This window comes from Balaenoptera ricei, chromosome 6, assembly GCF_028023285.1.
Source record: "Balaenoptera ricei isolate mBalRic1 chromosome 6, mBalRic1.hap2, whole genome shotgun sequence".
NCBI classification, from domain to species: Eukaryota; Metazoa; Chordata; class Mammalia; order Artiodactyla; family Balaenopteridae; genus Balaenoptera; species Balaenoptera ricei.
This window is the reverse complement of record NC_082644.1, coordinates 120,189,080-120,422,957: the sequence shown is the minus strand read 5'-3', so window position 1 is coordinate 120,422,957 and position 233,878 is coordinate 120,189,080. Positions and strand designations below refer to the sequence as shown.

The 233,878-nt window shown below is 60.5% G+C and overlaps 1 protein-coding gene across 3 annotated transcripts; it reads left to right on the top strand.

Moving 5' to 3' along the window:
- The first annotated feature begins 39,367 nt into the window (after positions 1-39,367).
- RXRA (retinoid X receptor alpha) lies at positions 39,368-139,799 on the top strand. 3 transcript variants are annotated; one of them, XM_059925964.1, is made up of 10 exons: positions 39,368-39,475; positions 110,881-111,146; positions 116,840-116,990; positions 117,436-117,615; positions 126,287-126,456; positions 129,737-129,866; positions 131,595-131,727; positions 133,493-133,584; positions 135,328-135,433; positions 137,152-139,799. In XM_059925964.1, exons 1-10 carry the CDS (start codon positions 39,448-39,450, stop codon positions 137,297-137,299), a joined length of 1,404 nt encoding a protein of 467 aa, XP_059781947.1. In that variant the 5' UTR covers positions 39,368-39,447; the 3' UTR covers positions 137,300-139,799. The 3 variants fall into 3 exon arrangements, with proteins under 3 accessions (XP_059781947.1, XP_059781945.1, XP_059781946.1); XM_059925962.1 differs by having other exon boundaries at positions 39,387-39,475; positions 126,203-126,456; XM_059925963.1 differs by lacking the exon at positions 39,368-39,475 and adding an exon at positions 41,459-41,522.
- The last annotated feature ends 94,079 nt before the right edge of the window (positions 139,800-233,878 follow it).

Sequence of the window (233,878 nt, the reverse complement as noted above, 5' to 3'; positions counted from 1 at the left end):
CAAAGCCTGAGTCACCAGTCTGGGAATCCTGGCCTGACCTTGGATTCTGGTGTCAAGGCTCCTTGTTTGGGGCCCTCACCTTCCCAGCTAGAGAATGTGCGGGGACCCCGGGAGCCGTCCCTGGGAGGATGCCGGCTGGCCGGACTGGGCCGCAGAGTAACTCTGGACAGGACGGCAGCCAAGCCGGGTGCAGGGCAGCAAGCCCCCTGGGGACTCAGGGATGTCACGTGTTGTGTGGGCCCTGCGAACCCAAGCCTTCCCCAAGCGCTGAGCACGGCTTTGTCTCCCTGACCTGGAGTTCATGGTAAAAGCGAGCAGGACCCTGTGGGGCTCCTGGGCACAAGAGCCTTTCTGAGTCCCCCATTTCTTGTTTGTGGGGAACAGACTGCGGCCTCCATGACCTTCCCTGAGTTCCAAAGGGCAGATTCAAACAGTGGCTAATCAGGGAAGGGAGGGGATGAAGAGACAAGGGAGGAGACCACCTGAGGCCAGATCAAAGGCGTGCAGGCCCTGCGCACACCCTGATCCTCATTGGCAGCTCTGCCCTTGAACCACTGCTGTAAAACTCCTCACAAATCCTTCCGGGTTGGGACTCACAGTTTTTCAGGGCATGAGCCCGCTGTGTCCCCCTTTGCCTGGCAAAGCAATTAAGCTATTCTCTTCTACTTCACCCCAAACTCTGTCTCCAAGATTAGATTCGGCACCGGAGCACAGAGGCCGAGTTTTCGGCATCAGTGGTAGGGGGTGGGAGACGAGACCTTACACTGAACGTGTAACTACCTGTTCCGAGACACGGGGGCCTCACTCTGAGCAATGGTCCCAAGGAAGGCAAGGCTCCTGGGGTGAGAGAGGGTGTCAGGGCGGGGCTGCAGGGCCGGGGCCGGGGCGGGGCTGCGGCGGGGCTGCATCCTCAAGATGCAGAGTGCCCCCAGCACACTGTATGGGCTGGGCGTTACTGCACCCCCTCCCAGGTGTTTACTGGGCCCCTGCTCCGTGCCCAGCCCTGTGCTGCGTGCAGGGGCGATGGGTGAACAGGTGGTGAGAGGGGCCGGGCCAGTGACAGGGCCAGCTTTGCCTTCTAGAAAGCACAGCTCTGACGTCGTCCAGGAGAACGGATTGCAGGAGAGGACCCAGGCGTCCTTGTGCACGGCGTCACAGGATGGGCGAGCTACGCCTGCCCGCAGGTGGCGGGTCTCACCTGGGAGCTAGTGACAACAGCAGGACACAAACTAATAGACGAGCCCGTCATCAAAAGTTCAAACAGGCGAGAGACATCCGAGGCATTAGGAGTCAGGACGGTGGTTCCTTCGGGGGCCCGGGGCCTGGGGGTGGTGAGTGGGAGGGTGCTGGGGGCTTGGGGCCATTTCCCGGCAGTGCAGTTCTGGTCCTTCCTGAGTTGGTGGTTACACAGAGTGGCACTCTGTGATGAGTCATCACCATATGTGCACTTTCTGTAAATTTGTTGCACTTTTTTGTTCCTGGCCCCGCAGCACCGCTTGTGGGACTTAGTTCCCGGACCAGGGATTGAACCTAAGGCCACCGGCATTGAAAGTGCCCTAACCACTGGACCGCCAGGGAATTCCCAAGTTTGGTACACACTTTGATTAAAAACATCAAGCAGTTACATTTTAAAAGGAGAGTGATGTCCCCAGGGGAGCCCCTAGTTACCCCAAGGCCCAGGACGCCTCCAGGGTTTTGGAAGGCTGAGATTTCCCTGTCAGTCATGGAGCCACTGGTCTGTCACCCTGAAGACTTGGGTCAGGTCTCACCAGGCTGGTTGAGGCCTCCACCGTCTCCAGGCTGGGTCCAGAAGCCTCTGGGTGGGCTCAGGTGAAGGGGAGATGGGGGCTTGAAGGAGATGATGTCCTCTGTGGGAGCGGCCAGCCAGGGGAAGGGGCTCCGATACGGCAGGTGGCATCTCGTGAGGGTCACTGCTCAGCCTTCCCCCTGGACCCCTCCAGCACGGGTGCCAGGCAGCTGCAGGAGGAAAGAACATTCTAAGGCTATTTGTGTCCTAGTTACCATGGCAAACATTGGGAAACAGACAAAATTCAACCAAACGGTCCTGGCGCTGGACACGAAAGCACACCATTCAGGTGAGGCTAGGTGTCTGCACCCGCGTGTGAGCGTGGGTACATGTGTGTGCACGTGTGGGCACGTGTGTGCATCCGTGCACAGTTTACACAATGCACACAATTGGCTCTAAGGAAATAGCTTCTTTAGAAAGAGGATGCGTTTTTGAATTTCAATGGGCTGTCTCCACAATGTCCGTTTAATTAGTGTGTTTTGAAGAGGAAATGAAGGAAAATTATAATTCATCCGAGAAAATGGTCGTACGTGCTCAGCTCTCCTCGTGTGTTCCGGAGCAGCCGCTCCAGGTCCGCAGAGCCCGAGCCCAGAGCGGCCCAGGCCAGTGGAGGGAGGGAAGAGCCCACATGGCCGGCGGGGGGGTGGCGCTGAGAGCGGGCCAGGCAGAGCGCTGGTCATGGGCACGTGCAAGGGGGAGCAGGCTGGATATCCCTCCCCGTGTGGACTTCGCCATCCAGGAGCTACGGGCGTGGAGACCTGCGTTTAAATGCTGACTTTGCCAGAACTCACCCAGCCTGGGCTTCCCTACTTGTGAAATTTGTAAAAACGTGATGACTGTGCACCAAATAAAATGATGACCGAAAAAGGGCTTTATAAAGTGTCCGATCCTAGAGGAACATGGCCACGATACTTCCTGAAGGATCCCGGGGCAGCTGTTTGTCCCACCTGAGGGCCGAGTCCTGGTCGAGCATCTCTCCAAGCGTGAACATCCTTCCAGCGGCCCGGGGTCAGTGGCACAGGGGACGCGGCCTGGCACTCGGCCGACGCTCCGAGCACCTCTGGATTGCTCAAGGCTGCGGTGTGCAAAGCCCTCCCTGCCCCGCCAAGGCCCCTACTCCCCACGAGGGCCCGCGCCCTGAGGCGGAGCCGCCCCTAGCCAGTGAGGGAGGCCTGGGGCTCCCGCCCAGGCCTGCAGCGTGCCTCCCCTCAACCCACCAGCCTCCTGAGTCTCCCCACTGGTCGGCGCCCCTCCTGCAGGGGTCCCCCACAGCCGTGGCTGGGGCCTGGGCTGGGAGTGCGGAGTCCTGGGGTCCCCGCTCCCACCCGCCTGCCAGCCCCCTCTGCTCCTCAGGCGCCAGTGTGCCACAGGTCTGCGGGACTTAGCGGGCGAGGCTGGGGGGAAAGGTATGGGGGCCCCATTTCCAGGAGAGCAGGGCACCTGTCACAGGAGGGTACCTGGCAGCCCACATTTCCGGGGTCCACAAGGAGCCCCCTCCGCCTTCCTGAATGCCCGGCAGGCAGGCGAGGGCCAGGCCCCATCCTCGGGTTTAACGGAACCGTTGCTACCCCATCGAGAGGTGAGGCAGGCGGAGGTTAACCCCACCAGTAACGACCGGCTGCCTTTAATCCCCACGTGTGACTCCAAAGCCCCTTCCCTGCTCTGATGGGGGCAGCAGCGGAGCCGGGGCCCCGGGGCGCGGGAGACCCCCAGCCACTCTCCCCGCTGTGGGCTCCCTCTGCCTGCGCCCTCGGCCCACCAGGCTCGGGCAGCGTGACGTGGTGGCCGGCGTGCCCACCCACCCTGTCGTGCCCGGTCCCAGCCTCCGCTGCCCGCTCTGCGCGCTGTGGGCCACAGGGCTGCGCAGCTGCATCCCGGCCGCCGGCCTCCCCGCTCCCCTTGTTGGCACCTGGAGGCGCCAGCTCTCCGCCTGCTGTGAGAGTAGCGTTGCTAGGACCGTCTTGGTACCAGCTGCTTCCTTCCCCTCCTGATCACATTATTTTGCTCTCCCTGACACGTTCTCTTACACGCCAGGAGCTGGCGGGACGCCCCCCGGGAGAAGCTGGCAGGCGCCCAAGCTGCTGAGCTGCGGCCTCTTGCCATGGATGAGCCCATCCTGGGAGCGAGGGCTGCCACCGGCGTGTGCAGCGTGCGTGCCTGGCACTTTAAATGCTCGTGACCTCACCGAGGCAAGGACCAGCATCCCCATTTCAAAGATGCAGAAACTGAGGCTGAGAGTTTCAACAACCACGTGGAGGTGGTAGGACGGAGTCGAATTTGACCCAAGCTGGTCTGACTGGAGGCCAGCGCTCCATACCAGGACCCCTTCTGCACATACGGTGTCCTCGTGTCCCCCCCCCGGTTGTCCACTCCATTTCCCTTGTCTGTCCGCACCTCCCCATTCCCACCTGCTGCACTGTCCCCCAGGAAGTGCAGTGGCCACGCCAGCCCGTGCCTCCCCCAGGCCCGCCTCACAGACTCCTTCACGGGGTCCACAGGCCCTTGTGGAGCAGAGCTCCGGCTGGGCCACCTGGGGTACTTGCCAGCTCCAGGGTGGTCCTCAAGGGCAGGGACCTGACCCCCTGGTGCTTATGTGCTACCCAGAGGCAGGCCACGTCTGGAAGGCCATCTCTCCCCCTCCAATGCCTTTGCCTCCACAGGCCTCAGCTGGAGCTAGAAGGACAGGCGGACGGATGGACAGATGGATAGGTGGCTGGCAGATGTGCCGTAGGACGTGTCACAGAAGCCTTGGACAGCACTAAGAACGTATGCAAGGCAGCGTCCGAGGGAGGGAGAGACCTGCGTCCCATGCCCGGGCTGCATATCGGCAGGATAGAGGGCCGCTCTGTGATAGAGTTTCATCTCTGGGAAGGACGTAGCAAACCCAGGCGCCTAGTTGCCAGGCCCTTATCCCGTACCCGTGGCAGACATGACTAATCGAGCAGGGCTCCTTCTCCCACTGAGCCTGGCTCCCAGCCATCCCTGTGCAGCCAAGATCAGCTGATTGCAGTTGGCACAGGAGACCGGCCTGGCCATCCCAGCTGTAAGTTATTATTAAAACAGTGACTGAAGCCCAAATCTGCCAGCATCCCAGCCTGCGGGTACCAACAGAGCACCTGGAGGAGAGCAGCTCAGACGCATTCTCTGCTGGCCCTTCCCCACCACCTGGCCGGCATCACTCACAGGGCACTCGGAGCCAGCTGGCCCCAAGGAGCTCTGTGCTCCGCCCCAAAGGCTCCAGGCGCTGAGTGGAGGCCCAGCCCTACCCAGTGACTGCTCTCCGGGCACAAGGTAGAGGTGATCAGACCCCTGGGCCTCAGCGGTCCCAGGTTCCAGGGACCCATGTCCAGTGGTTTGTTGCCAGTGGGTCTTGGTTGGGGACGGGTTGGAAGGCTGCATTTTTCACCAGCAGGTGCAGGGCTCTGAGACCCCACCCCATCAAAGCACAGCCTGGACAGTCCCTTCCCTTTGGCTGGCTGGGCGCTCCTCCCCCCATGGGGCAGCTCTTCCCTAAGAGAGGTGCAGCCTGCCCTCGGGCCTCCAGACACCTGCAGCCTGGGGTCGGGCACCCCTACCCTAACAGTCACAGCTGTAGGGTCCTGCCCTCCTGCACTTCTCAAGGGGTGTCCCCCGGGGAGGGCATCTCACACTTCTCTCCCTCTGCTGCTGTTCAGCGGGGCCTGGCCAGTCCTCGTCAGGCCCTCCCTCCCGCTGCCATGCCCAGCTCCCGGCCTGCCTGACCAGGCTGCAGCCCCCCTTGGTCTGGGTGGTCTCCCTGAGCCCTCACTCATCGGGTCTCGGCAGCTCTACTTGGGCCCCGGCATCCGTCACCCGTTCCCAAACGGCTCTGCCAGAGAAGGGCTCAGACTCCCTGTGAACCCAGGTTGAGGGATCCCTCTGTGTGCTCGCGGAGTTTGAGCGAATGGCTCTAAGCCTCCCAACTTGGGTCTGAATCCCGGCTCTGTCCCTTGGAGCTGTGTGACTTTGGAAGTTACTCAGCCTCTCTGGGCCTCATTTTCTTTCCCTGTGAAATGCGGTTATGCACCTGCCCCCGGGGCGTGGGGAGAATCACAGGGGAAGAACAGAAAACAGGCCGTTTACGGGGATCCTTTGCCCTGTGACGTGGGCACAGCGCTCTCTGAGGAGCAAGGGTGTGAGATGTAAGGAGACAGCGTGTGCAGTGCTGGTCCCCGCGCCTGGCACAGGGGAGCTGCTATTAAGGGTGGTACCGTCGCCCCGGCAGACAGCCCCCGCTGTCCACGACGGGAGGACAGCGGCCAGCGGGCTGCGGGGCCAGGACACACGCCAACGACGTCCGCACAGACAGACGCCTTCTGTGCCTGGAGCCGTCGCCCCGCCACCTCCCAGGTCGGGCCCACCCGCCAGCCGCTGCGGCTGCCCGCACGCCGGGCTCCCGGCCACACACAGCCCGTGCTTCCCCCATGAAAGTCAACAGACCCGTTTTAGCAAATGTGGAAGCCACAGAAAAACAGAAAGGCGTAAACAAACTCCCCGGAGGCCCCTCCCCACCCCGGCCTCCAGCGGCCGGCTACCTTCTGGATTATTCCTGCCTGAGTCTCTTCCACTCACGTCATCATAAGAGCCCCGAGCCTCTCCTTTGCACCGGGTGCTATGTCCAGGGCCTCTGCACTCATCACGCCTACAGCCCAGGTCCCCTCATGATGCTCAGTTCTCAGATGGGGAAACTGAGGCGTCAGGAGGCACAACGGCCCTGAGAGTACCTGCTGGGCCGAGGCCCCCAGCCAGGCTCCTGGCCACCATGGGACTGAACGACGAGTGTATACAAAGAGGAGAGTGAGGGAAACGTCCAGATCTTCCCAGAGGTTTGCGGTGCTGGTGGCAAGACCCTGTCGGGCATGGCAGGCTGGAGCATCTCAGGGTCGGGTGGCACGGTGACACCGGGGTCCTCTCTGGAGGTGGCTGGGCATCTCCTGGGCCCGGGAGGCTACAGCTGGCGCTCTCGCCACTGACCTCCCTGCCGGAGGCCAGGTGGGCCTGGCTGCTGGGGGACCCTGCCTGTCCCCCGGATTTCTTCTTTCCGACACAGTGGCTGCATCCAGCCAGGGCAGAGGCAGCGGCAGTGCCTTGGCTCCGAGGAGCTCCCACATCGATTGCCCCCCGGGGCGGCAGCTCACAGCACACTCACCGTCCTCGCCCGCTCGCCCCGCCGCCACCTTGCCCGCCTGCCCTCTCCCCTGGGCCTGCCTTCCAGCTCCATTAGCTGGTCCGCAGATGGACGGGGCTGTCTTCCAGGTGAACATTCCTTAGAAAAATGACTTCATTATCACCTTCAGCAGCTTGGAGCTGGGGGAGGGCTGTGTGTGGCCGAGCGGGGGCAGGCGGTGTGGACATTGATGGTGTCACTCCTGCAGCAGCTGGGCCCTGGGTGGCGGGAAGGCCTGGAGCCCACGCACGCGGGGACCCCCACCGGGGTAGGCCTGACGGAGACAGATCTGTGGGCCCAGGGGCTGGAGGCAAATATTACATTATGATAACAAATCACTCTGCTGATTGGAACTTAATTATGTTGCTTTTATCTTGGTGACAGTCATGCACCTGGGCTCGAGGCGGGCCTGGGGGGGGGGGCGTGCCCAGCCCCCCGGGATTAATGTAGTCAAGCCCTCCCCCCACCCCAGAGGAAGCCACAGCTGTCCCCTCCCCCTCTGCCAGGCAGGCCAGACAAAGGGGGTTTCTCGTGCCTGAGAATCAGAGTCACCAGGGTCTTGGCGTGGGGTGGGGGTGGGCAAGGCGGGTCAGGGTGGTCAGGGGTCTGCCCGGTCTTGCCCAGGCAAATCCAGGAGGGCAAACTGGCCTCAGCCAGGCTCTGGGGCAGAGAGGCCATGCCAGGGCCTGACCCCCGAAGTGGGCAACTGAATTGCCGTAACTCGGCCGCCACTGACCACAGCCTGGCTCTGGGATGGAGGGTGTCATATTCCAGGAGCCAGAGGGCGCCGGTCTTCGGGCAGGGAGGGGCGCTCAGATGGCTTCTCTGCACCCCGGAATGTGGCGGCACCGGACAGCGAGGTGAGCCGGCTCTGGAGGGCGGGCAGCTGGGCCTCCCGTGAGCAGCCGACATGGGACAAGTTCTGTTCAGAGAGCAAAATCCTACCATTAATCACTTTTTTGAGGGCAGACATATCCTGTGGATTTTTCTGGAATGGCTTTGACTTGAGACATTTTGTCCCAGGAACTAACATGATCCCGGTATTCCGGAGTTTCTGCTGAAGCCCTGGGGCTACTTTTCCTAGCCCAGGGCGAATTCAGATCCTGGGATGTGAGTGTTGACCACAAGGGCCTCGCCTGGGTCCCTGGTGAATGGCCTTCCTGGGTCTTGGGCTCCTCATCTGGAGTGTGGGGTGAGGCCCGGGCGCCCCGGGGCTGAAATGAGCCACATGGAGCTCTCACTCTGACTGGGTGACAGTCCTCCAGCGGACCCTTCCACGGTCCATTGACTGGCCCCAGGGTACAAATGTGGAAATGGGGGCACAGAGATGTGACATCACAAGGCCACGCAGCTGCTAAGCGGCAGAGGCAGGATTCGAGTCAGGGAGTCGGGCTCCGATGTCTGCTCTAGAGGGCAGCTCTCCTGTCCAGGCAGATGCTGTTAATACTGTTATCATATATACGACGATGGTTCATTCAACAGACAATAAGTATTCTCTACACTTGGCAAGACACGGGGCAAATTGAAGGGGGTATTTGGGTTGGAGAAGGCCCAGGTTCCCACGCCAGTCCCTGATGGTTGCAGCATGACTCAGACCCCGGGGGCTCTCCTGACCCTCTCTGGGCCCCTCGGGGTGGGGCTGCTCTGGGAGCTCCTTTGCCCTCATTACGTAAGCTGGGGCTTGGGGGACCAGCACCACGCGGAGAGGCGGGCTGTCTAGGGTCCTGGGCTGGAGGCCCGAGGGGCTGTCCTGGCACCGTCTCTCCCAGCTCCGAGCGATGGGGTCTGGGTTGGACCCCCTCCTTCACCTTCGCCCAAAGACTGCTGAGCAAGCTGCACAAGTTTGCCTCCTGATGGAAGTGCCAGGGGTGATCCCGGCAGAATGAACGCCGTTTCACTGACTGGCTGATGGCCGCTGAGTCATCGCACGGGCAGGAGCCGGGCACGTCTTGTCACTGCTTTGGGGACAGGGAGGGGGCGGGGCGGGCCTCTGTCTTCTGCGCAGTTCCTGGTAGGGGCTGGACACTGCTGGGCGGCGGGGAGGGGAGGGAGGGGGTGGACGTGACTGCGCTAATGTGGTTGTGCACGCCGGACTCGTGGGAGTCTGTGGGTGCATCCTGTGGGTGTGAGCATGCTGGGGGGCGTACACGGGCCTGTGGGTGCACGTGGGCCTGTGTCCCCCGACCGAGCCTGGGGTACCCAGGAGCCTGTACTAACTTGTCTTTTCAGCCGGTATCTGCGGATGTTGTCCACACGGGTGCTTGAGGGAGTTTGAGGCACAACTCTGAGCTGGACAGGGGACCCCAGACCTGCCTGTCACTCACCACCAGCCATGTCCGCGCCTCAGTCCTCTCGTCTGAAGACGGTGACGATGGCAGAGCTGATGTGACACACTTGCCGTGAGGATTAATGGAGATGCCATTAGGAAGCCACGGCCAGCGTGGGCCACCTCCTTCCCTCCTCTGTGACGCTGGGCTCCAGGCAGAGCGGGCCCAGGGCCAAGGGCAGAACGCTCACACTTTGGGTGGGGGCTTTGCTGTATGCCCCCCACCCCTGGCAGCCCTTCCCTGTAGAACCCAGGATGGGCCTGTTGGGGTCTGGGGGCCCCCAGAGGTTGGAGGAGGTCTGGGGCGTCCTTTCCCTGCTCAGCCTGAGCTCTTGGATATGCAGCTCTGTCCCGTGAGTGAAATCACCCACATCCTCAAACTTGAATGTGAGGAGAGATGGGGGGGCAAAGGTGAGCGAGGGCTGGGTCCAGCTGCCCAAGCCTGAGGCCAGCAGACGGTCTGGGCCTTCCTGCTGAGGCCCCTGAGAAGTCCAGCCTTGGCCCCCCTGCGCCCTCCTGGACCACCCCACCCCAGCCTGCATTTCAGCATCTGCACCTGTCACCACCTGGATCCCTGTCTCCCTCTTTCCCACTTAATGTAGGTGTCGTCCATGCTGTTGCCTGGGGTCCCCAGTGCACCGCTCTGGGCCCAGCCACTGCAGGCTGAGGGAGTGAGGGGATGAGTGAGTGGACAAGCGTGTCTGAGATCCGGGCTTGCTTCTCCCCGTGTCCTCTCCTGAGTCAGATCCCCATCTTCATCAGGCCGCCGCCCCCATCCCAGGCGTCACCATCGACCCCCAGGCTCCTCTGGGAAGCCCACCCACACTGCCCCGCTGGCCCTGCTGGCCCCTGTCTGCCAGGGCTCCTGGGGCTGGTCCAGGTTGTCTCCAGGCTCTAGACCATCATCTGACCCCCCTTCTGTCACATCTCAACAAGAGAGTCTTGTCCCTTTAGGGAGGGCAGAGCTCCTTGTCACCTCTGTCACGCGTCCACTCTCACTCAAGAGGGGCGTGCTCTGAGCCAGGCCTGGGGAGGTCACACAGCCAGACCAGGGAGGTGACCGGTGGCCGTAGGACTCCCAGGTCTGTTCTCATCCATAGCTGTGGTCCCTGCTCTGTGCCGGGCCCCGGGTGCCCGCAGCACTTAGTAGGTGCTGGGTTGCTGGTGGCTTGTGTGTGCGTGGACGTGTACTTTTCCTTACGTCTGAGCTGAAGTCGAGCCCGTTAGTTCATATTGGGGTGAGAATTTTGTGATAACATTGAGATTCTTCCAGCATTTGTCCACAACCAGGTGGGAAGAGATCATTACGAATATGTGTGTCAGGGTCCATACAGGAGACCCGGGTGGGAGGCGGAGGAGGGACTGCTTGGGGAGGGGGTGATACTCGGGCTAAGTCTGGAAGGATGGTGGGGAGACCCAGAGCAAGGGGCATTCCCAGTAGAGGGGGCACGGTGGGCAAAGGCAGGGACGGGGGGCCCTGCAGGCGTGGTGAGGGGTGGGGCCAGGTCTCGGGGGCCTCCCATGCCATGGGAAGGAGCAGAGGCCACCAGACTCCAGATCTGGCACCGCCGCTGGCCGCTAGTGGGAGGAGCCCGGCCTCAGCCCCGCATCAGGGGCTGCTTCCGTCAGATCTGCTGGCTCAGGTGGCACCCTCGCCCCCCCTGGCCTTCTCCCAGTCCAAAGGGGAAACGGATGTGTTGGTTCACACACACACGGAAACTCGGGTGCCACGAACCACCTTCATGTCCAAATCCCCGTTTCTGGGGAGAAACATACAAATGACAGTAAGTGTCGGGAGATAAGGAATGTCCATTTCCGCCAGCTGAGTAGTCTGCACTCCAGAGCATCTTGGAGGAGGGGCCGCCGACTTGCCAGCAGGTCTCGGTTGGGCCTTTCCTTGGCTGGCGTGTGGCGATTTGGGGCAGCCGGGAACCGCCCGCGGTTGCCACTCACGCGGGATGACTGAGGCCGTCTTGGGCGTGGGGTCTGGTGAGTCACCCCGATTTCCACGTCAGCTTTGCTCCATGCAGCGAGGCCACTGGGGCTAGCGGAAGAGACGGGCTGAGCCCCTTCCCACGGACCCTCTGTCCTGGAAAGCCGGTGGGAGAGTCGGGCTCACGCAGGCAGTGACACTACCTGTGGCCCAGGTGGACGCTGCCCCCACCTGGGGTCTCACCTCCTGGCTGGAGTTACACGTGTCCCATCCCCGATCCCCCACCCCCAGACCAGGGAGGCCGGGGCAGGAGGGCTGCGGTTTGCTTCCCTGCACACCCTCTGGCTGCCTCTTCCTTCCAGGCCCGGGTAAGTCACAGGAGCAATGAAATCATTCCAGACGGGAAGGGCAGCCTAGGGCGGTCTCTCCTCCCCACCTCCCCACCCCCCCGACGGTAAACTCGCTGTCTCATCACCTTTGTCTCCCCAGCCCTGGGAAGATGGGACTACAGTGAAAACGAGCTGAGCGAACAAGAGACGCCTGACAAACACGCCCAGTCTCCCAGAGGCGGTGAGGCTTCCGAAAGACGTTTATTCGATCTGTCCTGTTCCTGACGAGCTCGGGGCAACCTCTGGAACCCTAGCCCTGGCTGGAAGTGGAGCTTCCGGATGATTCTCTGGGGATAGTTTTCACAGACACCTGATCCCTGAGGACCTGACCCTGCAAGATGGAGACCCTGCTCCATCCCTCACTCAGTGACCATCACCGGGAAGGGGACGTGTCCACGCCCTGAGCCTCTGTGTACCCAAGTCAGCGGTTTAAGCTGCAGGTGTGAATCTTCAAATGAATCTTGCACAGAAGCTCAATTTATAGAACAAAGACAGTGGCTGCCCTGCTGGCCCCAGTGGGGATGTGGGGACTCGCCCGGTGGCCAGCCTCAACTGTCCCCGGGACCTCTCCTTGGAACCCCAGGCCTCGTGGACCAGGCGGGTTGGACCTGGGTGTGAGAGACAAAGTGGCCGTGGGTCCCGAGCCTGCTGTGTGCCCGGTCGGGTGCTGGCATGATGTTCCCACTCACTGTCTGAACTGACCCACCTTAGAGGTGATTCTTTCCAGGAAAGGCATCCCTGATGTAAGAGTGAGTGTCAGCTGGGAGGGAAGTGGGCTGGGGAAGCACCTCCCGCCTGGGCCCTCAGGATGAGGAGGAATAAAAGACCAGCCTGACCTGGGGATCAGACACCGGACAAATCCCTCTCTCCTGGGACTGCCAGCGGGGACCCCGCCTGGCGCCCTTTCCAATATGGTGCCCGGAACACCATCCTACTGGGTCTGTGTTCTACACGCTGCCTCTTCCAGACACGATCAAAGCGCAGGTCCCACCCCCTCTCCCCAACTTAGGGCACAGGCCACCTCGCGGGTCTTTGTGATAATGGCAGAAATTCAGCTGGTTACCAGTGTGATCCCAGAGGTTCTGGGGTCACAAACAACAACAACGAACAAAAACCCCTTTTTGTTCTCCCAGGAAGGAGCTGGAGTCTTGACAACAGTGCCTAAGCCCTGCCCCCTCCAGCTGAGTCCCCCTCCCACCCTGCCGCTTCCCTTGCTTCTGGAGGCCAGTATCTGAAGGCCATGGGAAGAGGGTGCCGGCCACCACTCAGGTCTGCAGAGCTGCTTCTGTCCCAGCCAGCCTGGGTGGGAGCCTCGTGTTATCCATCAGCGTCCTCTGGAGAGACAGAACCGGGAGGGTGTGTATAGATAGAGAGAAACATTTATTGTAAGGAATTGGTTCCTGCAGTGATGGCAAGTCCAGATCGGCAGTGTGGGCTGGCAGGGGGAGAGCCAACGGTGCAGACCGTCTGAAGGCAGTCACTGGAGAATCCACTCTTATTCAGGGAAGGCCTGTCTTTTTGTTCTAGGCAGGCCTTCAACTGATTAGATGAGGCCCACCCACTTTGCAGGAGGGCAATCGGCTTTGCTAAGTGCAAGAATTCAGATGTTAACCTCATCCAGAAATGCCTTCACAGAAACAGCCAGAATAATGTTTGACCAAATTTCTGGAACCCCCATGGCCCAGGCAAGCGGACACAGAAAATTGGCCATCACATTCATCTTAATGCATCTGCCTGTGTTTCTCTCTTCAGTGAAACAAAACCCTCTCCCTTTCTGCACCCCTTCTCCCCAGGGCTGACCCCCCAACATGCACCAAATGTGCCCCTGCCTGCCCCGTACAACCACACATATGACTCTCTGATGAGGAACCTTTGGGGGGCTCCACCCACCCTGCTTTTGTGGACACCTGGTGGGTCCCTGGCCCAGGCGCCTGTGAGGACATGAACTCATGGCACAGACCAGCAGGGAACGTGTAGATGGAAATCCCAGCCCCTCGCAAGGTACCAGCTGGGAACCAGCCTGCTGCCAGGCGTGGGGAGGGGGCAGAGTCCTTCCAGAAAACAAGTGGAGCAGACACAGCCAGAGGTGCAAAGTGTTCTTACTGTTTTAGCCCACCTCACACCACGCCCACCCCCCGGCCTGGTCCTGGGTGTCCCCCGGGGTGGCATGTGCATCCCTGAGGGGCCCCCTGCCTGCACACCTGCCCCCACGTCTCCACCTGGCATCCAGACCATTTTCCGGAAGTTCACACCAACGACCCTCCTCCTCTCCTCCAAAGCCTTCTGTGGCTCCCCAGTGCCCTGATCATGCCATGTGACTGACCAGGCCCTGTGGGAGCCGGCCGTGCCCCTCCTGTACCAACCTCCATCTCTACCCCCTGGCTAGACATGCTCACGATGGGCTGTGTCCTTTCCAGCCCTTTGCACGTTCTGTGCCCTGTGCCTGGGACACCCTTCCCTGCTGGCCTGACCAACACCTCCTCTAAGAAGCCTGCCTTGGTTCCTCGGGCCGGTTAGGGTCCCTGCTCTGAACTCTTGAAGCCCTGAACGCAGCAGGTGTTACCCCACATCCCTCCTTCCAGAGTGTGAGGGTTTGAGGGCCAGGTCTGCACTGTGGACTGTTCATCCCAGGGGAGGCACGTCATAAATATGGGAGGAGTCACTGGCTGGGGCCCCGGCCTCTGCTTGGAGAAGCTCACATGGTGAGTCAGTGCAGGTTGGCATCGCGGCAGCAGATCTGTGGGCCCACGTGTGTGCCCCGGGAGGGAGGGCTGGGCACAGCTGGCTGACCGGGCCGAGTTATTGGCCGTGAATAGTGTGCTTCGGCCCTCTCCTCTGTCGAGCTGTGCCGCTCCCAGTGTGTGGCCTGGGAGGCCCGGCATGTGGACACGACGTGCTCAAGACCCTCAGCCTCAGACCTGGAGACGGTGAGTCCCCAGAGCACCAAGAAGGGACAAGAAGACGTAATCATGGGGCCCGCTTGCCTCCAGCCTCCGGGCTTTCTGACCCTGATACAGTGTTCTGGCCACGTTCACGGCCAGCAAAGCCACCCTGGGTTCTTTAACTGGATCAGGGCATCATTTTCCCAAACCCAAGAGCCGCGGACCCCGCCCTGCTGTGCAAACACTTTCTTAGGGCATTGGAACAGGAAGGGATCCCATGTCCTCTGCCAGGAGTGGCTGTCCCCACTTCTGGTGGCCTTGGCGTTCCTGGGCTCGCAGCCGCACCCCTCCAATCTCTGCCTCTGCCTTCCCATGCGAGCCTCTGTCTCCACACCGTGCCCTCCTCTTAAGGGCACCGTTCATCGTGGACGGGGGCCCACCCTGCTCCCGCATGCCCTCACTCTAATGACATCTGCAGTGACCCTATTTCACATCAGGCCTCATTCTGAGATCCTGGGGGTTAGGACTTCAACATAGCTTTTTGGGGGAGGGATAGAATTGAACCCATAACCGGTGATGTCAAGGATCAAAGCTATCACCCTGGGAAGAGGCCTCGCCCGTCCTGGCTCTCAGTAGGTGCCCCCAGGGGGGATTGGAACGGAAGCTGTGGGGTTTGGCTTCTCAGTGGGGCCTGGCGGAGGGAGTGCCCACGGGCATCAAGGAAGCATCTGCTTCTGGGTGGCTCTGTCCCTTTCCCAGCACCAGGATGAAGGCCTGGGCCGCCTACATGGCCCACACTCTTGGGTCAGCTGCCCAGGGTCCCATCTCAGAGGCAGGGCCCACCCGAGGGTGGCTTCTTACTTTTCCCCTGTGGGCTCTTCAGGGCCCCCAGCAGGAGCTGGGAACCAGCTTTCAGGAGCTGGAAAGTTCCAAAGCTCCATCTTTGCAAGACCCAGGATGATTTTCCTGCACCCCAGGTGCAGCTGGAGCCCGCCTCTCTGCCCCAGGTCTGCAGGACCCGAGCTGGAACAGCCGGGTCTGGAGGGGGGCGGGGCGCTGGCAGGCATCTGGGTGCGAGGCAGCTGTGGTGTCTGAGGGTGCGAAAGCCAGCGCGGGAGGGGCAGGCCCGAGACAGATGCGGTGCGTCCCACTGGCCTCTCTTCTTCCCACCGAGCCACCCCACTGAGCTCGGCTGCCCCCAGCCCCTGAGAACAAAGCCCCAGGCCCCCTTTTATCTTCTCTGCTCCGGGTCCTGGGGGAGGAACAAACAAAGGCCTGACGCAGCATCATTTTCCTCCCCTTCACCCTCTGGCCCACCCTTTTCTTCCCTTTATCATGTATTTTAATAGGGTCAGACCAAGATGGATGGCCCCGAGCCCTGGGAGTGGGGGCCTGCCTACCCGCCAGCCCTGTGGCCCTGGCACTCCTGCCCGGAGCCAGGACTGGGCACCAAGAGGAGGTGTCACACTTGAGGGCTGAAGGCAGGGCGTCCATCCCCGCCCTGGAGCCCCTCTGCTCTTGGGGTCTCCTGGGGGACCCAGTCTGGCCTCTCAGGGGCTGGGCCCTCAGCCTCGCCCTAATCTGCTCCCTGCTCCCTCCTCGCCCAGCAGTCAGCCAGGCCATGTGTGGGCCCAGGGGATGCAGCCCTGTGTCCAGCCCTGGTGTGGGAGAGCAACTGGCCCGGCTGGAAGGACCCCCATCCAACACCCCCAAAGGAGCCTCTGTTCTTTCTGTCACCCGTTCGATGGCTTATTCACGCCGTGATTTGTTCCTCCCTCCCTGCTTGTCCTCATTGGCCCGCCTTCTCACTTCCTCTCTGTAAACCCCCTCACTCACAGTCACGTGTTCTCCAGCACGGCCTCTGACCTCTCCCACAGTCCTAGCAGGTGGGTGGCAGTGTCCCCACTTCACAGAGGAGGAGACTGGTCCTCTGGGCCTCTGGGCACAGTGGTCGGGGTTGAGTGGCAAAGTCAGGAGTAGCTTTGTCCTGGCGAGGGTCCTCCCTGACTCCTGACCTCATGGGGAGACCGAGGCCCAGGCTGAGCCTTAGAGCATCAGGGGAACGGAGCTTGGAACTGGGGGCTCAGGTCTCAGGCCAGCCCCCACTTCGCTCAGGTACAGAAAGTGCTTTTGGAAATCCAAAGCCACAGTTTCCCTCCCAGAGATTGATTCACAAATTGACCTTAAAATGTAAATGAAGGGATTGACGTTTCCAGTAGCGAGAGAATTGTTTGTCAGCTTCTTTGGCTGGTTTCTGCTTCCTGGGGGGGTGGGGGTAGCTCTATTCACAACAGCCAAGAGATGGAAACAGCCCACGTGTCCATCGGCTAACCACGCGTTCATCCGTACAATGGAATATTACTCAGCCATAAAAAGGGAGTTCTGACACATGCTACAATGTGAATGAACTTCAGAAACCTTATGCTAAATGAAAGAGGCCAGATGCAAATGGTCACATGTTGTATGATCCTACTTATATGAAATGTCCAGAATAGGCAAATCCACAGAGACAGTAAATAAGTGGTTGCCAGGGGCTGGGGGGTTGGGCTGGGGGGTAATGGGAGTGACTGCTAGATGGTACAGTGTTTCTTTTTAGAGTGATGAAAATATTATGGAATTAGTGATGATGATTGTACAGTCCTGTGAAAATACTAAAAATCACTGAGTTGTACACTTTAAAAGGTTGACTTTTACGGTTTGTGAAATATGTCTCAATTTTAAAAATACACACGACACACACACACACACAAAGCCATTCGGGGGAGCTCTGGTTGGCCAGGGGCAATGCCCTCCTCTCTGGCCAAACAAATAGCAGAGTGGGTCCTGTTTCTGGTGCTTCTGGAATCAGGGCACAGGTACAGCCCAGGCTCTGCTCAAGGAAGTGAGGCAGGTGTCAGGAGTGGGATGGGCTCTGTCCATGCTGACCTCGGAATCTCAGAAGGTCTGGGCTTCTTAGCCCATCTCCTTCATTTTACACACGGGGAGACTGAGGCTCAGAGAGGGACTCCATGGGGAACTCTGAACTCCAAACCCTCAGGCTTGAACTCTCTTCCCTAAGGTCTGCTCCAGCAGCCCCTGTGTTGCTAGGTGCTTCCAACGGGTTCACATGGAGACCCAGAATTCGGACTCCAACCCTTGATTTCAAACTGTTCTGTAGGTTTGCAGTGAAATACTGTGCTTGTATCTATTGCTGTATAAGAAATAATGCTACACGTAGCAGTTTAAAACAGTAATAACCATTTATGATCTCCCACAGTTTCTGTGCATCTGGAATTTGGGAGCAGCTTTGCTAGACTGGTCTGGCTTGGAGTCTCTCAAGAGGTTGCAGTCGAGACGTCAACTGGGCTGACATGACTTAACTGGGACTGAAAGGTCCACTTCCAAGGGGCTCGCACATATCACTGGCAAGTTGGTGCTGGCTGTTGGCAGGAGGCCTCGGTTCCTCCCAGATGGACCTCTCCACAGGGCTGCTTGAGCATCCTCAGGACAGGGTGGCCGGCTTCCCCCAGAGCCAGTGGTCTGAGAGAAGAGCCAGGTGGAAGCCAAATGTCTTAGGACCTGGCCTCAGAAGCCAGACACCATCACGTCCACAGTGTCCTACTGATTACACAGGCCACCTCTATTCGTCATGGGAGGGGACCACACGAGGGTGTGGACACCAGGAGGTGGGGTCATTAGGGCCGATTTGGAGGCTGCCTACCACGCATGAACTCATGAAGTTTACATTTAAAATCAAAATCTTTCTGGAGTTGGTGTGTGCAGCTTCTTCAACCCTTTGGTATGCTGTTTTTACTCCTTCCAGATAAATTGACGATAATTCACTGTGATTACTCCTGCTGCACTAAGCCTTGGGACCCTCTCTCGGCTGAGGTGATATTTTTAAAGCTGCCTCTTTAAAAACGGTCTCTTTAGCAGGCAGGAAGGCTGGCAAACCTGAGCACTGATGGTGAAAACATCCCCACGTGCGTCCTGTCCTGTGCACAGCGGCCAATGCCGGACAGTGAAAACGAAAGCGGATTATGCCATTGAAGCTGGGTGTTGGAGGGAGGACCAATGCCACGATAACAGAGAGGGTCCACAAATCAATGAGAAATGCTGGGAATTCCCTGGCGGTCCAGTGGTTAGGACTCTGCCCTTCCACTACGGGGGTCCCTGGTTCGACCCCTGGTCAGGGAACTAAGATCCCACAAGCTGCATGGTGTGGCCAAAAAATAAATAAATACAATTAAAATGTATTAATTAATTAATTAATTAATTTTTGTCTGCATTGGATCTTTGTTGCTGTGCACGGGCTTTCTCTAGTTGTGGCGAGCGTGGGCTAATCTTCATTGTGGTGTGTGGGCTTCTCCTTGCGGTGGCTTCTCTTGTTGCGGAGCATGGGCTCTAGGTGTGCGGCCTTCAGTAGTTGTGGCACGCGGGCTCAGTAGTTGTGGCTCGCGGGCTCTAGAGTGCAGGCTCAGTAGTTGTGGCGCACGGACTTAGTTGCTCCGTGGCATGTGGGATCTTCCTGGGCCAGGGCTCAAACCTGCGTCCCCTGCATTGGCAGGCAGATTCTTAACCACTGTGCCACCAGGGAAGTCCCAAATTAAATTTTTTAAAAAAGAGAAATTCTGCCCCTGGGGGACCCTCTCTTACCTCCCCGTGGCTCTGTGTTCTCAGAGGCTGACCCTTATGGATGGAATCCAGAGCTTGCTGCCCTCCAGTTTCAGAGGCGGGGTAGCAAGTATGGTAAGGGTGTCGATTTCTCTCCGGGAGACCAGTGCCTGCCAGGTGCCCCCCACCCCAAGCCCTCTCTGCCTCCGGGTTCAGGTCACCAACCCCTCCCCCTTGTCCCTTCAAGCCTAGGGCGGTGACAGTCCTTGTTTCCAGCCCGGGTAGGGCCCTGCCTCTTGCAGTTTCCCACATCTTTGCAAATCCTCCCCTTTATAAGCACTCCTCAAATTACTTTGCTCGAGCGCACCAGTGAGGGGCCCCCCACTGATGTGCATCTGGAGAGGAAAATGGGCAAAGGACAGCTGACAAACTGCCTCCGCTCTTCTTGGAAATTCTGTCTCTAAGAGGGGAAGCAGAGTTCCTACCAGTACTGTGGACAATGAGAACGTGAGGCAGTGTTCACATACCCTGGTCATAAAGGAAATGTAAACTCAAACCCCAAGAGGACGCCAAAAAAAGTTGTCAAGAATTGAGTAAAAGTGGGTGCCGGTCCCTTCCTGGGATCACCAGGCTGTGTGGGCATGGCTGGACCAAGGGCCACGGCTGGGCCAAAGGCCATCTGGCAGCAGGTGCCACGCCTGGCAGTGAGCACTCCTCTGACTCCTTGCCCCATGGGCAGGGAGTCGGAAATAACCCGAGATGCACAGAGATGTACGGAGAAGGACATTCATCAGAGGTCCTTACTTCTAGGAAGAGTTCAGTAAATTAATCTAAATCTGTCTGCTGGACCCCAGTGTAACCATTATAAATGATAATTTGAGTATTTAATGAGACAGGAAAATGTGCATTATATAATTTGAATAGAAAAAAGAGGGCACAAAATGGTAAATATAGTATGCTCTCTAGGTTAAAAAAATGTGTATATGTGTATATTCACAGAAAACAAGACTGGTGGAAAAAACCAAAGTATTACTAATGATTACTTCTTCATGCTGGGATTATTGGTATTTTTATTTTGTCTGTTACCCTTTAGCTTTCTACATTCTCCAGACTTTCTCAAATGAGTTACTTTTTTGTTTGTTTGTTTATAAAGGAAACAACTTAAAAATTCACACCACAAAGGACCAGTACAGACAGAAGTCACATCTGGGGCAGACTGCATTATGTGACAACATCTCACACATATGCACATGTGCGCTGCACTCTACAGTTTCCAGATGTCTTTTCTCTGCATCATGGGTGGGGAAAGACCCCAGCAGAGGCTCCAGGGGCTGCGGTCACAGCCGGCTCTGGCCTGTCTCACTGTTGGTTATCTGTCCCCTCAGACTGGGTCGGAATGTCTTCCCCAGGCCTGACTCCTTCCAGATGCTCTTCTTGTAAATGCTGTCGCTCTGCAAGGCGACACCAAGATCTGGTCAAGGCAAGGAAGTCACATCACAGGGTCCTGAGTCTTCCTGAGCTGAGCTGGCATCCGGCTGGGGAGCCGGTGGGAACACTGGCAGAGCTGCCAGTTCCCGGGAAATGTACACTCATTGCGCACCTAGAGCCATAGAAGAGGGAATTCCCTGGCAGTTCAGTGGTTAGGACCGCGCTCTCACTGCCGAGGACGCAGGTTCAGTCCCTGGTCAGAGAACTAGGATCCTGCAAGCTGCACAGTGTGGCCAAAACACACACACACACACCCACACACACACACAAAACAACAACAACAACAAAACGCAGGTCACCAAGAGCCGAATCAAGATGAAGGAACCAAGAGACGGACAGGCAACTGGATGGATGGAGCACCCTGAGGCTAGCTGGGGTCAGATAAAGCCCTGTGATTATGGTCGCCAGGGTTACAAAATGGAACGTAGAGGAAACAGGTTTTTAAGAGAAATCGTGGAGGAGATGAAGATCTATAGATGGATAGGGGAGTTCCCAGGAGGCTGATGAAGCTTGACCGTTACATCCCTCACCTGCAGGGCCTGCCTCTGAGGTCCTGGACCTAATTTTGCACTTGCAATTTTGTCTTTGTTTTCTTCAAGAGGCCTGCAAGCTGTGCATGCTTTTCCCCTCTGCAGAGTCTGGATCCACCCTGACACGGCTGTCTGTCGGAGCCCCTGCGGAGGATTCCTGGCTTAGAGAGGGCAGAGGCGGGCCCCGGGCACCACCTCTCCAGCCCATGGCTCACCTCTCGCCCCCGCCCCCTCTCCCTGTAGCGGGGCCCGGGCAGCCTGGTGCATTCTGTGGCCTCACTGGCCCCTCTCCTTCAGCTGGAAACACGCTTCCTCTGAGACATGCTGCATCCCTTCCTTGGGAGCCTTTGCACAGGCCCCTGGCTGGATTACGCCCCCAGCCCTGGTGCCCCCCCACCCTTGGCCATCATTCCCCCGCCCTTGCCTAATGCCCATCCTCTATCACTGTAATTACCAAACCAGAAACCCCCTTGACGGGGCCAGTCTCTGCCCTGGTCACTGTTGTGTCCCCAGCACTGGGCAGTGTGCCTACCACTCAGGAGATACTCAACAACTTCTTTCTAAATAGATACCAGAATCAAGGAATGAATGAAAGCAGACCTCCGCCAATCCGTGTTGCCCTGCTAGGTGCCTGGTGTAGGTCTCCAGAGCCCGTGGGGGACCTGAGTGGGCGGCGTCCTTCCTGCTGGAGGAATCCTCATCCCGGTCCTCCTGGCCCTTCTTTGTCGAGTCTCGTGGCCCGAGCAGGGCTTGGGCTCTGCAGGAGGACCACATCGTTCTCAGATTGCCCCCCCCCCCTTACAGAGGAGTCCTTGTCCTACTTGCCCAGCTGACCCCCGTCTCTGCCCATTGGGGGGCGTCCACCTAGGGCTCACTCAGAGGCTGCCAGCCACCCCAGGCTTGGCAGACGGGGGCGTCTGTGTCCCTTCCCACTGTCCTCCACCATCCCCGACACCTGGCCACTGAGATCACGTCCCCGCATCACAGCCAAGCCCCACAGCAGGTGGGCCTGCTGTATTCCATGGACTTGCCGTTGTCAGTAACACACTATTAAAAGTTGAAAATACATTTTCCTCCTGCCGATCTTTTTCCTTTTCATTTAGCAAACATTGATTTTTTCCTGCTCCTGCAGATGGAATAGAAATGAAATCACACACGTCTCTTTGGGGTGATTTAGTTGTCAGAGCCGGAGGCGGTGGACAGGCATGGGCTTCTCTTGTCACCTCGTCCACAGGTCACTTCGTGACCTTGGACAGTCATTTAGCCTTTCTTGTCTGCCAGTCCCTCCCCCGCCCCCACCGGCTAGAAAAGGAGACGCCCAGCGTCCCTGGCCTGGAGAGTAGGAGGCTCTATTCAACAGCCAGAGGGGCCTCCTGGAGAGGTTGAGAGGAAACCTTCTGTAAAAAAGCCAAGTTCAAGGTTGTGTCAACACCAAACACCATGAAGTGGCAATTATCCAATTAACTTGATTAGTGTAGACAGAACCGCCAATGTCTGCCCGGCATGCCCGCTTCCGCCCTATTCCTCAGCTTAGGCAGCTGCAGAAGAAGAGAGAGAATGTTGGAAACAAGAGACTGGGCCTCTCTGCGCCCTGATCTCCCTGACTCTAGTTTGGTGATGATAAAGCCCCCCCCCCCCACAGGGCTGTGGTGAGGACGTGTGGGCTAACCTCAGTGAGAGCTCTGGGAAGACTAGGGGAACCAGTGCTTAAAGGCAGCTCATGTGAGAGGGTGTGGTGGAGACCAACTTGCATCTTGGTGACCTGCCGTTTTTTTTCTTCCATGACTTTAGGTGCTTGAAAAGTGTACACTTCATGGGAACTTCTGTCTATCAGGGTCAGCATGGGCAAGGTGCTCTGTGCCTGGCTTTCTTCATCTGTTTCATAGGGATTCTAACGGCCTTAGCTTCAGAGAGGTCCAAGTACAGGTTGATGGTGATGATGGTATGATGATGGTAAAGAAGAAGATGATGGTGGTGATGGTGATGATGGTGATGAGATGGTGAGGGTGGTGATGGTGGTGATGGTGATGGTGCAGTAAAGAGGATGATGGTGGTGATGATGGTGGTGATGGTGATGGTGGTGATAATGATGGTGAGGGTGGTGATGGTGGTGATGGTGATGGTGCAGTAAAGAGGATGATGATGGTGATGATGGTGGTGATGATGATAGTGATGATGATGGTGATGATGATGGTGAGGGTGGTGATGGCGGTGATGGTGGTGATAGTGATGATGGTAAAAAAGATGACAATGGTGGTGGTCATGAGGATGGTGAAGATGATGCTGGTGGTGACGATTTTGCTGGGATGGCGATGATAAAACACCTTTCTCATGCGCTGACTGTACAGCCCACCAAGGAAACATCCTTACCAGAGAGTCCTTACAAAAGTGATCCCTCCCCCACAGAAAGGTGGAGTCAAACCCTTTTCCCTTGAATCTGGGCTGGCTCTATGGCTTGCTTAACCAATAGAACTCCATGGAAATAATGCCATGTGACTTCCAAGGCTAGGTCAGATGAAGTCTTGCAGCCTCCCTGACCCCCAGACCTCTTAGGACATTCTGGAAGCCCTCAGCTATGCGTAAGTCCAGCTACCCTGAGAACACCCTGCTGCAGAGGCCACGTGGAGGTGATCTGGGTGACAGTCCCAGCTGAGCCCAGCCTTCTAGTCACGCAGTGAGGAAACAAGACTTGAGAGTAAAGCCGTCCAGACCAGCCTGGCTGTCAGCTGAATAACACCAAGTGAACCCACCCAGTGCCACATGGAGCTGGAGGGTTGCCCAGTTGGACCCCAATGGGATTCCTGGCCCACACAATCTTGAGATATAATAAAAGAGATGCTGTGAGCTACTAAATTTGGGGGCAACGTGTAATGCAGCAATAGCCAACCGGAGCTGGATGGCTCTGCTTCTCAGCCACTTCCTGGATGAACATGCACCTACAGGTGGCTGCTTGGTTTGGCATCACAGACCTGAACCCCCTGCCTGGGCCTTGCCCTGCTATGGGGTCCACTTCAGACAAAGAGCAAGTCAACTTTGCTCCAACTTCTCAGCAAGGGGGAAGGCAGGTGTGTTTTGAAGCTGGTGTTTACAGAGCTGTAAAAAGTCACCGAAGGAAGGCCCTGTGTGCCTGGAAAGAGCCCAGCACAGTGTGAGCCAAGAGCTCCCTGGTGGGGCACCACCAGCGGCCACAAGCATGTTCGCTCAAGGGCAGGGCAGCCCTGGCGGACAAGATTGGCTGGAGGATGCCACCCAGGCAGCTCCCAGTGGTCCCCATGCTGACCATAGCCCGGCATTTTCTCCTGCCAGGCCCTGTGTCTGGGGGATTCACTGGCTGGTTGACTGAGGCTGCCCTGAGGGAAAGGGGAATAGAGAGGGAGGAGGGAGCAGGAGTCGGAGGTGCTGGCAAGTGGGCTGCCTCGGCTGCCTCCTGTCCCCAGGCTGGAGGGGAGGAGGTGCCAGTGCCCCTGTGCACTGACTCTGGTTAGTTGTCAACTTCTATCAGAAAGCTTGATGAAATTTTGATTGGGATTGTGTCAAATCATTGTAGGGAAATTGTCATCTTATCTAATATTCAGCCTTACAATCCATGAACATGGTACATTCTTCTATTTATTTGGATCTCTATTTCTTTTTCCCTCAGCACTATTTTGTGCTTGTCAATATAGAGATCTTGGACAAATGTTGTTAGATTTATTCTTAAGCACTTTATTTTTTGTGTGTTATTGTAAGTGGAATATTTAAGACTTTATTTTCCAGTTGTTTGCTGCTAACATGTAAGAGTACAATAGATTTATTTATTTATTTATTTATTTTTGGCTGTGTTGGGTCTTCGTTTCTGTGCGAGGGCTTTCTCCAGTTGCGGCGAGCGGGGACCACTCTTCATCGCCGTGCGCGGGCCTCTCACTGTCGCGGCCTCTCTTGTTGAGGAGCACAGGCTCCAGACACGCAGGCTCAGCAATTGTGGCTCACGGGCCTAGTCGCTCCGCGGCATGTGGGATCTTCCCAGACCAGGGCTCGAACCTGTGTGCCCTGCATTGGCAGGCAGATTCTCAACCACTGCGCCACCAGGGAAGCCCCTGGATTTTTTATATTAACTTTGTATCCTATGACTTTGCTAAATTCCTTTATTGGTTCTCATGGTTGTTTTGCACATTCCTTGGAATTTTCTACATAAATAATCATATCATCCGCAAATAGGGACAGTTTTACTTCTTTTCTGATATTTGTGTCTTTTATTTCTTTTATCTTGGCTTATAGCAATGTCTAGGATGGCCAGTACAATGTTGAACAGGAGTAGCAAGAGAACATCTTTGTTCCCAGTGTCAGCGAAACACAGCAGTTTTTCACTGTTAAGAATGATGTTGACTATAAGCTGGTCTTTTGTAGATTCCTTGGATCAGTTTGAGGAGGTTTCCTACTATACCTAGTTTACTGAGAGTTTTTGTAATGAATGGGTAGTGAATTTTGTCAAATGTTTTTTCTGAATCTTTTGAGATAATCATATTTTCTTTTGAAATAATATGATTTTTCTCCTTTAGCCTGTTAATATGGTGAATCCTATTGTTTTTCAAATGTTAAACCAACATTGCATTTCTGAGATAAGTCTCAGGGATTGAAATATTATCTCAATTAGATATTGTCTTACAAGGTATTATCCCTTTTTTAATACTGTTGGATTGGATTTAATTTGTTAATATTTTGGTATTTTATTAAATCTTTGAAAAATATTTTTATTAAATATTTGATATAAGATTTGAATGATTGCTAGAATTCATCAGTGAAACCATCTGGGCCTAGAGTTTTGAGATTATTTCTCATAAATTAAATTTCTTTAATAGCTATAGGGTTGATCAGATTTTCTATTCCTTCTGTCAATTTTGGTAAGTTGTCTTTTCCAAGAAATATGTCCATTTCATCTACATTGTCATATTTTTTGGTATAAAATTGTATATAGAATTCTTTTATTATCTTATTAATATTTATAGGATCTGTAGTGATAACTCCCTTTCCATTCTGATACTGGTGATTTTTGTGCTCTCTCTTTTTTCTTGATCATTCTAAGTAGAGGTTTGTCAATTTTGTTGATATTTTCAAAGACTCAGTTTTGGCTTTGTCAATTTTCTCTGTGGTTTGTTTCTATTTCGTGAATTTCTGTTATTACCTTTATTATATCCTTCCTTCTACTTACTTTGGATTTAGTTTGCTCTTCTTTTTTTTTTTTAGATTAGCCTAAGGTGAAAACTTAGGTCATTGGTCTTAGATCTTCTTTTTTGATATAATTATTTAAAGCTATAAGTTTCCCTCTAAGAACCGCTTTAGCTGCATCCCATAAATTTTGATACGTGGGGTCATTTTTAGATTGCAACTTTATTCCCAATATTTGGAGAGAACAGGCTGGATCCAGGAGTCACACCTATGATTCCATTTCTGGGCATGAGGACAGAAATTGGCCTCTGAAGCACTGAATTCCTTGGCCTGCTGTGGAAAGGGCGGGGGATCACCTGGATTCTCACGAGGGCTCTATTCACCCCACCCAGCTCAGACCTCATCACCCGTCTCCTCTCTGAAGCCACGCTGCCAGGCTTCTGCCTGAGGCCATTTGTCCATCTTGCACTCCTCTTGTGTCATTGCTCCAGGCCGAGGTCAAACCGTCTTGTGCCAGCGTCCATTCATCTCTCTGGACCTCGGTTTCTTCATGCATAAAGGCAATGTCTTGGTCCTCATGGTTGCCATTATCCGTCTTTCTATGAACTTAGAAATCTGTCTTGCCTCCTCGTCTAGGCTGTGGGTCATTGCCTGAAGCCTGATAATCGTGACAACAGCACAGCTTACCATGCTTCTTCCATCTCCTCACTGCCACCCCGGCAGAGACTGTGCCCCATTTACAGATGGAAAGGAGCCTCAGACATGCTGGGGTCTTATCCAGGCTCCCAGTCACAGGGCTAATCTCTGGAGGAGCAGGAAATCCAACACAGGTGTCTCTGCTGCCCAGAGCTGCGACCTTCCCTGATGGGCTGGGTGCGCTCTTGGTGCGGAAGTGGTGCCGTGTCCTCTTGTTCCAGCTGGAAGTGCTGGCCAGGGGTGGGGCTGGACCCTCTGCTTCAGCAGGGCCACCTCTTCCTGAAAAGACCCTAGCAAAGACGGCAGGCCAGTCAGTTGTGGGGTGGGGGGGGGGGTTGCTCGGAAGTGTGGGTGCACTGCTTACGGGAAAAGAACCGGCTTCCTTCCTCAGCCATGAGGATAATTTGGGGAGTCTCTGGGAGTTTCCTTTTCTTTTTCCCACAGTCAAGTTTGATTTTATTTTCTTAAAGCAAATGTACTGAATGTTTGCTCTGTACGTGCACTATGCCACGCTCTTTGGCCCTGCAACCACCTTAAGGGGGTGGGGTTGGTGCTGGTTCCCATTTTACAGGTGAGGAAACTGAGGCTCAGAGAAGTGACTTGTCCAAGACACACAGCCAGACCCCAGGTCTGCCAGGCCCCACAGGACATGCCACAAGTCCTCCCATCCTGCCCTGGAGTGCCCCGGAGAATTCGGGTGACTGAGACCCAGAGGTCTCTCCTTGTGGGTTCCATGTGGGAGGGGTGAAGCCATCAGGGCCCTGCAGGGCGTCACCCTGGGCCAGTCGAGGCCTGTGCAGCCTTGTTGGAGACACCGACACAGACGCCTGCCCAGGACTCCTTGGCATCTCCAGACAGAGACCCTGGACCCCCCTGGGGGCAGTTACGGTGTTGTGGGCACCTTTCCTCATGGGACCCAGCAAACCCATTGTCCGTTAGAGGGTCCACTAGAATGAGACGCGAGGCTCAGTTAATTAGCACTCCTTGTAGGCGTCATTGGTCCAATCACAGCAGTGATACTTAGTAGGTATCGTGTACCTACTATGGGCCTGACCCACTGCAAGCTGCATCTCTGACACTTCCAAGGGCCTTCCTGGAAGGTCCTGGGGCCCTTGCTTTAGTCGGGGGGAAACAGGGGCAGGGCAGCCAAGGTGCTCACTCGGGCTCCACGGACTCAGGGATCCAAACGCAGGCCGCTTGGAAGGCCCAGCTCTCTCTGCACCTCCACCCCATGGGCCCCCAACAACGGGGCAGAGGGTTGCCTAGCTCACAAGAGAGCTGTCTGTCTGTCCAGTCTCCTTGGGCTGCGGATCCCGGTCAGAGAGGCCTGAAATCTGGCTTAGCTCTGAGCTTGACTGTAGAACGCAGCCGCATGGGAAGCAGCTCAGGGCTGGTGGTCTGACGGAGGGAGGAGAGGCAACAGTAATTCGTCTTCAGATGGCTGAAGGGGGCGATGGCAGGAGTGACAGGGCTGAGAAATCCTGTTAGTCCTTTGCTCAGTTCCGTCTGTCAAGTGGCGTCCAGACAAAGCCGCTCCCGGGGGCAGCGGGCATGATGAAGAGCTCAGGGCAGGCGGCAGGGACCTCGGAGAGGCGCTAATCCCTGCTGCTCGCTGGAGGGGGGAGCCGGAGGGAGGGCCAAGCCCCTCTCAGCTCCAGAGCTTGCTGGAAGCGCCTGAGGGTTGGAAGGTCTGGGAGCTGGCCTTGGGCGAGCCCCTCCCTTCTTCTGGGCCACAGAGTCCCATGTGTAAAATTGGGGGGAGGGAAAGAAGGCCTCGCGGGGATCAGAGTGGTCTGGGGGCTTCCTGAGTCCTGCCTGGCACAGCTTCTCTCGCTAGTCCTCTGGAAGGTGGTCAGGGTAGGGCGAGGCCGCAGGCTCTTCTTGGGGCCCAGGGCAGTGGGGGCCCCGCAGCTGAGCTGACCTGGGCTGAGCTGGGGGTGGGTTCGTGCAGGAGTGCCCCCAACCTCCTCCTCCGGCCAGGTCTGACCAGCTTTGCCCTCTCGGAACCAGGCTCCAGCTGCAGACCATCCTGGACCGCGTTCTGGGCGGTGCCCCAGGCCAGCCACGATATAAAGCAAGTCACAGCATCTCGAGCTGGTTCCCTCTGCAAAACGGAACCCATCATGGCGTTTGTCTCTGCGTACGAATGAAAGCATCAGGGCAAGCCCTCAATGAACGCAGCACCTAGCTTACTGTCACCTGAGGGTGGGTCCCCTGGGCTCGGACCCTCCCGGGGGTCCCACTCCCCCTTTTCCACAGCACTTTAGCTGGGTGATGGAGGCCCTTCCAAACCTGGGCCACTCCGACCTGCAAGGGCAGAGACACTGCTCCCCACTGAGCATCCTGACCCCCACCCCTGCCCCCCGATAGTTGCCCTCACCCCACCCACCCGGCTGACCTCCCCATCAGGAGGCTTTGCCTTCTCATGTCCCCTGGCCAGACCCCGGCCCCATGTCCAGGCGCCTCAGAGCGCCACGCCCTGACACCTGGTCAGAGGGCCCCAGAGGCCCTTCTGGCTGTCTCTGATCCCTCATCTCCTTTTTCTCCTTGGCCTTATGTCCTGTCCCCTCTCTGGTCTGTGAGTGTCTGGTCCACCTCGGTGTGTGTCACACCACAGAGTCACCTGGAGATGGAGGGAGGGGGGCCTGGACCATGTGGTGTTCCCTTCCTCATCGGCCCCTCCCCTTTGACCCTCAACCTCTGACTCCCGGGAGGCACCGCAGAGGGACGGTGGCATTTGCGGGGTGCCAGGGTCCAGGGCACCGTCCTGCAGCTCAGAACGTCTTGGATGAAGCCAGCCATTCAGCTGTATTGGCAACAGACAGCCAGGAACAAAAGCCAAGTGGCTTCTGCGTCAGCCTTTAAAACCACTGAAATGATCTCACTTGTCATGCTGAGGTCCAAATATTTTGCCCACTTAGACAAAACCTTCTGTGCTTGTGAAATTAAGTGTATTATTAATCTCACCTGGCCCGGTGACAAGGTGGGCAGATCAGATAAATAGCCTCGTAGCTGAGCGAGCGAGTGAGAGCGTATCCTTATCGGTACAAAGTAGACGCGGGTGTTTCCGGCTCCACGCCGATGGAGGAGAGGCTGCCCGGAGATGGGGTGGCAGGATGGTGGGGGCTGGGAGTCCCCCACAACGAGGAGGCTGGGGGGGCAGTCGTGCATGGAGAGGAGACAAGACCACTGGCTTCCAGGGTCCATGAGGCTGTCACAGGGGTCCATAGGGAGGTGGGAGTGGGCTGGGTCTTTGAGCTGAGCCGGGGTTGGCTACAGCACCAAGAGTCAAGTTTCAGATGCATTCAGACAGGCTTTTGTTAACCCTATTTTCTTCCCCCGATTCTAAATGTGATAAAGGCTCATTACAGAGAAATGAAGAAAATTATAAAGGAGGGTGTGCAAAGCTCCTGGCTCCGTTGCTAGAACTCCCCACCAGTAACAAACGGGAGGAGGGGCTCCTTTCCTGAGTTTTGTGGATGCGTTTATAATTGGAATTTTTTTTCCCACTTGGCAGTATATTGTTTTTCGCACACGCATGTATTCTATTGGAGCTGATCCTTTATTACTGTTTTTTTTTTTTTTTTTTGGCTGAGCTGCGCGGCATGTGGGATCTTAGTTCCCCGATTGAACCCGCACCCCCTGCATTGGAAGCGCGGAGTCTTAACCACTGGACCGCCAGGGAAGTCCCTGATCCCTTATCATTGAACAGACAGACGATCGTCGGTGACCGTCGAGGCTGCTTCTCACCTTCCCCGCTGGGCCTCATCTTCCTCACTGAATCTCCCACTGAGTGTCTGTTTCCTTAGGATGGAGAGCAGCCCCGGCTTAGATTTGGGCGTGGCTCTTGCTCTGCTCCCGGTGAGGCTGACGACCGGGTCATCCCCAGGACAGAGCTCTGGCATCACACACCAGTGGGGTGAGGGGCAGCGCGGGCTTATGTTGCAGAGGACGAAACTGAGGTTGGGGAGAGGACAGCCAGCAGACAGGCTGAACCGACCAGGGCACCTCCCTGAGTCTGAACCCTAGGAAGTGACACCGGTCAGGCTATCAGGGTGACAGTGTCCCGGTCAGCTAATGTTTCTCTGAACCTGGTGAGCCCAGAGGGCCAGCGGCTGGACTGCCGTGTGCCAGGAGTTCACGGGGCCAGCCTGGCCGGCCAGCTCCTCGGGACGGCCTGACGCAGGCAAGGGTGGTGCTGTGTGGGGACGGCAGCTTCCCCAGGTGCTCGGCCTCACCCTCCCTGCCCAGGGGTGACAGGCGTGCAGCTGGCAAGGCGAGAGCTCACCTCTGCTGGTGTCCCTGTGCCCTCCCAGCCAGCCCTGCTGGGAGTTCCCTTGGGCCTTCCCAAGCGTATGCTTCTTAAGACCTGAGACCCAGGGGCCAAAGCAGCAGAGCACTGCTCGAAGGGAGGAGCCCTTAACCAGTTCAGCTCCAAGGGCCCGAGTCATGGCCGTCTCCCCAGCCGTGGGCGCGGTGTGGGCAGACTCAGCTGAAAGGGGCCTGTCCCCACCGAGAGGCACGGTGCCCTGCAATATCAGGGACCCGCATCTAAATGCTAGGACGATCTGGAAATTTCTGGCCACGAGGCTTAAACCGGGTGATGCTGGGACCTGGCCTGGGTGAGCTCGACTGGACTCTGGGTGGAGTGCCTTGGGGGGTGATGGGTGTGAGATGCACCCTGACAGTGACCATGGAGGCTGGGCCCGGCCGGGCTTGATGACCCAGTCACCCAAGCAGTTTCCTCCCGGCTCGCTCAGGCCAGGCCCAGGAGGGGCTTCGTGACTTGATCTCATTTGGTCCGCCCTGGGCGCCACAGGATCAGCCCTGTCATCCCCCCCTTAGTGGGGCTTCCCTCCTGATTCGGGGGTTGGGCTGGCCCCTCAGGGCTGCGGGACTAGTGGGCAGGCTCCGGAGCCCCAGCTGGCCTCGACCAGGGCGTGGCCCCGCCCTGTCTCACCCCTGCCTCCCTCCCTGGGGCCTGGGAGGAAAGGGCCTTGCTGCTGTGCCCACTTGAAGCCACTGGATCCGGGCAGCTGTCCAGGCCATGCGTGGGACCCCTGACCGCCTGGTTTTCGTCCCCCATCCTGCGTCGCCATCACCCCGGGGAAGGTGGGAGCCCTGATGCTCACATCCCGGGAGGAGATGAGGACAGAGTGACCAGAGAGGGGGCAAGGGGAGGACAGCCCACTGCACACAGGGTCCGGGGCTCTAGGGTGAGGCCGGGAGGCCCCCCGGGTTGCCACGACGAAGCAGAAACCCCTGTCCTGGGAACGTATTGGTGGAGGCGCCTGGCGGGTGCCCACACGTGGCCAGTACCACCTGGAAGCAGGAGGCGGGGAACGTGGACGGCAGGGGCCCAGGAGGAGCGGGCTTCCCCGGGGGGGTGATGAAGGGCCGCGCCTGCGGCCGGGGAAATGCGCTCACCAGTGACGCTCCGGCCTGGGGCTCACCTTTCCTGCCCGTCCATCCTGCCTGTGAGGGTGACGTCCCCCTTCCCGGGCTGGCTGCAGGCAGGTGGGTCTGGGCTCTCGTCCTGGGCAACCCTCTTTTCCAGGACAGCTCAGAAGCGGCTCCTCTGGGGAGCAGGGACCCTGGTTAGCGGGAGAAACAAAGGCCAATAGCCATCATCGGCCTGGGGATGGGGCTCCCCCAAAGGGAGCTCTGGGGCTTGGGGGCGGGCGGGACCAGGTGGGGTGGGGCGTGGTGTGGGTAATGGTGGAGAGGGTTAAAAACCCCTCTGGAGATTTTTCAGCGCTAAGTCTTTGGGTTCTTCCCAAAGCAAACCCTCAAAGCCTTGCTCAGGGTACATGCCCGACCCAGGGGCCGGAGACTCATTGTACTGATGGGTAAACCGAGGCCCTGGGAGGGAAAGGTGGTTTTGCTAAGTGCAGAAGGACCGAGATGTAAACAGGGGTCCTGAGAGCCCACCCCCAGGCTTGCGGAGGAGCCACTGCCGTGATGGTAGAGGCCTGGCCCCTGAAAACAGCACCCTCCGTCCTCCCCTCCCTCCCTCTGTGAATAGTTTGAGCTCCCACGATGATGTGCCGGGTAGGGAAACGGAGAGCCGGTGGTCCCATCCCCAGGTCCCCAGCCTCAGCGAGCTTGCAGCTTGCAGGCCGGTGGGAATGTCAAGGAAACGGACCTCACGGAGGGACAGAGAGGGTGCGGGCTGTCGTGGGGCACAGAGAAGGCCCAGCCAGGCTCGGGGGCGTGTGTCGGGGGCGGTCGGCCGCCTGCCCACAGGGGCCGCTTTGGGGCTGGACCTTCCAGTGGAATGCAGAGTGGCCGGTGTGGACGACGGTCAGAGCTGCAGTTGGCCCGGGATGGGGGCGGCCTGTGGGCAGGCTGGGCGCTGGCAGGAGGGAGATGACTCGGTGGGGGGCAGGGGGGAGGGGAGGGAGGGCGGGCCTGGCTGGTTTTCTTAGGAGCTTGGACTTTATCCCGAGGGGGATGGGGAGCAGGAAAGGGTTTCTAAGCTGGGAGTGACCTGATGGGGGTGGATGGGGGCGGCGCCAGGGCTCTGCTCTACACTGGGTGGACGGAGGCTGAGGACGGGCCCATCAGGCAGGGGTCTCCGGCCAGCGAGGGTGGGGCCTGGGCCTTCTGGGGCCTCCTCTGCGGGGGTGGCAGCTTCATTGGACCCCGAGCTGCAGCCTGGAGTCAGGCCAGGCCCTCCTGGGACGCTGCTGGCCGAGGGCTGCAGAACAGCGTGTGCCGGGCAACCCTTGCCCCGCTGGCGGGCGGTCTGGGGGTGGCGGACCCATGTTTTCAGGGAAGGTTTCTCTCGACGCAAGCCCAAGGAGCGCGGGGCAAACTCCTCCGCTACTTTCCCATTCCTCAACGCGCAACGACTCCTCTTCACGGCTGCTGTCAATATCCGCTCCCATCTCCCTATTGCCGCAGTGGCCGCATACACAATATTTAAACCACATTGGTGGATGACAGAGACGTACGGATATTTTTAATCCCAACAGGCTATTACGGTTCATATCATGTCTGCCAAATAAATATTATGAATCATTTCCCGTTATCTTTCTGGGGGCAAGTTGACTACATCAGTGAGATTGCACACAGCGGCTCTGCCCTGCATATTTATCCACCTCTTATGTACGTGTATGTGTACAGAGAGAGATTTATGTAGCAATTGTCGATAATGAATGCTCCCGGTAAAACACATTATCTTCTTGCGGTGTCTGGAGAGGGGCATGCCATCTTCAGAGCCAGGCCCAGGATGGGATCGGCACCCCAGCCTGGGACTCTTGGCCTGAGCCCTTCTCCTGAGCTCCTGGGATATGTCAACATTGATGTCCCTGTTGATATGTTCTCATTTCATATAAAAAAGGCTCCACGATTAGCTGGCTATTTTCTTCCATTTTATAGAAGAAGAGACTGCGGTTCAGAGAGGGCCATGTGAGAACTGGTGGGTGAGCCGGGTGAGGCTTCCTCCTCCTGGTACCCACCCTAGCACCCAGTTTTCCAAGTCGGCTGCCTGGCCCTTCTCTCTGGACTCGGGTCTTACCATCCACACACCAGTGAGAAGCAGGGAGGTGGGGCAGTTCACTGTGAAGGCAAGAGGCTGAGGTGGGTGGTTGTCCTAAGGGGGTCTGACCATCAACCTCTATTGTGAATCTGTTGACTTCGGTGCTGGAGCCGCTGCATGACCTGGAGCCAGTCACTGCTCCCCTCTGCCTCAGTATCACCATCTGTGAAATGGGGAAGCAGGAATCTGTCTGCAGGGCTGGGGTGGAGTTGGCGGAGAGGGTGCCTGGCAGTGTGTGGCAGACCTGGCACCAAGAGGTCCCAGGAAACACCAGTGTCTTCCTCTGCTGGCTCGGAACCCTCTGGACCACCTGGCACACTCTAACCCCCGGAGCTGCCTTCCACTCCTCCTTTCCCCCCTCCCCCGTCATCTGTGACTCCTTCCAAGTGGCCTTGGGGTTTGGAGGGAGCATCTTGTTGGAGGCCCCTGGAAGGATCCCACCAGCTCTTGCCTGGAGCTGCCCCGAAATCCCGGTCTTTCCCCACACAGCAGCCCCTCTCCCCTTAGGCCTGTCTCACATGAACTGGTTTGCCCAAACTGCCTTTCAGCTTCCAGAGGTTTGGAAAGAGGCTCCCACACGATGGAGGTAAGCTGCCTGCCTTCAGTGCATCTCATTGAAACAGAGCCTAACCTTTCTCTGGCCTGCTCTGGTCTGGGTGTATGGGGCCGGCTGTCCTTCAGGGCTGGCAGCTGCCTGTAGATGGGAGCAGACATTTCACAGAAGGCGTCCTCTCCTCCACTGCCTTTCCGCCCCCCCCCTCCCCCGCCAATCCCTTCTCTTCTCCATACTAAGCAGGACAGACTAGAGGCTGAGGATGGACACGTAGCTTTCCCGCACTCCCCCACACGATGGAGAGACAGGGCAGGACTCAGGGCAGCTCCGTCTGTCTCGCCATGTGAACTCAGGTGAGCCCTTGCCTCTGTGGTCTTCATCCCCACCTCCTAGCTTGAGTCATCTGTCACCAGAGACAGAGACTGTTGCCCCCAAAGGAGCCACAGAGACGGTGAGAAAGTGCCCTCCGGGCTGGGGGACTTTGGGACAGGCTGGAGTGCCTAAGCCCCTGCCCTGCCCGATGGGGGCCAAAGGCCCCAACCCCCTGCGAGATCCTGCTGGTTGCCAGCTTGGGATCACACGGACCCTCCCTTGGGTGAAGAAACCGGAAGCAGCCGAGGTGCCCCTTGGTGCCCCAGGAACTGCTGGGAGCCGTCCACCCAGATGCCAGCCTTGGGGGCCCCAGCCTGGCAGACACCGGCCTTTAAAAATATTATTCACCAAGTGATTCCAGAGACCGTTTACAAGACTGAGCTGAGACAGGCGCATGGACTAAACCAAAGTACCTTAAAAAGCATCCTTCGGGAGGGGATTAAAAAGCCCCAAACAAAAAACAAAACCCTCTCAGATCCCAGGTTGTAAATAGATGGATATTACTATAAAAATATTTTTGGCTGCAGGAGCACATGGCAGGAAGGCTGGGGGTGGTTTTTTCCATGGTTAGCTCGGACCTGGCTACTCCAAATGGGGCAGCCACTGTCCCGGGCGGTGTCCTGTGGGATCATTTGCACCAAGGCGCCCCAGCTCGAGGGGGGAGTGAGAAATAGAAATAACAAGCAGCGCACACATTTTCCATCAAGGAGCCCGGGTGTTTGCCCCCCTCCGCAGCCGGCTCCCCTCCCCATTCCGAGCCAGCCGACTCCTGGAACACCCCTGCCCCCTGCCACTCCCGAACCCCTGCAGATGGGAAGGGGAGGCTGAGAGCAGCTCGGCATCTGTAGGCACTGAGGATGGATTGGAGCCAGTTCTGCGTGGCTCTGGACCCCAGGCTCCCTTCACTGTCCACGCGGTCTCCTGGAGCCCTGGGCGAGGCTGGGGCTCCGTGACACCTTCGTAGGTCTCTCTTAGGAACAGACGCCCCTCTTGCATCCTCGGCAATCTGGGTGCTTGTGCCTTGCCCGGCGTGAGGAACCCATATGGAAACTTGCCTGTGTGTGTCTCCCTGGCTCCAAGTGCCAACAGTTCCAAAGGGAGTCTCGAGTTTTCCAGGGCAAGGGGGAAGGGGCTGGGGGAGGGTGGATGTGTCTTATTTCCCCCCTGGGCCGGGGCTGCCAAAGGGCCTAATTCACCGTCTTATAATAATAGCGATAACAGTAGTGGCACTAACTATCACGAAACTCCCTGGGCCCAGACTCTCCCTGCGTTACCTTGTTTAGTCATCTCCATGACTCAGCGGGAGGGGGTGGCCATGCCCACTTTACAGATAAGGAGACTGAGGCACAGGGAAGGGAGTGACCTGGCCAGGCCACACGGATGGTAAGAGGCAGAGCTGGGATCAGCCCTTGCCTGTTCATCCGGGACCACACCTCCACATGAGTACCCTGGGCACAGGGTCTGGCCCCTTGGTAAGGGCTCAGGAGATGTTTGTTGAATGAACGACTGATCCACGGCAGTGGACGCACCCCCCACCCGTCCTCATCCAGCAGAGCACGGATGGGCTGTCCACACGGGATGTGACAGGAAGGCAGAGCTGCACCGCAGGTCACTGGGGGGGCAGGGGGCCCGTGCAGGCTCACACCCTCAGTGGCCCAGAGGTTCCAAGGACAGGCCTTGGGTTCAAACGCTGCCTTCGTCCTCACTGCAGTGTGACCTGTTCCGTCGTGTCACCTCTCCCGGCCTTGCTGTCCTCATCAGTCGGGTGGGCTAGCAGTGCCCCCTGCCCATGGGCTGTTGGAGCTCTCCTCCTCGTGCCCAGTGGGGCCCCCGAGTGGCGAGGGCATCTGGCCTCTTCTCCGGCAGGAGTGGCGAGGTCTGACGTGGGTCAGGAGGACAGGCCGGGAGGATGGGGTTCAGATGGGCCACTGACGCTGTACGTGGCTAGGGCCACGCCAGAGGTGACGGAGACAGGCCTGAGAACTGGGGCTGGCACACGGCACGCACCCCAGACGTGTCAGCACCCGTGTTTGCTCCTTCTCATCCTTTCCCTGGGTGCTTGCCCGCCCCCAGCCCTGGCAGGAGGAAATCAGTTGTAGAAGCGGGTGGCTGTGCTGGGGGAAGGGGGGAGTGCGTTTGTTGTGATGACAGTAGATGAGGACCACACTTACACAGGCTGATGCTGGAGGGAGGGGCAGATGGGTCGGCGGCCCAGGAGCCAGCAAAGACGGGGCTTTCTCCGTGAGGGGATGGGGCACGGATCAAGCAGAGGCCGGGGGACAGGACAAGCCTGGGCCGTGGCCTGTGCTGGGGGAGGAAGGGCTCCCCAACCAGCACTTGTCCCACAGCGCCCCGCCTCAGGATGCTCCAAGTGACCCGAGGGCCTCCCTCCTGGAAGGGTCTCAATGGCCTTGGTGGGATCCAGCTCCTGGCTGTCCAGTGGGAGGTGGTCTCGTTGCTCCCCCATTCCACAGAGGGGAAACTAAAGCCCAGAAGGGTGGTGAGGCTGGCTTGAGGTCACACAGGTGACAGTGGTGCACCAGGCAGTAGGACCCCCTCTCTTGTGAAGGGCTGTGGTTGTCCCTGGGCAGCGGTGACGGCCATCCACAGTCATCACCTCCCTATCAGTGCCCCCTGGCCCGGGGGCCACCACGTGCAGCCTGTGTGACCTTGGTAAGCCCCTCTGCCTCCACCCCCCACCCCAACGAGCCTGGGTCACCATTGGGAATACGGGTCTAGCAGGGGGCTGTGAGGAGGGCGGCGCAGCGCTGGGCAGCCGGACACAGGGACGGCACGGCAGCGCCTGGCCTGCGCCTACTCAGGAGGCTCGGCTCCGCGCAGGTAACTCATACCGAAGCCCCAACTCCAGCAGCCCGAGCGGTCGGGACAAGCGTCCTTCCTTTCGCTTTTAAACAAACAAGTCATGAATTTAAAAGCCAGGGCAGAGAACTGTCCAAGGCGTAAAAATAGCCACCGGCCACTAAATCAGCACCCAACTCTGGTCAGCTGGTCCCCAGCCTGGTGCCTTTAAAGAGGGCTCCCAGAAGCCAGGGCCACAGTGCAGCAGAAGCGGGAGCCCCTCCTTCCCGGTGGGCCAGCGGTCGGTCCGTGGGGGCGGGGCCGGGGTGCCCTTCGATCTCTGCGATTGCCCTGAGTGTGAAAGTCGGGGGCGGACTGGGGGCTCCAGAAAATAAAACACTCCCCAGATGACGGAGCCGAGCCTGTGCTCCCGCGTCGGGACTCACGGCCACTCGGAGCCTCAGTTTCCCCACGTGCCGGCCAGGGTCGGCGCACAGCGCCGCCGGCCGCTTTGTGTGGCCGCCCAGACAATGGCCCGGCCGTGCCGGGCGCTCCAGCCAGGCTCTCCGCCTGCTCCGCCGGGTGGTTTTTTTTGGGGCAGGCCGGGGAGGGAATACTGCTCCCGCCCCGCCCCCCCCCCCCGCCCCTGCGCCCCCGCCCCCTCCCCCGCCACCCCCGCGCGGCTCCGGGGAACCCCTGGTGGAGGGAAACTTGCAAGTTTGCACCGCGCTCGCTCGCTAGCTCGCAACTCCGCGGCTGGGCGGGCGGCGCGCGGGGGGCGGGGGGCGCGCTCCGGGCTGCGGAGGGGGGGGGGAGCGGAGGGGGCGGTGCGCACCGGGCGGGCGAGGGGACCGGCGGGGGGTGCGCTCCGGGCGGGCGGGGCTGGGCGGGCGCGCAGGCCGGGCGGGCGGCGGCGCTGCGCCGAGTCCGCGCCCGTCGCGGGCCCCCCGTCGCCCCCCCGCCGGCGCCGCAGCGGTCGGAGCGGGGCGCGGGCGCGCGCGGCGGGGGCGCGGGCGCGGGCGCGCGGCGGCGGCGCGCAGCACAAGTAGTTTACATTGTTGGGCGACTTTTGCAACAACTCGCCGCGCCGCGGCCTCCGCGCGCCGCCGCCGCCGCCGCCGCCGCCGGCTCCCGCCGCCCGGGCCCGGCCGGCCGCGCCGGGGGCCGCCGCGCTCGCCCGCCTCCCGCCGCGAGGTCGCCGCAGACATGGACACCAAACATTTCCTGCCGCTCGGTGAGTGATCGCGGGCGGCGGCGGGGGCGGCGGCGGCGGGGCGCGTTCACGGCGCGCGCGGGGGCCCCGGCCAGCCCCGCCCGGCCCCGCGCCCCCCGCCGGCCCGCGCGGAGTTGGGGCGCCGGGCGGGAGCGGGTGGGCCGGGCAACTTTTACCCGGGCCGGCCGGGCGGGGAGGGGGCGAGGGCGGCTGGCGGCCCCCGGCCCGCGCCGGGCCGCCGACTTGGTGGCGGAGCGGGAGTGGGCAGCGGGCGGGCGGCGGGGCCGGAGGGGCGGCCGGTCGGCTGGAAGGGGGGGGGCTCCTGGCCCCTCCTGGCAGCGGCCCGCGACCCCCGCCCGGGCGCCCATCTCCAGCGGGGCGGCGCAACTTGTGCGCTCCTAGCCTTCGGCCGCCCTGGCATCGGGACGGCCTCTGCGCCGCCGCCTGGGCTGCCGAGTCCAGCAGGCCGCCGGCCCTGGAACACTCCGGACTCCTCCTCCCCCAGAGCAGCCCGGGCGCGGGTGGGCAGGGTCGCCAAGGGGCCGTAAGACCGGGAACATCAAACCTGGGGAGGCCCCATTCCAGAAATGGGGCCCCTCACTCTGGCGCACCAGAGTGTTCTCCGGGCGTTCTCTGGAGCTGGCCCTGCACTTGGGGTGGACACCCTAGAGGCACGGAGGGCCGGTTTTCCTGTCCTCCCACTGCCATCCCACCCAGTGGCTTCCCTGCCCCGGACTGCTCTCCAGCTCAAGGCCTGGACCCACGGAGGAGGAGGAGGAGGAGGGGGCATGGCCAGGTGCCCCGAGCCATCGTCCTCCGTAGGGTTTGGGAGCCAGTGAGAGGCCGGGAAGGGGGGAGGGGGTGGGGAGACTTTATAAATGAGCCCGGGAAAGATATTAATTTGGTGGTGGGGCCGGCAGCTAGGCTGTCAGGCTGGGTGAAGGATTTGTGCTGAATGGAAATTAAAGCAGCTGATTATGAATGAAACCCGCGGTCTATTGCCCCTCCTGCCTGCCCACCCTCCTGCAGCCCGGGGTGCAGTTTGGCCACCGGGTTGGCGGCCAGAACTCAGCACAGCTGCAGAGACGTTTGGTGAGATGGGGAGGTGGAGGGGAGCCGCGTGGAGCTGGCCCCCCTCCCCGGGATGTGTGGGCGAGGGTCTTGAGCCCTCGGCGCCGGCTCACAGAGGGGCATATGGCAGGGTGACTGGGGCAGGGTTCCGAGTTTGTCAAACCTAAGAAGACTCCTTCCCTGCTCTGTACAGCGAAGACCTCCGCAGGCACCAGGCTGAGCACCCTCCTTCCTCCCCAGAGCCCCCAGGGTGGGCGCTCATGCCCATTTTGCAGATGAGAAACCTGGTTGAGAGAGACTGAAGCCACAGGCTACAAAGTGATGGATTTTGGATTTGAGCCCCCAGCCCGTGGTGACCGTGTGTGTGGAGCAGGATTGAAAGCTGAGTTGTTTGACTTGCCACTGCCGGGCCTGGCGTGGGCCTGGCGGGGCCCCGTGTAGGCCGACGGCCTCTCCTGTCCCCCGTTAAAGCTTTGCACACGTGTGTGCACATACACACACACAGAGCATCCCTCTGGAACAAGAATGCTCAGCTCTGCCTTTGCTCCCCTCCTGGCCCCCGCGATGAGGCAGGGCCATGGCTGGGTACTTGGAGCGGGACAGGTCCCGGTCCCTGACATCCTGGGAGGGTCCTGGGAGTCAGCACACATAGGGCCCAGGCTGTAGGGTTGCTGTGCTGCAGTCCCCGTCAAGAGGAAAGGTCGCGCCCCAGGAACCTGGGTAGGTGTCGTGTTCCTCCCCCCCCTTCCCCCCCTTCCCCCCCCCGCCGCCCCCCCTGCTGCAAGTAGGCTGGCTGGGGGAGCTCCTCTCCTTGACTCAGCCTGTGGCCTCCCAGGCAGCCCATGCCCCGGGCCTGAGTGGAGAGCTCTGGGCTCTGATTACACTTTATTTTTTTCTAAGCTTGTGACCAGCTCTGAAGTCCAGTGGAGTTGAAGGTCCATTTAAGCGGCTACTTGCCTAAGCCCTTTTGTCAACATGGCCTAATCCCTCGTTGGGGGTGAGTGTCAGGAGGCCCGGCTTGTCCAGGCGCGGCTGGCGACCCAGGGCGGACCTGGAGCTGCTGGGCAGGTGGCGTTGCCCCTTATGGTTGTCCGGTCACTTTCAGGGCCTTGGGCAGAGGGCCTGCTCCTTCCAGCACCCATCGCCTGGGGCTCGGTGGGCTTGGGTACTTGCTGTCACCCGCCCGGGAGTCTCCCCAGCGGCTGAGCTTCCCAGTGGTGGCGGGGCGGGGATGAACCCAAGGTACAGATCTGGAGGCCAAGGAACTTGCCCAAGGCAGCCCCTGCTTCCTGCCACTGCTGCTGCTGCCCAGGGTGGACCAGTGCCCGTGCCCATCGGGGGGAGACCTGCGCTGGCATCAGGCCGGACAGTGGGACTGGAATGCTGAGTCCGCAGTGTCCCAGGGTCTCAGACCCCAGACCCCTGGCTGCTAGTAGCCCATTTGCCCGGGGAAGGGTGGGTGGGGGGCAGTAGCAGAGCAGGAGGTCCACTGGTCACCCTCTGGGCAGCTCTTGGAGACCTGGGAGAGCTTGGAGCCCTGGTAAGGGACATCTGGTAACATCAGAGCCCTTGGGACCCAAAATAGAGCACATTCCGGGGCCTCCCGAAATAACAGGGTCATGTGACTCTCTGGAGGCTGGGCCTGGAGGCTGGGCTTGGAGGCTGGGCTTGGAGTCCGGCCTGCGAGGCAGTCCTGTCTTGGCCCGGGCACTGCTGACTGTTGGGGCGTTTGTTTTGGTAAACTCTGGAGGGGGCTCTGTTTGTTGACGGGGGAAGTGTCAGGGTGAGAAAAACAGCCCTCAGATGGGTGTGGCCGTGGCCGTGGCCTTGCTAGCCTGCATCCTTGCCTGGGGTCGGTTGCCTGTCTGATGTGCCTGGGCCCAGCGTGTCGCCCTGACCCACTCTGCCCGCACCTGGGTGGGGCGAGCTGGGGACCCCCAGGGGGAGCCACGGAGGGCGGGCGGGCAGCGCTGAGCTGGGGTTTGGCGGAGTTGAGCGGGCAGCCCTGCTCGCCCCGGGGCAGCTGCTGGGGGCCTGATCCCAGCTCCACCGGCTCTTCCAGCTGCGCCTGTCCTTCCGGGCCTGCGGGGAGCTGGGCCTCCTCCAGGAGGCCCTCTGCCTGCCTTCCCCCCGGCCCCTGCCCCACCCCCTCTGTGGGCGGGTTTCGGTTGGTGGTCCTTGTCTCCCGTCCTGGGGGCTGGTGGTGGGATTACTGTGTGGTACAGAATGGGGCTGGGTGTGGGTACCACGGGCTCTGGCATCAGGAGAGGGGCCGCTCGGTGAGTCACAGGGGGACAGACTTGGGCTGCACAGGAGGTGGTGTGGGGTCGGGGGGAAGGCCCCAAACGCCTGCCCAGAGCCAGTGGAAGCTGCCTCCGGAGTTTCATTTTCTTGGCTTGCCCGGGCTCTCTCCACAGTTGGTGTATTCCCACGGTAGGCGGTGGTCTCGAGTAAGGCCCGTCCTCTAGGAGAAGAGGGCCCCTGGGCCCGACTCAGCTGCTGTCCGTAGGACAAGAGCAGAGGCCACTGAGCTGGCTCAGGACAAGACCTGATCCTCCTTCGCTTTTCCACCCATTCCTAGTTTGCCAGAATTTGTTTTTGGTAGCTGGCTCTGGTGGCCAGGGCCTTGAGGTGTCCCATCGACTGGTCTGTTCCTATGGGAACTGACTGCAGGCAGGGTTAGGGATGGGCAGGGGTGCCGGCCCTTGAGAGCCTGGGTGGCTGGTGAGGTTGGTGTCCACTTGGGGATCACCTTCAGTACCTTTGCCCTGACGTGCACCGTGCAGGTCTGTTTCCTGGATGCTGTGGAAGGTGCGGGGAGAGGGCCGGCCCCCTCCCCTGCCCTGCCTGCACTGCTTACGTTTTCCAAGGAGCCGTTCCATCTTCACTCTCCCTTCCTCTCCTCCTCAGGCCCCTTTGTCACTTGCCCCCCCTACCTGCTCTCTCTCGAATGACCCGGCCATTCCCGGGGAGGGGGTGGGGGGGGTCCCTGGGAGCTGCACCTTCCTGGGGGACTGTGTCCTCTTGTGGGCTGGTGGTCAGGCCACTGGGGACCGGGTCCTCTGTCCCTGCTGCCTGTGTGTGTGGCCTGCCTGCCGGCCTCTCTGAGCCTTAACTGTCCATCTGTAGAATGGACACGTGTGTCGGCCTTTCTACGGTGCTGGCGGAAAGGCAGCCCATCTTACTTCGGGGGCGTGTCTACCTGACGGCCCTTCTTCAAAGGCAAGGCCTGTGGCCAGAGCCTCCCGGTGTCCCCTGCCTGCATCAGCGTGGGGCCCGGTTCTCGAGTGTTAGACTGAAACAGGACCACAGAGCAGAGGCATGGCTGCTGCTGTCAAGGCTGCGGGACCCACGCTGGAGAGGAGGGCTGCCCCCGGCCCCGTCTCCCACGCTGAGCGAGCACCGACGTGGCCCCTGGTCTGGGCGCCCTCAGCCCTGCTGGGTCCCTGCTCTGTGCACCCTCCCCGAGGCCCGCAGGAGGTGGTGGGGCGAGGGCCTCGCTTGCACGCCCACCGAGCCTGGTGCGGGATGTTCCGAGCAGTCGTGCCCCAGTGCTTCACAGACGGAGAAATTGCACCCTAGGGTTACAAAGCAATCGTCTAGCTCAGCAGCCGAATGAGCCTGATGGAGCAGAAAACAGCTAAATAAAATTGGCCCGGGCCGACGCAGGGGAGAGTGGGGACACACACGCGCATGGCGGCCCCGGTGTGTGCACACTCACGCGGCTGGAGCCGTGCGCTCGCTCTAGGCCCTGCAGCCGGGCCCTGCCTGCGCTGTGCCTGGTGCTGTCTGTCCTGTGTCCCTACGTCTGTGTGTCCTCTCGTCCCTGGGACCCGCGTCCCTGCGTGAGTGAAGCAAGTGAACGAGGCGGCCGCTCAGGGACACATTTCCTTGGTCTCCAGAAGCCAGATGGGCCTCCTTGGCCCACGTCTGTCCCACGTCTCTAAATCTCTTCTGACGTGTCCGGGGCACTGTGCCGTCCATCCGAGGACATGATGGCTCCGTTCACTGGGCGCCTGCTGTGTCCCTGGGCCTCGGTTTCTAGGACCTCGTGACAGCCTCGCGGGGCCCACGGAAATGTGAGGTCCGTCGCAGTCTTTGTGCCGTGCTGCGCCTCTGGACGGTTCTGCCTGCTTTTTCTCAGCACCTTGGTTTCCCAGTCGCGGGGCCTGAGCACCAGCTGGGCCAGGACCAGTCCCTGGGGTGGGGCGCCGCTGTCCCCCGACCTCCTGATCCTCAGGTGGCATCTTCAGAAGCCACTCTCCTGGCGGGACCTGGGTCTGTGCCCCGTCCTGGCTCCCTGCGAGCCTTGTTATGCATGTCGGGCCCTCAGGTGAGTGAACGTTTTGTTCTGGGAGACGTGGTGGAGGTTGACGCTCACTGTCCCCGTCTGTCCCCGTTCTGTCCCCGTTCACCCCTCGAAGGCCCTCTGGGGAGTAGAGACCCCGAACCTCCTCCGGGGTTGTCCCCGGCTGGGGGTGGGGCAGGGTCGATAGACTGGAAAACCACGGGCTGGGTGACAGCTAGAGGCGCAGCCTCAAGACCCCCGTGGCCTGGGGTCCCAGTCCCCGCCAGGGCAGAGCTGTCTGGCAGCAAATTCCTGAGGGACCTGGTGGAGGTGCTGGGCGAGGACAGCCACAGCTGGTCCCCAGGGCGGGGCAGGGCCTCGCTTATCTCTGCGTTCCCCGCCGGCAGCGCACACGCATGTACGTGCACGTGACTGCAGGCCTCCACGCGTACACGCGCAACGTGCACACAGGTGCACAGCTGTGAACACACGCGCACGTACGAACACACGTGCACACGCGCGCACGGGCCCTCACGCACCCACTCCCACGAGCGCGCGCGCGCACAAACACGCGTGCACGGACGCGCACACGCGCCTGGCCTTCCCGGCTGATTCTAATAAAGTCTCAATGAGCTTTTCCTTAGAAGGACTCGGGCCTGCTGGCTGGCTTCAGTCCCCACGGCGCCCGGGGAGCACCTGCCGGGCGCCGGCCGGGTCCTGCTGCCCCGCGGAGCTGGCTGTGAGCGGGAGGGCGGCCGGGCTTCCTGTCGGAGCCGGTTCTGGCGAGGACTCTGAAGCAGAGGCAGGGTTGCGGCGGGTCCGGGGGAGGGGCGCTCCGGGGGGCAGGGTCAGCTGAGACAGGGCCCAGCGGCCCGTGGGGCCGGAGCTGGGAGAGGCGGTGTTGTGTGAGAGCTGGCTGGTTGACACGGTGACCAGGAGGGGCCCCGGGGCCCTGGGGTCGGAATTAGGCCTCCAGCTGTGTGCAGAGGGTGGGCTGGAGGAGAAGGGTCCGAGGTGGGCTTGGAGCCCGACAGGGTAGGTGCCCCTGTGAGTGGGCTCTGGCTGGGACTCTCAGCACAGCGGCCTGCACTGGGGGCGGGGACCCCAAGTGGCTTCCTGGGGGGGGTGGTCAGGCTGGGCCACTGGGTTGGAGATCTTCACCTCCCTGAGCACGGGGTTGGGAGAGGACGCCCCCCACCCCCCAACTCCTGCCCGGCCCTGGCTCTTCTCCTCTCCCCTTCTCCCTTCCTGGCCCGTGGGCCCTTGGCCTGTCCTTGGGGACGTGCTCTCCACCCCATGGGCCCCCCATCACATCAACCGAGACGTTCCAGGGCCTGGGGCGCTAGTGGCTTCAGCTAGGGGGCCTGGGATCTCTGGGAAAGGTGATTGAACAGTCTGGAAGTCAAGAGGGCTGAGCCCAGTCCTGGAAGGACGTGTCGGGCCCGGAGCACCGAAGTTGGGGGACGGGCTGTCTGTGCCGGGGCAGGGCGACCGGGCCTCCTGGGGTCAGAGCAAGGACTCGAGGACCAAGGTGGGGACTGTCCTTGGGGCTGGGAAATGGGATGTTGGGGGGCCCTCGTGGGGCTGGAGCCACTGAGGGCCTCGGTGTGAGTTGTTGCCCTGGGGTTCCTCCTCGTGAGATGTTCACGGCTGGCCCTTGGCTCTGAGTTCCTGAGACAGGTGTGGGGAGCACCGTCAGTTGGGGCTGGGGACACAAAGAGGAGCCCTTGGTCTGCTTCCCGGTGACCCAGAGCCTGGCCCCGGCCCCCCTGCGCCTCCACGGGCTCATCTGAGCAACAGTGGTGTCTCGCCGTGACTCGGTTCCCCTGGCTGTGCCCAGGGTTCGGGGCCGGTGGTGATGGGTCTCAGCAGAGGCCGCGGCCGTCCTGAGTCTGGAGCCTCCTGCGCGGAGGGGAGGAGAGGGAGGGGAGAGCGAGTTGGGCCCGGGCCAGCCGTGTGTAAATCCTGCAGTGGTCATGGATAAACCCCGCGGAGTTCAAAGCCGGCCCCGGTGCGGCCGCTGGGCTGTAATGAGGTTACTGATTCAACTGGCTTCCTGGTGCTGCCGCCCAGAACCGAGGAAGGCTGGGGTGCCCCGGGGAGGGATCTAAGTATCCCGTAATTGACCAATTTAGCTTAAGTGTCCGCACTGGCCCCGGGCAGAGGTCAGGTGGTGACAGCCCAGGTGGCCGGAGTCGCTGCGCTCACAGGCTCTCTGCCCAGCCCTCTGGAGCAGGTGTCGTCGGGCGGCTGGCCCCGAGCCCCTACCTGGAGGTCCCTGTCCCGGTCCCCTCCCTCCCGTCTGCGGGGCCGTGTCCTCCGGAAGCCTGAGTGCTTTTCCCGGCCAGAGCCAGCCAGGCTGTGCGCGGTCTGTCGCCTGTGAGCCGGCCGAGTGGAGTGCGGGGTGGTGGGCTCAGTTCTGGACTGGGTGCCGGGCTACCTGGGTTCAGCTCCACCGCTTCTCATTCGGACGCGGGGTGACGACGCAGCCTCGTAGGGACACGGGAGGGTCAGCCAAGAGAGTGCTCACGGTGGGCTCCGAGCCGTCCGGGAAAGCGCCCGTGGTTGAGGAGTCGGGTGGAGGTGACCCACGACCGCCTTCAGTGGCAGCTCACCCCCCAGCCGTGGAGGATTCGCCTGGGACCCTGGCGAGGGGCTGGCGGGCCAGCCCGGCCCCCGCTCTCCAGGAGATGCAGGCCTGCTGTCCAGGGAACCCACCTTGCTGGCTGTTTGGCCCTCAGAGGCCGGGCCAGGCGTTGGGCGGCATTGGGCCGCGGTGGCAGGGCGGTGGCCTGGGCTGAGTGCCCTCCACGTGGACAGGCCCTGGGGTGGGGCTGTTGTGTCCACATTTTGGGGATGAGGGCTTCAGTCTCGGGGAGCTTGAAGGATGCGCCCAAGGTGCCCTGGCTGTGTACCCCCGTGACCTTGCTTCATCTGGAGCGGCTTTGGGGTGCCCTCAGCAGAGGCTGTCACTGCTGCTCCCAGGAGAGGCCAGTATGGTTGAGCTCTTGGGGTGTCCCCTGAACCCCCTTGTCTTGCCCCACCTGGGCAGGCTGGTGGTCACCCCTCCCCCGCCTCCGGGGGGCAGGAGGGCCCCTCCCCTGCAGGGCTGCAGCCCGGGGTGGGGTGGACGGTCCAGTTGGCTCTCTGAGCAGCTCGCTGCATGCCCGGGCAGGTCCCTTCTCCCCGCGGGCCTCGGTTTCCCTGGGGCCCTGTGGCTGCCAGAGGCCTCTGCTCCTCCCTTCCTCGGCCCTGTTCCCCTGAGCTGGTGGCCTTGCAGTTGGGGTGGCAGAGCTGGGGACCCCCTCCTCAGGAAGTGGCTCTGTGCCCTCCCCGTTGAGGGGACAGCAGCTGAGCTGTGGGAGCTAGGAAGTCGGCTGCGGTGGGGAGTATGGTCAGTCCCGCCGGGTCCAGCTCTGGCTTTCACCTGGGAGTGTTATGGTGAGACGGTTTGGGGGTAAGCAGCATGTCGGGGGGGAGTAACCTTACTGATGGGGGCTGGGCGGAGTGGGGGCAGGGCAGCTGCAGGTGCTGTCATGCCAGCCACCACCCAAGGCCGGGCCGGCCCCTCCTCTCCTTGGGCCCTGACATCCCCAACCTGGAATTCTCCGCGGGCCCCCATTGCCCCGGTGTGGAGCTTGGGCCTCTGCTCAGTGTCACGTGACCCTCCAGCCTCTCCCTCCGCATCAAGCACCGCTCACCCTGCTCTCTGGCTTTCTCGTGTTCGAAGCGTGCTGGTGTGATGAATGAGTGCCAGCTCTGAGCTGGGGGCCGTGTGGCCCTGGGCTGGCAAATTTACCTTTCTGGGTCTCAGTTGCCCCACCTGTAAACTGCCTGGGAAAGTCAGGGAGGCTTCAAAGAGGAGGTGATGTTGTAGTTAGGTTTTACGGGGTAAATAAGAGTTTGTTGGGTGGGCAGTGGGTCAGGGCCCTCCCTGGAGGATTTCAGAAGGATCTGACTGCGCTGCCAGGCTCCTCTGGCTGGCCCCTTGCTGGCTGGTTACCGGTCTGTGCTGGTGAGGACCCATGTGAGCGTGAGGGGTGTGGTCAGCTGCTCTGGGAGTGATTAACCTTGGGGGGAGGTAAGACTGGGAGTGGGCCTGGCTGCGACCTGGCCACCCCCAGCCTGGCGGCAGGCAGCCCCCCGAGCCGTTTTCTGCGGACCCGATGTCCCCTCTGCTTCCCGGGCCCTGGGATGTCCTGGTCTGGAGCATGGCCCACGCTGGCCCACCTTGTGTTCTTACCCCAGCTCGGAGCTCCGGCTCCTGGGGGCAGTGGCCAGAGTTGGGCCCCTCTCTGGGTGGAGCTGCTGGGGGTCCTTTCCCCACCCGCCTGTGTGTCCCCACATCCTTTGGTCCATCCTCGAAGTGCCCCTGCCTCCACCTCGTGGAGCCTCCTGCAGGAGTGCTGGGCTGTCTGATGGTTCCTCAATTCACCCCCTCCTTGCCTGGATTGAGAAAAATGGCTCTTACTGGGGCCAGAGTCCACAGGAGGTGGCGGAGCTGCCCCCGCCCCACCTCTGAGCCTGGACTTTCTGCCCAGGATCAAGGTCAGGAGGAGGGCTAGGAGGTGGGAGCCTTGGGCAGTGAGTGCCAGGCTACTCTGAGCTCAGACGGTGGCGAGGCGGGCCACAGCCTGGGGCGGGGCGGGACAGCGCTGGTGGCCACCTTCCTGGGTCCAGCTGGAGGGGTGCGGACAGCAGGGAGGAGAGCCAGGGCCTTCCCCCTTCCCTGTTCTGTCTCCCTGGGCAAAGGTCGGGGCGCCAGGCTCTGCCCCCAAGAGGCTGATCCCTGCAGACTGCTGACGGGGGATGGGTGGCCCGCTCAGAGCCCCTGGCCTGAACCTTCCGGCTCTGCCACATGAACTTTGTGACTTGGAGCACGTTACTTCCTCCCTGTTTATCTCGGTTTCCTCATTTGTGAAATGGAAGGAAGGATGTTGGGCCGAGTCGGAGGTGGGAAGTACAGGGCTGACATGCCGCCGCTCCACGCCGGGACCCTTGGCAGACACCGCCAGTCGGGCGCGGCGCTTTCCCCGCGGGGCCTGAGACCGCGGAGCGCCCCTGCCCATCAGTGGGCTTGGCTCACAGGTCTAGTTGGCTGCCGAGCGCATAGCACCAGGCGCGGCACCAGCCTCAGAAAGCGTTTGTTGACTGAATTAGTGCTTTCTGCAAATGTCTCCCCCACCCCCTCCACTTCAGAAACGTTGTGGGGGGAGCCCACCCATTGCAAAGTGACTTTGAAAGGCATCATTGTTTGAATCACCCTTCTTCTGGGGGTCCGTCCCAACTTTCAAGGGAGGGAAGTCCTGCTGTGTGTCTACCCTGGTGCTGATTCCTGGGCGTGGAGCAGGGAGAGCCTGGCGCCATCGACAGAGACCCTGCCCTGGAGGATCCCTGGGCCCAGCTGGCAGCTGGAAGCCCTCGGGGAGCCTGAGGCCAGGGTTCCAACCCTGGGTGTCCCTGTCCAGGGCTGAGCCTCCCACCCTCTCTGCTCTGTGTGCTTTAGATGCAGCTGCCACCTGCTGCTGGACGGGACCTGGGTGTCCCTTGGATTCAGTGCCCGGATGCGGCATGGGGGGGTCCTCAGACCCAGATGACTGCCTGTGTCGAGACGTGGTTCCTTCCTCTGCTGCTGAGTACGTCTTGTTGAAACTTGGCTGGTGGGGCGAGAGGGTAGAAATCAAAGCCTGGCCGAGAGGTTCAGAGCAAAGCTCCCGCCTGCCAGCCGTCTGTTCATCCCTCTGTCCGTCTGACTGGCTGTCTGTCTGCGGACGCCTGGACCTGCTGGTCCCTGGGGAGGCAGCGTTGAGTGAGGCTAAGCCCCCAAGATGGTGAGTGGTGCCTGGGGTCATAGGGACTGGGATGGACTGCCGCCACACTACCACTTGTGTCACCTTGTGCCAGAGTTTTTAAACCTCTCTGGGCCTCAGTTTTCTTATCTGCAAAGTGGGGCTGATAATGTGTGTCAGGGTAGATCACTCGTGGTTGACAAGTGTGGTCATGCCTGCTTTCACTGTTGGGGAGGGGACAGTGTGAGTGTGGCGGTGGGAGGACTACTGGAAGCAGGGCGGGCACAGGAGAAGGGGTTATCAGCTTGCCCTGGTGTTCAGTGGGCTGGGCTGTCTGAATTGGGTTGTGAGGGATGCATAGGAGTTTGCCTGGGAGAAGTCAGTTTCTGCGTCCTCAGATCCGCATGTTAGTGTTGTCCGTCTGAGACCTCCCACTCAGTGTTCCTTGAATCTGCCTGTGTGGCTGGAGCCGAGCCAGTGAGAGGAAAGGGTAGAGATGGAATCAGAGAGTGCAGAGAAGCCTATGGAACCTCTGCCCCCGGGAGGTGGAGCCACTGGAGGGTCCCGGGCCAGGGAGGGTGGCGTCTGGCCTGTGCTTGGTAGGAGGCTGTGCTGCTGTGTGAGAAGGGGGGGGGGGGCAGAGGGCAGGGCAGGGGAGTGGTAATGAGGCAGAAGTGGTCTGGGGCCTTTGGCCTGAGCACAGGAAGGGTGATGCGCCTTTTACCAAATGAGGAAGACTCTAGAGGAAGGTCTGGGGGGGCAATCAGGACTTTGGTGTAGGATGCAGCCTGACACCTGGGCCCGGGCAGCTGGGCAGTCTGGAGCACGCGCCTTAGGTTCCCACGGCCTGGCTGGCGGTCCCAGCTTAGTTCCGCAGGTGTAGATGGGGCTTATGGTAGCCTGGGTGCCTGAGAGTATGGGAGATGATGCAGGCAGAGTGCACAGCACAGCCCGAGATGTCCAAGGCCTCTCTGGGCCTCCCTCCCAGGCTGGAAGGGTGGGCAGGCGTGCGGGCACAGCCGCCGGCCTGGGACAGGCTGCCACTGGGCGTTGGATCCCTGCCGACTTATTCCTGGCTCCCGTGGCTGGCGTGGGATGGGATTTATAAAAAGGAAACGCCGTGGTGCTCAGAGGGCCTCCTCTGCCGGGGTGCGATCTGGCTGCAGGACCGCGGGCACCTCTGGTTCTAGGCTGACCACCCCCCAATCCAGGTGCTGCCCCTCCGACCCCGGCTGGCACCCTCCCCACCCCAAGTCCCAGGGCCACGGGGCAAGGTCGCAGCTCCCGGTGCCCTTGCTGGCTGCAGGTCTCGGGAGAGGCGTGCTCCCCACGTGCGTCTTCCGGCTGCAGCAGCCGCCCTGCCCGCACCTCTTTGCTGAGACTTATCTGCTTGTGGACAGTTATTGTGTCTCCGCGTTGGGCAGCGGGGACGCTCTCATGGCCGGCTCCCGGAGGGGGGAGGGGAAGGCTCCCGAGCCCGCGCTGGTCCTGCACGTGGCTGATAAGCTGTGGAGCTCGTTATCGGAGGGGCGGCCAGGGCCCCCCACCCCCTCGGCCGTCACGTCCGTCCTGCATCGAGGCCAGGCCTTGCGCTCTGCCCGGGCCCCTGGGCGAGGGGAGGGGGCAGGCAGATCATGGCCTTGGGGGAGTGAACGGGCCTCGTAGGGACCTGGGGGTCTCAGGGAATCCCTCCAGGGCTCTGGAGATGGCCTGCCCCGGACCTCCCTCCCCTGCTGACCCTCAGCCCCTCTTGGTGGCTGGCCCTGCACGCACACGCACACGCACACGCACACACGCACCCCCTCCCTGGTTTCTGAAATGACTGTCGTCACTCCCGTCGTATCCCTGGCTGTCTGGACTCCTCGCTCGGTGCTTGGTGGCCACTGGCCCACGCGCCTGTGTTGGGTGGGCTGCTGGCGTCCCTGACCTCGGGCTTGGCCCCCAGGACCTGGAGGCCAGAGGACCCAGGGTCTGCTCTTTTGTCCTGTGCTCTCACCCGTGGGACCCCCAGCTTGGGCTCTCCGGCCAGCTCAGAGGGTCTGTGGGCCAGAGGGGGCTGGGCAGCAAGGCCAGGACTGGGAGTGGCATGTGCTGCCCCCCGCCCTCAGGGACCCCATCCTCCCTAGACTCTCCTTGGGGACTTGGAACCAGAACCACGTGGGGCGCAGAGCTTGGGCAGGGTCACTCCTGTGGCCGGGTTCTGGAGCCAGGGTGCACGTGTGCGAGCCTGTGAGAAGCAGCGGGGCCGAGGGGCAAGTGAACCCCTCGGGAATTGGGGTTTTTCCCTGAGGGCCGGAGGATTGGGAGGGCCGAGAGCAGATGTTCCAGAAAGACCTGGGGCTGTCGTGGGAGGGGGTTTGGGGCCGAGCAGTGCTGGATCAGACCAGCCGTGTCACCCCCAGACCTCCCCAGCCGGTCCCCAAGGGCTCACCCCAGTTCCCAGGCCTGGGCGAGGGGTTAGACGAATGTCAGACCCAGTGGTGGGGGCCGAAGGGGCCACGGGAGTGACAAGGGTCCTCTGAAGAGGGACACAGTGGGTGGGGGCGCTCGCCCGCGGCTCGTGTCCCACTGCCCCGGGCCCGGGCTTGGGCTGCATCACTAACGGCCTGCAGCTCTCCCGTGCCCTTTCGGCGGGCGCCCTCGGCAGACTTGGCCAGTCGATGAGCGTTGATCCAGCAAGTGCCTCCCTGAACGAAGCGGGTGGTGGAGGGTCCTTGCCTGCCAGGGGCGGCGCGGGGCAGGTGGTGGGATGTGTGAGCCGGAGCCTGGCCCTCTGGCTGGGGTGCCTTCTCTTCTGTGGGGTTCTGCACCCTGGGAGAACGAGCCGGTCTTGAAGCCAGGGTCAGTCGTGCACACTTTAGTGAGAATGAGCCTAACGCCAGCCCTGGAAAGGACCAGCAGGAAAGGATGAGAAGGAAGACTTCCTCTAATTGTGTGATAAGGAAATTGAGCTCTGAGCCAGGCCACAGAGGGCCAGGCCTGGTCCTCACGGTAGTCTGGTGCTCTTATCTCCTGACTGCCCACCTCGGGGCAGAGCGGCGTGCAGATGGGGAGGGTCCCGGAGGGGACCCTGGCAGAGAGGGGTGGTGGGCCGGTGTTGCCGGAGCCTCGGGCAGGGCAGGGTGGGGGTCTGCAGCCCTGGGAGGGGGCCCAGCTCCCTGCCCAGGGTCCCACAGCTGATGAGTGGCAGAGCTGAGATTTGAACGCGGCTCTCAGGGATCCCTCTCTGAGGCACTTCCTGCCCAGGGTGCACAGCTGAAGTCCTGGGAGGAGGGGGGATGTGGGGAGAGACATTCCTCGTCCGGGAGGGGCCCAGAGCTGAGCCCGCCCTGCTGGGCCGGGAGATGCCGTGTTTCCTACACAAACAACCGGGGCTGGCTGGAGCAATTTTATTTTTATTTCCTATTTTTACTTCCCCGTTGGCTCTTTTTAGCAACTCTGGGTTAGATGGGCCCACGCCCTCCAGTCTACACCCGGCTTCCTGGCTCGGGCCTGGGGCCTTGGGGAAGCCAAGTGTGTGTGCAAGACCCCGGTTCAGCAGCGTGGCTTGCACACCCTCGGTGGCGGGGAGCTCACTCTCTCCCCGGGTATAGAGTTCTGCAGGGTGGCCCCTTTCCATCCCCTGGGACCAGCCGTGGGGAGTGGGTGGTGGCAGTGGCTGTGCCCTAGCTCATGACTCAGTTTCCTCCCATTCTCCCCTGGTTCTCCGCTGGAAGTTGAGGTTGGGGGTGAAACCTCATGACAGAGGAGAAAGGGTGACCAGTGTGGGTGTATCTGCTGGGTGGGGTGGGCCAGGGACATGAGGGTAAATAAATACTCAGTGTTTCTGCCTCTGACTGGCTGGGCAGGGTGCCCCGAGGGCAGGGCTGGGCTTGGCCTCATTCAGACTGTATCTACTGCGGGCCCAGGCCCGACCCTCTGAGGGACCAGCTGTGCCAAGGGGTCGGCCAAGCCCGCCTCCGGGACGGGGTGGGGGGGGTGTTGGAGGGGCTGGCCCGCAAGGTCTTCCTGTGATGGGTGCTGCTGGCTGCGGGGGACGTGGAAACCCCAGGTTGGGGGCGTCTCCCCAAGGGCTTACGACCCGGCCTGGGGTGAAGGGACCCTCGCCTGCCTGCGTGGGCACGGCTGGGCCCTGTGTTGGCATTTGGCGGTTGGGGGCCCTGACCTTGGGGATCAGGCCCGCCGTGGCTCCCAGGCCTGGGTGGGGCTGGGGTTCAGGTGGAGGGCCGGTGGGCTGCGGTCCACCAGGTGGCCTGGTGCCAGCCTGTGCCCAGCCCACTGCACTCTCCCTTTGCAGGTGAGGCCCGGGTTCAGAGGCCCAGCAGATCCTCGAGGCCACATAGATTGTGGGCGTGGGGCCGCCTGTCCCGTGTATTTTGAGGTGCTCTAGAGAACCAGGGTGCCACTGCCGAGGCCCCGCAGGTGCTGGGGCCCCAGAGCCCGAGCTGGGAACACTGCATCTTGCTGTCTGCCCCAGGCCTTCAGTGGGGAGGGGCTGGGCAAGACGGGCCGAGCCATCGTGGCCAAGGGGCAGGGTTTATCCCGGACCTGCTTCGGGCCTGAGCACTTGGCGAGGGGCTGTGAGGTCAGAATAGAAGGCCCACGTGGTCCTGACATTGGGGAGCTGCTCGCCGGGATGGGGACGCGGGACACAGATGTTTTCCACGCAGACAGGTCCATCTCATCAGCACTCATAGTGTCCATGTCAGAACATGGACCAGTGAGTCTGGGTGAGACCCCAGCGTGCCGCTGGCACCTGAGGACACAGGGCTCTGCGGGTCAGGAAGGGCTGCCAAGGTGAGTGGGGATGGACAAAGGACACAAGCTGGGTGGGAAGGCCGGGGCCTGGCCCCGTCCTCCTCTGCACCCAGAGGTGCCCGCCACTCCACCTGTTGGCAGTAAGGCAGGTGCCAAGCAGCTGGTTGATCCTGGACTCTGTCCTGCTGAGCCCCACTGGTACCTGGGACCCTCTGCCACCCCGTAGGTGCTGGGTGGGCTTCCCAGGCTGGCATGGGCTGCCCCAGCAGTGCCCAGACGTACCTGGTAGGTCTGGGATTCTGACTTGAGGGGCCAGTGGAGGGCGCTGAGGGAGGAACCAGCCCGGCCTCTCTTCTGGCCCTTGCTGCCCTGGCTGGCCCAGCCGGACTCGGCCGTGGCTGTTGTCCTGTGCCGAGGTGGCCTCTCCTCCTGGCGTGAGTGCTGTGGCTGGGGTGATCCTGGAGGTGTCTGGCGTGTGTGCACGTGTGGCTGCCAGGATTGTGGGGAATCTCTTGATTAGAGAACAGAAAACCGAATTCCATGGCCCAGGCCGGGGTGGGGGGGGGCGCTTCCTCCCTGGAGAGGCCCTAGAGATTATGGGATTTCTACCCGCCCCGCCCTGGGGAGGTGGCGTGGGCAGAGGGCCATCTGGCTGGTGGGGCTGCCTTGTCATTGCTCTGGTGAGGGGTTCCTTCTATGAGCCTGGGAAGCCACGTGTGGGCTGGGTGGCCCTGGCGTGCTGCGGGGGGAGGACTCATGTGCCTGGTTCGGGTCCCCACTCAGCCCTTTGCAGCTGTGTGACCTGGGGCAGCATCTCATTCTCTGAGCCTGGACTTTGTCATCTGTGGAATGGGGTGATGACACTTACTTCTAGGGTGGTCGTGAGGGTGAACTTAAGGAGGGCCGGAACTTTAGTTCTCGCCTGGGAGCAGGGAAGAGCAGAGGCTGGGGGCCCCCCTGACCCTCAGTGTCCTCATCTGCAGGCTGGGGAGAGGAGTTTCTTGCTCTGGTGCTGGGGGGGGGCCTGAGGCTGCCCCTCAGTGCTCTGCGGCACCCAGTGATGGGCTGGGCCATGGGGGGAGATGCGGGCGTTCTCCCCTGGGAGGAAGTGTTTCCCTGGGAGGGGCGGTTTCAGGGACCACTGGTTCCAGAACCTTCTGGGGCCCAGGAATCTCCCAGGGCCAGGAAGCGAGAGCCATTGCCAGGTGCAGCCTTGACGCGGACTTGGGGGGTTAAGTCCCTTGTCCAGTCCCCACCGGCTTTCCCTGCTTAGTGTCCTGGGCAGGGGAGTGCGTTCAGGTGGGTGGCTCTCTGGTGGGTGGGCTCGGGGGACCAGCCCCCCAGCCCCCCAGCCCCAGCGAGCACGGCCCCAAGCCGTGGAATGGTGTGATTCCGGGTTTGCTTCTTCCTTCAAGCAAAGAGGATCTTTCGAAACTGTGGGAAAGAGCGTTTCCTCCCCAAAGCCGGGTGCGGGCGGGGGCTCGGTCAGCAGATGTGACGTCCCCGGCACCCTCTTTCCCTTCTGCCCTCCTGCCTGCGACACTCACGGGCCCATTGCCGGCCCTCGTGGCCCCACCAGAGTGGGGTGCTCAGGCCTGTCAGCTCTCCCCCCAGACCTGGCAGTCTCCCTCTGGGGCCCCACGGGCGGAGCAGAGCCCCGAGAGGTCCCTGCTGGGCCGCGCCGTCTGCGTTCCCACCTCTGAGCCTTCACGCACGCTGTTCTCTCTGCCTGGCGGGCCCGCCCTGCCCCTGCTCCGATGCTTTGTCCCTGCAGCCTGACTCCAGTGCCACCCCACCTTGAAACAGTCCCCAGGCCTGAGCCCGACGTCCCTGCCTTCTGAGGGTCCCTGCTCCGGGCCCCAGGAGGGGATCTGGCCAAGTGTGGACTAGTACACCCTGTCCTGTCCCCGGCCCCAAGCGGGTCCCTTCCAGTGCTGACACGTGAGGGTGCTGTGGCTTACGTCCCGGGGACGGGGTGCTGGGGCCGGGAGGGCGCGGGAGCCGGCTCTCTCAGCTCCCGTCTGGCCCGGGGGTAGGGGGAGCTGGGCGCCCGCGTGCTCAGCTGCCTGCCTGCGCTGCTGGAAGGGGTTGTGATTTGGGTCTCCCCCGCCCCCGCCCCGGGCTCCTGACTCAGCAGCTGCAGGGTGGGGGAGACCGGATTTCTCGACAGAAACCCCGACCCGGGGCACCCATGGCCCAGATTTCTTTTGTGAAGGTGGGAAGTCGAGCCCTGGGTTCCTGCCTGCCTTCCCGGCAGGAGACCGGGTTGGGGCTGGAGCCAGCTCGGGGCTCCGGGGCCCACTGCTGCTGTGGCTCCTGGCCTGCCTCCCTGCCCTGCTGGACTGCCCTTTCCCCTGGGCACCACCCTCTGTGGCTCCCGAGTGCCCGCGGGATGGAGTTCTCACTGCCGCCTGGCCCTGCTCTCCTCTGCCCTCCCTGCGTCCCTTTGTCCTCAGGAGCCACGCCTGCTGCCTCCTCCGGGTCCTGCCCACGCTGCCCCTTCACCCTCCAGCTTCCTGCTCTGTCAGGTGTCTGCATATACTAGGCCTCCTCCGGGACGCTCCCCGGGGTTAGGTCCTCTCCACCCCACAGCCACAGTGCCTGCTGTCCCGTCGCCCTGGAGGGAGTGACGGATCTGGGCTTCAAGGCCTCATCAGCGTCAGCGCTGGCCCCATCGTCAGACCGTGGATGTGGAGTTGGGGCGAGCAGGGGAGCGATGACAGCCATGGAGGGTCTGGGCCGTGTGGAGAGTTGGGGTCTCGCATGCACGGGGCCTGTCGCTTAGGCTGCTTGAGCAGGAGGGCTCTCCGCCCCGGTAGAGCATCTGGTGGCTCCTCTTTGCCTGGAAAATGGAAGTGGATGTGCCCCAGGGGGTGAGCGCCCAGTCTTGGCAGGGCCTTGGGCAGGGGCCTCGGTCTCCTTACCTGTCAGGTGGGGGTAACGACTCCCGCTGGGGTCCCAGAGCTGATGTTTGCACAACCTGAGGTTCTGCCCAAGGAATGGGGCTGCTGGGAATGATGTTGAAAGTTTGGGTCAAATCTGGAGATGGGATTTTCATGTCCCCTGGGCCGTCAGCGGTGGGGGCACCTGGTAGGCTCAGGGCCCTTCCAGCCATGCCCCGGGGCCAGAATGGAGATGGCCAGCCAGGGGGTTTGGCTCCTGGGGTTGAGAAGCCATTGTCCCTGCCTCAGTGGCCTCCAGCAAGCAGGGGCCAGGGCCACGGGCTTGGGTCTGGTGGGGATGCACCTCTGTTGCTCTGTTGTTGTGTTCCTCGCCTGGCCCTTCCTGCAGGGTCTTCATTCAGCGTCTGAGAGCAGCTCTGGGGTCCCCCCACCCTACGGTGCCCCCAGCATCTGCCACCACCGGCAGTCGCCTGCTTGACCCCTTAAGGTGTTTGTGAAACATCAGCTAGGAAAGGCTCTCCCCCGCCAGCGGGGAGGGCGAGGCGGGAGAGAACAATTGAAGCTGAAATTAATTGTGCTGTGTGCTCTTCCTCCTGTCCCCTCACTCTGCCCGCTCGCTGTCAATGCATAATGCATGACGAGGGGAAGTGAAAAGTAATTAGAGACTCGACTCTCGGCCAGGTTCATTCATGACTAAATCTGGGTCAACTCCTGGCACAGATGAGCGTGCCGCATGGTGGGTTGGGGGCAGTGCTGCTGCACCTGCTTGGCGGGCTGTGCTCAGACGCCCCTTCCTACGGGAAGCCCTCCTTGATGCCCCCCTTAGGATGGCCTCCCCCACACCCACGGCCCCGTGCCTTGTGCGTCTGATGGTGTCTTTCCCCCACCTGCCCTGTAAGGACCGTGTTGCGAGTAGGGGGCGGCGGCTTGTCAGGGTGGGGCACGTGGGGGTGACACCCAGAGTGATGCGATGGCGTCGGGCCACACGGGGTCTCCTTGAGGTGCTTGCTCACTCGTTCTGAAGCGCTTGACCCTGATCACGCTGTGGTCTTTAAGCCCCTCCCACGCTGCCGTGGTCCTCAGGGTGAAGTCCCAGCCCCGGACCTGGCTCTCATCCCTGCTCCCGGGGGACCAGCTGTACCGATCTGCTTCCTGTTGCGAGAATGTTCCCAGCCCTTCCCCTGCTCACAGCCTTTGCACATGCTGTTCCTGCCTTGGAACGCCCTTCCCCGGGTCGCCCTGCAGCCACCGCTGCTCCTTCCGGTCTCGCGTGGTTGTCACCCCCACGGACCCCAGGGCTGCTGTGGCCTTGGCTCCCCCCACTGTCACCCTTGGCCACCCGAGCCTGTTCTTTCCTCCTGAGGCCCTGTGCATCCTGCGAGCGATTAGCTGGCGGGGCTCCTGTCTGTCCCCTGACGGGGGCACGTGCGCTGGGGCTTTGGGGTTCCCAGGGGCTGTGGGACCTGCCCAACTCCTGGTGCCCCCTCCCCAGGTCTTCAGCGCAGGGGGTGAAGGAAGAACGTGGCTGGGGGCAGGGCTGGGCTGCCCAGGGACGAGCCCCCACTGTTGCTGCCCCGCCCCCTGCCGCCTCCCCGCAGGCTTGCGGAGCCTGGGGTGGTGGGAGGTGTCGGGGCCTCCCGCATTGGGATGGTGTCAGGGTGGGGTGATAGCTGGGCCTGCGAGACCCCGTGTCATAGGGGGGAAGACAGGGCCAAGGGGAGGTGCTTTGCGTTACTCAAGGCCACTGGGGGAGGCAGGGAATGTGCTGCCCCTTGGCTGCACTGGCCAGAGCTGGGCCCCGGGAGAGGACCTTGGCTATGGGGGAGGGCCCTGTGCTGGGGGGGAGGGTCCTGTGCTGGGGGGAGGGCCCTGTACTGGGGGGGAGGGCACTGTACTGGGGGGGAGGGTCCTGTGTTGGGGGGAGGGCCCTGTGCTGGGGGGGAGGGTCCTGTGCTGGGGGGGAGGGTCCTGTGCTGGGAGGAGGGTCCTGTGCTGGGGGGAGGGTCCTGTGCTGGGGGGGGAGGGTCCTGTGCTGGGGGGGGAGGGTCCTGTGCTGGGGGGAGGGTCCTGTGCTGGGGGGGGAGGGCCCTGTGCTGGGGGGGAGTGCCCTGTGCTGGGGGGGGAGGGCCCTGTGCTGGGGGGGAGGGTCCTGTGCTGGGGGGGAGGGCCCTGTGCTGGGGGGGGAGGGCCCTGTGCTGGGGGGGAGGGTCTTGTGCTGGGGGGAGGGTCCTGTGCTGGGGGGGGAGTGCCCTGTGCTGGGGGGAGGGTCCTGTGCTGGGGGGAGGGTCCTGTGCTGGGGGGGGAGTGCCCTGTGCTGGGGGGGGAGTGCCCTGTGCTGGGGGGGAGTGCCCTGTGCTGGGGGGGAGTGCCCTGTGCTGGGGGGGGAGGGCCCTGTGCTGGGGGGGAGGGCCCTGTGCTGGGGGGGGAGGGTCCTGTGCTGGGGGGGAGGGCCCTGTGCTGGGGGGGAGGGTCCTGTGCTGGGGAGGAGGGTCCTGTGCTGGGGGGGAGGGCCCTGTGCTGGGGGGGAGGGTCCTGTGCTGGGGGGAGGGTCTTGTGCTGGGGGGGGAGGGTCCTGTGCTGGGGGGGGAGGGTCCTGTGCTGGGGGGGGAGGGTCCTGTGCTGGGGGGAGGGTCCTGTGCTGGGGGGAGGGCCCTGTGCTGGGGGGGAGGGCCCTGTGCTGGGGGGGAGGGCCCTGTGCTGGGGGGGAGGGTCCTGTGCTGGGGGGGAGGGCCCTGTGCTGGGGGGGGAGGGCCCTGTGCTGGGGGGGGAGGGCCCTGTGCTGGGGGGGAGGGTCCTGTGCTGGGGGGAGGGCCCTGTGCTGTGAAGAGGAGCCCCGGCTGGCTGTGGGGAGGGTCAGGGGCCGGCACTGGGGAGGCGATAGGCAGGTGGAGGTGGGGTGGGAGCCTGGGTGTCACCCTGGGACAGACCGCGTCGGGTGGTTGCATGCAGTGCAGGGCAGAGAAAGAGTTAAAGGCTGAGGGAAGTAATAACGTGTCTGATTTTTCCGTGTGATTTAATAAAAATGTAAATCACTGGGTGGAGGACGCCCCGCCCCCCGCCATGGTGTTGGCCGAGATTAACCGTGGGCTCGGGGTGGTCAGCCTGCCTTTGTCCCCAAGCAGAGCCTGGTGCCTCCATCGTCCCAGGGGCAGACAGCGCGCCCTCCGCCCGGATGGAGGGGAGCTGGGGGGCGGGGGGTGGCTGTCGCAGTGTCGGGCCATCCACTGAGCAGCAGGGCCCTGGGGGAGCCTTCCGTGGCCAGGTTGTTCAGAGCCGGGCTCCCCTCTGACCCCCACACCCCCACGTCCAGAGGAGCACGGGGCCTGCGGTGACGATGGCCGAGTCCTGGGTACATGGGGTGACGCTTGAGGTGAGGCTGTAGGATGAGAAGGGGCAGTTAAGCAGAGACGAGAAGGAAGAGCTTTCCCAGCTGTGGGGGCAGCATGTGCAAAGGCCCTGAGGTGGGAGTGAGCCTGGCCTGGGCAGATCAGCGCAGAGGCTGGTGTTGGATGGCGGTGAGGTGGGACAGGGGTAGTGCCGGGAGAGGCAGAGCCACGTGGGCTCCAGCGGGGCTCTGGGCCTGTCCCACGGCAGAGGGAAGCCCTGGCCGCTGGTGAGACCGGACCCAGGGGTAGGGGTGGGGTCCTGAGTCCCTGAGGAGGTGGCGGCTGTGGGGATGGGGGAGTGGGTGGGTCTGGGCTGCAGTTGAAGCCACATCCAGCAGGCCAGGGCTGGGAGCTCTGGGAATTGGGGTGCCCGCGAGGTTTGGTGAGAGGTGGTGCTGTTTGTGGGGGACTTGGCGGGGGAGGAGGCCGGAGTCCCGGGTGGTCAGTGAGGCCACCCGGGGCCGCGTGGAGATTGGAAGAGCCGGGGACGCTGACGCCCGGTCTTGGGAGAGAGACTTGGGAATCTGGGGCCTGTGGTCAGAGCGTGGAACGTTCTCGGTGCAGCATTTGGTCGGCACGAGCGGGGGCTCGAGGGTGGGAACAGGCAGCAGAGCAGTCAGCGCCGCCTTTGCTGGTGCGGGGAGCGCAGCATCCGTGGAGGGGTGGGGCTCGGCAGCGAGCTCCCCGTGGGAGTGAGGGCGCCCTCTGAGCTCAGGGCGGTCGTGGGAGGGCCCCGCTGCAGGTCAGGGTCGGTCATGGCTGGGGAGCCACGCGCTGATATCGGGGACTGTTGACCCCGTCTTGTCTGTGGGACACCCCCCTGCCCCCGGTGCTCACCTGTCTTCCTGAGATGGGCCGCTCCTGCACATCCAGCCCCTCGCCCTGTCCTGGGGTCCATCCGCTGTCAGGTGTCCAGTCCCACCAGGACGCCTCCCAGGGATGCTGGATGCTGGGGCGGGGGGCAGCTGGGACCTGGGTGGGGGGCTCACAGCCCCCGAGTGAGAGTAGAATTCTGAGCGTGGTGCCGGAACGCTGGCCCCCCAGCCTCCAGGAGCACCTGCTCCTGGACCTCCGTAGGGCTGCTCCCCGGACACCAGCTCCGCCCAGCATCAGTGGGAGCTGCTCCGGGGAGGGGGCAGGCGTGTCGGGGACCCGGTGCTGTCGCAGGCGGTGAAGGGAGTGCCTGTGCTGAGGCGGTGGGTGTTTGGTGTCGCGCTGCCGCCGGGCAGGGACCTGCACTGCCCCTGGACTCGTGGTGGGGATGGGGGTCCCCTGGGCGCTGCCCCGGCCCAGGAGGGCCTGCATGGAGGCTCTCCCGGGAGAGGGGGCTGGCCGGGCCTGGGGCTGCCGCCTGCCCCCACCCGTGATGCCGTGCCCGGACGCCTGCTTGGGCACTGCTGAGCCCCCTTCCCTGGCCTGGGTGGAGGGCTTGGTGGGCTTGGTGAGTGGGGAGTGGGGGGCATCCCTGATGGGGCAGGAGAGAGCAGACAGGGACTGGCCTGTCTGCCCGGGGGGCTCTGAAGTTGGGGGCTGGTGTCTCGGGGTTGAGGAGCCTGGCCAGGGAGGGGGTGAGGGAAAAGCAGCCCCCTCTGGTGGGCTGTGTGCTGGTGGGCTGGGACGTGACCCGGGGGCCGCGGGTGGCACCAATGCCCACATGAGGTTTGATGTCTCGGGGTCTGTGGGACCGAGTAGGGTGTATCTCTTGGTGTCGGGCTGCTGCAGCTGGGGGTGGTGGCCACAGGGGGTGGGCTGGGGCCCGTGGCCTCTCGGTCCCTGGGGCTCGTTATGTGCAGGGAGCATTAGGGGACGGGGACCAGAGTCTAGGTGAGCGCGGGCAGGCTGGGCTGGCGACATCGGAGGCCCCATGCTGGGCTGTTTGGGGTCTTCGGTCCCCTCTAAGGCTGCCTGTATCTCCGTGTCTGAGAATTTGGCCATATTCGCTTTGAGTGTGTATTTAGGGTGTAAACCCGACGATCACAGCTCTGCATGTGATCCCCCACGGCCGAGCTCCTGGGCCGTGCCCACCCAGGACGGCTGCTCAGAGGCGGGCAGTGCAGCTGGCTCAGGGGGTCGGGCAGGGACACAGCTGGCGGCTGGCTGACAGCACACACCAGCGTTCTGCCCGTAACACTGTCCCCCTCCTGCACTGCTGGGCCCCCTTCCCCGGGCCCTGGACTCACGCCTCTGTCCAGGGTACGCGCGGGTCCAGGGTCAGGAAGAGTGGCTGCGCCAGATGGCTGGGCGGGTGCATCTGCCCAGTGATCTCAGGAGAGGCTGTGCTGATCGCAGGCTTTGATTAAACGACCTGTCCAGGCCGGCTGGGCAGCTGGTCAGTGTCAGGCTTGCACGGCAGGATGCGTGGACGCTGCCCAGTGCTGCGGGGGTGGGGGAGGGAGGGGGAGGAGGGAGGGGAGGGAGGGGGGGAGGGAGGGGAGGGGCCTTCTAGAGCCCTGGCGGGGGGCTGGCACTGCAGGGTGGAGGGCCAAACACACCACTGGCGTTAGAGACCCCCGGCTCCTCTGAGCCTCAGTTCCCGCATCTGTAGAGGAGGCTGCCCATCCTGGTCTCGCAGCTGGTGGTGCAGAGGCCCACGGGTGGCGGGTCGGTGGCTGCCGGTTCCCCGGGGCTGCCTGTGGAGGGGCCGTGCTCCTCAGAGGCCCGTAGTTTCCGTCCAGGGTCTTCCCCTGCGGAGGGCACAGAGGGCACCCGACCAACTGCCCAGGATGGATGATGCCAGGCCCACGGATGTGTCCTCTGGCCGTGCTCACCGCGTGGCCTGCGCAGGACATTGAAGGGCCTTGCTCTTGAGGTGCCCGGCCGGGCATGGCGGCCTCGTTCACCACCCCTCCCACCCAGGGGGCTGCTCATCTGGAATGTTTTCATCCTCTGTTCGGAGGCAGGCGGGAAGGAGGTGGGCCGGCGTCCTCGCCCACCCCGCTGCACGTGGGGACGCGTTCCAGGGAGCTGAGGGTCCTGGGACCCCTCTCGCCGGCTCCGTGTCCTCATCTGTACTGTGCGCGGTGGCTCTGTGAGGGGGCAGGGGCTGCGCCGCCACCGCCAGGGGCCGAGTGTCACATGCCTTTCTCACCTGGCCGTTCCTGTGCTCCTCGGTGAGGGTGGGCAGACGCCCTGGGAGGGCGGCCAGGGCCTCTCCGCTCCGCTTTAGTATCCCCGCCTGTAAAACGGGGTGGGCAGCCGACTTAACCATCACGAGCAGTGTTTGCAGCCTTGAGGTGTAAATGCCGGATCATGAGGAAATGCTGGCGTTAGGCGCTGGGCCTCTGATGTTTCGCTTAGGGAACAGGCAGTGCTGGGGACGGAGCTGGTTCTCCTGCAGCAGGTTGGCCTGGCACTGGAGGTCCTGACATGGCAGGGCTGGGACCAGGAGGCCCGGGGGGACATTGCTGGTGACCTTGGGCCCGTGTCCCCCTCCAAGGAGTCATCCCCCGGAGGCCACCCCCCCCCCCCCGCCCCGCCCCCGCGCCAGCAGTGGAGTTTGTGATGCACCCAGGGCAGGGCGCAGGGGAGGGAAGAGCCTGTAGCCCAGGCGATGAGAGGGTGCTGGCCGCGGGGCGGGCAGGTGTCCAGCCCCCGCCTTGACCTCATCACCCCAAACTCGGCGTCCTCCCAGCTCGGGGAGCCCCTGGAGAGGGCAGGGATCCTACACCTTGGGAAACGTGATCCCCTCCCTGGCCTGTGAATATTTCATCAGCGGATTAAAAATTGAAGCTGAACCTTCGTCCCCTGCTCCGAGAGGGTGGAGGAGGGGCGCTGGCTCCGTTTCAGGCCCGTGTGAGTATTTTTTTTTGATGATGGAGCCTCGTCGATGAGAAAATGACACTGCTGTTTAAAATGCCGTCCTGCGGGCCTCTTTAATTAAAGCCGAGGTGTAATAGCCAATCTGGAGCCGTGAATGAATTTTTAAGCATCGGAATGAGAGGTGAACAGCGCCCAGTGGGGTTTGTGAGAGAGGGTGCGCGGGGGCCTCGGGGAGGTCTGTGGAGGCCGTGCAGAGGCTGTGGCCCCGGCCTCTTGGGGGCGGGGTGTGTGTGGCTGGCGTGTTGGTGGGGTCGTTCTGGTCTGTATGTGGCGGGGGTGGGGGGTGGCAGACTCTGGTCTCTGTGTGCCCATGTGCACATGTGCACGTGTGCCAGGACGGGGAGAGCCTGGGGGGCTGAGGTCTGGCTTCCTGTTGGTCAGGAGGCCTGATTTGTGGGGAGTTAGAGCCCCCGATGGCCCCGCAGGAGGGTGTGATGTGTGAGGGGCTTGTGTGAGGGGCTTGGGTGCAGCCAGGGGACAGTGTTCTGGGCTTGAGGGCCGAGGGATCGAGGGCCTGGTCCCAGGGCTGCGGTGGGCTTTGGGCCTGCCCAGCTGTGTGATGGGTACGTGGCGAGGCAGGGGGCAGGTGAGCCGCCCCCAGGCCTCCCGGGCCGTGGGGCAGCCTGGACGTGGATGGACCCTGCCACTCCTGACGGGCCGGTTGAACACCCCGGCGGGGCTGGGCTGGGGGATCCAGCCAGGCCTGGTGGCCGCTCGCCAGGGCCCTCAGGGGTGCATCAGGGCCCGCGGGTGCGTCTCGGGCACCAGGGAGGGCACAGGGGTCCCACTCCGGGCCCACAGACGGGCGGCCCAGGGCTTGGCAGCACTGCCCTGCCCCTCCCCACCTCGCCTCTGCCTAGCAGCGGGCAGAGGTGGCCGCGCGCCCAGAGCAGACCGTGCGAGGCTAAGTGTCTGGACCACCCAGCCTCCAGCCACCCTCTGCTGGGCCTCCCTTGTTTTCGTTTGGCGGGGCCGGCGCTGATCCCCGGCTGCCGGCGGGCGCTGGGGGCCGCGTGCCCCGGCCACGTCCTGCAGCTCCCGCCTGACTCGGCGGCAGTTTCCCCTGCGAAACAGAGTCAGGGTGCAGGTGTCATGGGGTTGACCGGGGGCCGAGCGCGGGGCCAGCACGGGGAGTGGCTCCGTCGGTCCCTGGCATCCCCTGCACGTCGTATGGGGCGCAGAGCGGGGCCTGCTCGCCGTCGGGCGCAGTCCTCTGGGAGAGCGAGGTGCCCGCTCCGTTTGCGCGTCCCGGGGGTCGGGGGCAGCTGCGTGGGCTGGAGCGCCTTGGGCATGTCTGCCCCATCTGCTCATCTTCCCTGGCCCAGGGCAGCAGGTCTCAGCATGGTCTCCCCCGTCTTCCTTGTCTCCTGGGGGACGGGGCCGCCACTTCCTAGCGTGGGCACTGGTTGCACCCGGGGAGGCAGAGGGCAGTTTGCGCCCTGGGTTCTCCCCCTGCCATCGGGCTGGGCCCCGGGCGCACGGGCTGGGAGGGTGAGTGGGCTGGCCGGGGCCCTCCAGTGTCTGCCGAGTTGGGGTACGGATTCCCCCTTTGGCGCTGGCAGGAGGGGCTGGGGCTACCGGGGTGGCTGGGAGGGGTGGGCCCACAGCCAGGACTCTGGGGCCCGAGGAGACGAGGGCAGACACTGGCCTGAGCCGGCTCGGCTGGGGAGAGGGCATGTTTATTTTCTCAGCCGGATTTAAAGGCTGCTGGAATTGTGCTCACGAAGGTCCCCAGAAGGTGGAATTTCTGACAGCCCTGGGTGTGGGAGGCCTGGGCCTGGTGGACAGAAGTGGAGGGGGATCTTGCGGCCTGGGCGGCATGTGTGTGCCTGTGTGCAAGTGTGCACGTGTGTGCGCGTGTGTTCGTGCTGCCGTGTGTGTACACGCAGGGGCGTTAGGCTGGTCTCCCTTCACGTGGCCGCCCTGGACATTCCCCTCTTTCAGCAGACCTTCCCTTGTGTTCAAAAGAATTCAGACTCTACTAAGCGATGCCCTGTCAGCTTCTTGGAACCTGTGTGTCCCCAGCGTGTCCAGCTGGGCCTTGCGGTCCTCCTGAAGGTGGTGGCCTGGGTACAGCCCTCCTACTCCAGGCCAGCGGGTCGTCTGCCCTCCCGCCAACCCCTTCCCAGGGCGGGAGGGCTGAGGTGCCCTCTGGGCAGTGATCCCAGGCCTCGGGAAGGGAAGGGGCCATTTCTCCCTGAAGCCTTCCGGTCCCTTTAGAAGGTGGTTTGTTTCCAGGGCTAGGTGTACCCGTTTGGCGAGCCGAGCCATCTGTGACCTGGGATGCCTGACGTCTCCCTGATGATGTTGGAAAGACTCACGGACGGTTCCAAACACATCTCCAAGCCACGCTGAGGGTGCCCTTAGAAAGCTGTGTCTGCAGTTCGGGGCGGTGTTCCACAGGTGCTGCAGGGAATGGGCTTGGGTGAGCAAGAGGTGCCGTCTCGGGGAGCAGAGGTCACCAGGCCCCTGGAGCAGGGACTCAGGTCTGCCCCAGCCCGCAGGCCCCAGCCCGCAGGCCCCAGCCCGCAGGCCTCTCTGACTGACTGATCGTGGCCGCCAGGGCCTCAGCGGGAGAAGTTCTGGGGCCTCGGAGGGAGGGGTGCAGTGATGGCGAGCAGGGAGACCAGGGGCAGGAGAGGTGCGTGCCGTGCCGTTGCCATCCTGGATCTGCCGGCGTCCGCAGCTAATGGGATTGGGCTCTGTCGCCAGGAGCTGAATGACGAGGCCGTGTCCGTGGTCATCGTAACTCCTCCAGAATTTTCCGCCGCCGCCGCCGCGGGTTACTCTGCATCCTCCCTCCTTGAACAGGCTGGCGTGAGAAGGCCTGAGGGATTTGTGAAATTGAGCCGGTCGGAGCTTCTCACCCTGGCTGCCCTAACCCTAACCCTAACCCTCACCCTCTCTGCCTTGCCCTCCTTTGAAAGCAGGGGAGCCTTCAGAACTGCCGGTGCCCAGGCCACGGCCTGGACCAATTAGATCAGCAGCCTTGGGGGCCGGGCCCGGGCACTGGGGCTTTTCAGCAGCCCCTGGGTGACACTGACGTGCGGTCATCATCCGGGCCAGGTGCTCCCCAGTGTCCTTCCTGTAACTCCACGTGTGTGTGTGTGTGTGTGTGTGTGTGTGTGTGTGTGTGTGTGTTCCCAGGAGATTTAAATCTTCAGGAGCTCTGTTGTTGCTAGAGGTCTCAGGTCTGGGTCAGACCTGGCCCCGTGTCCCGGGCCCTCCACGCTCCTCAGGTGACGCTTATCTGAGTCCCTGATCTGTGGCTCCCGTCCCGCAGACCTTTGCACGCTGACTTCCCTGCCAGTGCCCGTGGGCCTTCCAGGGCCGGCGATGGGCACGGGCACGTAGGGACTGAGGCCACTAGGAAGTCTCCACTGGTAGTTGGGAAGCCTGCCCTCAGTGTCATGGGGTGTTCGGGCCAGAGGGACCCCCCAGAGACTGGCTCCCCTGGCTCTCAGGAAGCTGCGTGAGCAGGGTGTCTGTTCCAGGAGTGCCCGGGACCCGTGATTGCGGGAGGGGCGTGCATCCTTTCTTCTGCCCAGGTTGGCCTTTGGGGTTCAGGGTGGGGCTGGGGCCGGGCCACCCCCTCCCTGCAGGCAGGAGCCCTCCCCTGTGCCTGGCTCCCCTCTGCCTCTTTCTGCCCCGGAGTCCATCCTCCCCTGGGGAAGTGCAGGCCCAGGTCCCAGGCTCTGTGCTGTGGGTCCCCAGGGTCAGTGTGAGCGGTGCCTGGTGGGCTGGGCATCTGAGCTCCCCAGCTGGGCCAGGCGGCCAGTCTGACTTGTAGGGGGCAGGGAGCCCTAGCAACTGAAAGGCAGATGATGAAGACCAGCCGGACCCTCATCCGGGGTCAGGAAGATGTCGGGCACCTCCCCCCACCCCGCCCCAGTCTCAGTTTCCTGATCTGCCCTCGGGAGGCTGGGAAGGTGAACGGTGCTCATGGCTCAGCCAGCCTTGGGAATCACTGCTTGTCAGTTTTGGTTAATCTTTGCTTGTTTGGGCTTCACTTCTTGGGTGGGGTGGGAAGGGAGAGGCACAGGCCCAGAGTTCGGGGGCCAGCAGAGCCGGAGAGGAGGGATGGGATGGCGGCTACCTGCAGAGAGGTTTGCAAAGCGTCCTCTGTGCCCAGGGCTGAGTGCTGCAAGGTCTGGGAGGCCCGGACCCTGCCCCCCCTGAGGGTGGGGGAAGTACCGGCCTCTGCCCTCGCTCTCTTCTCCAGCCTGAAGGGCGGTGGGTCCTTGCAACACTGCAGAGGCAGGTAGAGACCTGGCCCGTTGTGCAACCTGCAGCTGTGCGGGGAATTCCTCCCAGGGCCCTGGCTCTGCCCTGCCCTGGAGTCTGCATTTTTTGGAAAGCTTTGTGGCTCCCTGGTCCCAGGGGAGCAGAGCCTGTGAGGGTGTCAGCCTGAGGGTATCAGATAAGGGTGTCAGCCTAAGGGTGTCAGATAAGCCCTTGGGGGGGTGTTTGACCACAGCCGGGTTTGTGGGGACGAGGTCTGGGATGGCTGCTGGACCTGGACGCCTCTGAAGAGAGGCAGGGTTGTGTGTCCCCACGGGGAGCCAGAGCGGGGCCCACCAGAGCTCTCCCAGGCCAGGCCTCCTTTTCCTGGTGACCGGGGGTGCATGAACCCTGCTGGCCTTTGCTCCTTCCCTGCCACCCCAGGCGGGCTGGGACGGGCTGGGGGCCTTCTCGGGAGGCCCACCCACCTTCGCCCAGCTTCCCTGCCCCAACCCTGTGGGGCTGGGTAGGCTGGTCCCGAGTGGGCGGCGCAGCGTCAGGCTTTTGGGGGGGCCCCCACTGGGGAGCAGGGGGCCCGTGGGCAAATTACTCAAGCACTCTGAGCCTTGGTTTCTTCATCACTGAAATGGGGAGAATAAAGCGCTGCCTCGCTGGGTCTCTGTAGGGTGGGTGGGAACGGTCTGGCTCACGCTGGGAGGATGGAGCATGTGGCGGCGGGGTCCGGGGTTCCCCGGGCCCGGCCTCGGGCTGGGCTCACCATCTGGGCGTGAGAAAAGATCCCTGGCGGGTGGGCGGGCCACGGGGCGCGAGGGTCCCCACGGCGGGCTCTTCTTCAAGCCCGCCCCCCAGCCCAGCTGATGAGGGAGGGGACCCTGTGCACAGAGGAGGCTGGGGGGAGTGGGGCCCTCCCCGCCCCCAAGTGACGGCCCTGCGTGCCGGGCGCACGGGGGTGATCCTGTTCGTGGCTCTTGGACCAGACACCGCTGGGCTTCAGACGGGGAGGGTGGGCTTTCTCATCAGGGTCCTGCTGAGGCGAGGGTCACAGCTCGGCCGGCGGCACGTGTGCCCACACGGCCGGGAAAGGCCTCCCCTCGCCCGGGGCCTGCTCAGCCCCAAACCTGATAGAGGGTGTCTCCTAGGGCCCCCTCACCTGCCTCCTTCCCCACCCAGCAGCCTCAGGGCCCAAGCCGGGCTGGGGAGCAGAAACGAGACACAAAGCAAAGCAAAAATCCGCCCCCAGTCCCCCCACCTGCAACTCCGCCTGCTTATCTGCGGCCCTGCGGCCTGTTGCAATCTCTCGCTGGGGGCCAGGTTGCGTAATGCGATGGAGCAGATAGTCGCCCGGCGCTGGGTCGTCCGGTGCAGTTGGACGGGTTTGGATCTGGCCCCCAGTGGAGGGCCTGCTCCCCGGGAGGAGAAACCAGCCAGGGTCGGCTGCTGCGGGGCGCGCCTGCACCCTCCTCCCTGCTCCCCCGGCCCCGTCCTGGGGAAAAGCGGGCTCTGCGGGGCCGGGGAGAGGCCTGCACGGAGCTGGGTCTCGCCTCAGCCCCTGTCCTGCAGCTGCGTGACGTCAGGCCCTTCCCGGCCTCGGTTTCCTCCTGGGCCCCGGGGGTGGGATTGGAGGAGGGTGTCTGTCCACAGGAGTTGTGCCAGGCCCGGGACGGCTGGGTCAAGGGGAGGGCGGGCGCTGCTGAGGCCTTGGTGACCCCACGCCCGCCAGGCCCCCTGAGGCCCAGGGATGCAGTGGTAGACACGGTCCTGAGCGGCGTTTAGGGAGGGAATGCTCTACCCAAGCAGAAGTCGGGTTTCTGTTAGTCAGCACCTCCCAGGACACGGACCTGTTTCAGAAATAAGGAGGGCCACCCTCAGGGCGGAGCCCACGTTCCTAGAAAAGGGGGTGTAAATCGTGGTTTCTCCGTAAGTTGACCAGTTTGGCCCTGGCAGCCTGGGACCTGGCTTACCAGAGGATGAGACCGTGGCGGCAGCTTGTGGCAGCCCCGAGGGCAGCGGGGAGAAGTGACGGCCGAGGAGGAGGCCGGGGGCGGCTGCAGTTATCCATGGTGCCCCGGGAACACGGGCAGGCGGGCGGGAGGACGGGCCGTGTGTGGCCTGGGGATCCTTCGGGACGCGTGGTGGGAGTGAGGTGCGACCCCTGCGTGTGTTTTCGCGGACAGACCCTGGTCGCCTGCCCACCCGAGGGTTGTGTCCTTCAGAGGGGTGTCCTTCAGAGGGGTCCCCGTGGGAGGCCGTGTGTCACTTCTAAGAGGGCTGCTGCTGGCCACCCTGCCCCCGTGCAAGGAAGGAGCCAACAGTAACTGCTTTCCCAGGTCAGAGCCCAGACCTCCAAGTGCTGCCCAGCCCAGGCTGGGTGTCCTCACCTGGTAAGTGTCCTGGCCTGATGAGCTGTGAGCTGGGCAGGAGGCCACTTCCAGGCAGGAGGTAGGCGAGGGCTCAGGGTCTAGTTGGGGCGACGGGCAGGATGTGGGCAGCTGCAGTCCAGGGTGAAGGGGCTTCCGTCAACCTGGGCTGGGGTGGAGCTTGGGGGAAGGCTTCCTGGAAGAGGCAACAACCTGCAGGTCTAGATAAGGGAACGGATGGGGGAACAGCATTTGCAAAGGCCCAGAGGTGAAACGGGAGTTCTGGGTTCTTGCCTGGGCTGGTCCCAGAGGGCCTGTGCCGGGTCTGGACTTGACCCTGTGGGAGCCCTGGACGTGTTGTATGCGGGAGCTAACAAGGTCCAGTTCCAGAGAATTCTCCAGGAATCTGGGTTTCCAGGCTTCTGTTTGGTGCTGTTTCAGTAGAGCAGCGCTGCCCCCCGGCTCTCCCTCCCCTGCCTCTCCCTGCCCTTGTTGTCAGCAGGATGGGGCAGGACCGCTCAGCCCTGCCCGACACAAGCTGCTCTGGGGCAGGCCTGGGCCAGGGCTGGGGTCTCCGCGAGGCGGTGGTGGCAGCCTTGGGAATGCCGGCAGGTCTGAGCCTGGCCTGTGTGTGAAAGCGTGCTGTGCATGAGGGCAGAAGGCCAGGAGCCCCGCAGTTCACAATTCGCTGCTGCGGGCTCAGGGAGGGAAGCGGGGGGCGGGGGGGTGTGTCCCAGCATCCCCTAGAGCTTAGAAAAGCGGAAGGAAAGAAGGGGTGCAGGGGAGCCTTGTGGGCCAAGCTGGAATCGCCGCGAGGCTCACACCCCACGTGGGGGGGATTTTCATTAAGCCTTGTGTCACCTCCCCCTTTCCAAGGCAGAGGGGCCCGTTCAGTTCAGGGAGCGTTTGAGCACCTCCTGGTGCAGGAGAAGTTTGGGGTGAGGCCCAGGAGGAAACAGGGTCTGCAGCAGAGAGCGGGGGGGCCTTGGTGGGGGCGGGTCTCCCAGGCCATCCGTAGGGACAGGCGAGGAGGGTGAGGTGTTCCTTTTGGGCCAGGGCTGGGGGTCCCCCGCCCCGTCTAAATGAAGGTGCCTAAGAACCGGATTTGAAAGCCACCAGTCTCAGTGAACATCTGGGGAAACTGAGGCCCGGCGGTGGTTGCCCGAGGCCACGCAGAGCCTGGGAAGGCTGCAGGGCCCGGGCGGCTTTGATGGGGCTCCCTTGTCGGGGCTGCCCTGGGGCCTCTCGTGTTTTGGAGGGCACCTCTGCTCATTATTCGCCAGTAGCCAGCTAATTAGTCATGCAGGAGGTGCCTGCCGCCCCAAGCTGCCCCTCCCCGGGCACTGTTTTCTTCTGGCTTCGCTCCCTTTCCTCCTCATCCCTCTTCGCTCTCTGGCGCTCCTGCCCGGCGGCGCGTCGCCAGCTCCCAGCCCCCCATCCGCCCAGCCCCCAGCCCCCAGCCCCCCAGCTCCGTGGAAAATGAATTCCATAAATCGTCGTCCTCATTCTCCTCTGGGCTCTGCGCCCTCTCAGGGGACACTGTGTATGCCTTTGTCTGGAGGGTGCCGGGCTGGGGAGGGTGGGACCCCAGGGGAGGAGGCTGGCCCCCCACCCTCTCTCCGTGGGCCTGGGCTTGATTTTTCCCGAAGATTGGTTAAGAAGGACCCATCACTCACTCTGCTGAATAAGTAATAAAAAACCCAGTAATCGTTTGTGGCCTGAATCCCAGGAGAGGGCAGGTACATGTGGCTCTGGGGTCGGAACCAGCCGCGGTGGAGCCCTGGCGGGGGCAGGTGACAGGCGGCCCCTCCTGTGTCCACCCCCCGCCCTCCCCAAACACACAGCCGTGGTTTGGGAGGTCCTGTGACAGCCCTTGGTGCCCCGGCCCACCTCCTGGCCACTTCCCTCGTGGGCTGCTTCAGGCCATCTGTCTATCTGGGCAGGGCAGCCCCGGGGGCTCTGGTGGGCCTGGCCTGTGAAGGGAAGGGGCTCACGCACTGAGGCTCCTTGTCGCCCCACCAAGGGCAGGCAGAAGGGTCTGGGGCCTCCCGGGGTCCCGGGCTGGAGAGGGGGAGAGGAGCCAGGCAAGGCGGTTGAGCTGGGGTGGGACTGGCGGTGCTGAGTGCCGCGTCCGGTCCTTCAGCCGTGATCCGGGCTGGTTTTGTCACGGCCACTTAACCCCCCAGGAGGCAGAGGTGGCAGGAGCCCCCAGGCTCTTAACCTAAAGCCCCTGCTCTCACTGTCTGGCTGGGGGTGGGGGTGGGGGGGTGGTCCCAGGGTCCCCGGGCCCGGGCTGGGAGCCGCGCGCTGCTCTCGGGGGCCTTGCCCAGGCCGCGGGGTGAGGGGTCGGCGTCTGGCCGCTGCCTGAGCCGGTGACAGGCTGCAGATTCCCGTGTGGTCGGGGCTAGGGCCGAGCTGGCAGGAAGCAGCTGTTCCTTCCCCGCTCCCACCCCCGCTGGTCACGGGATCGCGCTGTGACGGTGAGGCCGGGCGTGCCCTGTGGCCTCGCAGAAGTGCCGGGTTCGAGCTCGCATCCCTGAGCCCGCTTCCTCGCATCCCTGAGCCCGCTTCCTCGCATCCCTGAGCCCGCTTCCTCGCATCCCTGAGCCCGCTTCCTCGCATCCCTGAGCCCGCTTCCTCGTCTGGAGGACAGGCGGTGGGGACGACGTGGGTGCCGCGCCCTGCCCAGCACCCCTCGTCCAGACGCTGCTTTCAAGCCTGTTGGAAGGTCTTTGGCAGCAGAGGGGCCCCCGCTTCGGTCCCAGGGCCTGACTTGTCCGGGGGCAACCCGGGATCCAGGACCACCCAGGGAGGAGTTCTGGCCAGGACCTCCTGGAGGGAGTAGCCCCATCCAAGGCCTGGGGTCCCTGGGAGTGGGGCTGCCCTCGGGCCGGGCCGAGATCTGGGACTTCGCCTGGGGGATGGTGGATGCGGGGGGCCGAGGCGGGGGCAGGCCGGGCGGGCGCTGAACGGGGCTGTCGGGCAGGCTGGGCCAAGGGGTCCTGGGCTGGGACCGGGGCCCATCCCCCGGGGCTGTGAGAGCCCCAGCTGAGCCCCATCTTTGCTCTGGTCTGGGGTCTGGGAGCCGCCTCCGGGGGGGTCTGGGAAGCCAGGAGGCCTGGCAGGGTTTGTGAGGTGCCTCCCGCCAGGGCAGCCCCCGCGGTGCCTGGCTCGGCCCCCTGGTCCCTTTGAGGCTGGTGCGGGCAGCGCCTCCTCTCCGGGCTCCGCTCGGATTTTATCTGATGGGAGCGAGCGGCCTTTCGGGGTCAGACTTGACTTTGCCATACGTCCTGGCATCTGATTCATCAGAGTAATGCGGTGACCATTCTGCTAATTTGTTCATCAACTAATTAACTCCGGAGCTTTCTCTGGGCCCGGCACCTGGTCTCAGAGCCAGAAGGAAACTTGGAGAGCTCACGTCACAGGCGGGGAAACCGAGGCCTCCCTCGCGGCAGGGCGGCTGTCCCCACGCTGGCCCTGACGCCGTCTGGGCCTGCGACCCACTGTGCGCAGCGGCCCGTTTCAGGACCTGCCCAGCTGTCACGGCGCGTCGGGCCCCGTTGTCCCTCCTCGCATCACCCCCTGCTACCCCTCTCCCCGACCCCGTCCCTCTCGCTCTTTCCAGCCCGAGTCCATCCAGGCGGGGCTGGGACAGCTGTGGCCAGAAGGTGGAGGTGACAGAGGTGCAGGTGACGTGCCCCAGCTCTGGCCCCCTCCCAGCCCTGAGCTCGCCCCTGGCCGGCACTGCCTCTCCTGGACGTTGTCCCACTGCCTGAGGGGGTCAGGGGGGACGTGGCTCCGGAAAGTGGCTGTGCTTGTCCCTGCTGCTCGTGGCAGTCCCCGCTCGTGCCTCAGCGTCCCCATCGCCCCTGGGCTATCGCCCGCCCCGGCCCCGCGTGTTGCTTGCCTGACCTGCCGCCCCGTGGGTCCGGATCGTCTCGTGTATGGGGGCCAGGGGTCTGTGCGGGGCCGGGGCATCTCCCGGACCCCTCGCGCCCGCTGTGGTCCCCGTGGACGCTCCCGCAGCCCCACGTCTCTCCCTCCTGCCGCAGGCAGCGTGTTTTGGTGGCTGGTCCAGGGTCTCCGCCAGCCCTGCCCGGCTGAGCTTCCAGAGGGCGGGAGTGGAGCTGGCCGTGTCCCCACTGTGCACCCAGCACCCGGCACAGCGCTTGCGGCCACGGGTGCACTGAGCGAATAAATGGTGGCATTCGAGGTCGCAGAGCCGCCTCCCAGAGATGGGTTGCCTTCTCTCCCTGGGGCGGGGGGCCCTGGGGCCACGTGAGCAGGAGAGACCGGAGGTCCCCAGGGGTGAGCCTCAGGGTCTGTGTTGAGCCACTCGTCTCTCGTGGCAGCTCCTGGCCGGGGTGGACGCCCTTGATGGTGGCCAAGCCTGGCTGGCAGGGCTCTAAGCGGGAGTTGCGGAGGGGTCTTCTCCTCCGCCAGAAGCCCTGCCTCCCCGCCCCCCGGCCCCGCCTGAGCCTGGCTCCCACACCACGCTTCTTGGGCCCGAGGCGCCCACCGTCCCAGCCATCCCATCCCTCCCCAGCTCCCAGCCCCGGTCTGGGCGAACGCTTGCTGTCCTTAGTCAGAGGAGGACGGAGATGACCGCAGAGCCAGCGCCCCTCCTCCCACCGCCTTCCTTTGACAGGTCCGGGACGGTATGGTCCCCCTCCCGGGGCTGCTGGGCGCTCATTTCCTGCAGGGCTCTGTCTGCGGTGGGGAGCCTTCCGGGGGTCTTCGTGTCCTGCGATGGGTGTACTCTCAGTGGTGAGTGGGCAACAGGACCTCCCTGCTCCCTGTCCCTGCACAGCCTGGTGGCAGCAGGGCCGGCCTCAGAGGCGGCGTCCCCTCCCCTGGGCCCAGGAGGCACCGGCCTTGTCTGCCCACCCGCTTCCGTGCCGGAGGGCAGAGGTGGAAGGGGTCCGTTTAGAGGATCAGCTGATGTCACGGCTCGCTGGTTTCCCATCTAAGTGCCCAGCCCGAATGGGCCAGGGGTGGGGCCCTGCTGGCGGGCTCCTCGCCCCTCACCCTGCAGGGGCGCCTGTCTCCGCCGTTTCTGTGACTTGCTGGCAGCGTTTCTAGGCAGGCGCCGACGGCGCACGTGGGCAGAGAGGGTCGTGTGGAGGGGCCGCGGTGAGCACACCTCCAGGATCCCGCGTCCTGGGCTGTGCCAGGTACTAAGTGCACGGTCACGCTCGGCTGGCACGGCAGCAGCCGGCGTTCGCCTGAGCACGACGGCCCCACGCTGCCCCTTCCTGACGGTGAAAGCACCGGGTTCTGGGGGGCCGCTGGGCCTCCCCGCGCCGGGGGAAGCGCCCACCTTCCAGCAGGTGCGTGGGAGGGGCAGGGCGCCGGCTTTTGGGCAGACGCAGGTGGCGTGAGTTTTGGGTAAACACAGTCGCGCCCTTTGCGGAAACCTCGGGCGGTAACGTTTTGTCACCTCCACTTGCTGTAGCAGTTTAGGGGGGAAGAGCCTTTTCTAAGAACTTCACAGCCAGAGAAAAGAATGGCAACCCCCCCGAAAGACGGCAGTCTGTGCTATGGGCGTGGTTGCTGGGGCGCACCCCTCCCGGATGGGTCTTCTCCCCGCCCCCCTCCTCCTCCAGCCTGCTCTTCTAGGTTCTTCCAGCGACGGGATGTCATGGATCTTTCTAAGTCTTGAGCTGAGCTGAGTTTCCGAGGTCCCCGGTGTCTTGCCCAGACCTTCCAGACCAGGGTGCAGAAGCCGTGAGGTGGGAACCCGTGTCTCCCGGCAGGGCAGGAGGTCCACGAGCTGGGATGTGGCCTCTGGGCCCTGGTTTGCGGCCTTGGCTTTTGAACATTACCTGAGGATCTCCAGGTCCTTTCTCCCTTCCGCCCCCTCCCCTCTCAGATGAGGAAACTGAGGCTGGAGAGGGTTGTGCCCGTCCAGGGTCACCCCGTGGGGGGCGGGCAGTCCCGCAGCATCTGGGGGGCGTGTCTCGTGGTAAAGGCTGTGAGATTTTGGACGGGCGGCGTAGCCAGGGTCCGGGTGCTGGAAGGGAGGAGGTGGGCGAGCTGACAGCTCCTGGTGGTGGGGGGGCGGGGGCGCGGCCAGGGGCTGCTGATGATCGTGGCTGGCTGCACGTGGGCCTCGGGAAAGCCCCCCACCCCGTGTGCCATCTCTCAGGGTCCTCTCGGGGACCCCTGCTTTAAAGACAAAGAGATGGAGACTCAGGGTCACAGCCACTGGCCTGCTGGTGCCCGGCCGAAACCCCCCTGCCCCACCAGCTGTCTCCCCGGGGGTCAGCGGTGCCTGGGCGGGTGACCAAGGAGGCATCTGGGTCCTGGCCCTGGGCGCGCTTGGAGTGTGGGCCGACCCTGCCCCTGCGAATGGGGTTTGGCAGGTGTGTCTGAGAAACGCAGCTGCACCCGGTTCCGGTGTGAGACTGGGCGTTTTTGGCCTCTCTGTGGGTCTCACGCTGGCCTTGGTGCGGATGGCAGGCCCTGGTGCTGTGTGCGGCCAGGCCCCCTGCTCTTCCTTGCCGGGGGTGCTGGGGGCCCAGTGGCTTGTGCTGTGTGCGGGCACTGGGGCCCAGCTGTCCCTCGGTGGGCCTGGGATGGACCGGTTTTACATCTGACCTTGGTGGCTGCCCTGGTGGGGTGGCTCCGAGGAGCTGGGCGGACTTGGGGAGGGGCGGTTGGCACGCTCCATGGATGGAAGGGAAGGTGCTTTGGGCAGAACTCACCCCTCCATTCACAAGTGCCCCCACCCCGCCGTTCATTCATCTTGCCTGGGTCAGGCCCGACTTGGGGCACGGGTCCCATGCTGGGGGCCTTGGCTGGTGGGGGGGAGGCACACACAGACGCTCAGCACTGATGAAGCTGGGCCCTCCGTGTGAGCCCGTGGGTAGCCCAGAGGTGATGGGTCGGGGGTCAGGGGTCAGGCGAGTTACCTCTGGGAGCATGGCTCTCTCTTGGCCTGAGCCTTAAGACTGTACGATTTTGTCTGGCGCCTGCTTCTTGCACCCCTTCCTTTCTGGGGGGTGGGGTTGACACTTGGTCAGCATCTCTCAGGCCAGGCCTTGGGGGCCGTGCTGTGCCCGGTCGCACAGGGAGACTGAGGCTGGGAGACGCCAGGCCCCGGCGGGGAGGCGGCCAGGGAGGGACTGCGGTCCTGGGGGCGATTCTCCGGCGTTGGCGCTGCCTGGGTGGTCCCGGTCCCCTGCGCGTGCCCCTCACGCATGGGGAGGGGGGGAGGGCCTTCCTCTCCTCTGCATGGCTCGCCGCCCCTCCGGGTCGCAGGGCCTTGGCACGGGCTCAGGAATCCACATGATCTCCGGCCGGCTCCAGCTTCCTCAGCAGGGCGCAGGGCAGGGCTGCTTCTGTGCTCTCCCGCCCCTCTGGAACTCGCTACCTCTGGTGTCGGTGACAGAGCGCCCGGCGGCGGCGGGCTCCTAGGGCCGAGGGAGCGGCCCCCTCCCCGGCACCAGCTGCCCCGGCCCTGAGCACCCTCGGGCAGCGTGAGGCCGGCCTGGGGCCAGCGCAGCAGGGCTTGGCGTGGGAGGGTGGGGATCAAGCGTCCCCCACCAGTGGGCTTGGGCCTCGTCCCAAGCCGGGCCAGCCTGGCCTGGTCTTCTTGCTTCCAGAAGCTGCACCTGGAGATAACAGTGTTGGGGTCTGAAGGGCCGGGAGGCGCCGTCCACGGACACATGGGGAACTGAGGCCCGGAGCGGAGGATCCCTTGCCCGAGGCTATGCAGCGCCCTGGGACCAAGGCCTGCCCGCTGCCTCCATGCCTTTGGAGGGGGTGGCTGGGTGGTGGTCTCGGGCCTCTGTGGCGGGGGGCACAGAGCAGTAAAGGAGCTAGCTGCTCATAGACGGGATGTGAACTTCTGCCAAGCTGTCGGCCCGCCAGGGAGGGCGTGGTGGGCTTCTCTCGGCTGGCCTTTGAGGTGTGCCCTGGACTTTGTGTTTGCCTGGAGTGCAGTCTCCCGGGCCTCGACTTGCCCAGCTGTGCAGTGGGCCCGTGGGAGCCCATGCGCCCACTGAGGGGCAGAGACGGCCTTAGCGCCCGCAGTGCTGCCTCGCGGCAACCTGTTTGCACCTCTGGTTCTGGCGTCACCCAGGAACCCGGCTCTGGCAGCCACGCTGGTTCCTGGGCCCTGGCTCAGCCAGCGCTTTTTGCTGATCGTGCAGGAACTGCTAATTAAGCTAAATCGTTCCCAGAGCTCCCTGACATCAGTCCACGGGATCGGCCCTGCCGGAGATCCTCGCTGATAAGACACTCCCTGCCGGCTTGTTGTAATTTGTTATTAAACAGCCCTGCTCGTTCACCCTGTGGAGGTGCCAGTGTGAGCGCTGGGCTCCAGGCCCGGGCTGCCCGAGCTCAGCTGCAGCGGGTGTAGGCCTGGGTCTTCTCCGTCTCCTGGGACTCTTTCCACCGTCTGAGGGGCAGCGGCAGGAGTTTCCTCGGCTTGAGTCCCGGGGTCCGGGGTTGGAGGAGGCCCAGGCCCTCAGCCTGGGGAGCGCCAGCCCGTTTCTCACCTGGTTCTCACTCCTTCAGTTACGGAGGCTGCTTTCCCCCCTTGTCACTTGCATAAGATATGGGGGTGAGGGGTGGAGGTGGAGGAGAGGCCTTAAGCTGAGACCTCTCGCTGGGCCCTGTCCCCAGGCGCCCCTGTCCCTGCAGAGGCCTCCTCCCGGTGAAGGAGGACACGCCGGTATGTGGGCCTGTCCAGTCCGGGCTCCCAGTGCCCGGTGCCCCCACCGGCTCAGCAGACGGTCGGTCGGGGGCTGGACAGAGGCGTGACCAGGCTCCCAGGAGGAGGCGAGGCCCCTTCCAGGAAGATGGGAGCAGCTCTCACTCCGGCCATCCCAGGGCTCTGGTGAGTTCGGCCCCGAGGGCCTGGGGCTTCCCTCCCGGGGCCAGACGGCCCCTGCCTCGGGGACCTCCCGGTACTTGGATGGCGTAGACGTGCACCCTGCAGGGTGAGGGGCCGGGCAGCGGAAGGTTTGGAGCGCTGGCTGTCTTTCTGAGTGAAATCGGGCTCCGTTCCGTGGGCGGTGCACACGCGTGTGTGTGGGTGTGAGGGACCAGGGCCTCTGGGGTCCTGTCGCCCTGTCCCTGTGAGGTCCCCACACCCCCAGCCCAGCCCAGCGTCTCCTCGCCCCTCGGGTGCTGCCCGGGTTTGGGAGTTACGGGCCTGGCTCTGTGGTCTAGCCTGGGGCGGCTGGGTCCCTCTCGGCCAAGTGACCTCGGGAAGTCCTCTTCCCTCTCCGGCCAGGCGGGCACCATCGCACAGCTGCCCTGCCGTCTCCTGCAGCCTTGCGGTTCAGAGGTGGAAAAGGAGGTGCGGGCCGGGGGCGAGGCCCCCTCCTCCCAGCACGAGGCCCATTTAACCTGAGACCTTACACCTCTTGTTTACGCACAGTCACGCACGTACACATGTATGTGCATAGACACGTGTCTCCGCGTGCGGCGAGCACGGTGTTCAAGGCGCTGCGTCCCACCGTGGATAACACGCTTCTCTTCCCTCTCTGGCGTCCAGACCCTGCTGGGTCTGAAGACCCAGCGGGGTGCTGGGCTGGGGCTCCCGGGGACCTGGGGAGGGGATCCTGCTGCCTGACATGCTGGGATGCAGCCACGTGTGGCCCCTGGTCTCCTGGTGTGGGGACAGGGAGGGCAGCCACTTGTTTGTCCCCGTCGGGGGCGTCTCCGGAGGCTTCAGAGGGCATGTGGGGTGACGTCTATCCATGGTGGGCCCTGGGGGAGCCTGAGTTTTGATGACCTCGGGTCTGAGTTTGAACCCTGGCAGACCGCTGTCTCCCCGGCAGGAGACCCCTCTGGCTGGCGGTTCCCGCTGCCGGGAGCGCCGGGCTCCCTCCCTCGTGGCCTGCTGCCCCCGGCCTTGCCCTGCCACTGTGTCCAGACCGGGCGACCCCACCTGGTGCCTCCTAATTACCTTCCTTATTTCTGTGCCGGTTCGCACTCCATCCCCCTGTGGGCTCTCTGCTGCGTGCCCAGGTCTAGAACAGCACCTGGTGTGCAGAAGGCACCTGGTCCCCCCCACCTGGTGAAGAGTGTACAGTCATTTGAAATTGTGTGTCTCTCTGGGTGCCACCAGCCGTGTCGAGCCTGTCGGGGTTTCAGAGGGACCGTGGTGTGGTGGCCCCGTCGCCCTTCCTGGTAACTCCTGAGCTGCCTCTGAGAGCCAGCTGGGCATTGTGCTGGCCACTGGCAGGGGGCACCCGGGTAGGAGTGTTGGGCGCGTGGAGGCCCAGGTGTGGCAAGTCTGCAGGTTGGGAAGGGCTGGCCCCGGCAGGACCTGGTGGGTGGTGTGCTCAGTGGAGCTCTGACCACGGCAGGGCCCCTCGTCCTAAGAGAGGGTGCTGCCGAGGGGGGGGGGGGCTGCCAGGCTGGGTGGCTGGGTGAGGGGTGCAGTCACTGTGGGAGGTGGCGGTCACTGCAGCGTCCCCTCCACTGACTGGTCCTGGATGTCTCCCGGGGGCCGGGGGCCGGGGGCCAGGCCGTGTCAGGCCTGAACGGCAGGCGGCTGTGCCGGGAACCTCAGCCCGCCGGGCTGAAGATGGGGTGGGGGAGGGCGGCTGGCGCTGGGGGCCCTGGGCCGGCTCCGGGGGTCGGCGGCTGGAGGGACCCTGGGCACGCCTGCTCCCTCCCAGGGACGCACGGCAGAGGGCACGTGGAGAGGGATTTACCTCCACGGTTGACCCCGTCCCAACTCAGACTCAGACCCCCACCCCAGCTAAAACCCTCCCCTCCTCCTGGCCCAGTGCGGGCGCCAGGTGTGGCGCCAGAGCGGGGTCCCCGCTGCCCCCGCTCCTCCAGGTGTGGCCTTGGGCGAGTCCCTCGCCCTGACTGGGCCTCAGTTTCTTTCTGTGGGTGGGGCTCAACGGGACCATTTTGGGGGAGCAGGGGTGCCCTTGAGTGGCAGCTGCCATCCCAGGCCCCTCTTGTTTTTGCTTAAAATTCAGCCAAGGGATGCAGGCCGCGTGCAGGCCCTGGGCTCGGCTGGACCCGTGTGCTGACCGTGAGGTCTGGGCGGGCCGGGCTGAACCTTCCCTGACTCGGCTGTGCCTCCCGGGGCTGGTGAGGAGTGGCCCCGGGGTGCTCTCTCTTTCTAGAACGTGATCTCCCCGAGCTTGGCCCCTGGTGGGTCCGCTGAGCACTGGGCCAACTCAGGGCCACGCGAGGCTTGGGGCAGAGCAGGTCTGCAGTGGCCTGTGGTGGCCCGGGGCCGGCCTCTGCACCTTCGAAACGACCCAGCCTGTCTGTGCGCCCCTGAGGACGAGGGCCGCATCTGGGTCGGGCCAGGCAGGCGGACGAGAGGGCCGCGGCCCTCCCCGGGCGCCGCTGTGTGTCGAAACTGGTCGCTGACACGGCCGCGGTGTTGAAATAAGCGCCTGTGGGTTTCCCAACATCCTGCCAGCTGTCACAGGACCGCGTGTCAGGAGCCTGGGTGCCAGGCCTGGCCGGGGCCTCCCTCTTGGGGAGCCCAGTTCCCCGTTTTCTCCCCGGGGAAATGAGGAGAGACCGCCCCTCCCCTACCGCCACCTGGGCGGGGCAGAGGTCGTGACATCAGGGCAGGGTGGCATTACCCTGGGCCCACGTAATCCTTGTGACCTGCCCATTTTACGGAAGTCAGGTGGCTTTGGCGTGGAGGGCAGGATTTGAACCCAGGCCTCGGATTCTGTGCCGATGCTGCCTCCTGGGCAGGAGGGAGGGGAGGGGCGGAGAGAGGAGGAAGCGGGCCAGGATGTCCCGCTGGCCGGGGGGGGGACACATACCAGCCTGGTGGCAGAGGGCGGTGGCCAAGGGTCCTGGCTCCTGTGCCCTCCAATGGACAGCCCTGGACTGGGGGTGTGGGCCCTTTACTGAACGGCGCACCTTGGGGAGACGGTGGGAAGTGGGCCTGGGGCTGCCCTGTGCGTGGGCAGCCAGTGACCGTGGTGGCTGCAGATTCATTGATCATCCACTGTGCTCCAGGCCCTCGACTTCCGGGGCTCATGGAGCCCTGCCTGTAACCTCCTGGGGTGGGTGTTCTTATGCTCAGTGTTTAGAGAGGAAACTGGGGCTCAGAGAGGCCAAGTGACCTGCTGGGGGCACACAGCAGTTGGCAGGGAACTGGCGTCTAGGCTGCCGGCCAGTGAAGGCCACGCTCTCTAGGATTCTGCTGGGTCAGGTTGGGAGGAGGTGGTGTAATGGAAAAGTCCACCCCCAGTGGCAGGTCCTGGCCCTGCCATTCTGAGCTGTGCAACCTCTCTGATCCCTGAGGGACCTCTGCCAGCTTGGGTGTGGAGCGGGTTGAGGGTTGGAATCTGGCTCTCTGGGTTAAGAGGAGGAGAAGAGGGGCTCAGGACCGTCTTCCCAGCACAGCGCTCCTGCAGACCCCAGCCAGGTCCCCTGCGGGGTGGGGCCTGGGGTTCTAGGAACCTGTGGCAGGCCTCACCCTGACTGTGGCGTCTGCCCGGCGCCCGTCAGCAGGGGAGGGGCCCTGGAGACTAGCCTCTTATGGATGAGGAAGTGGACGCTCCGAGAGGGTGAGGGGCTGGGCTTGGGCCACACAGCGAGGCAGCCGCTGAGCCAGGGCCCTGTGGACAGAGGGTGCGTCGGGAGACCCAGGCACTGGTAAGGTGGAAGTTTCAGTGGTCTGGTGGGGAGGACCACGCAGGTTCCAGCCAGTGACACTTAGCGCCTTCACTGGGGCTGGGAGTGACAGTAATGGGAAGAGCGGTGACCCCCGAGGTGGCTCTCGGTTACTGAGTACCTACTGTGTCCCAGGAACTGCGGTTGATGCCCGCCTGCTGTGCACCAGGCACTGTGCTCAGCTTATACCATTTATGTCCCGAAACAACCCTGTCCGGAGGCTTTATTAGCCCATTTTCCAGATGAGAATGTTGGCACCCAGAGAGGTGACATTGCTTACTGTGGTCCTTGGTCAGGAGGAGGTGGGGCTGGACTTGGCCCCTGGTCTCAGTGCCTCCGGTGCCAGGGGTCCCCTGCGTGAGTCTGCTGCCCTCCCTGGGCCTCTGGCTGGGGTGACTGTCCTCATGGTGGGCATGCATGCAGGTCTGTCCCATCCCCCAGCTGTGCACAGAGAGCCCAGGGCTTGGTTTGCAGGGATGTAGGAGTCTACTGTAGGTTATAGCTGGAGGGAGGCAAGTGGAGTCTCCGACAGGAAGGTAGAGTACCCTTCCTTCTGCTGCATCACTGACTGACTGGGCCCTTTGGGTTCCTGGAAAAGGCCTCTGGCTCTGGACTGGTTGTCCCTGGCAGGGCCCGGCCTTGACTACCTGCCTGTCCCCAGCACAGTGGGGGGCAGTGGAGGAGTAGGCGTCCCACTAGGGAGTGCTCCGTGATATGTGAAGGGAGCCGAAGCCGAGGACACTGTCCCCTTTCAGAGGACAAGGATGCTTAGACCCAGCGGGGTTGGGTCAGATGCCCGTGGGCCCCCCACCCCCACCCCCCAGCTGGGAGTTGTGCAGCCAGGACTCGAACCCAGATCTGTGGGCTGTGGGACACCTGTGTTCACCACCTGTGGGGATGGATGACAGGCCAGCCTCGTGGTCACTCGTTCACGTCCACTGTCTCCTGGCCGCTTTCTTCTTATGTGACATCTCTTTGTAGAAGAGGAAATAAAGGCTCAGAGGCGTTGTTCAGCCTGCTTGGGGTTGCACAGCTTGTCAGCACCTTAGGGCCTCTTTGGAACTTGGTGCTTGCCACTGTCATTCTGGAGGCAGGAAGGTCTCCTGGGCGCCCAGGCCAACAATGGCCACGAGCGCCACCTCCCTCCCTCCTCCTCGCACCTTAGGGCCTCTTTGGAACTTGGTGCTTGCTCAGCTGGTTCTTAAGGATTGTGGTGAATCCTGCAGCCTGTACTGGCCCTTTCCCACATCTCATCCCCTGTCCATTTGGTCTTTATTCAGTGCCTGCTGTGTGCCAGGCCCTAGGCCAGGCCCCAGGGATGCCTGGTGAACCAGTTGTGGCTCCCACCCTCGGAGCCCCCAGACCTTGGCAGCCTCAGACAAGTGGGCTGGGGACACCCTATGGTGTGGTGAGTGCCCTGTTGAGGGTATGCAGTAGAAGACACCCCTACTCTGGCTGGGAGAATCAGGAGGGCTTCCTGGAGGAGGTGTTGTTTAAACGGGGTTGGAGTGAGCCAAGAGAGGTGTAGGGGGAGTTTCAGGCCCAGGGAACAGCATGTCCAAGCCTAGAGGTGAGAGCTGGTGTGCCTGGAAATGACTCGGTTCCCAAGCCTGGGGGTGGAGAGTGGGCAGGCTCAGATTGGGGAGGGCCAGGGGCTCCGAGGTCTGGCGAGGAGGAGGGCGGGAGGTGGCTCTCATGGCCTTCGTTGGCCTGGGCGTCCAGGAGACCTTCCTGCCTCCAGAATGACAGTGGCATCTGGCCACTCACCTGGCCCAGTCCTGGTCTGGGAGATGGGTGAGCTTCTTGGAGGGAGGCTGAGGGGTCTCCTGGTGGGCCTCGGCCCTTTCTAGAGCTCTGGGGTTGGGATGCTGAGGCAGGTTGGTCCTAGGCTGCTGGCAGAGGCTTCAGGCAGGCCCTGGCCCAGAGTCAACCCCAGTTCATCTCAGGGTTAGCCCGGCGACCACTCGGATGGGTTGGCATTAGAGCTCGGGCCCGAGTGATGCTGGTCAACCGTCTCATCTTATAGCCGAGAACACAGGTGGGGCGACGAGCAGGTGTGGGGCTGGGCAGGGGACCCCCAGCCCTCCTGGGGCGCCTTCCAGCCCACGTTGGGGGAACCTTTGAAGGGTTCTGGGGCGGGTGGGGTTCTGGAGGAAATCAAATCCGCGTTTGGCCTGGAGAGCGCTTTTGGTGGGGAGAGTTTGTGCACGTGGCTGATGGGGGAAATGCTGAGATTCTGTCAAGCAATCTTTATCTCCCCCACACCGCCCACCAAAAGAGAAAACAAAACCCAAGCACCCTGCAACGCTGTTACCAAAACCAAAGAAAGTCAAAACCAGCCATTGAGTCCCACCCACCCAAGGTTAGCCTGCTGGCTGCCTTTTCTCTCCGCGTGTAGACAGATAACGGCCCATCTTGGTGTTTATTATGCTTTAAATAAAAATGGAATACAGATTTTCAGTGTCTATAAAGCTGAGGTCTCCGGTGGCAAGCGAGACTCCCCCTTTCTTTTGGTGGAGGAAAAGGAGGCCTTTGGTGGGGGGTTAGGCCCTCCCATGGCCGGTGGAGGAGAGAACCGCTTCTTGGACACTCTGGACCCAGCACCCAGGGTCCTGTGCCAGCCACAGCCCCCCAACCCTCGAGCACTGCCGACTCCCCTGAGGGCATTGCCAGGTGGGGGATTCAGGGGCTTCTGGGCCCCCGGCAGGGCATGTGTGTGTGCACACACCTTGACCCGCGTGTGTCCTCACGCCCGTCTGCGCTACCCGTCTCGGTGTCTCCATCCCCTGCGGGGTGGAGGATCCCGCCATCGCCCGCTGTCTGTCCCCCTGCTGGCCCGCTCTGCTCACCTCCCTCAGCCCCGCACCTTGTGCCCAGGCAGCTTTGGACCCCTGTCTCCCCTGCACTGACCCAGCTGGGTGGCCTTGGGCAGATTGAACTTTGTGTCTCCGAGCTTCACTTCTGCTTCTGTAAAAAGACAGTGATGCTTGTAGAATTTCTGAAAGGGCTGGACGAGCTACACATTCTGAAGTGCTCAGTGTGGGCTCCCGGGCACTGGGCATTCAGGGAACGCTGGCAGTGTCCCTGCCTGGCTGGCGTTTAGCCGTGGGCCTTGGGGCGCCAGACCGCTTGGGGGAGGGACCCGCCTGGCTCCTTGTACCTGAGACTCATTAGGGGTCTAGGCACTGAGGACCCAGCGGGGCCCTGGTGGGCTACGGGATTCGAGGGGGGCAGGGCACTGGGGTTTCTGGGCCCACGGAGGGCTGAAGCGGGTGGGTGCAGGATGGACGCACCTCCCCGAGGCTGGCTGGCTGGGCGGGCAGGCTGGCCTGGTCTCTGAGCTGAGCGTGGTCTGTGTGTCCTGGCCTCACTCCCTCTGTCCGTCCCGGGGAGGCCCCCTGCTGCTGTTCCTGACCTGAACCGTGGGGTCCTCGTGGCGGCCCGGAGGACCCTGGCCGAGGGGTAGGCCTAGTGAGGGGCAGGGACCCGGCCAGTTTTGAGTAGCCTCTGGGACCTGGTTGGGGACAGAACCCCAGGCTTGCTGCTTCCCAGCTGTGGGACCAGGGAGCCCCGCCCCTGTTCCCTTGGGCCCCCAGGCAGTGTGGCCGCTCAAAGCTCTCCGCTGGCACTGGTGGTCATCTGTCAGGTTGTTTGTTGATAGGCTAGCTGGCTACCTTCCCGGTGTCACTGTGGGCCGTTCCCCAGTGCAGGGGTCACGGCCTGTCCTGGTCACCCCCTGACCAGTGAGCAGGTGAGAATGGGGGTAGCCCGGGGCCCCTCCCTCCAGGGCCGTCGGGTTGAGGCCCAGAGCGGGGCAGGGTCCCCACTTCGAGCTCCCCGTGGGGCAGGCCCCGTTTGGAGCTTGCCCTGAGCTCTGGGGTACAGTGTGCTCGCAGTGAAATGCACGCATCGCCCGCGCTCAGGGGCACCCGGAGCGAGCGCTGGCCCCCGTCAGCCCTGGCTCACCTCTGTCACTTTGCTCCTCTCAGACTTCGCGGGCACGGGCTGTCAGGATCTGCTCTTCACGCAGCCCTGGCCCGGGGGTGCATCCGTTTCTTTGTTTCATCCCAGGAGGCAGGACTCTGCCTTTGTCAAGTTCACCGTCAAGTTCACCGTGTGTGTGGCCGGTTAACCCGTCCACATGTGTCGCTGGCCTCTGTAGCCTGGGCCCGGGGCTGCCACGGCTGGGGAGCATGTTCAGGGGCAGCGGTGTTCCCAGGGGTGTCTGGGTTACCCTCCGCACAGGTTGGGTGCTTCGCATCCTATCGTTAAACCACGCGGAGCCCGACGGCGGATGAAGGCCCTGGGGTTATGTGCCTTGCGGGGGGTTGTGGGGTGTCGGCCCCTGTCCCCATGCCCCATCGCCAACCTGTACTGGATTTGGGGGAGTGGGGAGCCCCCGTCCTCCAGAGGTGTATCACGTTCACCCGCGAGTCTGAGTTCTCCCTTTTTCTAGTCCTCTGTGTGTGTGTGTGTGTGTGTTTTCGTAGGTCACGGACCCCTGCTGCCCGGACCAACCTGTGTCCCGGGAACCTGTCCCGTCCCCTCGGGTGGGGGAGGGGGTGTTGGGGAGGTGGCAGGTGCTGAGAAGGTGCGTGTGTGGCAGGGCTGGCCGGGGGCTGGGCGGGGCCGTGGGCGCCCGGCCACCCTGGGGGTCGAAGCCCATGGTCCTCCCCACACCCGGCCCTCCCAGATGGGGGCTGCACGGCGGACGGTGGTGCCCTGGGTGCCGAGCAGGTTTTACACTGACCGCGTTTGGGGATTAGGAGCGGCTCAGCAGGAAGCTGGCAGCCGCCACGCCTTCTGGGCAAGGCAGGGAGGGGCCGAGGGTGCGGGCCACCCCGGCCTGCTTCAGGGGCGCATTCTGGGACGGGTGCCGTCGTCATGGGGAGAGAGGCGTGCTCTCCGTCAGCTGGGGCCGCGCACGGGAGCCGGGCCGCCCCGGGCGTAGCTGTGTGATGGTTGTGTGCAGGTCCCTGTGCGGGGGGGTCCTAGCCCCCGAGCAGTTTCACTCTCGCCCCCCGCGGGGCCACACACTCCTGTCTCTGGAGGGTGGAGCAGGGAGAAGAGGTGGCCCGTTCCTGGTGGCCTGCAGGGAAACGAGCATGCTTCCCTGGTCCCCGTCCCCGTGGAGCTGTCCCCTGGGGGCAGTGGATGCCCGTCTAGACCGTGGCAGTGCCCGGGGGCAGGTGTGAGGTGTAGCTCTCCCTGCCTCCCCGGCTGGCTGAGACGTGGTTCACCAGCGTCGGTCGAGAGCTCGGTTGCGGCCAGAGGTGGGGAACTCCGACCCCCGCGTGCTTGCCCCGCTCCGCTCCGGAGGGCAGCCTGGAGCCGGGTTTGTGGAAGGGAGGCTGGTTCCCCGCACACCGAGGGCTCTGGACCCCAGAGGTGCCGCAGCCTGACCGTGTGTCCATCTGCCTCCAGGATCCCGTGGACGTCCTGCCCGCAGGTGGCCCTCCCGGCCCCTCCCGGCTGCCTTGTGAATCCCCTTGAGCCGAGTGCAGGGGCAGAGCTAGGCCATCCTTGGCTGTGACTTTGTTTTGTTTCCTCGAGTCGGATTGTCTTGCTTCCATCCTGTGCCCGGAAGAGAGGCCGGCTCCTGCCTTGGTGGGGCCCCTCGCCCCTCGCCTTCCCTCCGGCGTGGGGGGGCCCTGCTGACGTCCGTCCAGCAGTCAGTCAGCAGACGCAGCCGCTGGCGGTCACTGGCCCGCTGACACAGCTCCAGGGCCGCGTTCCGGCCCTCTCCCGCCTCGCTGGCCCTCCTGCTCACCCCCTTGCGCAGCAGGCGCGGACTTGTTTGCTGTTCCCTGTCCTCCCTGCTTGTCCCTGCGGTGCTCTTCCTGGGCCCCTTGCCTTTATCTCCCCTTCGGACCCCGCCGCCGTTCACCCTGCCCCCGGGGGTCTGTCCCCACTTCCTGTGGGCCTCCTGCTTCCTGCTGCTGAGGGAGCGATGTCCATGTCTGGGGACCGAAGGGGGCACAGACTGCCTCAAGGTGGGTGCCCGGCACGGGGCGCTCCTGGGGGCTCCTGGGCCAGGGCCTCCCTTTCTCTCTGGCCGCGGCGGCACGACGGGGGAGCCTGACGAGGGCCCCACCCCGGATGGTGGGTGGGCGGTGGCCCTTCTGTGTCGGAGGCCCGCTCCAGCCCTTGTAGCTGCGGTGTGGCCGCCCTCTTAGAGGCGTTTGCCGCGCTCCCCTGACGGCTGGCAGGCCCTCAGCCTCCTGGCCGTCACCCCTTCTCGGCCCCACTTGTTCCCGGGAGGTGACACGACACTCCTGATTGACGACTGAGACCTCGGGCCCGGCCTGAACAGCAGCAGAGCTCTGGCCAAGACCCTCCTTGGGGTGTGCTTCCCTGTGTGGCCCCGGCCAGAGCCCGAGACCCAGAGGCCTGTGGCCCGTAGGGTGCCAGGGCCCATTGGCCTACCCGGCCCCTAGGGTGAAGCTCAGCCTCACAGGGGGAGGGCAGAGGTCCGGGCCTGGGTTTGGGGGTGCTTAGCGCCCTCCCTGGTCGGTGGGCACGCTGATCTCTGGGCTGGTGACTCGAGGAGGGTGTGGGCCCCAGCTCCCAGGCCCTTCCCTGCACCGCTCCCCGGGGCCTGTGGGGTCTTTGGGATCGGGCTCCAGCCCTGCAGGGGCTACAGTTCCTGGGTCACCCCCAGGAGTGTGACCTTCCCGGGCCCCTCCTGGGGGCCCCTTTGTGGCCCAGTGCCTGGCCGGCCCCCTCCCCGGTTCCCAGGCCCATCCTGCCGGCCGCCGGCATCAAGTCTGGACAAGTGTGGCGTGTGTGTTCAGGGCAGCCGCCTGTGGAGGGGCCGGAGGTGGCGTGCCGGCCCTGTGAGTCACACGGAGCCTGGGAGCCGGGGAGGCGCGGGCCCGGCCGTGGGCGGGCGTGACAGGGCACGCTGCCGGCCTGGCCCGGGGGACTGGGGGCCGGGGGCTGCCTGCGCCTCCTGGAGGAGCTGGGACAAGGCCCAGATCTGGGGTTGGGGTCTCTGAGACCCAGCCTCCCCCCCGGGGCTGTGCAGCGGTGGGCGGGGCTCCTGCCTGCAGCCCAGGTCAGAGCCTCACAAGGAGCAGACGCTGCCCAGGTGCCTGCCTTCCAGGAGGGAGAGAACCTGCTGGCGGGGGGGAGGAGGACGAGGAGGTGGGGAGGCAGCTGGGCACGGAGTCCAGGCCCCTGGGTCGGGTGGGTCGATGTCCCTAGATGTCCAGGGGGCAAGCATGGCAGTGGGCTCAGTTTGAAGGGGCAGATGCCGCTGTCCCAGGGCACCTCCAGGCCAGACCCCAGCCCTCCTGTGCCTGGGCCGTCCCGCTCCTGTCTGCCTGGGGATAACGCTGGCCACCGAGGCCCGCTGAACACCTGCAGACCCCTCCCCCCGGGTCTTGGGGGTTAGAGGCCAGAGTGCAGGCCTCTGTGGTGCTTCCGGGCCGCCAGTCCTGGGGTTCGGGGGGCTTAGAGCTGCAGGGGTTCCAGGGTCGCCAGCAGCCCCACCTCCTCCTGAGGGTCAGCACCCCGCTCTCCCCTTGTGGCAGAGACAGCAGAGCCCCAGGGGCAGTGGGAGCGTGGAGGCCCTGCTGTGGGGCGTGGTGCCCGTCAGGCAGAGCCGGGTCGGAGCCCCGCGGAGCCTCTTGTCGGATCTGTGACCCGGGCACTGTGTGCCTTCTGAGCCTCAGGTGCTGCTTCTGCAAAGTGGGAGGGCTCCTGCCCTTGAGGGCCGGTGTGGGCACCGCTGTAGGGAAGGAGCGGCCTGCAGGCTGGGCTGGGGCACTGAGGTCCTGGGGGAGGTGGGGCGGCTGGAGCAGGGCAGAGGTTGCAGAGGCTTTGAAGAGGCAGCGTGCCTGGCGGGGGCCGGGGCGGGGGCGGGTGACCAGCCCAGGCTGGGGGCTGGTGTCCAGGTTGACCCGGCCTGTCTGCAGACCTGCCGTCTGGGGCGGTGGGCTCGGACCTGAGCTAGCATCTGCAGGGCTGGGGCTCTGTCCAGACCTTCCTGCTCTGTCTAGCAGGTGTGAGGAGGGCTCCCTGGAGGAGGTGTCCCTGACGGGAAGACCCAGAGGGGATGACCGTGCTGCTCTGAGGGCCAGGGCTGGGGCTGAGAGGGGCTGATGGCCACACCAACTGGAGGCGCCCGGGGACGCTGGGCTGGGCGCCGAGACCCTTGTGGGGCAGATTGGCCGTGGTGGCCCCAGGGCCCCTCTGAGAGAGGGAGGTGTGGGGCTGGCCTTGGTGGGAGTGATCGATAGAGACCCCTGGGTGAATTCAGGGTTTTTCCAAGGTAACGGTCAGCAGCAGGGGTGGGGGCCCTGCTCAAGGCATTGAGGGGGGTGGCTTCACGGCGGACTAGCCCCTGACTTCCTGGGCGTCCCTTCGGGCGCCTCCTGGGTATAGGGAAACAGGAAGAATCAAGTGCTCCTGGTGGGGGGCAGGGGGCTGCAGGTGGAGCCAAAAGCAGTCCTGGTGCGCCCGCCAGGGGGCCCTCGTCGCCCCTGCCGGCCTCAGCGGTGGCCCTTGGTCTCTGTGCGGCCCCTCCAGCACCCCCCCGCTCCCCACCCCACCAGGATGCGAGCGAGAGGGAGGGGGCCGCTGGCTGAGCCAGGGGGCAGTGCCGGGGGCTCAGCGTAGCCGAGTGGGCTGGTGCCTCCGCCCACCCCCCGGCCCCTGCTTGCTGTTCTCTCGTGCCGGCCTTGAGGAGGAAGGAAGCTGAGGGTTGGGTGGTGTGTGTGTGTGTGTGTGTGTGTGTGTGTTTGTTTTCGCCTGGGCTCCGGGGCTGCCGGCTAGGGCCCGGGCTCCGGCCTCCAGTGCCTTGACTGCGAGGGTGAGGCCTGGGGAAGGCGGGGCCGCAGCGGGGCCGGGGGGGCTCCTGGGGGCCAGGAGGTAGTCACTGAGGCAGGTCTAGGACAGCTGGAGGGAGAGGAGGCTGCCCCAGAGCCCGTCTGCCAGGGGTGACCCCTGGGCCAACATCTTGGGTGTTGCTGGACTGGCCAGGAGGCCCAGAAGCGGGGTCTGGACCAGGGCCCCTGTGCTTAGAAGGAACAGTAGGTCTCTGGGATGGAGAGGTGCTGGGGGCGAGGGGAGGGACCTTTCAGGCCACATGCCAACCCCCTTGTTACATCTGGGGGGAAGCTGAGGCTGGGAGAGGGGCAGCCCTGTGGCTCGGGGGCGGGGGGTGTGATCTGTGGTTTTTTTCTACTTTCTGTTGGTTAGACACTCCCGCCATGGCCACCTTGAAGCCACTGACGTGATGTCGCTGAACACTGATGGGGAAGAGGTGTGTGCATGAGCTGGTTCAGCCCCTGCGGGTCAGCGCCCCGGGGTCCCCGCTTTTCTGTCCACCCAGAGGCAGCACATGCTGCTCCTTGGGGTTCTGCTTAGCGCCTAGCACGTCCTGGGTGCTCGTCTGAGCGCCTTTGGCTGGGCCTGCCCCGGGCAGGGCCTGGCTGGTGCGACCCCCGGGGGGCAGGAGGCACCTGGCAGTGCGCAGCGCAGACTTGCGGGCCTCGGGGCCCACATGGACGTGGCTCGTGTATGCACACGGAGGCCGGGGTGGCAGGGGCTGGGGCATCTGAACACCCAGTCCTGCAAGGGGACCCCCGGTTGTCACCACACAGGTAGGTCACATGCCCAGATTGCGTCGTCACCCCTGAGGCCACCCAGCTGGTGGGACAGGCCCAGTGCCTGGTCAGCTGGACTCTCTCTGAGGGCGCCGAGGTTGGGTCTTCCTACCAGCGATGAGCCACGTCGTGGCGGCACAGGAGGTGGCACCGTCCGGGCATGGGGTGGTGTTGGGGGTCCTGAGGCTGAGGGGGCGTGGTGGGCTGGGAGCCAGCTGCTGGCCAGGATGTGCCCTGGGCCCAGCACTGGCGCTGCTGAGGCAGGATTAAGTCTCTGTTGACTGGAGAGGTGGCCCCGCCTGCCACCTGTGGGGCTGAGCACCTTTCCTGCCCTGGTGCGGTAGTGCTCAAGTCATGAGGCTTGTTGGGTGCAAGTGAACTGAGTCAGTGGGGCTGGGGCCCAGGGGACCTCACAGGCACCTCCCCACCCTGATCTGGGAGCACAGGCCCTCGGCTGCCTGGCCAGGCCCTCAGGCAGCTGAGAAGGAGCTGGGGGTCACGGCAGACCACCAGCCACAGCTGAGTGGGCGTGGCTTGCCTCTGTGACTGGGGCTGGGCTGTGATCCTCGCTGCAGGCCGGCCCTCACCACGCCCCCGTCCATCGGGTGAGCTTAGCCAGGTGTGGTCCCGGGCCCTGAACCACGCAAGCAGGGAGCCCGGAGCTGTGAAGAGGAGTGAATGAGGAATCCTGGCCAATACAGAGGAGGGCGGCAGCAGCCTCGGGACTGTCTGGCCAAGGTCTGGCTAAAATCAGGCTTCTGCAGAGGCTGTGTCATTACCGTGAAAACCACACATGCACACGGCAGAAACCTGAGCCAAATAACGTGGGAAAGGATGTGCCATCTCCCTCCCTGGAGTTGGGAGTCCTGCACCCGCCACTTTGCAGTGTGACCCCTGGGGGTTTCCTTCTTCATCCTTGAACCCCAAACTTTAGTGGGTTCTAGCGAGAGTGGACCTTTATGGTCAGGGCGGGGTGGGTGGTGGACCCCCTGGAGGGAAGGGACCTGCCCGGGTCCCACAGCAAGCTGGGTCTCAGGTGGAGAGCGCGGTGCGAGCGGATGGGTGCATGATGGTGGGCTGCGCTGGAGACGCCTGGGGGGCAGGGAGGGGGGCTGCTGCTGGGCCGTCAGCCTGGTCAGCATGGGCGGGAGTCCCTGGCCCTTCGGTAGGAGTCCTGCCGGAGGAGCCAGGCCGCCTGGGCCCCGACCCTGCCCCACGGCCAGTGCCAGGCCTGGAGTGGGCAGCAGGGTTTCCATGTGCCCAAGTGAGGGCCCCGCCTGCCTCCTGTCCAGGGCCGGCCTGGCCGCCAGCTGCCACGGAGCAGGCAGTGTGCGGGCAGCGTGTGCGGCTCAGAGCTGCCCGGGCAGCCTCGGCCCCTGCAGCCTGACGTGGACAGTGTTGGTTGGACCTTAGGCCTCCGGGGGGCAGGGACTGAGGACCCCCCACTTGCCTGCCAGAGAGCAGCAGGGCTGAAGGCCGTGTGATACAGCCCCCCGCGCCCTCACTTCCACCGCCGGCCCTGGGCTGGGCTGCTGGCTGACGGGCTACAAAAGGCATTCTGTGCCCCGGGAGAATGACCCCGTTGTGTGGCTGGAGGGTGGCCGGGGGCCACGAAGGCTTCCTTCCTTCCGTACTTCCTGCACACCCGCTCTGAGGCCGAGCCCCCACCCGGGGCTCGTCTAGTCCTGCCCAGGCCCTGCTTCCCGGGCTGGGGGGCTCCGAGCGGCTGTCAAGGCCCTGCTGCACCGCCGCCTCACCCCTGCTCGGCCTGGTGCCCCCGTCTTGGACTCGGCCTGCGCCTTCGCCGCCGCTCCTCCCGCAGGACCCTCGCTGCTGGCGCGTCAGGGCACAGGACGCACCTGTCGGGGAGCAGGGGGGAAGGCGCGGTGGGGACCTGAGGGTGGGCGGGGGTCTGTGGCCCCCACGAGTGCTGCTTGGGCTTCTTCCAGCCTACCCCCTCACCCCGGCCGGGCCCGCACACCTGGGTGAACGAGCGTGCCTGGGTGTGCCGGCTGGCAGCAGGTCGGGGAGCCGTCGTGCCCCATCCCCGCGCCTTCACGCCAGCCTGCAGCTGGGGAAGTGGGCTCGGCCAGGTCTCCTGACTTGCCCACAGCCAGGCAGCTGGCAGCGGAGGAGTGGATTTGAACTCCGGTCTGGGCCTTGCCCTCCCCCTCTTCTGGGCCCCTGGCTGGGCGAGGGTCCCATGCGCCGCGCCATCTGAAGGCTGAGACTGCTCTCAGGTGGAGGAAACGAGGTTGGGGTCCCTGTTCTCTTCTAAGAAGCACTTGGCTTCGGGCAGCGGGAGCCGCCTGTGGTCACAGGTGTCCGGGTGAGGGTGGTGGGCCGGGCGGCCCTGGGAAAGGGGAACTCAGCTGTTCCGGCGGATTCCCAGCTGCCTGGCGGAGACGCCGGCCCTCCCGGGCCTCCTTCCTCGCCGGCTTCTGCTGCTTCCTCGTCCACCGTGCGACATCGCCACAGGCCGTGGGACCCTGAGCCGGCGGGCCGGGGGCTGATGGGGCCGCCCCCGTGGTGGGACCTCTCGCCCGCCCTGGCCGTGAGGCTGCACCTTCTGGCCTCTCTTTCGGGAGGTGGCCTGGCCTGGCAGGCGGGAGACCTCAGGTGGCCGGCAGGTGAGGGCTGGGCTTGGGGGGCGCTGGGGGCGGTACGGCCTGGGAGGTGCCAGTGTCTTGCCTGTAGAGTGTGGTGCTTGTGGTGACCGTGCCGGGGCGGGGGGATGCGGGGGACAGGTGGGGAGAGCCGGGCCGGTGCTGGGTGTCTCCGCAGTGTGCGCCCCTCTAGGGCCAGTCACGGCTGCCCGGCGCACGTGGGGTGCCCGGCTGTGCTCGGCTTATCTGGTTGGTGGCCTGATTCTTGCCCCCGGCCTGAGGCCAGGGCTGCTGGGCTCTGGCCTGCCCTGGGTGTCTGGGCCAACGGGTTTTTGGGTGGGGAAGGGAAAGGGGCTGGCTCTTTTCCTCTCCTTGCCTTGAGGCTTCCTGGAGGGCCTCTTGGGGTCTGGCTCACCCCCTTTTCAGATGAGGAAACTGAGGCTGGGGATGGCGGGGACTTGTCTGGTTGGAGGATGCGGTGGACCTGGCCCATCCTCCTGGGGCTGGTGTGGGAAACGTCTGCTCTGGGAGCCACAGGCACCCTGCGATGCGGCCGCACGGGGCTTGGGCCGCCCGGAGCCGGCCCGGGATGGACAGATGGCCCTGGACCCGGCTCGCCCCTGGGTCTTGGCTCCGGTTCCTGTGGCGAGGGGTTTGTCAGGGAGGAGGCCTGCAGGGAGGCAAGAGCCTGGAATCCCAGTGGGTCCCAGTCTCCCCCTGTTGTGCTGATGGGGGGCCGACGCCTGATTCCCCTCCTGGCCCAGCTCACGGGCCACTTCCCTTCGTTTGGTTACAAGGAGCTCCATTTCTTCATGCTTGCCCCGTGCCAGGGCTCGTGTGGGTCACTCACTGACCTTCACCGACGTCCCTAGGAGGACGTGCTCCTCTGTGCCCAGGTTCTGGGGGAAGCTGAGGCCAGAGACGTGAAGTTACTTTCCCAGGGCCACACGGAGGTTCAGGGGAGGGCCTCCAACAAGACGCGGCAGCCGGGGCGGGAGCCGGGACCACCTCGCTCTTCCAGGCCTTTTAAAGGCCTTTTGTGATTTGTGAATGTTCAGCCCCCCACGTCTCGGGTGCCTCGCCTGCATCTCCCTGGAGGGGGCCGTGACCTGGCCTCCCTCACGCCGTGTGGAAGGTGTGGACGCCCGGCGAGGCTGCACTGGCAGGTCTCCGGGAACCACTTGGTGTTGGAGTTGGGACCCAAAACGAGAGAACACTGCAGCCGCGGGCGCTGGGCTGTCTTGACTGGGGGGCTGCCTGCCCTACCCTGCCCTTTACAAGCCTTGCCCATGTGCTGCTCGGTCAGGATTTCAGGGACGGGCACCCAGGGTGTGCTTGTGTCCTGGGGCCGGCCCTGGGCGTCTCTGGGCTCGGCGTCCCCCATCCTCCCTGAGTGACCGCGAAGGCTCACTCCAGGTCTGAGTCTCTGAGCCCGAGGTTCCTCACAGGCCCCGTCCTCCTGCAGCAAAGAGCTCTGTGGCACGTGTTTTGGACCGGGGGCTCTGCCTTCCTGTTCTGGAGGCGTCAGTGGGGGTCTGCGTTCACCCCCCTCCGGCAGCTCTACCTCGAGGGCAAGGCCTGGGCAGCCCCACACACAGGGCCCTGGACAGGCCTCTTCAGCTCTTGGTTTTGGTTTCCTTGTCTATAAACTGAGTGCAGGAAAGAGAATTTTCCAGGTCAGTTCGTCTCTTGACGTGACAGAACATTTAAAATCATCTAAAATTACGTTCATACAGAAAACATCCCGGGCTGTTAGGCCAGGCTCTGTGCTCTTACAGAGAGTGGGGAACGTGTTGACTTTTTTCCAGCGTTCTCAGCTGGAAGCTGCGTATGTGTACAAGGGGTGCATTTTGGTTGTTGCACCCCGTGGGAGTATGACGAGGGGTCGTCGTGGGCATTCGGTGGCTGGGCTGGGCGTTCTAAGTGTCCTGCCCGGCATGTTGCCCGTCTCCCTGCAGGGGATTGGGACCATTATTCTGGCCACACACAGGAGATGAGAGCAGGGTATTTCTGGGTTTCTCTGCGTGGAACGTGCACCTACCTGGCTGCTGGATAGTTGGTTGATTTTTTTTTTTCCCCATTGTCTCCCACCTAGCATCTCTTGGCTACCACTCTTCGCTTTTTCCAATTGTTCCTTCTCTGGGAAATCATCCAAAAAGGCATGTTAGCGTAGTGGGTAACATTGAGTCAATTGGCTCTGAGCAAGGACGTCTCCTTGAGCCAAACGCATGAAGTTTTTTGGTTTCTGGAGTTGCTGTTTCGAGTGCATTTGGCTTTCTTAGTGTCTGGGGTCTTCCCGTGCCTGGATCTGCAGCCCTCCTGGGTCTGGGTAGGCGTGGGTGTTGCACTCAAGGCCTCTGACAGAGGGAGGTGGTACTCTACTGTCCTCTCTCTGACGATGCAGGCGACAGCTGATCACTCGCGGGGCCAGGTGCTAAGGGCTCCCCAGATGTCCAGCGGGCGGTATGTTCCCAGGAGGGACTAAGCCCTGCTTCCCAGGCAGCTCTGTGGACTGCGTGCGGGTGTGGGGAATTGGGGTGGGTTTGGAGCTTTGGAAGGCATGGCTCTGGGTCCCCGCTCCTCCTTGTCAGGTGCTGAGGGGCATACCCCTCCGGCAGCCATGAGAGCTGGAGGCTGCTGCCTGCCTGGTGTGTCCCCCTAGGCCTTGGTGTTGCCCCATCCCTCCAAGCTGGGCCTCACCGAGCTCCAGCACCCCTGGGCACGGGTCTGGTCACTGGGGCCCCTCAACATGGCCCTGCCGCTGGGAGCGCGTGTCGGTCACCTGGCTGGTCGCGCGATGGGCGGCCCCCAGCCCCAGCCCCCATCCTGCGTTCAAAACCGCACGTGGTTCATAGTTGCTGGAAGCTGTCGGCAGATATATTCCCAAGGGCAGGAGCCGGCAGCGGAAACATACTTTCCCATGATTCCCTCCCCGCATTGACCCTGACCTCGGCCACCCCTGGGGGTTGCTTGTGGTTGTTGGTGAGGCCGAGAGGGCCTGGAAGGGGCACTGAGGCGGCGGTGCAAGGGCAGAGGCCCCGGCCCCAGGTGGCCGGAACAAGGTGGGGGGCGGGCTCTGGAGTTTGGGGGATGTGATGGGGAGCCATGGAAGGTTCTGGTGGTGACTGAGTGGACCGTGGCCATACTGCCAAGTGACCAGTGCAGGGGACGGCCATGGGAAGGGCACGCTGAGCCAGTGGCTGTGTCCTGGCCACAGCCAGATCTGAGCTTGGCCACTTGAGGCTCTCGTCTGTACGAAGGGGCTGGTGGGTCACTCCCGGGGGGCGGTGCTGTGCGGACGGAGGTCATGGTCATCCGGGCCCAGGGGGAGACTTTCCAACTGCCAGTCTGTCCATCCCTCTCCTGCCTGGAGGCCCTGTGGGCTGGGTGCTGCCACGGGTGCTTGCTGAGGCCCCATCTGGGTTCTCAGGGCAGGGGGTCACGGGCCACGGGTGCTGCCTGTTACACGTCCGCCCTCGCGTCTGCGGGGTCAGCTGGCTTGTCCCCTCTGCTGCCGCAGCAGCCCCTGAAAAGCGCCTCTTGTGGGATGAGAAGGTTCTCAGCCTCCTGGCCGCTCCCCCCGCAAGGTGTGTCAGGAATGAGGCCTTAAGGTCGGAGATCTGGGGACGTGGTTTAGTGCTTTGTGAGGACGGGGGTGGAGGTTCTAGGGCCTCCTGGGCCTCCGTTTCCTGGTGCAGAGTGGAAGCCACTCTCCTGTCCCTGCACTTGCTGGGGGCCTGGGTGGGGGAGTGAAGGGTAGACCCTGTCACACAGCAGGTCCCCAAGGGGTGGCAGAGTCGGATCTCAGCTTGGGAACCAATCCTGCCAGCCCCGTGAGCGCCCAGCTGAACCCGCACAGTGGGGACACGGCCCGAGGGGGTTCAGAGGCTGGTCCCCCCGTGCCGCCCCCAGAGGCTGCCCTTTGAGGGAGGGGGCCTCTCCAGAGCAGGGAAGAGCCGGCGGGGCGTTTAGCAGGAGCGGGTGGGATCGGGGCTGCGGTGCTGGTCCAAGTGGGAGGTGCCCCTGCTGCGGCCGAGATGGGGAAGCCCCGCTCCAGCAGGCGGATGTCCCGTTCTCGGTCTGTCTCACGGGTGAGGTCCTGTCTGCTGTCTGCAGAGCCCCTGCCATCTGTGCCTCCGCACACGACGGCACCAGCCTGGTGACCCGGCAGAGTCGGCGCGGTGTGGGTTAGCCTCTGATCGGGGCAGGACGCTGAGGGGCCGGGCTCTCGGCGCGCGGCAGCGGGGGTCTCCGAGAGCCTGCCGTGAGCCGCTCGGGAGCTGGGCTGGCGCTCTGCCCTCCAGGGTCTCCGGCTTGGCCCGGCCCCGCCCGTTGCGCGGCCCTGGGCGACCACACGCTGGAGGTGCCAAGCATCCGTGCCCACATCCGAGAAGTGGCGATGCCCGGAGGGCAAGTGGGAGGATTGGGGACGCCCCGGGGGAGGCCAGCCCGCGCCGGGCCCAGAGGAGGCGGGCCTGATCTCTCACTGACCGCTCCACAGTACTGGGACAGGTGGGCCGCCGGGCACGGGGCCCCCCGACTCCAGGGAGGATTGGGGACGCCCCGGGAGAGGCCAGCCCGCGCCGGGCCCAGAGGAGGCGGGCCTGATCTCTCCACAGTACTGGGACAGGTGGGCCGCCTGGCATGGGGCCCCCCGACTCCAGCACAGGTGGCCGGGGTGCCGGCGAACTTGGGCCTGAGTGTCTGCAAACATGTTCCCGACGCCGGCAGGGGCTGCGAGAAAGTTAGAAAAACAGCTGTAGCGGGGGTGGAAAGCACAGGCGTTCCACGACAGAGCCGGGCCGCGGGCCCCTGAGCCAGCCGGAGCGACGCGGCTCAAAATGAAACAAGCATCATTCTTTTCCTGTTGAAGAGAAACTGCCTCAGCCAGCCCACGGGCTCGGGGGCCCCCTCGCCACCCAGGCTGCCGTGGAGCAGGCGGGGTTTCATCAGGAATTCCCCCCCTCTCCGCCCCCCACCCCCCTGCCATCTGGGCCGGCGCCCTGGAGGTGCTGGGGACGGTTCAGGGGGTGCTGCTGGACGGGAGGCTGCGGCGCCCGGGAGCCCCTGCCTGGCCCCGGAGAGGTGAGCGTGCTCCCGGCGCCCCGTGCCCATCGACCTCACGGTGGGCGTGCCTGCTGGCACCGGGTCCGGCCTGGAGCTCTGCCGGCCACCCAGGCTGGCTGCGGGGGCTCTGTGTGAGAGTGAAGTGTGTCGGGCGCATCAGGGTGGAGAGCCGGGTCCTGGTCCCCGCCCGCCGGCTCCGGCTCTGGCTCTGGCTTGGGGCGTGCCCCTCCCTCCCTGAGCCCCTTCCTCCTCTGCAGGTGGGACGGAGCCATCCCCACGTCCCCAGGCTTTTCGGAGCCCCTGTGATCAAGGTTGGCTCGGGGCAGCCACACAGGGGCTGCTTGTTAGACCCTAGCTCTGTGTTCTGGAGGCTCTGATTTCACTGCGGGGTCAGGGCGGGGGGTGGGGGGGGTGTTCCCAAGCCACGGGGCCGCCAGCAGGCCGTGGGTTTGGGGATCTCCATTTTGCAGAGGCCACGGTGCTAACGGCATCACACGCAGGTTCACTGCAGCTGGCTCCCCAGCTGCTCTGTGGCCCCGTCCCTCTTGTCCCCCCCCCCCCGTTTCTGTGCCTGTGCCTCCCCCCTGGGGATTCCAGCAGGCCTGGGGGTTCGGCTGCTGCCCCCCCCAGCCTCTCCCCCGGGCAACCCGTGTTAGGCCACTGAGCAGGAGGCATGGCCCAGTGGTCTGGCGGTAGATCGGGGTGGTCTGCCTGCCATGCCCAGGGGAGGGGACGGCCCCGCAGGGGTGCAGGCTGGCCTGCCGAGGGCCTCCGGCCACGGGGTTGGAAACCAGCTCTGGGGACTCTCTCTCTGTCCCTTGGCATCTTTCTGGGCGGGTGGCCCTGTGCTGCCTCCACCCGGCAGCCCTCCTATGAGGCGCTCCTTTCTGGAACCAGCTGGAGGGAGTGTTGCTGGATGGGGCTGAGCTGGGCACTGCCTGTCAACCGTGTTCTCCTGACTCCTTCCTTGGTGCCGGCTGGGCCGGCCTTTCTCACCTCTGGGACCCTGGGATGGGTGGGCGGTCCAGTCGGTGAGGCTATGTGAATCCTTGTTGTCTCTGGGATGGGGAGAGTGGGGGAACCTCTCCGTAAAGTCAGATGCCTTGGAGTTCTCCTAAAAGGACCGGCCTCACGTTTGGGGGCCCCAGGTGGTGGCCCTGTGCCCTGCACCCTGGGGTGGTCACCCTGCTGGATGGATGGAGAAACAGCACCCGAGTGGGAGCCCGGCGCTGGGTTGGGTCTCCGAGTCACGTTGGCACTGCTCAGTCATCGCCAGTCCTGACCCTGAACACCCCCCCAACCCCCAACCTTCCCAAGGCCTCTGGGGACAGGACGGCCAGGGACTGGCTCTGCCTGTGGCCACCTGGCTTCTCCTGAAAAACCGGCCGTGCCCCGAGGTCCAGGAGGCCCTACAGTCACGGGGAAGGGGGGCGGGGAAGGGGGGGAGTTGACACTTCCTGAGCCAGCCTGCAGGGCATCTGTGTGGGGTGCAAGATGGAGCCAGGAGGGAGGTGTCCCAGCAGCAGGCCCTGGTCCCCATTACCCTGAAGCTGTGAGCGGCTTCTTCCTGTCGCACCAGGCGCACGCGGCGTGGCCTGGCGAAGAGGGGCGCGACGCGGCCAGGGAGCTGGGCCAGAGGAGCAGGGTTCCGGAGGAGTCCGGCCCCAACCTCCCGGGGATCCGGCCAGGGTGTTCCCTGCGCCCCCCGAGCCCCTCTCCCCGAGCGTGTTTCTGTAAGCTGCGGAGAGTTAGGTAGTGGACGCGGCTCTGGGACTCAGAACCCTCCTCTGTACCGTGGCGGTTGGAGCTGTGCTCCCCCAAGGTTACGCGTGCAGCTCAGCGCCTAGGGTATCGCCAGGTAGTGCCCCCCTTGGACATCTGTCCGAGTGCCACTGGCCCCGTGGGTGGTGGCAGCGCCCACCGCAGGGATCGGGGGAAAGTGGTGGAGACACGTTGGTTGACTGTCGAGCTGGGCCTGGTGTGAGGGCTGTGGCTGCAGACCTCTTGGACCGTGAGCTTCTGGAGGGTGGGCGTGGGGGGCAGCTTCCTGCCAAGACCCTGGCCCTAGCGCCCCAGTGCGTTGGCGCCATTACTCGTCAGCTCTCTCCTGGACCTTTCAGGCCCAGGCACTCTGGCTGGCTGGTCACAGGGAGCCCCTCCTGGCCCCCCCTTTCCTCCCGGCTGTGCTCCCCACTTCCCTGACAGCGGCTGGGCTCCAGTCACGGTGCCCCCAGGCTGTACGAGTGTGCTGGGTGAGGGCGGCTGCCGCCACTGCCCGTTCCTCCTCCTGCCCCTCACCAGCCTGGCTGGCTCAGGACAGCCATCAGAACCCCGAAACATTGTCCCTTTGTCACTTGTGGCAAAAGCCATTCAGTGCCACCATCCGCCTCTTAGGGCTTCAGCCTTTTGTCTGTGCAGGGAACAGGGCAAGGGATCCCTCAGGTGGTGATGGTGACAGTGATGATGATGGTGACGGTGACGATGGTGGTGGAGCCTCTGTCCCCCGGGCCTGCAGCCCCCGGTCACTCTGGGCTCCCGAGCAGCCTTGGGGTTGGTGGAGTCGTGGTGACTGTCCCTCACCCAGCAGTGTCCTGCCTGTTCCTCGGCGTCCACTCTGCCTGCCCCCTCCTCACCCCTTCCCCTCGGGCATCCCCGCCTGTGTCACGGAGGGCTGTGCCAGGAAGCAGTACTTGGGGAGAGGCCAGCTGGTGCTCTCCATGCGGCCGGGGGTTGGGGGGGGTGGAGCCGCTGTCGGGTGACCAGTGGGCGTCTGTGAGCAGTGGGGGGCGGGGTGAAGGGGATGCATGTCTTCGTTCACTCTGCCCCCTCCTCCTCCCTCCTCTGGGGTCTGGGCAGGTCTGGGCCACCCTGGGCTGTGGTGTGGAGCTGGGACCTGAGTTCTGGTCCCTGCGGGCTGACGGACTGCTGGGCCTGGGTCCCTTCTGGCCAGCTGGGGGCCTCTCCGTAGGGGCCCCTGAGGCTGCCTGCCCGGTGGGCTCCCCGTGCGACCCTGTTCTGAGGCCCCAGGCTCTTGGGGGAGGGCCGGAGGCAGGCGGGAGTTTCTCCTGATCACGCGTAAGGGCTGAGCTGACCTGTGTCCTCCTCAGCGGGGGCTGAGATTTGGGGCTGGGGGCATTCGTTGGGGAAAGGGCAGGGTGACCCCAGAGGAGCTGAAATTTCAGGCCAGGCCACCTGAGCTGTAAACTGACACTGGGCCAGAGGCAGTGAGCTGGCCACGCCCCCTGGGGTTGGAGGTGATATAGGTCCACCCTCCGCAGGCACACGGCCTGCGCTGGGACCCTACCTTTCGCGGGCTCGTGGGGTCCACTCCTGTGGGTTGTCACAGCAGCCTCTGCTGTCAGCGTACCCATTTGACAGAAGGGGAACCTGAGTGGTGGGCGTTTCCCCACCAGGGCCGGCACACCCATGTCGGGGCACGTCTGTCCCCCACCCCCTGCCGCCCCAGTTCCCGAAGGCCCCTCACCCCGTGGAGCCGGTGGACGCCTCCTGCCCCACCCCTCCCCTGCACCAACCACCCCGAGCTTCCCCCAAACCCCGACGCGCCACGGTCCCACCACAGCCCCCACCGGGCTGCCACTTCTCCCTCCCCTGGGCGGCAGGGGAAGCAGTCCTTCCGGAAGGTGGGGTCTGGAGGTGGGCGTCCCAGGAAGCTCCTGAGGGCCCGCCAGCCCCCCCGTGGTGGGGTTTCGGTTTGGGGGTGGGGGGGAGATGCTTGTGCGCGTTCTCAGGGTCGGGTGCTGGCGCCCTCGGGGCTCCCCTCGACCCTTTGTGCCCCTCGCCCCTCCTGGCCCCCTCTCCCACCTCCGTGCTGTCCTGCACGGCCCCCTCTGAAGTCCCCGCTCTCTCCAGCCCCACGGGACTCCTCCCCGTGCTCCTTCGGTTGGACTGGCTGTCCCTCCCCTCCCGCCCTCCGCTGGGCTTCCTGCTTGGCTGGGCCCTCGACCCCAGTCTGTGGCCCGCCCGGACCCTGCCCTGATCGGCCCTGTAGGTTCAGAAGGGCCGCGGAGGAGCCCTGAGCTCCCCTTTCCGGGAGTCGGGGGTTCCCTGGCTCCCGAAGAGGGGCTGGAGGTCCAGGCGCTCGCCCCCGCGCCGGCCGGGCAGCCTCAGTGGGGTTGGTATTTCCTGCCACCTCCCACGCCTTCCCAGGCTGCCTGGCAGAGACCAGAAAGGAGTTGGTGGGGGTTCCCCGGCTTCCTGCTGGGGGGTTCCGGGGCTGGCGGGGGCAGGAGCGTCCTGGTGGGCATTCTGGAGGGAGCCCGTGCAGTTCAGGACTGTTGGCGGGGGGGGGGGCGGGGAATGTCCCTTCCCTCTCTCAGAGGGACCTCAGGGTCCACCTGGTTGGCCACTCCTGAGCGGTGGCTGTAGTTTCTGCTTGCATACAGCTACGACGGGGAGCTCACTGCCTCGAGGAGCAGCCTGTGCCCTTGTCAGTTACCATGAGAACATTATTTTTTTTTTAAATTTTATTTATTTATTTATTTATTATTTATGGGTGTGTTGGGTCTTCGTTTCTGTGCGAGGGCTTTCTCTAGTTGTGGCAAGCGGGGGCCACTCTTCATCGCGGTGCGCGGGCCTCTCACTATCGCGGCCTCTCTTGTTGCGGAGCACAGGCTCCAGACGCGCAGGCTCAGTAGTTGTGGCTCACGGGCCCAGTTGCTCCGCGGCATGTGGGATCCTCCCAGACCAGGGCTCGAACCCGTGTCCCCTGCATTGGCAGGCAGACTCTCAACCACTGCGCCACCAGGGAAGCGCCATTCTTTATTTTAACTTTACTAAATGTAACTTTTCACGCCCATATACTCTGGGGGCCCAGGGGATTACTGCTCTCCTGCTCTGGGCACTGAGCTTTCCAGGGCATTCCATCTCTGCTCCGTGGCTTCCCTATCTGGCCTCTAGGTATTTGCATTTTAGAGTCAGTTTTATGGCCTGAAACGCTTTTTGTGCCAAGGGAGAGATCTGTCCATCACCTCTTGCACGCAAGCCTTCCTGAACTGAATCTGGCAGCTCTTTGAAGTCCCTTTGCCTGTGTTGGGGCTGCCGGGATGTCCCCCTGCCTGGACGGGGGCCTGTCTCTTTTTGGAGGTCCCTGTGAGCTCCCGGGCCCTGGCCTCCTTCCCCGGAGTCCTGAGTCTCACGGATTGCTGCTGGTCCCCAGGGGCATGGAGGGTGTAAGCAGTGTGAGGTGCTGGGTTCAGGCCTGGCGAGGCCCGGGTTCTTGGCTGGGGAGAGAGTCGGCAGTTGGGTTTTGCCCCTCCCTCCGAGGCCCCGTGCGCCTCCTTGGGTGGGGAGAGCTGGGTGTCAGCAGCTCCCAGGGTGGGGTCTGGGCCTGAGCCTGGTGTCCTGCAGCCCAGGATCAGATATGCGTGTGGTGACCGCTGGTGACAAGTCCCCTGCGAGTCCAAAGTATGACTTCAAGAATAGCGCCTTATCACAGCTACTCTTTATCAGTGGGTGGGGACAGATAGTGGCCCGGAAAAGGCAGAGCCTGCGTGCACGTGGAGGGCAGGGCGGGGCCTCTCTGCGAGCGGAGGGTGGGGGGGGGTGGTGTTTAGGCATTTTTCCCTTTTCCTCCTAACGTTCCCTTCCTGGCCAGACTCCAGAAGACTCCAGAAAATACCCCCTGCCCATTGTCACCCAGGCTCCGGGAAAGTGTCTGCTGTGGATGTCCTGTGTCAACAGGAAGGGCCCAGAGTGGGGGCCTGGGGGCAGCGGGGGTCGCTGAGGTGGGTCTTGGCCGGGGGGCCCCTCCCAGGGGCTCATTGTCCCCGGTTTGGAGCAGTTGCTGTACACGTGACCCTGGGGTGCAGAGGATGGGGGCTGGGCCCCTTGCAATGCAACCAGGCCCCAATGCAACCAGGCCGCGACCTTTGCATTTGGGAGACGGGCCACACGCAGAGAGGCTGGAGGCTGATGCCCCTTCCCCTGGCCTCCCCCTTTTTCCCGGGGGCCCCCCACGCCCTTGGACCCGGCTCCTCCTGTCTTGCCCAGTTTCCCTGCAGCTCATTGTTGCCCTCCTCACGGTTCCCAGACTTGAGGGGCTGCAGAAGCTTTGGGGTGCAGCCTGGTAGCTGTCAGTCTAAGGAGCCACTTCCCTCCCTCCTTCCTTCCGGCCAAAGCTTTCTCTTGCCTCTCCCACCCCTTCCTGCCAGGGAGCAGCAAACAAACAAATAAGCAAGCAGCTCAGGCCCCGTAGGCCCAGCGTGGACCTGGGGAGCCTCTTCTGCAGCTGTGTGAACGGAAAGCCCGGCTCCCCCCACCCCACAGGTGTGGCCGGCCCGCAGCAGAGGCCCCGACGGCCTCTGGGCCCCCTGGCGCTCCCGGCTGCGCTCTGCCCCTTAAGGAGAGCAGCCCCCGAGAAGTCCCCCACCCCGTCCTCTCCTCCAATTCAGAGCCCCCCAGTCCCCCCAAGATTTCAGGGCAGCAGGTGGAGGTGAGGAAGCTGTGAGAATCCCGGAGTGCTATCTCCCTCTTGGCCCCAGACCCCCATCTCGTTCCCAGAGGCTGGGGAGAGAAGTGGGCTGCTCCCCTAGGGTGGCCAGGCCCTCAGGCTTCTGGACGCACTGCTGGGGTTGGGACCCCTGTCCGATCGAGAGCCCCAGCAGTTGCCCCCTGTGCTGTCTGGTGGAGGTGTCTGCAAAAGGGATGTTGTAATGTTCATCTTGCTTTCCTTGCCCTCCCCGCCTGAACTCGGAGGCGTGCTTCTCGGGACTGCGGAAAGGGGAGGGGCCAGCGCTAGCCTGCATCCTGCAGAGTGGGCTTGGACAGGGACCAGCTGACTCAGGGTTCCTCATGCAGGGGTGGTCGAGGGCCAGGTGAAATGGGCATTCCAGCTGTCCCAGGAGCCTGGTAGAAAGAACAGTGGCTGCTCGGCCCACGCGCAGCTGCAGGTTTTGGGGCGTGTGCCTGGGTAACTTTTGCACCTTCCCTGTGCCCGTTTCCTTGTCTGTCACAGGTGGGTGGACAGGGTCGCAAGCATTCAGTGAGGTCAAGGATGTGCAGCCAGACCTTGTGGGTGCAGGGAGCTTAATGACTCATAGGGCTGGTTTGCAGTACCCATCTCTGCCAATAGGTGCCGCCATCTGGTTCTGGAATTTTAAGCTCTTACTTTCAAGTTCAGTGAAATGGTTTATTCCCAGTTCTGTGAGTGGTGACGGTTTCAGACGGATCAGATGAGGCCCTTTTGCTGGTGCAGTGGCAGGCAGGCCCCCACTCCCTGGCTGGGAATTCCAGGCCCCCTTCCTGTACCCCTCCTCCCTCAGAGGGCAAGCAAGGGGGCTACAGGATGGAAATGGGTAAGTGCTCCCAGAGAAGGGGGTCCCCAGGGTTGGCAGAGCCTCCCATGTTCCTGCGGGGACCACCCCACCCCACGGGCTGGCCACCGCCCAGCACCTCCATGGACAAGTTCACAAGGCCCTGGAGGAAGCTCGGCTCTGGCCGGTGTCGGGTCTACCCGGCCCTGACTGTTGGTAGTGGTGTCCTGCAGCCTGTCCCCGAGACTCAGTTTGCACCGGTGACCAAAGTGGGTGAGAGGACTCGGGGGCGATGCACAAACAAGGCTTCTTCCTGCTCCAAGCCTGGCGCTCAGGGAACGCTCAGGGCACGGCCGCTCCGAGGTTCAGGCAAGCGAAGTGTCAGCGGCTATCGGGTGGTGCAAGCAGGGCATGTCCCCCGACCTGGGGGTACGTGGACGGGGGCCGCCCGATCACACCCGTGGCCCGCTCGACCCCTCAGAAGCATGTGTGATCACTGCAGGCCTGGTGGGAAGGGCCCGAGAGACCATTTTGCAGATGGGAAGGCTGAGGCCCACCGAGTGGGCATGGCTTGCTCAGGACACCCCCTGCCAGAGGCCGGACTGGACTAGCTGTGGCCTGCAGCTCTGACTCATGCTGCCTTGTTTGGGCCTCGCTGAGTTCCCCATGGTCTGCTCAGGCCCTAGGGCAGTAGATTCACCCCCTGAGAGCCTCCTTCCTGGGGAAGCTTCTTGTTGAGCCCTCAGGGTAGGGCGGGGAGACCCAATTAGTGCCTGGTGGGGCTTTGAAATCCCTGGCATGAAAGGCTGGTGTGTGGGAGGTCCCGGCCTCTCACCGTCGCAGCCTCTGTGGGTTGCCCGTCTGCAGGCTTGGTGCACACCTGGGCCCCCTCCACCAGGCCTGCCTGGAAGCTCCCCTGCCCCCGGCCGCACGCCACCAGGCCTGGGCACACAGGAAGCTGTACTCTTTGGGGCCCCATGAGGTAGAAGGGCCTGGGGGCCTGTTGTCTTGGCCACCGCTGCTGGGGTACCTGAGCAGGCCCAGGCTGCGTGCTGGGCCCGCCCTGCTGTGGGCAGCTGTAAGAACACAGGGCCTCAATTCCCCATCTGTAAAATGGGTTAATAGGACCGCCGTGTACCTCCTGACTCCGTGCGTTCATCTACGCTGAGGACGTGCACTGTTTCTGCTACCTAGTAGGTGTTCCGAAAATGTCAGCCTTCGTTATTTTTATTATCCCCAGACTTTCACCTTGACCCCCTGAGTAGATGGGCAGAGGGGCTGGCAACTCCTGGCCACCAGGCATTCCACAGGTGGACAGGCCTGGGGTGCTGAGGGTTCCAGGGGCAGCCATCTGGCCTCCCTGCCCAGATAGGCAGCTGAGAGCAGCTGTCAGCCTGCTTTTCCTGCATCTGCCTTGGGCCCGGCCTGAACCTTAAAGTCGGGCCAGGTGGGGCTGGTGCCTTGGAGGGGAGCTCTGGGCATGCCTGGCCTGGCCTCGTGTTGCTGGGGGGCCGTAGGATTGCAGTGGGGGTCCCTTGCCATTCCACGGCCTGGTGTGGCCGCTGTGGCCTGAGGGGTAGCAGGCCGGTCGGTGTGGATTCCTGACTGGCCTCCTGTGGCTTCTTGTCTTACAGACTTCTCCACCCAGGTGAACTCCTCTTCCCTCAACTCCCCCACGGGGCGCGGCTCCATGGCCGCCCCCTCGCTGCACCCCTCCCTGGGGCCCGGCATCGGCTCCTCGCTCAGCTCCCCGGGACAGCTGCACTCGCCCATCAGCACCCTGAGCTCCCCCATCAACGGCATGGGCCCGCCCTTCTCGGTCATCAGCTCCCCCATGGGCCCCCACTCCATGTCCGTGCCCACCACACCCACCCTGGGCTTCGGCACCGGCAGCCCCCAGGTAAGTGCGGGGGCGGGGCCTGGACCAGAGGGGCGGGGCCTGGCTTTACCTGCATAGTCCTGTGGACCCTGGGAGGCAGGGGCTGTCACTTCTACCTTTCATCTCTGGAAACAGCGTCCGAGAGGCGGCCTTCGCCTGGGTTTGAGCTCAGGTCTGGCCGACTCCTGCGCCCGTGGCCCTCGGGGGTCAGCAACCAAGCTTCCTCGCCGGCCCTCTGTCCCAGCGAGGCCCCCTCCAGTGCGGGGGGGACCTGCCCCTAGGACTCGGAGCTCTGTAGGGTGGGGACTCCTAGGTCCTCAGGCTGAAGCCGCCTCCCTGGAGCCCCTTCGTCCCCTGGCCTGCCCTTCTTGTGCCCAGGCCCGGACCCTTCCCCACACGGGGTGTCTCAGTGCTCCCTGCCCAGACCCCCAGGCTCGGACAGACGCTGCCTCCTCGGGGGTGCCAGGCCTGAGTCCCACCGTGGCTTCAGCTCATCTGCCGGGCTTGGTGGTCTCTGTGGTCGTGTTTGCCCAGTTGCTCCTCTGAACAGCCTGGCTTTCGGGGTTGTGTCCAGATCAGGAAGCTGCTGGCACCTGGCGGGCCTGACTCGGCCACTTCTTGCCGTGGGGACCCCCGAGGCCTGGCCCGCCCTCCCCTGGGCGCTTCTTGTCTGAACCCCTGCAGAGCTGTCCTGAGTGCCCAGGACCCCTGCTGGGCATCTCCTCTCCTCTCCTGGCTCTGGTGGTTTCCTGGTGGATTTCTCGCTGGATGCCTGGGAGACCTGCTGAATCCCAGGGGTCCTCCCTCTTTCGGGGGCTCAAACTGTCCTTTCGGACATTGGTGGGGCCCCCTTTGCTCTGAGCGTCGTTCAAGTCTGGGTCCAGCTGTCATCCCCGTAGAGGGAGGCCCCCGTAGAGGAGGGCCGCGTGGGGGAAGCTCTGGGAGCTGTTTCCCCGGGGTCGCAGGACAGCGGCCAGAGAGGGACTCGGGCGCAGGCTCCGCGGCCCAGAGCCGCACAGCTAGTTGTGTCAGCGTGTCCTGTGGGCTCCCTGCTGCCCATTGAGCCCCGCCGCCGGCAGGACAGCCCTCCCCCGCTCCATCGGCTGGGCCTCTCCAGAGCTGGTCTTGGTGGAGCATCTTGCTGGCTCTTCCAGGGCCACCTCATCAGCCCCTTTGTGCCTGGAGGACGGGTGCAGAGGAGCTCGGGCCTCGGGTGGCCCCTCATGTCACCTGGCCTTCCAGGAGCAGGCAGAAGGCCGGAGGTGTTGGCGCGGGGGTCTTGGCTGCCTTCCTGGGCCTGGCCGCGCTCCTGTGAGCACGCAGCCGCCACACCCTGACGACGCTGCTCAGCGGGAGGGCACACGAGGGCTGGGCCTGCGCCCTGTCCCCTGGGAGCCAGGACAGAGGCGGCACCTGCCGGCTCCCAGGGCCCCGTGAGGCTCCTTGCTGGCCCCCGGGCCCGGTGCTTGCCCCTGCACACCCCGCGGGCACGCGTACGGCAGGAGCCTGGGTGGGGAGCCTGGGGCGAGGGCTGTGCAGGGGCAGGGCCCGAGGGTGGCAGTGATGCGCCCCCAACCTTGGGGGAGCCTGGTGCCCCTTGGCACTAGGTAGCCTGTCCGGGGGCAAGGGTGGGCGGTGCTGGGGAGTGGCGGTTTGGGGCCACGTCCATCCTGTTCTCTGTTGTTCTCTGCACACAGCCAGGTTCCTGGCACACGGTGGGTGCTTGTTGAATGCAGGTTGCTTGTGAACGAGGGAGCGCAGGTCCCTTGAGGCTGGTGAGGGGATGAGGGCAGGAGTGGGGCTTAGGAGGGGGTGAGGGTGGGGAGCAAACCCTGTGTGTCCCAGACGTTCACGGCTGCCCTTCTGGTCAGCTGTCCGCCTGTTCCTCCGTAGGTCGGTCAGGCCGCAGTTCGTTTAGCCGTGGTCTGAGCCCCGTGCTCGGCCTCTGGCCACCGTTCCTGGGGAGGCCTCAGTCCCCCCGACCCCTGCCTCCACCCCTGCCCCGGGCTCTGAGTTCAGCTTCTAGGCTTCAGCAGTTTGCCTTGGAAACTTGGGGTTCCCCAGATTCATGGAAGTGTGGGTGGAGTTCGAGGGGGACATGCCCCCACCCCCTGCCTCAAAACCACAACCGCGAAGTCATAGGCCCGGAACCAGTGAGGCTTTCTGACTTCTGCTGTTGTCAGGGAGGGCCTCCTCCTCGACCCCGCCCTGCAGGGAAATGGAAACGGTGGGGGGTGGGGGGTGGGTCTGGGCAGGACCAGGCCGGACCTCAGGTACTGTTGCCGAGCTGCCCCGCCTCTCCCCTGGTTCGGGGGCTCCATCGGCCCAGGGCCCAGGGCGCATTCCCCACCACATCCCGGAGCCCGTCCGCAGGGCCTGGCACGTGTGGGCACCTCAGTCTCCTGGCCTCACCAGCTGGCGAGCCTTCCTGGAGCAGGACCTGCATGGTCCCTGCCTGTCCTTGCTGTGGGCACCACGGCTGGGAGGCCTCTGTGATGGGGCGTCCGGCAGGCCACGGGTGCTGCGTAGGGTTTGCCCCCTGCCTTGATGGGCAGACGGAGGTAAGCGGGGCCAAGGGCCTGCCACCCCGTTCTGACCGTGGGTGATGGGCCTTACCAGCGTGGGCTGGGAAGGAAGGGCACGGTAGGCGTGGAAGAGAGGGGCAGCGAGGGGCGGGGAGGAGACCTGGGGGGCCCTGGTGGAGCCGGGCGGTTATTTCAGTAAGTCCCGTAGGCTCCGCGGGAACTGAAATACGTGCCAAGGATATGAAAGGGGAAATGGGACGGGGCCCCCATCCTGGGCACGCCACGGAGCCTTCGGCCTCCAGAAGGGGCTGTTGGTGCCCCGGGTCTCCTAGGACACGGGACGGGGTGCAGGAGGGGAGCCATCCCCCATAGGTGGGGGGCCTTTGAGCCCACGGTGGGTGGGTGGGTGTGTGTGCCTGGCAGAACAAGGCGCCCCGCGCTCTGTCCTGGGAGCTGTGAACCAGTCCAAGGCCCGCCAGCCTGGGGCTAGGGAGGGAGAAGGGCGACCCCTGTCCCCCCTCGGCCTTGCCATGGCGGCCGTGCCAGGACCCACCAGTTGAGGCAGAGAAGGGAAGTGGTGGCCCCAGGCCTGGGGTGAGGACGGGGCTACAACCAGCCTACATCTTCACACACGTGCAGGGTCTCCTAGGGCTCCCCAGAGCCTCTGGGCTGACTGCTGTGCCCACGGGAAGGAAGCCTGAGCCCGGGAGGGCAGGGATGCCCTCAGCGTGTGGCCTGGGAGCCAGCTTGGCCATGACACTGACCGTGGCTGACGGCTCCATCCATCCTGCCTGCAGCTGCTTCCCTGGTGCTGCGGCCTACCTGTTTCCTTAGGGCAGGCGCCAGTCCCGAGGGCCTGCACGTGGGGGCCTGGGAGAGAGGACAGGTGGCCCCTACCCACCCGGCATGGTTTGGGCAACCACGGAAAGAGAAAACGCCCGAGTTTCTCTCCTCGGTGCCGCCTAGCGGATCCAGAGCTGCGTGGAGTCGCGGCCGGGCTCCCACAGCCCGAGAGGCCTCGTGCCCGCCTCCAGCCTGCGCCTGGTGCCCCCACGCGCTCAGTGGCCCCTCGAGACCTGCCCTCGGCCCCTGCTGCTGACCCTCCACTCGCGGCCGCATGGATTTCCTGCCCTTTTCCCAACAGTCCTTTGGTTTCCCCACCTCCAGACGTCTGCTCCGGGGGTTGCGGGGGGGGGGCCCTCTACCCCCTCTGCCTGGGACGCCGCCTTCCATTGTCCGCGGCCCAGCTGGCCTGGCGGCCGCCCCCGGAAGCCCGAGTGCTAATGCAGAGGCTGCTGCGCCCCAGGCTGGCTTCATGAGCTCTGCTGTTGGCGCTGCCCGTGAATCGCTCCGTTTTCCTAATGGCAGCCCTGGAATGGAGGCACTCACGTTTTCTCCAGTTTTTACGCGAGGAGCGTCAGGCCCAGAGCGATTAGATAATTTCCCTACAGTCACACAGGGAATAGAGGAGGCAGAATCCCGCGATAAGCTGTGGCCGTTCCCCCTACTACCGTGGGCGAGCTCTGCGGGCTGGACGGGGCGTGTTCCTCGAGGCCTCGGGCGCCTGGCTGGACGCTCAGTGGATGGTCTGGTGGATGGGATCGCCGAGCGGCTCTGGGCCGGCCCGTCCCCTGGGGCCCCGGTTGTCCCTTCTGCAGTGTGCAGGGAGCCCCTCAGCGCTTGTGGCTCCCAGGGGCCTGAGCTCACACCTGCTCGGCCACTTAGCACCCGTGGGCTCTCTGCTGGTCCCCTGACCTCCCTGAGCCTCCGTGTCCACTCTGGAAAGGGGAGGGCAGCTCTCCCTGCTCACTAGGGGCTTTCCACGTGGCAAATCCCGTGCACAGTGGCCCTTAGCAAACAGTCGGTGCCCCTGCTTAGTTGAGGCTCATCTGGGAGCTGCTCCTGAAGCCTGCAGATCCTGTGGGGGTGGTCGGAGGTGTGGGGTGCGCGTTCTTGGGTGCAGTGGGGTCCTCTGGACGCCCTCTCGCCCCACGTCCTGCATCTTGACAGCCCCAGGTGGCCGGGGCTGGCCTCCCGGCCTCCTTGCAGCCCCCCCCGCCCCCCGAGTCCCTTGGGGATAAGTGACCTGACAGAACCACAGCCCACCTGAGCAGAAGAATCCAGACCTGTCCAGGGCTGGAAGAGTCCCTGCAGGCGCTGGGGCTGGTGTGAAACAGCCTTTGGGATGGTTTGTGCTTTGAGCACCCAGCTCTTCCCGTCCCATGAGAAAGGGGGCTGGGAGTAGGAGGCTGGGGGCCACGGGGAAGGAAGGAGGGGTGAGTGAGGTTCCCTTGTGCAGGAGGGGTCCAGCCTGGGGCTACCAGGGGGCAGCGTGGCAGCTGCTGTCCCTCCAGAGACATCGTAGGACCCGACTTCCGCCTTTGTCAGGGGTTTGCAGAAGTCGGGGTGCTGGGGGGCCGCCCAGCTGGCGTCCTGGCGCCTGTGGGGACCGGCTGGTGCGCAGGATGCGGCAGGAAGCACCTCGGGGCCCTTGGCGCTGATGGGAGAGCTGGGGTGGGCGCAGCGGAACCAAAACTGCTGTGTCACTGCAGCCGCGGCAGCTGTTGCCAGGGTGACTGGTGAGTTTCCCACGCTTCTTCCTGGAGCAGCGTCAGGATGGCGGGAGGGATGGAGCGGGGGGTGTGTGTGTGTAAGGGATGCTGTCTCCTCCCTCTCTCCTCGGGTCACACGATCCAAGACCCCTACCCTGCCCGCCGAGGCCGGGGCAATGGGGCCTGCCGGTGGACCCTGGCTCTCCTCCTTCCTTGCTGGGACCAGGCTTCAGTGCCCGTCTATGGGTTGGGAGTCCCCGAAGCGCCTGCCTCACCAGAGGGTCCCAGCGCTCTCGCTGTCCTGTCGGGCGAGCACCCAGGAATAGCAGGCAGTTCTTATTTAGGTGGGCGAGGGGCAGAGGGTGTGAGCAGGGGCCTTGCGGGTCCTCCTTCGAGCCTGGGGTCCTGCGGGAGGGTTGGGCCCTGAGGGCAGGAAGGCCTCCTCCGGCCTGGCTGAGTGGTGCCAGTCATCCGCCGGCGCTCAGCGGGGCTGGGCCCTGCCGCTCCACGTGGCTTGGGGTGGGCAAGGCCCCTCTCTGAGCCTCAGTTTCTCTCTCTGTGAAGGGGGTGTGTGGCAGCACCTTCCTGGCCCAGCAGCAGCCTGCCAGGGCTGACCCCGGCTCCCCCCCTCCCCCAGCTCAACTCGCCCATGAACCCCGTCAGCAGCAGCGAGGACATCAAGCCCCCGCTGGGCCTCAACGGTGTCCTCAAAGTCCCGGCCCACCCCTCAGGGAACATGGCGTCCTTCACCAAGCACATCTGTGCTATCTGCGGGGACCGCTCCTCAGGTAAGCCACGGAGGGCGCAGTGGGACGGCGGGGCTCCCGGCCAGCAAGGGGCTGCCCGGAGCTCCGAGCCGCTCACCCGGGACCTTCTAGCGTTTCCACGTCCGGGAGATGGTAAGCGGCAGGGTGGCCTTGAGGCTTCCAGAGACGAGGCAGCTGTAGTGGTGACGATGGCATGGGGGCAGCAGGGCTGCACCCCTCTCTGGGCCGTGCCCTGGGTGAAGGGCTCCTCGCATCCCACTCCTGAGCCCGGCAGCCCCGGGGGCAGGACGGCCGACCTCCTCGGGCCGCCAGCTCAGACGCGGAGACGGCGAGGACCCCGGGGTCCAGGTCTTCGGCGGGGCCGGGACGCAGCCCTGCCGCGCTCGCAGGCTGGCTCCCGTACCCCAGCGGGACGAGCCCCTCCTGCCAGTTGGCCGCAGGGTGCTCACGGCCGCCCCGCCTGCAGGCAAGCACTATGGGGTGTACAGCTGCGAAGGCTGCAAGGGCTTCTTCAAGCGGACGGTGCGCAAGGACCTGACCTACACCTGCCGGGACAACAAGGACTGCCTGATTGACAAGCGGCAGCGGAACCGGTGCCAGTACTGCCGCTACCAGAAGTGCCTGGCCATGGGCATGAAGCGCGAAGGTAGGTGGTGCTGGCCCTCTCCCTTCTCGGAGCGCAGGGTGTGGCTCTGGACTTGGCAGTTTCGCGGAGCTCCTTTGCATACCTCTGATGACGGGGTGCTCACTCCCTCCAGAGGCGGCTGCTGCTCTGTTGGCAGCACGTCCCCGGGGGCCGTGAGCTCACTTACCGGATCTTTCCTGAGTACCCGCTGTGTGCTAGGCTCTGGGATTACGGAAGAGACGCTCTCGGTCCTTCCTGCTGGCGGCTCCCAGCCCCGTTGGGGACAGACATTGATCAGAGCCTCTTCAAGGGCGTAGTGGGCCCGGCCGGGTGCCTGGGCTCCGGGAGAGGCAGAGGCAGAAGCACGGCGAGAGCCAAGGCTGGAGGTGGGAGATGCGGGCGCTGAATGAACGAGCCCGGGAAAGCGTGCATGCGGGTCCTGGAGCCTTGTTCCCCCTGCTCGGTAGGGGACGGTCGAGGAGACCCGGGGCGGGAGCAGCACTGATTCAGGGGTGGGGGCAGGGAGCTCTGGAGACCATCAGGACGTTCCCAAGCCTGCTGGACGCCGGCTCGTCCTGGGCTGTGCTTCCTCCTACGGACCTGGCCGGGGTGCCTTGCGGCCCCAGGTCCTCCCAGTAGAGGGACTCGGGCTGCAGGTCCCTCAGCCTTGGGTTGTGACAACATTTATTAGGGGCGGGTGGGGGCGTGTAGCACGGAAGGCCGCTCCCCTGAGGTCGCTGAAATTGTCAAGCTGTCCAGCCAGACCTGGGCCCGAGCCCAGGGTGGCTCCTCGTAGCCCCTTGCCGTCTGTGGGCCTCGGTCTCCCCAGCGCAGGTTTGCTGGCTCCTGCATTCTGGGTGACTTCTCTCAGTTTTGGTCTGCGTCCCTGCTTGAGTGTCCCGTGCCTGAGGCCTCGTGGCTTTAGGAGGTGCTGTGTGGGGTCCCTTCTCCGCTGCGGCTGTTCCCATGGTCCACGCGTGGCTTGTGTTTGTCCACCTCCTTCCCACCGGCTCCTGTCGGGGTCTCGGGCTGGCGTCTCACCACCGAGGACCGTCCTCTCGTGGGGACTGCAGTTTTCATCTCCTTTCATTTATTTATCTCTTCAGCCCCACTTGTTCTTGCTGAGAAACCGAAACCTCAGCTGGGCCGTGTGGTCCTGCAGGATTTGCTCCTTGAGGCCGTGAGGCCGCCTGTGCAGTGCAGTGATGTGATGGGGGCTCGGTGGTAGCCGCTGGTGAGGGGCGGGGTGCCTCCTGGGCTTCAGCGTGAGCGAGGGGCCGGCCTGGGCTCCGGGCCCTCCTGAGCAGGGCACGTGTTCCATAGAGACCTTGGCCCACCCTTCTTTGTCTGGGTGGAGAAGCTGAGCCCAAAGGGTCCAGGGCTTGTCCAAGATCACACGTCGGGCTGGAACCTGGGCCTCTGGCTTCCAGTGCAGATCTTATTCCTTTAGGGCAGCAAGAGGGCAGAGGAAGCAGGTGCCTGGCTGGGGGAGGCCTGTGTCCCAGCCCTGGTTCCTCTGGCCACCCTTTGTAGTCAGGGTGGGCTTCCTGGAGGTGGTGAGTGCAGCGTGGTTCCTGAAGGATGGAAACTTGGGCAGGGGGCAAGCGTGTGGTGGGCAGCAGATCAGTCCGCATCCAGATGTGGAGCCTGGCCAGAGGGCCAGGTGCCAGTGTGCTGAGGGGAGGTGGGGCCCTGACATGCAGCTCACGGCTCGGGGCTCCCTTGTGGGCACCACAGTATAGAGTGAGATCACTCGCTTGCTGAGCTTACCACCCCCGGTGCCTGATACCACCCCAGGCGCTGGGCACATAGCAGCGAGCCGTGGGCATCCATCCATTGAAAGTGACCGTCAGACAGCCAGGCGGGGCCCCCCAGGTGTGATCAGTGCTGCTTTGGGGGAAGCCCAGGGGACTGTGGGAGCCCAGAGTAGGTCCCTGGCCCGGCCATGGACATAAGGCAAGGCTTGGGTGGGCAGATGTCCAGCTGACACCAGAAGAGTGGAAGGGTGTTTGGCAGACCCCGTGCCCAGCTGGCGGGGTCAGCGCATGCCGAGGCCGAGAAACTCAGTGGATGTGGCGCCCTGTGGGGCCCCAGAGAGTGACCGTCCACGGGTCCCCAGGCCACTTTCCCGTAAATGCTGACCCCCTCCTAAGGCCCCCTCAGCCTGTCCACCTATGAGCCTTGGGCAGACTCCAGCTGCCTGTTCCCCCAAGACCTGGGGGAGAGTGGGTGACACCCCTCTCCTGTCGCAGTGGAGCTGCAGGCTCGGGGCTGGGGAGGCAGCGGGTCTGACCCCTGTGCTCGCCGGGGGCTGTTAGGAGCGCCCGCTGTGTGCGGAGCCTCTTTGGGGACCCTGTCCTTGTCGCACACACTCTCAGCCGTGGTGCTGTGACGCCGTTCCCACACCTCCCGGGTAGAGAAACGGGGTGCAGGGGGGAGGGGCGCTCGCGGAGGTCTCAGGGCCGCCCTGGCGGGGCTGGGCTGCTCCCGTTTGCCTGGGCCGGAGCCGCGCCGCCCGTCTCTCCGTCTGGTGCATAAATCTGGAGCGCTGGGCGCGATCCCGAGGCAGTGCGGCCCTCGAGACCTGATTTATGGGCCATTAGATAAATACCTGATGCCATCAGGAACCCCCCCCCCCCTTGCCTCCTGCTGGATTTATAAGTCACAAGCAGGCAGTCAAGACCCTCCTACACCGCCCTCTCGTGCTCCCAACACAACGTAAAACTCTCCTCACCACCATGCGGCCCGCGAGCCCTAGGGCCACGGGAGGAGGAGGCTCTGTCCTGGCGTGGGTGGCAGCGCCCGTCGTGCTTCCCATCGCCTGCGGGGCCCGGCCCACTGCCTCGCTCTCGGGAGGAGTGACCGGTGGCCCCGGCGCAGCCTCGGTGCCGGCCCTGCAGGGGGCTCGGTCCTGAGGCAGCCTCCTTCCTCTCTGCTGTCCTGGGGCGACCCCTGCCAGGAGGGTTCCCTGGCAGTGGCAGGGCTGGTGGCAGCATGAGTTGGGGCAGTGTGGGGCCCAGGGGGACGGGGCCCCGGAGTGCCACCCCAGCCTTGGCCGGGAGCATGCAGGATGTGGCTTGTCCGCCCCCAGGGCCGGCCTGAGCCTTCCTAGGTGCCAGGCCCACACGGGTGGCCATGCCGACTGGCCTCGGTGCCACACGACCCCTGGGAGAGGCTTGTGATCACACCCCTGGTACAGGTGGGGCACAGGCTTGAGGCTGGCCCCTGGACCGGCCGACCGCAGGGAGGGCCGGTGGGCACCCCGCCCCGTGCTGGTAACGAGGGACGCGGCAGGCCCACGGCGTCTCGTGTTGGGCAACGGCAGGGGCGTGCGCACACACGCAGCCCCCGGGGGCTCATTCCGCAGCATTCCGGGGTTGATGGGGCCCAGGTGGGAGGTGCCCCGCGGGCCAGCCCTCCCCGGGCTGAGCCCGGGCCTGTCCGCTGAGCGTGCAGCTGCAGGGCTCGGGGGCCTGCCGATGCTCCCGTCTGAGGGGGGAGACCTGACAGCAGCAGGCTGGAGGGTCACCCCGCTGCCCGCCTCTGCTTCCTCCTTCGTCTCTGAGGAAGGCCTCTCCCCGTTTCCTTCCTGCGCCCCGTCCCCTGCCTCCGAGGGACTGGGGTGTGGAAACGGCAGCGCCTGATGCGTGTGCTCAGGCGGGCATGGCCCCGCATCCGGCTGCGGAGAGGGCCCCGCTGGTGCCCGCACCTCCCTGTCTATGTGGGGCGCGTGGCCTTGCCTCTCCGAGCCTCAGTTTCCTCGCGGTGCATGGGGGTGTCGGCAGGCTCCCCGAAGGGCCTGTTGGGGGAACGTGGCGGGTGCCAGCCCCGTGCCTGGCGGGTGGTGGGGTCAGAGAGTGGGGGCCGCAGCATGTGCATGTGTATGAACCCGTGTGCGTGCCCGTGTATGTTGCACGTGATCATTCTTGTGTGCAGGCCGCTTGTCCTGAGTTGAGCCCCCTAAGGGAAGGAGGGACGTGTCCTCCGAGCTCGAGGGACATAACTCGCCCTGTGACCTCTGGCAGGGACATGCCCCTCCAGCCTTGAGAAAGAGGCAGCCGGGCCAGAAATCCTTGGAGAAATCCCGTCCTGCCTGCCCCGGGGGGCCATACAGGGGATGGAGGAAGGGCCCAGCCGCTGGCGGTGCCAAAGCAAAGGAGGTGGCAGGCCTGTGGTCCCCCCCCAACCCCCGCCCAGACACCCCTCCCACCTCGCGGCTTCCTGCCCGGCCCCAGGAGCCGGGAGGGCGGCGGTGGGCGCTGTGCAGGTTGTGGGGAGGGAGTCCCACCCTGGCTGTGGGCTGCTGTTCCCCTGGACGTCCGGCACCAGCTGTCTCCTGACGCCTGGGACCCCGCTTATGTTGGGCGTTGAGTGCCTCTCCCAGGCGCATGCTTGGCTGCTGGGGGAGGGTCGGCCCCGGGGGCTTTTCCTGGGGATCCCCGGCGCGGGGGCCCAGCCTCCTCTGCCCTCCCGGCAGCGTCCCCTCCCCGTGCCGGCCCCTCTGCCCGTGGCTCGGGGCTGGGAGGGTAACGAGGCCCTGTCTTGGCCGACGCCTCCCACCCGAGGCTTCCCGGCGCCAGCGGACGTAAGTCAAACACAGCTACGTCTACGAGGTGGTTGAACTGGCAGAGCATGAATCCCCAGGCTCCCTCCCGCACCCCCCACCCCCCCCACCCCCCCGTGTTTAAATAAAACAATAATATTTGTAACGATGTTGCTCAGAGCGCCGGGCCCTTCACGGCTTCAGAGTGCTTCGCAGAGCGCTCGCTAATTAATTCTGGATGTCCCCACGCAGGAGGCAAGTGCTGAGGGACCCCCACCTGCCACCCTGTCCTGTCTGGAAGGGGAGGAGAGCCCCTTAACGGGGCCGCGTCATGGGGGCCGTGCGCGGGGACGAAGCCGCGAGCGTCCCGAGGGCGCCTCCTGTGGATCCAGCCTGGAGGCCGGTGCTGTCCTTGTCACTCCGTGGCTGGGGGAGCTGGGGCACTGAGAGGCCAGGGACTCACCCGGGGCCACACAGCAGTTGGGGCCGAGCAGCGTCTGATTGCAGAGCCTGTAGCTTTAAGCTGCCTGTTCTCCTGAGAGCTCAGCCGCACGCACCCCTTTGGTGCTCCGGGCCTCAGTTTCCCCACCTGCTAAAACGTGCCTCTCAGCTGTGTCCCAGCTCTGAGGATTTAGGGTTCTGTTCAGAGGACAGACCCTGGGGACCCCCACCCTCAGGGTCTCAGGGACACTGGCCTGCCAGGGTTCTGGGTCCCCAACACTCCGGATGCTGGTCCAGATCAGCCTGTGGGGCTGCCGCCCACCGGGCCCACTCTTCTCTGGTCTGTGACCCCATCCCCTGTAGCAGGCGGTGACATGAGGAGGTGCCCTGCTCCCCCCAGCATCCGCTGTGTTGGAAGAGGCCAGAGCCAGGCCGGCCAGCTTGAGCTCCCCACCCAGCCCCACCAGCTGTCAGACTTTCCAGAAGCACCAGGCTTGCAAAAACTCTGACTCCAGGCCTCCCGCCTGGCTCCGGGGCCCAGCTGGTGGATCTGAAGCGTGGGCCAGCCCCCTGTCCCGAGTCTCGCCAGACGGATGGAAAGTCTCTCACTCGAGTCAGCGTTTGGGTCTTGGAGAGCGGAGCCCCTGGCAGGGGCCATCCGTAAATAGCCATTTGTGGATGCGGGAAGGATGCAGGGCCGGCCCTCAGGGAGCCCCGTGGCCCAGAGAGGGTCTGAACGGTCGTTGGCGGGGCCGACGTGTCGGAGAGGGGTCCACGTGGACTGTTGCAGAGCTGTGGGCGGTGTTCCAGGAATCGCATGGGCCCGGGGGACCCCCAGGGAGCAACAGAGGGGAGCCCTCACACCCCCAGGCTTGGAGGACGGAGCGGAGGTGGGCTGGCAGAGCCCCTAGAGCTGTGGCCTGAGGAGGAAGTGGCCGCTGAGAACCGTGGCCGGGCAGGAACCGTGGCCGGGCAGGGCGGGCACCAGAGCCACGGACCCCCTCCTCCCTCCTGCTGGTCCCCTGCGTGTGCAAGACCCACCCGAGACCAAGGGTGAGAGGGCCCGGGTGAGGCAGCCCCGAGCTCGGGCCCCGGAGCTGGGCAGGGCGGGTGGGTCTGGAGGTACGCGGGGGGCAGTCCTGTGACAGCGGCGTCTGCGGGAACAGGGCACTGTGTTTTGCCCGGTCCAGACTTCCTGCAGGGGAGGGTAAGCCCCGACTGAGGCCCAGAAGGGTGATGGCACGTGGGAAGCCCCCCGAGGGGCCGCACCCGCCCGGCCTCCGGAAGGCCTGTCCCAGCAGTCAGACCAGGAAAGAGAAGGGAGCGCTGAGAGCAAGGGTCCCCCAGGAGCGTGAGGGTGTGGGTGCCAGGCTGGGCTGAGGCTCACTGGGGAGGGGGGCTTGCAGGTGGCTTTGGGGACAGAACTCTGGGATGGGTCAGAAATAGGGAGAGGGGAATCCAGGTGGGATTGGGCTGGATGGATGAGGGGCACCAGCCTCTGGCCATCCCGGTGGGCATCCCTGGGAGGGCCTGAGGCCCCCTCGCCGAGTCCCCATCTGCAGGGCAGGATGGAGGCTGGGCAGTGGGCCAGGAGTCAGCCGGCCTGAGTCAGCTCCTAGGCTGGAGCTGACCCAGGGCCGCCGGCTCGGCCTCCTGCCTGTGTCACGTCTTCTATCTGAACGTCCTACCCTGAGGTCCCCTAGGAGTCGGGGGAGTGGGCCGTTGACCAGAGCCTCTCGGTGCTGTGGTCCAGAGTGTGGCGGACGCAGGCAGAGTGGCTGCCACGTGGCCCGGGCCCAAGCAGGGTGCGCAGGGGCTTGTCCCCTCCCTCCGGCAGGGCCTGGCCTGTGAGTGGCAGGGTCGGCAGAGACCGTGAGGGCCTTCACACTTGTGCAGGTGTGGCTCTGGACCGTGGGATCCATCCCGGCAGGAGCAGTCTGGGAGCCAGGCTGCGTGGTGGCTCGTGGCCACCTCCTGTTCCACCCCCGGAGGACCAGTGCTGTGCCCGTCCAGTTCTCAGGGCCCTGGGATTCCGGCCGGGGAGGAGCTGCCCGTGCCGCTGGGCACTGTGGGGGGCCCGGGCCTGGCCCTCAGGACCCCCCCAGGTCAGGATGATCTCCCATCTCTTACTAGGAACCTTGTGGACCGGGGTGCGCCCCAAGAGGTGGGCCCAGCTCCACCCGGCCCTGGGCTCCATGCTGGGGGCTGCGTGCAGGCCCTTCCCCTCAGTGGGGATGGGAGTGTGTGACAGAGGTTTCACTGCAGCCCTCGGGAAGTCGCCTCGCACAAGCTCATGCTTCGCCTTGGGGTCTCCGGGGGCCCCAGGAAGCCTTGTGTGGGGTGGGGGCTGAGGAGCTGGCCCTGAGGAGGCCGTGGGCGCCCTGGGAGTGTCGGGGGACGTCTGGACATCTGCTCTGTCTCAGCAGAGCAGGACCAAGGGAGGGCGGCCGGCGGCGGTGGTGGGCCCCGTCCTGGTGCTGCGGCCCTCGCTTAGTGGCATCTGGTGCGTCCCTGGGGAGGCACAGGCCCAATACGCCCAGGGGCTCCCCCGTGCTGGTGCTGTGTGGGCAGCCTCTCCCACCCCGCCCAGGCCTCCTTTTCCCGGGTCCAGGGCCCTTGGTGTCCCCAGCAGAGGAAGGGGGGGTGTGAGGGTCAGCAGAGGGCGCTGCAGAAGCCCCCGGGAGCCTTCTTGGGTCTTTGCGGGGCTCTGGGTGGGGTCCATAGCCTGGCTCTGGTTCAGTGTCGCCTTGGGCCTGCTGGGTGACCTCAGGGAGGTCTCGGCCCCTCTTGGGAAAGGGCGGCTTGAGCTGCATGGGCTGTGAAGTCGAGGGTCTGTGAACGCCCAGCCGTGGGGTGCCTGGTCCCCTCGGCCTTCCTCCCACGTGGGTCTCCGCGGGGACGTGTTGGAATGAACCGTTCCCTCTCTGCCTCCTCCCATCAGCTTCTCTCCCTGGGTTCCCAGAAACTAGGCTGCCCCCCGACTGCAGCATCTGCTCAGTCTCTACCCTCGTGCTGGACCCCCGCACCCGCCCGGCCGGCCCGGGCTGTCCCGTCTCAAGCCTGGGTTTGACCCAGTTTGTGCTCTCCCCCAGCCCCTCTCCTCCCCGCAGCAGAAAGGGACCATCAGAGATCTGCCTCTCACCCCATCCTTTTCCTGGGCACACTGGACCCTGTTCTCGGCCACGCCCCCCACAGTCGCACCCCTTGTTCTGCTCTCCAGCTGACACGAGAGGCCCTTTCATCAGTAACATCTCTGCTCTGGTTCTAGGCCTTGACGCATGCTACCCCTCCTGCCTGAATTGCTCTCCCTGTTTTTCCTGTTCCTTCAATTTCATTGTCACTTTATCCGGGAAGCCTTCCTGGCTTTGCCTCAGTCCATAGCCCATCAAAGCCCTTCTCACTCCACGCTGGGATCCCTGTTGAACCGTCAGCTTCCTGAGAGCTGGGGCCCATCTGCCCTGGCCCTGGGCGGGTCCTGGTGTGACCCATAGGCGAATGAATGAACGAGAGGCGGCGTGTTCTGTTCTCAGAGCGCACAGCCTCCGGGAGGCCAGGCTTGGGGCAGAGGAGGGGGCCGCAGTCTGGCCGGCTCTGAGCAGCGTCCTTCTCCCCGGCCCCGGCCAGCTTGTGGGCGCGCCGCTCGGGCCCTGGCGGCGGAGGGGCTGCCGCGGGGGCTGCGGGCTGACAAGCAGCCTCCCCGTGCCTCAGCTGTGCAGGAGGAACGGCAGCGGGGCAGAGACCGGGCTGAGAACGAGGTGGAGTCCACGAGCAGCGCCAGCGAGGACATGCCAGTGGAGAAGATCCTGGAGGCCGAGCTGGCCGTCGAACCCAAGACCGAGACGTACGTGGAGGCAAACGTGGGGCCGAACCCCAGCTCGGTGAGTGCACACCCGCCCTGCTCTGGGGACCGCGGCCCCGGGCGGGCTCCTGGGAGGGAGACCCCCTCTGTAATGTCCCCAGTCGGGTGGGTGAGTTTTTGGTTGTTCGGCTCAAAGCCCAGGACTTCATGGTAACCTTCAAGCTTCGTGTTGTCTCTGGCCCGTCGTCCAGCCGGGTTTCCGGGGTTCTGTGTCTGCCCCAGGTTTGCGGGCAGCGTTAGGTCCAGACTTCATCTGTGTCTCCCGTGTGCGGTCAGGGTGGGAGCACAGCCCTGTGGCCTGCCCTGAGGTCACCCTGGCCTTGCTCCCTCCATTCTGTCCCTGGCTCACAGTGGCCCAGATGGCACCGGACACACCTGTCCAGCTCCCTACCCCAACCCCAGGGCCTTTGCATGTGCCACTCCCTCTGCTCCTCCTCAGGCTTCAGTCTCAGAGAGGTGTCACTTCCTCGCGGAGCCCCTTTCCCTCTTGACTCCCCTGGTGCCCCTGTTCTGTGGGCTCAGAGCCCCTGACGTTACTCTTCGCGGCCCCTAGCACATGGGGGCCACACCGCAGCATGTGTGGTGGGTTAATTCTCCATCCTTGCCATCAGGCTGTTCCACAGGACCCTGCCCTGCCCGTAGGTGCTCTCATGTGGCCCCCACCCCCATCTCCCGAGTGTGAGGGTCCCGTCTCATCTGTGGGGGGTCGCAGGCCGCCCTGCTGCCCCGCCATCTGTGATGCCCCAGGACCACGGCCCCTCTGAGACACCCACTTGGGTTGCGTGCCAGGGAAGGCGGGCCCTCTCCTGGGCGTGCCGCCTCTCGTTGTAGAATGACTCCCCTCGGCTGTGATCCTCAGCAGTCCGTCTGGTCTGTGGTCCGGCCCGACCCTACGCCCCCTCTCCAGTCCCAGTGCGGGGTGGGGCGGCTGCGAGGGCTTCACGACTGAGTCGAAACCCTGAAAGAAAAGTCAGGGGATCAACCAAGGCCTGCCAGCTTTTAATTTTGTCAAGTAAGGATGTTATTTGGAAGAAAACAAATCTGCCATCTTCGCTCTCCACGAATTCAGAGTAGGCGGAGGGGGGTCTAGGGGACAGGCAGGCGGGCCGGCCGGGCAGAGGGTCTGCCCTCGTGCTGCAGCTTGCGCTGGGTTGGCCTGGGTCCCGCTCTGGGGATGGCTCGTTAGGCCCCTTCCGTCGACGCCAGCGACACCTCTCTGCCCTGGGGCAGCCTCGGGCCTCTGCCTGGGCATCCCGCTGTCACCTCCTAGGACAGGGAAGGTCTCTCCCTCTTAGTCACGGGCTGGAACTCCAGAAACTGCCGTTGAATGAGGCCTGTTTTGTCTCTGAGTGGGAATCCAGTCTCGGAGAAGTTAAGTAATTGCTGGAGACCACCCTGCGGGACGGAGCAGGGCAGAGCTGGAGACCCCTCCCCCAGGGGAGCCCCCCAGGCCTAGTCCTGCACCTACTGTGCAGGCAAACTTTGCCCCCAGCTCTAGGCGTGACTTCGTGCTCACCTACAAGGCCCCGGCCTGCCTGGGGAGTGGCTCAGGGTGACAGCCTGTGCCCCGGGCCTGCTTTGGGCCCCTTGAGGGCGCGGAGGGGGCCGTTGGCCAGTGGCCAGGGAGAAGGCCCGACCCCTGGGGCTCTCCTCGGGTCTTCCCCACGCCCCCTGCTTCCCCCTGCATGGCTCCCCCATGCCCCCCCACCATCAGGCTTGTGCTCTCACCTCGAGGGGCTGCCCTGCGGCATGGAAGGGCAAGGGGTACGGTCCCCGGGGAGTGGAGCCTGGCCGCGGTGGCTCCGGCGAGAACCTGGCCCTGGCCTCTGGCACGCTAGCTGCTGGGTGTTTCGCTCCTGTGAGCCGGGACCCCTTGTGGGCCAGGCTCTGCCCATGGCTGCCGCTGTCCATCAGACGGGATGGGGTGGGCGCTGCCCGCAGGGTGTCCTGGGCACATGGTGTCCGGGGCCCAGCGAGTGTGTGGACTTCCGGTTGACGCTCCTGGGAGGTTTGTTGGGGAGCAGGTGGAGGAGGGGACGCCGTGTAGGCTGGGGGCTGGCCCTACGGGCTGCGGGCTGTCACCCGCGGGTGACAACGGGGGCGTCCAGGGGCTGCTGCCTGTCTACCCCTTCCCCCTGAGGTCCGCAGACCAACTGGCCACGCTCCCCGGCTGCCGTCTCTCCCCGAGGTCCCAGGTCCCCTTTCTGCACGCCTGGCTCTGTCCACCCTGGTGGCCTCGGTGCCAGTTTGTCACCGGGCCTCCCACGAGAGCCCTCAGCAGGCCCTTCACGGGGCCGGGTTGTTTAGGCTGCGTCACCGGAGGGCGGATGGTTTCTGTCAGGGGAAGCTCTTCCGAGGGGGCCTCCCCCGTGGGGCTGCGTGGCCGTCGTGGTTTCTGGAATGAGGGGTTTCCACATCCCGTGCACGGGCCTCGGTCCCCGCCCCCTGGGCCCAGAGGGTTCTCCACCCGAGCCCCACAGGCTGGAGCCGGGAGCAGCAGGGTGCCGCTGAGGCCGCCCAGGTTTCCTCGTCTCTGAGAATGACCGGGGCGTCCCCTTCTGGCTAGAACTTTCTGGAAGGGCCTCTGATGTACCCCGTCTCTCTGTGTGCCACCTCCGAGTCTGGTAGGAAGAAGCAACACCGGAGGGGCTGGCACCCACCCGCGAGTCTGGTCTGTGACACGGGGTCACCCGGCCCCAGCCCCCAGGGCTGCGGTGGGGACTGAGTAGGTCGTAGCACGGTGACCTTCCTGTGGCTGCTAGGACAAGGGACCACAAACCAAGTGCCTGAGACAGCACAGATTTTAGTATCTTACGCTTCTTGAGGTCAGAAGTCTGAGCTCAGTGTCCCTGGGCCAAGTCAGGGCATCGGCAGGGCTGGCCCTTCTCGGGGAGAAGCTGCTGCCTGGCCCGTCCCTGCTCTGGAGGTGCCTGCGTTCCTCGGCTCCCGGCCCTTCCTCCGGCTTCGGGGCCGGCATCCCTCCTCCATCTCGGCCTCCGTCCTCACTCCTCCTCTCCGCTCTGACCTCCTCCCCCCTCCAGTAGGGACCCTCGTGATGGCACTGGGCCCACCCACTTCAGTTCTTCCAGGGTAACCTCCCATCTCAAAACCCTTAACTCGGCCACGTCTGCAGAGTTCCCTTTGTCGGGTAGGGTGGCACGTTAGCAGGTTCTGGGGTATAGGACGTGGGTGTCACCGGGGGCGTTGTTCAGCCGCCACCGCCGGGTAAGGCGTGCGGCGGGGCCTGGTCTGGGGCCGCGTTCTCTGCTCGGTGCTCACTGTGGTGCCCCTTCCTCCAGCCCAATGACCCTGTCACCAACATCTGCCAAGCGGCCGACAAGCAGCTCTTCACCCTGGTGGAGTGGGCCAAGCGGATCCCGCACTTCTCCGAGCTGCCCCTGGACGACCAGGTCATCCTGCTGCGGGCAGGTGAGTGGCCGGGCCTGGCGGGGGCTGGGCAGGCGCGGACAGGAGAGGGGCGGGGGCTTTGGAGCCCCGCGGGTGGGACGCGGCCTTCCTCCTGCTGTGTGAGGCCGCAGGGGAAGGGGCACGGGCCGGGGCTGCTGCTCCAGCACTGCCCCCCCCCCCCCAGCCTGGGTTTTCCTCCCCTCCCTCATGAGGAGGGATTCAGTGTGGGGTCTCTCCTAGTGGCCCTCAGAGGGGTGAAGGGCCATCTAGGGGACCTGTGGAGAGGGAGGGGTGAGCATGTCCAGCAAGGGCTGCCCTTGGGGGTCTGTGTGTTCTGCCTTCTCCCCCCACTGAGGCCGCAGCCCCTTTCCCAGGCTGGGCTTGCGATGCGCGAAGCTGGTGCAAAAAAAAGCTCGCTCGGTGCTCAGCACACACCCCACGGCCGAACAGGTTGTGAGGGAGATCCTGGGACCCGGGGGCGGGGGTGGGGGGATGGGAGCGGCAGCTTTGGAGTCCCGACGAGGCAGCTGCCCGCCTTCCAGGCCGTTCTCTCATCTGGAAAGTGGGCACGACGGCCGTGCCGCGTGGAAGCCGGTTTCTGCTGGGACACTGGGGTCCGTGGCGCAAAGCTCGTGCCAGAGAGGCAGTAGGGACGGGCCAGCTGGGAGGTGCTGGGCGGGCCTCAGTGGGGGACGGGAGGGAGAGACGCAGAGTGGTCGCAGAGTGGCAGGGTAGGGCAGGCGCTGGGGGGCTGGTCCTGCCCCTCGCAGAGCTCTGGTCCTCGGCCCTGGTGTTTGGCCAGCGGGGTGTCCCTCCCTGCTGAACCTGGGGGCGGGGAGAGCCCGTGCCTAGAGGAGTTTTCCCTCTGGGGCACAAAACCCAACACCCAGAGCCGTCAGACCCGCAGGGTTGGGAAAGTCTGGGACCAGGGGTTGGAGGGGATTCTGATTCACTGACCAGGCAGCCCCTTCCTCTCCCTGGGCCTCAGTTTTCCTCTGTGTAAAGTGGGGCCAGTGCTTGCTTTGTAGGGTTGAATCAGGATTAAATGGGATGATCCTTGTGATGCTGTCAGCTACCAGCCCAGAACCTTCAGGGCGCTCGGGAGTGGAGGCTGTGACGGTCACTAGTGACGGTCTTGTGGGATGATTCACGCTGTTCAGTTTATAGGGTCATCGAAACACTTGCTCACAGAATCGTTTCCATCCCTTTCTGTAGCCCTTGCACCTACTCTGTGTGCGCCAGGGCCTCACGTAGAGAGAGCGGCGAGTCGGCCTTTGGCTCTAAACACACCTTGTTTCAGCTCAGTAATTTACTGTTTTGTGGCATCCACAAAATGTCAGTCTCTGGGAGTTGGCCGTGGGGGCCAGACTGGCGGCAGCTGCTCCGGGGCCGCCCGGAGAGGGTCCTGGGAGCTCCCTTGTGCTCCGTGGCACAAGTGTCTGGCACTTGCAGAGAGAGACTTCCCTGGCACCCTAGTTTGGGAGCCTGGGTTAAACTACGCCACAGGACATGCTCTGTGCGGGACTTCTCAGGGCCTTTATTGCACGCACTGTAGAGGCATTTCCCAAACGTCAGTGCTTGGGAACTTCCCTTCTGTGGAATGGTCATGGGCTCGGGGTTCATGGAGCCCACTTTGGGAACCGCGGCTTGGGAGGGTGAGCGCTGCCTCTGGGGGGCCCAGCGGGGGTCGGGGGCAGGGCGGCCCCGGGGTCTGGAGCCAGCAGTGACCGTGTGCTCTCCCCGCCACAGGCTGGAACGAGCTGCTCATCGCCTCCTTCTCCCACCGCTCCATAGCCGTGAAGGACGGCATCCTCCTGGCCACCGGGCTGCACGTCCACCGCAATAGCGCCCACAGCGCGGGGGTGGGCGCCATCTTTGACAGGTGGGGGCCCAGCGCACGGCCGTGCCCTGCTTGGCCTTTGTCCTGTTCACGAAGGTTATACTTGCGGAGATGCAGAGAAGTGCAAGGACTAAGATTAAAATCCCTCCGGGGGTACCCGACAGCCGCAGCTGACGTTTTTGGTTTGCTTTTCTCCAAATATGTTTTTTTTTTTTTTTTTTTTTTAAGAAAGCTGCGTTTTTTTTTTTTTATAGCTACTTTATTTATTTATTTATTTTTATTTATTTATTTTTGGCTGTGTTGGGTCTTCGGTTCGTGCGAGGGCTTTCTCCAGTTGCGGCAAGCAGGGGCCACTCTTCATCGCGGTGCGGGGACCGCTCTTCATCGCGGTGCGCGGGCCTCTCACTATCGCGGCCCCTCCCGTTGTGGGGCACAGGCTCCAGACGCGCAGGCTCAGTAGTTGTGGCTCACGGGCCCAGCCACTCCGCGGCATGTGGGATCCTCCCAGACCAGGGCTCGAACCCGTGTCTCCCGCATTAGCAGGCAGACTCTCAACCACTGCGCCACCAGGGAAGCCCCACTCTCCAAATATGTTTTAAAGTCCTGCCCATGGGAAGGAAAGCTGCCCTATTTTTAATGCAAAGGTAGACTGTGCCGTAGATACCGTGCCGTGGTGCTGTCCTGTCGGACGCGGCCGAGACTCTTCCGAGCCGAGACCAAAGCATCGCAGCCCCTGTGAGCCCGCGCGCACCCTGTCCCTGGGAGCCCGGCTGCATCTCAGCGCTGCTTCTGGCGTGTCCCCCGTGGAGACACCGCTCTCTGCCCCTCTGCCCCTTCTCGGCACGCAGCCAGGGGGCCAGTGCTGGGCGGTGGGCAGGGGTTGGGGGGTGGGGATGGTGGGGGGAGGGGTCCCAGGCGAGCCCCCGAGAGCAGGAGCCTTGAAGTCAGAGGGGAGCAACAGAAGCACCTACTGTAGCCCCCCGGGGATAAATGTGGGAGTCGTGCTGCCCCGTGGGACAGCTCAGGTAGAAAAGAGGGGCACCACGTACTGTGGGCAAGCACTGGTTTAGACACTGTAGGGATGTGTCTTTGCCCCAGGACGTTTCAGGGCCTTTAACACAAAGCTCACGTACGGAAGTGCCACCAAAAGGGGCTGCGGAGTGCGGGGTTTATTGCCCGCAGACGGCTTCTTTGGAGAGCACGTCCCTCTGGGGGGATGTTTAGAAGTGCAGCCCCACTCACGCACCCAGCTGACAGTTCTGTGGTCCCAGCTGCTAGAGAGGTGACGGTGATGGGAATGTAATAAGTGGCTGGTGACGGGAAGTGGAACGGAGCCTGCTCCGGCTGCGAGGAAGGAGCCAGGAAGCCAGGAGCTGGGGAAATGCCTTCCCGCGGGCGGACTCGAGAGAGCGGCAGGAATGCGTCGCTCAGGCCTCGGCCTCAGGCCGCCGTGTCTGGTCTGCAGCCCCGTGGGGGCGTGTGGCAGTGGGCTTTGCCCCGGACGTGCGGGGCCCTGGCTCGCCCCGGCTGTCACGAGGTTCCTCTTTAGTCTCTGGCCCCCCAGGATAAAATCCCATTCGCAGACCTTCTTGAGCAAGAGGCGTGGAGCCCCCGGGGCGGGATGGGACAGGCTGGGTGTGGGGACTGTCCCGCCCTGTCTGGGCAGCTCCCTCCCCCGGTCTCCTGACTCTTCTCAGCTGCCCTCCAGGCCCACACCGGGCTTCCCGAGTCCTTTGGGTTTTTCTGGCAGGCCCTGTGAGGGGCAGGGTCTGACTTGGACGTCGGCATTTGCCTGCTTCCCCCGCAGGGTGCTGACGGAGCTGGTGTCCAAGATGCGGGACATGCAGATGGACAAGACGGAGCTGGGCTGCCTGCGCGCCATCGTCCTCTTCAACCCCGGTACGGCCTTCCCACCGCTTCACCTGCTGTCAGGCCCGGGCGTCAGCCCACCGGGGGGACTAAAGGCCCCGGGCTCTCACCCCCGCCCCACCGCTCACTGGGGCTGCGGTGTCGGCGACCTGCCCCTTCCTCGAGCCTCGGTGTCTCTCTTACGCTGGGGGCACAGCCATGCCACCTTCTTCCCAAGGCCCTTGTGAAGGTCGGACGAGTCCTGCGCAGCCGAGCTCATCCTCTGTGGTTTGGTGAGGCCTCTGGCCGGGCCTTTGGGCGCTGTGTCCAAAGCGAGGCCCCACTCGCACCGGCATCCTGGGCTCCAGAGGAGACGGCCTCTTCGCGCGCTTCTGCTGCCGAAGTTCTGGAGCCCGGATGTTTTGGGGGTGGACGGGGACACCGGGGGCAGGTTGGGGGCTGCTGAGGGCTTCTAGGGGGAGGTGCAGGGAGCTGACCAGGCGGTGGGAGGATGGGACGGCCCTAGGGGTCACGGGCCCTGACTCCTGGCCCTCCATCAGCTCCAGTGCTGAGGGCCGGGCTGGGGTGGAGATGGAGTCCGCTCATGGGGACAGCCCGTTGCCAGGGACGTGTGTTGCCCAGGTTTGTGCTCGAGCCCGTGACCCTGCCAGCATGGGAGGCTGAGCCACGTGTCTCGGCCCTGCCTGGCGGGATCCCCGTTGAAGTCGTGCACGGCTTGGCTCCTGGCGCTGGTTCACCTGTTGGGGCCCAGGCGTGGGGTTGCTGGGGACAGAAGGGAGATGTCTAGAGCTGGCAGAGCCCCAGGGCCTGGGGGAGCCCAGTTGCAGAGGAGCCTGGCATGTTCCCAAGGTGCCCAGGACCCCAGGCCACCATGGCATTCACGCTGGGCCACAGTGCTCCTACTGGGACATCAGACAGCTAGGGCAGGGCCGGTGTGGGACCCCCTGGTCTGGGACTCAGAGGCCAACGGACAGCAGTCCTGTTCCACGGCTGAGCCCGCAGGGGCTGCGTCAGCTTCAGACCAGCAGCAGGGAGGCTCTAGCCTCTGCCCCCTGAGCCACTAGGACGGACCATGCCTGGCTGGGGCCGGCCTCAGGGCTGTGTGAGCCCAAATCCAGATGCCCAGTGATGGCTGCTGTCCGGGGGCAGTGGGGGGAGAGAGAGAGGGAGGCTCGTCCAATGTCAGCTTGCTGGGTAACCTCAGGAGATGAAGAAGCACAGGGGGCTTATTAGCAGAGCTTTGCCCGGCCGGGGAGCTCTCAGTGCCTCAGAGAGGCCTGTGACAGCTCACCAAGATGAGCCGGGGCCGCCCGTGCTCCTCAGCCTTACCCCTGGGCCCTGGGGGTTTTGGCGACCCTGGTCCCGGGTATCTCCGTCCACAGGCAGAGCCTTCCAGACTGGGCTCCTGCCGCCAGGGTCCCAGGGCTCAGGATGGCTTCAGGGCCCCCCATAGCGTGGGTCTGGCTGTTCCAGGTAGAAGAGGGTTTGGAGCCTTCATCTGGCTCGAAGGGGCTGAGACCCAATGCAGCAGAGGCCTCTGGAGTCAACCCAGTTGCCATGGTAACCAGGAGCCGCCCGGGGGCAGGCCCATCCCACTTTACAGATGGGGCCGCTGAATGGCAGGAGGTCAGGGGACTGGCCCAAGGTCAAGTGGCCAGCAAGCAGCAGGGCCAGGGCTCGAGCGCAGGGCAGCCTCGTCTGAGTGGGGGCTCTGGGTCCCTGGGGCAGCTTCCCTGGGCAGGGCTCTTACCTGCGGCCCCTGCTCCCTCACAGACTCCAAGGGGCTCTCAAACCCGGCCGAGGTGGAGGCGCTTCGCGAGAAGGTCTACGCGTCCCTGGAGGCGTACTGCAAACACAAGTACCCCGAGCAGCCAGGAAGGTGAGCCTCGGCCCAGCCTCTGCCTGGACGGACCTCGGGGTCTCTTTGCAGACCCCCTGCCCGGGGCAGGACCCCCTCACCAGCCCTTCAGACACTCTTGTGAATTAGAAGGCGACACCCTGCCTTCATCCAGGGCAGTGGGGGATTGAGGTGCTCTCCCGGCCTCAGCGGGCACGCTCTCACGCTTTCTTGTAGCCCCGCCAAAAAGATGGGCCCAGCGCCGGCACACAGTAGGTGCTTGTCGCTGTAAAGCATGTAAACGAAGTCAGTGCTTTCTTCCGCCTGCCAAAGGGAACCGCTAGAGGCAGGGGCCTGGCGTGCTCACCTCTAGCAGGGAAGGACGCCAGCACATAGTAGGTGGTTTATAAGCATATGCAGAGTAGATGGCCGTGGTCTGCAGACCTGCCCGTCTCTCCTGGCTGACTGTGGGCCCCGGAAGGGCTGGAATTGTCTCCTTTCTGGGTCCACAGTGCCGGGCGCGCCGTGGGTGTCCAGGAGAGGGGGGAAGCATCAGTGGCTTCATGGCATTCCAAATCTGTTGTCCTGATTCTACCCCCTCCGTCTCCCGCTGGCCGCCCCGCCAACTGGCACACACGGGCCACACAGGGTTAACTGTCTTGCTCAGCCTCATCTGGTTTGGTTTAGAGTGAAACTTCCCGGAGGAGGAGGAGGATGAGAGGAGGGGTGGCAGGCCCGCCTGTTTTTCCTGGCTTCCCGCCCTAGCCCATCTCGCCAGCTCAGCAGAAAACAGCTCGTTCTCTGGCCCTGTTCCAGCCTCTAAGCTGCGTTTCTGCCTTTAAAACGCGGGTAGTGTTGCAGCCAAGCACGGGGCTTTTCCCCCTGAAATACAGACACTGTTAATAATTAATGAGGCTCTGGGGCCCCTGGAGGGTCATGTGGAGAGACCAGGCAGCAGTGGGATGGGGACAGCGTGGGGGGCAGATGTGGATGTCCCTGGAGGGGCATGTGGCCCCGTTCCCCCCCCCCCCCGCCCCCACCCCCAGCAACTGTCCTTGGCAGCGGGGCCACTAAGCCTGGCGTCCCTTTTCCAAGAGGCTCCCAAAGTCTTCCCCTGTTCCTCCCCCACCCAGCGTCCTCCCCAGAAACTCCCCAGGGGGTGGGCACGGCCCGAGGAGCCTCCGTCCCTCCCACCCGCCCTGTCTGGGCATCAGGTGCCTCTGGCCGAGCTCTTCCTGGGGAAGGTGGGCGCTGGCGTGGGGCCCCCTGGAGGCTGGTCCTTGCTGAGAAGGGCTTGTTGGCGCTCAGACCTGCTCCCAGCTCGGGAGCAGCTTCACCTTTGGCGCCCCTACAGCCAGAGGCATTGCTGGTACTCAGATCTCTTCTCGTAACCCTTCTTCCTGCTTAAAATCCTGCTGTGGCTCCCTCTTGCACTGGAGAAAGCCCACGTGTTGTAACTTCCCCACGAAGCCCTGTTCAGCCTGCCCCAGCCTGGCCACTGTCTCGCCACTGGACCTTCATCCTGGATCTCCACCCTGGGGGTCTCTGTTCGGGGTCTTCTGCCTCCGGGCCCTGACCTGCTCTGTGTGCTCGGCCTGAGAGACCCCCCTCCCCGTCCAAGGCCCAGCTCAGGCAGGTCTCCTGCCGGGGCGGCCTCGGGGATGGGGCAGTGAGCCTGGTCCCTTCCCCAGGGGGCCGCCGGGCGCCAGGACGGAGGGTGGGAGGGCCCGCCTGCCCCTCACGCGGCTCCTGTCCCGCAGGTTTGCCAAGCTGCTGCTTCGTCTGCCGGCCCTGCGCTCCATCGGCCTCAAGTGCCTGGAACACCTCTTCTTCTTCAAACTCATCGGGGACACGCCCATCGACACCTTCCTCATGGAGATGCTGGAAGCCCCGCACCAAATGACTTAGGCCCGTGGCCCGTCCTTCGCACCCGCTGGTCCGGCCGCCCCGCCCGGCTGCCAGCTGCTCTTCTCAGCCGAGCCTGTCCCGCCCCTCCTCTGCCTGGCTGTTTGGACTTGGGGGCGCGGCCTGTCACTGCTAAGCCTGAGATGTGCTGCCACCCTCGTTATTTTCAGTACTACTCGACTGGACCGGGCAGTGGCCCTGCTGGGGTGGCAGCCGGAGTGGCAGGAACTGGTGTGAGCGCCGGGGGAGCCCGGGCGGCTCACGGGGTCTCAGGCCCCCGCCCCCGGAGCTACAGCGGTCAGAGGGTGGCTTTGTTCCGTCACTGTTCTGTTGTCGCTGGGTTTGGAAATATCCCGTGCGAGGTCCTCTGTTTGCAGGGATCCCTCTGCCTCCTGTGTGTGCTGGCAACCTGCCAGCCCGGCCTCACCCACAATCGGGAGGAGGGGACAGGTGCGGGGGGGGGGGGTTGGCATTTCATTGCAAAAGACCCCACGTGCCCCCTGGGAGGACGGGAGGGGCTCTGGGGCAAGCAGCCTTGTCTCCCCTCAGAATGAAGGGTGAGCAACCCGTTTCCAAAGATGACTTTCAACTTTGTCCCCGAGCCAATCAGAACAGAAGCTGACCTCTGCGCAGGGTTTGGGGGCCACCTCAAGGCTGCAGGGGCTGGAGTCACCTGCCCACCCCACCCCACCCCACCCCTCCTCATTTCTCTCTTTGCATTGTCCTGGTTTCAGCTTCTTCTCCCACATGGTCCTGTCCAGCCCTGGGTAACCAACACCCCCCCCCCCCCAAATCTTCCAGTCTGTGCAGAGGGCCAAGGCTGACCCCACTCCCCAGTCCTGGAGGGCTAGCCTGGTCTCTGGCCCTCCTGGAAGCACTGGGGGGGCCATGCCGACCTGGGCTCTGCTGACCTCTCAAGGGCAGAGGTCACCACCAAGGAGGCCCACAGGGACGGGAGGAGAGGAGAGTCACTTTCCCCAGAGGGTCCTCGGGCAGCTGTGCACGTTGAAGGAGGGACCTGTGGGCACATGGCTCGGGGGAGGGGGCAGATGGTCCATTCTGGAGCGCTCTGGGTAGAGAGGCCCCTTTGCTGGCTGTTCTGTCCAGAGGACTCTTGGGGTCAGGAACCGTTGAGTGCCAGCACCCTTGGGCCGGGGCTGGGTGCCCCTCGGGGACAGCCAGCCCGGCTGTTGTCTTGGCCGGCTGATGGAGCCCTTTGTGGGAGCTCCATCAACACCTGCTCTGGTTGAGGGCACCCCACCCAGCCCTGCACCGGCCCCTGAACCTTTCACCCAGCCCAGGCAGGCAGGCCCTCTGCCCCTGGGGCAGGGGCGGGGGTGGGGTCTCTCAGGTTGAACTGGCCTCTTTTGCACTGTAATGCCGTCTCTTTGGTCCGAGTACTTTCCATTTTCACGCCTCGTACTCCCTGAACCCAGCATTTGTCAGTCGTGGGGGCCTGAGCCGGGCCGGGGCCGGGGGTAGGCGTTAGGGAGGAGTCCTGTCTTCTCAGCCCATCAGGGGCATGCTCTGCGCTGCCTGTCTTCTTCCCGCCGCTCCCCACCAGAGAGGCCCCAGAGCGGGGGTGGGCGTGGGGGCTGTGGATGCCCTCCCCCCAGGTCTGTTCCCCCAGGTGCTGCAAGGGTGCCCCTGGGGCTGGAAGGGGAGAGGCCGGCCTCCAGGCCTCTAGGGAGGAGGGAGTCCATTCTTTGCCCTCCGGAGTCTGGCCCGAGCTCAGTGTGAGGCACCTGGGCAGAGGGTGTGGAAGCTTCCACAAACACGTCCTTTCTCTGGCACCCCACCCCGCCCTTAACTTGGTGGCGCAGGCGAGGAGTCCCCTGCCACACAGGCACCCCCAGCCCCGTCCACCATCTGAGGCAGAGACGGGGCGAGCCCACGCCTACCTAGTTGTCCCTCTTCCCAGACTCTCCCTGAAAGTCTTGGCAGTCTTTGGGGGCGTGCTTGTGTCAGGCAGAGGGACGCCGGCACCCTCAGGGGCCTCCCTCTGGGACCCCCTCCCCCTGGGAACGTAGACCGCCCCCCGGCCCACCACCCTGGTGCCTTCTGCAGCCAGATGCACCCTGTCCGCACCCAGCCCCCTCCCGCTCCCCTGGACCCCTCGGGAACGTGGTGGCTCCAGTGGGGAGAACCCAGGATGGGCGCTTTGCTGGGGGGTCGGCCTCGTGGGCTGGCTGCTCGTAAGGCACTGAGGTCCCCAGGCCGCCCCCTCCCAAAGCCAGAAATCCCCTGGCCCCTCGCCGCTCAGCCTTCCGCGGCCCCGCCGGCACGGCAGCGTCTTGGGTTCTTGGGGCTGCCCTTTCGTCTTCTCCTCGGTCCGCTGTCATCGATGTTGTCATGCAGTGCTGTTTGTTTGAAAGATGATGGTGGGGAAACGGCACATTACTCAGTAGAGAGGTAGGATTTTTATTTAACCAGACCTTCAGTAGTATTACCAATCTGGTTCAACTAAGGTGATTTTTTGTAATTATTATTATTATTATTATTATTTTGGTGGGACAATCTTTAATTTTCTAAAGATAGCACTAACATCAGCTCAGTAGCCATTCCGGTGCCCGTCCCCGCCTGCTGGGCGCTTCCGGCACGTCCCCTCCCTGCTTGGACATCAGATGGGGCTCCCGAGGCCGAGGAGTGAAGATGACCGCGCCCTGGGTTTGGAAGGTGTTGGCAGAGCCAGACTCCGACTCGTCCCCCGTCAGGCGTCTCCTTGGAAGCTGGCCTGCCCGGGAAGGTCCGCCCAGATGGCTCCCGGGTCAGCCCCTGGCCCTCTCGTCCCCTGGGGGGGAAGATGGCGCCACACTCTCGGTGTTCCGGAAGGATTCGGGCTGGCAGGCCGGTGGCCAGTGCTGGAGGCCATGCCGAGCTTCCTCCTCCGTGGGGGCCCCTGGGGGGGCCCGGCCGGAACGTGCAGCTAGTGGGTAATCAGCTGATGTTGTCCCCATCACGGAATTCGGTCCCCGCCCACGCAGGTGTGTGGCGTACAGTGTACATGCTGTACAGAGACCCTGTGTGCACAGACCTGCTCGCCATCCACACACGTGTACCAGTTCCCAGCGTTCTCTGTTTATTTTTAATCAAGACTTTCCTCCCCGCCCCCACCCCCCGTTTTCCTACAGATTTGCTTCATGTAAGCAAGTACGTAAGGACCCCTCCTTTGGTGAAATCCGGGTTCGAATGAATTATCTCGTGGCAAGGAGATGCATCTATTTTAAGATGCTTTGGTGCAAACAGGTTTAGCCGTTCCCAGTCCTTAGAATGCCTTAGCCGGGATGCGTAGCTCACACTTAGAGAGGATGACACACACATACAGAGAAAAGAGATGTCTAAAGCATCGGGAAAGGTAGAAAAAAAATCTATTTTTGTACAAATGTAATTTTATCCCTCATGTATACTTGGAGGATGTGGCGGGGAGGGGGGACTTGTTTTGTTTCTGCTTCTAGAGATTGAGGTGAAAGCTTTCTGAGTCAACGTTGGGACGCAAGGCGGAGCGGAGGAGGGAGCTCTCGGGACGGGGCACGGGCTTCAGACGAAACCGCGGCACGTAGATGTTTTCTTTCTGGGGCAGGAAGGTGGGCCTGGAACTTTCAAGGGTTTTCTTCCCCTTTCGAGTAATTTTTAAGCCTTGCTCTGTTCTGTCCCTGTTGCCAGCTGGCCTTCCCGAGACTCTGACTGTGAAATTACTTCCCCACGTGATTGTTCTCGAAAACTTCGCGGCCGCAGGTGCCGGGGATTCACGAACAATGGTGTTAGGATTGTGGAAAAGAGAAACTCAAAGCCAAACGTGAGAGGAGAAACAAACAAAACATGAGTGTTTAAAAATACATCCCCATTCAGTTTGCCTTTGTGCTGGTGGGGTTTTCCTGTCGGTCTGGAAGTCACCCACGCCGGGGGCTTCCGGCCGCCCTGGAGCGGGAGGGCCTGCCGGCCTCGCCCTGACCTGGGCCGGGTCCACACCAGGCGTCCCAACTGCACCCCGGACGGCGGTGGTGGCCTGTCCAGGGTGGTGAGACTGCGCCCTGGGCCCCCTCCGGATCACAGAGCTCCCGGGAGCCTGCCTCTGGGTCTGGGCCCCGTCCAGAGGCCTCCCGAGAGGGCTGCCCTCAGCGTCCGAGGGGCCAGGTGTGGGCTGAGCCCAGCCCCGGCGTCCACACTGGCTTGAACGGGCGGGAGGTTCACACACAGCCACAGAATGAGTGATGTCATCGAACTGCCCCATTCGTGAGCAGGTAGCGACACCCCTTGTCCTCCCACTCGTCCCCATGCTGTCTGGGGGCTGGGCTGGGCCCGGCCGCAGTTTGGCGATGGTCCCCGAACCCTCTTGTGTACCTTCAGCCGGCAGGCACCCTCCAGGGAGCCCCGGGGTGTCCTGGAGCTGGGAGCCTTGAGGGCCAGAGTCCCGCCCGGTGGCGCCGGACGCGTGGTACCGAGGGCAAAGGTGGCTCCCGGCAGGAGGGCGTGAATCTCACCACGAGGCCTGTGGCCCGAGAGGCAGGGGCTCCCCTGGTAACCCCCCTAGATGTGCTCGTGCACATACAGTATACACGGGGACACGTGCGTTCACACACGTACAAACGCTCGTACACACGTGCACACACACCACCTCACAGAAACTCAGCGGCTCCTGTCCCTACCAGGGCTGCAGGCCGTGCCAGCGGGACGCTGGAAGCACAGGGCACTGAGGCCTTGCCGCCGAGACCCGCTGCCAGGTCTGCTGCTGCTTGCGAGGGCCTCCCCAGAGTCAGGGCGTGGCCTTGCCCACCAGAGCCCAGCCTGGACCTCCTGGAAGGGGCGGGCACAGGGAGACAGCCTCCCACGGCCTCCGGGCCTTGCTGGGACCGGCCCACTCTGGTTTCCTGTCATAAAAGCTCAAATAATACCAGCCGTGGGGGCCTCCTCTTGGTCTGAAAAGTGGGCCAGCCCTGGGGGTCCTGGAGAGTTGGAGGGTTGCCACCCACTGAGGGCCCCTTGCCTGCCTTCCACATGCCCAGGCCCGCGGGCTACCCTGGCCCAGCTCTGGGCCCGGCCTCCACGGGTGGATCCTGCAGCGGCGTCTTGGGCAGGGTGCGAGGGCACAGGTGTAAGCGGGCCCTGAGGAGGGATGGCTCCGATGGCTGCAGGGCGAGGAGGGGCCACTGGGGTCTCGGGAAGACCAGGGAGAGGAGGGTTCCGCGCGGGTTCCCAGGCCGAGCAGGGCAGTGACCGAGATGACCTATCCAAGCCCAGCATCCCCCAAACGTTGTCCAGGACAGAGGCTCCAGGGAGCACACCTGGGGTGACGTTACCCCTGAGGAGAAGCAGCAAAGGAGCCAGTAGGCAGAGGGGGCCGAGAGGTGGGTGAGTCCGGGTGGGCAGGGCTCCGACACCCGACTTCTTGTGGTGAGCTGTGCCCCTGGCGAGCCTCCAGTCAAGCGGAGACCCAGGCTGCCTACGGGCATTGCTTGGCAACCTGGCTTCTGGCCTCTCTGCTGCCTCCAGTTGCCATGGTGACTCCTGCCCAGGGCGGTCCCCCTGGACCAGAGATGCTGGGCCTGATAAGTTTATCACCAGCAGGATCAGGTGGTGACAGGATGTGTCAGCAGGGCTTGGGGGTTGTAACCTGAGAGGTGAGGTTTGGGTGGGGGGTTTTGGGACAGAACCGTGCTGAGCACCCCTGGATAACAGGTTCTGGGCTGGGTGCCGGAGCCCAGTGACAGGAAAGGGCTGGCCCTGCCATCAGCAAGCAGGCAGTGTGATTGGAGAAAGGGCATGTGTGGGAAATGGGGGGGACATCCTGGGAAGATGGGGTGAGCCCCCCCAGTGAGGCCCCGATGCCCAGCAGAGGATACAGAGGACAGAAGAAGAGTAGGTGTCATCGCTGGGCCCGAGGGCTGCCGTACCCAGAGTGACGAGAACCCTGCAGAGGTGGTCAGGGGAGTTGAGACCTCAGGCAGGAAGTGACCGGAATGTGGAGGGTTAGGGAGAGGGGACTTGTCACGGTTTCAGTCCTCAGCCCCTGCTACCCACACAGTCCCATCTGCCCCCAAACGCGGGGGCTCCCCAGCCAGGACAAGGAGAGGCTGCTGCCCTAGTACGTGCCAGTGTGCCTGGGTCCACGAGGGGGACGGCCAGCCGGCTGCCTGTGGACTTCGCATCTGCCCTGTCCCTAGGGGAGGCGTCCCGACTGCCGGTGACCTCGAGGACTCAGTGTCAGAGTGCACTGGCCATTTCATCCCCCCGACCCCGCCCAGCCGCAGAAGCCTTCTACATGGATCCCCGGACAACCCACAGGAGGCTGGGAGGGGGCTGCAGCCCCGGGGCGGCCTCCCTGATGCAGACAGAGCCCCTGGGAGGAGTTCTGAGTTCTGACGGGGCCCAGCCCAGCCCTCCACCCCTGTTACGAGGGACCCCTGTAGAAGGGTGCGCTGGGTGCCTCAGAACAGAAGCTTCGGGGCCAAGCTGCCCCAGGTGCGAGGCGGCACTGCCCCCTGCTGGAAGTGCCGGGGCAAAGCCCACCCTGGTCCCTCCGGTCCCTTGTCCCTCCCATCCCTGCAGCCCGCGCTGCAGTGGGTCCCGATGCCCTACACATAGAATCACCAGGAGCCTCACGGAATCCTGATGCCCAGGCCGCCTCCCCCAAGCTGATCAAATCAGAAGGTTGGGGTGGGAGAAGGGAGGGCGGCGCGGGTGCTTAGTATGGATGCCCGGGGTGGGCTGGGCAGCAGGGGCCTACTGTGCGCTCAGCCTGGGCCGGGAGGTGGGGCGGGTCCTGCCGTCTCTGGGCCTCAGTTTCCGCGTCCGCACCACGAGGACAGACGTCTCCACCTCCCAGAGCCGTTGTGATGAGGTGTGCAAGACCTTGGTCATCCAGAAAATGCTCCGAAGTCGCCACTTCCTGTTTCACTTCCGTGCGAAGGGACTGTTGCACAGAGGCGCAGACCTGGCGGGGGCTGGAGCCCTCGGAGCTGTGGCCTGGGGCCACGTCTGGAGGAGGCCAGGGCTGTGGGCCCGGTTCCAGGCCGGCGGACCAGGAAGGTCAGCACCATCGTGTCCTTGAAGGTGAAAATCCAAGAGCAGGTCAGAGCTGCCCGGATGGGCGGCCAAGCCCTGGGCATTTGGGAATCCCGGGGAGGGGACTTCGTGCAGTCATTCACGGATGACACTCATCAGGCCCAAGCCCCACCCTGAGGAGCTTTCTACCCCACTAGGGCCCCTGGGTCTGAATCCAGGAGCGCCTGGACATCCCTATCCCGCCCCCCTGCTGGACGACCTGGCCCAGCTGTCCCCGAGCCTGACCCCCAGGCCCTCCCTGCCTGGACACCTGGGGCCCTGCCCTAACCTGGCAGGAGTGCCGCGGACACTACGACCCAAAGCCTGTGCAGCTAGGTGCTCAGCACCCAGCGGGGCTGGAAAAGGCTGCTTCCGCCTGTGGGGCTGTGGTTGGTTCCCGTCTTCACAAGGCAGAGGTCAGTCAGGGGCATCTAGTGAGTCCAGGCCCACAGCCCAGAGGGGCCCAGGATCAACGCGCTTGACAGAGGCTTTCCTGACCGCCCTGCCCGCCGGGGGCTGGTCCCGATGTAGCTTTGAGAGGCCTGCTCTGGCTGGGGAGGGACAGGTCTCTGGGTAGCCACCGAAGTCGGGCCTCCGTCCTCCTGCCCTTCTCACACCAGCAGCTGCCAGTGCCCAGCCGGGGCCAGCCAGGGAGGCATGAGACTCAGGAGGCCAGGCCCGGGGTCCAACCCCGGCTGGAGACGGGTGGACAAAACATTTCCCTCCTGGGCCTCAGTCTCCCTTCTATGGATGGGTGAGAACGGTAGTGAGCACGTGCTGTGAAGGCTCAGAGCAGAGTAATGATCTTACCAAAGATGAGCAGCCCCATTGCTCAGGTAAGAAACTGAGGCCAGGAGAGGAGGTGACCGCCCGGGTTCAGCTTGAGCAGTGGAACCCCGGGCCCCGGCTTCTAGGCGGCGCTCCTGCCAGGAGAGGAGCAATTGTGAGCCCGCCCTGCCGCCTGCTCCGAGCCCAGGCTGCCCAGTGGAGCAGGTGGGGCCCCAGGTGCTGGGGTGGAGCAGCCCGGCAGAGATGCCTGTGGACCTCCCTTTCCGTCTGCTGCCGAGACCTCAGGGAGGTGAGGTAGGGGCTGGGCGGTGGGCCCAAACTCTTTAGGTGCCCAAGGCCATTTGAGAGCTCAGAAAGGGGAGAGGCTGACCACGGCAGGGGCGTCAGGGAAGGCCCCCCCCAGCACTTCACCTCCTCTCCAGAGGGCTGGGGAGGGCTGCTTTGGAAGGCAGTTTGGCAGTTTCTTACAAAGCTTGACATCATCCGGTGACTGCAGCCCTGTGTTTACACAACTGATTTGAAAACATATGTCTACCCCCAAACTGGCACACAAACGTTTACAGCAGCTTTATTCATCATTGCCGAAAACTGGAAGCGACCAAGATGTCCTTCAGTAGGTGAATGGACAAGCAGATTGAGGTCCATCCAGACAGAGGGAACACTCTTAACAATAAAAAAGAAATGAGCTGTCAAGCCACGAAAAGACAGGGAGGAATTATAAATCCGTATTGCTAAGTGAAAAAACCTAAGAAAGAGAAAAGGCTATATACTACATGATTCCATTTATGCAACGCTCTGTAAAAGGCGTCACAATAGAGATGGTAAACAGATCAGTGGTTGCCAGGGGTTCCAGTGGGGAGCGAGTAGGTGAGATGCAGGATTTTTAGGGCAGTGAAACCATTCTGTACGAGACTACTGGTGGGTACATGACACTGCAAACTTGTCCAAACCCACAGGATTTTACTGAACAAACAGGGAGCCTTATTGTATGCAAATAAAGAAAATTACTTAGGAGCTTGGGAGAATCCCAGGACGGCGTGCAGACGGCGGCAGAACAACCTTCCTGAATCAACCTCACTGAAAGGGTGGAGGGAACAGCCACTGAGACAGCGGCTTTGGAGACGAGTGGGGTTTGTAAAATTAGAGATGAAACGCACTGTGTGAGGCCGCGCTTAAGTTGATAAAGCTGTTTCCGGGGCTGCGGGCTGACAGCTCTGATATCTGATGTTGCTGTACGTCTACACTGGAACTGAACCGTGCCGTGGGGTGGGTGTGGGGGGGCCTGGCGTGTGGCTGCTGGACTGGGAGGGACAGGCCAGCAGGGGAGGTGCTTGAATGATCCGCGTGGCAGTGGCTCAGAGCTGGAGATGCGGTACGCACCCAGGTTTGGCTTCCTACAGACGGCTGCATGGAGAATACCTATAATTATGTGTAAACACAGCCCAGCGTAGGATACACACAGTTTCCTTGCTCCATCAGCTGAGAGAGACTGGAAGTGACAAATAGCTCCCAGCAGCCCCGAGCACCCCAGCGCCCAGATCTTGGTTTCTAACACCATTCTCCAATGCAAGGACCAGGGCTTCTGCGGGAGATGGCTGATTCTAGGGCTGGGGCAGGAAATGGCCGGGATAAGCCCGGAGCATCTTGTCGTGCTAGAAAGTAAAAGTAAAAAAAACCCACAGGAACCACAGAAGCACGACCATGGGGTCATCAGGGGGACACAGGATGTGACTGGCACAGTTCCCAATGGCTGAAGCTGTAACAACCGGAGCTGGGACAGAATAAACAAAGTTGGATTGGATGATGGCCCAAAGGATAACATGAATATCCGTGAGCCAGTACTCATATAAATACATGATCCAATAAATAGACAAATGGTGGACAAGAGACAAATCTCCCTGCAGGAGAATTCCAAAGGATTTATGTGGCTGCTCGCCCTCCAGGGGGTGGAGCCCGACCCACCATCCTTGAGCGTGGGCTGTGCCCAGTGACCTCCTTATAAAGAGGGCTCTACAGGGAGGGAGAAAAAGAGGAACTTCATGGAGGTGGGGATGGGGCGGACCCTGGCAAACACGACCTCAGCCAGTGATCAAGGTCAACACCAGCAGTGATGAGCCCTGGGGATGGCCTGCACCCCTGGTATGATGGCATGAGGCGGGCACCTCCCCTCTGGGGTCTTCCTCCCAAACCCACCACCAAGTCCAACCACAAGAAAAACACCAGACAAACCCCAGCTGAAAACATTCTACAAAATCCCTGAGCAATCTCCTCAAAATTGTCAAGGTCATCAAAAATACGGAAAGTCTGAGAAACCATGCCAGCCCAGAGGAGCCCTAGGAGACGTGACAACTAAATGCTGGGAGGGGTCCTGGGACAGAGGAGGACATTAGGGAAAAAAACAAAGAAAATTAAAGTAAACTATGGACACAAACACAGGCAAACCTTGGTTTATTGCGCTTCACTTTATTGCACTTTGCAGATATTGTGTTTTTTACAAACTGAAGGTCTGTGGCGACCCTGAGTCAAGCAAGTCTGTTGGTGCCTTTTTTCCAACAACATTTGCTCATTTTGTGTCTCTGTGTCACATCTGGGGAATTTTCACCATATTTCAAACTTTTTCATTAATGTTATATCCATTATGGTGATCTGTGACCTTCAGGGTTACTATCGTAATTGCTTGGGGAGCCATGAACGGCCCCCCATAAGACGGTGAACTGAATTGATCAATGGGTGTGTTCTGGCTGGCCCACCGACCGGCTGTTCCCCGTCTCTCTCTCCCCCTCCTAGGGCCTTCCTTTGCCCTGAGACACAACAGTATTGAAATTAGGCCAATTAATAACCCTACCATGACCTCCAAGCGTTCAAGTGAAAGGAAGAGTTGCACGTCTCTCACTTTAAATCAAAAGCTAGAAATGACGAAGCTTGGTGAGGAGGGCATGTCAAGAGCTGAGATAGGCCTAAAGCTGGGCCTCTTGTACTAAACAGTTTGCCAAGGTGTGAAGGCAAAGGAAAGTCCTTGAAGGAAATTAAAAGTGTTGCTCCAGTGAAGACACGAATGATAGGAAAGCAAAACAGCCTTATTGCTGGTATGGAGGAAGTTCGAGTGGCCTGGATAGAAGATCAGACCAGCCCAACGTTCCCTTAAGCCAAAGTCTCATCCAGAGCAAGGTCCTAACTCTCTTCAATTCTATGAAGGCTGAGAGAGTCGAGAAGCTGCAGAAGAAAATTTTGAAGCTGACAGACGTTGGCTGAAGAGGTTTAAGGAAAGAAGCCGTCTCGTAACGTCGAAGTGCCAGGTGAAGCAGTAAGTGCTGACGGAGAAGCTATAGCAAGTTATCCAGAAGATCTAGCTAAGATCATTCATGAAGGTGCTACACTACGCAACAGATTTTCTATGTAGACAAAGCAGCATTCTACTGGAAGAAGACACCATCCAGGACTTTCATAGCCAGAGAGGAGAAGTCAATGCCTGGCTTCAAAGGACAGGCTGACTCTCTCGTTAGGGGCTAATGCAGCTGGTGACTTTAAGTTGAAGTCAGTGCTCATTTACCATTCCCGGAGTCCAAGGGCGCATAAGAATTATGCTAAATCTCCTCTGCCTGTGCTCTGTAAATGGAACAACAAGGCCTGATGACAGCACATCTGTTTACTACGTGGTTCACTGAATATTTCAAGCCCACTGTTGAGACCTACTGCTCAGTAAAAAAGATTCCTTTCAAAATATTCCTGCTCATTGACGATACACCTGGTCACCCAAGAGCTCTGATGGAGATGGGCAATGAGATCAGTGATGTTTCCAGGCCTGCTAACACGACATCCATTCTGCAGCCCATGGATCGAGGAGGAATTTCAAGTCTTATTATTTAAGAAATACGTTTTGTAAGGCCACCGCTGCCACAAATACTGATTCCTGTGACGGATCTGGGCAAAGTTAACTGAAAATATTCTGGAAAGGATTCACCCTTCTAGATATGGTTAAGAACATTCGTGATGCATGGGAAGAGGTCATAATATCAACATTAACAAGAGTTTGGAAGAAGTCGATTCCAGCCTTCATGGATGACTTTGAGGGGTTCAAGACCTTAGTGGAGGAAGTCACTGCAGATGTGGTGGAAATAGCAGGAGAACTAGAATGAGAAATGGAGCCTGAAGATGTGACTGAATTGCTGCAACCTCATGATAAAACTGTAACAGAGGCGGAGTTGCTTCTTTCGGATGAGCAAAAGAAGTGATTTCTTTTGTGAGTGTGTGTGTTGTAAGAAGATTTTATTTACAGAAGGAGACAATGGGCTTTAGTTTGCTGACCTTTGCCCTAAACTCATGCTTTACATATTAGCATCTACCAACTTCAATCTCATGTTTTTTGCTTTTTTAAAATTTTAATTTTATTTGAGTAAAGTTGAGTTACAGTGTTGTGTTAGTTTCAGGTGTACAGCAAATGATTCAGTTGTACATATATATATATATATATATATATATATATATATATATATATATATATTCATTCTTTTTTAGATTCTTTTCTCTTACAGGTTATCACAGAATATTGAGTAGAGTTCCCTGTGCTGTACAGCAGGTCCTTGTTGGTTATCTGTCTTATATATAGTGGTGTGTGTGTGGTCATCCCAAGCTCCTGATTTATACACGCCCCCCACCCCCATGTTTCCCCTTTGGTAACCATAAATTTGTTTTCGATATCTGTAAGTCTGTTTCTGCTTTGTAATTAAGTTAATTTGTGTCTTTTTTAAAAATTATGTTCCACATATGTGTGGTATAATTGTCTGACTTACTTCACTTAGTATGATAATCTCTATGTCCATCCATGTTGCTGCAAATGGCATTGTCTCATTCCTTTTTATGGCTGAGTAATATTGCACTGTATATATGTACCACATCTTCTTTATCAATGCCTCTGTCGATGGACATTTAGGTTGCTTTCATGTCCTGGCTATTGTGACTAGTGCTTCAATGAACATTGAGGTGCATGTATCTTTTCGGATTATGGTTTTCTCCAGATATATGCCGAGGAGTGGGATTACTGGACCATATGGTAGTTCTATTTTTAGTTTTTTGGGGGACCTCCATACTGTTCTCCATAGTGGCTGCGCCAATTTACATTCCCACCAACAGTGCAAGAGGGTTCCTTTCTCTTCACACCCTCTCCAGCATTTACTGTTTGTGGATTTTTTGATGATGGCCATTCTGACCAGTGTGAGGTGATACCTCATTGTAGTTTTGATTTGCATTTCTCTGATAATTAGTGATGTTGAGCATCTCTTCATGGGCTTTTTGGCCATCAAAAGTGATTTCTTGAGATGGAATCTACTCCTGGTGAAGATTCGGTGAAGATTGTGGAAATGACAACAAAGGATTGAGGATATTACATACACTTAGTTGATGAAGCAGCAGCAGGGTTTCAAAACACTGACTCCAATTTTGGAAAAAGTTCTACTGTGGGTAAAATGCTAGCAAACAACATCGCACGCTACAGAGAAATCGTTAATGAAAGGAAGAGTCAATTAATGCAGCGGACTTCATGGTGGTCTTATTTTAAGACATTGTCGAAGTCACCCCAACCTTCAGCTACCACCACCCTGATCAATCAGCAGCCGTCAGCATCCAGGCCATCAGCCCTCCATCAGCAAAAAGATTACAGCTTACCAGTGGCTCAGATGGTGGTTAACATATTTTAGCAATAAAATATTTTAAATTAAGGTTTGTACATTGTTTTTTTAGACCTAATGCTATTGTACACTTAATAGACTACAGTACAGTGTAAACATAACTTTTATATGCCCTGGGAAACCAAAACATTCCTGTGACTTGCTTTCTTGCGATATTCACTTATTGCAGTGGTCTGGAACCGAACCCGCAATATCTCTGAGCTGTTGCCTTTAGTAACGTATTGATACTGGTTCATTAGTTATGACAAATGTACTATATGAATGTAAGATGTTAGTTAGCATTAGGGAAAGCTGGGCGAGGGGTCTATGGGAACTCCCTGTACTATCTTTGCAACAATCCAGTAAATCTAATATGATTCTAAAATTAAAAAAGTTTATTTAGAAAATTAAAGCAGCATATATACATAAAAAATGTCACAATCCATGGCCTGAATACTGACTTACGGAAACCAGTGTGTTTACTGAAGACCTCTTGTGAGACAGCCCAGCTGTTGTGAATAAGGACGTTGCTTTTCCAGAGAGATTCCATATCCAGCCTGTGTGTAATATCCCATATTCAGGAGAGAGAGGGGGAGAGAGAGAGGGGTGGAGGGAGAGAGAGATGGAGAGAGAGAGCATGATGGGGGGTTGCTGGGGTCTGGTGATGGGAGGGGGCTGAAGAGCTGAGCTGCTAGGCTGACGGGCTCTCCCTCACCTCTCTCCCTCCCCCCTCCCTCCTACCCCTCTAAGGTCACTAACTAGGGTCTCTGTTGTATGTGCCTGAGCCCCTTCCCCAGTAATGAAAGCTCTCTGGGAATGGGCATGACCCCAGTTACAGAACCACATGGACAAGTTTTCATGCAGTAGCTCAGCTTTTGTGTTTCAGTCTGAAAGGCCCCAAACTCAGCCGATAGGGGAGCAGCCCAGGTGCCTTGGGTGAGGGAGGGTTGGGCTGCTGGGCGGAAACCGGTCCCATCTCACAGCCGGTGCCCACTCGGCAGGCCCATGGTCTGGCTTCCAGGCCCAGTGCGTGTGAACGCACCAGGGATGGCAGGGGGGCAGGAGGCTCAGCTTGACACTCAGGCCACACCATAGGTTACCCCCTGGGGCTCAAACTCCAGCCCTCCAGTAGATCACCCCCCGCTCATGTTCTAGGTCAGCAGGACCTGGGCTGGAGAGGTCCCAGGACCAGGGGGTCTAGGGGGTGGGAGTGCTTTCCCGATAGGGAGGCAAGGTTTTCTGATTTGTCTGGGGTTGGATGAGGTGGGCGTGGGAGGGGAGATTAGAGCATCCTTACGGAACAGGAAGTGGGCTCTTCAGAGCCTCCGTGGCAGGGTCTCAGGGCCCTGCTGGTGGTGGCAGCCCCGGAACCCGGTCCTGGGCCTCAGCCACCCCGCCCCTGGGTTCTGGAGTCACGCGCATCAGCTCCCCGGCTCTGGAGCAGAATGTCATGGGGCAGGAGGTGGGTGTAGAGGTGGGGCTCCCCTGGGCCTCAGGAGGCTGCCCAGGGGGTAGAGGACCAAGATATCGGGGTTGCTGGAGGGCCCTGAGGTCTCAGAGGGCCCTGGTGGGACAAGTTGAAGGAAAGAGTCCAGGAATTTGCCAGTGAGTACAAATCCAGTGAACTTTGGGTGCAACAGATAAGTGAGATTTTAATTAAAAAAATAAGAAATATACCAAACCCCCCCCCCCAAAAACCCACAAAGCAAACAAATGAGTTAGAAGCAAATAGAATGTGGATTGAGGGTCTGTTCTGAGCCATTCATCTCCAGGGCCAGCTGCCTGCCCTTTCCAGTCAAAAGCAGGGGCTGCCTGGGGCACTGTGTTGAGAAGGATTCAGATGCCTGATGGGTTGGTTCTGCCACAGCTTTAGGAAAGTGGAGGCTGTACACTTACCAGCCTGATAGAACTGCCTCTGTGTAGCTGTGTCCATGGGTGAGCTGGAATGTGTGAGAGGGCAGCTGGCTTAAAGGTCTGGAGCTAGCTGACTTCACTTACTCATCCCTCTGACTTTGGTGGTTTCTTTCTGTTGGTCCCGCCAGGACCTCTTAGGGCTCTAGAAATCCCACCAGTTCCTGGACACCCTCTCCTACCCCTCCAGCCGCCCCACTCACAGAGGCTGTGGCCCTTCTGTTCCACGAGTTACAACAGCTTATAAAGCTGGGTTGCAATTCTCTGGGTCGACAGTGGGGGGCGCTCTCTAATTATTCCAAGCGGAAAGTTCCTCTATTCTGCAACTTTAGGGTTTACCAAACCAGCATAACTTACTGATTGAGCAAGTTCAATAAAGCCTGTCTTTGTGCACAGAACTCTGTGGATTGTAACTTCGAATTAAGTCAGATTCAAGGAAAGAGGCATTTTGTGGTCTCTCTATTACCTGCCAACAGCTTTCCTTGACTTGTGGGGCAGCAGGTGAGGGTGACTCCAATAAAAATAACCTCCTTGGAGTACAGGATGGTTGTGAAACTCATCACAAAGGGAGGTATTCGGCCTCCCCCCCTAGAGAAACCCATGCCTACCTGGGTATCTTTAATGTACCTAGAATGAGGGGAAAACATCACCAGGTGCCTCCACCTGGCATGATGGCAGAGATGGGGCTGGGCTGTCAGCTCCCCCTTCCACCACCAGAGGACAGCATTGCCCCACTGAGTGCACCCCACCACCAAGCCTGGTGGCTGGTGCTGATTGGCTAAGCCCTGACGTCTCCCTGGCAACCGCCTCCAGCCCGCCCTCTCCCAGTGCCCATCCAGCAGCGTGCTGCTATGTGATGGACAGGTGCTGTCCCTCTGCGCTCTGTCCCCCATGCCTGGGGCCGCAGAGCTGCCCAAATGGACTGTGCCAGACGGTGGTAGTAGCCAGGGGCCCCATACCAGCATCTCTGATTTCATCTTGGCTGAGGGGCCCTCCTTTTCCCCAAATGCTTTTCTTTCCCACATCCTGTTCTGGAAACACAGAGCAGAAAAAAAAAAAGAGAGCGAACTTTCACAACCAGGTGCAAAGGCAGCGATCATCTCACACCCCATGGTGGAGAGTGGGCCGGGGAGGGTGCAGTGGCTGCCTGCCGAGGGGAGGGGGATGCAGAATGCAGGAGATCTCCGGTGGAAGAGTGGAGGGGCCTGGGACATCCGCCCCCAGCTGGTCCCAGAGGAGGTCCAGTGGGAGCTCCCTCTGTGGCCAGACCTTGTCAAGTGAGAAGCGATTATGAATTTTGACCATCTTGGACCCCAGTGTTACACCCCCAGCTTTTCCCCGGAGCCTGTAGAAAGCCTCAGGCGGGCACCTTCCCAGTTCAGAGTGAGAACAGAGGAGAAGGGAGGCTAGGGATGAGCCAGGAGCCCAGGCAGGGTGTCGAGCGCCCGCATCTGGGTACCAGGGCCGTTGGCCCCAGCTAAGCACTCTGAGGAATCAAGCGGTGGGGCAGGTGGGGAGCCCGAGGAGGTGGCTGGGGAGACGACCTAGACGGCGTGGTCGGGCCGGGCCTCGGTGAGGAGCCAGCCCGCAGAGACCCAGGGAAGGACATCGCTTCCTTGTCCAGCTCGGCCTGGCAGACTCTTAGCCTGAGCAGAGGGCCGGCGCCCAGCCTCCCCGCTGCCTGCACAGCCCGCTGTGAGCCTGCAGGTGCAGCCAAGGGCGTGCTTGCACACCTCTGACTCTGCACACTCACTGGAGCTCCCCATCTTCCCCTCGGGGTGCACCCCCCATCTTCTCCCCAGCGTGCCCCGAGACCCCAGCACAGGGCCAGGCGCACACTGCCTGGGGCACGGGTTGGGTGTAGACTCCAGAGGAGGGAGCTATGGTTTAAACTTCACATGTCGTCTGTGTTTTAACAGGATGGTCATGGGTCACGCTGGGGTGAGTCCGAGGCTCCAGGGCAAAGGCAATGGCGTGTGGCCCTGAGCACCCAGTCATTTGTTCACTCATTCAGCAAACACTGCCTGGAAACCTGCACGGGCCAGGCCCTGGGCTGGCTCAGGGGAGAGCAGAGTCTGTCCCATAGAATGTAACGTGTGTGGCTGAAAATTTTCTAGTGGCCACATTAAGAACCACGTGAATTTTAACAATATATTTTATTTAACCCAATGTGTCAACCTATTATTATTTCAACATGTGGGCAATCGAAACATTATTAATGAGCTCTTTTACACTCATTTTTGGGTACCAAGTCTGAGATTTGGTACATATTTCACACTTACAGCACATCATCCCCACTTGTACAAGCCACACTTCAAGCTCTCAAAAGCCACATGTGGCCAGTGGCTGGCATATTGGAGAGTGAAAATCTAGAACATTCTCTTGGGGCTGCATGTAGGGAGCCAATGTGGGCTGATCTGGGCCAGGAGGAGGCCACGCCCAAGGTGCTGTGGGAATTCAGAGGAGGGAGCACCCAGGGGGGAAGGGGGCTGGAAGGCTTCCCAGAGGAGGTGACATTTGAGCTGGGCACTGAAAGGAAAATAGGAGTTCTTTGGGTACGAAGTAGGGAAAAGAAAATCTTCTAATTTCATTCCTTGTTGCCTAGGTAGGGTCTGAAGAAATCAAGGACTTTCAATGACCTGCCACCAGGTTCTCCTAAAGGAACCGCTGGTTTAATCCTCTTCTTTCTGCCCCTGGGCCAGTGCTGATATTTTGCCATCTTTTAGTTCCAAACACCAAGGTCTAGAGGTTTAGCTACTAATAGGCGGGCCATAGATCTTAGCTGTATTGGCCAGGCCATTGGACAGTATTATCTGGTCCTACTGCTGTTTTATGAGGCCACTGTGTGTGCCTGTGCCTTCCAGAACCTTCACTTAGGTGTTACAGGAAGGAGGTGCAGGTGGGGGTTCCCAGAACTTGTCTGTAACCAGGTATGATCTCCTGGCTACCGCTTGGGTAGTCTTCCTTAGGTCTAACGGAAACGTCTCTTGCTGCTGTTGGGGTCCCAGGCGAGGCTGCTTTGCAGGGTTGCTCAGATGCCGCCCGTACCCATGGCTATTCCCAGGGACCAGCCTGGAAAGCTGCCGTGTTCATAAAAACCTTTAGATGTGAATCTTCCAAAATGTTTCTACAAAGAATCAAAAGATTAAACCTGCATCGGGGGCATCTCTGGAGAGGCGACCAGTGTGGGGCGGCCGAGGGCTGTAACAGCTCCGTGTGGCCAGAGGCACATCCCTTCTGCTTTCTGGGGTGTCAGCTTTCCTTTCTGTAGAAAGAGGGGGTTTATCTGGAATCGACACTCTGTGGTTCCGGGTGATGGGGGTGGGCAGCAGGAAGACCTCCCTTTCCCCAAACCTCCCTCCTCTGTTGTCTGGAATCCGAGCTTCGGGGTTTCATTCTGGGGGGCTAAGCATCACCCTCTGCCCTTACAGACGCTTGCTGCACATTCTGAGACTGAAGTGGTCCCGGTCGTTCTTCTCGGGGGTCCTGGAGGGTTTAGCAGGGACCGCTGTGCAGGGTGCTTGTGTCACTGGAGTTGAGGGAAGAACCCTTGGTTGATGGAGAGGATGCTGGTCCAGCAGCCAGTCCCAGCCCGTTGCAGGGTCGCCGAGACGTGGGCCCAGCTCGCTCTGCTGAGGGGCCGGCTGCGTGTGAGACTGGGTTTGGACTTGGGCTCCGGAACAGTCTGGCTCCGTGCCCCCATCCAGCCTCCGTTCCGTCACCTGTAAGATGGAGGTGACAGCGGCGCCATCCTTGCCCCCGCACCTGCCATGTGTCTGGCAGGGGCTGTAATTTTGCCGGATGCTTTTCCTCCTCGCCTCCCCAGCTTGGGCTCATCTGGGCGGACTGCCTCCCAATATGGTGCATGGTGGGTCACGGTCACTGTGCAATAAAAGGTTAACTCAGCAGACCTGGGCTGCCCACACCCTGCACATTCAAGAAAGGTCCGTCTCTGGCCCGGCTCCCGGCAGGGACCTCTGTGCCCTTGGGATGTCCTGCTGATAAGAGCATCTCTGTCTACTTGGGGCACCCCAGGCCAGGCCAGAGAGTCTGTGAAATGATGGGGTTTATGGGGGGCCTAGGGGCCCACGGTACCAGCTCGACCTCTGCAAGGGCTGTAGGCTAAGTTCACCCACGTGGGCAGTCAGCTGTGCCTACATGACCCCCCCCCCCCAAACGAGAACCTGGGCGCCAAAGCTCAGGGGGGCTTCCCTGGCTCGCAAACCTCACCCATGACATCACACGTCCACCAGGAGGGGCTGGTGCCTGGTATCTCCTGGACCTGCCGCACGCGGACCTTCCCTTGGCTGGTTTTTATCTGTCCTTTCGCCGTAATAAGCGTTAACTTAGCGGCTTGGCTGGGCTCTGTGAGTCCTTCCAGGGCATCGCGGAAGCTGAGGGTGGTCGGAGCCCCTGGGCGGCAGTGTCAGTCTCCCTGTTGACTGGCCCTGAGGCCGGTGGGGGCGGCACCCGTCCCGTTTCTGTCACGACCCCCAGCAGGCAGGCTTGTGTCCAACAGGCCCTGTAGGACATCCTCAGACCCTGGGACATTTTGCTGAGGGCTCCCCTGTCCAGGTTCCCAGCTCTGCCCACCGGGCATGCACCTGGCATCCTACAGTCCTGGGGAGAGCCAAACTCTTTCAGGTTGGGAGACCCTCCCTGAGGGGGGGGTCCTGCTGACCGAGGTGGCAGCATGGCCTCCCCCCCGTCCACCCCACCCCATTCTGAGCCTGGAGGCACATAGGACAGAGGGGACGCTGCCTGGTAAGACTTTGGACTCTGCGTCTGTGTGCAGACTCTGAGTCGTCTTGGAAGGGGGAGCGCTGGGGGCTGGGTGGGGTTGCGGGACTTCCAAAAGCAGCATCTGGATCTTTCTCCCCCGGCTCAGGGGCTGCCTCTGTGCTGCCCTCACTAAGGCTCGGGTGGCATCCAGGAGAGCGGGGTGGCCTGGCCCTACCTCACAGCCCCTCCAGGGGTCCTCATGTGCCAGCTCTCCCAGAGGTGCCTCGGGCCCCAGCGGTGGGTCTAGCCAGGCCGCTGCTCCAAGGGCATCCCCGCCCGACACACCTTCCCCGTCTTTGCCTCCTTCCAGGAGGGATGCTGGGTCTCCTTCCAGGCTCCGAAGCCCCTCCTCCCATATGCCCTGTGGACCAGCCTCCAGGTGAGCTGGTCTAGGTGAGGTGGTCCCAGATGCCAGCCCTGGACAGAGGCTGCTTGTCATTAAGGCGCCCAGCCGCTGTGAAGACGTGGCTCTCCCACGGCCACGTGTATGAGCCACTGAGCTGGGATCACACCCGGGTCAGCCTGAGCCCAGAGCCTGGTCTTGATGCTCTGCCCCGCTCTTTCCCGGGCCACGGCCTGCGCTCGGCCCACGGCTGGGCCAGGGCCCCGCATCCGGGGATGGGGGCTGCCCCCAGCGCCCTGTGGCCCTGCGGCCACGTCCTGCGGGTGTCCGGACCTGTGGCCTGGCTGGAGCCTGTTGCCTCCTGCCGGCCTGAAGCTGTGGCTGCCACCCCCGCCCTGCCACGTCGCCACTTCCACCCGAGCCGGCAGGAAGCCGCGCGCTTGCTCTTTTTTTGTAATTTTTGGAGGGTTGCTATTGCAGGAAACACCTGGACGTGGTCCAAGGAACATAATAAAAAAGAGAGAGGGCGAGAGGGAGTGGGGGAAGAGGCAGGGGCTGGGGAGGTTTGGAAAAACCATCTGATTTCACTTTGCAAAGACAACTGCAATTATGTCTCTGAGGGTTTCGAAGTCACTTCAGATTCAAACCATGCCGGGTGACGTCAGTGGGAAAATATGAAGCTCGCCGCTGGTTCTGGGACACACACAACATGAAATAGGTCCCAGGCCGGCTCCTGGCCCTCAAGCCAGGCCAGCTGATGGCCCATGGGGTCTTTTGCACAAGGAGGTAGGCAGAAGTGGGGGAGACGGGGTCCCCTGCTTTGGGTGTCCTGGGTTGTCTGGTCTCAGCCCCACAGCCTGGGAGGGAGAAGGGGCGCCCACTGGGCTCCTCCCGAAAAGTTCACTGTCTCTCGACCCTGCCAAGAGCCCGCTGGCCCCGGACGGAAACGTCACGGCGTTGCCGGGCCTGCTCTGCTTCCCCTCCAGCCTCGTCGCTGGGAGGGTCCCCTCGGGGCTGCGGGGGTGACTCAGCCCTCAGGGCTCCCCCTTTGAGTGCCCCCCGGCTCCCGCACTGTCCAGAGTCAGCCCTGTAGCCTGGGGCCGGTTGTCCGGGACCACCACGGTGTCCCCAGCCCCTGGCTACCATATGGGCCCTGGAGTGGGAGGGAGGATGGCAGCCCACCTCTGTCCCCCCCTGTCCTCAGGACCCTGCTTGTCCCAGCACCTCCGGATGGGGTCTCCAGAGGGCGGGTCCCTGAGCCAGGAGTCCTGGAACACGGCAGAAGCTGATGTGGTCCTCACTGCACAAGGATACTAAGTCCCCTTCTCCGGGGACTCTCCCCACCCCGCCAGAGCCCAGGCCTCTGGGCCACGGTCGCCACAGCCTCAGACCCCTCCCAGCCCTAGTGGCAGGGGGCCACCCGGGCAGAAAGGGCCTCAGCTGCCACTTATAAAGCCCTGTCGGGCACAAGCCCTGGCATCTCTGAGGGGTCACTCCAGGGAGGTCCGCACAGGTGGCCTGGCTTAGCTGTCATCTCCACGTTCTGACTCAGAAATGTTTCTTGAAATAAAACCTAGCAGAGAAGCCCAGTGACAGAGCGAGGATGGGCGAGCGTCTGCCTGGAGGGATTCAGATTCCAGTCGACCAGCGTTTGCTGGCAGCTGACTGGTGCCAGGCCTGAAAACAAGGGCCCAGGGCCTGAGGCCAGGCTCCAGGGTCACCCCCGAGCAGCCCCGCTGTAGGCTCTGAGGAGCCCCCACTCGAAACCAGCCCACTTTTCAGGTGGGAGGTAGACGTCCTGGAGGACAGGGGGCTCTCATCGGGGCCCGTGCTGGGGCGAGGCAGAGGGCCAGGGGCCTGCTAGGGGCAACGGCGCCTGCCGGTGGGGCTTAGCCTGGAGGCGGCCCTCGCTGTGACCCAGCCCTGATGGATGGGAGGGGGACAGAGCCTGGCTCAGGATGGGGTGGGGGGCCAGGGTCGAGGCTGTCTGTCTGGGAAGCGATTCAGCAGTGGCTGCAGCAGAGCCTTGACTCATGGGCTGGGGCCTCCTGGCCTCTGGGGGTCTGAAGACATTTTTTCCATGGAAAGTAGCCGCTGGCTCTCTGCTTAGCAGGGAGCTCTCTGTCTCCCTCCCACCGCCTGCTGGGGCCTTGGCAGTGGGCTGCACTCTCCTTGGGCTGATTCTCTTTGCTGGACTTTCCATGGGCCTGGGGTGGGGCGGGAGCGCCAGGCAGGGGTCCTTCAGGCGGTTCTGGACGCCGGTCAGCCTCCAGCAAGCACTGCCCCCTGAGACCTTAGTTTGCTGTCTGCCTGGGGTGGGATGAGACAATGAATGTCAAGGTCTGGCTGTAGGGGGACAGACCTGATTCCTTCGTTAACTCTTTGGGGGAAGATGGGGGGGGTAGGGAGGTACAGGAGGTGGACTGTCCTCTTGGTGGGGGGCAGTGGAAGTGGCGGGTGCTTGAGTGTTTGCTGATGCCGCTGATTTTAGGAGCGGCTACCGCGAAACCTCCCCACTGGGTGCTGGTGGCGGGGCACCTCCCTGCCTGTGTGTTTACCTGGGGCTGGTTCTCTGCTGGGGGACCCTGGCCATGAATGGTTAGTCAGAAACCCTCCTTGGAGCCCCTTGAAGGCCTCATCGCCCCACGGGAAACGCAGGCACCCCAGGAACCCAAGGACACTCGCTGACCGAGGGGCTTGCACGTGGGGCAATGGGTCTGCAGTGATGCTTGAGGCTCAGTGCCACCTGGTCTGCGGCTGCGCTCAGGACCTCAGCTCCTATCTCCTCTCTGTAGCTCGGCTGGGGGGGGGCAGGTCCATCCTGGACAGCAGGCCTCCAGCCTGCGTGGGGGGCCTGCTGGCTGGAAGCGGATGCAGCCTAGGAAAGACCCCAAGTGGCTTATCCCCAAGCGGTCTTGGCAACATGGCCCTGGGGCTTCCACAGAGAACACTCTGAGACCATCTGCAATCCTACCCCCTCCTCCAGGAAGCCCTCCTGAACCACCCCTGTCCACCTGAGCTTCCTCCTTCTTTGGATTCTGCCGCATTCGGCACATGGACCGCACAGTCTGATCTTCACATCTTCTACATTTTTGTGAATGGAAGTCTTGTCTCTCCGAAGAGCCAGGGGCAGGGCTAGGCTTAAGGCGTGGCGGTTGGAAGGCCCCCCATAAGCACTGGTTGTGTTGACCAATGAGAAAGTGGGGCCAGGTGTGTGGACGCTGAGAGGGCCCCTGGCTTTGCAGACAGACTGGCCTGGCTGTGATTCCCGGCTACGCCACCCACAGCCTTCAGGGCCTTGAACGGGCTGCCCATGGGTCTGAACCTCAGTTTCCCCTTCTGTGACATGGGGTATTAGCAGCACTGGCCTCCCTGGGTTACTGGAAGGCTTTAAGGGGGAAGATGGATGCAAGCCCCCAGCCCAGTGCCTGGTGCCTGGAGAGGCCGGGAGCCCCCAGAGCTGGGGGCTGGCTTCAGAATGCCCAGGCCATGTGCCTCCTTCCTCAGGCCCCGCCAAGCGCTCAGGCCTCAGCATCTTCCAGGAGGCCCCCCTCCGTGCCTGCCCTGTCCCAGTTCTTCATTTGTGCTCTGGGAACTCCAGGCTGCTCACATTGGTGGGTTTCTTTTTTCGGGGGTGGGGGGTTGCTGCTGTGCTTTGAGACTATACAAAGATCCCGTTTCTTCTTAAACCTTTGCCCGTTGTGGCTCCCACCGGCTGCCACCACTGCATACTGGTCGCCGACTGTGGGCTTGGGGCCGGGTCTGTCTCCTTACAGAGGCCCTGGGCAGCTCCCAGGGTGAGTGGCCTTGCTTGTCCCAGGCAACAAGACAGGAGGACGAGGGACCTGGGCCTGGACACTGTGGGGGGAGTCCAGCCACGTCCGCATCAGCTCATCTGATGCACATGCATCAGATGTTGAGCATCTTTTCATGTGCCTGTTGGCCATCTGTATGTCTTCTTTGGAGAAATGTCTATTTAGGTCTTCTGCCCATTTTTCAATTGGGTTTTTGTTGTTGTTGTTGTTGTTATTGAATTGTAGGAGCTGTTTGTATGTTTTGGAAATGAAGCTCTCAGACCTCAGGCAATGACGAACCCTCCCTGAGCCTCAGCTTCCCCATTTGTACGATGGGACTGAGGCCCAGCAGGTAGGGTCATTCTAAGAGTCCGTGAGTCGCTGAGCGCAAATGTTCCGCTCAGGGCTCGGGCCGTGAGATTCCCAGGGAGTGGGGGCCAGTGGCGGTGGCACTTGTCTGGGCTGTGAGGCCCTCCGGCCGGGGCACCCTGCCTGGCTGCTCTCTCTGAAGTCCAGAGGGAATCCTGTCGGGTCCTTCAGATTCCTCTGGAGCAAGCTCTCGCTTTGCAGTTTGGGGAAACTGAGGCCTGGAGAGGTTGCTGTGTCAGGGGCGGCTGACTTGTCACCTTCTGAGTAGTGGGCCTCAGGGACTGGGAGGGAGCAGGGTCCCGGCAGGGAGCGGATGCCCCAGGCCGCAGCGGGGGTGGCGCAGGGCCAGGCTGGGAACAGGGGTGGGTGCTGTCACCTCCATGGAGCCACAGGTGGGGAGGGGCCCAGAGCCCTGCGGGGAGCCTCACGAGAATCCTCAGAGGGGACGCTGCAGCCCCATGCCCCGGCCACGGGGAGCAGGACTAGGTTACTCCCCTGCCCTGCCCCCGACCCGCCGGCTGAGCCAGCAGGAGGCTGGAGGGCAAGAGAGGATACGGGTGGGCCCCGGAGCTCAGAGCGGGGTGGAGCAAGGGGCACTCAGGTCACTGAAGTTAGGAAGATAGGACCCTCCAAAATGACAAATGTCTGTTTCTGAGAATTTATTTCCGGAGGTTTAAGCAGTGCTTGACTCAACAGTGAGCCCCCAACCCCTACCCACCCCCCTACCCCTGCTGCCGTGAGTCCAAAGTCAAGAAGCCCCTTCACATCGGGGCCAGGCTCCCTCCCCAGACACTGAGGCTCCCCGGTGCCCCCGGTACAGAGTCCCGGCACCTCTGCCTCGAACGCCAAACCAGGCTTCCACATCCTCTCCCAGAAGTCTGCCTGCAGGCTGCTGGGGGCTCCCGGCAACGGGGCCATTGCTGCACCTGTGGGCGGGGTCTGGTCGGTCTGTGAAGTCCCTTCGTCCCCTCTGGGCCCAGAGCAGGGCTTCTGTGCCCAGCACCACGGGCGTCTGGACTGGCTGTGTCTCTGTGGTGGGCGTCCTGTCCAGTGCAGGACATCAGGGCACCTGGCCTCTACCGCTTGATGCCAGGAGTCACCCCTACCCTGGCTGTGATGACCACGAGTGTCTCCAGCCATTGCCAAATGCCCCCTGGGGGGCAAAAATGCCCCGGTCAAGAACCCCAGGCCTAGAGAAATAAGCCCCCTCCTGAGTCAGGCGGGATTCGGACCAGCTCGGGTGTGGCCTCCTCCGGGAAGCCAGCCCTGGTTCTCCGCAGCGCTCTCCCCAGTTGGGCATTTCTGCTCATCTTGGGGTGAGTTGCTCTGCATCCATCCGGGGGAGCGTCGCGCTGCTATAACCCTCCCCTCCCTCCGAGCCCTGGGGCCCTCACAGCTGGAGGCCCCGCCCTTGCGGTCCTGGCCTGCGGCGCCCGGACCAGGCGGGCTCCTGCTGCCCGGCGGTCAGCCGGCGAGGGGGCCTTTACGTGACAGCTGCCCGCCCTCCGCGGTGCTGGGATGTGGGGAAGCCTGGGCCCAGCGCTCGGGCCTCCCCCTCTCCTCCCTCAGCCGGAACTAGCTCCTGCCGGGGCTGCTCTGATGCTTCTCGGAGGCCGAGGACAGGGGATGGCAGGCTGTTCACGTCACCTGTCAAAGGCTCCCCTGAGCCCCGCACTGCCTTGTGCCCTGGGGATCAAACGGGAGAAAACGCCGAGTGACAGGCGCCCGGCGGTGCGCCTAGGGGTTGGGTCCTGGGAGAAGATCTCCCACCTCCTTCGTGAGAGCCAGGAGGGCCGCGGAGGGTTGGTGTAACAGACCGCCCTGAAACTCGTTGGCTTAAGGCGACAATAGCCATCGATCCTCCTTCACCGTTTCTGTGGGTCAGGAGCTGAGAAGCAGCTCAGGGGTGGTTCTAGCTGCAGCTAGACGGTGGCTGGTGCTGCATCCTCTGCAGGCTTGACCAGGGCCGGAGGCACTGCTCCCGGGGTGGTCGCCGCGTGGTGGGCTGGCTTGTCCCCCTGCACGACCCCGGTGGGGGCAGGGAGCTGCTGGAGTGTCCTCGCAACATGGTGGCCGGGTTCCCAGCACATGTGATCGGGGCCCAGGGGAAGCCACCGCCTTGAAGTCATACACTGTCACTCGCACGCTGTCCTCCTGGTCACCTGGCCCTCAGGTGGCCCGCTCGGCTCAGCTGGGTCCCAGCAGTGGCCTTTCTCCAAGATGGCCTTCGTGGCACCAACCTGTGGCCCATTTTCTCACACGCCTGGCTCTTCTCCTCACTGGGACCCAGCGTCTGATACGCAGGATGGTTCCGTCAGTGTCTGAGTTGAGCTGGGCCCCAGGTCTCCCGGCTTGCCTTCTGCCCAGGCCTAAATGGACCCTGGGAAGCCTGCGGGGTCTGTTTTGTGTCTTGGGGGGAGCATTGCAGCCTGGTGGTGTCCAGCGAGAGGGACATGCATTCCAACTCTGGCTGCCTGACCTCAGGTATGTCCCTGGGCTCCCTGGCCTCGGTTTCCTTGTCTGTCAAATGGGGATAAAAGAGGAACCGCCTCCTCTGGCATAATGGTTTCAGCACAGCACCCGGCCAAGAGCCAAGCCAGTGTGACGGGACTGTCCCAACAGCAAGCTGCCCCAAGCCAGGCTGTGCACCGTGTCTGTCTGCTCGGCCTCTGCCTTGGGAGGGCTGTGCTAGGCCGCGCGGGCCTAGCGGGGAGGCTAGAGGCAGATGAGGCCACTCACTTCCCAGCTGCAGGCTGCGGTCCGTGGCTACGGCCCGGGGAAAGCTGGGGAACAGACGGGCCCGCCGTCATGATGCAGGGTACAGCACGGCTTGGCTGGAGGAGAATCAGCGCCCGGCTATGGGGAAGGGGGGAGCGAGGGTGGCGCCTCTGAAGTGGGGCAGCGCCGGGCGCAGCGAGAGGGCCCGGCCAGCTCTGCACACCCGAGGCCGCGTGCTTTAGGAAACACACAGCTCTGGCGCTTCCAGTGTGTCTTCTGTATCTTTATTGCAGCTGAACTCCTGCTACTTCTTTTCATGGAGAAGTCAGTCACAGCCCCCATGCTGCATCTGTCTGCCTGAAGACAGGCTGTAGGTTGAGGGCATTGATTTTGCTGAACAACTGGGCAATGAAAACCCCAGCCAGCAAAGCACCCAGCCAGGCAGGAGGTTGGAACAGCCAATGAAACGGGGAGATGCTGGTGGCTGAGGCAGGGAGGCCTCTGGTCGTCCCGGCCATCTGGCGTCTGTCCACAGGCCTGTGGCCCCGGACCCTCCCCAGGCTCCAGAAGTTTCCATGTTTGTGCAGGTCACTGGCCTGGAGACTGTCCCAAACTTCTCCATAACATCAGCTGCCATTGCCTGTTACTCAATGGTCTTTTTCATTTAAAAAAAAAAAAAGAAGAATAAAAAAGTTTTAAAAGGAGGGCAGAAGATTCACGCTCAAGGCCCGCTTGGCGTCCACTTCCGAAGGCGCAGGTGTGAGGAGCTCTCTGCCCGGGAAGGTCCAGGCTCCCACGGGAAGCGGGTCTGGGGAGAGCTGCCTCTGTGCTGCCCGTCCCACTCCGTCCCCACGGCCACCTCCCCGCGAGACCACCTCCACTGCCCTCTGCAGCAGCAGCAGTGCCCGGGTCACCCCTCTCTTGCCAGAGGTGACTTAGTCATCTGTCCTCACCCCAATCTGACTATCTCCCCTGTGAGGAAAAACCCAGAGTCCCAACTTGAAGGCTGCTCGCTCTGAAGCTGCGGGTCAGGCTGGACCACCCATCCCCTGACCCCCGCCCAACCCTCCCGGAGCTCCCTCCGTGGGCACCTCTGCGCTCTCCTCACCTGGCTTCCTCTTCCCCTCCTTCAGCGCACGGCTGAGGCCCCAGAGACACCTGGCTGGGCTCGGGGCCCTCCTCTGCACCTCCGTCCCCCGTCCGCCAGGAACTCAGTGCAACCATCCACTTCCGCCCTCGCACAGCGGCCTCCGCAAGGCTCCTCCCATTGAGCCTCCCTCCTTCCGTGTCCCCAGGCTTGGCCAGTGTAGGTGCCAGTGGACGTCCAAGCAGAAGCTTTGTCCGGAGCTCAGATGCATGCCTATCGTGGTGGTGGGAGTGGGGGTGGGGCAGAGGGCGCCGCCCTGGACCTGTGAGCTGGCAGCCCAGGGGGCCAGGAGGAAATGAAGAAGACCTGTTTCCTCTACAGTCCCCCTTGGTCTTGGCCCAGCCAATTCGGGGCCTAGGTGGCCAGTTAGCTCTAGGCTAGCGGCCTTAGCCCCCAGAGATCCCACTGTAGACAGAGCTCCTGTTCTGCACTGGATATCTGAATCCTTGTAGGGGGTACATGCGGTGAGGTTGGGGATGGATCGTGATGCCCTATGCCCCTTGGGGAGAGGCGGGGCATCCCAGCAGGTGAGTTGTGTGGCCCAAGACATGGTGGTGATAAATGGAATATTTATAAATGGAATATTTCCTGCCATATCAATAAACAAAGGAGGTCACAGTCACCAATGATTGCAGCCCTCCAACGTGAGCAGGTGAGGCCTGACGAAACTCGGGGCTGAAAGGAATACCTGCCATCTAGCAGCCATCAGACTGCAGCCACTCCCTGCGGTGAGCACTGAGGAAACTCAGGATGTGAAAACACAGGATACCGGCCCCAGATAGCTAAGGTGCACATCAAAGGAATGACTTCAGTGAGCCCAGACTCTTGCATCTTCCCATACATAGAGAAGTGCTAACTTCCTTAACTTGAGATGTCTGGTTTTCTTTAATTAACAATAATCCTTTGACAGTTCCCCACTACCTGCCCTTTGTTGCAAAGCTCCTGTATATCCCGGCCCCTCCCCTGGCCTCCTGGGAGCAGTTTCTCAGAGCCATCTGAAACGCTGTCTCCCGGGCTGCAGTACTCATTTTGCCCCCAATAAAACTTAACTCGCAACTCTCACGTTGTGCATTTTTTTAAGTCAACAGTGGGGTTCCCAGCTACATCCCATGCTGGTGAAAACCTGACACCCACTGGGGCCAACCTGTGTGGAGGGCATCCGTGTGGAGGGCCCCCCCAGGGGCCATCTTGGGGCTTCCCGGGCAGGCAGGCCTCTTGGGGTAGGGCCGGAAGGTCTGAGCCACTGCCGCTCTGGAGCTCCGGTGTCCTGCTTCTGTTCGGCTCACTTGGCTGACCTCTGCATGCCTGGCCCTGACCCATGTCCCTGGCTTCATTGTCACTGGGCCCGATGGCCTCAGCTCACGTGCTAATTCTAGGTCTGGAGCTGCAGTTGAAGTCACCCGGGCCCTGCAGGACGGCTGAACTGGGGGCCCGGAAGTGGAGGTGAGCTCTGGGTGCCCCACAGCCCTTGATCTTCCTCTCTCGTCTCCAGAGAAGGGCCCTACCTGCGTGTAGGGACGTGACAGGGAGCCCAGGTGTGACCTGGGGGGCGGGGAATGGACGAAAGTGTCGAAGCCCTGGTACAAGCAGCCTAGAGTTACACTATGATGACCAGACACTCCAGGCTCGGGGACCTCCGGGGATGCACCCAGGCGGCTCTCCCGGGCATCTGGCTACACGGTGGCTCGGCCACCCCGGAGGCCCCCGGGGATGTCCCCATCTCCGCCCCTAGCAGCCTTGCCCCCAGTGGAGGAGAGGCCACCCTAGCTGGCAAGGAGCCTTCAGAAGGAAAGTGACCAAGGAAGCCTGAACCTTTGGGAGTCCCGTGTCTTCAGTGGATGCCCATTTGCCAGATGGAGGGTCTGGGGAGAGCAGTGCAGGGCTCCCAGTAGGCCTTGGTGGCCTAGAAACTATTTTGAATAAGGCATTTGGGTCCCCCAAATCTCTGATTTGCCTGAAAGCAGAGACGCCCAAAAGAACTCCAAAGAATCCAATTGTCAAAAATCCCCTCTTGGAGCCACCAGTAAAGACTGTTTCCACGAGGACGCCCCTGCCCTTCTCCTAGGGGCCCAGGAATCCTTCCAGAAAGTCACGTGTTTTCCTGCCAGTACCCTTCTCCCCATCCCCTTCCCCTAAAATGTACCCGTAAGGCGGCATATAAGCCCCACGTTCTAATTCCCCGAGTCAAATTTTTCTGTGAGCTCCCAAGTACGTATGCAAAGGAATAAAAATCTGTCTTTTCTCTCCTATAATCTCTCTCTTGCCTCCAAAACTGAACGTAAGAGGACAGGGGAAAAGTTTCACCTCCCTAACGGGAGATGTTTCCAGAACCTCTCACACGTTGAGGGGAGCCGGGATGAGGAGGGGCGGTAGGCCCGGGGTGGGGGTCAGCCGACCTCCTTCCTACTGTGCACCACGTGGTCTGGGTCCATGCCTCTGCCTGGCCAGCCTGGTGAACTCCTATTCACCTGTCCAAGCCCTTCACAGGCACTCCCTCCTTTGCCTGAGTGTCCGTTTTTGTTGCCCTCCACGAATCAGGTCCTGCACCAGGTAGTTTAGGTAAAATGATGTCCTTACTGTTTAGAACCAGGTACAGACAGGGGAGGTGAGGCTTAGAGGGCCCACAGGGCTGACACTTGTGCTGCGCTGACCAGGCCGGCCCCTCTCCTGGGACACCCCACGACCCAGCTGTTAGGGGTCACACACTGCCCCTGGGCAAGCTCCTCTGCCTCTCTGGACCCGAGTTTCTCCCCTGCACCGTGAGGCATCTTTACCTGGGCCCCTTCTGGCCCAGAAAGTCTGCACAGAGTAGGAAACCGTCCACACGGATGCAGCGTTGCTATTGTATTTAGCAACTGCAGAAACAAACTCACCATGAGTTGTATTTTGGCCCTAAACAGAGGCCATTTGAAGAGGGTAGGCTGGCCTTTCTGGCCCCGTGTGTCCGGCAGCTGGGAGCTGGGGCTGGCTGGGAGAGGAGGCCAGAGGAGCCTGGGGTCAGGCTTGTTTTATGTCAGGATGTCTCGGGCTGCGGAGGAGCCTCCGCGTTGCCAAAACAATGTTTAAAACATCTCGGAAAACGTGCAGCTGCTTCTTTTCCATGGAACTTGTGCCCAGCGCTCCCAGCTCCTCCGTGAGGGTGGGCACTGGGAGACGGGGGAGTGGGGGCCGCCGGCTCCAGAAAGAGAGAGAGAGAGAGACTGCGGCCCTGGTGGGCTCCATCCTCGCCTGTGCCCGGCCTACAGTAGGCCCTGCCCCCGCCCTGCCCTCTCCTTCCCGCCCTTTCCCTGCACTCCCCCTTACCTCCCTCTCTTCCTGCTTCCCCCCTACTCCCTCTCTCCCTTCCTCTCTCCCCCCACCAGCCTCCCGGACTCCCTCACCACCCACCCCAGAGTGTCAGAGCTCAGTCTCTGTTTCCTTCCCCCCCCCCAGACCACCCTGGGACCTGGGCATAAACGCATTTCACAGATGAGCCTCCAAGGCCGGGGTAGGGGCACGGCTGAGTCTGACCCACCCAGTGTGAAAGCTGGGAGCTGGGCCAGCTGCAGAATTTGTGGGCCCCAGTGCAAAACGAAACCGCAGGGGTCCTCATTCGAGGAAGATTAAAAATCTCAAGAAGGCAACCCACAGATCACGGCATCCTGAGGACGGCCTGTCTGGGCCTTCGCCCCACCCCACTTGCACTCATGCCCGAGGCTGCGGGTGTGACTGGCCCCAGGTCCTGGTCACAGGCCCTCCTGCCCCACTGACCCTGATGGGCCCTGAAGTTGCGGACACTAGGGGGCAGAGGAAGCCTACCCAAGCAGGGGCCTGGCCACGGGCAGCCCAGGGGACCTGAGGGGTGCCCTGGGCTGGGGCGGTGGCTCCTTCCTCAGGTAGTACCCTGGGCCTCGGGGTTGCAGGAACCGTCTAGAGACTCGGTGTTGGGCCTTGAGGCTCTTGCAGATGGAGGGTTTGGCCAGGCCTTACTTTGGAGCCGTGGGCCTGGGGCAGGTCACCCCAGTTCCCAGCAGGCAAAGTGGGAGTCACGGCACCGACCACAGGGGCTTTTCTGAGGACCCTTCCCTTCACATGTGGTCATTCGCACACCACGTGCCAGGCCCTGTCCTCCCACGTCCTACGTCCAGACAGAGTCCGTTCACTAGCGGGGTGTTGGGCTGTCACGTCTGTGAGGGGCACTTGGTGTCCTCTGGGGACCCTCAGTTCCACCCTGCCAGGGTTCCCAGCTGGAATCAGAGCCGCAGGACCTGGCCCTGCCCCACTGTCAGCTTTTCCCAGGAAAAGGCTGGGTGGTCTGAGCTGGAAGCCTCTCTGGCCTTCGGGGTACAAACTGCATCTGATCGTGGCTCCGGCCCCTGCGGCGGGCAGGACCCCAGGGTGCAGGGGGAGCCGGGGAGGAGGCTGCGGGCTGCCCTCCACGAGGTCCCAGCCCAGGCTTCTGTCCCGTCTTCCCCACGTGGGGCATCTCTGGGGGAGTGAGGGAAGCACTCGGCTTTCCTCCCCAACTTTTCCTCCTGTCCGGGCTGCGCCTCACATCTGCTCAGGAAGCCTGCCCTGACACCCGCATTGGGTGTCCGTTTGGGAGGCCGAGGGGTGCTGGGACTGGGCTGGCTTTGGGGAAGAAGCTCTGTGAGCCTCTGACTTGGGCCGACTTGCTTTCGTCTTGGAAACTCGGGAGGTGGCGGGGCTCCGTCTAAGCGCCGGGGCTGCGCTCGGCCAAGCACTGGGGCTCAGCTTCGCCGCCCTGACCTGGGCTGAGCCTGGCGGCTGGAGCACCCAGCAGCTGCATGGCTGGGGAGGGGGTAATGTGACCCCCCTGGGCATCTGTGACAGGGGGCGGCCGTCCCCCCCTGCTTGGGTTGTTGTGAGATCATATGCATTCGGTGCCTGGGTCCCCAAGCACAGCGCGGTCCCCGGTCAGTGCAGCCCTATGGCTCCTGCCTTTCTTTTGGGAGATCTGCAAGGAGGCGGGTGGCTTGCGTGGGGAGGGGGAGCAGGAAGGGGGCCTTGCGGGCCCTGCGTACCCCACCAGCAGCCGCCCACACTGCCCTCGGGATGAGGCCAAGCCCTGCCGATGCCTCTCCCATGGACCTGTCTCCTCCCCCAAACACTCTGGTTCTGCAGCTTCCCCTGGGGGAGCATTTGCAGACCCCTCGGGGTGGGAGGATGCGCTGGGCAAACGCCCAGAACCTTCCAGAGCCACCTCCTGGGTGTTCCGTCATCACGGGCTTCCCCCCCCCAGTGCCTCACGTCTGAGGTCTGCAAGCAGCAGAGCGGCAGGGGCTGGAGCAGGGTGCCTGGGGCCAGGCCGTCCCCTGCCTGCTCCGTGCCGACGCTTTCCGTCAGCGTTGCCTTGGCCGGTGCCGGCCTCCTGGTCCTCACAGTGGGACCCCGGTGGGGGAGGATTTAGCCTGGCCTGGAGATAGTGCCCAACATCCGCCTTGGAGACACTTCACGCACAGACACTCCAGGCACACAGTTGGCACTCAGTGTGTGTTTAGGGAGAGGATGGCCTGTACAACCGTAGGAGACACTCGCTTTCCTCCCCAGGCATCAGCTGTCTGCGCCATCAAGACAAGGGGAGGGCCAGAGGCAGCCCCATCCCGGCTCTGGGATGCCACCGGGGCCTGGTCTGGCCTCCCTCTCGCTCCCTTCCACCGTGGCGTCCTGGGAGCCCCTCCTGCCTCAGGGCCCTTCCACTGTGGTCTCCTGGGAGCCCCTCCTGCCTCAGGGCCTTTGCGTCTGCTGCGCCCTCCGCCTGGAGCACTTTCCCAGAACTCCAGGTTCTCTCCGCCGCCGCCGTGTCCTCACTCGGGTGTCGCTTCTGAGGGTCCCCCCCACCCAACCCTGCTCTCCATCTCCTCCCTGCATCTTCCTTCCTCAGGTGGGGTCGGCATCTCGTATGCTTGTTTATTTGTTCTCTTCGGGGGACCCAGAGCAGAGACATAGGCTTTGTTCTGGGCTGTATCCCTGGTGCCAGGGCAGACCTCGCACACAGAGGCGTGGCTTTGGCCCCGAGGGAAAGCCTGGCCCTGGGAGCTGGGCGAGCCCGCTGCTGCTGGTGGGAGAGGCCTGCGTGTCCCCCACCCTGACCGGCTCCTGGGGCCCTGGGCTCGGGGGAGAGGCACGGGCCAGTTCTGCAGGGCAGAGGAGGGCAGAGTTGGAGAAGGGCATGAAGGGGAGGGGCGTGAAGGGCCAGCAGAGAGGAGGGGGTGCCGCTGGTCCCAGTAGGGTCCCCCCCACCCCCTGGGGAGCCTGCTTGGGTGAGGCTGCCGGCCGGGGCGGGCGCTCAGGAACTGCCACGTGGACGCGGCCCGCACTCTTCCTTTTCTGCACCCATGTTCAGGAAATGAACTTCTCCCTCCTCCTTTTCTGGGTGGCTTCCCGGGGAGGGTGGGGCTGTGAGGGGAGGCGGGCCCTGGCCCAGGAGATGCTCCTGATCCCCTCTCCCCACCAGGCATCCCCACCCCCAAAACAAGCCACACCCCAACTCCGCCCGCCCCGGAGCCCTGAAGCCCAGGGTGGGTGTGGGTTGGCGGGGATGCAGCCAGAGTCAGCGGTCCCTCCAGCCCTGACACATTATCAGAGTGGGGATCCCTGGAAGCTTCCAGAGCCCCTGGAGGACCTCAGCACAAGTCCGTGAACACACACGGGACCCCCACCTGCACCGCCGGCTGGCTGTGGCTCTCTGGTGGGCCTCGCTTTGCCCCTCTGTGTGCCGGGCTGAGAGCTGCAGGGATGGCCAGGTGGGTGTGGACCCGATGTGCGGCTTTGGTGGTGCGCAGGCTGGTCCCAGCTTGGCCACGTCTCAGCTCTGCAGCCTTGAGCGAGTGGCTTTCGCTGCCTGAGCCTCAGTTTCCCTGCCTCTGTAACGGTGTAAATGCTCAGTCAGTGGGAAGAGTTGTGGCCACCGAGGCCACTGCTCGTGCCCCCGGAGCTGGTGGGGCAGCCTCGAGGGACCAAGTGAGGCCAGAGCCCTGGGAGGGAGGAGGGTGTGGGAGCGGGCACACAGCAATGCCTGCCCGCCGCCTCCCAGGCCGGCTTCTCCTGTGCCAACCCCGAGACGAGCTTGCTCCCCAGCCCTGCCATCAGCAAGTCTAGGACTGTGGCCTGGACGCCACCATTGCTCCTCCACCGCGACTGACTCAGCCTGTGGGGAGCCCGGAGGGAGGGGGCTGGGGAGGGCGGCCGAGCGGATGCCTGGGCCCGGGCCTGGAGCAGCCAAACCGCCCCACTCTGGGCAAAAGTCCAGCTGTGCCCTGGAGCCAGGGTCTGGGGCAGGGGCGCGCTGACGACATCAGACTTAGACACAAGCTCACGTCCCCTCCGCCCCCTCCTCCCTCTGGCGGGAGTCACTCACCCCGCCTTGTAAATGTGCTCTTGTGCACACTTTGGAAGGGGAAAGAATGTTAAGTCTTTGTGAAGTTTTATTTGGGAATACAGAAACCAGGTGGACAAAATTAGTTGCACCTAGGTTTTATAACTCTTGTGACATCTACTAAGAATGCTTCAAGTGCAGTTTTTGATACTCCTTTCAAGGGAAGTGGGAAAAAACATTTCTGAATTCAGTACTTGAGGAAAATTCAAGTCCCTTGGGATGCAGTTCTAAGCCAGCTTTTGTTTCTCTCTTAAAAGGTCAGAAGTCCCGGGGCTCTGGGGTGGGGTGGGGGGAGCGTGGAGGGCATCGGGTGGTCCTGGCTGGGATACTGTTGCCCAGGGGCGTGCGGCTGAGCAGAGCAGGTGGTGAGCCTGCTGTCAGTTCTCAGCTCGCACCCCCAAACCCAGCGGGCCCCTCTGCACCCCAGCTTGCAGATGGCGGGCTTTCCCACTCCTCCATCTCGCTGTGGGGGGCCCCGGACCGCCGAGGAGGAAGCCGAGGGGCTGGCTGCGCTACAGCGGGGTGGTTCTAGGACACATGACCGTGCCCTCGGAGGGCCCTGGCTTCCACTCTGCCGGGGCCACGGTGCGCCAGGCGGTGCCGTTCGCAAGGCGCGCGATTCTCCGCTGAGGACAGCCTGCTCCAGCCCGGGGGCCTCTCTGTTTCTCCCGCTGAGGCGGGTCTGTTTTCCCGGCCAGGGGACAAGCCCCGTGTGTCCGTAGTCTCTCCCAACGCATCCTCCTCCCCGGACGACTCTATGACCCGGTCTTTGCTCCGGCGCCCTCAGACCGAATCCCATGTCTGCTCCCCGTCTCTCCACTGCTGGGGTGCCGCCCCCTCGTCCCTAATCAGGCTATGACTTAACCCTAGTCATGGGCCCTGCGTGCAGGGGAGGAGGGGTGCTGTTACCCGCCAGGGTCCTTGGCCTCCTTAATCAATAGAAATTGACGAGAGGCCAGATAAGAAGTTCAGGCGAGGCTGTACTGGGGCCCCTGCTGCGGCGGGGGCGGGGGGAGCGAGCGAGAATAAACAACAGGTTCCCTTGCTCGCTTCCTCTCTGAGGGAGGGGCGAGCTGTTTCCTTATATGGGGTGAGGGTAGGGTGCCCACCCCCTTGGTGGTGTTGCGTGCAGGGGGCATTTTGCTTTTGCTCCCGGCTTCTCAGAAGTGGAAGTTGGGTCGTTTTGGTCTCTTTGTATCTTTGGTCCAGAATTTGCCCCACCTGCGCATGCACGCAGTTATTTTTAGTCCCTTATGGTTTCTTTGTATTTCGCCGCTGGAGGAGACGTGTGTCCAGGTGCAAGCACTGCAGCAAAAGGTCCCGGGTCCCGGGTCCCGGGTCCCGGGTCCCAGGTCCCAGCCTGCCTCAGCCACACTTGCTGTCTCACAGGGGAGGCCCCCCACTGTGTGGGCAGGGGTGGGGTGTAGCTCGCAGGGCTGGGTGGGCTCCAGCTGCGGCTCAGAAGGCTTGGAGGACCTGGGGACGGGCATCTTCAGATATTTCATCCCAGGTGTTGTGGTTCCAGCTTCCCCCAACCAGGCCCCTGACCTTGGCCCGGCAGGCCTGCCTGGTTGGACGTTTGGCTGTCTGTGGGGTCCAGCCACTCTGACCATCCTGGCCCTCGGACTTGTGCTGGGTGTTCTCAGCCGTCCCCTCCCCTCAGGGCCCCTGGCTTTCACACCTGGGCTGTAACTGCCTGCCCCCGCCCCCAGGGGTCCCTTGTCTTTCTCTGGGACATTGGTGGACTTCGCAATGACCGTCCAGTCCTTAGTCCTCACAGGTACCATCTGGTCCCCTCCAGCAGCAAGGCAGTCCCAGGTCCTCCTGTTCAAAGTTTCGACACCTGGGCCTCCAACCCTGCAGGGGGTTTGAGCCTCGCGGGCCAGCAGGGATGGAATCCATGAGCGTTTCGCTCCCCACCCCTCTGGAAGGGGGGCTGCCTTCTCAGACCACTCGGGAACCACTGTCTCAGGCTGGGTGTTCCGGAAGCAGATGCTGTGCCGGAGTTCGGGGGCCGGATGTGTGTGAGGGGTCCACACTGCGCAGGGCAGGGGGAGGCGGGACTGGGCCGAGAAAGTGGCTGCAGGGGCTTCAGGCCGGTAAGGCGTCGCCTGTCCCCGAGGGCGCCCCAGAGCAACTGCCCCCCACAGAGCATCCAGCGTTAGGCTGCGGTGGCTGGACCTCTAGAGTGACCTCTCGCTCACTCTGAATGTGGGGTGCAGGGAGGGGCGAGACCTCGAGGGGGGTGACAGCTAGAGGCTGAGCGCTGACCGCTCCCTGGGGCTGGGCGGCGGGACCCCGATGGAGAAGCTGTGCCAACCCCAGGTCCTACAGGGACATCAGGGCTCGGTCATGTTTGAAAGGACTGCTGCCTTCCCCGATTTTACAGCAGTGCCAGGAGAGGGCTGGCGCAGCCCGGGGGTGGGGGTCGGCCGTGGAGGTGGGGGAGGTCGGCCTCCAGCACCCTGGACGCCTCTGGTCTTTACTGTCTGTTTTCCTGGTGGGCTGGCGGCTCTGTGCGGGCAGGGGTGGGGTCTGCGGTTTGCCGCTGTAGCCGTTCTGGGCATGGCTCAGCTGTGTCTATTTTGAGCACCAACTGTGTGCCAGGCTCTGATGATTTCCCAGAGGAGTACCGAATGGGTGTGGCCACCCTCGTGTGTCTCCTTCTGGGTCCCCCACCTTGTCAGGACCTGGGGCTTTGATTCCGGGGTGGTGAGTCTGAGCAGGGAGCCTCATGCAGCTGGCGGGACCTCGATGGCCTTTTAAACATTTGAAGGGAAGAAAAGCTTCTTGTTTTAGTTTGCTCATGGGTTGGCAGAGAAGTGACCTTTCAGGCAATTTCTGAAGCGGCAGTAAACTGTGATTGAGGCAGGAACTGGGTCAGGACGTGTCAGCGAATGGGTGAGGCCAGCGGTCCTGTCCCAGCACCGGCTCCCTCGGGGCTCCTCTGTCTGCTGGACTCGGTGGGTCTCCTCACCAGCCTCTGACTCACCTTGGGGACAGATTCACTGGCTGGACTCAGAAGGGTGAGTGGCCACGTGGTGTCTGGGCCGGAGGCACCGCCATTCACGCATCCATTCCAAGGAGAACCACCCCTGGCTCAGAGAGGCCTGTCACACTTGGTATAACCCTGTCACCTCAAACCTATTTTACTGTGGAATCTTCTTTTCTCAAAACACCTGTTACTCTTGCATGCACACTGGTGTTTGATGGAAAATGTTTTGGGAAGTTTTTGGGCGGGTCTTTTTATTGTCAAAGGAAATAAGAGGAAGTCCAGGGTAGATTCCCTTGTCCATGGTTGAGGGAGAGACATCTAAGCTTCTCTTTGCAGATGGCCATGGGGGTCTCTTATGGACTGAATGTGCCACCCCCTTCATCTAACCCCCAGTGGGAATATATTTGGACATGGGGCCTTTATGGAGGTAATTAAGGTTAAATGACATCATACGGGTGGGGCCCTGATCCTATATAATTAGTGTCCTTATAAGGAGAGATGAGTCTCTCTGTATCTCTTTCTCTCCCTGCCATGTGAGGACAGTGGGAAGGTGGCCATCTAAAAGCCAGGAAGAGAGCTCTCACCAGAGACTGAATTGGTTGGAACTTTGATCTTGGACTCTCAGCCTCTAGAACTGTGAGAAATGCTTTGCTGTCCAAGCCCCCAGTCTATGGCATTTTGTTATGGCCGCCTGAGCAGACTAAGAAAGGGTCTGAATGTCCAAATGCTTAGCAATGCTAATGCAGCATGAATGGTGGCTTTGGTTAAGCAAATACAACAATGACACCCTTGGGTGGTAGCCAGAGAGAACTGAGCTTGGGGATCCTCTGGTGAGCTGGAGACCTTGGGAAAGAAAGGGGCGACAGGATCCCACTGGAGCCGAGGTAGGTTCCTAAGTCACAGTTGGCTTAGAAACCTCGAACATGAGTTTGTGTTTTGGGGTCTGACCTTCTTTCTGGTTAATGGGTCTTGGGAGCCATAGTGCTCTTCAATATTTGAGTAGTACTTTGTGCATTTTAGCATGATCATTGAAGTTAGAGATATTATTTTATTTAAAACGCTCAGCAGAGTAAATCCTCTGTCCAGTACGGCTGCCACTTTGAGCATCTCATGCTCACCACCAACGTAGCAGTGTGAAATAACACACTTTTGTCATCTCGCAGTTTCTGGGGCAGGAGGCTGGGTTGCATCTGGAGGCTCAGCCGGGGAAGAGTCCAAGCTCCTGTGGCTGTTGGGAGGATCCAGGTGCTTGTGGGGTGTCACATGAGCGCCTCCGTTTCTTGCTGGCCGTAACCTGGGAGCTGCCCTCAGTTCCTCACTGGGTGTTGGGGGGGCTGCCCTCAGGCCACCCTCAGTCACATGGGGCCCTCTCACACGGCAGCTCCTTCATCAAAGCCAGTAAGGGAGACAGCGTCCCAGAAAGGTGAGCATTACGGAATTCTGTAAAATACTCGCAAAGGGGACATTCCATAACAGTTGCTATAGTCTAGTGATTACAAACAGGTCACAGGTCAGCCCCCACTCAAGGGGAAGGGGTCACACCAGGAGGCTTGGATCATGAAGCCACTTTAGAATCCATCCGGCAGAGTCTGTTCTTTGGCCCCCAGTGAGATTCAGGTCCCTCCCGCCTGTAAAATACAGTTATCCTTCCAAGGGTCCCAAGAGTCTCACCCCATTACCTCATCTGCTCAAAGTGCAGAGGCTACACAGTTGGGTGTTTGGTGAGGGGCTGTCCCCAGACGTCTGACCCCCCCATTTTTTTTTTTTTTTGGCCACTCCATGTTGCGCGGCGTGCAGGATCTTAGTTCCCTGACCAGGGATCGACCCTGAGCCCCTTGCAGTGAAAGCGTGGAGTCCTAACCACTGGACCGCCTGGGAAGTCCCCTGACCCCCCATATCTGCCCGAGGTGCATGAGAAGGAGAGCGGGAAGAGATGCTACAGAGGGCGGGGGCCAGCAGGTGGCCTCCGGTGGGAAAAGCAGCCAGGCCGGTGGGGGGGGTGGGGGGGGGTGGGCACTGCAGCAAGGGGAGGTGCCCACTCAGTACAGGTGCCTGGGCTTCTGCACAGAATTTCATCCTCGGGATTATGCGGGGTGGAGATGCGCATCCTGAAATTTAAATCCAGTTTGTTTTGCATACCGACGAGTGATGTGCAGCCCTTGGCTCTCCCTGCATCCCTCCGCAGGGCCCTTGTGAGACTGTGCTGGCGCTGGCTTGGCCTGGTCCTGGGCTCGAGGGGAAAGCAGGTCGCACCCTCCAATGCAGAGCATGACGAGGACCTAGTCGGCCCCGGACCCTGAGGGCCTGACCTTGGGTTCACCAGGACAGAGGCCAGGGACATACACTTCCTCTCAGAGCCGGGCCTGGTCAGTGGAGGGACAATAGGAAAAAATGTCCCACTTCCGACTTGCCCAGGGCCCGTATCTGTCAAATGGGAAGAGCGATCCGGCTTTGTGCGCCTCACTTGGATGGTAATGAGCGTCAGGTGGGAGGCTGGCATCTTAAGGCGCTATGAGGTGGGGGGACATGCACCCACAGGTAGGATCAGTGCACAGGGTTGTCCAGGGGTCTGGGCACTGTGCGCCTTGCGGGGGGAGGTGGGCAGTGGGATAGCCCCTCCAGACACATTTGGCCTCATCTCTTGAAGCTCAGCCTGCCGTACGCTGTGACTCAAGGCTCTTCCCCTTGGGAAATGCACACATGGGCCCCAAGAGATGTGTACAAACATATTTCGACAGCCCAAAGCGAGAGGCAGCCCAACTGTCCCTCCACAGGAAAATGGGTAAGTAAATTGTGGTGTGTATAGGCAAACAACATTCAGCAATGAAAATAAAGGATCTTTAGCTATGTAAATGCACGATGAATGTCAAATGTAACGTGCAGAAGAGACCGAACACCAGGAAGAGGCAGGCAGCACCGTGCCACTGATGTGAAGCTGGGAAACTGGCAGGCGGCACTGAGCTCTGGGATCTCGGGTGAACAAAGAGGTGGGGAAATGAAGGGAAATGGGGGACCGGGGGCCATAAGAGGGTGGTTCTGGGGAGACGGGGCGCGTGGGACTGGGGTGCAGAGTGGTCTCAAGACGATAGGTAAAGTTTTCTTTCTTAATCTGGATGGTGGGCATGGGAATGCCGATTTCATTTTTATTGTCTTTAAAATAAAATATCCCCACGTTATAACCTTTTCTATATCTGGTACCTAGGATAATACATACAGAACGGCTTCCCAGGTGTCATAATGTCCTTTTCACGCATTACCCTCACTTAATCCTCACCACCCACCCGTAACCACCCTTGTTGTTGCCCCCGTGAAAGATGGTCCATCGGGCTGCTGCTGGGGACCAGGTTCCGGGTCAGTGATGACATTTCCCAACACCCCTGTTGCACCCGGCTGGAGCCATGTGGCCAAGGTCCAGCCAGGGGAATGTGGGCGCCATCTTGATCCCTGGTCCATAAACCCTCCACACAACCCCCCACGCGGTCCCTTCCTACGCTAGCTGGATGTTGATGTGGACACAGATGCCCATGGTGACTTTGGGAAACCACACGTGGAAGAGTCTCTGGCAGAGCCTCTGTGAGCCTGGGTCCCTGCACAGCTCCCTGGCTTGGAAGACCAGGCCACCCGCCTGCATGATCATTGGCTGTTACACAAGAAGAAGCAAACTTTTATTTTCTTGAGCCACTGAGATTTGGGCCTTATATATGACAGCAGGGGTCAGCAGACTATAGTCTGGGAGCCACATTTGTTGCCTGCTTTCATGTGGGCCTGAGCTAAGAACGGTTTTCCATGTAAGGCTGGGGTGACTTCAGCTGTGCCGAAGCTGGGTTGGCCACCCGTCTCCACACACCTCCTTGGTTCTGAGATGAACTTTTCAGTTCATGGTTCATGGTCCTGTGGGCTGGAGAGCTTATCCAAGGATAATAACCATGGGCTCATGAAATCATAGGATTCCTGGGGCTGGACGGGACCACAGAGGGCCCTCTGCTCCATCTCCTTGTTGGACAGAGGGAGAGACTGGTCCACAGCGGGCAGGGCGGGCCAGTCTCAAATGACCTCGTGTCGGGAGGTCTAGAAGCTGAGCCCTGGCGTCCTCTGGAGGCCTGGTCACCTTATGCTCTCTCCGCTCTGTGCCTGAGGCACTGGTCACTGCTCTGGGTCCCTGTACCAGGGAGTTAGCTAGAGAGCGGGAACCCCTCCAGATCTGGGTTTGAGCCCAGGTCATGGGCCCCCCATCTGCTTTGCTGGGGCTCTGCGGCCTATGGTGTGGAACGGAAGCCCAGATCAAAGGAAGCCGTGTCCGCTGACCCTCTGTTCTTTTCCTGGGTGTGTCCCTTCCTCTGTGAGGAGGATGGTGGGCAGGGCTGGACGCAGACATCCCTGGACGCTCCAGCAACAGCCTCGCCACCAGGAACACGCTCTGTGGCCATGAGCACAGCAAGCCCTCTTCCCATCTGCTGTTGGAGATCCTGACGGGATTCCCCTCGCTTTGTCGACACAGTGCTGCCTCCTCCAGCCTCCTGGAGTCTGTCTCACTCTCTTCCCCGGCGAAGACTGCTAATGACGAGTGAACGCCTTTTCTGATATTGACACATTGACAAACTTGACCTCTGGGAAAGCGACCCAGCTTCCAGCTCTCCATCTGGTGGCCAGGGCTGTCTATCCCCCACACGTCTGACACGGGAGCTTCCCACTTTGTTTTCCTCTTTTCGTCGGACGGGGGAGGCCTGCTCTGCTCGCCCGGACTCCTCGTTCCTTCATCGATCTGCGGGCACTGCCGGTGGTGGGGCTGCCTCGGCAGCTGCACCACAAAACCACGGCATCCACTCAGTAGATCGGGCTGCTCCTGCCTGGCTCTCCTCTGAGCGTTCCTCGGAAACCCAGGCTCCACCCGGGCTCCCGGAAGCCTGTACGGAGAGAGCACGGCTACGTGTGTGCCTTCGACCACCTGGACCCGGAAGTGCTTGGGGCACTTCCTCTTCCCTTCCATTGGTGAGAACTAATCACGTGGTTCCACTCAGCCGCAAGGGAGGCTGGGAAACTGGCGGGGCACCGGCCCCCAGCATAACTACACCTCGGAAAGGGAGTCAGATCCTGGCGGGTCAGCTGGTCATTTCTGCCACTGGCTCAGGCCTCCCCATCTTGGCCTGGTAACGCTTCCTTTAACCGTCGACAATCTCAGCCATTTTGTGTTGATTTTATGGTCAGATGATCAGATTTGAGGGCCATCTACCATCTGCCTTCAGATCTTCTGTGCCATCTATTGTATTCTAGTGCTAGATGAGGGGACAGCGGGAAACTCAGCGAAGTATTGGGTTGAACTTTTGGCTAGACTTTGTGGGTGAGCAGACTCTCCCATCTCCTCCACCAGCTGCCTCTCCTGCATTTCGATCTGCGTTACCGCTGGGATCACGGAAGCAGAAGGTGGGTATTTCGATGGAGGCATCTTTCTAGCTGAAGCAGGAGGAGATGCTCTAAGACAGTGGCAGATTCTTAGCACCTCTGCCACAGCCCCACGGGCCATTGTTAGTTGGCCACTGAGCCCCGAAGAAGCCTCAGAATCCTTCTTAACATAGAGTCCCAGGGAAAAATAAATGAAGGCCAATAAAATGAGAAAAGCAAAGACTGCTTACTCAGGGCTTGCTATAGCAAGGGAGTCAGGTATCACGACTTTCATTTTGGCAGAGACTCAGAGGCAGGCAGGGGAGTGGGTAAGTGGTGTTTTTTAAAAAATTTATTTATTTTACTTATTTATTTTTGGCTGCGTTGAGTCTTCGTTGCTGCGCATGGGCTTTCTCTAGTTGCGGTGCGCGGGCTTCTCATTGCGGTGGCTTCTCTTGCTGCAGAGCCCAGGCTCTAGGTGCGCGGGCTTCAGTAGTTGTGGCGCACGGGCTTAGTCGCTCCGCGGCATGTGGGATCTCCCTGGACCAGGGCTCGAACCCGTGTCCCCTACACTGGAAGGCGGAATCTTAACCACCGTGCCACCAGAGAAGTCCCGGAGTGGGTAAGTTTTATAGTGGAAAAAAGGGAACGGATATGCCCTGATCGGAGGCTGCTGGTCTGGGGAAGCTGTAGGAGGGCTAATCAGAAGCAGGCATCCCATGTGATTGGTTAGGGTGCAGAGAGTGGATGCTGGAATCAGTTCCTTACTACTGATAACTGGTTTTCCAGAATCGCAGCTGTAGCAGTGAGGAGGGGTCTACTCCTTGCAGACAGATACTGATGCCTGATACCACCTGGAAGGAAGCTTCCTCTCCCTCCGGATTTCAGGAGACCATGAAAGTTGCAAATGGCTGAGCCTACACATTAGCATGAAAACTTTGGGGAGAACGCTCTGAAGTCAAGCACGACGTGGGTATGTCCAACGTCTAGAAGAGGCAGGCAGTGGGACCTGAGGATAAATGTCCAGCTCCTTCTTGCCAAAGAGCTTTGGGCTTCACCCACTGATGCTGTGAGGGCAGGCTTTTGCTCTGGTCCTGTTCCCTCTTTTCTGCATAGGTGGTCCTGAAAGAGCAGTTCTGGGGTCAGTGGGCTGCGTTCAAATCCTGACTTCACCGTGTGGGATCCTGGGCAATCTAAGGACCCTTCAGAACCTCCCGGTTGTAAAATTGGGGTGATGGTGGTGCCTGCCATGTTGGGCTGTTGGGCGGAATCCACGAGATAAAGGGGGAAGAACACTTTGCCTGGGACCTTCCCCAAGTGATCGCTAGGCAAAGATACCCAAGGATCATGTTACTGTGTTTCTGTCTGTGCCATGTTGCCCCCAACCTGGCCTGTGTGCACCTAGGGGGCTGGAGCTCTTCATCTTCGTCTTCACTGGAGGAGCCCTTCCAGCAGAGCGTTTGTGTCTCGCTGCTTCCTCCAATCAACTCTCCAGAAAGAGCTGTCTATTCCCGGAAGGGCTCTGTTTGCCATGTGTGGCTCCACGATTCTTCCCATCTTGCTTCCTCATTTGCATGCTTCTTATCCTGGGTCTGTGTTCTCTCTGTAGATGAAGAATGGGCTTCATTATAATCTGAGTCCCAGACAGGATCCTTTTGTGGCCAGAAATACGGCCCCCAGGACAGTGATCATTACTGAGCCCGGATCCTGGGATACAGTAGGCACATAACAAAGTCATTCGCAAACATCAGGTGCCTAATATGTGCCAGGCACGGTGTAAATGTTTGAAGAAGAGTGGTTTTTCCCCTATTTATGGGCGAGGCTCTGGGGTTGGTGACCTACCATGGGCCACGGAGGGGCCGAGAGCCACGATTTGAAGGGCGGACCAGCTCCAGGGATGCCTACTTAACTGCTCCGGTGTCCTGACCTCCTTGGTGGCAACAATTTCCCTGCTCTCCCCGCCGCACCCACTTGCCTCCCAGCCCCTCCAGCTACAGCAAGTGTCGGGTAAATACTTGTCGTGGTGGAGTTGGAACGTGGACCACTGCTGACTTGTGTAAAATTCTGTATGCACCCTCGGAGTTGGGGAAATGGGTGTCAGGGAAGGTTTTGGAGAAGGTGGCACATGGATTTTCTCAAGGACTGGTCGTGGTGCCCCTGTCAGGCCACGTCAGCCCACCAGAAGTGCTGTGTCTAGCCCTCCAGCTGGGGCCTGTGCAGCCAGCGAGCCCAGATCTGCCTCGGAAGGACTTCAACACCAGCATTAAGAAACAGTCCCTAAATTTCAGAAGAGCTGGCTCAGCCCCGCCCAGCATCTGCTAGAGATTAAGGATCAGTGAATTCGCTCCCCGCCCCACCCCTGCCCTCGAGCCTTACGGGTTTGCTGTGTTCTCTAAACGGACAGTTAAGATTAAAGTGAGTTCCAGGATTTTGTGCAATCCTTGAAGATAAGAAGTCCAGCTGGGGTTTGGAGCAGAATTCTTTGTGCTGCCAAAGCATTCCTGAGAGTCCAGAGTCACAGGGAGGCCGAGCTTCCCGCGTGTACGGCTTGCCGTCACCAGCTGGGGGGGCTGGCGGGGGGCTGGGGCCCAGATCAGATGGCATTTCATTCACGCCTTCATTCAGAGACTTGCTGAGTTCCTGCTCTGGGCTGGTACCTTGCCCAGTGCCGAGAATACAATGATGAGAAAGAAAGAAAAACCAAAAAACCCCCAGCCTGTTCCTGCTCCAGAGAAGCTAGCCCGGTAGAGGAGAGGAGAGATTTAGCCAAGTAGCCGAGAACTGAGTGCAATTACCTGGGCGGGAGGTGCTGAGAGGGCAGGTGCCGGAACCACGGAAGAAGCAACGGGACCAGAGCTCATCTCGGGGGCCGGGGAGGAGGGGGGGCTTCCTGGAGGAAGCAGTTTTTGAGTCAGATTTTGACGAATGAGTAGGAACTAGTGAGGGGGAGGGACAGCCTGTGCTCCATGGCTGGAGGGAGTGGGGCTGGTCCAGGGCTCTAAGGAGGTGAGGCTGGAGCAAAGGCACAGGGGACAGCGGGGAGGCAGTAGGACGGGTTGGTGAGAATGGATGGCCAGCTGGGCTGGAGCAAGGTCCTGGAATGAACCCCGTAGTCTCGGAGAGATCCCGGCATTTGGGAAGGACAGTGGAGCATGGAACGTCACCATTTACGACCGATGAGGCAGTATTTCAATATTTTGTACCCCGTCCCAGTGGTCCCATGTCCCAGAGGCACTGCAGCCCTGGAGCAATGGGAGGATTTTCATGGGATTAGAGTGTGCGGTGCGGATGTCATCAGGCGGCATCTGGCTAAGCCCCCCTGACCGCAGGGTGAGGACAGGCTGTCAAGGACGTGAAGGGGATTTACCACCAGGTACCAGGGTCCCACTGTCCTCTGGGCGAGAGAGGGCGCTGGACTCTTGGCCAGGCTGGGCGGGGTGGACGTGGGGTGGACCCGGAGTGGAGGAGTGGGGCCCGTGCTTAGTGCTGGGCTCTGGGTCTGTCTGGGTAGGTCCAATTTGAAGCCTCTTTTCCTGGCGCAGGTGGCAAATTCGGCAGTGTCTTCGTCCCTTCGTCATGTGGTCGATTCTGGGGAATGACTTTGTACTTTTCCTTCTCTTCAGACACAACTGCCATCTTCCTGCCCAGGAGGGCCTCAGAGCCGTAGTTTGTCGTAGACTGGCTTCCCACCAAGTCAGACCCCAAGGCGAAGATTTGGATGCAAGGAATTTACATTGGCGGGGATGCTGGGAGTCCCTCCGAGACGGGGGCACCGGCGGGACTGTGCCTGACTGAGCGGCCCTCCGAGTCGTCCCGATGAGGGTGGTGACGGTGCTGGGGTGCTTACTGGCTGTTCTCATCCTGTATTCTTCAAGGGTCGTTCTGGGGTTTCGATCCTCTGCATTCGTGGACAGAGCAACCCCACATCAGACAAACATGAGGAGCAGGGGTCACTATGGGAGGGGGCTGTGTGCCAGCGGCCTTGGGGCAGGTTGAGGGCATGTGGGCAGGGCATCGGTCCGCCCCTTGCGTTGTTCAGATTGCTCGAGGCTCTCTGTAAGCCCATCCTGTCCTGTCTTAGACGCTTCAATGTGGTGGCTCTTAGCATCCCCCCCACGTCCACCCCCAGAAAACACCTCCCTTCAGGAGAGCTGGTGGGATGAGCTATAACACTGTCACTCCAGTGCCTTCCACTGCATCGGCGAGACGCACCGCCCGGCACCGGCACCCTGTACCCGCCCTTCTCCTGGCCTGGGTTGCTTGCTGTGAAATAACCGCAGCCTTCCAGCCCCGGGGTGGCTGCTATGATTGTCCACTGACTGTCATCCCCAAGGCGGCAGCCCCAAGAGGGGGCCCAGGACGACGCCTCCCTGCCCCCATTACACAGAGAGGGGGCAGAGAGGTAGGTTGGAGAGACTCCTTACTTTGCTTCAGACTCAGCTGCCAAGAGGAACCCAGAACTAGGCGGCAACTGTCACGTTAGGTTCACAGGGACCCTTGTGAACTTCCCTGAAGGAAGGGTTTCATCCCTGGGGACTGGGACCTCTCATCCTACAGAGTGTGAAGCTGTGGGGTTGGGAAACACAGATTCCCCGGTGGGCACGGGAAGCTGTAGCGAGAAGGCTCACTCCGCCCTCCACACCTTGGTTCGGGGACACGTGTCTTCTAATTACTGGGGTCAGAGCAGTCACTGTACAGTGGCCATCGGTTCAAAATCCATATTGTACCTTGAAGGATGATGGTTCAAAATATATACTGAATGTTTCTCTTTTCTCTTTCACTTAATATACTTCTATCAAGATGAAATTCACTAACATGTAATTATCCGCTTTAAAATGAACAATTCAGCGGCATTTAGCGTGTTGACAATGTTGGGTGACCATCACCTCTATCTAGCTCTCAAACATTTTTATCACCCCACAAGAACACCCCACACCCATGAAATAATCTCTCCCATTCCTCTTCCTCCCATCTCCTGGCAACTGCTGATCTGCTTTCTGTCTCTACAGATTTGCGTATTCTGGATGTTTTATATGCATGGGATCGAACGATGTGCGGGTCTTCCACGCCTGGTTTCTTTCACTGAGTAATGTTTTCACGGTTCATCCACGTTACAGCATGGACCAGTACTACATCCCTTTTTGTGATTGAATAATATTCCACTGCGTGGATAGACTGCATTTGTTTATCCATTCTTCTGTTGCCGGACATTTGGGCTGTTTCTAGCTTTTGGCTATTAGACACTGTATCTTGAAGGACAGTGTCCTAGCCTCACAGAGGTCATTGTCAAGCCGAGGCAGTAGCTAAGCCATTAAGGAGCCTTTTTATATTCTAGCAGGCTGGAGGTTCTGGGTGACGAGGTATGAGACAGGACCAGTGGGTCCCGGGGTCATGGTCCCATTGTCCCTCTACCTTCACCATGATGGGGATCTGCTGGCCTGAGGCACATCCTGCTGGACCCTGTGTTGTTGAGCGAGATGCCCTGTGAAGTCTTGGTGAATGCTGTTGGCAGAGGCTGTGTGGACCGGGAAAGAGAACCCACGCCTGGAACATTGACCAATGCAGGAAGGCAAATTGCCTCCAGGGCAGAAAGTCTGATGGTTCTGATATACTTGCCGTGACATAGGGATGCTGGCTGGTTGCGTGGAGGAATGGCGCCCTATGCAGGGCGCAGCGGTGGTCTTGCGGTTGACAGTTGCACACGCAGCAGTACAGAAGCTAGAGCAACCCCGGTGAGAGGGGCCTGAGGTCGGTGGGCCGGTGCAGAGTCCCCAGCCTCACTGGCACGCAGCTCTGTTCCCACACTCGTTGTTCAAACACTGGGTGATGAGGAGAGAGGCTGGCTGACCCTCTCCAGGCGAGCATCCTGCCCTCTTGGCTGTGCTCACGCCAGTGCCCCCTCCGAGACCATCACCTGCAGGGAAGCCCACCCACGTCTCCCCAAGACCTCCAATCCTGCTCCTTTCAAGCCGCTTGCCCCCGCCCCAGAGGCATGGTATACGCTAATCTTCTGCCGCTTCTCCTGCCACACAAAGTTGATGACAAGTTTCCTGCTTGAAGCTCTGTCTTTCAGGGCCACCCCCAAGTGAGGGGGGCCGGAGCATGGTGGGTACTGTGGTCTTGACGGGCGTGAGTCACTAGGCAGCCAGTGGGTGGGGGGGATGGAAATTACCCGTTAGGAAACCATGCATGGCGTGTGCAGAAGGAAGGCCGAGTGGCCCTGCCACGGAGTAGAGGCACAATAAGCTTAACCCCTCCTGTGGTTTTGTCATTTATTGAATGGTGCAAATCCGCAGCTATTTTTTTTTATTTTTATTGCTCTTGGTAATGCTTTTAAAATTTTGCAATAAACCCATTCAGTGGCAACCAGCAGAAACATGAAAATCGCACTTCACAAAACGATTGAATTTTGATTCCTTTTTCTCGAGAAAGTGGAACATTTAACTTGTATGAAATAGGTGTGGACACTGATCTCCAACGTGGGGCAGTGGTGACAACGCTGAGTGGGCGGGAACCAGAGGGCACGGCTGTGGGTGTGGTGCCAGCTGGTCACCAGTAGGCGGTCCCCCGAGGACTGGGGCAACGGCATAGGTGCAGCTGCAGGTCAGGGACACATGACTCTGAAGCCTGTCATTTTCTTCAGAGGGAACGTCTGTTCTTTGAAATTGATTTTGCTTGTTTTTTTATTCCAAGTCTTGTTGTACACGCATCCGCAGAAGAACTTTACGAGCCATTGAGTGATGCCTGTTCAGATTAGCGACATCAGTTGTTTCAAGCAAGAAATCAGTTAAATTAATTCCAAAAATGTTTTGCTTTTTTTTTTTTTTTTTTTTTTAATCCAGTGGTTGGAATATAGGTAAAGCATCTGGAAGTTCATTCGAACAAATGTGAAATAGCTGATGTCCTGTCAATCCTGGTGTAAATTCAGTAACAAAACAAACCCTTCAACATTGAAATTTTGTTCATCTTGAAGGTGTTTACAAGAAGATGAACTTGGGAGGATCACAGCACTGTGATAAAAAATACAATATATATATATATTTTTTTTTTTAAAAATAAATTTATTTATTTATTTATTTATTTATTTATTTATTTATTGGCTGTGTTGGGTCTTCGTTTCTTTGCGAGGGCTTTCTCCAGTTGCGGCAAGCGGGGGCCACTCTTCATTGCGGTGCGCGGGCCTCTCACTATCACGGCCTCTCTTGTTGCGGAGCACAGGCTCCAGATGTGCAGGCTCAGTAGTTGTGGCTCATGGGCCCAGTTGCTCCGCGGCATGTGGGATCTTCCCAGACCAGGGCTCGAACCCGTGTTCCCCGCATTGGCAGGCGGATTCTCAACCACTGCACCACCAGGGAAGCCCCCCACAAAATACAATATTTTGACTAAATTAAGAAATCCATTATCATTGGGAACTGCGTGTGGTTTGTACGAAATTCCTAACTGCATTTAAGCTAGCTTGATGTGTGGCCAATAGATATAGAAGGTGGAGTCATCAAAACAGACTTCCCTGGCGGTCCAGTGGTTAAGACTCCGCGCTCCCACTGCAGGGGGCACGGGTTCGATCCCTGGTCGGGGAACTAAGGTACCGCATGCCGCGTGGTGCAGCCAAAAAATATAAATTAAAATTAAACTGAACTACAAAATTTGTTTCAAAGGTGATGTGTAATTAAAGAAAAAAACCCTTCAGCGTAGCAGCTTGTACTTTCTCTGTTTGCTGCCTGTCATCTGAGTTCAGAAATGTTTGGGCCATCGAGGAATTACCTGGGATGGTATTGAACGTTTTGGAAAAGGAGTCTTTTGCATTTGATTGAAATTCGCTTGGAGAGCTTTAATCAAGTAGTTTGACAAAGAGTCAAAGCACGTGAGCTTTTGAATATTTTAAGAATTGTAATGATTGAAAGCAAAGTTTGCAGAGTTGAGGCCACCGATGCTTATCCCTATGAAAGCAAAGGAGGAAACAGACAAATTTAACTCGAGGGCTCAGACAGTGCATAAGATCTAATTTCAAGTCGTATAATTCGGAAAATCGTACTTGTGGGAAGAGTGTTTTGAGGGTGCTTTTAGGTTTAATTGGATACATTTATATCCTGAAGCTAAATGGAACAAAATTGAGAGAGCTGTTCGAGAGAATCATGTGGAGAGACCACCCATTTGAATTTTGCCTGAGAAATATACTTGCCGAAGAAAGGTTCTCTGAATAGGGAGGCACCTGAAAGAGTATTGGGGTTGAAATATGTACACATTTAAGTAAAACAAAAACAACAAACAAAGACTCCAAACAAATAAACCTAAGATTGTGAATATCCTCCATTCAGCAGAAATTGCTTTGAACTTACCAGGCATCTCAGCATTTATCAAGAATATATTTTCTCAAATAGAAATACTATGGTCTACAGAGAAAGGGCTAGCAAAGGCCTCAAGGAATTCAAAGTAATTCACATAAATTTGAATGATCTGCCAGCAATTTCATGAAAAACATAAAAAATGAGACCAAATTGGAATAAACACCAGCAATGACCGTTAAAGGTCCACGCGGCCGAGATGGGTAATGGATTATAAATACAGACACACATTTTATTTCACTCTAATGTACTCAGATATATTTTCCTAGTTTTAGAAAGCATTTTGTTTTTGGACATAGTTTTGGAATCGAACTATTTTACAGAGCCTCCGTTACAATACAAGCAACTTGCAGGTGAAAGCGCATTGCCAGCCTGGGTAACTTTGGTTATGGCTAGCACCCGTCCGCGGCTGTGTCTGTATTTATAATCCCTGGTACGGTGCCAAGCACTCAGCTCAGTATCTCAGTCATGTGGAACTCTAAAACTGGTGTTTATTTTAATGTGGTCTCAAAACAATTTTTTTTCATGAAATTTCTGGCAAATCATTCAAGTTTATGGGAATCAAACTGACTTTCTTGAGGCCCTCACTAGCTCTTTCTCGGTCGACCATCGTATTTTTATGTGAGGAATATCCTCTCGATGGAGTCTGGGATGTCCCGCGGTGGGGATGAACCCCGCGTCACCCTAGCTGGGCTGAGCGAGAGAGATGGTGTCGGCCACGCCACCCTTGGCACCGTCTGGGGAGCAATGCCCCTCAGGCACCAGCTCCGGACCGTGGCCCCAGGGGCACAGGCCCCTTCAGGTCAGGCCGGCTCCTCAGTGTGTCCCTGCAGCCGGGACCCAGTGGCCTCCAGACATCTCTTTTCCTCTGCACCCAGACCCCGGGGGGAGGGCAGGGGATCAGCCTTAGGTTGTGGGGAACAGCTGGCTGGCTGCTCCGGGCCAGCTGCGTGACCTGCTCTGAGCTTCTGGTGACAGACGAGCTTGCTGGCTTCAGGGCAGAGGATTCCGTGGCGGGGCCTCAAGATGGGAGGGGGGTGCGGGACAGGCCGGCCCAGGCCTGAGGACCACCTTCCACTGTCTCGGATGGGGGTGCCGGTGCACGGTACTCCTAGGCGCGGGGCCGGTGGGCCGGACCCCTGCGAGGATGGACCAGGAGGGTGGTCAGCGGGTGCGGCCATGGGGCCCGGACCCAGCCTGGCTCTTTCCTGCTTTCAGACCCCGGAGCTCACCCAGACTCCCATGGCTGCTGCAGAGGGCGGGGCCTGAGCTGGGGAGACCGCCTCGGGGCGGGGTGCCCCTCAGGAGGCGCAGTGCTGCCTGGTGGAAGGCGGGAGGTGGGGACGTGGCGTCTGCAGCCCTCGCCGCCGGCCTGGCCTGTGGGAGGCCTGGCGGGGTGACTCATGGGCGCTCAGAGCTGAGCGGAATGGGGCCCAGCTGTTCGCAGAGCCGCGTGGACGTCCCTGTGTTATTGCAAACTGAGCGGGGGTAGGGGTGTGGGCGGGTCCCGCCTGCTGACCTCCCTGGGAAAGGCTGTTGCAAGCCGCAGGCTGTCGGGTGGGCGCGCCCCCCCCCCCCCCCACCCTGGGTCCAGCCTGCACCACCTGGCACTGAGGACTTTCCGGGGACCCGAGCCCTTGTGTGCTGGAGCCGGGAGGGTCCTGGGCACACAGCACAGCTGGTTCCCCTGGTCGGGTTTGGGTAGCTGGACAACGTTGGCTGTCTCTCCCGATATGATGGCCTGGGATGGGGAAACCGAGGCACCCAGAAATCAAGTAACAGGCCCAAGACCCCGAGGTCACCAGGCTTGGAACCCAGAGTTTCCTGGGAATAAATCACTGCTGTCTGTTCTGAGAGCTGCGGTCCAGCCCAGGTGGCAAGTGCTTGGCAGTGACCCAGTGCCCCCTCCAGACATGCAAATTAGGGTGTTTCTCCCACCTAGCAGGAGGCAGCCTCCGGAATCTTCTGCTCCCAGACCCTGGCAGATATCTCCACCTGATGAGAACTGATGGGCCATGTGACATTTGGGCCAGATGACGGTGTTCAGAGGCTCCAGTCCTCTGGGGCTGCAGGAGCCCTACGCCCCACAGCGAGCAGCGGATTCCCAGCATGGATGCCGGATTCTGGACACCCCTTTCCACAGCCGAGCTCCCGCTCAGGAGGCCCTCCCTGCAGACCAGACCCCCCCCACCTCCATCCTCTCGGTCCCTCTCTCCCTCCCTGCGAAGTCCCTGGAGACTCCAGGCTCGGAGCCACCTCCCTCCAATCTCTGCCTTTATCACCCCACGGGCTTCTCCTCTGTGTCTGTGTCTCTCCTCTCCTCATAAGGACAGCGGTCCTTGGGTTTAGGCCCACCCTAACCCAGGAGGATCTTTTCTCCATCCTTAACTAATTACATCTGCACAGACCCTGTTTCCCAATGAGTCACATCCTGAGGTTCTGGGTGGACGCGAATTTGGGAGGGGCACTATTCAATCGACTTTCTTATGAAGAGGCAGAGTTAATCAGAGAACGCAGGAAGCGCAGGCCTCCTCGGCTTCCTGGTTACCGGCCCCTGATTGACAGGTATGTTAACACTACCTGGCTGGATCGGCATAACACAAAAGGCTTCATTATTTGCATATATTCAGGGTTCATTTAGACTCACCCACTTTTTTTCACCCAACTTTCTATGCCCTCCTTCTCTTCTTACAAACATTCCTTCCATCTGGAATCACATAAGGATATGCCTGGAAATCTCCCTTTAGGATTTCCTGCAGAGACAGTCCGTTGCTGGTGAACTCTCTCTGTTTTTTCTATCATCCTGAAAATGTCTTTATTTTGCCCTCATTCTTGGAAAGCATTTTCGCTGGGTATTTTCTTTCAGCTCATTGAAGATGGCCTTTCACGGGCTTCTGGTTTTCATTCCTGTGTTGGACAAGTCAGCCGTTAATGTTACTCTTTAGAAAGTAATCTGTCTCCTTTGGCTGTTTTTCAAATGCATTTGACCTTTGAACACCACGGGGCTTAGGGACTCCGAACCCCGGCTCCCACCATGCCGTCAAAAATTTGCATATAACTTTTGACTCCCCACAAAGCTTGACTATTAATAGCTTACTGTTGACTGGAAGTCTTACTGATAACATAAACAGTTGATTATACATATTTTGTATGTTATATGTATTGTACATGGTATTTTTAAAATAAAGTAAGCTAGAGAAAAGAAAATGTTATTAAGAAACTTGTAAGGAAAAGAAAATACATTTAGAGTATTTATCCATGCTATAAGTATTTATCCATACTACAAGTTTACATCATCTGTTTACGAGATGAATAGTCTGCCAGTACCTATATCACTATTGTCTTATATGATACAAAACACAGTACATGTTATATGTATTACGAGCATTGGACATCAAAAATGAAAAGATAACATGAAAAAAATCATTTATATACAGGTATAACGATTCATGCATTCATAACGAAGACGCAGCAGTACGATTGCTTTATGGTCACCTGGTGTCATCAATACAATTGCCTCACAGTAGCCTAACCTAGCACTAATAAATGAATCGTTATAAAATGTTTATGACATACAGTATTACTGTCATATTCATAATACAGTATTGGAAACATTGTTACATTAAAAAAAACACCTCTGATGATAAGCTGGTACTGTTTCCGTAGTATCTTCAATTAGGAGAGAGAGAGAGAGGCATACAGTAAGGTAATGTAATTCTTTGGAAGCAAAGTTATAAAACAGTAAGAAAACGAACACATTATTAATTTTATATTAAATATCATTCACCTTATGCCTATGTAAGGATAGAATAGTATCTACATAGATTTTATGCATTCATGACGTGCGTCTTTTTCTTAATTTTTTCGTTATTTCTAGCTATGTGCTTTGTCTGCAGGTTTTTTCATATTGTCTCGAATCTCCAAAAATTTTTCCAATATACTTATTGGAAAAAAATCTGTGTTGAAGTGGATCTGCTCTTCAAACCTGTGTGGTTCAAGGGTCAACTGTATTTCTCTTTCTCTCTGTAGTTTTGCTAAGATGAGTCTAGGTGTAGATTCCCTTTTATTAATCCTACTTGGGGTTCATCGGGCTTTTCTGGGGGATATTTTGTGTGTGTGAGTTCCACCAGTTCTATAAAATTCTCAGACGTCCCCTCTTCAAGTATTGCTCTGAGCTTCTGTTTTTTCTCACCTTCTGGAGCGTGGTTAGACCAAGTCATTCTTTTCTCCATGTCACCAAACCTCATACCTTTCCCATCCTCTTGCCTCTCTGTGCTGCAACCTCTATAACATCTCTGATCTGTTCTTTGGTTCAGTACTGTTCCTTCAGTTGAATTGGATATACTATGAAAATCAAAATCCAATAAATAATATTAATTAATGTATATTTTATTCCCAGGTTTCTACTTGTTTTTACCCTATCGGTTCATTTTGAATAGTTTCCTGTAGATTTTTCCATCTGGCTCTGATTTCTTTAGGCTTGATAGAGGCATAGTTGTTTTATAATCTATCTGATTTTTCCAGTATCTGAGCTCTGTGGGTCTGTTTCCTCTCCTGTTCCTCACTCTTTGGGTTATGTGCCCTTCTGCGCTTGTACTGAGACCTGCTTGCTGTCGTTAGTAAATAATTTGTGGAACTCCTTTGAGGTCGAGGATAAGTGGGGAAAGTCCACAGTTAGTCCTTCTGGGTCCTGGGCCACCACAGAGCCAGGGGTCACTTTGAGGTAAATTCATTGAAAAGGCTCCTTTGAGTCACTGGGTGATGTGGGTCTGTACCGTGGTCCCAATTTCCAGTGACAGTCCCACCTCCATGTCCAGCCCCACGCTCTGTCCTGAGGTGGCTCCCGTGTGGTCCCTGGGGTGGGCCTTTAGCGGGTCTGTTGCTGGTTCACTTGTGTCCTGAGAGGGGGGCTCTTCATGCTCCAGGCTCTATGAGTTGTGCCTCCTGGGGGCCGCCCTGGGCGTGGGGGCCTGGGCTGGGGTCTCTGTGTCTTGCATGAGGCTATTGAAACCCAAGGTCCATTTGGTTTTTCCACAAGTTCTCAATTAAGGGCATGTTGAGCTGCACTCACGTCTGTGGGCCTTGTCCCCCTTAGACTGTGGCCTCCTTATTCCTTACTATCTTGTTACCTCATTGCTTTAAAAAAATTTTTTTAAGCACTTTTGTTCCTCAGTGAGAGATTGGCCTGATTAACCTAATCTGTCCTTTTACCAGAAGTGTAAGTGAAGGAAACCTCCCACATCCCTGCATCTTCTCATCCATCCATCCATCCATCCATCCATCCATCCATCCATCCATGGACACTTAGGTTGTTTCCATGTCTTGGCCATTGTAAATAATGCTGCAATAAACCTGGGGGTGCAGATATCTTTTGAAGATAGAGATTTTATTTCCTTTGGATAAATGCCCAGAAGTGGAGTTGCTGGATCATATTGTAGTTCTATTTCTAATTTTTTGGGGAACCGCCGTGCTAAGTTCCATAGTGGCCGCACCAATTTACATTGCTACCAACAAAGGGTTCCCTTTTCTCAAAGTCCTTGCCAACGTTTGTTATCTCTTATCTCTTTGGTAATAGTCATTCTAACAGGTGTGAGATGATATCTCATTATGGTTTTGATTTGCATTTCTCTGATGATTAGTGATGTTGAGTATCTTTTCATGTACCCGTTGGTCATTTGTATATGTCTTCTTTGGAAAATTATCTATTCAGTTACTCTGCCAATTTTTAAATCAAATTGTTATTAGTTTTTGTTACTTAGTAGCATGCATTCTTAATATAATTTAGCTATTAGTCCTTTATCAGATATATGATTTGCAAATATTTGCTCCTATTCTGTAGGTTGCCTTTTCATTTTGTTGATGTTTTCCTTTGTTGTGCAGAAGATTTTAGTTTGATGTAGTTCTGCTTGTTTATTGTTACTTTTTGTTGCCTTTGCTTTTAGTGTCAAATCCAAAATCATTGCCAAGCTTATTGTCCTGAATCAACTTCTTCCAAAGTTCTGCTAATGTTGATATTTTGACCTCTTCCCATGATTCATGAATGTTCTTAATGGTATCTAGAATGGTGAACACTTTCTAGAAAGCTCTCAATTTACTTGGCCCAGCTGCATCAAAGGAATCACTGTCTATGGCAGCTGTAGCCTTATAAAATGTATTTCTTAAATAATAAGACTTGAGAGTTGAAATTCCTCCTTGATCCAGGGGCTGCAGAATGGATGTTGTGTTACCAGGCAAGGAAACAACACTGATCTCATTGTATATCATCTCCATCAGAGCTCTTGGGTCACCAGGTTCATTAACCATGAGCAGTACTATTTTTAAAAGAATCTTTTTTTCTGAGCAGTAGGTCTCAACAGTGGGCTTGAAATATTCAGTGAACCACGTAGTAAACGGATGTGCTGTCATCCAGGCCTTGTTGTTCCATTTACAGAGCACAGGCAGAGGAGATTTAGCATAATTCTTATGTGCCCTTGGACTCCGGGAATGGTAAATGAGCACTGACTTCAACTTAAAGTCGCCAGCTGCATTAGCCCCTAATGAGAGAGTCAGCCTGTCCTTTGAAGCCAGGCATTGACTTCTCCTCTCTGGCTATGAAAGTCCTGGATGGTGTCTTCTTCCAATAGAAGGCGGTTTCGTCTACATTGAAAATCTGTTGCGTAGTGTAGCCACCTTCATGAATGATCTTAGCTAGATCTTCTGGATAACTTGCTGTAGCTTCTCCGTCAGCACTTACTGCTTCACCTGACACTTCGACGTTACGAGACGGCTTCTTTCCTTAAACCTCTTCAACCAACGTCTGTCAGCTTCAAAATTTTCTTCTGCAGCTTCTCGACTCTTTCAGCCTTCATAGAATTGAAGAGAGTTAGAACCTTGCTCTGGATGAGACTTTGGCTTAAGGGAACGTTGGGCTGGTCTGATCTTCTATCCAGACCACTCGAAATTTCTCCATACCAGCAATAAGGCTGTTTTGCTTTCCTATCATTCGTGTCTTCACTGGAGCAGCACTTTTAATTTCCTTCAAGGACTTTCCTTTGCCTTCACACCTTGGCAAACTGTTTGGTACAAGGGGCCCAGCTTTAGGCCTATCTCAGCTCTTGACATGCCCTCCTCACCAAGCTTTGTCATTTCTAGCTTTTGATTTAAAGTGAGAGACGTGCAACTCTTCCTTTCACTTGAACGCTTGGAGGTCATGGTAGGGTTATTAATTGGCCTAATTTCAATACTGTTGTGTCTCAGGGCAAAGGAAGGCCCTAGGAGGGGGAGAGAGACGGGGAACAGTGCATCGGTGGGCCAGCCAGAACACACCCATTGATCAATTTAGTTCACCGTCTTATATGGTTGCAGTTCATGGCTCCCCAAACAATTACGATAGTAACCTCGAAAGTCACAGATCACCATAATGGATATAACATTAGTGAAAAAGTTTGAAATATTGGGAAAATTCCCAAAATGTGACACAGAGACACAAAATGAGCAAACGCTGTTGGAAAAATGGTACCAATAGACTTGCTCAACACAAACCTTTAATTTGTAAAAAACACAGTATCTGCAAAGTGTAGTAAAGTGAGGTCTGTCTGTATTGAAAGGACTAGCCTTTCTCTATTGTATAGTTTTGGCTCCTTTGTTGTAAGTGAATAGACCATATATATGTGGGTTTATTTTGGGGCTCTCTATTCTGTTCCCTTGGTTTATGTGTCTGTTTTTAATGCCTGTACCATACTGTTTTGATTACTATAGCTTTGTAACATAATTTGAAAGCAGGAATTGTGATGCCTCCAGCTTTGTTCTTCTTTCTCAAGATTGCTTTGGTTATTTGGTTTCATACAAACTAGGATTGTTGGTTCTTTTTCTTTTTTTTTGGCTGTGCCACATGGCTTGTGGGATGTTCCCTGACCAGGGATTGAACCCAGGCCACGTTAGTGAAAGCCTGGAATCCTAACCACTAGGTCACCAGGGACCTTTCCTGGTGTTTTTTGTTTTTTTTTGTTTTTAATGACTGTTGTTTTATTTTATTTATTTATTTTTTAAAATGCACCATTTCATTTTATTTTTATTTATTGTTTTTTAGGCTGTGCCGCACGGCACATGGGGTCTTAGATCCTTGACCAGGGATCAGACTTGCACCCCCCGTAGTAGAAGCGCAGAGTCTTAACCACTGGACCGCCAGGGAAGTCCCTGTTGGTTCTATTTCTATGCAAAATGCCTTTGGAATTGTACTGAATCTGCAGATTGCTTTGCATAGTATGGACATTTTAACAACATGAATTCTTCCAATTTATAAGCATGGAATATCTTTCCATTTATTTGTATCTTCTTCAATGTCAAGGAAAATTATTTAAAGCTTGAAAATAAGAAAAAAAAAAAAAAAACTATCCTTTCTAAGTCATCCTGGGGCATTATTTAAGGCCACACAAGGAATTTTCTTATCTGGAGAATGTGCCTGTGGACTTTGCTGTTTACTATTAATTAAGAGTTTGGACTTTGTGAAGTTATGTTAACTTGCAGATTTGCATCTGGCATAAGGTGACCCCCAAGGGTTACAGTTCTCTTGCCGGAGGGATCCTGACCTGTGTCACCTTTAACTCACCTGCCCTGCTCCTCAAACTGTTGCAGCCTCTTTTTGGTTCCTGTATTAATGAGCTAATGAATTGTTGATGCATATTCATTTTATATTTGTGTGACGGCCTTGCTTTCAGTTTTCTGAAAGTTATACTCTGACAGCCTCAAAGAAGAGTGAGCAACCTGCAGCTGTGTCCTGTGCAGAGATCACATGCTGGTGTTGGGTCTCGGGCCAGACCAGACCCCTCGACGTCTGTGGCCCCCTTGCACTCAGCTCCCCCGTCACTCGGGGCCCATTATACCATTGGCCTAAGGTTCTCCTAAGGACCAAATGAGACCCCATTAAGCTCTGAAGTAACAACTATAATAATGATACTAGGAGTAAGCCTCAGTCTCCATCATCTCCACCGATAACAGGGAAGGCCCCATTTAAAACCTGGGGCGGGGATCAAACAGACACCCTCGACCCTCTGCCTGCTGGATCCTTATATGTGGGTGGTCCTCAGAGCTGAGCTCCCAGGTCAGCGGCCCCAGGCCTCTGGCTTATCAAGAACTGGCTCCCTCATTGTGTAAACAGCTTTATGAGACATAATTCACACGCCGCATGATTCTCCCACTTAAGGGGTCCATGGCGTGAGTGTGGTCACAGATGTGTGCAGCCATTACTATTCTCAATTTTAGGACACTTTCATCACCTGGAAGAGAATCCCACGCTTTTTAGCCGTGACCTCCTACCCCAAGCCTCCACCCACTCATCTGCTTTTTGTCTTTATGGATTTGCTTCTTCTGGACATTCCATGTGGATGCAATCATCTGATCTATGGTCTTTGGTGGCTGCTGGGAGCTGGGGGAGACTGCAAAGCCCCACCGAGGAGGAATGGCGGTGACCCTGCCAGGGCGGGGGGAGGGGGGAGGGGGAACCTCGGACCCCCAGCCACGGCTCCGGGACAGCTGGTGGCCCTTCATTCATCCCGCTGGCATTTCCTGAACTCCAACCATGTGCTTGGCGCCGTGTCGGGGGTTGGGATACGCCCGTGAACAAGGTACAGGCGGTGCCCACCCTCCCTCGAGGCCCAGCCCAGCGGGGAGCGGTGACCACTCAGGGGGGCGAGGGATGTGTAAGGGCAGCTGTCCTGGCACCTCTGGTCACCTTGGGCCCACCCAGTGGAGGGCCGCTCGCGAGGTGCCTCCGAGGCGGGTCCAAGCCTGGACGAGGCGCCATCTGTTTTTACTTTGCCGCCGCCTGGGCCAGAGTGATGTCATCGGACCTCGCGGCCTGGCGGGTGCTGGCGGCCGGCCACCGTGACAGCTCGACTGGGAACCCCAGCTGAAGAGGAGGGCTGTGGCCGTCCAGGCCCCAGTGGGGACCGAGGCCTGGTCCAGGAACCCTGGCCTGAGCCGACGGGCAGGGGTGGGGTCTCCCTTCTGCTGGGATGAGGGCCTAGGCTGCTGCGCTCCCGCTCCCACAGCCCCTCACTGCCCTCCTGTTGCTAAAGGGCCGGCGGCAGGCCAGCTTGGCCGGGCTCTTTGAGCTGCGGCCCAGGCCCAGCCCTGTGGGGAGGCTGCCCCCCTCCTTGAGGGTTTATCCCCTCCTGCTGCCCAGGACTGCAGGGCAGGGCAGGGCCACTGGGGCTGCTGGGCCAAGATTATGGGCTGACAAGGGGCTCAGGCTGGGCCACACCAAGTCCTGCACGGATGGGGCGAGAGTCCCGAGGTGTCGAGTGGCCTGAGATCTCCAGCTCTGGCCCTGACCCTGGGGTTATGAGCTGACAGTGACCGCCCCACCCCGTGCCAGCCCAGGAAAGCAGGTCGTCACCTTTAACCCTCCAGGCGTCCCTGTCCCCACTTTACAGATGAGGAAACTGAGGCCCAGAGGCCTTATGCAGAGTGGAGACTGAAACTCACGTCCGGCTGACCCCAAAGCCATGCTCTTGGCTCTGCCCACGTGCTGTTACTGGCTCAGGGTAGGGAGACCTGGACAGCGGGGTCCTGAGCCCTTTTCCGTCTGCACTGTGTGGCCTTGGGGACAAGCAGCCTCTGAGCTGCAATCTCCTCTCCTTATAAAGTGGGGGGGGGGGGGGGGTGGTGGTGCTGGTGCTGGTGACACTTTCCTAGCGGCTTGTTGGGAGGGTTGGGTGAGATGACAGATGTCCTGGGGCCCACCTTTGAAGAGCTGGGGGAGGACATGGTGGGAGGGCCGAGCCCCCGCAGGTCACAGTGTCTCTGGATGAGCACCAGGTCTGGGAGAGGTGGCTGGGGGATGTGGACATGGCCCGGCTTGCGGGGGATGTGAAGCTGGGGCAGGAGGGTAGACGGAGCCCACCTCCCGGGCCCGCTGGGCCTGCCCAGAGCCTCCCCCTGGGGGATCCTGCCCCCCCTCACCTGCTACACACCCCTGGTTGATAACACGTTAACAGACGCTACTGCTCAGGGTAAGTGGCCTCTCCGTGGCACCGGCATGCACCCTCGAGGGGCCTTCTGGGAGAGCGCGTTAACACGGCGTGACTGTAGCCCAGGCCGCCTCTGGCGGGGTGCGGTCCTCTGGGTGCCACGTTTGGGCTGACTCTCCTGCCCGCTCCTCAGGTTTGGAGAACCTGTGGCCAGGCACGCGGCATCCCCACACATCCCACGCCCACCTGGCCTCTGCCTGCTCTTTCTATTGACCTATGTTTTTATTCCCTGAAAGAGACTGCCATTTGCATTTGCGCTACCCCTTCTAGGAGGCCTTTTCTCTGTGTGTCCCAGTGTGGTGGTCGTGCTGGACCTCTCTAATCTTGTTCTTCAGTTACTATTATCCCCTAAGCCAGCCTGCAGGCCATTTATTTTATTTTATTTTTTTTAGAAATTCACGTTCTTTTTACTTATTTATTTATTTATTTATGGCTGTGTTGGGTCTTCGTTTCTCTGCGAGGGCTTTCTCTAATTGTGGCAAGTGGGGACCACTCTTCATCGCGGTGCACGGGCCTCTCACTGTCGCGGCCTCTCTTGTTGCGGAGCACAGGCTCCAGACGCGCAGGCTCAGTAGTTGTGGCTCACGGGCCCAGTTGTTCCGCGGCATGTGGGATCTTCCCAGACCAGGGCTCGAACCCGTGTCCCCTGCATTGGCAGGCAGATTCTCAACCACTGCGCCACCAGGGAAGCCCAGTGCAGGCCATTTAAATGTCTGTGGGCTGTTGCCCCGGAGAGACAGTTCCCAGACTAACCACGCCCCTCCTCTCCTCGATACTTTGAATTCTTCATTATCCTAAATGATACGGCTGAGAACATCTTTGTACATAGCGCTCCTCACCCACCCATTCCAAAAAAATGATTTTCCCTTGGATGGACTGAAAGGCTCTGAGCCGCTAACTGCCCTTCTGTGTGTCCCCAGGGGACTCGGGGGACACGGAGCTGGGTCCATCACCCCCTTGCTTCCGCTGCTGGGCTTCTGACCCAGACTCCCGTGGGCCATGGGTGCTGAGCTGTCCCCGCCCTGGCCTGTGAGCCGGCCCCCCTGCCCTCTGACTCGTCCGGCTTTTTTCAAAGTGTCTTTTTGGTGCTTGGACTATTAAAAGAGAAAGAATTCTGCCTTCTTTCTCCCCTGGAAGGCTAAAATGTCCCCCCGTGTTTCTTGCCTTCTCGATTTAAGTAAATGTCAGCCTGGGTTCACTGTCAGCATCTCTCCCCCACCAGCCCCCCACCTTGGATCCCAGGACCCGGGCTTCAGCCTGAATCCTGCTCTTCCTCCCGGGTGAGAAGCACAACTTCTCAGTCTCAGCAAGTGCGAGAACACCCTCGGAGGGGCGGGTGCGCCTGAGCTGGTGGTGCCCCTTCCTGTCTTGGGCCCTGTGGGTGCAAACCCACGGCCGGCCGGTTGTTTCCACAAACCCTCAGGCCAGGCTTTTGCGGCTCCGGGCTGGACCCTGCACGTGGATCCTCTCTTGGACCCATTTCTCAGATTCCTGCTCAAGTTCTGCTTCCCACACCCCCTCTGGCCCCCCCCCCCCCCCGGAGCTCCAGCCCTGGGCTGTTGCTTTGACACATGGTTCTCACCCCATCAGACCCAACAGCCCTTTTCTTACAAATATTTTTACCAGTTCCTTTATGATCCAGAAATGAAATGCATAGATGATACAGCTACTCTCACACATAATTCTTCTGTGAATGAAAAATGTTGCCTGCCACATCAGTAAACAGAGGTTGTTTCAGCCATCGAGCTATCACAAGTGGGAGAGATGAATGTCTGTTGTTTCCAGCCCCCGCGTTTGTGGTCACTTGTTACAGCAGCCCCAGGACATTTACACGCCAAGTCAATCAACTCGTGGTGGAAAGGAGCTGCTTTAAACGCCTTCCCAGGTGCTGTTCTCCACGGGCCTCTGTCGTGGGTGCTCTCAGCAAGCCCTTTACACAGAGCAGCAAACAGGCTCAGAGATGCTGGGTGACCTGTCCAGGGCACACAGCCAGGAAGAGGGTGCTGGGTTCCAACCCACGTCTGCCTGACCCAGGGCGATGCGCTCAGCCTGTTTTGTCTGTGGATTCCATCAGGGGTGCAGGGGTGGGTGACGTGGGTCCCCTCCGCTCCCTCCCTACATTGAGGGGGTCCCTCCTGGCGCCTTCACTGGCTTGTGCCTTGGCCCCGCCTCTCCCCAGGACCTTGTTGGGGAGGGGGCTCTGTCCTCTCTCTGTGCCAATGAGGTCACCGCTCCTGGCGCTAAGTAACCAAGACACAAACCTGAACCGTGGCTCCCGCTGTGGGCTGGGCAGCGTGGGCCTGCGTGGGCTAGGGGTCTCCAGGGCCTGGACCCAGCGAGAGGGCCGGGCGGTGGCTCTGGGCCCTGGGTTGGCCTGTCCTCCTAGTGTTTGTGTGACGGCCGCAGGGCTGGCCCTGATCGCTGGGGACGCGTCTCAGCAGGTCTGAGGGTTTGCCGAGTTTCCTGAGCTCTGCTGCTTGCAGTCGGTCTGAGGGCCTGGCAGGAACTGCTTCTCGGGTCAAGCTCCGAAACTCTCCACACCCATGCAATTCCCAAGAAAAACAGTGCTAACCTGTTAAATAAGTGTGAGCATGTCTACCGGAGTTTGGTTTTGGCCCAAATGTTGTTTATTCCCCCAGAAACCCCCGTTATTCACATTTTGCCCATTTATTTTTGGGTATGAAGGCAGATGCCCGCTCTGCCTCCCGGGGAGCGGGGCTGCGTCTCCCCCGAGCTGACCGCCTGCGCCCCCCTTGCCCGGCCCGAGGCCCGCGGGGCCCCCGAGGTGGGCGGGCGGGGAGGAGCTGCAGGTTCCCTTCCCGGCCTGCAGACTGGCTTTCCTCCACGCCTTTCAGGCCAGGGTGGGCGTCCGCCCTCTTCTCCCTGCCTCCTTCTTCTCCTTCCCACCCCCCATTTTTTACTATTATGAGAGTTTTCAAATGTTCAACATTCCAAACAAAAAGGAAAAAAAAAAACCCAACAGGCCCACGCTGGCCCATGCGGCCACCACCTGGCCTCAGTGATGCCCTGACGGTCTTCTCCCGGCTCCCTCCTCATGGGCGGGAGGTGGGTGTGTGCGTGCAGGGCCTCTCAAGCACCCTTCTCCCTGATGATGGGGTAACAGCTCCCACCGGGCTCTCCTTCCCAGCCTCCCCCTCCCTGGCCAGACGTTTGGAACCAGTCCCTTTACATAATGTGCTCAGCTACCCAGGTTGCCCGTGCTTCTGTCCAGACCCTGATGGATGGATAGACGCCGGAGGCTTCTACTCCTCCTCCTCCTCCCTCTTTTTCTCTTCTCATTTGAAAGAAAGTTGCAGACATCCCATGCTTCACCTCCAAACCCTTTGGCTTGCCTCCGCTAAAAAGAAGGCCACGCTCCATCATCAGCATGATACCGTCCTGGCCCTGGAGAACCTTGCAGTCTCCTCACTCTGTCTATCTTTCAGTCTATATTTCATTTCTTCAGTTGTGCAGAGAGGCACCTTATGGCTTTCTGGGTTTTGGGATTTAGAATGTAATTCGCATCTCCCGTTTGGCTCCGCCTCTGATCTATTTCACGGACGAACACGTCCCGCCCCCTTCATGTTTTCCCAGGACACTGACTCATGGACGTTTTGGAGAGCAAGCCGGTCGCCTTGTGGACGGTCGTAGTCTGTCTTAGTCTGGATGTCCTCGGGTGTCATTTTCCTTGGTTCCCCTGTCCCCTGTGCTTCAGCTGCAAAGGCTGGATGAGGTGAAAGTGAACGATTCTGATAAGATCACTTCCTGTCCAACCTGGCATCACATCACGGGCCTTTTGGAAGCTGGCAGATTGCTTCAGCGGACACTTGCCAGGTTCCCTCTGCTGTGCCAGGAACATCCAGGACCCGGATCCTCCCTTCCTTGCCGCAGGGCGGGGCCTGGGTGCTGCTGAGGTGTATGTGACCGCCCCGTCTTGGCTCTGCTGGAGACCCCACACAGCCGTCAGGGCCGCTGGCGCCGCTCTGTGCTGTGTGCCTTGCTGCCTTCCCTGATTCTCCCAAGCTGTCCAGCTGCTTCCGGCCCATCAGACCTTCAGCAGGGGGAGGCAGGACCAGGTCTGAGGGTGGTGGCCTGGGGTCTGCTGCCCTGCCTCACGCTTCCCGCAGCCTTCTGGACACTTCTGACTGGACAGTGAGCAGTTGGGATGACCGAGTCACAGGGAATGGTGAGGGGCCCAGGAGCTTTCTCCATCTGCAAGGCCTCAGCTGTGCCCTCTCCTCCCCCTCTCCTTCTTCCTCCAGGGAACCAGCCTGGGTTCAGACGTGCTGCAGGAGAAGGCAGAGTTGGGGCCTCTCGTCCAAGACTTCTCACTGCCAAGCTGCAGAGATCCACAGCCCGAGATACACTGACCAGCTGGCAGCTCTGAGCCGTGTTCGAATCCCAGCCTTGAGATGCAGCCAGAGCTGCTCAGATGTTTCCACTCAGTGTTTGGCAAAGATGTCCTGACAGGGAACAAGAGCGAAGAAGGTCAGCGGCCTGGGGGTCGAGGGCAGGGAGAAGGGCTGCTGCCCTTTGGGAGTTTGCTGTTGGGCCTCCACCGGTCTCCTCCTCCGAGGGTGCGGCCACGACAGGAGGGCAGGGGGCGCGGGGTGGCAGCGGCCCTCCGACCTCCCCGGGATGCCGGCTCTAGCCGTCGCTTCTGGCGTTGGTCAGTTTGTGTTACACAGAGCCATCAACAGAGCCAAGGGGGACAAAACTTTTGTGTGCAACCCAAGGAAACAGAGAATCCACAGCCTGGGCAGCTCCCGGCTGTCGGCCGCCAGTGAGGGGTCCCGGAGCCCAGGAGCTGGGAGCCGGTGGTGTCGTGGAAAGAGGTCGTTGGCTGCCAAAACTCAGAAAGAGCTGGACGACTAGACCAATGCTAACGCAGAATCCCCCAGCTCACCTTCATCCACCGTGCGTTCTCAGGAGCGTTACGAGTTTAAAAGAGCCCAAACTTCATCCATGCAATTCAGGTATTTTCTTAATGGAAATCTTGCCTCATTCCATGAGGATTTTAGGCAGCTCCCGGGAGATGCATAGAGCAAAGTATACAGTGTGGAAGCAGGAAGAAAACTCAGGGCCGAATGTCTGGAACCAGAGGGGGTGATGGTTGCACAACAGCGTGAATTTTGTAAATGCCCTTGAAGTTTCCACTTTAAAGTGGTTACAGTGGTAAATTTTATGTTATGTGTTTTCTACTACAGTAAAAAACAATGTTAAAAGAAAACAAAAGTCCGGGCCAGGGAAGACTGTCATTGGAATGGGGTGGAATGGAAGAGGGCTTTTCACCAAAAGCCCTTCCCAGCTGATGAAACGGAGGTGGGGTTTTCTCTCCACACTTCCATCGGCAGCCAAAAGGCAAAGAAAACCACATTCGTATCCTTCTGAAAATAGAAGCTGAGCCCCTACGGTGTCAAGCCTGCGTGGGGGACACGGTGTTGGTAATGATGAGACCAAAATATCCCTGCCCTTGGGGATCCCGCGGCGGTAGGAAGCCCTTTATACAGCTGCCCCTCGTGGTGAGGACAGCAGCGTGATCTCCACAGGGTGGGGGCGGAATCTGTTTTCGGGCCGTGGACTCTCCAAGAAATCTCCCCCGGCCTCCTGCGGGGAGCAGGGAGATTTTGGATCATCTAAGGCCCAGAACTGGGCACCCCGAGGGAGACAAGGAAATAATCTGATAATCTGTGGACTTTGAATCAAGAAACTCAAATGAAAGAAATGTTGGGCTTATGACACAACAGGACATGCACTGAAAGTGATAGGCCTGGAAGAGGGCAAGACGCCCAGAGAAGGGGGAATCAAGTGGCTGCAGACGTTCCAGAAACTTCCTGGAGGAGAGAACGCTGAGGCAGACGCTCGGGGCCAAGGGAGGTCTGTGTGTGCAGGGGGAACCATTTTGCCACCTTCCCCCACCCCGTTCCTAGGCAACTGCGCATTTGCATCCTGAGGATCTACTCGCCTGGCAGGAGAATTGGGGGGGGCCTCCCCGTGGGGCTGCTCCGGTGTCCTCACAGGGGCAGGTAGCGTGGTGGCTGCTTCCCCAGAGAGCTGGGGAGGCTGCAATGACCTTTGTGACCCAGTCTTGGAAGCCACGCAAGCCAGCTTCAGGGCGGGAGGGGACCACCGTCCTGGGGGCAGGAGGAAGGGAAGTAGAAGACGGAAGAGGGGCTGTGATCAAAGCGCTCACAGCTGAGAAGGGGCTACAGTTGATGACAGGCATGCGTCCTCAGATTCGGGAAGGTGGGTGACGAGAGGTAAGCCACCCCAGGCACAAGATAGCACACTGGGGCTATGAACTAAGAGAAGGTCCTATGTCATCAGACAGACAGAAAAGACTGATTCCCCATCAAAGGACAACCATAATGACAACAAACTCTCAAAGAACAGCAACAGGAAGGCATCTCCAAAGTGCTCCCCAAACAACACTCCCCTTCCACCCATCATGTACCCGTGAAATGCCATTTAAAAACCGGTGGATAAAGACAATGTCAGACAAACAAGATCTGAGTTAGAGTATCCCCACAGACCCTCAGGAAAAAGACTCAGAAAAAATATGATTCAGGAGGAAAGAGAATGATCCAAAGGGAGAAGGAGATGCCAGAAGGAATGGTTTGCAAATGTTTTGTTTAGAGTTTCTCACATGTTTACCAAACACAGAGGGAGGCTGTGCTTGGAGGTCAGGGAGGGAGGGGCGGGGGGGCTTGGGCACAACCTGCATCCCCTGCAGGCAAAGTGGCCACCACTGTCCCAAGGGCACTCCTACACGCCTGCGCACGCACACATGCATTCAGCCAGACTGGTGCTGCTGTTGGAAGAAATGGTGAAAAGAAGAGACCCAGCCCAACACCAGCCTTGTCCACTGTGACTGTAGAAAACAAATCTCATTTGAGGGATGAAAAAGATAGAACTCAAATACCAGCCAAGAATAACAAGAAAGATGGGAGCGGTTGATAGGAGTGAAAGTGCTTTAGATTCCTCTCCTTGTTTCAGAGAAAGGTAGAGAAATCAATTTTCAGCTTAGATAGGCACGTCAAACCTATAAGGATAACTGCTAAAAACAAACAGAGTGGAAAAAGCAGCAGAGGGGAAAAACAGAACTGAAGAGAACGTCAGTCCATTGAAAGGCAGGAGAGGGTTGGGCAGGGAGCCTGGACGGGTTAGGTTGGATAGCAAGCACAAGGAAGACAGAGTGATTTCAACTACACCCGTCATCACACTAAACGTAGCAGGACAAAACTTACCCGTTAAAAGATGCTGACAGATTGGTGAAATATATCAAACCTAGGCTGTGCTGTTTACATAAGAAATTCCTCACAAGGGAAGAAGACAAAGGCAGGGCCGCCAAGGACCCGGATCCTTGGCAAGTGAAGTCTTGGGTCACCCCACCAGCAGAGGTCATGCAGAGGTCAAGGGGCAATGGAGCCCTAGGTGGAAGAAAGCCCCACATTGTTCCTGTCTCCCCTGCCCCTTTCAATTTGCCCTGCATGAAAAGCACTGGTGCAGCTGGCTGCACATTTCAGGGGGTAGTGTGTCCGGCAATCATACTGACACTGCCCACGATGATGTGGCAGCTCCTGGGACATGGTCCATCCTCTGTGCTGGGGACATGAGCTTTTCAACCAGAGGGAGGACAGGACTGGGTGAGTGTTGCGGGGCAGGGGAGTGGAATGCGTCTGATGTTTTTTTAAAAAACAGCTTTATTGGGATATAATTCACATACCAAAAAGCTCACCCATTTTAATGCACGGTTTAGTGGCATTAATTACATTGACAATGTTGTACAACCATCACCACTATTTATTTTCAAAACACTTTCATCACCCCAACAGAAACTCTGTCACTGCTAAGTAACAACCTCCCATCTCCCCCAGCCCCTGGTAACCTCCAATCTACTTTCTGTCTCTATGAATTTGCCTCTTCTCAATATTTCATGTACAATATTTGTCCTTTTGTGTCTGGCTTCTTTCCTTAGCATCATGTTTTCAAGGTTCATCCATGTGGTAGCACGAATCAGTGCTTCATTCCTTTTTATGGCTAAATAATATTCCACTGTATAGATGAACCACGTATTGTTTATCCTTCCTCTGCTGGTGGGTGCATGCATCTGCACCTTTAGCTGTTGTGGGAAGTGCTGCTGTGAGCCTATGTGTACTTGGACTTGGGTTCCCGTTTCCAGTTCCTTTGGGTCTGTACCCAGGAGTGGAATCACTCGGTCATCTGGAAACTCTACATTTAGCTTTATGTTTTCCATGGTGGTTGCACCGTTTTACATTTGTTGGTGTTTTGCTTGCCCCTCTATACCCACGGTCTGCCTTTCTCCCCTCAGCTCTCTGTCCTGAGGGTGGTCCTGGGTAGACCATATCAAAGGCACCTTGCTCCTCTGGCTTCCAGTTGGGCTCAGCAGCTGGGTGGGGGTGGGAAGAAAGGAGAGAGGGGAGTAGGCAGGCTGTGTGACCCGCCCCCCTCCCCGAGGTTGTCTCTGCTGGCCGTGCGTCTCCTCCCAGGCTGATTTCTCCACGTGGGGTCTGGAAACTACCTCCCCTCCTCCCTGGGGGCTGGGATGACAGCCCCCAGTCACCGTGCTGTCCCTAGGGCACCCCTTCTCCTGCACCACGGCAATCGTCCCTTTGGGAATAAACCCTCCTTGAATGATCTTGACCTGAGAGAGCACCTGCCTCCTGTTGGGGCCCTGACTCAGGCGAGTAGGAAATCAGATCCTCTGCAGGTTCCGACTGGCGTGGCCCCCCACTGTCTCATCCACTGATCCAGCCCCACGCCAAGCCCAGCGCCCAGCACATGGCAAAGCTCAGTAGATTTTTTTTTTTTTTTTTTTTGATAAGAAAAGGAATGATTTCCGGATTCAAATCAGGTCCCTGTATTCTAAGCACAACCAAGACTCAGAGCCCCTGGCCTGGGTCCTGACTACAGAAAGACTGGCTTTCCCTTTAGGGGCCTTCCATCTACAGGATGATCCAAACAGGGCATTCCCAGAAGAGGTGGAACTTCCTCCGGCAGAAGACCTCGAAGGCCCTGCAGTGGACGTTCTGCCCACCTTGGGCTTACCTGGGCGGGGGACCAATCCTCTGTAAGTTCAGCCTCTTCATCCGTGAGATGGGGAAATTGCTAGCCTCACTGTGATGATCCTGCAGAGAAGGCTTGCAGAGAGGGGCTCGCCTTGCCTGGCGCATACAGGGAGGCCTGGGGCAGCCTCTGTGATGACATCGTACCTCACACCTGATGATACGTCCTTAGGGCACTGAGTGCCCCTCCTGAAATGCTGGTGGTCTGACGGCGTTGACGTGTGTGCTCAGCATGGCCCGCCACTCGTCTTGTAACCAGGGCAGAGGCACAGATGCCGAGACCAGCGGGTTCCAAACCACCGGCCGGTTCCCACCCTGCCTGCCCCAGGGCACACAGAAGGAGGCTTAGCTTGCACTGAGAGAGGCAGGAAGGGTTTCTTGGGGGGTTGTGGGGTTGCTGGGGGGGGATGGAGAAGAGGATACTTCCTTCTCACGGGGTGCCTGGTGGAGGGGCGCCAGGGAGCCCCCTGCAGCCTGACTTGTGTTCTGTGGCTTGTGGCTGGTGGACCAGCTGTGTTTGGAGCCCAGCCCTGCCCGGCTGTGTTCCTAGTAAGTAGCATCGAGTACAGATGCTCGGGAAGCCTTTGCTGAGTAAATAAACACCGGACGTATGAGTCCAGAGAAACCCTACAAAACAGGAAAGAGGGCAAAGAACGTTTATAAAAGTCCGCTAAGAATGCCAACGCGTGGAAACAGCTCCAAACCCATCGACAGGGATCTGGACAAATGAACTGTGGTGGATCCGTGTGGCAGAATGTTACTCAGCAGTACAAGGATGGATAACGCTTCCATGAATCAGCGGGGATGATTATAAAACATAAGTGAGGGACAAAGGCAAGTGGGAGACAGATGGATAATCAATGCTCGTTCCATAAATGCCACACCTGCTGCTGCTGTAGGATGACCACAGATTTGGTGGCTTAACGCAGTACACACGTATGATCTTACAGTCTTGGGGGTCAGAAGTCCAAAAGCCGTCTCACTGGACTGAAGTCCAGGTGTCAGCAGGGCTGGGTCCTTCCGGAGGCTCCAGGGGAGCATCGGGCGCCCAGCATGTCCCAGCTCTGGAGGCGCCTCTGTTCCTCGGCTCCCGGCCCTTCCTCCGGCTTCGGGGCCGGCAGCGTCTTCCCTCCTCGACCTTGGCCTCTGTCATCACATCTTCTCTCCGCTCTGACCTCCTGCCTCCCTCCTGTAGGGACCCTTGTGACACCACAGGACCCAGCCCCATCATCCAAGGTAAGCTCCATCTCCAGATCCTTCACTTAATCATCTGCATAGTCCTCTCCGATAACCGAGTCCCAGGTTCGGGGAATTAGAGCATCTTTGGGGGACATCGTTCTCCCCATCACACAGGTGAATGATCAACCTGGCATTCAAGAGAAAGGTGGTCTCAGGGATCCCCTGGTGGTCCAGTGGTTAGGACTCTGTGCTTTCACTGCCGAGGGCCTGGGTTCAGTCCCTGGTCGAGGAACTAAGATCCTGCAAGCTGCGCAGCGTGGCCAAAAAAAAAAAAAGAAGAGAGAGATGATCTCTGGGGGCGGGTGGGATGGGATGCAGGCGGTGCACAGAGGGGCTGTTTTATTATTATTATTATTATAAAAACGGGAGAAGCAGCATCTGTGCCCCCCCATGTCCCCCCAACCCTCCCCCTCAGCGTCCTCCAGACAGCTCAGCCCCCAGGGCTGCTTGGCCATCATGACGGGCTGGGGGGAGGTGGTGTATAAATACCCCAGCTCCCTCCCCTTGGGGATGTTACTTCTGGACCATTTTCCCAGCATGCCCCTGCAGGACTGCACCCCCAGTCCCCTGCTGTGAGAACTGACTTCACACATTCTTGTGTGTTTTTTTGCAGAGAGGTTAACAGTCCAGTGGACTTTGGTACATTCAAATGTTGTCCGACGGTAACCTCTATCTACCTGGGATACATTTCCCTCAGCCGAATAACATCCTGTACCCATCACTCCCCCTCATCCCCTGTATGTCTGGCTTCTCCCCTCAGCACCATGTCTTCGGGGCTCGAGTATAGCATGTCAGCACTTCACCTCTTTGCACGGCTGACTGACACTCCGTTGTGTGGGTGCCCACGCGTGGTTCATCCATCCAGCACGGCACCGCTGCTGTGACAACGCTGTGTGCCCGGGCCAGTCCTCATGTGTCCACCTGGAGGGGGTGCTCTTAACTGGTGACTCCCCTTTCCTGTGGCCCACGCCCCGCCCCCAGCGTTCTCTCCATCCTCCAAATGAACAACCTGCCCTCCAATCCCTGTCTCTGGCTCTGTTTCTGGAGAAACTAAAATTGCACAGAAACTTCATGAACGTTGACATTCGTGGTGTCTGAGCCATCTCCTCTAAGCCAGTGCTGTCCTGCGTGGCAGCCAGTCATGGCCGTGAATTGAGATCGAATTAGATTCCACCTGAAGGTTCCCAGGCAGGCAGGTCACGTTTCCAGTGCCCCAGGCCCCGTGTGTCTGTCCAGTGGCTGCTGAATTGCACGGGCAGAGGTAGGACATCCCCCCGTCACAGAAAGGACTACTGGACAGGGCTGCTCTGTACTTTCCGATGTGTTTGAAATATTTTACACTTAAATGTGTAAATTTTTGACACTTAAAAATATGCCCTCAAAAGTCCCCAAACAAACAACAAAAGCAAGCTGCGTTTGGGGCCCGAGGGGAGCAGGTGAGGCGGGGACAGAGCCGGCTGGAAGTTGCTGGTGGCACTGGCCTGGGGTGAGCTGCCTCGGGGAAGCTGGGACTCAGCCTCTCAGCATGGAACAGGGCCCCTGGCGAGCTGGGCGGGTCTGGGGACATGGATGGGGCGTCCTGGGGTTGGGGGCGCTGCTTTAGCACCCTGATTATTGGAGCAGGGACCCCATCTGAGGTCCAAAGACAGGACCTGCAGGCCAGGACGTTGCTGGGCTGTTGGTGAAGCTCCACAGATGTTCGTGCAGTGATGTGCCCTCGCAGGGCTGCCCGGGGCAGGCAGAGTGGGCACCTCCACGCTGGGAGTGCCCATGCCCTCTCCCTCCACCCTGGAGGTCACTGGTGCTGGGGAGTAGGGCCGCCTTACTGCTCCTTCCTGGAATGTCCGGTTCAAGGCCGCTCCTGCCCACCAGCTGGGCCCCCGGCTCTCCGATTCCTCGGTTCCTTGTCTGGGAGATGAGGCCCCCTGGCCTCCCACGGTGCCGGGCACCCTCCTCCTCCTAGATCTGGCCTCCTTTCTTTATTATTATTATTATTTTAATTAATTAATTAATTAATTTATGGCTGTGTTGGGTCTTCGTTTCTGCGCGAGGGCTTCCTCTAGTTGCGGCGAGCGGGGGCCACTCTTCATCGAGGTGCGCGGGCCTCTCACTGTTGCGGCCTCTCTTGTTGCGGAGCACAGGCTCCAGACGCGCAGGCTCAGTAATTGTGGCTCACGGGCCTAGTTGCTCCACGAGGCATGTGGGATCTTCCCAGACCAGGGCTCGAACCTGTGTCCTCTGCATTGGCAGGCAGATTCTCAACCACTGCGCCACCAGGGAAGCCCTGGCCTCCTTTCTTATGCACCTTCTTAATTCAACCAGCACTTCTGGAGAACTCGCCGTGTCCCTTGACTGCTTTTAAACATTAGGCAAATTTTAGCTCCTTGAGGATGCGGTGGTCCCGTGAGACGGGTGCCCTTACGAATTTCACTTCCCAGACGAGGAACCTGAGGCAGGCAGGATGCATGAACTGTCCCCCGTCACACAGTCAGGGTGGCCGCGTCTGGCGCAGAGTCCCCGCGCGAGGGCAGCAGGAGCTGTCCTCCTGTAACACTTTAAACTGCTTGGGAGTGAGAGACAGGGCCCTGCTCGGCCATCCCCGGCCCCCCTGTGCTTCGGCTGGATGGAAGCAACATCTCGAAGCAGACGAAGGAGCTGGCAGCCCTCAACCTGTCGGCAGGGAGGCCGCAGGGACCGGCAACCCTGCCTGGGGCGATGCCCGGCCGCCCTCTCCACTCACGGGGGCCCGGGCTGGGCAGTTCCTCCGTGTCCGGGATCCCAGCACTCCCAGCGCATGAGTTCATCCCGCCCACACCCTGGCCTCACTCCGAAAATGACCCCTGTGTCCTATTGTGTATGAGAGATTTCATGGGATCCTGAAGAAAATAAAACACTCTGAAGACTTGGAACTGGGCAGACCGTGTGTCCATCCTGACGCGGCGTTTCTGCTGCACGTTTTGTCTTCCTTCCCGGGCTTCCTGGACCACAGTGGTCCCCTCCCTGGAATGGATGTTCTGGGACTGCTCGAAGAACATTCCAGAGGTGTGACGTGATGTCCACCCATTGGAGGGGCCTCACTGTCCTTTGTGGGGTCTCAACACCGCCCCCCTTTGAGCTGCTGCAAGTTCAAGTTTCTTGGGGGGATCCTCCCCCCAGGAAAGTACATGGGGCACTTTCTCATGGGCTTGGCCCCTTCCCCTCGGAGCCAGAACATTGGGCACGGACTGGAGACGATGAAACAAATGTGGGAATAAATATAAACAAGGGTGCCAGGGACCACGGAGGCCAGCTCTGCACTGGGTCCTCCTTCCCCAGGTCTCCCAAGACCCATCATGTGGAAATTAAAACTGCATCTTCCAGGAAATTAATGAAAACCGCATTTACGAGCAGCTGTTCTCGGGTGTGAACTCTGTTGAGAGGCCAGTGGGTCCAGGGGTGAACTGCAGAGGCCCCGTCCATCCTCCGTTTGTAAAGGGCCCCTGGGAACGCAGTGCTGGGGGCAGACCCGTGAGGCCCCACGCTCAGGGCAGCTGCAGTCAAGCGGTGACTTGATTTGCTCTCGTGGGGAGAGAGACACCCAACAGGTTGATCTTCTTTTAATACATTCTTTTAACCCTGTGCTGGTACAAGCACAGGGTTTGCTCTGGGCCTCAGCACGCATCCCTGATGTGCCAGCAGCCCCTGGCGTACCCAGCAGCTGTTACTTTAATTAGCAATCCAAGCATGTTTTTGTAAGCTGAAGGGGTGGACTAAATTTCTAAGACGCCACATTTCTGGCCACTTCTATTGCAATAGCTTGAGCAGTGCGCTAAGCACTCTGTAAGCATCATTTGATTCCACGCTTGCAACAAACTGTGAACAAGGTTCCATCCTCACCTCCAGTTTACAGAGGGGAAAGCAAGGATCAGAGAGGGGAAGTAACTTTCCCAAGGTCACTCAGCTAGGAAGTGGCTCCCCAAGTCTACAGTGGGAACCCCTGTTCTCCACCCAGTGGAGGGGTCTTAGAGAGCTGTGTGCCAACACTGAGCCAGGCGGGGTTGAAACAAAAACTCCGAAGTGGACTCCCTGCTTCCTTACCCCGGAGATGTCATCTACCAGCCCCCAGGCAGGCCCTTGATGGAGGGGCCAGGGGAGCAATTCCCTTGGTTTATCATGGTCCAGAGGAAGGCGGAGTGTTTTGCCAAAAGCTTGCCCTCTGGCTGCACAAAGAACTCATCTTCTGGACTACAGACTCCTGTGCTGGATTGAAGAGCAAAAGGTGTTTTCCACGTTAAAGTCATCTGCATGGGAGCCTCACAGATGGAAATAAAATATTTACCATTTGGAACGAAATTCCAACTGGAGCAAGAAGCAAAGGAGGCGGGGGCAGTGGAGGAGGTCTCAGATACAAACAGCTGCTGCCGAGCTGCGGCTGTAGGAGAAGGGACTGGGCCTTGAGGCTGGGCCCGGGGCTGCTCTGTCCCCCTCCGGCCGTACTGGGCTTTCCGGGGCTTCACCTAGGGGCACGTCTGCCTGCTGCCCAGGCCCAGGCCCCCTCTCCGGGGCCGCGAGCCTTGGGCCTGCTGACGCTCTCTCCTCAGATGCTGCCCAAACCTGCCACGGTGTTCCCTCCCCCGCCCCTGCCCATCTGCTCCCCTTTAACCTGCCTCCTCTCTGTCCCCCCATGGCCTCACTGTGACCAGCTGTGCTCTCTCCCCCGTGGACCCCACCAGCCCATGGAGATGTCCAGAGAGGCCCTGGGGGCCCAGAAGGTCCAGGTGAAAGGATCTCTGAGAACTCTCATCCAGGCCACCCCTCATTCGGGGAAACTGAGGACCGAGCGGGAAGGGAGCTTGCCCAGACGGCTCCTGGAGCGAATGGCTACGTCCAGGCCCCTCCACCTCTCACTGTCCTTGACTTTGGTTTTCCTGAAGGAACGTCAGCTGTAACGCACAAGGTGATCGCGGCTGAACCGGAGACGATGATGGAGAATTATTTCCTTATCAACGGAGCGGAGATTCCACTGCTCGTCATTCCCAGCTGGGCGGTCCAGCCCCCCTTCCCCGCTGGCCCCTCTCCCGGGCCGGGCGAGTCATGCATGGTGCGAAGGGTGACCAGTTGTCTGGAGAACGAGCCCTGTGCTCCCCGCTATTGGGCCAGGCCACTCTCTCTAGGGCCCCTAAAGCAGGCCCTAGAGGCCTCCCCTTACAGCTGGTGAGGACCCTGGGATGGTCTGGGGGTGGTGGAAGGACCCAAGAATGTGCCATGGGAGACATTTGTTAATACCTTGTTCTTAGTTTCCTGGGGACTGAGGCCACCCCCGCCCCAGGCCCTGCCCTCAGAGTGACCTCCACACTGGCCTGCAGTGCCCCAGGGACCCACACCTCATCTGCAGGACAAGCCCCCTGTAGATTCTCTGGTTCAACTAGAGGGAAAAATCCCCCCTGAACCTCTGCCAAGGGTGTGGGGAGCGCGTCTGGAGCGGCTCCAGAGCCGGAACCCAGAGGAGGGGGATCCTCCCAGCCTTGATGACTGGCTTCAGATGACTTCCTGGAAGTGGCCGAGTGTGGCTCGCAGCCCCGTGGCCTCGTCGGGGAGCAATGTTCCGTGCGGGGGAGAAGCGCTGCCTGGCCAGGCTGGCTGGGCCCCAGCAGGCAGGAGGGGCTGCCGCGTTGCTTGGGAGGGAAAAGCCCTTGTCCAGCATCCATGGAGCCCGCGGGTGCTCTGGACCCCTTTCCAGGACCCTGGCACCTTCCTGTGGCCTCCAGGGTGGTGATGGTCTTCCCCGGACACAGCGGAGTCACCAGATCTTCCTGTTTTACAGGACTGCTCAGCCAGTCAGGTCCACCCTACAACTTGCTGTTAGACTGCTTGGGTAAGCAGAATCAGCCTCACACGTTTTGCAAGGATGACACAAACCACTTCAAGAAATAAACCGTTAGCCAGAGCCCCTCATGCCCACCATGATAAGGACAGCACTGGCTGCCGGGAAGCGGCTTCCGCCACGTGCCAGGTTCCGTGCCAGGCCTCACCTGCTGTGTGACCTTGGGCAGTGACCCAACCTCTCTGTGCCTCGGTTTCCTTGTCTGCATCACGAGGATGATGAGGGTGTCTAGGTCACGGGGAAGCGTCTAGAGCAGCTCCCACGGCTAGTGCCTCAGTGCTGGGGCAACACTTCCGTTGTTTGCAGTGTTCTTGCCTTTACAAGCAATGGGGCTGTAAACACTCTCTTGTGTGTATCTTGGCCTACTTCCTTAAAAGTAAGTAAAGTCGTGCGGCGGAATTCCTAACTGAGAGGCTGAATGTGCGTGTTGAGTGTCGATTGGGGCGAGCAGAGTGCCCCGCCGACAAGAACACGAATTGGCGTCGCACCGGGGCCTCGGGCCGCCTCTTCTCCCGAACCCTCGCCAATGCCAGGTATTGAAAACGTCCACATTTCTGCCAATATAATAGCTCAGAAATAACTTGAGTTGGGTTTCGCATCTTTTCATATAATTGGAGGCTTTGTGATTTGTATAAGCTCTTGATTTATTGAGGAATTGAGCCTTGGTCTATCCTGTAGCAGGTTTTTGTTTTTGTTTTTTGCCTAGATTATCTTTGAATTTGGATATGTATGTGAGATACTTACATAGATATGTGTATGTGTACATACACATGCGTATGTAATAGCATCTGTAGCATCTGTATGTTATACGGACATACATATGCACATATATGTGTACATGTGTATGCTTTGCAGAACCTTCCAATTTTATGTATTCAAATCAGTCAATATTCTCTGATATAACTTCTTTTGGGTACTGTCTAGAATGTTTTTTCCCACTCCAAGACTGTATTATAGATCCATGTGTGATTTTGCCCCTACTTTTTATGGTCTTATTTTTCATGTTTAAAACTCCGTCCTTCTGGAATTTGTTTTGGTGCAAGGAGAGAGTAGGACTTGAGTTCTTCCTTAAGCTTTTTTCCTCCAAATGACTAGTCATTTGCGGGCCCATAATTTACAGGACATTCCATCTTCTCCCTCCAATTTATCATCTTCTAAGAGCCCACATGTCTTTCTGGGGTTATTTCTGGATTTGCTCCGTTCCACCGATGGGCTGACATCGCCAGCACCAAGCTGTTTTAAATGTGGTGGCTTTAATGTCGGAGAGGGCTGCTTTGGTGACTTCAGTACTGAAGCAGAAATTTCTAGTCTGTCCTCATGAATTCATTATTTTATTTGAACTGAAAAATTATTTCTTAAATTCCCTGCAACACCACCGTGGAGAATACTACTGGTATTTTACTGAGGATTCAGTTCCATGAATAGATAATTTCAGGAAGAAATGACAGTCTTATATTTAATATGCCTCCTATCCACGAAGAGTTTCCTCTTCCATTTTTGTCTTATTTTATAGAACTTAGGTTCAATGTTTTCCTCTTATAGATCCTGTGCATTTTTGTTAAATAGGCTTAGTCATTTTGGAATGTTTTAGTGTTTTGTAAATAGGTTCTGTTCTGCCTTTACGTGTTCTTACTGGCTTTGTTTCTTTATAGGAAAGCGGCTGATATTGTCCACTGATTTTGTGACCAGGCCCTGGGCAAGGTGGATGCCAAGCCCGTGTATCTCTTGGGTACTGTCTCTGCAGAGGACGGGGCTTGGGTGGGGCGTGTAGGCTCCAGATGAAGGGAGGGTGTTTGAAGTTGGGAGAACAGCTTACCTTTTGCATCCTAGACCAGCTCTCTGCCTCCTCTCATTAAAAAAATGTAGAAACTCGGGACAGGGAAAGGAAAGGATTACCCCGCACTGGACCATCTGCGGGAGGCGCTTGTAATTAGCACAGCCTTTAATAACTGAGGTTCCTTCGCCAGCTCACTGGAGGCAGCCTGAAAACACCAGCGGTGAGTCACGCATGGGTGCCATTGATGGAGGGTGGGCCGGGAGACCCAATGTTCCTCCCACCCAGAGCTCCCGCCGGGGTAGGTTTCCCCTTCAAATAACAAACTAATTTTCTTTTCTTTTTAAGAAAGGCCTCGATGTGGTTACACAGCAATGGGAACAAGAGCGTACCTGGCGACACAGATGAATCTCACTTAAGGCGTCATTAGAGGCAGTGGGGGCCACTCTGGGCACAGGTGAAGGGACAGAGGTGGGAGGGGCTCACGGGCTCTCAGGGAGAAGGTGGGCTCCACGACGGCCACCACCTGGCTGTCGACACCTGGGCACATACTCCGTGATCATTCATTGAGCCACACTTTGTTGATTTCTGCACTTTTCCATCATGCGCATCCCATTAAAAAAAGTTTCAAAAAAGTTCCAGGGTGCATTTTAGTAAAATTCATTGTTCTGAGCGGTAAAGTCTAAACCGGAGAACATCTGGATTTCCAGGTCACAGGAAATTACAGGCCTCGTTTGGAATACCAACGACACGGCCGCCACATGCATCAAAGACGGAATGGGGAGTGAAAACATTTCTCCCAAGGCGGGCCCAACAGCAGGGCTGATTCTCTTCCTTGAAAAGAACCCATAGATTATTTTTAGCATCTGAAACTCATCTTTCCCTCCTAAATTTGAACTTCATGTCGCAAGGACGCGAGCGTGTGTGCCTTCTCCAGAGAACGAAGACTCAGCTGAAGTCACAGAGCAGCGTTTGTGGCCTCAGCCAGCGAGAAGCCAAACTCCCTTGTGCTTCAATGGGCTGAATTTTCATTCTGAAGAACCAGTGCTGTGGTGGTTTGGCCCGATTACAGACTCCAGACCCGCGGCTGGCACAGTCCACTGCCCCTTATGTCTTCAGGAGGTTTTCAGGTGGGAAGCATCCGTGGTTTGACACATGGGGACCCTCCTCTGGGCAGTGAATCCGAGGCCGGGCAGTCTACATCTTCTCGGGTTGCAGGGAGACCGATGGAACCCCATCCATCATATTCCCCAAGGACCAGGAAGAGGTTTGGTTGACTGGGAAAAGTGCAACGTGAGCTCCTTCTGGTGGGTTCTGCATTCTTTCCTAGTGAAGTATTGTTCATGGAAAACCAGAATATATGGTCAGCATTCTTCCTATAAACAGAGCAATTGTACATTGTGGAGGAATTACTTAGTGATGACTGGGGGGAGGTTGCCATGGTTACCCTTCCCCCACCACGTGGTCCCAGCTGCTGCCTACGTGGAACTGGGCAGTTCAGTACCCGACTGGCATGTGGCTGCAGAGGCGCCGCTGTCTTGCTTCTCCGTTTCCGACAGGACCTCGCGAGAGCGGGGCTGTCGTTATGTGCCAGCACGTTTTTAAGTTTCCTCGGCGTCTGTCACAGAAAGTCCCTGTGGGAGCCCACGAGGTGAAATGGACTGAGGTGGGATTTTCTCGGCGTTGTCTGGGGGAGAGTACCCCCAACCCCGCGGGCAGCCTCTGAGGCCCAGTGGACCCCTTGGGGCTCCAGAAAACACTGTTTGAAAACTACCAGACTCTGCAGCATCTGCTTCTCCCCCTCTAAATGCCCAGAGGATCTGCTTCTCACCCTCTCAATGCCACACTTTAGAAAGTTCATCTCCAGTCTGTATAGATCCAGGCAGGCCTGAGTTTCTTTCCAGCATGAGGCTGCCTGGTGTGTACATGGATTTCTTTTCTCACTGGTTTTCAGTTGAATCTCAGATGTTTTCCTAGAGGGATCTAAGCCTGGCTCCCGCCCGTGTTGCAAATCCCAGTCAACAATTCCACGTGCACATGGAGCGGCAGTGCTTTTTTCCACGGCTAGTTTACGTGCAGCAAATTCTTCCAACACCCCCTTGAAAGGCAGTCAATGGACAGTTAATCCCTATGACTTTCTTGTACAGCTAATTAAAAGCACACTCGCCTCGGGACAAGGCTCCCGGTGCTGTCCTGCCCCTGTTTGCTGGAGGGAGGTCTGGGGGACCGTCAGGGACAGCTGCCTACCAAGTGCCCGTGCCCGCCTCCCCGCCCCACCCATGCAGGGTGCAGCTTCGGGACCCCTCCCTCTACACCTGGTCGTGGCAACTCTGGGGCCGGAGTCTGAACTTCCGAGTGGAACATGGATTCTGTGGAAGCCTTGGAAATACAGAATTATGCGCAGATGGTTTGGGGGGGGGTTGCTTCGGGGACCAAGGCCTAAAAGAGCGAGGAGCACGGGCCTGGGCAGAGGGAGAGATGGGCTGTGGAGCCGTGGCGCCAGGGCCGCAGAGCACCCCACGGGGAGCGCTGGAGCGGGTGGCGGCCTCCAGGGAAGGGGCCGAGACTCCGCATCCTGACAAGTCACTGGATGTGGGTGGCCCAGGGAGGGATGACCTTGCACAGCGGGCTCCTCTTGTCCGGAGCAGTTGCCAGAGAGACGCAGCTGCAGCGTGGGCCACGAGTGCCAGGCTCCTGCTGCACAAGCCTTGGTCCAGCGGCCCCTCCGGTCACCCCAGGGGTGCACACCCCACCCGGGAAATCAGCTCCTCCTGGGCTGTGGTTGAGCCCTTTCCCCGGGGACACTTAACAGAACAGGCTGGGGGCGCACACAGCATGCCTCCCCCCTTGCCCCATTGCTGCTGGTCTCAAGGGGAAACGGACGGCCAGTCACCCTGCTGGTGGACTTACTGCCCTCTCGAGCTGCTGGTCTCCTGGCACGAGGAGGCTGAAGTTACCAGGGGGCGGTGGTGGGGGACAACTGGGGGAGCTCTTACTGTCTCTGGTGAAAGCGATTCTCTCTGGAACCTGGAGTTGTGTGGATAGAAGGACAAGCTCCCCTACTTAATCGCTGGGAGCGCTGGTGGGAGGGACCACCCCACCTTCCCTCCCCTTGGCTCTTAGACCCGTCTGCGTGTTGACCCTCTTGGCAACAGGTCATTGATTTCGGGTGGATGCCACGTCCAGGAGGGGGTCCCGTCCTCACGCTCACAGGGTGTCGTCTTCAAACTGACCCCTCAGCTGCATCTTCAGAGGCCTGTCCGTGGCTCCATCAGGCCACAGCTCCCGGGATGTGGAATGCGTGAGCGGGGCAGGCCGGCCCGCCAGAGCTGACGGTGTGCATCTCTCCCAGCTCTGCGTCGGAGACATCATGGTGGGAGCTCGGAATCCGACAAGGTGGGAATATTCACGCCATGGAAATCAGCAAGTGGTTCAAAGTGGGGCTGTCCTCCCCCCAATCCCTTGAGCTGGTTGTTAACCACTTTCCAGCACAGAACTGGAGCGCCCACAGCTGCGCTTCCCGGCTAGGCGGCACACGTGCCTGGGTCTGCGTATCGCACGCGTGTATGTTACCGTCTTTCGCCCTCACTACAACCCCATGATACAGGCATTGTCTCCACTTCACTGATGGGGAAAATCGGTGCAGAGAGTTCAGGGAACTTCCCAGAGTCACACATTGAACCCAGGCGTGTCTGACTCCAGACCCCACCTTCTGAAACCCTCACTGTCCCCTGGATGTGTCTGGTTATGTTTTCCTTCCGGCTGAAATTCATTCCGTTGCTGGCACCCAAACCATTTCTGACCACGGAGGTCAACAGCATCCTTCTTCCCTAAGTCCCTCCTTGTTTGGACAATGACCTTGGCCTGTCAGAGGGTGAGCGATTGGGCAAAGCAGAGCGTCAGAACTTCTCGGGTTCTTGCTGACTTTCCCGGGCAGCCAGAATCTGTGGAATCCCCGTCTCAGGCCAGCCTGGTAGGAGGGAGCCCTGGAGCTTCCTGAGCGTTTCTGTCTGGGTTTCTGCCTGCCCAGCGGGAGCCACGGTGCCAGCCTGGGGCCGGGGTCGGCATGGCGTGCAGGGGACGGGACACTGGTCCCCGGAGGAGCTGAGGGCCCCAGCCGTACCATTTGCCTCCAGAGTTGTGCGGGTGGTTTATGGGAGAAAGCCAGACTTCCCAGCCCCACGTTGGGCTGAAATCAAGTGAAATTCATAGTACGCACACTTAGCAAGACAGAGACACTGCAACATTCTTAAAATATTTCGTAAAAAGCATTAAGGTAGTCATTTGGGAGAAAATACATGTTTTATTAGGCTTCTTTTCCCTTATTTTAGTGTACACGATTTTTTTTTTGTTTAGCACTGCATCCTGGGGGGCGGAGGTAGGTGGGCACTGCCCTTGGCAGCATGTGGGCCTCTGAAGGCCTTCCCTGGCCGTGGGTGCTCTGCCATCAGAGCTGGGGGGCTTGCTCTGACGCTCCGCGGGGACCTCGAGGGGGCCTCCCTGAGCTGGCCTTGAGACAAGAGATTCTCGGGCCTCCGGCTGCATCTACTCCTCTGCCTCTTGCTGCCTGTGGGACATTTGGAATATTCATTCAAAGTGCTTGGGCCAAGTTCATGCCCTTTTCCCACCATCAGAAAAGGAGGTTTTCTGTCTAATGGCAACAACTTTCACTGTAAGCCACTAACCCTCATCTCTGGTTTGTTATGGGACCCTGCTCTGGGGCAAAATGGGGGCCTGGTGGCCTGAGACGGTGACCTCACTGCTTCTCAGCTTCTGAGCCCCGTCCCCTTCCCGCGTCTGGTCAGCCCTCAGGAATGCGTCCTCGGCATCATGCGTTCAGCAAGCCTTGCCGAGCTGCTAAAGGTCAGCCTGGCGCAGGCATGGGGCCCACCGGGAGGGCTCAGCTACGGCCCCTGCTCAGCCTTGGGGAACCAGGGCGGACATGTGAGCAGACCTGAAGGAAACACAGGCTGTAGCTGCTGCCTGTGGGAGACCCTCACCCCCAGGCCCCTGGGGAACCATCTGTGTCCCTCCCCCAGACCTGGGACCCACAGCCCACTTGCTGCAGTTCCCATGTAATTGAAGGGGGACAAGGGGACACTCCCCATGACCAGCACTCACAGCTCCGTGAGTGGCAGTGCCAGCCACTGGCTTGGATCTCACCAGCCCTCGGACCCCCAGGCCCAGCCCTCTCTGCGCTCCTCCAGCCCTCCTCCCAGGACCGGGTGCATCTTTGGGCTGTGCCCAGATAGCATGAGCGGTGAGGGGGAAAGGGCAGGGACGGGGCAACCCCCTGGTGATGGGCTAGGATCCCCACCAGGGAGCATCCTCGATCTCCGCGGTGGTCACGCTACCCAGTTGGGTCTTGCTCACTCAGGTGCTGCCAACCTTGCTGCTTCTTCCTCGCCCAGAGCCCCGCCTTCCCTGTCCTCTCCCCCCCGATGCTCTGGACAACTGTAGCTTGGTGTCCCCTCTGCTGCCAGCTCTGAGAGCTCAGGCAGGTCCCTGCTCCTCTTTGGGCTTCCTTTTCGTCCCTACGTAGAGAGGTGTCTTTCATTGACAGCCCTGATCAATTACAAGTGGTGGCCTACGGCGGTGTTGAGAGGGATTCTGAGGCAGACTCGAATCTGTAGGAAGGAGAGCGGTGGTTGATTAGCAACATCTGTCTTGGGACTGAGAAGGAAGAGGGGCCAGGTCAGATCGGTGCCTGTCCTTTGCTGTCCTGGAGTAGACACCTCCACCCCTTTTACACCCTCTGTGAGGGAGACATGATGATGACCCTCGTTTTGGAGCTGAGGGAGCCGAGGCCTGGAGAAGCTACACAGCCGGGGGCAGAACCCGCTGTCAGGCTGGGTGCGAAGTGGGCTTGAGGCTCCGTCGTCCCAGAAAATGGAAGGGTTGGGTCACCAAGGTCTCATGTCTTGGATCCCCGTCCCCCAACCCAAGCAGAAACCCCAGAGGTGCCGGGAGCCGCGCTGCAGGAGCCCCCGAGGTGAGAGGGCGGCTGGCTCGAGCCGGGGAGTGAGACTTCTGCGGGGATGGGGCGGGGAGGGCCGGAGCTCCCGGGCGGCCTGGCCCCGTTGCATCAGCCTTCCTGGCCCCGCCTGCCGCTGCCAAGCGGTGATCACCATGTAGGGAGTGAAGCTGTGCAGCCCCAGCTGTCCAGAAGCACAGACAGTCCGGTCTGACGGTCCCTCTCCCCTCCGGCCCCTGCTCTGTAGGCGCAGAGGGGACATGTCCATTCACCCTTGTTTAGATCTGGAATGCTCTTTTTCACACGTGTGACCTGTTCTGCATAAGAGGTTTGTCTTATTCATTCCTCAATACCCAAAGCCTTGGCACAGGCTGGGGACAGAGAAAAGCCATTTCTGTGACTGATTTATGGTCCCTTGTAATGAGGAATTAGAGTCACAGTGACCCCAGCTGGTGTCAGAGCTGATGGAGGCCCCAGCTTGAGCCCTAGCTGATAGGACCATTCATCTCGGGAGCGAGCCTCTTCGCGGAGATGGGACCGGAGGTCGGTACACCCTTCTCTGACCCGTTCCGCTGCCAGCCAGGGGTTGGTCTGGGGCCCCCTGCCCCCTCCCTCCACCCAAGCCTCTTTCAAACCCCCTCCCTGACGGCTCAGCCCCGGCGGAGAAGAGCTATAAATCAGCCTTCTCTCTGGGATGATTAAAAAAAATCTCTCTATTAACAGCTGACTCACAGTCTAAAAATGTGCTCATGGCATAGCTGTGGCCACTGCCCCTGGTTTGGTGGGAGCAGCCCGAGCTCGCTCAGCCAGCCATGCTGCAGAGGACGGCCCTTTCCAAGCAGGCCCTGCCGCCAGCCCCTCCCTGTTCAACCGCCACCCTCTGCTGTTCCTTCCCCGCCTTCAGCCCTGGGGTTTGGCCCGAGACCCTGGTAGAGGGGGATGGGGGGAGGAAGCCATCTGGAGGGGAATCAGTGTTCAGATGAGAAAGGAAATTGCCCTGAGATGATTGAAATGACAAACAGAAGGGAAGTCAGGATGGCCAAGTCGAATAGAAGGGGGCGAGGGGAGGCGCTGGGGTCCGTGCCCAGCAGGGCTCTGCGTCCCCTGCCTGGCCAAGCAGCGCTCTGCTCTGCTGACCTGGGGGGCTGGCGGACAGGGCCCCGGGTGGGCATCCCTGGGAGCAGTGGGCTGGGCAGGCACGGCCAGGAACCCTGGAGACGGAGAGGGTCTTTCAAGAGCTGAGGGGGCAGGTTAAGGAGAATGTGACCAGGGAGTTCTCCTGAGGAACCTGCTTTCGGTGACGTAAGACAATCCACGTGGCCGCAGAGGGACCCCCAGCTGCACGCTGGGCCCTGGTGCTGTTTGTCCCTTTAGCAGATGAGAAAACGGAGGGTTTGCTCCCACTGGCGCCTGCATCCCTGCAGGTCCAACCTTCCTGGACCACGCTTTCCTCAAGGGCAGGGCCGTGCGCGGCCTTTCACTGGGGCCCTGCCTCAGGCCCTTGGTAAACATCCCGAAGGATAAACTCTGAGCTTAAGCGGCTCCACAGTTTAGGTTCTGGTTTTGCCGAGGCTCCTCACCAAACACACCTCCCTCGGCCGAGCCAGCCTGCGGTGTTTTCTTTTCAAGCAACTGGAAGTGGCTGGTTAGGGGCTGGGAGTGACGGAACGCCGCCACCAAGCCGGACGGGTCCAGTGGGCGGGGACAGTGGCCACACTGACTGCACTCAGTGACCAGGCCTTCGGGGGCTTCCTGAGCCCCACAGCTTCCTGGGGCCTCAGAGGCGCCTGGAGACTGGACGGCCCTGGGTTAGGGGCACGGCTTCCCATGCTGCTCCTCTTGGTTCCTAGGCGGCTCTGCCGCCGCTCGGAAGCACAGGCAGCTGCCATCGATCTGGGGCAGAAGGGGCAGAGGGCACTGCCCCGAGGACACCCCCAGTGGCCTGTGAACGTTGCCACAGCCATGGCTCTTGTCACTGGACCTGCACACATTAGACGCTTCTAGAGTGCCCACTGCGTGCCAGCCACAGTGCCGGCCCGGCCGACCCAGCCAGTATGGGCCCGGCCTCCGTGTTGGGTCGGGAGAGCGGAGGCGGGGGCTGTGGTCTCCTTCTGCGCTTTCCGCCCCGCTCTCCTGGACTCCCGGCTTCCCCGGGGGCCGGGGCAGAGGACAGAGGCAGCCAACCCCGTACCCCCGCTGTGAACTGTGTCTTGTTCTCAGCCCTTCAGTGAGTCCCCCTGGGAGCCGGCTGTGATGACGCAGGTGGCCACTTCCAGCCCCCAGGACTTGACAGACACACAGAGGGCTCACATCTGTGCGAGCTTCTCCACTCAGACTCTGGGACCCTTCGACTCCCCAGCAGTCCCTAGAATCCCAGCTCCCCCAGGTGCACTGCCAGAGCCTTCAGGGAACTTCCCAGGCAATTCTGGAAGGTTCTAGGTCCTTCCATCTTCACAGAAAAACGTGCACGGGGCAAATGCGCCTGGTGACGACGGTGGCGTTTTGCTGTTTCCGACACCTCTGATGAGATCCCAGGCTGAGGACATCTCTAGCCCCTTGCATTTTCTTGCTGAAAGCCATTCCAAGCAGAGGAGACGGAGGAAGGTCGGGGAGGGGGCGTTTAATTTTCCCATGAATATATGGAGCGCTCTGGCCACGGGGGGACACCCACCCACTCGGGGGGCTCAGACAGTGCTGGGTCTTGAGGGAGCCGTAGAGCGAGCTGGGTCCTGCAGGCCTGGGGGAGAGAACCAGGTGTGGGGAGGTGGGGTGGGCACTCCAGGCGACCCAGGTGAGCTGATGCGGGAACGCAGGGTCGTAGGGGGCTCAGGTGAGCACATATAGAGAGATGGGCAAGGGTGGGAGATGGCAGTTTAGGGTTCAAGGATGAGAGCTGAAGCATGAGGACTAGAGGGGGGGCCCAGGCCCAGTCCAGCGGAGGCTGGGGGCTTAGCCGAGTTCCCTCCTCCTTGGTCTGAGAGCAATTGGGGTTTGCGCCTGCCTTGCCTGTTACCTGGCCCCTGGGATTCGGTTCTCATCTGGGACAGGGGCTGACTCCTGCTGTGCCTCTGGGAGGACCGGGTGACAACACTTCAGCTCTTACAGTGTCCTGTAGATCCCAGGGGTCCGCCCTGGGGAGCTGTCTGCGAGTCTGCAAGTGAGGAGTGCCACCCAGGCCGAGCCCTGGACTGAGCACGAATCAGCAACCGGCAGCAAACGCTGGAGGCGGGCTCAGGTGGTCACCTGGTAAGTTACAGGTGAGCCCCTTGTCCGTTCGCAGCAGGACAGACATCACCAATCCATCCCGGCTCATTCCTGCCCGGTCGGAGGCTGACCTTGCCCTGCTGTCCTGTCAGCCCCAGGGAGACGCCTCAGCGGCACACAAGGTGACATCCAGTGGCCGTCCTGGCCAGGGGTCCCCCACGGTCCCAGGGAGGAGCTGAGCTGAGAGCAAGCACACATGATGTGTGACCTCTGTCTTCTGAGGACAAACGGTGGAATGTGTGCTTGGGGCAGAGGTCAGAGGAGGTCTGCGACTGGGGCATCTGGAGAGCAGACGCGAAGGCTGAGCTCATTCTCACGCTGGGCCAGCAGCTCCCACGAGGCCACACGAGCTGGCCAGGGCTGGGGGTGGGGATCAGGGTGGGGCTCCAATTATCCAGAGAAGCCCAGAGGGCAAGTGGTCCCCAGGTGATGAGCCCTCGTGGGGGGAATGTCCAGTGGCTGCAGGGCTCTCGGATGCTCTGGGTACAAGAAAACTGGGGCTTTGGGAGGGCGCCTGAGGTGTGTCGGGTAGAGAGGAGGACTCGGGCCTGGTGTCCATCCCACTCACCATGACTGTGCTGTGTGGCTTGGGGCAGGTTGCTTGCCCTCTCTGGGCCATTGTTTCCCTATGATGAATCTGCCATGTCCCTTGGTGGTCATCATCACGTGGATGCTGCTTTCTAGGGCAACAGTTGTTACAGCTGCACAGTTGAAGGGACAGCTGGGGGAGTGTGGGACCCTGGTGTGGAAACGCCTTGGAACATATTAAAGAGGCTGAAGATCATGGGAATTTTCTCTCTCGACCACAGAACTTGTCAGGGTGGGGAGGACACTTTGAAGCCTTTGATACATTACTTACCACGTTTTGGAAGAGGCACTGAGGGCCAGCTTGGACGGCAGATGAAACAGACCCCTTTGTTTTCAGATGGCAAAGCGAGGCCCAGAGCAGGCGGGGCCTTCTCCGGGGTCCCCGGACGCAGCCTAGTCCGGCGGCTCTGATTCTAAAGAAATAGAGAGTGGAGGTCTCCCCAGCCCAGCTGCCGTCTTGTTGGGTGTTTCCGGGACATGCTCCTTCCTCGAAGAGTTTCCGGTCTCACAAGGCAAAACCTGAGGACTGTGTGAGCAGAACGGGGTCAATGGGAGCGTTTCTTGAGCACCTGCTGTGCGCCAGGCCGCGTCGGGAGAGTCCACGCTCTCTGGGGGGGGGCCTGTCCGTCCACCTGAAGACATCACACTGCGGGTGCCAGGGGCAGGGTCCAGGGCGTGGGCAGGGAACCAGCAAACGCGGCCAGCGGCAGTGGTCACTGCGTCCTCCCAGCATGTTGGGCAGTTTTGAGCACCCCACTTTACAGATGGGGAAACAGAGACCTGCGGGGTCAGCCGCCTCCTCCAGGGCTGCATGAAGAGTCGGGGCAGAGCAGCTTTGCGTCCAGCTTTGCCTGAGGCTGCAGCCCCCGCGCTTCACCGCTGGGCTCCGTGCCCACAGCAGAGGCGGATTCCTGCCAAACTTTCCTGGATGCCTTGGGGCGGGAATTGGGGAGCCGTCTCTCACCAATGGTGGCTGGACGGTGCATCAGAGAGAAAGCGCCAGCACGGTCGGGGGTGGGGCCCCTTGGACCACGTCAGCCCTGCGCCTGCAGAGCCTCTGGCCCAGATGGCCGGGCTGTTCCTATACATTATGTGTCTGCCTGAGATGTGAAGTCTGCAAGGAAACAGATTGACGCCAGAACACTGGGGGCTCAGGAATCCCCCGGGGGGGAAATGTTCTAATCGGCAGGAAGTGAGCTGGAGCTCGGCTGTGCTCCTCACGCACCGTGATTCAGAGTCCGCGGCCCAGCCAATCAGCTTCCTGGAGCAGCCACTTGGCCTGCAGATGTAAGCGGAGGACGGAACAGGGGCCCACGTGCGGGAATGAGCAGTCTGTCAGAGGGCAGGGTCTCCTTATCTTTCGAGACTCCGGGCAGTCACAGGGCGAGTCTCCACCTGCCGTATGCAATCGGGTCCCCTCACGTTTCTGTCTGTGCTACTCTCCTGGGTCAGGGTGATGACTTCAAGGCCTGTGGCTGATTAGAAGAACATGCTGGAAAAGATGAAAGGTTAGAAAGTTTTGCAACGCCCCCGGTAGTGTGGTTCCTAGGCTCCCCTCTGCCCGGCTTCCCAGCCAAGGCCCTCTCGCGAAGAGCTGGCCCCTGAGTGTTGGAGAGTTAATAAAGCCCGGGTTGGGAGGCAGCCTGGCCCAGTGGGTAAGGACCCAGCGATGGCATTAGACCCCTGGGTGCAAATCCTCAATCACCACTCAGAGCTTTGCGACCCTGGGCAGCCACGGGGCCTTTGAACTTTGACTCCCTGGTCAAGAGGTGGGGTAATGCTGCCTGCAAGGGAAGTCCCTGTTCACGGGATGTGTCCCTCCTCTGCCCGGACCCCGACGCGGCCTCAGTAGGACCCAGGCACTGGGCTGCAGCTTTGGGTCAAGTACTACAGGGACCCTCACGGTGGAGGCAGGTCACTGAGGTCCAGGGATGGAGCCCACCCGGAACCACGGAAGGACCCTTGGAGATCCTAGGGTGGGACCTTCTGCAGGGAGGGGCAGGGCTGTGGGGTGCAGGAGCAGCAAAGGTAGACGAGGTTGTGACCTCGACAACATAGCACAGGATATTCAACTTCTGTGTGTAGCAGACTTTGTTCTAACGCATTTTGTGTATTAGCTCGTGGACTCCACGGGACAACATACCAGGCAGTTGTATTATTATCTGCATTTTCCCGTTGGAGAAACTGGAACACAGAGGCGCTGAAGCCACTCACCCCAGTCTCATGGCTGGTAAATGGAGGAGCTGGGATTCAAACCCTGGCCGCTGGTCCTGTGGGTTCACCCAATGCCCTGTGCCCGCTGGGTCCCTGGCAGTGGAGGCCAAGGGGAGAGCTGGTTTATGTGGAATTTCAGATCCTCTTCACTTGGTTTTGTTTGCTGAGAGGTATGTGTTGAAGTTATTATTATTTTTGCATATGGATGACCAATGGTTACAGCATCGATTGTTCAAAAGATTACTCTTTCTCCATTGCATTGTCTTTACATCATTGTCAAAAATCAGTTGAACAGCGCCAAAGAACGATGAATTACTTAAGCATAAACTTAATATAAAATATGTGTAGGATCTATAGACGGAAAAGCATAAAACATTGGTGAAAAAAATCAAGCTCTAACTATGTGGAGAGAAAAGACAAACCAGAGATGGGGATAAATATTTGCAAATCTTGTATCAGTAAAGGACATGTATTTAGAACATATTAAGAACACTTCAAACTCAATGATAAGAAAACAACCCAATTAAAAATGAGTAAAAATCTGAACAAACCCTTCACCAAAAAAGGTACATGGCAAATAAGCACATGAAACTATGTGGACCAACAGGAGCGCTCATTCGGGGCTGGTGGGAACGTAAAATGGTGCAGCCACTTTGGAAGCCAGTTTAGCAGTTTCTTCTGAAGTTAAATGTAGACCTACCATGGGATCCAGAATCGCACTCCTATGTATTGTTACCTGTGTGAGTTGAAAACTCACACTCACAGAAAAGCTTACATGTGAACTTTTAAGCAGCATGATTCATAATCACCCTAAACTGGAAGCAACCATGATGTCCTTCAACAGGTGGACAAACAAATGGTGGTGCTTCTGGACAGTGGCACAGAATCGAGCAAGAAAAAGGAAAGTGCTGTTAATTCACGCAGCATCATGGATGAGGCTTAAATGCATTCTGCTAAGTGAAAGAAGCCAGACCAGAAAGGCTACATATGGTAGGATTCCATTGATATGACGTTTTGGAAAAGGCAGACTGTAAAGATAGGAAAAAGATCAGTGGTTGCCAGGGGTTGGGTGTGGGAGAAGTGGTGGAGGGGCACAGAGGAATTTTTAAGTGGTGGAATCACTCTACATGACACTGCCTGGTGGATACATGACACTATGCGTTTGTCAAAACTCACACAGCTTGTCGGCACATGGAGTGAACTTCGATATATAAAATTTAAAAAATCAACCAAAATGTGAGGGGATCCCAGGATGGAAGACAGATTGTGACAAAAGACTAACTGTATTACATACGTGTAATATAACATCTCTGAAGGGAATGGGGGAAAAGAAGCTGACCTAAGTGACTATGGAAAAGGGTATTTTGGTTAGAAACTGCAAGAGTAAAGATGAAAGGAATTGTGCATACATGCTGTGCTGGTTGGTAATATTCTTTCTTGTGGGGATCTGGGTTAACAGTTCTGAAGGTGCTGTGCAGGCACACTGGGAGGGAACAAATAAGGGAATATAGGTGAGTAGTGGAATCTAGGTTTCTCAGTGTTGAAGGGGGAGGTTACACACAAGCAAAGGGGAAAGTTAGAAAGGACCATACGGTACTGGATTAAAGTTGGATTCATAAGAATGGACTCATATTAGCTTAATGTGGGTAGAGATGGGCAGATACAGAAATAATTACAGATGTGTTTGTATACGCAGATTACTGTACACACATGTATTTCCCAGCTCTGTCAGCTGAGAAGAGTGAGAAGCAGTGATGTCCCAGCAGCAATAAGCACACCCAGTGCCCAGATCTTGGTTTCTAACACCATCCTCCAATGAAAGGAAGCAGGGCTCCTTACAGAAACAGCTGATTCTAGGGCTGGGGTGGAAGATACACACGATGAGCCTGGAGTATCCTGTAGGCACAGAAGGTAAGGGTGTGTTCAAAAAACAAACGGGGCACAGGAGCCAACCTGAAAGAGCTGCCAATGGCCAAAGCTGCAATAATTGGAGCAGCAAAAACAAAAATGTAGAATTGGAGTGTAACCCAAATTATAAAATAAATATCCACAATTCCATACTGATATAAATAAATGATTGAATAAATAATAAACAGGGAGAAGAGACAAATTTCCCACACAGAATTCCAAATAATTCACGTAGACCCTCCTCTCTACCCCACCAGCCCTGAGAGTGGGCTACACTTAGTGACTTCCTTGCAAAGAGGACAGTGTGGAAGGGAAAAGAGAAACTTCATGGGGAATAAGCCTGGCAAACACGACCTCAACTTCAACTTCAAGGTCAACTTCAACAGTGATAAGTCCTGTGGACATCCTGTACCTCTTAGAGGATGGGGTGAGGACGGCACCTCGCCTCTGTGGTCTCCACTCCTCAAACCCAGCACCGTCATGAGAAAAACCCAAGACAAATCTCAGTTGAGGAGCATTCCCCCAAATACCTGCCCAGTCTTCATCAAAACTGCCAAGTTCATCAAAAACAAGGAAAATCTGAGAAGCTGTCACAGCTCAGAGGAAGTTAAGGAGACATGACTAAATGCAGTATGGTGTCCTGGATGGGATCCTGGAACAAAAAAGGACATTAGGGAAAAATTGATGATCTTAGAATGAAATGGAGTTTTGTTATAGTGTCCAAACCAGTGTAGTTACAAACGTTCCAATGTTGTTTCTTACTTTTGACAAATATACTGTAGTAATGGAGTAACGTAAGATGCTGACAATGGGGGAACTGGGTGCTGGGTGTGCAGGTATACTGGAACTCTGTACTATCTTTGCAACTTTTCTGTAAATTCAGAGCTATTCTAAAATTTAAAGTGCGTTTGCACAAAGCAGTTGGGGATATTCGTGGCTCTCTTTCTGGGCTCTCTATCTTACTCCATTGATCCCTGTGTCTATCCTTTTTCTATCACGTGGTCTGTGGCTC

What these genes read in the sequence shown, in the direction of transcription:
- RXRA (XM_059925962.1), top strand. Translation starts at nt 39,448, where the DNA reads ATGGACACCAAACATTTCCTGCCGCTCG. An exon ending in CTGCGGGGACCGCTCCTCAG is followed by an intron (nt 116,991 to 117,435) that starts GTAAGCCACGGA and finishes CCCCGCCTGCAG; the next exon opens with GCAAGCACTATGGGGTGTAC. An exon ending in CATCGTCCTCTTCAACCCCG is followed by an intron (nt 133,585 to 135,327) that starts GTACGGCCTTCC and finishes GCTCCCTCACAG; the next exon opens with ACTCCAAGGGGCTCTCAAAC.